This window comes from Tenrec ecaudatus, chromosome 15 (genome assembly GCF_050624435.1).
Source record: "Tenrec ecaudatus isolate mTenEca1 chromosome 15, mTenEca1.hap1, whole genome shotgun sequence".
Classification (NCBI taxonomy): Eukaryota; Metazoa; Chordata; class Mammalia; order Afrosoricida; family Tenrecidae; genus Tenrec; species Tenrec ecaudatus.
Genome location: NC_134544.1, coordinates 94,113,791 through 94,402,148, shown reverse-complemented (window position 1 = coordinate 94,402,148; position 288,358 = coordinate 94,113,791). Strand labels below are relative to the sequence as shown.

General features: G+C 43.9%; 2 non-coding genes and 1 pseudogene across 2 annotated transcripts; 2 read left to right on the top strand and 1 right to left on the bottom strand.

The window, feature by feature from the left end:
- The first annotated feature begins 217,755 nt into the window (after positions 1-217,755).
- LOC142428481 (U1 spliceosomal RNA) lies at positions 217,756-217,919 on the top strand. Its single transcript, XR_012780379.1, has one exon. It is a non-coding gene; the product is annotated as a U1 spliceosomal RNA (small nuclear RNA).
- Positions 217,920-270,724: 52,805 nt separating this feature from the next.
- LOC142428299 (U5 spliceosomal RNA) lies at positions 270,725-270,840 on the top strand. The gene has a single exon (XR_012780223.1). It is a non-coding gene; the product is annotated as a U5 spliceosomal RNA (small nuclear RNA).
- A 4,615-nt stretch (positions 270,841-275,455) lies between these two features.
- Positions 275,456-275,643, bottom strand: LOC142428233 (U1 spliceosomal RNA; annotated as a pseudogene).
- Positions 275,644-288,358: the final 12,715 nt, after the last annotated feature.

Genomic DNA, 288,358 nt, shown 5'->3' with positions numbered 1-288,358 from the left:
ACACTGGAGAATTCTACCAAGCATTCAGGGAAGAACTAATACCAATCCTACACAAACTTTTCCAGAACATAGAAAAAGATGGCAAACTCCCAAACTCCTTCTATGAAGCTAGTATAACTCTGATACCCAAACCGGGCAAGGATCCCACAAGAATCGAGAACTACAGACCGATATCCCTAATGAACATTGATGCAAAAATCCTTAACAAAATACTAGCCAACAGAATACAAAAGTATATAAAACAAATAATTCACCATGACCAAGTGGGATTCATACCAGGGATGCAGGGATGGTTCAACATACAAAAGACCATTAGTATTATTCGTCACATTGACATGAAAAAGTATAAGAATCACATGATAATATCAATAGACGCAGAAAAAGCATTCGACAACATCCAACACCAATTCCTGTTTAAGACACTAGCGAAGATAGGAATGGAAGGAAAGTTCCTCAAGACAATACAAGCTATATATGAAAAACCAACAGCCAAAGTGGTAGTCAATGGAGAAAAGACTAACACAATCCCACTGAAAAAGGGAACCAGACAAGGATGCCCCTTGTCTCCACTCCTATTTAATATCGTGCTGGAGGTTTTAGCTAACAGCATAAGGCAAAGAAGTGACATCAAAGGTATTCGTCTGGGGAAGGAAGAAGTGAAACTATCGTTATTTGCAGATGATATGATTTTATATATGGAAAATCCCAAAAGTTCCACAAGGGGAGTACTGGAAGCAATAGAGGAGTTTGGCAGAGTGGCAGGATACAAGATCAACAAACAGAAGTCCATCGGACTGTTATACACATCAGATAAGACCACAGAAGAAGAGATCAAAAAGGTGGTACCCTTCACAATAGCCAAACACAAACTGAAATATCTAGGGATACACTTGACTGAAAAAACAAAAGATCTATATAGGGAAAACTATAGAACACTACTGCAAGAAACCAAGAGCGACCTCAACAAATGGAAGAATATTCCGTGCTCTTGGATTGGGAGACTTAATATAGTTAAGATGTCAGTTCTGCCAAAGGCACTATATAAGTTTAATGCTATCCCGATACAATTACCATCATCTTTCTTCAAAGAAATGGAAAAACTGATTACCAATTTCATATGGAGAGGGAAGAAGCCCAGAATTAGCAGAGAACTCCTCAAGAAGAAGGACACCGTGGGAGGGCTTGCTTTACCTGACTTTGGCACATACTATACAGCCACAGTTCTCAAAACTGCATGGTATTGGTACAATGACAGATACTCAGACCAATGGAAAAGAACTGAAAACCCAGAAATAAAAGCATCAGCATACACACAGCTGATCTTTGACAAGGGCCCCAAAAAGATCAAATGGGAAGCAGATGCCCTCTTTAACAAGTGGTGCTGGAAAAAATGGATATCAACATGCAGAAAAATGAAGCAAGACCCTTATCTCACTCCATGCACAAGAATAAACTCAAGGTGGATCACAGACCTTGAAGTTAAACCCCAAACTATTAGGGCCATCAATGAGGGAATTGGGACCAACTTGAGAACTTTGGCGCAGGGAATACACAGGCTATCAGAAATAGGGAAGGACACAAACACAGAGGAGGCACAAATCGACAAATGGGATATACTGAAGATAAAACACTTGTGTACATCTAAAGAATTCACCAAGAGAGTAATAAGAGAGTCCACAGACTGGGAAAAAATCTTTAGCAATGACATATCAGACAAAGGCCTTATTACTAAAATCTACAGTACTCTGCTAGCTTCCAAAAAGAAAAAAACCAATAGCCCACTTGAAAGGTGGGCAAAGGACTTAAACAGAAGTTTAACAGGGGCAGAAATCCGAATGGCCAACAAACATATGAGAAAATGTTCCCAATCTTTAGCCATAAGAGAAATGCAAATTAAAACAACAATGAGGTACCACCTGACACCCTCAAAGGTAGCCCAATTCAAAAAATCAGAAAGCAATAAGTGTTGGAGGGGCTGTGGGGAGACAGGAACTCTCATCCACTGCTGGTGGGACTGTAAGTACGTACAGCCACTATGGAAATCAATCTGGCGATACCTAAAACAGATGGAAATAGAGTTACCATATGACCCAGCAATCCCCCTACTGGGCATATACCCAGAAGAGGCAAGAAACAAACCAAGACCAGACATCTGTGCTCCAATATTCATTGCGGCACAGTTCACAATTGCAAGGAGTTGGAAGCAACCCAAATTTCCATCAACTGACGATTGGATTAAAAAACTGTGGTATATACATACAATGGAATACTACGCATCACTAAAGAGCAGTGATGAACGTATGAGGCACATAGCGGCATGGGAAGAACTGGAGGAAATCATGCTAAGCGAAGTAAGTCAGGCACAAAAGGACAAGTACAACATGAGTCCGCTGAGGTAAGAATTTAAAAAAAAATTTTTTTTAAAAAAGCAAAAGTGGCACAGGGAAAAAAGCTACTGTATACAAACATTTTAGGGGTGAAGACGGGGTAGTATGGAAGAGACCAGACCAAAACCAGGGATGTACATGGTAGACAATGGTGGAGGAGGTGGGGAAAGGAAAACAAAAGGATGAATACAAGGAAGAAAAGGGTAGTGGGATCATAGGGCATTAATCCACCCAAGGGGAGGGTATTGTTTATATCTCCACAGGGAAAGTGGGACCAGACTTCAACCCAGTGTCGCAAGGTGTGAACGCTATATCCCGGGGTGGAGGAGGGAACCGGTGGAGAGGTCTGGGAGGCTGGCCCCAGCACCATAAATTAAGTGGATTCCTGCCCCTCCCCCGAAAAGAATTTTTTCCAAAGGACGACATTGACTCTGCAGCTCTGGGAGATGGACATATTTGATCAGAGCACACGGGAGCAGATGAAGGGGCAGGAGGAGAGAGTGGAGCACAGCCTGGCCCACCAGGCCGTGATGATGATGTTCCTGAGTAGAGCAGCCAGTCCACAGAGAGAACAACATGGCTGGCCCCACTATGAGACATGATGCCCCTCAGTGACTAAGGGCGATACAGGGGACAGCACCGGAGACACAGTGTGGGAATTGCACCTGACCTGATCCCACCACACCGAGGCAAATCACTGGGGGAGTGCCACGGGACAGCAAGGGAATGGAGTGGCAAGGTCCCCAGGGAATGCTGAAAGTGGACTTCGGGGCCAGGGCGTGGTGCCCCAACAGACTGGAATGGAAAACGCTCCTAAGCGCCAGCAAACGATCCCTGAACTAACTACAAGCTGTTCTCTTGTGAACTGTTTTATTCTGTTCTTTGTCAGTGGTTTGTTTTTGTTGTTTTGTTGTCTGGTTGTATACTGCTGTTTTGTTTTCCTCTGTCTAGTTTTCGTGCATGTTAGTGACTCCACAGGTCTGTCAATAGGACAGGCTGGATGAACTATCTGGAGGAAAAACAACGGGACCGACAGTTTTGGGGGGACTTGGGGTGGGGGGGTAGGGGAGGTAAGGAAGTGGTGTTAACAAACCCAGGGACAAGGGAAAAACATGGGACCCCAAATGGTAGAGAAGTGGGAGTGGCAGGCCTGGTGGGAAATGATCAAGGGTAAGGTTGCTTAGAGAAGAGGTATACTCTAGCCCAGGTGGCGATGAAGCATGGTAGTAGGGCAGGAGGAAAGTCAAGGGAGATGGAGGAAAGAGCTAGGAGTCAAAGGGCATTCATGGAGGTCTAGACAAAGACATGTACATGCAAATATATATAGGAGGATGGGGAAATAGATCTATGTGTCTATATTTATAGGTCAAGTATTAAGGTGGCGGAAGGACCTTGGGCCTCTACTCAAACACTCCCTCAATGCATGAATACCTTCTTTTATTAAATTGGAACTCTATGATGCTCACTCTCCCGACACAACGGCTGGAGCCAAAGTGTGTGAACAAGTAAATGTGGTGAAGAAAGCTGATGGTGCCCGGCTATCAAAAGAGATAGTGACTGGGGTCTTAAAGGCTTGAAGATAAACAAGCGGCCATCTAGCTCAGAAGCAACAAAGTCCACATGGAAGAACACACCAGCCTGAGTGAGCGAGTGGTCCCAAAGGGATCAGTTACCAGGCATCAAAGAACAAAAAATCATATCATTGACTGCACACCTCCATGATAGGATCGCTGAAGACAAATGGGTGCACAAGCAAATGTGGTGAAGAAAGCTGATGGTGCCCGGCTATCAAAAGAGATAGTGTCTGGGGTCTTAAAGGCTTAAAGGTGAACAAGCGGCCATCTAGCTCAGAAGCAAATAAGCCCACATGGAAGAAGCACACCGGCCAGTGCGATCACGAGGTGCCCAAGGGACCAGGTATAAGGCATCATGCAAAAAAAAAAAAGATATAAGTGTGTGTATGTATGTGTATATATGTGTATATGTATATATGTATGTATATATATGTATATATATCATATTAAATGAAGGGGGAAGTGCAGAGTGGAGACCCAAGGCCCAAGTGTCGACCAATGGAGATCCCCTCATAGAGGGGTTTAGGAGAGGAGATTGGTTAATTAGGGTGTGAGGTAGTATCGATGAAGAACACAGCTTTCCCCCGGATCCTGGATGCTTCCTCCCCCCAACTACCATGATCCGAATTCTACCTTGCAGGGCTGGATAGGACAGAGGCTGTACACTGGTGCATATGAGGGTTGGAGGTACAGGGAATCCAGGGTGGATGATACCTTCAGGAGCAAGGGTGTGAGGGATGATGCTGGGAGAGTGGAGGGTGAGTGGGTTGGAAAGGGGGAACTGATTATAAGGATCCACATGTGACCTCTTCCCTGGGAGAGGGACAGCAGAGAAGGGGTGAAGGGAGACTTCGGATAGGGCAAGATATGACAAAACAACGATGTATAAATTACCAAGGGCATATGAGGGAGGGGGGAGTGGGGAGGGAGGAGGGGAAAAAAAAGAGGACCTGATGCAAGGGGCTTAAGTGGAGAGCAAATGCCTTGAGAATGATTGGGGCAGGGAATGTATGGATGTGCTTTATACAATTGATGTATGTATATGTATGGATTGTGGTAAGAGTTGTATGAGTCCCTAATAAAATGTAAAAGAAGAAAAGAGAAAAAAATGATTAGGGCAAAGACTGTACAGATGTGCTTTATACAATTGATGTATGTATATATATGAACTGTGAAAAGAATTGTATGAGCCCCAATAAATTGTTAAAATTAAAAAAAAATAAAATGCAATTAAAAAAAAAAAAAAAAGGGACTTGGGGGTCTTCCCCAGGTGTAGGGGCTGCTTGCCTTAAGGGGAGAATGGCTATTGCCGAGTCATCCTTTTCGGGGGTTGATAAGACATGCCAGCCCTAGTGTGTGTTGTGGGGTGGGGGGACTCAAAAATGGGTTGTGAGTCTTTCTCTCTCTCTGGCACCCGGGAACCTGATAGGTGGCAGCGGTACCAAAGGGTCAGAAGTCAGCTCTCCCACTCCCAGAGTCCTCATGCAAAATGGGATATAGCTGATGGGGAGGGGGGTGTGAAGGGCAGGGGGAGGGATGGCCTCCATCTTGGTGGTTTTAGGAACTTGGAGCGGTTGTTTTTCCGGGCCTGCCATGTTTCCTGAAATCTTGGAAACAGGAAACCTTTCAGTTGGGGGAGGGAGTAAGTCTTCTATATATGCTAGCTGATAAGTGGCAATGTCAATCGACACGCGAATTTAAGGGGTCGGATCGGGATGTCCTGGTTCCCCCTAAACATAACTATGAACTCTGAGTAATAGGGGAAGGGAAAAGGAGTCTTGCGTGGGTTAATCAGGGACTCCTTCTGCCCAATCACCTTTAAATAAATTGTGGAGTCTCCAAGCTTTGGGGTTGAAACCACATCCTCTTCCTGAGTGCCTAGAGCAGGCAGGGGTCCTCACACTACAGCCTGTGAGCCACATGCAGACAGCCAAGGACATTGATCCTGTCTGCCGGGTGTTTGTGCCCCATTTATATATATTATTTTAACTTCAAATAAGATGTGCACTGTGCATAGGAATGTGTTCATAGGTTTTAAAAATCTATAGTCTGGCCTTCCAACGGTCTGAGGGACAGTGAACTGCCCCCTGTGTAAACAGTTTAAGGACCCCTGCCCTAAGGGATCCTTGACTTAGGGGTTACTAAGCTCCCTGCCCTGAAACACCCCTGAACATTCCACCCATAGTAGGTGGCACCAGGGGAATTTGGTGCCCGGTTAATTTACAAGCCTTTTACTCCAATTGAGCCCAAGAAAATTAAAAATGACTTAGGCAGTTAATCTACTTTTGATCCCTGTTGACTCCACCTGTAGTACCCCATCATTACCATTTAACTCTATAACGCCGAGCATGACGTTTTCATAACATTAAAAGAAATGTATATGTTAATATAGATATATTGATACTATGAAATAAAGAACCCAAACAAAAAAATTTCCCCTAAATTAAAATTGAAGCGTTATAGGGTTAGAGGAAGGATGGGTCTTATGAGCGGGTCCAAGGCCTTAGGATCGTAAATGCAGCAGTGATCCCACTGCACCTAGTAGTGCCAAAGCCCTCCTAGGGGAAATTGTGAATGCTTTTATCCCTGTTCCTGTACTTACAGTGAACAAACACACATGCATGATAATCCTAAGATTTTTTTTAATTTCCTGTGACACTCGCCTAATTTCAAGGGCAGTGCCACCTCACAAACTTAGCCTTGTGTTTGTCAAACTGTTCAACTTTTTGACCCTTTGTTTTTCCAGAAGTTCTCAGGGTACCAAGGCCTCTAAACCAAGTATGCCAACTCCACGACTACCATCTCCTGGATCACCTCAAACTTATGCACCCAGCAATGTAGGAAGGGTATGGACCCGAAGCCCCAGTTCACTCCTTTTGCCAGCAGGAAGTAGCTAGAGATGTCGTCGCCCAGTACCCCAAAGATTTGGGTCCATATCTCTTCACGGGGTAAATGTTAGGTAGCTAGCCTAGGGACTGGGGCATCCATTATGCATGCCCAAAGGGCCAGGCTAAGACCCCAGGTAGGAGTGGTGCCCTGTGCACGCTCAGAGGGTCAGTTTTCCGGACAGGAAGGGGTGGTACACCTGGGTGGGCGCTGTACATGGATTGACCCACCTAGGCCAAGTAAATCCAATTCAGCCACTGGGGTCGACCAGGGTTGCCCACCATGCCTCTCTAACTCTCCTAAAGCTCACTTGGATCACAGACCAGGCTTCCACGTGAATTCTTTCTCACGCAGAGCCAAAGACCAAGGTCTATCTGTCCCCAGAGAGATCTGTCAAACTCAGGAAGGCTCTTTGGAGGCAGCAGGACTGGACGTGAGTGGCTGGTGGATACTGTTCAGATGCATGGCTTTCAGCTTGGAAGGGTTTTTGTCTCAGAAGACTGGAACGGAGGAGGTAGTACGTCTGTAACACATAGTATCCATGTCCACAAATGAGCTGCTCATTCCACAGTCCTGGCAGTGCCTTTTGAAATTCCTCTGCTTTGAAATGTCACACCTTGAAGATTACAGTGGGAGGGGCTGGGCCCAAGGTATGCTGCCTCTTACTCCCAGTTGCTGGTTTCTGGATGCTGATTGTATTTCTTACAGGATCAGTTAGTGGGCTTGTTTTCTGCCTCAGGCTTTGTTCACCGAGGTCCTCTAGCTAGTTGGTGGTGTGTGTGCTTGAGCAGAGCTTTCCTGCCAACCCCTCATGCATAGTAGCGCTCCCATGGTGTGGACTCCATGAAAGCCATGTCCCACACAGCTGGATTACAAGGAGGGTGGGCCCTGCAGCACAGGATGGCCATTCCCCCTGTGGAATGGCCTCAGAACCCCGCCTCCCTCACTGTCCAGCGCTTGGGACTGTGGGCCCTAAGATTGATGCCTGACTCAGGAAAGACACAGGGTGAGGCGACTCCAGTAGCCATTTTTACTGGTCCGATCCAGCCTGAGATCATCCTTGCATGAGCCCTCTGCCCAGATCTTTTTTTGTTGTTGTTAGTTTGTTTTATGATCTTTTTATCAGGGGCTCATACAACACTAACCACATTCCATGCATACATCAGTTGTATAAAGCACATTTGTATATTCATTGCCCTCATTGTTCTCAAAATATCCACTCTCCACCCAATTCCCTGGCCTCAGCTCCTCATTTTTTCCCCTCAATGCTTGCTACCCCTTCCTCATCAATCCTTGGTAATTTACTAATTCTTTTGTCATATCTTTCACTGTCTGATGTCCCCCTTCACCCACTTTTCTATTGAGGTCAATGTAGATCCTTGTCATCGGTTCTCCCTTTCCATCCCACCCTCCCTCCACCCTCCCAGTATCTCCACTCATAGTACTGGTCTTAAATGACTCATCCACCCTGGATTCCCCGTGTTTACAGTTCCTATCGGTACCATTGTACAATCTCTGGTCTAGCCAGATTTGTCAGGTAGAATTTGGATCATGATAGTTGGGGAAGAGGAAGCTTAAGAACTAGAGGAAAGTTGTGTTTCATCGTTCCTATCTCATACCCTGTCTTGGCTCATCTCCTCTCTGAAACCCTTCTGTAAGGGGATGTCCATTGGATTGCAAATGGGTTTGGGTCTCTACCAGGCAGTCCCCGCTCATTCGCCATGATAAGATAGTTTGTTCTCATGATGCCTGATGCCTTAACCTTTTGAATCCTTGTGATCGTACAGGCTGGTATGATTCCTCCATATGGGCTTTGTTGCTTTGAGCTAGATGGCCGCTTGTTTACCTTCAAGCCTTTAAGACCCCAGACGCCATGTTTTTGATAGCTGGGCACTATCAGATTTCTTCACCACATTTGCTTACACAGCCACTTTGTCTTCAGTGATCGTGTAGGGAAGGTGAGCATCATAGAATGCCAATTTAGTACAACAGCATTTTTGCAATGAGGGAGTACTTGAGTGGAGGCCCCATGTCCATCTGCTACCTTAATACTAAATCTATACATATATGGACATAGATCGATTTGCCCATGCTCATTTATAAATATATGTACCTGCCTTTATTTAGACGTCTTTTACTGGCCCTTGCTTCCCAGCTCACTCTTCTGTGATTTTCCTGTTGTGCCCACTGCCATACTCAGTCTTCATTTGGGTTTCAGTAATTCCTCTTGGTTCCATTACCCTTGATCATGCCCTACCAGGCCTCCTACATCCCTCTCACCACCGATTTGCATCACTTGTTGTTCCCTTGTCTCTGGGTTTCTTTACACCACTTCCTTTCCCCCCACCTTCCTCTCTCCCTTGCCCCCCTCGAAGTGTTGGTCCCGTGTTTACTCCTCCAGATTGTTCATCCAGCCTATCTTATTTAGACAGACCCGTAGAGGTAATAACACGCACAAAATCAGACTGAGCTAAGCCAAGCAGGAAAAGAAACAAAACAACAAAAATCCAATGACAATAAAAGAAAACAAAACACAACAAGAAAGAAAGGCTCATAGTTAGTTCAAGGACTGTGTGTTGGCATTTAGGAGTGTTTTCCAGTCCAGTCTGTTGGGGCACCAAGTCCTGGCCCCAAAGTCCACCTTTGGCATTCCCTGGGGACCTTGCTGCTCTGATTCCTTGCTCTTCTGCTGCACCCACTTAGTGTTATGCTCGGTGTGGTGGGATCAGTTTGGCCACAATACCCACACTGTGTCTCCATTGTTGTCCCCTCTAGGGCCATGGGTCTTTGAGCGATGTCGTGTCTCATCAAGGGGCTGGCCATGTGGTCTTCTATGTGGACTGGCTTCTCTGAGTGGGAACATCATCCTCAAGGTCTAGTGGGCCAGGATGTGCTCCAGTCTCCTCTTCTCCCTCTTCTTCTGCTCCGTGTGCTAACCAGAGACTGTTTCAAATAGTGTGTACCTGCCAGCTGCATTCTAGACCTGGGGTAGCGATTCTGAGTCCAGGATAGAGATAGTGTCCAGCAGGTGACATAAGTGGATCCATATTGAAACAGGAAGCCCACTCTGGAGATTTTGTCCTTCTGTTGATGGCCACCGGCCACCTACCCTCTCCTGCTATAACTGCTTCACTGGCTCAGCAGCTGCGCCAGGAGCCAGTGCCATCAAAACCATGTTGCTAACTGGCACAGAGGGCAGATAGATATTTTTTATCTTGATATCTTGGGAAGCCCACCCAAACTCCATGCAAACATTGTGGTGTGAGTAATTTTTGGAAGCAATCATATGCTGACAGTAATTCAAATCTTCCCTTTTGTCAATGTGCCCGTACTGTTTTCTGAACCCGAGGAGGTGGCCACTGTGTCCACCAAGAAATTTACTGGCTGGCCTTCTACTTGGAGAGTTAGCCTGGGGTCCTGGGGACCAAGTGGCACAGAGCCCTGACACCTTCATTCAGATTCTTCAAGCATTAGTGTTGCTTACTTGGGTTTTTCTAGGTGAGGATGAGGCCTGTCCTCTCTAGTGGAGGGTCGTCCACCTCTCCTCGGGTTTTCAAGCCACTGATTTTTCCAATGTCCTTCTTTTCTGCAGTAGGCACATTGATCCTTCCCTAGGCCTTGGCGGTGCCCACAGGTCAGTCTCTCCGTGAGTGGGCCCTGATCTCCTTTTCCCGAGCCTCTGGGGTCTCTCATGGCAATTACTAGTATTTTCGCTAGTTTCTATGTCTCTCGTGTTTGGGTCATCTCTGTTGTTATACAGCCACTGAGACACTTCTACCAATCACTAAGATTTTCCCCTTCAAACCCTTCCCACTTCTTTTCCGTGTCTGAGGCAGACTGGGTAATAAAGGGAATGCTTATTGCCCACCTGTTCTCGGGGGCCTCCAGGCCAATAGGGGTATAACGCCTGAAGCCTTCCATAAGCCACTCTAAAAAGGCAGGTGGACATTCTCTTGTAAGAGCCTGAAAATTCTCACTGACCTTAGATAAATTCATAGGTTTCCTAGCTCTCCTGTGGAGGCCTTGTAAGAGCAACTGGTAATACCTGGTCAAGCCTTCCGTTCCTTGCTAGGAGTTTGTATTCCACATTGTTCGTGCAGTGGCAAAAAGAGTTTCTCTCAAGTGGGGAATTGGTGCTGGCTGATCATCAGGTCCATTGACTGTCTTCTGGGCCTCTCTCTGGAAGGGCTCCTGTTCCTGTGTTGTGAACAGTACCTAGAGAAGTTGCTGGCAATCTGTCCCAGGTGGGCTGATGAGTATGGAAACCTGTTTCTAGCAAAGAAACCCGACCTTGTGGTTTGTCAGAAAAGGGGAGTTTGTTGTTTCCAATTATACAAATCCCTGGAATAAAAGGGGATGAACTACACCCAAAAAGGGACTTGGGGGTCTTCCCCAGGTGTTGGGGTTGCTTTCCTTAGGGGGAGAATCGAACACTGTTGAGTCATCCATTTTGGGCGGTTGATAAGACGTGCAAGCCCTAGTGTGTGTTGTGGGGTGGGGGGACTCAAAAATGGCTTGTGAGTCTTTTTCTCTCTCCGACTCCCGGGAAACTGATAGGTGGTAGTCGTACCAAAGGGTCGGAAGTCAGCTCTCCCTCTCTCAGAGTCCTGCAAAATGGGATAAAGCCGATGGGGAGGGGTATGGAGAGGGCAGGGGGAGGGTTGGCCTCCATCTTGGTGGTTTTAGGAACTTGGAGCAGTTGTTTTTCCGGGTCTGCCATGTTTCCTGAAATCTTGGAAACAAGAAACCTTTCTGTTGCGGGAGGGAGTAAGGCTTTTATACGTGCTGGCTTATTAGTGGCAATGTCAATCCACACATGAATTTAAGGGATCAGATCGTGATGTCCTGGTTCCCAGGAGTCATGCATGGGTGAATCAGGGACTCCATCTGCCCAATCACCTTTAAACAAATTGCGGAGTTTCCAAGCTTTTGGGTTGAAACCACATCCTCTTCATGAGCACCGAGAGCAGGCAGGGGTCCTCAAACCACAGCCTGTGTGCCACATGCAGACAGCCGAGGACATTAGTCCTGTCTGCCTGGTGTTTGTGCTCCATTTATTTATTTTGTTTAACTTCAAAATAAGATGTGCACTGTGCATATGTATTTGTTCATAGGTTTTTAAAAAACTATAGTCTGGCCCTCCAACGGTCTGAGGGACAGTGAACTGACTCCCTATGTAAACAGTTTGAGGACGCCTGCCATAAGGAATCCTGGACTTAGGGGTTACTAATCTCGCAGCCCTAAAACACCAGGGGAATTTGGTGCCAGGGTAATTTACAAGCCTTTTACTCCAATTGAACCCAAGAAAATTAAAAATGACTTAGGCAGTTACTCTACTTTTAATCTGTGTTAACTCCCCCGTAGTACCCCATTATTGCCATTTAACTCTATAACGCCAAGCATGACGTTTTCATAACATTAAAAGAAATGTGTATATTAATATAGATATATTGATAACTATGAAATTAAAGAACCAAAACGAAAAATAATTTTTCCCAAATTAAAATTGAATTGTTATAGGTTTAAAAAGAAGGATGGGTTTTATCAGCGGATCCAAGACCTTAGGATCATAAATGAAGCAGTGATCCCACTGCACCTAGTAGTGCCAAAACCCTGTGCCCTCCTAGGGGAAATTGTGAATGCTTTTACCCCTGTTCCTGTACTTACAGTGAACAAACACACATGCCTGATAATCCTAAGATTTTTTTTAATTTCTTGTGACAATCACCTAATTTCAAGGGCAGTGCCACCTCACAAGCTTAGCCTTGTGTCAGTCAAACTGTTCAACTCTTTGACCCTTTGTTTTTCCAGAAGTTCTCAGGTTCCCAAGGCCTCTGAACCAAGTGTGCCAACTCCACGACTACCATGTCCTGGACCACCTAAATCTTATCCATCTTTGATAACGTTGCCCTGAATGGACAACCACTTCCAGCAGTGTAGGAAGGGTATGGACCCAAAGCCCCACTTCGCCCCTTTTGCTAGCAGGAAGTAGCTAGAGATGTCTTCGCCCAGTACCCCAAAGATTTGGGTCCATATCTCTTCACGGGGTAAATGTTAGGTAGCTAACCTAGGGACTGGGGCATCCATTATGCATGCCCAGAGGGCCAGGCTAAGACCCCAGGTAGGAGTGGTGCCCTGTGCACGCTCAGAGGGTCAGTTTTCCGGACAGGAAGGGGTGGTACACCTGGGTGGGCGCTGTATGTGGATTGACCCACCTAGGCCAAGTAAATTCAATTCAGCCACTGGGGTCGACCAGGGTTGCCCACCATGCCTCTCTAACTCTCCTAAAGCTCACTTGGATCACAGACCAGGCTTCCACGTGAATTCTTTCTCACGCAGAGCCAAAGACCAAGGTCTATCTGTCCCCAGAGAGATCTGTCAAACTCAGGAAGGCTCTTTGGAGGCAGCAGGACTGGACGTGAGTGGCTGGTGGATACTGTTCAGATGCATGGCTTCCTGCTTGGAAGGTTTTTTTCCTCAGCTGACTGGAACAGAGGAGGTAGTACGTCTGGATCACATAATATCCATGTCCACAAATGGGCTGCTCATTCCACAGTCCTGGCAGTGCCTTTTGAAATTCCTCTGCTTTGGAATGTCACGCCTTGAAGATCACAGTGGGAGGGGCTGGGCCCAAGGTATGCTGCCTCTTACTCCCAGTTGCTGGTTTCTGGATGCTGATTGTATCTCTTACAGGATCAGTTAGTGGGCTTGTTGTCTACCTCAGGCTTTGTTCACCGTGGTCCTCCAGCTAGGTGGTGGTGTGTGTGCATGAGCCGAGGCTTCCTGCCAATCCCCCATGAATAGTAGCACTCCCATGGTGTGGACTCCATGAAAGCCATGCCCCACACAGGAGGATTACAGAGCAGCGTGGGCCCTGCAGGACAGCAGGGCCATTCCCCCTGTTGAATGGCCTCAAATCCCCCCCTCTCTCAGTGTCCAGCTCTGCGGCTGTGGCGCGAAACTTCATGCCTGACTCAGGAATAGATACAGGGTGAGGCGACTCCATTACCCGTTTTTACTGGTCTAATCCAGCCTGAGATCATCTTTACATGAGCCCTTTGCCCAGATAGATTTTTTTTTTGGTGTTATGATCTTTTTATCAGGGGCTCATACAACACTAACCACATTCCATGCATACATCAGTTGTGTAAAGCACGTTTGTACATTCATTGCCCTCATTATTCTCAAAATATACACTCTCCACCCAACCCCCTGACCTCAGCTCCTCATTCCCCCGCACCCCATGTGCGCTGCCCCTCACTCATAAATCCTTTGTAACTAACTAATTCTTTTGTCATATCTTTCAATGTCTGATGTCCCCCTTCACACACTTTTCCGTTGAAGTAAAATGAAGATCCTTGTAATCTGTTCACCGTTTCCAACCTACCCTGCCTCCCTCCTCCCAATGTCTCCACTCATAATACTGGTCCTAATGGACTCATCCACCCTGGATTCCCTGTGTTTCCAGTTCCTATCTGTACAAGTGTACATTCTCTGGTCCAATCTGATTTTTAAGGTAAAATTGGGATCATGATAGTGGGGGAGACGACACATTTAGGAACTAGAGGAAAGTTGTGTTTCATATTTACTATCTTGTACCGTGTCTTGGCTCATCTCCTCTCTGAGAACCTTCTGTAAGTTGTTGTGCAGTGGACTGCAAATGTTCCAGCTGGAAATTCCAATTTCCTTGAAGCTTCCCTGAGCTTCCATATGTCCCTTCACTTTAGAGATTTGAGAGTCTACTCCCACCAGCAGGCATCTTGGAGACCCGTGGGGCCATCCCAAGCAGTGGTCCTCCTAGCTTGCTGTCTAGAAAAATAGGTCGACCAAAAGTTGCCCTAAGCGACTGGTCTTTGACCCCTTACCTCGGGCTAGGATATCTGCGTGAGGCATCAGTTTCAGGGCAACACAAGGATGTACTTTCAAGTGGGGTTTTTTTACCTTGAGGCAGCAAGCTCTGAATGGCCTCATTGTTTTGTGCTTTCTAGATGGGACTTAGCAGCTTGATACTCAGGAATTGCCCCCTTGCATGAATCCTGTCCAATTGAGTAGATTTGATATAGAGAGGCTGGACAAACAATAGCTGATACACTTTGCTACTATATTTGGCCACAGTAGCTTTTTGAGATAGGAGAATGGTGGCCAGAGAAAGGTACACTTTCCCTTCCAACCCTGATTCAGCTGGAATAGTTCTGTAGAGTGATGGGAAAGTCGGTGGAGATGTCATAAGTTAGAGCATTTCTCCTTTTGATGAGCAGTAGAGACCTTCATCCCCCTGTGTACCCAGGACCCCTAAGGCAGGCGTCCTCAAACTGGCCCTTGGGGCACATGTGGCCTGACGCCAATTATCCCGCCCTCAGGGTGTTCTTGCTGCCACTGCCTGTCCTGCTTAGCAGCCAACTCATGCATTGTGCATAGGAATTTGTTTATAGTTTAAAAAAAAAAACTATAGTCTGGTTTTCCAGTGGTCTGACGGACAGTGAACTGACCCCTGTGTGAACAGTTTGAAGACCCCTACCGTAAGTGATCCTGGACTTAGAAGTTACTATTCTCCCATCTCTGAAACCTCCCTGAATATTCTACCCATAATAGAGGCACAGGGGAATTTGGTCCCCGGGTAATTTACAAGCCTTTTACTCAAATTGAACGCAAGAAAATTAAAAATGACTTAGGGAATTACTCTTCATTTGATCCCTGTTGACTCCCCCTGTAGTACCCCAATATTACCATTTAACCCATAACGCCGAGCATGATGTTTTCATAACATTTAATGGAATGTATATAGATAGATAGAGAGATAGATAGATAGCTATGAAAGTGAAAAATAAAAACAAAATTTTCCCCCCAAACTAAAAATTGAGGCGTTATAGGGTTAAAAAGGATGGTTCTTATCAGCGGGCCCAAAACCTTAGGATCATAAATGAAGCAGTGATCCCACTGCACCCAGTAGTGCCCAAATCCTGTACTCTTCTAGGGGAAATTGTGAATGTTTTAACCCCCATTCCTGTACTTAGAGTAAACAAACACACATGCCTGATAATCCTATGTTTTTTTTTTACTTATTTCATGTGACACTCGCCTAATTTCAATGGCACTGCCACGTCACAATCTTAGCCTTGTCTCAGTTAAACTGTTCAACCTTTTGTCCATTTGTTTGGTTTTTCAGAAGTTCTCAGTTTACCAAGGCCTCTGAACCAACTGTGCCAGCTCCAGGACCACAATCTCCTGGAACACCTGAACCTTTTACATCCTAGCCCTGAATGGAGAACCCCTTCCAATAGAGTAGGAAGGGCATGGACCCAAAACCCCACTTTGCCCCTTTTGCCAGCAGGAAGTAGCTAGAGATGTCATTGCCCAGTACCACAAAGATTTGGGTCCATATCTCTTCAGGGTGTAAATGTTAGTTAGCTAGCATAGGGACTGGAGTGTCCATTACACACACTCAGAGGGCCAAGCTAGTGGCCCAGGATGGAGAGGCACACTGAGCGTGCTCAAATGACCAGATTTCCGGCCAGGAAGGGTAGGTACACCTGGGTGGGTTCTGCATCTGCATTGACCCATATAGGCCAATTACATTCAATTCGGCAACTGGGATCGACCAGATTTGCCCACCACGCCTCCCTAACTGTCCTAAAATTCATTTGGATCACAAACCAGGCTATGGCGTGAATTCTTTCTCATGCAGAGCCAAAGACCGAGGTCTATCTGTCCCCAGAGAGATCCGACAAACCCAGGAAGGATCTTTGAAGGCAGCAGGACTAGACATGAGTGGCTGGTGGATACTGTTCAGATGCATGGCTTTCTGCTTGGAAGGATTTTTGTCTCAGCTGACTGGAACGGAGGAGGTAGTACGTCTGGATCACATAATATCCATGTCCACAAATGAGCTGCTCATTTCACAGTCCTGGCAGTGCCTTTTGAAAATCCTCTGCTTTGGAGTGTCTCTCCTTGAAGATTACAGTGGGAGGGGCTGGGACCAAAGTATGCTGCCTCTTACTCCCAGGTGCCGGTTTATGGATGCTGATTGTATCTCTTACAGTATCATTTAGTGGGCTTGTTGTCTGCCTCAGGCTTTGTTCAGCAAGTTCCTCCAGCTAGGTGGTAGTGTGTGTGCATGAACAGAGGCTCCCTGACAATCCCCCAGGAATTGTACACCTGCCATGGTGTGGAATCCATGAAAGTCATGCCCCACACAGCAGGATTACAGAGGAGGGTGTGCCTGCAGGACAGGAGGTCCATTCCCCCTGTGGAATGGCCTCAGAGCCCCACCTCCCTCACTGTCTAGTTCCTGGGGCTGTGGACTGTAAGCTTCATGCGTGACTCAGGAATAAACCCAGGGTGAGGCGACTCCAGTAGCTGTTTTAATAGGTCTAATCCAGCCTGAGAACATCCTTGCATGAGTCCTCTGCCTAGATCTTTTTTTAAAAATCGTTTTATTAGGGGTTCATACAGCACTATCCACACTCCATGCATACATCAATTGTGTAGAGCACATTTGTACATTCTTTTCCCTCTTTATTCTCAAAATATCTGCTCTCCACCCAAGCCCCTGGCCCCAGGTCCTCATTTTCCCCTCCCTTCCCACTACTCTTCCCTCAGAAGTCCTTGTTAATTTACTACTTATTATTTTGTCATACCTTGCACTATCCGATGTTCCCCTTCACCCACTTTTCTGTTGAGGTTAAATGTAGATCCTTGTAATCGGTTGCCCCTTTCCAACCTACCTTCCCTCCACCCTCCCAGTGTCTCCATCGATAAAACTGGTCCTAAAGGGCTCATCCACCTTCGATTTCCTGTGTTTCCAGTTCCTATCTGTCCAAGTGTACATTCTCTGGTCTAGCCAGATTTGTAAGGTATAATTGGGATCATGATAGTGGAGGGGAGAGGAAGCATTTATGAACTAGAGGAAAGTTATGTTTCATCGTTGCTGTCTCATATCATGTCTTGGCTCATCTCCTCCCCGAAACCTTTCTTAAGGGGATGTCCAGTGGCTTTGGGTCTCTACCCAGCACTCCCTGCTCATTCGCAATTATACGATATTTTGTGCTGATTATGCCTGATACCTGATCCCTTTCAAACCTCGTTATCACACAGGATAGTTTTCTTATTCCATGTGAGCTTTGTTGCTTCTGAACTAGATGGCCGCTTGTTTGCCTTCAGCTGTTAAGACCTTAGATGCTATATCTTTTGATAGCTGGACACCATCAGCTTTCTTGAACACATTTGCTTATGGAACCACTTTGTCTTTAGTGGTCGTGTAGGGAAGTCTGCATCCTAGAATGCAAATGTAGTAGAACCAATCAATGGAGACTACTGTAGGGAGAAATCAGATGTGATTTGTTTGGTACAATGTGATCATCAAGGGTTACGCAGTACCACTCTTTGTGCGCATATATTTCTGTAAAACTTGCCCTTTACAATTTCTGTCTCATTTCTGCCTCCCTGTGTCTATGCTCCACTGAGAGAACTACACTGTAAAGGGGAGTAGTTAACCTCCCTGGCTGTCCAACCATGTCCATAAGTTTGTACCCAAATTTTTCTTTATTTTTGAATTGAAAAAAATTCATAATCAATGAATATCAGTACTCTAACATGAAGGTTCCCAAAATGAGGTTGGAAGTAATTTATTCGTGGTCCAATGCCATTTCTTCATGCGTTGTGCCACCAGTCCCTGGAGTAGGAACAGGCCCAGAAATTTCCAAATATCATATTTCTTCACAGGATAGTTCTTTCTGCCTTTTGCAAACTTGTGAAGCAGAGTAGTGGACTGTTGCTCTTCAACCGGTTTGTCTCCGTAATAATTTTTTGAATGACCTCATCAATCAGAAAAAATTGTAGTTACACCAAAAGCTTTAGTGACCACCTCTACTTGCATACCAGGTGCTCCAGTAAATGGGAATTTTGGTGAAGCTGGCTCATCTATACCCGAAGACAATAGAGCACCATGTTGCACATTGCAGAGCTCAGGTGCGGAATCAACCTCACTGTCTTCATGAATCTTAGCAGTGTCAGTGTCAGATTATGAATTTCCCGACGAATCACTATCGCACAATTCTGTGCATAATTCTGAGTCACTGTCGCTGTTATTTTTCTGGTCTAAAACCACTTTTGGGTTGAAATGACTCTGCTTTTGGAAACTTGTGAAGGAGAGTAGCGGATTGTTGCTCTTCAACAGGTTTGTCTCAATAATAATTTTTTCAATGACCTCATCAATCAGAAATAATTGTAGTTATGCCAAAAGTTTGTAGTGGTCATCCTCTACTTGCATACCAGGTGCTCCAGTGCATGGGTATCTTGGTGGAGCTGGCTCATCCATACCCGAAGACAATAGAGCACCACGTTTGCACATCGTAGAGGTCAGGTGAGGAATCTTCATCACTGTCATCCTTTCTCTGAGCAGTGTAAATTTTGGATTATGAATTTCCCGACTAACCACTATCGCGCAATTCTGTGCATAATTCTGAGTGATAGTCGCTCTTATTTTTCTGGTCTAAAACCCCTTTTGGTTAAAATGACACTTTTTTATGCCATGGACTAAAATTTCTAGTCAGAAAATTTCTCCAAAAACCTTAAAATGGCAAGCAGGCACAGGGGACAGCTCTACGGATAAATATGAGGTGCATTGCTTGAATACAATATAATCCTCAAAGATTACCCGTACCACTCTATGTGTGTATGTCTCTTTTAAGACTTGCCCGGTTGAATTTCCTGCCTAGTCTTGCACCCCTGTGGCTGTCCTCCAGTGGGAGAACAACACTGGAAAGGGGAGCAGTTAACCTTCCTAGCAGTCTAAAACATCAGTAATTTTGTACCCAAATTCTTCATTATTTGTGAAATGAAAACATTTCATAATCAACGAATATCAGTATTCTGACATGATGGCTGCTGAAAAGAGAGTTGCAAGGAATTTATTCCTGGTCCAATACCATTTCTGCAGGCATTGTGCCCTCACTCCCTGAAGAAATTATGTGGCCCAGAAATGTCCAAAGGTCACTTTGTTCCCTGTATCCCTCTTTCTGTTTCTAGAAATCTTATGAAACAGGGTAGCAGATTTTCGCTATTCAATCGGTTCCTCCCAGTAATCATTTTTGATGACCTCATCGGTCAGAAATAATTGTAGTTACGCCAAAGCGTTCTTGTGTTCCACATCAATGTACATAACAGGTGCTCCCTTAATGGGAATCTTGGTGGAGCTGGCTCCTCCATACGGGAAGACAATAGAGCACCACGTTTGGTCATCAAAGAGCTCAGGTGTAGAACCTTCTTCACTGTCATCCTTTCTTTGAGCAGTGTCAGTGTAGGATTATGAATATCCTGAGGCACCAATATCACGCAATTCTTTGAATAATGCTGAGTCACTCTCGCTGTTATTTCTCTGGTCTAAAATTACATTTGGATTAAATTGACACTTTTTTGATGCCATGAACCAAAATTTCTAGCGAGTAAAAATTTCCCAATGACATTACATGGGCACGCAGGCACTGGAAACTGCTGTAGGGATAAATCTGAGGTGCTTTCTTGGATACAATATAATCCTCAAAGATGACACAGTACCACTCTATGTGTATATGTCTCTTTAAAACTTACCCTTTTGAATTTCCAACCCTGTCTCGCCCCCTGTGGCTATCCTCCACTGGGAGAACAACACTTGAAAGGGGAGAAGTTAGCCACCATGGCTGTATAATAATATCAATAATTTTGTACCCAAATTCTTCATTATTTGTGAAGTGAAAAAATTTCCTAATCAACGAATATCATTATTCTAACATGACGGCTCTGGAAAACCGAGTGGCAAGTAATTTATTCCTGGTCCCATACCATTTCTGCAGGCATTGCGCCCCCACTCCCTGAATTAATGGTCAGGCCCAGAAATGTTCAAAGGTCAAATTGTTAACTAGATCCCTCTTTCTGCTTGTAGAAATCTTATCAAACAGAGTTGCGGATTGTTGCTCTTCAATAGGTTCCTCCCAGTAATCATTTTTTTGACGTCCTCTTCAGTCAGAAATAATTGGATGTACACAAAGCGTTCTTGTTGTCAATGTCTACATACTTATCAGGTGCTCCAATAAATGGGAATTTTGGTGGAGCTGGCTCATCCATACCCAAAGACAACAAAGCACCACGTTTGGCCATCACAGAGCTCAGGTAATGAATCTTCTTCACTGTCATCCTTTCTCTGAGCAGTGTCTGGGTCGGATTATGAATGTCCCGAGGAACCAATATAGCTCAGTTCTGTGCATAATGCTGGGTCACTCTCGCTGTTATTTCTCTGGTCTAAAACACCATTTAGGTTAAAATGATACTTTTTTGACGCCATGGACTAAAATTTCCAGTCAGAAGGTTTTCCCAATGACATTAAAAGAGCAAGTATGCACTGAAGACTGCTTATGCATATATCTGAGCTGCTTTGCTTGGATACAATATAATCCTCAAAGATGACACAGTACCACTCCATGTGTGTATGTCTCTTTAAAACTTGCCCTACTGAATTTCCCTCCCAGTCTGGTCCCCCTGTGGCTATCCTCCACTGGGAGAACACCACTGGAAAGGGGCTCACTTAACTTCCTTGGCTGTCTAATAATATCAGTAATTTTCCCCAAAATTTTTCAATCATGGGGAAGTGAAAAAATTTCATCATCAATGAATATCAGTATTCTAACATGACAGCTCCTGAAAACTGAGTTGCAAGTAATATGTTCCTGGTCTAATACCATTTGCAGGCATTGCGCCCCGACTTCCTGAAGGAATGATCAGGCCCAGAAATTTCCAAAGGTCATTTTGTTCACTGGATCCCTCTTTCTGCTTCTAGAAATCTTATGAAACAGAGTAGAGGTTTGTTGCTCTTCAATAGGTTCCTCCTTGTAATCATTTTTTTCGATAACATCATCGGTCAGTAATAATTGTAGGTATGTCAACGCGTTCTTGTGTTCAACGTGTACATACATACCAGGTGCTCCAGTAAATGGGAATCTTGGTGGAACTGGCTCATCCATACCCGAAGACAATAGAGCACCACGTTTGCTCATCACAGAGTTAAGGTGTAGAATCTTCTTCACTGTCATCCTTTATCTGAGCAGTGTCAGTGTCAGATTAGGAATTTCCCGAGGAACCACTATTGCACAATTCTGTGCATAATACTGAGCCACTCTCACTGCTATTTCTCTTGTTTAAAACCCCGTTTGGATTAAAATGACACTTTTCTGATGCCATGAACTAAAATTTCAGGTCAGAAGGGTTTCTCAATGGCATTACATGGGCACACAGACACTGAAGACTGCTGTACAGACATATCTGATGTGCTTTGCTTGGATACAATGTAATCACCAAGGGTTTCACAGTACCATTCTATGTGTGTGTGTATTTCCTTAAAATTTTCCTTGTTCAATTTCTGTCCCATTTCTGCCTCCCTGTTGCTATGCTCCACTGAGAGAACAACACTGGAAAGGGGAGCAGTTAACCTCACTGGCTGTCTAATTTTGTCCATATTTTATGGCCAAATTCTTCTTTATTTTTGAAGTTAAAAATCCCATAATCAATGAGTATCAGTATTGTAACATGAATCTTTCCAAAAATGGACTTGCAAGTAATTTATTGGTGGTGCAATACCATTTCATTAGGCATTGTGCCACCAGTCCCTGGTGTAGGATCAGGCCCCAAAATTTCCAAATGTCCTATTTTTTCACTGGATAGTTCTTTCTGCTCCTTTTAAACTTGTGAAGCAGAGTAGCGGAGTGTTGCTTTTTAACCAGTTTGACTCTGTAATAATTTTTTCAATGATTGCATTAATCAGAAATACTTGTAGTTATTCCAAAAGTTTGTAGTGGTCATGCTTTATTTGCATACCAGTTCCTTCAGTGAATGGGAATCTTGGTGGAGCTGGCTCATCCATACCCGAAGACTGAAGACAATAGTGCACCACGTTTGCCCATAACCGAGTTCAGGTGTAGAATCTTCCTCACTGTCATCCTTTATCTGAACAGTATCAATGTTGGATTATGAATTTCCTGAGGAACCACTAACGTGCAATTGTGTGCATATTGCTGAGTCACTGACATTGTTTTCTTTTGGGTCTAAAACCCCTTTCGGGTTAAAATGACACTTTTTTGATGCCATGAACCAAAATTTCCAGCGAGAAAATTTTCCCAATGACATTACATGGGCACACAGGCACTGGAGACTGCTGTAGGGATAAATCTGAGGTGCTTTCTTGGATACAATATAATCCTCTAAGATGACACAGTACCACTCTATGTGTGTATGTCTCTTTAAAGCTTGCCCTATTGAATTTCCTTCTCTGTGTAGTCCCCCTGTGGCTATCCTCCTCTTGAGAACAACACTGGAAAGGGTAGCAGTTAACTTCCCTGGCTGTCTAAAATAATAGTAATTTTGTACCCTAATTCTTCATTTTTTTCTGAAGTGAACACATTTCTTCATCAACGAATATCAGTATTCTAGCATGTGGGCTCCCAAAAACCGAGTAGCAAGTAATTTATTCCTGGTCTAAAACCTCTTTTGTTTAAAATAATACTTTTTTTGATGCTTTAAGATCTCTCTGGTGATAGAGTTACACCTCGTTCCTAGGCTCTGAACGAGAAAGGATTCACGCCGAAGCCTGGCTCCTGATCCAAGTGAGTTTAATGGTAGTTAGAAGTTCCAGGTGTATGTGGCACCCATCGGATTCTTCCCCACCATGCAGGCTGGCAGAGACTGCTCGGTGTCACGCAAAGATCTGTTTCCCAAGTTCTCCTCCAAAAGTCCTGTTTCAAGTTTTTTCTCATGTTCTCTCCCCAGTTCCTCCTCTCCCCCACTGGTTCCTGCCTTTTCAAGGATTCCAGGGAGAGACCTGGTGGACGACCCCAGATCGACCCCATTGACTGAATTGCAATCACCTGGCCCAGGTGGGCCAATAAGCCCACCCATGCCCACTGTGGGAAACCTAGACTTTTGAGCATGTGCAGTGCGCCGCCCTTTGTTCTCATGCTTGGCTCTCTTGGGCTTGCGTCAATGGGCATCCAATCCCTGCCTCTCTGCCTAATATTTCCCCCTGAAGAGATATGGACCCAAATCTTTAGAGTACTGGACAACGACATCTCTAGCTACTTCCTGCTGGCAAAGTGGGTGAAGTGGGGTTTTGGGTCCATAATCTTCCTACTCTGTTATAAGGGGTTTTCCATTTAGAGCCCAGGATAGATAAGATCGAGGTGGGCTTAGAAGGTGCTGGCCCTGTAGCTGGCACATTTGGTTAGAGGACTTAGTAAGCTGAAAACTGAAAAACAAAGAAACAAGCAGGTGAACAGCTTAAGTGAGACATGGGTAAGATTGTGAGGTGGCAGTGCCCTTCAAGTTACGTTAGTGTCACAGAGTTTGGTCATTGTAAACACAGGAACGGAGGAAAGGTATTCACTGGCCTAAAGGCTTTGAGGGGTCTGAGGTAGAATCATCTGTGCAGCCCTCCTCTGACTTGGAGTGGCGATAAAATATCATCCCAAGACCATCCTGTGGCTCACAGGAGTATTCATCTGCTCCCATGGTTCCTGTGGGGGAATCTGAGGCTCCTCCACTGTGAGGAACAACTGGAAGCTATAGAGGGACCTTGATGAGGCCCGATGACTATGCAGGTGTGCAGCTTGGACAGCAAGTCTCGGCCTATGAGAGGAGCTGGACATTCAGGTAATAATAGGAAGCTATGAGAAAAATAGAAATTATCGCAAAGACATCTGAGGGGCTCAGTAAAATGTTTACAGGCTTTCCGGACACTTTCAGGATGGAGCCGGTGCGGGGTGCCAGAGGTCCAGAGAAGGAAATAAGGGCAGAGGCGGCTCCAGTATTAAAAGGAAGTTTACTGACCTTCCTGCCACGCTGATGCCCACACTAGGTTTCAGACCAGTAATAGTTACCATTTGCTGCTGGGCCGTCAGACTGGGTGCCTTCAGTCCTCCTCCACTGTTGCCAGCTGCCAGCTGGCCTCTGGGTGCCTCCCCTCCAGATTTTGGACCTTAGGACAGAGGTCAACCCAGTGGCCAATCTGCTCGCAATAGACACATGGCGCCTGAGGAGGCTCGTTCCGGTCAGCGCAGTTCCTAGCCCAATGACCTGGTCGCCGGCAAATGTAGCACTTGGTACCTGGTTCAAAGGTCTGGGTAACCTGGGAGGCATTCAACGAGAGTCTGCTATTGAGTGCAGCCAATATCTGGGCATGCCTAATGTCCTTTCTTTTGTCCTTTTCCCGGGCTCGAGCCTCACTTTCTTGCTCCCTATTGTAAAAAGCTGTATTGGCATAAGCCACCACCTCCTCTAGGGTAGCTCCTTCAGGCTTTTGCACTATTTTTTGGACTTTCTTGCGAATATCCTGTGTGGCCTCTAGTCTAAAACTCTTATGGGTTATAATGACACTTTTTTTGATGCCATGGACTAAAATGTCCAGTCAGAATATTTTCCCAATGACATTAAAAGGCCAAGCAGGCACTGGAGACTGCTCAATGGATAAGTCTTAGGTGCATTGCTTGGATACAATATACTCCTCAAAGATTACACAGTACCAATCTAGGTGTGTATGTCTCCTGAAAACTTGCCCAATTGAATTCCCTGCCCAGTCTCACCCCGCCCCCTACCTGTGGCTATCCCCCACTGTGAGTACAACACTGGAAAATGGAGCAGCTAACCTCTCTGATTGTCTAATAATATCACTAATTTTGTACATGAATCTTCATTTCTTGTGAAGTGAAAAATTTTCATAATGCACGGATATCAGAATTCTAAAATGACGGCTCCTAAACCGAGTTGCAAGTAATTTAATCCTGGTTCAATACCATTTCTACAGGTGTTGCGCCCCCTCTTCCTGAAGTAATGATCAGGCCCAGAAATATCCTATGGTCATTTTATTCACTGGATCCCTCTTTCTGCTTCTAGAAATCTTATGGAACAGAGTATCGGATTGTTGCTCTTCGACAGGTTGGCCCCATAATCATTTTTCGATAACCTCCTCAGTCAGAAATAATTGTAGGTACGCCAAAGCGTTCCTGTGTTCAACGTCTACCTACATAAAAGGTGCTCCGGTCTATGGGAATCTTGGTGGAGCTGGCCCATCCATAACCAAAGACAAGAGAGCACCACATTTTCCTATCGCAGAGCTAAAGTGCGGAATCTTCCTCACTGTCCTCCTTTCTCTGAGCAGTGTCAGTGTTGGATTAGAAATTTCCCCTAGGAACCTCTATCGCACAATTCTGTGCATAATGCTGAGTCACTGTCACTGTTATTTCTCTGGTCTAAAACCCCTTTTGGGTTAAAATGACACATTTTTTGATGCCATGGACTAAAATTTCCAGTCAGGAGAGTTTCCCAATGACATAAAATGGCAAGCAGGCACTGGAACTGCTCTGTGGATAAATCTGAGGTGCTTTGCTTGGATGCAATATAATCCTCAAAGATTACACATTACTACTCTATTTGTGTATGTCTTTTTAAAACTTGCCCTATTGAATTCCCTGCCTAGTCTCACCCGCCCCCAGTGCTATCTTCCACTGGGAGAACAACACTGGATAGGGGAGCAGTTACGCTCTCTGGTTGTCTAATAATATCACTAATTTTGTCCCTGAATTCTTCATTATTTATGAAGTAAAAATTTTCATAATCAACGGATATCAGAATGCTAAAATGGCAGCTCCTGAAAACCGTGTTCCAAGTAATTTATTCCTAGTCCAATACCATTTTTACAGGCATTGCATCCCCACTCCCTTAAGTAATGATCAGGTTCAGAAATTTCGAAGGTCATTTTGTTCACTGGATACCTCTTTCTACTTTTAGAAATCTTATGAAACAGAGTATCGGATTGTTGCTCTTAGACCGGTTTCTTCCCGTAATAATTTTTTTTGAATGACCTCATCGGTGAGAAATAATTGTAGGTACACCCAAGCTTTCTTGTGTTCAACGTCTACATACATAACACGAGCTCCAGTAAATGGGAATCTTGGTTGAGCAGGCCAATCCATACCCAAAGACAATAGAGCACCACGGTTGCCCATCGCAGAGCTCAGGTTCGGAACCTTCCTCACTGTCATCCTTTTTCTGACCAGTGTCAGTGTCGAATTAAGAATTTCCCGAGGAACTATAACACAATTCTGTGCATAATGCTGAGTCACTCTCGCTGTTTTTTCTCTAGTCTAAAACTCCTTGTATGTTAAATCTACACTTTTTGGATGCCATGGACTAAAATTTCCAGTAAGATTTCCCCAGTGTCATTAAAAGGGCAATCAGGCACTGGAGACTGCTCCATGGATAAATCTGAGGTGTTTTGCTTGGATACAATATAATCCTCAAAGATTACACAGTATAACTCTATGCCTGTATGTCTCTTTAAAACATGCCCTATTGACTATCCCGCCCACTCTTGCCCCCCTGTGGCTATCCTCCAATGGGAGAACAACACTGGAAAGTGGAGCATTTAACCTCATTGGCTGTCTAATGATATCAGCAATTTTGTACCCAAATTCTTCATTATATGTGAAGTGAAAAAATTTCATAATCAATGAATATCAGGATTCTAATATGACAGCTCTCGAAAACCGAGTTGGAAGTAATTTATTCCTGGTCCAATACCATTTCTGCAGGCGTTGCGCCCCCACTCCCTGAAGTAATGATCAGGCCCAGAAATGTCAAAGGTCATTTTGTTCACTGGATCCCTCTTTCTACTTTTAGAAATCTTATGAAACAGAGTATCGGATTGTTGCTCTTCGACTGGTTCCTCTCTGTAATCATATTTTTCGATGACTTCATCGGTCAGAAATAATTGTAAGTACGCCAAAGCTTTCTTGTGTTCAACATCTACATACATAACAGGTGCTCCAGTAAATGGGAATCTTGGTTGAGCAGGCCCATCCATACCGGAAGACAATAGAGCATCTCGATTGCCCATTGCAGAGCTCAGGTTCGGAACCTTCCTCACTGTCATCCTTTCTCTGAGCAGTGACAGTGTTGGATTAGGAATTTCCCGAGGAAACACTATAGTGCAATTCTGTGCATAATGCTGTGTCACTGTCGCTGCTTTCTCTCTGGTCTAAAATATCTTTTGGGTTACATCTAAACTTTTTTGTTGCCATGGATTAAAATTTCCAGTCAGAAGATTTTCCCAATGTCATTAAAAGGGCAAGCAGGCACTGGAGACTACTCTATGGATAAATCTGAGGTGCTTTGCTTAGAAACAATATAATCCTCAAAGATTACACAGTACCACTCTTCCGCCCAGTCTCGCCCTTCTGTGGCTATCCTCCACTGGGAGAACAACACTTGAAAGGGGAGCAGTTAACTTCCTTGGCTGTCTAATAATATCAGTACTTTTGTACCCAAATTCTTCATTATTTGTGAAGTAAAATAATTTCATAATCAACAAATATCTCTATTCTAATATAATGACTCTGGAAAACCGAGTGGCAAGTAATTTATTCCTGGTCCAGTACCATTTCTGCAAGCGTTGGGCCACGACTTCCTGAAGTAATGATCAGGCCCAGAAATTTCCAAAGGTCATTTTGTTCACTGGATCCCCCTTTCTGCTTCTAGAAATCTTACAAAACAGAGTATCGGATTGTTGCTCTTCGACCGGTTTCTCCCAATAATCATTTTTTGATGACCTTATCGGTCAGAAATAAGTGTGGGTATGCCAAAGTGTTCTTGTGTTCAACGTCTAACAATATGCTGAACTAGAACTTAAGGCAACTCCACTTAGTTGAAAGCAGTGGTTTTCAACCTGGGCGTCCTGACCAGTTTGGTTTGTCAAAAGACCCTTTCACAGGGGTGGCAGGATTCATAGCAGTAGCAAAATTATAGTTCTGAAATAGCAAGGGAAAACATTTATGATTGGGGTATCACTACTACACATTGGGAAGTGTATGAAAGGGTTGTGGAATTAGGATGGTTGAGAATCACTGTCCTAGAGGAAGACGAAAGTGCAGTAGAAGGAGAGCAATGGAGAGGAAGCCGCTACAAGATTGATTGGCTGGAACTATGAGCACAAGCAAATAACCACTGTCTGGTTGGCTCAGTATGGGACAGTGTTTCATTATGTTGTGCATAGAGTTGTTAGGAGTCACAAACCAGTTGATGGCACCTAAAAAAATAAAGGATTTGTGCTTAGCAAAATGTGTGGAACTACATCTTGAAAGAAACATATCTTACTTTAGAACATCGAATCTGAATCTCTGGGTCACAAACCCTTTTGAGGGAGAACGACATTTTCACAGGGTATGGGCCTTCATAACAGTAGCAAAGTTAGATTTATGAAGTAGCAACAAAAATAATTTTATGACTCGGCGGTCACCACTACATTCAGATTGGCGTTAAAGGGTTGTGGCATTAGGAAGGTTGAGAACCACTGCCCTAGAGAAAGACATAAACTTGGTACAGTAGAAGGGCAGCAAAAGAGAGGCAGCTCCCTGAAGTATAGTTTAGCACAGTGGCTGCAGCAATGAGCCCAAGCAAAGAACCATTATGACGATGGCACAGGACGGGCCAGGGGTTCATAATATTCTGCCTAGAGTTGCTAAGAGCCAAAAACCACTTGATAGCCACTAACAACATTAATAAGAGGACTCATGCATGTAACAATATACTGAACTAGACCTTAAGAGAAATTTCTCTTAATTTATTTTTTTTATTCTTTTCACCTTTAAAAAAATCATTTAATTGGAGCTCAAACAACTCTTATCACAATCCATACATACAACAATTTTTTTTCTTTTTTTAAATTAATTTTATTTTAACAATTTATTGGGGCTCATACAATTCTTTTCACAGTTCATACATACACATACATCAATTGTATAAAGCACATCTGTACAGTCTTTGCCCTAATCATTTTTTTCTCTTTTCTTCTTTTACATTTTATTAGGGACTCATACAACTCTTACCACAATCCATACATATACATACATCAATTGTATAAAGCACATCCATACATTCCCTGCCCCAATCATTCTCAAGGCATTTGCTCTCCACTTAAGCCCCTTGCATCAGGTCCTCTTTTTTTCCCCCACCCTTCCCATTCCCCCCTCCCTCATGTGCCCTTGGTAATTTATACATCGTTATTTTGTCATATCTTGCCCTATCCGGAGTCTCCCTTCCCCCCTTCTCTGCTGTCCCTCTACCAGGGAAGAGGTCACATGTGGATCCTTGTAATCAGTTCCCCCTTTCCAACCCACTCAGCCTCCACTCTCCCAGCATCGTCCCTCCCACCCTTGGTCCTGAAGGTATCATCCACCCTGGATTCCCTGTACCTCCAGTCCTCATGTGTACCAGTGTACAGCCTCTGTCCTATCCAGCCCTGCAAGGTAGAATTCGGATCATGGTAGTTGGGGGGAGGAAGCATCCAGAATCTGGAGGAAAGCTGTGTTCTTCATCGATACTACCTCACACCCTAATTAACCCATCTCCTCTCCTAAACCCCTCTATGAGGGGATCTCCATTGGCCGACACTTGGGCCTTGGGTCTCCACTCTGTACTTCCCCCTTCATTTAATATGATATATATATACATATATACATATACACATATATACACATACATACACACACTTATATCTTTTTTTTTTTTTGCATGATGCCTTATACCTGGTCCCTTGGGCACCTCGTGATCGCACTGGCTGGTGTGCTTCTTCCATGTGGGCTTATTTGCTTCTGAGCGAGATGGCCGCTTGTTCACCTTCAAGCCTTTAAGACCCCAGACACTATCTCTTTTGATAGCCGGGCACCATCAGCTTTCTTCACCACATTTGCTTATGCACCCATATGTCTTCAGCGATCCTATCATGGAGGTGTGCAGTCAATGATATGATTTTTTGTTCTTTGATGCCTGGTAACTGATCCCTTTGGGACCACTCGATCACACAGGCTGGTGTGTTCTTCCATGTGGACTTTGTTGCTTCTGAGCTAGATGGCCGCTTGTTTATCTTCAAGCCTTTAAGACCCCAGTCACCATCTCTTTTGATAGCCGGGCACCATCAGCTTTCTTCACCACATTTACTTGTTCACCCACTTTGGCTCCAGCCGTTGTGTCGGGAGAGTGAGCATCATAGAGTTCCAATTTAATAAAAGAAGGTATCCATGCGTTGAGGGAGTGTTCATACAACAATTTTTAAAGCACACCTATACATTCACTGACTTCATCATTCTTGACATTTGGTTTCCGCTTGGGTTCCTGGAATCAGCTCCTCATTTCCCTATTCTTCCTGCCCCTCCTTCCCCGCTTCTTCCTCCCACAGGAACACTTAATGATATATAAATTATTATTTTATCATATCTTACACTGCCCAGAGTCTCCCTACACCCACAATTCTGTTGCCCACCCCCCAGAGAGGAGATTATATATAGAACCTTGTGATTGGTTCTCCCTGCCATGGTACAGCAGCAGCAGGTTTGGGTCCCCTGCTAGGTGGGTAAGGCATCAACAAGCGGAAGACAGAAACCACACGGCTCAAAGTTTACGGGTGACGGTTCCAATTTTATTCATGCAAAGCTTCAATGTATATATTCTTTTTCTTGGCTTAAAGCTTATGCCCTAAGATCATACATTAGGAAATTCTCAGGCCACAAGACCGTAACAAGTTACATCAATCACATCATGATTCTTGCTTAAATATTAGTACATCTAGAAAATAAAACTTTCTCATACAAGGGTGATAAACCTTCTCACAGTAACTGAGCATACTTCATTTATTTAGGGCGCATTGTTCTAACTATGAAATCAATAAAGCATTAATATATTTCATTATCAAAAATTTCTTGACAAGCTTTGGCTGTTCTTTCTGTTCCTTCTTGGGCTGTTCCTCTTGGGTTTTCATTTCTTGTTCTTACTTTTCCACTAAGTTCCCATAAATTAAACTCCCCAAAGTCTTTCTGTACCACGGTATGAGTTGCCTCAAAATAGGTAGCTTTGTTTCAGTGGACTTCAAGTTGCCTCACAATAGGTAGCTTTGCTTCAGTGGACTTCAAACATCACGAAGGCCCTCTTCTTGCTAACCGTTCCATAAAACTTAAACTACTAAAAAGAACTTTTACACCTTTCTTTGTTAACTATTCTTATGCCATTTTCATTGTAAATCCCTGTATAAGGTAAATCAGGGCCAGAAACTCTTTTTCTCTTTGGGTTATTTCCTGGAGGGGGATGCCGTATTCTTCCCCCTATGCGGTAACCAAGATAAGGAAAGGGAAAAACCATGGGAAGAGGTTGGTAAACTTTTTTAGAATCTTGCACAAAAGCACTCCAAATAATTATGGCAAGGCCAATCAAACAAGTCCAAATACATGTCAAGAGCGGGTTTGGGCAGCCAACTCCCACTGTCCAGCTCCTTTGAAGCAGGGCCAGGCATCGTTCGACTCTGTCTTCGACGTCATGAGGCAGGACTGGTCACCTCATCTCCCTTTCTGTCCCCACTTTCCTCCGGGTATTGCCACTCTCCCTGGTGCTACGGAGGGGTTCATCTGTCCTGGATTCCCTGTGTTTCCAGTTCCCATCTGTACCTCTGTGCATCCTCTGGTATAACCAGGTTTGCAAGGTAGAATTGGGATGATGATAGGATGGTGGGGGCAGAGTTTAAAAGCTACAGGATTGTTGTCAATTACTTCTCTAAGTTTAGAACAGCTGTTCTCAACTTGTGAGTTGGTACATCTTTGGGGGGGTCAAATGAACCTCTCATGGGGGTAGAACTGTTCATAACAGTAGCAAAATTACAGTTACAAAGTAGCAATGAAAATAATTTTATGGGTGTAGGGTCACGACTACATGAGGGACTGTATGAAGGGGTCGTGGCATTAGGAAGGTTGAGAACCATTGTTGTAGAGGAAGACAGATTTTTTAGTACAGTAGGGCAGCAAAAGATAGGCAGCCCCATTAAGATGGATTGGATTAGCACAGTGCCTACAATGAACGCCAACAAATGCCACTATCAGTATGACAGAGGAGGGGCATCATATCATTATACTGGGCATACAGTTGCTATGAGTCAAAACCGACTCGACAGCACCTAAAAAAAACAAAACAAATTATTTTGCTTCTAACAATATGCTGAGGAAGACATTAAGAGAAACTCCTGCTATTTTAGAGCAGCGGTTCTCAACATGTGGGTCGTGACTTCTTTGGGGGCATTGTATGACACGTTCACAGGGGTGGCCTGATTCATAACAGTAGCAAAATTAGAGCTATGAAACAGTAATGAAAACAATTTTATGATTGGGGTATCACCACTACATGGGGAATGGTATTAAAATGATGTGGCATTAGGAAGGTTGAGAACCACCGCCCTAGAGGAAGCCAGAAATGTTGGTACAGTAAAAGGGCAGCAAAATAGAGGCAGCCCCTACAAGATGGATTAGCAAAGTAGCTGCAACAATGAGCACAAGCAAAGAACCACTGTGAGGATGGGACAGACCTGGGCAGCATTACAATACGGTTTACAGAGAGTTGCTCTGATCACAAACCCTCTCAAAGACTCCTAAAAAGAGTAACAACGGGACTTGTGTATCTAAAAATGTGCCTGACGATATCTTAAGAAAATTGCCTATTAATTTAGAGCAGCAATTCTCAACCTGTGGGTCGTAAGTCCTTCGGTGGGACAAACGACCTTTCCATAGCGGGGCCCATTCACAACAGTAGCAAAGTTACAGTTATGAAGTAGCAATGAAAATAATTTTATGACTGGGGGACATCAATACATGAGGAATGGTATGACATGCTCATGGCATCAAGAAGGTTTAGAACCACTGCCTGAGAGGAAGACATAAATCTTTATAGAGTTGAAGGGCACTAAATGAGAGGTAGGCCCCCAAAAGATGGATTAGCACAGTGGTTGCAACAATGAGTCATAGCAAAGGAACCACTGTGAGGTTGGCAGAGGATGGGACAGCTTTTCATGATATTGTGCATAGAGTTGCTATGAGCCAAACCCACTCGACAGCCCCTAACAACAAGAAGAACAGGTCTCGTGCGTCTAACAATATGCTGAACTAGACCTTAAGAGAAACTCTACTTAGTTGAGAATAGCGCTTCTCAGCCTGTGAATCGTGACCACTTTGGTTGGTAGAATGATGCGTTCAAAAGAGTGGCCATATTCATAGCAGTCTCAAAATTACTGTTCTGAAACAGCAAGGGAAAAAATTTATGATTGGGGTACCATAGCTACACATTGGGAAGTATATGGAAGTATTGTGGAATTAGGAAGGTTGAGAATCACTGTCCTAGAAGAGGACGAAGGTACAGTAGAAGGAGAGCAAAATAGAGGAAGCCACTACAAGATTGATTAGCTCAGTGGCTAGAACAATGAGTGCAAGCACAGAACCACTGTCAGGATGGCACAGGATGGGGCAGCATTTCATTATATTTTGCATAGTGTTCCTATGAGTCAAAAACCACTCGACGGCTCCTAACAACAACAAAAACAAGACTTCTGCTTCTCAAATGGGCAGAACTACATCTTGAAAGAAAAAAGTCTTCATTTAGAACAATGGTTCTCAATGTCTGGGTCATGAACCCTTTTGAAGGTTGAATGACACTTTCACAGGGGCGACCCATTCATTACTGTAGCAAAATCAGATTCATGAAGGAGCAACGAAAATAACTTTATGATTGGGTGCTCACCACTACTTGAAGAATGGTATTAAAGAATTGTGGCATTAGGAAGGTTGAGAATCACTGCCCTAGAGAAAGACACAAATCAGGGTACAGGAGAAGGCAGCAAAAGAGAGGGAGCCCCCAAAAAGATGGATTATCACAGTGGCTGCAACAATGAGCACAACAAAGAACCACTGTGAGGATGGTACAGGACGAGGGAGCATTTCGTTATATAGTGCATAGAGTTACTATGAGCCAAAACCCATGACAGTACCTAAAAACAATAACAACAGGATTTGTGTTTCTCCAATAAGCTGAAGAAGACATTAAGAGAAACTCCGCTTGGCTTAGAGTAGCTTTCCCCACCAAGTGGTTCGCGACTCATTTGGAGGGGGCCAAATGACCCTTTCACAGGGGTGGCCCAATTCATAGCAGTAGCAAAATTACTGTTATGAAATAGCAATGAAAATAATTTTATAGTTGGACATTTAAGACTACATAAGGAATTGTGTGAAGGGGCGTGGCATTAGTAAGGTTTAGAACCACTGCCCTAGAGGAAGACACAAGCCTTGGTAGAATAAAAAGTCAGCAAATGAGAGTCAGCTATGAATGAGATGGAATAGCTCAGTGGCTGCAACAGTGAGGATAAGCCGACGTCCACTGTCCGGCTGGCACAGGAAGGGGCAGCGTTTCATTATATTGTGCATAGAGAACCAGGACTTATGCTTTTGAAAAAGGTGCTGAAGTAGACCTTAAGAGAAACTCCTCTTAGTTTAGAGCAGCGGATCTCAATCTGTGGGTCGCGACCCCTTTTCAGAGACAAAAGACCTTTTCACAGTTGTGGGTTGTACATTATAGTAGAAAAATTAGAGTTATGAAGTAACAATCAAAATAATTTTATGACGTGGCAGTCACCAGTACCATGAGGAATGGTATGAAATGGTCGTGTCATTAGCAAGGTTGAGAATCACTGCCCTACAGGAAGACAGAAATCTTGGTAGAGTAGAAGGGCAGCAATGGGAGGTAATAGGTGGATTAGCACAGTGGCTGCAACAATGAGCACTAGCAAAAAAACCACTGTGAGGATGGCAGAGGATGAAACAGCATTTCATTATATTGTGCAAAGAATTGCTTTGACCCAAACCCACTCGACGGCCCCTAAAAACAATAAAAACAGGACTCGTGCATCTAACAATATAATTAACTAGACCTTAAGAGAAATTCCTCTTAGTTTAGAGCAGCGGCTCTCAACTTGTTAGTCGTGACCCCTTGGGTGTGTGTGTGTGTGTGTGTGTGTGTGTGTGTGTGTGTGTGTGTGTGTGTGTGAAATGACCATTTCATAGAGGTAGTCCAATTCATAAGAGTAGAAAAATTATAGTTATGAAGGAGTAATGAAAATAATTTTACGATTGTAGGGTCACCACTACATAAGGAACTGTGTGAAGGGGTCGTGGCATTAGGAAGGTAGAGAACCACAGCCCTAGAGGAAGTCTTGGTACAGTAGAGAGTAGCAAAAGAGAGGCAGCCCAGTAAGACAGATTAGCATAGTGGCTATAACAATAAGCACCAGCAAATACCATTGTGATGATGGCAGAGGAGGGGGCAAACTTTCATTATATTGCGCATACAGTTGCTATAAGTCAAAAATCGACCCGACAGCATCTAACAAAAACAACAGGATTATGCTTCTAACAATATTCTGAGGAAGACATTAAGAGAAATTCCTATTATTTTAGGGCAGCGGTTCCCAAACTGTGGGTTGTGACCTCTTTGGGGGGGTCTAATGACCCTTTCACAAGTGTGACCTGATTCATAATAGTAGCAAAATTACAGTTATGCAATAGCAATTAAAATAATTTTATAATTGCGGGATCACCACTACATGGGGGAGGGTAAAAAAGGAACGTGGCATTAGGATGGTTGAGAACCCCTTCCCCAGAGGAACGCAGAAATGTTGGTACAGTAGAAGGGCAGCAAAAGAGAGGCAGCCCCTACAAGATGGATTAGCAAAGTAGCTGCAACAATGAGCACAAGCAAAGAACCACTGCGAGGATGGCACAGGCCTGGGCAGCATTACATTACATTTTGCAGAGAGTTGCTATGAGCCAACCCCACTCATCAGCCCCTGACAACAATAAAATCAGGGCTCGTGTGCCTAACAATATGCTGAACTAAACTGTAAAAGAATCTACTCTTATTTTAGAGCAGCGGTTCTCAACCTGTGAGTCTTGACCCTTTGGTTGGTCAAATGACACTTTCACAGGGGTGGCCAGATTCATAACAGTAGCAAAATTACAGTTATGAAATAGCAAGGGAAAATTTATGATTGGGGTACCACCACTGCACAATGGGAAATATATGAAAGGATTGTGGAAATATGAAGGCTGAGGACTACTGCCCTAAAGGAACACATAGTACAGTAGAAGGGCAGCAAAACAGAGGCAGCCTAGAAGACTGATTATCACAATGGCTGCAACAATGAGTGCAAGCAAAGTACCACTGTGAGGATGGCACAGGATGGGACAGTGTTTCATTATATTGTGTATAGAGTTCCTATGAGTCAAAAATCACTCAACAGCACTTAAAAACAACCAAAACCGAACTTGTGCTTCTCAAAATGTGTTGAACTACATCTTAAAAGAAACAAATTTTCGTTTAGAACAGCACTTCTCAACCTGTGGGTTGTGACCCCTTTCAGGAGACAAATGATCCTTTCACAGCGGTGGACCATTCATTACAGTAGAAAAATTAGATTTATGAAGTAGCAATGAAAATAATTTTATGATTGGGCTGCGACTACTACATAAGCAACGGTATGAAATGATCATGGTACAGCAAGTTTGAGAACCACTGCCTTGGAGGAAGACAGAGCTCTTCGTAGAATAGAAGAGCAGCAAATTAGAGGCAGTCCTCAAAAAAGATGGATTAGCACAGTGTCTGAAACAATGAGCGCAAGCAGAGAAGAGCTGTGAGTATGGCACAGGATGTGGCAGGGTTTCATTATATTGTGCCTAGAATTGCTAGGAGCCAAAGGCCACTCGATGGCCAGTAAAAACAGTAACAAGAGGACTCATGCATGTAACAATACACTGAACTAGAACTTAAGAGAAACTCCTCTTAGTTTAATTTCTTTTTTTTTCACCTTTTTTTAAAACGTTTTATTAGGGGCTCATACAACTCTTATCACAATCCATACATATACATACATCAATTGTATAAAGCACATCTCTACATTCTTTGCCCTAATCATTTTCTTTTATTTTGTTTCCCTTTTCTTTTTTTACATTTTTTTAGGGACTCATACAACTCTTATCACAATCCATACATATACATACATCAATTGTATAAAGCACATCCATACATTCCCTGCCCCAATCATTCTCAAAGCATTTGCTCTCCACTTAAGCCCTTTGCATCAGGTTCTCTTTATTTCCCCCCTCCCTCCCCGCTCCCCCCTACCTCAGGTGCCCTTGGTAATTTATACATAGTTATTTTGTTATATCTTGCCCTATCCGGAGTCTCCCTTCCACCCCTTCTCTGCCGTCCCTCTCCCAGGGAGGAGGTCACATGTGGATCCTTGTAATCAGTTCCCCCTTTCCAACCCACTCACCCTCCACTCTCCCAGCATTGGCCCTCACACCCTTGGTCCTGAAGGTATCATCCACCCTGGATTCCCTGTGTCTCTAGCCCTCATATGTACCAGCGTACAACCTCTGCCCTATCCAGCCCTGCAAGGTAGAATTCGGATCATGGTAGTTGGGGGGAGGAAGCATTCAGGATCTGGGGAAGAGCTGTGTTCTTCATTGGTACTACCTCGCACCCTGACGGACCCAACTCCTCTCCCAAACCCCTCTATGAGGGGATCTCCAGTGGCCGACACTTGGGCCTTAGGTCTCCACTCTGCACTTCCCCCTTCATTCAATATGGCATATACACATACATATATTGTTTTTTTTTTTTTTTTTGCATGATGCATTGTACCTGGTCCCTTGGGCACCTTGTGATCTCACTGGCTGGTGTGCTTCTTTCATGTGGGCTTTTTTGCTTCTGCGCTAGATGGCTGCTTGTTCACCTTCAAGCCTTTAGGACCCCAGACACTATCTCTTTTGATAGCCGGGCACCATCCGCTTTCTTCGCCACATTTGCTTATGCACCCATTTGTCTTCAGCGATCCTATCATGGAGGTGTGCAGCCAATGATGTGCTGATTTTTTGTTCTTTGATGCCTGATAACTGATCCCTTTGGGACCACTCGATCACACAGGCTGGTGTGTTCTTCCATGTGGGCTTTGTTGCTTCTGAGCTAGATGGCTGCTTGTTTATCTTCAAGCCTTTAAGACCCCAGTCACTGTATCTTTTGATAGCCGGGCACCATCAGCTTTCTTCACCACATTTACTTGTTCACCCACTTTGGCTTCAGCAGTTGTGTCGGGAGAGTGAGCATCATAGAGTACCAATTTAATAAATGAACGTATTCATGCATTGAGGGAGTGCTTGAGTAGAGGCCCAAGATCCTTCAGCCACCTTAATGTTAAACCTATAAATGTAGACACTTAGATCTATTTCCCCATATTCATATATATGTTTGCATATACATGTCTTTGTCTAGACCTCCATAAATGCCCCTTGACTCCCAGCTTCTTACTCCATCTCCCTTGACTTTCCTCCTGCCCCACTACCATGCTCCGTCCCCACCTGGGCTACAGCTATACCTCTTCTCTACGCAACCTTACCCTTGATCGTTCCCCATCAGGCCTGCCACTCCCCCCTCACTACCATTTTGTGTCCCATGCTGTTCCCTGTCCCTGTGTTTGTTAACACCACTTCCTTACCCTCCTCCCCCTCCCCCACCCGGAACTGTCTGTCCCATTGTTTTTCCTCCAGATAGTTCATCCAGCCTGTCCTATTCAGACAGACCTGTGGAGACACTAACATGCACGAAAACAAGGCAGAGGAAAACAAAGCAACAGTATACAACCAGACAACAAAAACAAACCACTGACAAAGAACAAAACACTTCACAAAAGAAAGGCTTGTAGTTCGTTCAAGGATCGTTTGCTGGCCCTTAGGAGCGTTTTCCAGTCCAGTCTGTTGGGGCACCACGCCCTGGCCCCAAAGTCCACTTTCAGCATTCCCTGGGGACCTTGCCACTCCATTCCCTTGCTGTTCCACTGCACTCCCCAAGTGCTTTGCCTCGGTGTGGTGGGATCAGGTCAGGTGCAATTCCCACACTGTGTCTCCGGTGCTGTCCCCTGTATCGCCCTTAGTCACTGAGGGGCATCATGTCTCATAGTAGGGCCAGCCATGTTGTTCTCTCTGTGGACTGGCTGCTCTACTCAGGAACATCATCCTCACGCCCTGGTGGGCCAGACTGTGTTCCACTGTCTCCTCCTGCCCCTTCATCTGCTCCCATGTGCTCTGATCAGATATGTCCATCTCCCGGAGCTGCAGAATCAATGTCATCATTTGAAACAAATTCTTTTCGGGGTAGGGTCATGAATCCACTTAATTTTTGGTGGTGGGGCCAGCCTCCCAGACCTCTCCACTGGTTCCCTACTCCACACCGGGATCACCTTGTGGCAGTGGGTTGAAGTCTGGTCCCACTTTCCCTGTGGAGATATAAACAATACCCTCCACTTGGGTGGATTAGTGCCCCATGCCCCCACTTCCCTTTTCTTCCTTATATTCATCCTTTTATTTTCCTTTCCCCACCTCCTCCACTGTTGTCTACCATGTGCATCCCTGGTTTTGGTCTGGTCTCTGCCATACTACACAGTCTTCACCCCAGGAATGTTTGTATACAGTAGCTTTTTCCCCTGTGTCACTTTTGCATTAAAAAAAATTTTTTAATACTTACCTCAGCGGGCTCATGTTGTACTTGTCCTTTTGTGCCTGACTTACTTCGTTTAGCATGATTTCCTCCAGTTCTTCCCATTCCGCTATGTGCCTCATACGTTCATCACTGCTTTTTAGTGATGCATAGTACTCCATTGTATGTATATACCACAGTTTTTTAATCCAATCGTCAGTTGATGGAAATTTGGGTTGCTTCCAACTCCTTGCAATTGTGAACTGTGCCGAAATGAACATTGGAGCACAGATGTCTGGTCTTGGTTTGTTCCTTGCCTCTTCTGGGTATATGCCCAGTAGGGGGATTGCTGGGTCATATGGTAACTCTATTTCCATCTGTTTTAGGTATCGCCAGATTGATTTCCATAGTGGCTGTACATACTTACAGGTCCACCAGCAGTGGATGAGAGTTCCTGTCTCCCCACAGCCCCTCCAACAATTGTTGTTTCAATTTTTTGAATTGGGCTACCTTTGAGGGTGTCAGGTGGTACCTCATTGTTGTTTTAATTTGCATTTCTCTTATGGCTAAAGATCGGGAACATTTCTCATATGTTTGTTGGCCATTCGGATTTCTGTCCCTGTAAAATTTCTGTTCAAGTCCTTTGCCCACCTTTCAAGTGGGCTATTGGTTTTTTTTCTTTTGGGAAGCTATCAGAGTATTATAGATTTTAGTAATAAGACCTTTGTCTGATATGTCATTGCTAAAGATGTTTTCCCAATCTGTGGAATCTCTTATTACTCTCTTGGTGAATTCTTTAGATGTACACAAGTGTTTTATCTTCAGTATATCCCATTTGTCAATTTGTGCCTCGTATTCCCTGCGCCAAAGTTCTCAAGTTGGTCCCAATTCCCTCATTGATGGCCCTAATAGTCTGGGGTTTAACTTTAAGGTCTGTGATCCACCTTGAGTTTATTCTTATGCATGGAGTGAGATAGGGGTCTTGCTTCATTTTTCTGCATGTGGATATCCATTTTTTCCAGCACCACTTGTTAAAGAGGGCATTGGCTTCCCATTTGATATATTTGGGGCCCTTATCAAAAATCAGCTGTGTGTATGCTGATGCTTTTATTTCTGGGTTTTCAGTTCTCTTCCACTGGTCTGAGTATCTGTCATTGTACCAATACCATGCAGTTTTGAGAACTGTGGCTGCATAGTGTGTGCCAAAGTCAGGTAAAGCAAGCCCTCCCACGGTGTCCTTCTTCTTGAGGAGTTCTCTGCTAATTCTGGGTTTCTTCCCTCTCCATATGAAGTTGGTAATCAGTTTTTCCATTTCTTTGAAGAAAGATGATGGTAATTGTATCGGGATGTCATTAAACTTATATAGTGCTTTTGGCAGAACTGACATCTTAACTATATTAAGTCTCCTAATCCAAGAGCATGGAATATTCTTCCATTTGTTGAGGTCGCTCTTGGTTTCTTGTAATAGTGTTCTACAGTTTTTCCTATATAGATCTTTTGTTTTTTCAGTCAGGTGTATCCCTAGATATTTCAATTTGTGTTTGGCTATTGTGAAGGGTACCACCTTTTTGATCTCTTCTTCTGTGGTCTTATCTGATGTGTAAAACAGTCCGATGGACTTCTGTTTGTTGATCTTGTATCCTGCCACTCTGCCAAACTCCTCTATTGCTTCCAGTACTCCCCTTGTGGAACTTTTGGGATTTTCCATATATAGAATCATATCATCTGCAAATAACGATAGTTTCACCTCCTCCTTCCCCAGTCAAATACTTTGATGTCACTTCTTTGCCTTATGCTGTTAGCTAAAACCTCCAGCACGATATTAAACAGGAGTGGGGACAAGGGGCATCCATGTCTGGTCCCCTTTTTCAGTGGGATTGTGTTAGTCTTTTCTCCATTGACTACCACTTTGGCTGTTGGTTTTTCATATATACCTTGTATTGTCTTGAGGAACTTTCCTTCCATTCCTATCTTCGCTAGTGTCTTAAACAGGAATTGGTGTTGAATGTTGTCGAATGCTTTTTCTGCGTCTATTGATATAATCATGTGATTCTTATACTTGTTCATGTCAATGTGACGAATAATACTAATGGTCTTTTGTATGTTGAACCATCCCTGCATCCCTGGTATGAATCCCACTTGGTCATGGTGAATTATTTGTTTTATATACTTTTGTATTCTGTTGGCTAGTATTTTGTTAAGGATTTTTTGCATCGATGTTCATTAGGGATATTGGTCTGTAGTTCTCGATTCTTGTGGTATCCTTGCCTGGTTTGGGTATCAGAGTTATACTAGCCTCATAGAAGGAGTTTGGGAGTTTGCCATCTTTTTCTATGTTCTGGAAAAGTTTGTGTAGGATTGGTATTAGTTCTTCCCTGAATGCTTTGTAGAATTCTCCAGTGTAGCCATCTGGTCCAGGGGATTTTTTTTGTTGGTAATCCCTTGATAACCTTTTCTATTTCTTCCATTTCTATGGGTCTGTTGAGATTCTTGATGTCCACCGAGGATAGTCTAGGGAGGGATTGTTTTACCAGGAATTTGTCCATGTCTTCCAAATTGTTGAATTCATTGGAGTACAATCCTTCATAGTACTGTGTAACTATCCTTTTGATTTCATTAGGGTCTGTTGTAATGACCCCTCTTTCATCCCTTATTCTTGCTATTGAGATTTGTTCCCTCCTTTCTTTGGTTAGGTTTGGCAATGGTCTATCGATCCTGTTTATCCTTTCAAAGAACCAACTTTTAGCGATATTAATTTTTTCCATATTTTTTTAATTTTCCTTCTCCTGAATCTCAGCCCTGATTTTTATAATTTCTTTTCTTTTGCTATTAGTAGGGTTGTCCTGCTGACTCTGCTCTAGTTTTTGTAAATTTTGTGTCAGCGTATCCATCATGATTCTCTCTTCCTTTCTTAGGTGTGCTTGTATTGCTATGTACCTTCCTCTGATGACTGCCTTTGCTGTGTCCCATAAGTTTTGGTACATCCTGTGCTCATTTTCGTTGGTTTCTAGAAATTTCCTGATTTCGTCTCTGATCTGCACCAGTATGCACTCCTTTTGCAGTAGAGAGTTATTCATCCTCCTATTATTTGCTCTTATTTTCTTCGTCTTCTTTTTGTTGATTTCCAGTCTTATGGCACAGTGGTTAGAGAGAGAGGTGTGTATTATTTCAATGTGCTTAAATTTATGTAGATTTGCCTTATGCCCCAGCATGTGGTCTATCTTTGAATATGTGCCATGGGGACTTGAAAAGAATGTGAAATTTTTTGTATTTGGATGAAAAGCTCTGTAAATATCTATTAGGTCAAATTGTCTAATTGTGGAGATTAGCTCTCTAGTCTCCTTGTTGAGTTTCTTTCCCTCTGATCTATCTTTCTCAGTGAGTGGTGTGTTGAAGTCGCCCACTATAATTGTCGAGTCTGTGATTTCTTCTTAATCTTTTTGAGTGTTTGGTTGACGTATTGAGCTGGTCTCTCATTCCGGGAATATATGTTTACAATGCTTAGAGGTTCATTGTCTACGATTCCCTTGAGCATTATAGTGTCCCTCCTTATCTCTTTTTATGGTTTGCACTTTGAGGTCAATTTTATCCGAGATAAGGATTGCAACACCTGCTTTTTTTGTATTGCTGTTTGCTTGGTAGGTCCTTCTCCAGCCTTTGGTTCTCAGCCTATTTTTGTCTGTAGCCTTGAGATGTGTCTCCTGCAGGCAGCAAATTGATGGGTTGTGTTTTCTAAGCCATTCTGCTAGTCTCAGTCTTTTAATGCCTGAGTTCAGGCCATTGATATTCAGGGTTTTTATCTCAATGTGCGGATTCTGTGATGCCATTTTATACCTTTTGTGTTGGGAGTTTTCCTACTTTCCTTTATCATTAGTATGTGTTTTGTGTGTGTTTCATTCTTGACTTCTTTCCATCCTTAAGCCATTGCTATCTTGGGGCCTGTTTTGTGAAGTTTTTCTATGTGTTGGTCTCTTATTTGTGCTTGGTGAGTGTTGTTCTTCTGCCCATACTGAGTCGGCGAGGATCTTTTGTAAGGCTGGGTTTGTTGTAACGTATTTTTTGAGTTTTTCCTTGTCTGGGAAGACTTTTACTTCTCCATCGATCTTGATCGATAATTTGGCTGGGTAGAGTATTCTTGGATTTGCGTTGTTTTCCTTCAACTTTTGGAATATATTACTCCACTCTCTCCTTTTTTTCATAGTTTCTGCTGATAGGTCTGAACATATCCTTATGTGGTGACCTTTATATGTGATTGCTTTTTTTGCCCTAGCTGCTCTCATGATTTTCTCCTTTTCCTCAAAGTTGGATAGTTTAACTATTATGTGCCTTGGTGATTTCTTCTTGGGGTCCCGTCGTGCTGGTGTTCTTTCAGCCTCCTGGATGGTTGCTTGGTTTTCATTCATTAGGCTGGGGAAGTTTTCCTCCAAGAATTCTCTCGCTACTGTTGCAGATGACTTCTTTCTTGTGTCTTCCTCCGGTAGGCCAATAATTCTAATGTTGTTCCTCTTCATAGCATCAGACATAGCTCTTAGGTTTTCTTCGGCTTCTCTGATGCTCTTATTAGATTTTTCTTCACGTTTATTAAAGTCTGCTTGGTTGTCCTCCAAGACACTGATGCGGTTCTCTGATTTCTCCAGTCGATTCTCAAGGAACATGATTTTGCTATTGTTTTTCGTTATTTCCTCCCTAAGCTCCTGTATTTCCCTTTGGTGTATGGCTTTTATCTCCTCTATCGTTTCATCCTTTTTCTGTATTGTTTCCCTCATATCCTGCATGGCTCCAAGCAGCATTCTAAGAGTTTTTTGTATGGCATCTCAATGTCTGCTTCTTCTATGTATGTTGCTATGTTCAGCACATCTTCTGCCTTTGTCTTTTGTTTCTCCTGTTTTTTCATTGAGGTCATTTTGGCTGATGGCTGTTTGCGTTGAGTTGTTTTTGAGGGACCAGGTGTCATTTTCTAGTCTCTCTCTGGAAGACTTATAGGAATACTTCTTCGAACTGCCTACAGCTGATTTTGCTAAGTTATTAGCCAACCAGTTTATCTTCCTGTGGCTTCCCTATCAGGGGAGTGCCCCAGATGGCGGGTCAGCTGCCTGCCCCAGTGTTGCAGAGGCTGGGCTGAAGTTCCTGCTATTGGTTTGAATATTGATAAGTGTTGGCTGAGCTGCCTTATGTCCCCAGGTTCACAGGCAGGAACTCCCTGGCGAGGAGTCTGAGGAGTATCCCCTGGAGAGCAAGCAGGCCTTTCCCTAGCCTTGGGCTATCTATGCAGGGTGGAGCTCACCTATCTGGGTGTGGCCCAGGTGCAAATGCCCTAGGGCAATGGGAGTGTCCCATAAGTCTGCAATGGAGTGTGAGAGAGCAGTTCAGGAACAAGAGGGGGAGAAAAATTAAAAAGTGAGACTGGACTGTGCAGGGGTACAGGGAAGTGAGGGAAGGAAAAGCAACTATGCAGCTGAGTCCCACTCCCTGCCTGTGGACCTGCAAGGGCCCACCCCTGCCCCAAGCCCCAGCAGCAATCCATAGCTGAGCCCCAAGAAGAGTCGTAAGAAAGCTGCTGAGCAGCCCCCAGAGAAGTGGGGGGATAGAGAGCAGAGATCTTAACAGATGCCGCAATATAGTTGAAGCTTGATCCCTGCCTATGGAGCTGTGGGGGTTTGGGTTCAGTCCCTGCTCAGCCCACGCGGTGCGACAAGCTGTGGCTGTGCTCCGAAAAAGCCCCTGCAAAGCCCTCCAAGGCTGCATGGGAATATAGAGCAGAGATGCAAACAGAAGCAACAATGCAGCTAAACACCAATCCCTGCCAGTGGAGCCTCAAGGGCCCTGTCCCTGCCCTGAGGCAGGCAGGGGGAAACTGTGGCTGCGCCAAGGCCAAGCCCTGCTACAGGCTCCAAATGGTCCAGGCTTGGGCAGACACAGCGGCTAGGCTAGGGTCGAGCCCCAGCCGGCTTCCACTGAGATAAGCCAAAAGCCCCCAGCCCCTCAAAACCCCGTGGATCTGTGCCTACTTATCTTTATGATGCTCCTCCTGCGATCCAGTGGCTTTCAATTTCCCTCTGAGCAACTCTTCTGGGCTGGATTCTGCGGAGTCCCTCTGGTATGTGTCACTCCATTGCCATCTTCCAGGAATCTCCCTTTTTTTCACCTTAAAAAAAAAGTCATTTTATTGGAGCTCATTCAACTCTTATCACAATCCATACACACATCAATTGTTTAAAGCACACTTATATATTCATTGCCCTCATCATTCTAATCAATCGCTTTCTGCTTGGGATCCTGAAATCAGCTCCTATTTTCCTTTTTCTCCTGTCTCCCCTTTCCCCCTCCCCCTCCCACATGAACACTTAATAATTTATAAATTATTATTTTATCTTATCTTACACTACCCAGAGTCTCCCTTCACCCACTTTTCTGTTACCCAGCCCCCAGAGAGGATATTATATGTGGATCCTTGTGATCGGTTTGCCCTTTTAATCCCTGCTTCCCTCCCGATATCACCACTCTCCCCGCTGGTCCTGAGGGGTTAATTTTGACTAGATTACCTGTGTTTCCAGTTCCCATGTGTACCGCTGTGCATTCTCTGGTCTAACCAAGTTTGCAAGGTAGAATTGGGATGATTATAGGTGGGGGGGAGGCAGCATTTAAGTGCTAGAGGAAGTTTGTCAGTTTCTTCTCTTAGTTTAGAGCAGCGGTTCTCAACCTGTGATTTGTTACATCTTTGGTGGGGGGGCTCGAATGAGCCTTTCATAAGGGTGGACCAGTTTATAACAGTAGCAAAATTACACTTATGAAGTAGCAGCAAAAATAATTTTATGGGTATGGGGCCACCACTACATGAGGAACTGTATGAAGGGGTCGTGGCATTCGGAAGGTCGAGAACCATTGTCCTAGAGGAAGACAGAAATCTTGGTACTGTAGAAGGGCAGCAAAAGAGAGGCATCCCCAATAAGATGGATTTTTAAGACAGTACCTGCAGCAATGAGTGCCAGCAAACATGACTGTGAGGATGTCAGAGGAGGGGAAGCCTTTTATTATATTGGGCATACGGTTGCTATGAGTCAAAACTGACTCAACAGTACCTAACAAAAACAGCAGGATTGTGCTTCTAACCATAGGCTGAGGAAGACATTAAGATAAACTTCTATTATTTTAGAGCAGCGGTTCTCAAGCTTTGTTTCGCGAACACTTTTGGGGTCAAATGACCCTTTCACAAGGGTGGCCCAATTTATAACAGCAGCAAAATTATAGTTATGAAACAGCAATAAAAATAATTTTATGATTGGGATGTCACCACTACATGGGGAATGGTATTAAAGGGACATGGGATTAGGAAGTTTGAGAAGCGCTGCCTTAGAGGAAAGCAGAAATGTGGTACAATAGAAGGGCAGCAAAGGAAAGGCAGCCCCTGCAAGACTGGTTAGCACAGTGCCTGCAACAATGAGCACAAGCAAAGAACCACTGTGAGGATGGCAGAGGATGGGACAGCGTTTCATTATTTGTGCACAGAGTTTCAATGAGTCAAAAACCACTCAACAGCAGCAAACAACAACCAAAACTGGACTTGTGCATCCCCAAATGTGCTCAACTACATCTTTTTTTTTTTTTAACAATTTATTGGGGCTGATACAATTCTTTTCACAGTTCATACATATACATACATCAATTGTATAAAGCACATCTGTACAGTCTTTGCCCTAATCATTTTTTTCTCTTTTCTTCTTTTACATTTTATTAGGGACTCCAACAACTCTTACCACAATCCATACATATACATACATCAATTGCATAAAGCACATCCATACATTCCCTGCCCCAATCATTCTCAAGGCATTTGCTCTCCACTTAAGCCCCTTGCATCAGGTCCTCTCTTTTTTCCCCCCCTCCCTCCCCTTTCCCCCCTCCCTCATAAGCCCTTGGTAATTTATACCTCGTTATTTTGTCATATCTTGCCCTATTCGGGGTCTCCCTTCCCCCCTTCTCTGCTGTCCCTCTCCCAGGGAAGAGGTCACATGTGGCTCCTTGTAATCAGTTCCCCCTTTCCAACCCACTCAACGTCCACTCTCCCAGCATCGCCCCTCACACCCTTGGTCCTGAAGGTATCATCCACCCTGGATTCCCTGTACCTCCAACCCTCATATGTACCTCATATGTACCTCTGTCCTATCCAGCCCTGCAAGGTAGAATTCGGATCATGGTAGTTGGGGGGAGGGAGCATCCAGGATCTGGGGGAAAGCTGTGTTCTTCATCGATACTACCTCACACCCTAATTAACCCATCTCCTCTCCTAAGCCCCTCTATGAGGGGATCTCCATTGGCCGACACTTGGGCCTTGGGTCTCCACTCTGTACTTCCCCCTTCATTTAATATAATATATATATACACATACATATATACATATACACATATATACACATACATACACACACTTATATCTTTTTTTCTTTGCATGATGCCTTATATCTGGTCCCTTGGGAACCTCGTGATCGCACTGGCCGGTGTGCTTCTTCCATGTGGGCTTATTTGTTTCTGAGCGAGATGGCCGCTTGTTCACTTTCAAGCCTTTAAGACCCCAGAAACTATCTCTTTTGATAGCCGGGCACCATCAGCTTTCTTCACCACATTTGCTTGTGCACCCATTTGTCTTCAGCGATCCTATCATGGAGGTGTGCAGTCAATGATATGATTTTTTGTTCTTTGATGCCTGGTAACTGATCCCTTTGGGACCACTCGATCACACAGGCTGGTGTGTTCTTCCATGTGGACTTTGTTGCTTCTGAGCTAGATGGCCGCTTGTTTATCTTCAAGCCTTTAAGACCCCAGTCACAATCTCTTTTGATAGCCGGGCACCATCAGCTTTCTTCACCACATTTACTTGTTCACCCACTTTGGCTCCAGCCATTGTGTCGGGAGAGTGAGCATCATAGAGTTCCAATTTAATAAAAGAAGGTATTCATGCATAGAGGGAGTGTTTGAGTAGAGGCCCAAGGTCCTTCCGCCACCTTAATACTTGACCTATAAATATCGACACAAAGATCTATTTCCCCAACCTCCTATATATATTTGCATGTACATGTCTTTGTCTAGACCTCCATGAATGTCCTTTGACTCCTAGCTCTTTCCTCCATCTCCCTTGACCTTACTCCTGCCCTACTACCATGCTTCATCGCCACCTGGGCTAGAGTATACCTCTTCTCTAAGCAACCTTACCCTTGATCATTTCCCATCAGGCCTGCCACTCCCCCTTCTCTACCCTTTGGGGTCCCATGTTTTTCCCTTTCCCTGGGTTTGTTAACACCACTTCCTTACCCCCCCTACCCCCCACCCCAAGTCCCCCCGGAACTGTCGGTCCCGTTGTTTTTCATCCAGATAGTTCATCCAGCCTGTCCTATTCAGACAGACCTGTGGAGTCACTAACATGCACGAAAACTAGACAGAGGAACACAAAGCAACAGTATACAACCAGACAACAAAACAACCAAAACAAACCAATGAAAAAGAACAGAACAAAACAGTTCACAAGAGAAAAGCTTGTAGTTAGTTCAGGGATCTTTGCTGGCCCTTAGGAGCGTTTTCCAGTCCAGTCTGTTGGGGCACCACGCCCTGGCCCCAAAGTCCACTTTCAGCATTCCCTGGGGACCTTGCCACTCCATTCCCTTGCTGTCCCGTGGCACTCCCCCAGTGATTTGCCTCGGTGTGGTGGGATCAGGTCAGGTGCAATTCCCACACTGTGTCTCCGGTGCTGTCCCCTGTATCGCCCTTAGTCACTGAGGGGCATCATGTCTCATAGTAGGGCCAGCCATGTTGTTCTCTCTGTGGACTGGCTGCTCTACTCAGGAACATCATCATCACGGCCTGGTGGGCCAGGCTGTGCTCCACTCTCTCCTCCTGCCCCTTCATCTGCTCCCGTGTGCTCTGATCAAATATGTCCATCTCCCATAGCTGCAGGGTCAATGTCGTCCTTTGGAACAAGTTTTTTTCGGGGGAGGGGCAGGAATCCACTTAATTTATGGTGCTGGGGCCAGCCTCCCAGACCTCTCCACCGGTTCCGTCCTCCACGCCGGGATATTGCATTCACACCTTGCGACACTGGGTTGAAGTCTGGTCCCACTTTCCCTGTGGAGATATAAACAATACCCTCCCCTTGGGTGGATTAATGCCCCATTTCTGTCATGTTGTTTGTACTTACCTCAGGGGACTCATGTTGTACCTGTCCCTTTGGGTCTGGCTTACCTCTCTTAACATAATTCCTTCCAGCTCTTCCCATGAAATAACGTGTTTCATGTGCTCATCGGTGCTTTTTAGTGCTGCATAATACTCCATTGTGTGTATGTGCCAAAGTTTGCTAATCCACTCGTCTATCGATGGAAACTTAGGCTGTTTCCAAGTCTTTGCTATTGTGAATTGTGCTGCAATAAACATTGGAGCGCATATGACTGGTCGTGTTTTATTTGCTGCTTCAACCGGGTATATGCCCAGTAGAGGGATGGCTGGGTCGTAAGGTAGATCAATTTCCATTTTCTTTAGGTATCGCCAGATTGCTTTCCACAGTGTCTGTACAAAGCTGCACGACCACCAGCAGTGGAGGAGGGCTCCTATTTCACCACAGCCCCTCCAACACTTGTTGCTCTCTGATTTACTGATCTGAGCTAGCCTGAGGGGTGTTAGGTGGTATCTCATGGTTGTTTTGATTTGCATTTCTCTTATGGCAAGGGACTTCGAGCACTTTCTCATATATTTATTGGCCATATTGATCTCCTCTCTAGTGAAAGTTCTTCTCATTTCTTTTGCCCACTTCCTTAGGGGGTTAACTGTTTTCCTCTTTTTGCAGGTCATGATGGTGTTGTAGATTTTAGTAATGAGCCCTTTGTCTGACGTGTCATTACTAAAAATCTTCTCCCAGTCTGTGGGTTGCCTTGTCACCCTCTTGGCAAAGTCTTTCGAGGTGCACAGGTGTTTTATTCTTATTAGATCTCATTTGTCGATTTCCAGATCACCTGTGTGTGTCCCCTTCCCTGTTGCAGTAAGCCTATGTGCTCCCTGGGCCAGTGCTCTGAGATTAGTCCCGATTCCCTCCTTAATGGTCCTGATGGTTTGGGGTTTGACTTCTAGATCTGTGATCCACCTTGAGTGTATTCTTGTGCATGGGGTGAGGTAGACGTCTTGTTTCAACTTTCTACATGTGGATATCCATTGTTTCCAGCACCACTTATTAAAGAGGGCATCTGCTTCCCACTTGACGTTTTTGGGACCCTTGTCGAAGATCAGTTGTCTATATGCTGATGATTTTACTCCTGGGCTTTCTATTCTTTTCCACTGGTCTGAGTGTCTATCATTGTGCCAGTACCATGCTGTTTTGACCACTGTAGCTGTGTAGTAGGCATTAAAATCAGGTAGGGCGAGTCCTCCAATTGTGTCCTTCTTCTTGAGGAGTTCTCTGCTAATTCTGGGTTTCTTCCCTCTCCATATGAAGTTGGTGGTCAGTTTTTCCAATTCTTTGATGAAGGTTGATGGTAATTGGATTGGTATAGCATTGAACTTGTAGAGTGCTTTAGGAAGAACTGTCATCTTTACTATGTTCAGCCTACCTAACCATGAGCAGGGGAGCTTCATCCATTTGTGAAGGTCACTTTTGGTTTCCTGTAATAGGGTTTTATAATTATGCTTATATAGGTCTTTAGTATTTTTTGTTAAGTATATTCCTAGGTATTTCAGTTTGTTCTTGGCTACTGTGAAGGGTACTTCCCTCTTAATCGCCTCTTCCATGTCCCTGTCCGATGTGTATAGAAACCCTACCGACTTCTGTTTATTGATCTTGTATCCTGCTACTCTTCCGTATTCCTCTATTGCTGTAAGTATTCCAACTGTGGAGTTTTGGGGGTCTTCAATGTATAGGATCATGTCATCTGCAAATAACGATAGTTTCATCTCCTCCTCTCCCAACTGGATCCCTTTGATGTCCTTCCGCTGTCTTATGTTGTTAGCCAGAACCTCCAAAACGATATTGAGTAGAAGAGGGGACAGGGGGCATCCTTGTCTTGTACCCTTTTTCAGTGGTATTGTTCTTGTCTTTTCTCCATTGACTATGATGTTGGCTGTTGGTCTTTCATAGGTAGCTTGTATGAGCTTGAGGAACTTACCTTCCAATCCTCTCTTCATGAGTGTTTTGATTAGGAATGGATGCTGGATGTTGTCAAATGCTTTTTCTGCATCTATGGATATTATCATATGGTTTTTATCCTTTTTCTTCTCGATGTGGTGTATGATATTGATGGATTTTCGGATGTTAAACCATCCCTGCATCGCTGGGATGAATCCTACTTGGTCGTGGTGAATGATATGTTTGATGTTCCTTTGTATTCTATTGGCCAATATTTTGTTAAGGATTTTTGCATCTATGTTCATTAGAGATATTGGTCTATAATTCTCTACACTTGTGGGGTCTTTTCCCTGTTTGGGTATCAAAGTAATGCTGGCTTCGTAAAATGAGTTTGGGAGCTTGCCGTTCTTTTCTATGTTATGGAATACTTTGTGGAGGATCGGTGTCAGCTCTTCCCTGAATGTTTGGTAAAATTCTGCTGTGTAGCCATCTGGCCCTGGGGCCTTTTTCCTTGGTAGGTTTTTGATGACACTCTCTATTTCTTCCTTCGCTATGGGTTTGTTGAGGTTCTTGATCTCTGTCTCAGATAATCTAGGGATAGATTGTTTTTCTAAATATTTATCCATGTCTTCCAGGTTTCTGAATTCATTAGAATACAAACCTTCATAGTACTTTGTGATTATCCTTTTTATCTCATTGGGGTCTGTTGTTATTGCCCCCGATTCATCCCTCATCCTGGCTATTGATGATTGTTCCTTTCTATCTTTGGTAAGCTTTGCCAGGGGAGTGTCAATTTTATTAATTCGTTCATAAAACCAGCTTCTAGTTGCGTTAATCCTTTGCATTGTTCTTTTGTCTTCCCACTGGTTTAACTCCGCCCTGATTTTTATTATTTCTTTTCTCTTGCTATTGGAGGGGTAGTTCTGTTGACTCTGTTCTAGTTGTTGGAGGTTTTGTGTTAACATATCTGTCATACGCCTTTCTTCTTTTTTCATGTATGCATTCAGTGATATCAAGCTACCTCTGATAACTGCCTTTGCAGTGTCCCATCTTAATAGAAACAAATCTTCATTTAGAACAGCGGTTTTCAATTTCTGGGTCACAATCCCTTTTGGTAGGCAAACGACACTTAAACAAGGGCAGCCCGTTCATAACACTAGCAAGATTAGATTTATGAAGTAGCAACAAAAATAATTTTATTACTGGGCAGTCACCACTACATGAGAATCAGTATTAAAGTGTTGTGGCATTGGTAAGGTTGAGAGCCACTGCCTTAGAGGAAGACACAAATCTTGGTACAGGTGAAGGATAGCAAAAGAGAGGCAGCCCCCAGAAAGACGTATTAGCACATTGGCTGCATCAATGAGCGCAAGCAAAGAAACACTGTGACGATGGCACTGAACGGGGCAGCATTTCATTTTAGTGAGCACAGAGTTGCTATGAGCCAAAACCCACTCGATGGCACCTAACAACGATAACAACAAGATTTGTGCTTCTAACAATATGCTGAAGAAGACCTTAGGAGAAACTCCTCTTAGTTTAGAGCAGCGGATCTCAACTAGTAGGTCGAGAACCCTTTCATGTAGCTGAATGACCCTTTCACAGGTGTGGCCCGATTTATAACAGTAGCAAAATTACTGTTATGAAATAGCAATGAAAATAAATTTATAGTTGGATATTCACCACTACATTAGGAAGTGTATGAAAGGGGCGTGGCATTAGGAAGATTGAGAACCACTGCCTTAGAGAAGACACAAATCTTGGTAGAGTAGAAGGGCAGCAAATGAGAGCCAGCTCCCAAAAAAACCGAATAACAAAGTGGATGAAAGAATTGAGGGAAAGCCAAAGATCCACTGTAAGGATGGCACAGAAAGGGGCACATTTCATTATATTGAGCATAGAGTTGCTATGAGTCAAATCCACTCGACAGCACACAACAAAAAAAACTTCAGGACTTGTGCTTTTGACAATGTGCTGAAGTAGACCTTAAGATAAACTCCTCTTAGTTTAGAGCAGCGGTTCATAACGTGTGGGTCACAAGCCATTTTGGAAGACAAATGACCCTTTCACAGTGGTTGGCTGATTATTACAGTGCCAAAATTGGAGTTATGAAGTAGCAATGAAAATAATTTTGATTTGGCAGTCACCCCTACATGAGGAACGGTATGAAAGGATCGTGGGATTAGCAAGGTTGTGAACCACTGCCCTTGAGGAATACAGACATCTTGGAAGAGAAGAGGGATACCAACAGAGAGGCAGCCCCTACAAGTTTGATTAGCACAATGGCTGCAACAATGAATGCCAGCAAATACCATTGTGAGTATGGCACAGGACAGTGCAGCGTTTCATTATATTGTGCATAGAGTTGCTATGAGAAAACCCAACTCAACAGCAATTAACAATAAAACAGGATTTTTCTCTAACAATATCCTGAAGAAGACCTTAAGAGAAACTCCTTAGTTTAGAGCAGCGTTACTCAACCTGTGAATTGTGAACCCTTGTGGGCTTTGAACAACCCTTTCCCAGGTGATGCCCTATTCATAACAGTAGCAAAATAACAGTTATGAAATATCAATGAGTACAGTTATATAATTGGGTGAACACCACTCCATGAGGAACTAGATGGAAGGGTCTTTGCATGAGGAAGGTTGAGGACTACTGCCCTAAAGGAAGACAAAAAACTTTGTAAATAGGAGGGCATCAAAAGTGAACAGCCCCCAAAAGGTGGATAAGCACAGTGACTGCAACAATGAGCGCAAGGAAAAGAACCACTGTGAGGATCACAAAGGATGGGACATTGGTTCATTATATTGTGCACAGAGTTGCTATCAGCCAAACCCACTCTAGGGAACCTAACAAAAAAGGACAAGACTTGTGCTTCTTACAATATGCTGAAGAAGACCGAAGAGTAATTCCTCTTTTTTTTAGAGCAGCAGTTCTCAAACTGTGGGTCGTGACAACAGAGGGGGATCGAACAACCCTTTCATAGGGGTGCCCTGATTCATAAGAGTAGCAAAATTACAGTTATAATTACCAATGAAAAGAAATTTATTGTTGGGGGTTCACTGCTACATGAGGAATGGTATGAAAGGGTCATGGAATTAGGAAGGGTGAAAACTACTGCCCTAGAAGAAGATACAAATCTTGATACAGTTGAAGCGCAGCAAAATAGAGTCAGCCCCCCGCCCCCTCCACCCAAAGTGGAACAGCACAGTGGTGGCAACAATCAGCACAACCCAAAGAAATACTGTGAGGATGGCGCAGGACGGGGCAGTATTTCATTATATTTTACATAGAGTTGCTATGAGCCAAAACCCACGCGATGGCCCCTAACAACAATAACAAGAGTATTTGTTCTTATAACAATATGCTGAAGAAGAACTAAAGAGAAAGGCCTCTTTAATTTAGAGCAGTGATTCTCAATGTTTGGGTCATGACCCCTTTGTGGGGGACAAACGACCTTTTCACAGGGGTGGTCCAGTTCAAAACATTAACCTTAAGAAGTAGCATTGAAAATAATTTTATGATTGTGGGGGGAGTCACCAATACATGAGGAACATTAGGAAAAGGTCCTAGCATTAGGAAGGTTGAGAACCACTGGCCTAGGCAAATACAGAAATCTTGGAAGAGTAGACGGGCAGCAAATGAGAGTCAGTCCCTAAAAAGGTGTATTAGCACAGTGGCTGCAACAATAAGCGCAAGCAAAAGAACCACTATGATGATGGCAGAGGATAGGACAGCATTTCATGATATTGTGCATAGAGTTGCTATGAGCCAGACCCACTCGACAGCCCCTAACAATAATAAGAACCGGACTCATGCATCAAATATATGCTGAACTAGACTGTAAGAGAAACTACTCTTAATTGAGAACAGCGGTTCTCAACCTGTGAGTCATGACCACTTTTGTTGGCTGAATGACCCTTTCACAGGGGTGGCCAGATTAATAGGAGTAGCAAAATTACAGTCATGAAATAGCAGCGAAAATAATTTTATATATGTACATTCACGAGTACATTAGGAATTTTATGAAAGGGGTGTGGCATTTGGAAAGTTGAGAAGTACTGCCCTCGTGGAAGATACAAGTCCTGGTAGAGTAGAAGGGCAGAAAATGGGAGCAGCTTCCAATAGGATGGAATAGCACAGTGGCTGAAACAGTGAGGGAAAGCAAAAGATCCACATTCAGGATGGCCCAGGAAGGGGCAGCCTTTCATTGTATTGAGCATAGAGTTGCTTTGAGTAACACCCACTCAAGATCACCTAAACAAACAAACAAACAAAAAAAACCACCAAAAAAACAGGACTTATACTTCTGGCCATGTACTGAAGTAGACCTTAAGAGAAACTCCTCTTAGTTTAGAGCAGTGGTTCTGAACTTGTGAGTCGTGACCTCTTGGTGGTATTGAACGACCCTTTCATAGGGGTGACCTGATTCATAACAGTACACAAATTACAGTCATGAAGTAGCAACGAAAACTATTTTATGGTGTGGGGTCACCACTACATGAGAAACTGTATGAAGGGGTCATGGCATTAGGAAGGTTGAGAACCACTAACCTAGAGGAAGACAGAAATTTTGATACAGTAGAAGGACATCCAAAGAGAGGCTGCCCCAATAAGATGGATTAGCACTGTGGCTCCACAATGAGCGCAAGCAAACACCAGTGTGAGGATGGAAGAAGAGGGGTCATCCTTTGATTTTATTGGGCATAAAGTTGCTATGTGTCAAAACCGACTCCACAGCACCTAAGAAAACAATAGTATTGTGCTTCTAACAATATACTCAGGAAGACAATAAGAGAAATTCTTATTACTTTAGAGCTGCGGTTCTCAACTTGTGGGTCTTGACCTCTTTGGGTGGGTTGGGGTTGGGGTGGGTCAAAGGAACCTTTCACGAGGGTGCCGATTCATAACAGTAACAAAATTACAGTTATGAAATACTAATGAAAATAAATTTATAATTGGGCGATGACCACTACATGGTGAATGGCATTAAAGGGACGTGGAATTAGGAAGGTTGAGAACGACTTCCCTAGAGGAAGGCAGATATGTTGCTACAGTACAAGGGCATCAAAAGAGAGGCAGCACCTCCAACATGGATTAGGATAGTAGGTGCAACAATGAGCACCAGCAAAGAACTACTGTGAGGATGACACAAGATGGGCCACCGTTTCATTGGATTGTGCATAGAGATCCTATGAGTCAAAAACCACTGGATGGCACTGAACAATAAAAATAATACTTGTGCTTCTCAAAATGTGCTGAACTACATCTTAAAAGAAACAAATCTTCCTTTAGAACAATTCTCAACCTCTGTGTCACGAACCATTTTGTGGGTCAAATGACACTTTCACAGGTGGCCCATTCATAACAGTAGCAAAATTAGTTTTGTGAATTAGTAACGAAAATAATTTTATGATTGGGTGGTCACCACAATATGAGAAATGGTATCAAAGGGTTGTGGCATTAGGAAGATTGAGAACCACTGCGATAGAGGAAGACAGAAATATTGGTACAGTAGATGGGAAGCAAAAGAGAGGCTGTCCCTATAAGATTGTGGCTCATGTGCCACAATGAGCACAAGCAAATACGAATGTTAGGATGGAAGAGGAGGGAGCAGCCTTTGACTACATTGGGCATACAGTTGCTATGAGTCAAAACCGACTTAACAGCACCTAAGAAAATCAACAGTATTGTGCTTCTAACAATATACTGAGGAAGACATTAAGAGAAACTCCTAATATTTTAGAGCTGCGGTTCTCAACCTGTGGGTCGCGACCTCTTTGAGGAGTCAAACGAAACTTTCACAGGGGGACAAATTCTTAACAGTAGAAAAATTACAGTTATGAAACAGCAATGAAGATAATTTTATGAATGGGGGATGACTACTACTTTGGGAACAGTATTAAAGGGACGTAGCATTAGGAAAGTTGAGAACCACTGCCCTAGATAAAGACAAAATCTTGGTACAAGAGAAGGGGTCAAAAGAGAGGGAGCCCCCAGAAAGATGGATTAGCACAGTGGCTGCAACAATGAGCGTAATCCAATAATCACTGTGAGGATGGCATTTGACGGGGCAGGATTTCATTATATTGTGCATAGTGTTGCTGTGAGCCAAAACCCACTAGACGGCCCCTAACAACAATAACAAGAGGACTCGTGCATGTCATGATATACTGAACTAGAGCTTAAGAGAAACTCCTCTTAGTTTAGAACAACGGTTCTCAACCTGTGAGTTGTGACCAGTTTGGGGGCATAGAACCACCCTTTCATATGGTTGGCCAAATTCATAACAATAGCAAAATTACGGATATGAAATAGCAACAAAAATTTTTTAATGATTGGGGGTTCAGCACTACTGGTGGAATGGTATTAAAGTGTCTTGACATTAAGAAGGATGAGAAACACTGCCCTAGAGGAAGGTAGAAATGTTGGTACAGTACAAGGGCAGCAAAACAGAGGCAGCCCATCCAAGAAGGGTTAGCAAAGTATCTGCAACAATGAGTACAATCAAAGAATGATTGCAAGGATGGCACAGGCCTGGGAAGCATTTAATTATTGTGCACAGAGTTGCTATGAAATGAAACCCATTCGAAGGCACCTAGGTATAACAACAGAAATTGTGTGTCTAACAATGTGCCTAGCAATAACGGAAGAAAAAATCCTCTTAGTGTAGAGCAGCAGTTCTCAACCTGTGGGTCGCAAGCCCATTGGGGGGACAACCAACCTTTTCATAGGGGTTGCCCAGTTCAAAACAGAAGAAAAATTAAAGTTATGAGGTAGCAATGAAAATAATTTTATGATATCGCAGTCAGCACTATATGAGGCATGGTATGAAAAGGTTGTTGCATTAGGAAGTTTGGGACCCACTGCCCTAGAGGAATTCAGAAATCTTGGTAGAGTAGAAGGGCAGCAAATGAGAGGTAGTCCTCAAAATGATTGATTAGCACAGTGGCTGCAACAAGGAGCCCTAGCAAAAGAACCACTGTTAGGATGGCAGAGGACAGGACAGCGTTTCATGATATTGTGCATAGAGATGCTATGGGACAAACCCACTCGACAGCCCCTATCAACAATAAGAACAGGACTGGGGTGTCTAACAATGTGCTGAACTAGACCATAAGAGAAACTACTCTTAGTTTAGAGCAGCGTTTCTCAATCTTTGAGTCGTGAACACTTTGGTTGGTCGAATGAACCTTTCACTAGGGTGGCCAGATTGAGAACAGTAGCAAAATTACAGTTATGCAACAGCAAGGGAAAAATGTTATGATTGGGGGACCACCACTACACATTAGGAATTGTATGAAAGGGTCATAGAAATAGGAAGGTAGAGAACTACTGTCCTAGAGGAAGAAACAAGTAAAGTAGAAGGGCAGCAAAAGAGAGGCAGTCCCTGCAAGATTGATTAGCACAGTGGATGCAACAATGAGCGCAAGCAAAGAATAACTGTGAGGATGGCACAAGATGGGGCAGCACTTCATCATATTGGGTATACAGTTGCTATGAATCAAAAACCACTCGATTGCACTTAACAACAAAAACAGGACTTGTGCTTCTGAAAATGTGCTGAACTGCATCTTACAAGAAGCAAATCTTCCTTTAGAACAGTGGTTTTCAAACTCCGGGTCACGAACCCATTTTGGGGTCTAACGACACTTTAACAGGTATGGCCTGTTCATAACAGTAGAAAATTAGATTTATGAAGTAGCAATGAAAATAAGGTTGTGATTGGGCAGTCACCACTACATGAGGAACGGTATTAAAGGTTTGTGGCATTGGGAAGTTTGAGAACCACTGCCCTAGAGGAAGACACATATATTAGTAAAGGAGACGGGCAGCAAAAGAGAGGCAGCCCTCAGAAAGATGGATTAGCACAGTAGATGCAACAAGGAGGGCAACAAAGAACCACTGTGAGGATGGCACAAGGTGGGGGCAGTCTTTCATTATATTGTACGCAGAGTTGCTATGAGTCAACACCCACTCGACGGCACCTAGCAACAATAACAACAGGTTTTCTGCTTTTAATAATATGCTGAAGAAGAGCTTATAAGAAACTCCTCTTAGTTTAGAGCAGCGCTTCTCAACCAGTGGATCGCCACCCACCCTTTTTTTTCGGGGGGGGGGTGACGCCTTCACAAGGATGGTCCGATTCATACTAGTAGCAAAAATAATTATGAAATAGTAACAAAAATAATTTTATACTTGGATATTAACGACTACATTAGGATTTGCATGAAAGAGGCATGGCGTTAGGAAGGTTGAGAACCACTGCCCTAGAGGAAGACACAAGTTTTGGTGGAGTAGAAGGGCACCAAATGAGAGGCAGCTCCCCAAAAGAAGGAATTGCACAGTGGCTGAAACAGTGAGGGCAAGCCAAAGATCCACTCTCAAGATGGCACATGAACGGGCAGCCTTTCATTATATTGTGCATAGTGTTGCTATGAGTCAAACCCACGTGACACAATCCAACATAAAAACAACAGGACTTGTGCTTCTAACAATGTGCTGAAGTAGACCTTAAGAGAAACTCCTCTTAGTTTATAGCAGCTTTTCTCAGCCTGTCACGACCACTTTCGGGAGACAAACGACCCTTTCACAGCGGTGGCCCATTCATTACAGTAGAAAAATTAGAGTTATGAAGTAGCAATGAAAATTATTTTATGATTTGGCAGTCAGCACTGTATGAGGAATGCTAGGAAATGGTCATGGCATTATCAAGGTTGAGAACCACTGCCTTAGAAGAAGATAGAAATCTTGGTAGAGTAGAAGGGCAGCTAACAACAGGCAGTCACCAAAAAAGGTGGTTTAGCACAGTGGCTGCAACAATGAGCACTAGCCAAAGAACAACTCTGAGGATGGCAGAGGATGGGACAGTGTTTCATGATATTGTGAATAGAATTACTATGAGCCAAACCCACTCGACAGCCCCTAACAATAATAGCAAGAGGACTCATGCATCTAACAATATACTGAACAAAACCTTAGGAGAAACTCATCTTAGTTCAGAGCAGTAGTTCTCAACCTGTGAGTCGTGACCTCTTTTGGGATTTGAATGACCCTTTCATAAGGGTGGCCTGATTCATAACAGTAGCAAACTTACAGTTATGAAGTAGAGCGAAAATAATTTTATGGTTGTGTGGTTACCACTACATGAGGTACTGTATGAAGGGGTTGTGGCATTAGGAAGGTTGACAACCACTACCCTAGAGGAAGGCAGAAATCTTGGTACAGTAGAAGGGCAGCAAAAGAGAGGCAGCCCTATACGATGGATTAGCACAGTGGCTGGAAAAATTTGCATTACCCAAAGAACAACTGTGAGGTTGCAGAGGATAGGACATCGTTTCAGTATATTATGGTGCATAGAATTGCTATGAGCCAAACCCACTTGATGGCCCCTAACAACAGTAAAACAATACTCATGCATCTGAGAATATTCTGAACTAGACCTTAAAAGAAATTTCTCTTAGTTTAAGGCAGCGGTTCACAACCTGTGAGTCATGACCACTTTGGGTGGTTAAACAACCTTTTCTCATGGCTGGCCCAATTCAAAACAGTAGCAAAATTACATTTATAATTATGAACCAAAATAATTTTAGGGTTGTGGATTCGCCACTACATGACAAACTGTATGAAATGGTCCTGGCATTAGGAAGGTTAAAAACCACTTCCCCAGAAGAACAAACAAATATTGATACGTTGAAGGGCAGCAAAATAGAGTCAGCCCCCCAAAAGATGTGAGGATGGCAGAGGAGGGGGCAGATTTAATTTATCTTAGACATAGAATTGCTATGAGTCAAAATTGTCTCAATACCACCTAAGAAAAACAACAACAGGATTGTGCTTCTATACCCAATTCTACCTTGCGGACCTGGTTATACCAGAGGATGTACAGCAGTGCAGTAGGGATCTGGAAACACAGGGAATCTTGGACAGATGAACCCCTCAACACCCTCAGTAGGAGTGGCGACACCAGGAGGGAAGGGGGTGTAGAAAGGGAGAACCGATCTTGGAGATCTATGTGTAACCTCCACTCTGGGAGATGGGCAATCTGGAGGTGGGTGAGGGGAGACACCGGGCAGTGTAAGATAAGATGTAATAATTATTTGTAAACTATTAAGGGACCAGGGGGAAGTGGGGGAGCGGGGAGGGAGAGGGAGGGGAAAAAAGGGAAACGAGCTGATTCCAGGAACCCAAGTGGAAAGTGAATTTTGAGAATGACGAGTGCAACGAATGTGTAAAGGTGCTTTGCTCAATTGATGTACGTATGGATTGTGATAAGAGGTGTGTGAGCCCCAATAAAAAGATTTAATAAAAAAGGGGAAAAAAAGAAAAGAAAATGAATAACAAATAAAGTTAACTCAATGTTACCAATGGCCAAGAAAAAAAAAAAAAGATCTGCTGATCTGCTACATGAGTGTCCATCTGAGCTGCCACCATTGGTCTCTCCCTATAAGAAACAAAGAATCATAAAAATATCAAAAACCTATTCAACTGCTAGTCTAAAGACTATTGGACAACATAAACCCCAGTCTCCATGATCCTGAGACAACCACTACTGACCACTCTGAAAAGGATCATACTAGGCGATTCTGCATAGAATTGGACCAAAATGTGGAGCCAAACTCAAATCCTCAGACTAGCCTTATAGGTCTGATAGAGAGCACAACTCCTGAAACTATGATCTTTTGACACCCATCAACCCTGGCACTGAACTTTCCTCTATGGCTCAACTTCCATCAAAATAATAGCCCAGATGGTAAGGTAAAAAATAACAACAAGGCAGTACACATCCCATAAAAAATTGACTCTAGGGGATCAAAGGAGCAGCATTTCCCAAGTAACAAACTTCAGAAGCCAGGAAGGGATAACAAAGAAGGACAAATGGAAATTCAAGCACAGGGAAGAAGTGGAAAGCGAGCTGTGACACTGTGGCTATTGTGATTAATGTCAAGAAACAAAAATATATACAAACTCGTATGAAAAACCAACCTGCCTTATAAACTTTCACCCAAATCACACACGCAAAAAAAAGTTAAAATAAAAAAAGAAGAAGAAGATCCTGACCCTCTTAGATCCCCGAAGGAAATTGGGCTAAACTGAACGACCGAATAGGTGATTTTCAGGGAAATTAAAGAGTGCTGTAAAATGCAATTATTCATTTATGTGGAGGATACACATCAAAGTAAACTTCTAGAATAAAAATAATAATAAGAGAAATCCTATTAGTTTAGAGCAGCGGTTCTCAAACCGTGGGTCGCAACCTCTTTGGGCGGTGAACTACCTTTCACAGAGGTGACCTGATTCATAACAGCAGCAAAATTACAGTTATGAAACAGCAATGAAAATACTTTTATGATTGGGGGATCACCACTACATGGGGAATTGTATTAAAGGGTCGTGGCATTAAGAAATTTGAGAAGCACTGCACTAGCGAAAGGCAGAAATGTTGGTACAGTAGCAGGTCAGCAAAAGAGAGGAAGCCTCCAGAAAGATGGATTAGCACAGTGGAAGCAACAATGAGCGCAAGCAAAGAGCCACTGTGAGGATGGCACATGAAGGTGCAGTGTTTCAGTATATCGTACAGAGTTTCTATGAGCCAAAACCCACTCGATGACACCTAAAAACAATAACAACAGGATTTGTTTTTCTAATAATATGCTGAAGAAGACCTTAAGAGAAACTCCTCTTAGTTTAGAGCAGCGGTTCTCAGCCAGTGGTCGTGACCCTTTCTGGGATAGGGGGCAAGGGGGGAGCAAATAACCCTTTCACAGGGGTGGCCCGATTTATACCAGTAACAAAATTACAGTTTTGAAATAGCAACAAAAATAATTTTATAGTTGGACATTCACAACTACATTCGGAATTGTATGAAAGAGGCATGGTGATAGGAAAGTTGAGAACCACTGCACTAGAGGAAAATACAAACTTGGTAGAGTAGAAGTGCAGCAAATGAGAGGCAGCTGCCAAGACTGATAGCACAATTGTGGCAAAAGTGAGGGCAAACTAAAGATCCACTGTCAAGATGATACAGTATGGGTCACGGTTTCACTATATTGTGCATAGACTTGCTACTAGCCAAAACCCACTCGACGGCGCCTAACAACAATAACAGCAGGACTCGTGCATCTAAGAATGTGCTGAACAGGACCTTAAGAGAAGCTCCTCTTAGTTTAGAGCAGAGGTTCTCAACCTGTGTGTTGCAACCTCTTTTGGTAGACAAACAACCCTTTCACAGTGGTGGCCTGTTCATTAAAGTAGAAAAAATTAGAGTTATGATGTAGCAATGAAAATAATTTTTTGATTTGGCAGTCAACACTACATGAGGAATGGTATGAAAGGGTCGTGGAATTACCAAGGCTGAGAACCACTGTCCTAGAGGAAGACAGAAGTCTTGGTAGAGTAGAAGGGCAGCAAACAAGAGGTGGTCCCCCAAAAAGGTAGATTAGCACAGTAGCTGCAACAATGAGAACTAGCAAAAGAACCACTGTGAGGATGGCAGAGGACAGGACAGCATTTCATGATATTGTGCATAGAACTTCTATGAGCAAAAACGCACTCGAAAGCTCCTAACAATAACCAGAGGACTCATGCATTTACCAATATACTGAACTAGAACTTAAGAGAAAAGTTCTTATTTTAGAGCAGGGGTTCCCAACCTGTGAGTCATGACCTCTTTGAGGGGGTTGAACGACCCTTTCATGGGGGTGGCCTGATTCATAACAGTAGCAAAATTAGAGTTATTAAGTAGCACTTAATAACTACATGAGGAACTGTTTGAAGGGGTCGTGGCATTAGGAAGGTTGACAAACACCACCCTAGAGGAAGGCAGAAACCTTTGTAAAGTAGAAGGGCAGAAAAAGAGAAGCGGCCCCTATAAGATGGATTAGCAAAGTGGCTGAAACAATGAGCACTAACCGAAGAACTACTGTGAGGTTGGCAGGGGATGGGACATCATTTCAGTATATCATTGTGCATGGCATTGCTTTGAGTCAAACCCACTTGATGGCCCCTAAAAACAATAACAACAGGACTCATGCATCTAAGAATATGCTGAACTAGACCTTAGGTGAAACTCCTCTTTGTTTAGGGCAGTGGTTCTCAACCTGTGAGTCGTGACCACTTTGGGGGTTTGAACGGCCCTTTCACAGGAATGGCCCAATTCATAACAGTAGCAAAATCACACTTATGAACTAGCAATGGAAATCATTTTGTGATTGTTGGACCATCACTACATTTGCAACTGTATGAAATGGACGTGGCAATTGGAAGGTTGAGAACCATGCACCTAGATGAAGACACAGGTACAGTATAAGGATAACATAAGAGAGGCAGCCCCAACAAGAATGATTAGCACAGTGGTTGCAAAATAAGGGCAAGCAAAGAACCCCTATGAGGATGACACAGGATGGGGCAGCGTTTCATTATATTGTGCTTAGGTTTGCTATGAATAAAAAAAAAGCACTTGACGGCCCCTAAAAACAACAACAGGACTTGTGCTTTAAAAAATGTGCTGAACTACATCTTAATAGAAACATCTCTTTGTTTAGAGCACAACTCTGGGTCATGAATCCATTTGGGGGTTGAATGGCACTTTCACAGAGGCAACACATTCATAAGAGTAGCAACATTAGACTTATGTAGTAGCAACGACAATAATTTTATGACTGGGCACTCACCACGGTGGAGGGCAGGGACAGCGAATGCCCCTTTCACAGGGTTGGCCAAATTCATAAGAGTAGCAAAATTACAGTTACGAAATAGCAATGAAAACAAATTTATAGTTGGTCATTCACGAGTACATTAGGAATTGTATGAAAGTGTCGTGGTATTAGGAAGGTTGAGAACCACTGCCCTAGAGGAACAGAAATCTTGGTCGAGTAGGAAGGCAGCAAACGCGAGGCAGTCCCCAAATGTTGGATTAGTACAGTGGCTGTAACAATAAGCACAAGGAAAAGAACCACTGTGGGGATGGCAGAAGACAGGACAGCATTTCTTGATAATGTGCATAGAGTACTTTTGAGCCAAACCCTCTCTACAGCCCCTAACAACCATAAGAACAGGACTTGTGCATCTAACAATATGCTGAACTACACCTTACACTTTAGAGCAGCGGTTCTCAACGCGTGAGTCGTGACCATTTTGGTTGGTGGAACAACCCTTTCACAGGGGTGTCCGGATTCATAAGAGTAGCAAAATTACTGTTATGCAATATCAAGGAAAAATTTTATGATTGGGGGACCATAACTACATATTGGGAAATGTGTGAAAGGGTCATGGAAATAGGAAGGTTGAGAAACACTCTCCTAGAGTAAGACACAAGTACAGTAGAAGGGCAACATGAGAGAGGCAGCCGGACAAGAATGATTAGTACAGTGGTTGAAACAATGAGGACAAGCAAGAAAACACTGTGAGGATGGCACAGGATGGGGCAGCGTTTCATTAAATTGTGCATAGGTTTACTATGAGTAAAAAACCACTCGAAGGCAACTAACACCAACAACAGGACTTGTGCTTTACAAAATATGCTGAATGACATCTTAATAGAAACACCTCTTCCTTTAGAGCAGCGGTTCTCAAACTCTGGGTCACGAACCCATTTGGGGGTTGAAAGACACTTTCACAGGGATGGCCTGTTCATAACTGTAGCAAAATTAAATTAATGAAGTAGTAACAAAAATAATTTTATGACTGGATGCTCACCACAACCTGAGGAACGGTATTAGAAAGTTGTTGCATTAGGAAGGTTTAGAACCATTTCCCTAGAGAAAGACACAAACAATGGTACAGGAGAAGGGCAACAAAACAGAGACAGCCTCCAGAAAGATGGATTAGCACAGTGGCTGCAACAATGAGCACAAGCAAAATAGCACTGTGGGGATTGTACCGTGGGGGGGTAGGGGGAGGCAGTGTTTCCTTATAGTGAGCACAGAGTTGCTATGAGCCAAAACCCACTCGAGGGCACCTAACAACAATAACAAGGGATTTGTCATTCTAACAATATATGGAAGAAGACCTTAAGAGAAACTCCTCTTAGATTAGAGCAGCGGTTCTCAACCAATGCGTTGCAACCCTTTCGGTTGGGGAAGCAAAACGGGGGTGGGGTGCGGGTGAATGCCCCTTTCACAGGGTTGGCCCGATTCATAACAGTAGCAAAATTACAGTTATGAAATAGCAATGAAAACAAGTTTATAGTTGAACATTCACGATTACATTAGGAATTGCATGAATGTGGTGTGATATTAGGAAGGTTGAGAACCACTGCCCTAGAGGAACAGAAATCTTGGTTTAGCATAGAAGAGCAGCAAACGAGAGGCGGTCCCCAAAAGGATGGATAAACACAGCCGCTGCAACAATGACCCCAAGTAAAAGAACAACTGTGAGGATGGCAGAGGACAGGACAGCGTCTCATGATAACATGCATAGAGATGCTGTGAGCCAAACCTAATCAACAGCCGCTGACAACAATAAGAACAGGACTGGTACATCTAACAATATCCTGATCTAGATCTTAAAAGACACACCCCTTACTTTAGAGCAGCGGTTCTCAACCTGTGAATTGTGACCACTTTGCTTGGTCAAACGACCCTTTCACAGGAGTCTCTGGTTTCATAAGAGTAACAAAATAACTGTTATGAAGTAGCAAGGAAAAAATTTTAAGATTGAGGGACCACCACTACACATTAGGAAATATATGAAAGGGTCTTGGAAATAGGAAGGTTGAGGACCACTGTCCTGAAGGAAGACACAGTACAGTAGAAGGGCAGCAAAAGAGAGGCAGCCCTCACAAGATTGATTAGCACAGTGGCTGCAACAATGAGCATCAGAAATAACCACTGTGAGGATGGCACAGGAGTGGTCAGCATTTCATTATCTTGTGCATAAAGTTGCTTTGAGTGAACAACCGCTCAACAGCACCTAACAACAACAAAAACAGGACTTGTGCTTCTGAAAGTGTGCTGAACTACACCTTAAGAAGAACAAATCTTCGTTTAGAACAGTGGTTCTCAAACTCTGGGTCATGAACCCATTTGTGGGTCAAACAGCACTATCACAGGGGCGGCTCATTCCTAAGAGTAGCAAAATTAGATTTCTGAAGTAGCAATGAAAATAAATTTATGATTTGGCGGTCACCACTACATAAGGAACGGTATTAAAGGCTTGTGGCATGAGGAAGTTTGAGAACCACTGCCCTAGAGGAAGACGCAAGTATTTGTACAGGAGAAGGCCAGCAAAAAGAGGCAGCCCCCAGAAAGATGGATTAGCACCATGGCTACAACAATGAGTGCAAGCCAATAACCACTGTGAGGACGGCACGGGACATGGCAGCATTTCATTATAATCTGCATATAGTTGCTATGAACTAAAACCCACTTGACGGCACATAACAAAAATAACAACGGGATTTGTTTCTCTAAAAATGTGCTAGAGAAGATATTTAGAGAAACTCCTCTTAGTTTAGGGCAGCAGTTCTCAGCATTTGGGTTGCCGGCCTTTTCGGGTGTGGGGGGGGGGGCAAATGACCCTTTTAAAGGGTAGGTCTGATTCACACCAGTAGCAAAATTACAGTTATGAAATAGCAACAAAAATAATTTTATATTTGGACATTCACTACTACATTCCAAATTGTATAAAAGAGGCATGGCATTAGGAAGGTTGAGAACTACTGCACCAGAGGAAGACACAATTCTTGGTAGAGTAGAAGGGCAGCAAATGAGTGGCAGCTCCCAACAAGATGGAACAGCACTGTGCCTGCAACAGTGAGGGGAAACCAAAGATCCACTTTCATGATGGCACCAATGAGGCAGAGTTTCATTATATTGTGCATAGAGTTGCTATGAACCAAAACCCACTTGACGGCCCCTAACAACAGTAACAACATGACTCATGCATCTCACAATATGCTGAACGAGACCTTAAGAGAAACTCCTCTTAGTTTAGAGCAGCGGTTCTCAATCCGTGTGTTGCGACCACTTTTGGGAGACAAACAACCATTGACAGCAGTAGCCTGTTTATTAGAGTAGAAAAATTAGAGTTATGATGTAGCAATGAAAATAATGTTATGATTTGGCTGTCAGCACTACATAAGGAACGGTATGAAAGGGTCGTGGCATTAGCAAGGGTGAGAACCACTGCCCTAGAGGAATACAGAAATCTTGGTAGAGTAAAGGGTAACAAACGAGAGGCAGTCCCCAAAAAGGTGGATTACCACAGTGGCTGCAACAACAAGTGTGAGAAAAAAACCATTGTGAGGATGGCAGAGGACATGACAGGGTTTCATGACATTGTGCATAGAATTGCTATGACGCAAACCCACTCAGCGGTCCCTAACAATAATAAAAAGAGGACTCGTGCATCTAACAATATATTGAACTAGATCTTAAGAGAAACTCCTCTTACTTTAGACCAGCGTGTCCTAACCTGAGAGTCGTGACCTCTTTGGGGGTTCAAACAACCCTTTCATTGGGGTTGTCTGATTCATAACGGTAGCAAAATTACCATTATGAAGTAGCAACAAAAATAATTTTATGAGGAACTGTATGAAGGGGTCGTGGCATTAGGAAGGTTGAGAACCACTGCCCTAGTGGAAGGCAGAAATGTTGGTACGGTAGAAGGTCAGCAAAAAAGAGGCAGCCCCCAGAAAGATGGACTAGCCCAGTGGCAGCAACAATGAGCGCAAGCAAGAACCACTGAGTGGTTGTTATAGGACGGAGCAGCATTACATTATATTGTACACAGTATTAATATGAACAGAAACTCATTCAAAGGCACCTAAAAATAGCATCAACAATGTGCTGAACTATATCTTTAATAAAAACTCCTCTTAGTTTAGAGCAGCAGGTATAAAACTGTGGGTCACAACCACTTGGGGGGATGAATGACCATTTCACAATGGTGGCCCAGTTCAAAACAGTAACAATATTACAATTGTTAAATAGCAATGAAGGTAATTTTATGATTGGGGCATCACCACTACATGAGGAATGGTATGAAAGGGTCGTGGCATTAGCAAGGTTGAGAACCACTGCCCTAGAGGAAGACAGAAATCTTGGTAGAGTAGAAGGGCAGCAAACGAGAGGCAGTCCCCGAAAAGGTGGATTATCATAGTGCCTGCAACAATGAGCGCTAGCAAAAGAACCACTGCCAGGATGGCACATGAAGGGGCAGCATTTCATTCTATTGTGCGTACAGTTGCTGAGTAAAACCTACCCGACAGCACCTAACAAAAAACAACAGGACTTGTGCTTCTGTCAATGTGCTGAAGTAGATTTTAAGAGAGACTCCTATTAATTTAGAGCCGTGGTTCTCAACCTGTGGACCACAAGTCCTTTGGGGGGGACAAAAGACCCTTTCACAGTGGTGGCTCACTGTAACAATAGCAAAATTAGAGGTATTATGTAGAAATGAAAATAATTTTATGATTTGGTAGTCACCACTACATGAGGAATGGTCATGGCCTAAAGACTGTTGCGGACCACTGCCCTAGAGGCAGACACAAATCTTGGTAAAGTAGAAGGGCAGCAAATGAGAGGCAGCTCCCCAAAAGATGGTTATCACAGTGGCTCCAACAATAAGAAGTAGAAAGAACCACTGTGATAATGGCACAGGACCAGGCAGAGTTTCATTTTTTTGTGCATAGAGTTGCTTTGATCCAAAACCCACTGGATGGCACCTAAAAACAATAATTACAGGACTTGTGCTTCTAAAAATATGGTGAAGTAGATCTTAAGAGAAAATCCTCAGTTTAGATACAGGTTCTCAACCTGTGGGTCTCGACCCCTTTAGAAGGTTGAATGACCCCTTCACAGGAGTGGCCTGATTAATATAGAATAATTACAGTTATGTATTAGCATCAAAAATAACTTTGTGGTTGGGGATTCACCACTACATTAGGAACTGTATGAAAGGGTCATGGCATTAGGAAGGGTGTGAACCACTGCACAATAAGAAGACACAAATCTTGGTACAGTAGAAGGGCAGCAAAGGAGGACACCTCTTAAAAGATGGATTAACACAGTGGCTGCAACTGTGAGCTCAAGCAAAAGAACCACTGTGATTATGGAAGAGGACGGGTCAGTGTTTCATTATATTATGCATACAATTCCTGTGAGCCAAACCCACGCGACTGCCCCTAACAAAAATGAGAATAGGACTCGTGAGTCTAACAATATAGTGATCTATACCTTAAGTGAAACTCCTCTTAGTTTAGAGCATCGGTTCTCAACCTGTCAGTTGTAACCACTTTGGGGATCGAATAACCATTTCATAAGGGTGGCCTGATTCATAACAGTAGCAAAAATAGAGTCATGAAGTAGCAAGGATAATAATTTTATGGCTGGGGGTAACCAGTACATGAGGAGTTGTATGGAAGGGTCAGGGCATTAGAAAAGTTGAGAACCCCTGTATTAGAGGGAGTCACAAATCTTCGTACACTAGGAGGACAGCAAAAAGAGGCAGACCCAACAAGATGGATTAGCACAGTGGCTGCAACAATGAGCACTATCAAATGAAACACTTTGAGGATGGCAGAGGTGGGGGCAGCCTTAAATTACATTGGACACAGAGTTGCAATGAGTCAAAATCGACACAACACCACCTAAAAAAACAACAACAGAATTGTGCTTCTGACAATATTCTGAAGAAGACAATAAGATAAAACCCTATTAGTTTAGAGCAGCGGTTATCAACCCATGGGTCACGACCTCTTTGGGGGGGGGGGGTCGAACTACCTTTCACAGAGGTGACCTGATTCATAACAGCAGCAAAATTATAGTTATGAAACAGCATTGAACATTATTTTATGATTGGGCAATCACCAGTACAAGAGGAATGGTATTAAAGGGCTGTGGCATTAGGAAGTTTGAGAACCACTTCGCTGGAGGAAGGCAGAAATGTTGGTACAGGAGAGGGGCAGCCCCCAGAAAGATGAATTAGCACAGTGGCTGCAACAATGAGCGTAAGACAAGAACCACTATGCTGTTGGCACAGGATGGGGCAGTGCTTCATTATATTGTGCATAGAGTTGCTGTGAGCCAGAACCCACTTGATGGCATGTATCAACACTAACAACAGGATTTGTGTTTCTCACCATATGCTGGAGAAGACCTTAAGTGAAAACACTCTTAGTGTAGAGCAGCGGTTCTCAAACAGTGGGTCACAAACCCCTTTTGGTGGGAGGTGGGCGGGGATGTAGGTGGGTGTGGGTAAATGACTCTTTCACAGGGTTGAACAGATTCATAACAGTAGCAAAATTACAGTTATGAAATAGCAATGAAAAAATTATATTTCGACATCATGACTACATTAGGAATTGTATGAAAGTGGCATGGTAATAGGAAAATTGAGAACCACTGACCTAGACGAACAGAAATCTTGGTAGAGTAGAAGGGCAGCAAACAAGAGGCAGTCCCCAAAAAGATGTATTAGCACCGTGGCTGCAACAATGAGCGCAAGCAAAAGAACCACTGTGAGAATGGCAGAGGAGAGGATAGCATGCATAGGATGCACATGATAATGTGCATAGAGTTGTTATGAGCCAAACCCAATCAACAACCCCTAACAAAAATAAGAACAGGACTCGTGCATCTAACAATATGCTGAACTAGACCTTAAGAGTCACTCCTCTTACTTTAGAGGAGTGGTTCTCAACGCGTGAGTCGTGACCATTTTGGTTGGTGGAACAACCCTTTCACAGGGGTGTCCAGATCCATAAGAGTAGCAAAATTACTATTATGAAATAGCAAGGGAAAAAATTTTGATTGAGGGACCACCACTACACAGTAGGAAATGTATGAAAGGTCATGGAAATATGAAGGTTGAGAAACACGGTCCTAGAAGAAGACACAAGTACAGTAGATGGGCAGCAAAAGAGAGACAGCCCCTAAAAGAATGATTAGCACAGTGGCTACAACAATGGGCAAAAGAAAGAACCACTGTGAGGATGGCACAGATTGGGTCAGCATTTCATTATATTGTGCATAAAGTTGCTTTGCGTCGAAAACCACTCGATGCCACCTAACAACAAAAAAAAAAACAGGACTTGTGCTTCCTAAAACGTGCTGAAGCACATCTTACAAGAAACAAATCTTCTCTGCAGAAGGGTAGCAGGGAGGAGATGAGTCACTCAGGGTTCAGTGTAGCACCAACGAAACTCAAAACCTTCCTCTAGTTCTTGAACGCTTCCTCCCCTCCCAATTATCATGACCTCAATTCTACCTTGCGGACCTGATTATACCAGAGGATGTACAGCGGTGCAGTAGGGATCTGGAAACACAGGGAATCTAGGACAGACCAACGGTGGGAGTGGCGACATCAGGAGGGAGGGACGTGCATAAAGGGAGAACCGATCTTGGAGATCTATGTGTAACCTTCTTTCTGGGAGATGGGCAATTGGGAGGTGGGTGATGGGAGACGCCGGACAATGTAAGATAGGATAAAATAATTATTTATAAACTATTAAGGGAGTAGGGGGAAGGGGGGAGCGGGATAAAAAGGAAACTGAGCTGATTCCAGGAACACAAGTGGAAGGCAAACTTTAAGCATGACGAGGGCAACAAATGTATAAGGGTGCTTTGCTCAATTGGCGTTTGTATGGATTGTGATGAAAGTTGTATGAGCCCCAATAAAAAGATTTATTAAAAAATAAAATTAAAAAAAGAAACAAATCTTCATTTAGAACAGCGGTTCTCAAACTCTGGGTTATGAACCTTGTTGTGGGTCGAAAGGCACTTTCAAAGGGGTGGCGCATTCATAAAAGTAGCAAAATTAGATTTATGAAGTAGCAATGACAATAATTTTATGATTGGGTGGTCACCACTATATGAGGAATGGTATTAAAGGGTTGTGGCATTAGGAAGGTTGAGAACCACCGTCCTAAAGGAAGGCCAAAATGTTGGTAGAGTAGAAGGGGAGCAAAAGGGAGGCAGCCCCCAGAAATATGTATTATCACAGTGGGTGCAACCATTAGCGCAAGCCAAGAACCACTGAGAGGATGGTAGAGGACGGCACAGCGTTTCATTATATTGTGAATAGAGTTGCTATGAGCCAACACCCACATGATGGCACCTAAAAACAATAACAACAGGATTTGTGCTTCTAACAATATGCGGAAGAAGACCTTAAGAGAAAATACTCTTAGTTTAGAGTAGCGGTTCTCAACCAGTGGATCGTGACCGCTTTCGTGGTAGGGGTGAATGAACCTTTCAAGGTGTGACCCGATTCATACCAGTAGCAAAATTACAGCTATGAAATAACAACAAAAATAATTTCATTGTTCTATATTCACGACGACATTATGAATTGCATTATAGAGGCATGATATTAGGAAGTTTGAGAACCACTCCACTAGAGGAAGACAGAAATCTTGGTAGAGTAGAAGGACAGCAAATGAGACACAGCTCCCAACAAGATGGAATAGCACAGTGGCTGCAACAGTAAGGAGAAACCAAAGATCCACTGTCAGGATGGCAGAGGAAGGGACATATTTCATTATATTTTGCATAGAGTTGCTATGAGTCAAACTCACGCAATAGCACCTAAGAAAAAAACAACAGGACTTGTGCTTCTGACAATGTTCTTAAGTAGACCTTAAAGCAACTCCTCTTAGTTTAGAACAGCGCTTCTCAACCTGTGGATCATGACCCCTTTCAGGAGACAAACGACCTTTTGACAGCGGTGGACCATTCATTACAGTAGAAAAATTAGAGTAATGAAGTAGTAATGAAATAATTTTATGATTTGGCAGTCAGCATTCCTGAGAAAAGGTATGAAAGGGTCGTGGCATTACCAAGGTTGAGAACCACTGTCCTAGAGGAAGACAGAAACCTGGGTAGAGTAGAAGGGCAGCAAACGAGAGGCAGCCCCTCAAAATTGGATTAGCACAGCGCCTGCAAAACTGAACACTAGCAAAGGTACCACTATGAGGATGGCAGTGGACGGGGCATCGTTTCATTATATTGTGTATAGAATTGTTGTGAGCCAAACACACTCGATGACCCCTAGCAACAATAACAACCGGTCTCGTGAATCTAACAATATGTTGAACTAGACCTTAAGAGAACCTCCTTAGTTTAGAGCAGCGGTTCTCAACACGTGAGTTGTGACCACTTTGGGTGGTCGAATGACCTTTTCACAGGAATAGCCCATTTCATAACAGTAGCAACATCACAGTTATGAAATAGCAATGGAAATAATTTTATAATCAGGGGACCGTGATTATATTGGGAACTCTATGAAAAGGACATGGAAATAAGAAGGTTGAGAACCACTCACCTAGAGGAAGACACACGTACAGTTGAAGGGCAGCATAAGGGAGGCAGCCCTGACAAGAATGATTAGCACAGTGGTTGCAACAATGAGAGCAAGCAAAAAACCACAGTAGGGTGGTAAGAATGAGGCAGCGTTCCAATATATTGTGCATAGGTTTGGTATGCGTAAAAACCACTCCACGGTATCTAACAACAACAGGTTGTACTTTACAAAATGTGCTGAACTACATCTTACTAGAAACACCTCTTTGTTTAGAGCAGCGGTTCTCAAACTCTGAGTCACAAACTTTTGGAGGTCGAACAACAATTTCACAGGGATGGCCCATTCATAACTGTAGCAAAATTAGGTTTATGAAGTAGCAATGAAAATAATTTTATGACTGGGCATTCACGACTACACGAGGAAAGGTATTAAAAGATCATAGCATTAGAAAATTTGAGAACCACTTCCCTAGAGAAAGACACAAATCTTGGTACAGGAGAAGGGCAACAAACGAGAGGCAGCCCCCAGAAAGATGGTTTAGCACAGTGGCTGCAACAATGAGCGCAAGCAAAGAACCACTGTGAAGATGGCATAAGGGGGACAGCGTTTCCTTATATTGAGCATAGAGTTTCTATGAGCCTAAACCCACTCGAGGGCACCTAACAAAAACAACAAGGGATTTGTGATTTTAACAATATACTGACAGAGACCTTAAGAGAAACACCTCTTAGTTTAGAGCAGTGGTTCTTAAACAATGGGACGAAACCCTTTGGGTGGGAGGCGGTGCGTGGGGTGAATGACCCTTTCACAGTCTTGGCCCAATGCATAACAGTAGAAAAATTACAGTTATGAAATAGCAAAGAAAAAATTTATAGTTCGACATTCACGACTACATTAGGAATTGTATGAGACTGGTGTGATATTAGGAAGGTTGAGAACCACTGCCCTAGTGGAACAGAAATCTTGGTAGAGTAGAAGGGCAGCGAATGAGAAGCAATCCCCAATAAGATGGATTAGCACAGTAGAGGTAACAATGAGCGCAAGCAAAGAAGCACAGCGAGGAATGCACAAGCCTGGACAGCACTTCAGTATATTGTGCACAGGGTTGTGATCAACAGAAACCACTCCAAGGCACCTAAAAATAATTTTAAAAATGACTTATGCATCTAAAAATGTGCCTAATTATATTTAAGACAACCGCCACTTAGTTTAGAACAGCAATTCTGAACCTATGGGCAGTAACCCCTTGGGGGGCGGGTGTCAAACGACCTTTTCAAAGGGGTGACCTAGTTCAAAACTGTAGCAAAATTACAGTTGTGAAGTAGCAAAGAAAATAATTTTATGACTTGAGGGTCAGCAATACATGAGAAATAGTCAGAAAAGGTCGTGGCATTCAGAAGGTTGAAAACCACTGCTCTAGAGGAAGAAAGAAATCTCAGTAGGGCAGAAGGTCACCAAATGAGAGGCAGTCCCCTGAAGATGGATTATTAACACAGTGACTGCAATAATGAGTGAAAGCAAAAGAAAACTGAGGATGGCAGAGGACAGGACAGTGTTTCATGATCTTGTGCATAGAGTTTCTATGAGCCAACCCCACTTGACAGACCCTAACAAAAATAAGAACAGGACACATGCGTCTCACAATATGCTGAACTAGACCATAGGAGAAACTACTCTTAGTTTAGAGTAGCGGTTCTCAACCTGTGAGTCTAGATAATTTTGTTTGGTCGAATGACCCTTTCACAAGGGTGGCCGGATTCATAACAGTAGCAAACATACAGTTAGGAAATAGTAATGGAAAAAAGTTATATTTTGGGGACCACCACTACACATTGGGGAATGTAGGGAAGGGTTGTGGAAATAGGAAGGTTGGGTACCACTATCCTAGTGGAAACCACAAGTAAAGTACAAGGGCAGCAAAAGAGATGAAGCCCCAACAAGATTGATTTGCACAGTGACTGCAACAATGAGCATGAGCAAACAACCACTGCGAGGATGGGACAAGCCTGAGCAGTGTTTCATTATATTTCCCACAGGGTTACTATGGACTGAAACCCACTCCAGGGCACCTAAAAATAATAACAACAGGACTTGTGCATCTAAAAATGTGCCTAACTATATCTTAAGGAAAACTCCACATAGTTTAGAGCAGAAGTTCTAAACCTGTGGGTCACGGACCCTTTTGGGGGGATAAACGATCTTTCACAGTAGTGGCCCAATTCAAAACTGTAGCAAAATTGCACTTAGGAAGTAACAGTGAAAATTATTTTATTACTTAGGGGTCAAAAATACATGAGGAACTCTCTGAAAAGGTCATGGCATTCAGAAGATTGAGAACCACTGCTCTAGAGGAAGAAAGAAATCTCAGTAGAGGAGAAGGTCACCAAATGAGAGGCAGTCCCTGAAGATAGAATAGCACAGTGAGTGCAACAATGAGCGAAAGCAAAAGAAAAGTGTGAGAATGGAGAGGACTTGACAGCGTTCCATGATATGGTGAATAAAGTTGCTATGAGCCAACCCATTCGACAGCCCCTAACAACAATAAGAACAGGACTCGTGCATCTCACAATATGCTTAACTAGACCATAGGAGAAACCAATCTTAGTTTAGAGCAGCAGTTCTCAACCTGTGAATCTAGACCACTTTGTTTTTTTCAAATGACCCTTTCACAGGGGTGGCCGGATTCATAACAGTAGCAAATTCACAGTTATGAAATAGCATAGAAAAAATTTTATGTTTTGGGGACCACCACTATACATTGGGAAGTGTATGGAAGGGTCATGGAAATAGCAAAGTTGAGAACCAGTATCCTAGAGGACGACATAAGTATAGTAAAAGGGCAGCAAAAGAGAGCAAGCCCCTACAACATTGATTAGCACAGTGGCTGCAACAATGAGCGCAATCAAGGAACCACTGAAAGGATGACACAAGCCAGGGCAACGGTTCATTATATTGTTCACAGAGTTGGTATGGCCCCAAACCCACTCCAGGGCACCTAAAAATAATAACAACAGGACGTCTGCATCTAACAATGTGCCTAACTATATCTTAAGAAAAATTCCACTTAGTTTAGAGTAGTAGTTCTGAAACAGTGGGTCGCGACCACTTTGTGGGGACAAAGGACATTTTCACAAGGGTGGCCGAGGTCAAAACTGTAGCAAAATTAGAGTTATGAAGTTGCAATGAAAATAATTTTAGGACTTGGGGTCAGCAATACATGAAGAACAATCTGAAAAGGTCGTGGAATTCAGGAAGTTGAGAACCACTGCTCTAGAGGAAGAAAGAAATCTTGGTGCACCATAAGGTCAGCAAGTGACAGGTAGTCCCCCAAAACATGGATTAGCACAGTGAGTGCAACAGTGAGCAAAAGCAAAAGAAAATTGTGAGGATGGCAGAGGACGGGACAGCGTTTCATGATATTGTACATAGAGTTGCTCTCAGCCAAACCCACTCAACAGCCCCTAACAACAATAAGAACAGGACTGGTGTGTATAACAATATGCTGAACTAGACCATAGGTAAACTACTCTTAGTTTAGAGCAGCGGTTCTCAACCTGGGTGTCGTGACCACTTCATTGGCCAAACGACCCATTCACAGTGGTGTCCAGATTCATAAAAATTACAAATTTACAGTTATGAAGTAGCAATAGAAAAAAATTTAAAGATTTGGGGACGACCAGTACACATTAGGAAGTATATGGAATGGTGTTGGAAATCGGAAGGTTGAGAACCACTGTCCTAGTGGAAGAAACTAGTGCAGTAGAAAGGCAGCAAAAGAGGAATTCCCAAAAAGATTGATTTGCACAGTGGCTGCAACAATGAGCGCAAGCAAACAACCACTGAGAGGATGGCACAAGCCTGGGCAGCATTTCTTTATATTGTGTAAAGAGTTGCTATGGACAGAAACCCACTCCAAGGCACCTGAAAATAATAACAAAAGGACTTGTGCATCTAACAATGTGCCTAACTATATCTTAAGAAAATCTCTACTTAGTTTAGAGCAGCAGTTCTGAACCTGTGGGTCACGACCCCTTGGGGGTAAAACGACCTTTTCACAGGGGTGACCCAGTTCAAAACTATAGCACAATTACTGTTATAAAGTTGCAATGAAAATAATTTTACGACTGGGGGGTCAGCAATACAGGAGGAATAGTCTGAAAAGATCATAGCATTCAGGAGGTTGAGAACTACTGCTCTAGAGAAAGAAAGAAGTCATGGTAGAGTAGAAGGTCAGCAAACATAAGGCTGTCTACAAAAGGATGGATTAGCACAGTGAATGAATTAATGAGCGAAAGCAGAAGAAAACTGTGAGGATGGCATAGGATGGAACAGCATTTCATGATATTGTGCATAGAGTTGCTATGTCCAAATCTAGTCGACAGCCTCTAACAACAATAGTACTCATATGTCTAACAATATGCTGAACTAGATCATTGGAGAAACTACACATAGTTTAGAGCAGCTGTTCTCAACATGAGAGTCATGACCAATTTGGTTGATCAAATGGTCCTTTGACAAGGGTGGCCTGATCCATAACAATAGCAAAATTACAGCTATGAAATAGCAATAGAAAATATTTTATGATTTGGGGACCGCCACTACACATTGGAAAGTAAATAGAAGGGTGCTGGAAATAGGAATGTTGAGAACCACTGTCCTAGTTGAAAACACAATACAGTAGAAGGGCAGCAAAAGAGAGGAAGCCTCTGCAAGAGTGATTAACACAGTGGTAGCAACAATGAGTGCAAGCAAAGAACCACTGCGAGGATGGAACAAGCCTGGGCAGTTTTCAATATAATGTGCACGGAGTTGCTATAAACCGACATCCACTTCTGGGGACCTAAAAATGATAACAACAGGACTTGTGCATCTAACAATGTTCCTAAATATATCTTATGAAATACTCCACTTAGTTTAGAGCAGCAGTTCTAAACCTGTGGGTCGCGACTGCTATGGGGGCAAATGACCTTTTTGCAGTGCTAGCCCAGTTCAAAACTGTAGCAAAATTACCCTTATGAAGTAGCAATGAAAAGAATTTTAAACTAGGACTTCACCAATACATGAAAGCAGTCGGAAAAAGTCGTGGCTTTCAGAAGTTTGGGAACCACTTCTCTAGAGGAAGAAAGAAAGCTTGGTAGATTAGAAGGTCAGCAAACGAGAGGCAATCCCCAAGAAGATGGATTAGCACAGTGACTGCAACAATGAGCGAAAGCAAATGAAAACTGTGAACATGACAGAGGACGGGACAGCATTTCATGATATCGCGCATAGAGTTGATATGAGCCAAACCCACTCGACAGCCCCTAACAACAATAAGAACAGGACCCTTGTGTCTCACAATATGCTGAACTAGACCATAGGAGAAACAACACTTAGTTTAGAATAGCGTTTCTCAACCTGTGAGCTGTAACCACTTTGGTTGTTCAAATGACCCTTTCACAGGGGTGGCCAGATTCATAACAGTAGAACACTTACAGTTATGAAATAGCAATAGAAAAAAATTGATGATTTGGGGACCACCACTATACATTTTGAAGTATATGGAAGTGTCATGGAACTAGGAAGGTTGAAAACCATTGTCCTAGAGGAAGACACACGTGCAGTAGAAGGGCAGCAAAAGAGAGGAAGACACTACAAGATTGATTAGCACAGTGGCTGCAACAATGAGCGCAAATAAAGAACCACTGTGAGGATGGCACAGGCCTGGGCAGACTTTCATTATATTGTGCACAGGGTTCCTATGAACTGAAACTCACTCCAGGGTACCTAAAATAATAACAACAGGACTTGTACATCTAACAATGTGCCTAAGTATATCTTAAGAAGAACACTTAGTTTAGAGCAGCAGTTCTGAACGTGTGGGGTGTGACCATTTGGAGGGACAAACGATCTTTTCACAGGCATGGCTAAGTCCAAAACTGTAGCAAAATTACATTTTATATAGCAGTGAAAATAATTTTCTGCCTTGGGTTCACCAATACATGCGGAACACTCTGAAAAGACCATTGCATTCAGAAGGTTGAGAACTGCTGCTCTAGGAGAAGAAAGAAATGTGGTAGAGTAGAAGGTTAACAAACAGGAGGCAGTCCCGAAAAAGGTGGATTAGCACAGTGACTGCAACAATGAATGAAAGCAAATGAAAACCGTGAGCATGGCAGAGGACGGGACAGCATTTCATGATACTGTGCATAGAGTTCCTATGAGCCAAACCCACTCGACAGCCCCTAACAACAATAAGAACAGGACTCCTGCATTTAATAATATGCTGAACTAGACCATAGGGAAACTACCCTTAGTTTAGAGCAGCAGTTCTCAACCTGTGAGTCCTCACCAACTTGGTTTGGTCGAATGACCCCTTCACAGGGGTGGACGGATTTATAACAGTAGCAAAGTTACAGGTATGAAATAGCAATAGAAAAACACTTATGATTTGGGAACCACCACTACCCATTGGGAAGTATATACAAGGGTCGTAGAAATAGAAAAGTTAAGAACCACTGTCCTAGAGGAAGACACAAGTACAGTAGAAGGGCATTAAAACAGAGGAAGCCCATACAAGATTGATTAGCACAGTGGCTTCAACTATGGCACAAGCAAGGAACCACTGTGAGGATGGCACAAGCCAGAGCAGCGTTTCATTATATTGTGCACAGTGGTCCTATTCACTCAAACCCACTCCAGGTCACCTAAAAAACAATAGCAACAGGACTTGTGCGTCTAACTATGTGCCTTACTATATCTTAAGAAAAACTCCACTTAGTTTAGAGCAGCAGTTCTTAACCTGTGAGTCATGACCACTTTGGTTAGTCGAACGACCCTTACAGAGGGGAGTATGAATTCATAACAGTGGCAAAAATGCAGTTATGAAATAGCAATAGAAAAATTGATTATTTGGTGATGACCACTACACATTCAGAAGTGTATGGAAGGGTTGTGAAAACGGAAGGTTGAGAACTACTGTTCTAGAGGAAGACACAAGCACAGTAGATGGGCAGCAAAAGAGAGGAAGCCCCAACAGATTGATTAGCACAATGGCTGCAACAATGAGCACAAGCAAAGAACCACTGTGAGGATGGCACAAGCCAGGGCAGCATTTCATTATATTGTGCACAGGATTGCTATGAACTGAAACCCAGTCCAGGTCACCTAAAATAATATCAACAAGACTTGTGCATCTAGGAACGTGCCTCAGTATATCTTAAGAAAAACTCCACTTACTTTAGAGCAACAGTTCTGAACCTGTGCCTCGTGGTACTTTTTGGGGAAAAAAAACATTGTCACAGGGTTGGTCCAGTACAGAACTGTAGCAAATTCCAGTTATGAAATAGCAATGAAAATAATTTTATGACTGGGGGTTCACCAATACATGAGGAAGAGTCTGAAAAGGTCGTGACATTCAGAAGGTTGAGAAGCACTGCATTAGAGGAAGAATGATATCTCAGTAGAGTAGAAGATCAGCAAATGAGAGGCAGGACCCAAGACTATGGATTAGCACAGTGACTGCAACAATGAGAGAAAGCAAACGAAAACGGTGAGGATGGCAGAGGATGGGACAAAGTTTCATCATATTGTGTATAGAGTTGCTTAGAGCCAACCCTACTCGACAGCCCCTGACAACAATAAGAACGGCTCTTGCATTTCGCAATATGCTGAACTAGACCATAGGAGAAACTACTCTTATTTTAGAGCAGTGGTTGCCACCTGTGAGCCTAGATCACTTTGTTTGCTCGAACAACCCATTTACAGGGGTGGCCGGATTCATAGCAGTAACAAAATTACAGTTATGAAATAGAAATTGAGAAATTTTTATGTTTTGGGGACCACCACTGCTCATTGGGAAGTGTATGGAAGGGTTGTGGAAATAGGAAGGTTAAGAATCACTATCCTAGAGGAAGACAGGTAAAGTAAAAGGGCAGCAAAAGAGAGCAAGTCCCCACAAGATTGATTACCACAGTGGGGGTAACAATGAACATAAGCAAAGAACCATTGCTAGGATGTCAGAAGCCGGGGAAACATTTCATTACATTGTGCACAGGGTTGTTATGAACCAAAACCCAATCCAGGTCACCTAAAAATAATAACAGGACTTGTGCATCTAACAACGTGCCTAAATATATCATAAGAAAAACTACACTTAGTTTAGTGCGGTAGTTCTGAACTTGTGGCTTGCGACAATTTTGGAGGTAAAAATGACCTTTTCACAGGGGTGGCCCAGTACATACCTGTAGCAAAATTACAGATATGAAGTAGCAATGAAAAAAAATTTATGACTGGGTGCTCACCAATACATGAGGAACAGTCTGAAAAGTTCATGTCATTCGGAAGGTTGAGAACCACTTCTCTAGAGAAAGAAAGAGACCTTGGTAGAGTAGAAGGTCCTAAAACAAGAGGCAGTCCCCAAGAAGATGGATTAGCACAGTGACTTCAACAATGAGCGGAAGCAAAAGAAAACTGTGAGGATGGCAGAGGAGAGGACAGTGTTTCATGATATTGCACATAGAGTTTCTATAAGCCAACCCTACTCGACAGCCCCTAACAGCAAAAGGAACAGGACTCTTGTGTGTCACAATATGCTGAACTAGACCATAGGAGAAACAACTCTTAGTTTAAAACAGCGGTTCTCAAGCTGTGTGTCATGACCACTTCGGGTGGTCGATTGACCCTTTCACAGGGGTGACCGGATTCATAACAGTAGCAAACTTACAGTTATGAAATAGCAATAGAAAAATATTTATGATTTGGGGACCGCCACTACATATTGGGAAGTTTATGGAAGCATCATGGAAATAGGAAGGTTGAAAATCACTGTCCTATAGGAAGTCACAAGTACAGTAGAAGGGCAGCAAAAGAGAGGAAGCCCAAACAAGATTGATTTGCACAGTGGCTGTACCAATGAGCACAAGCCAAAAACGACTGTGAGTATGGCACAAACCCAGGCAGTGTTTCATTATATCGTGCACAGAGTTATATGAACCAAAACCCATGCCAGGACACCTAAAAATTATAACAGGACTTGTGTATCTAAAAATGTGCTTAACTATAACTTAAGAAATACTGCACTTAATTTAGAGCAGCCGTTATAAAACTCTGTGTCGCGGCCCATTTGGGGGGGGGCAAATGATCTTTTCACAGGGGTGGCCAAATTCAAAACTATAGCAAAATTAGTTACGAAGTAGCAATGAAAATAATTTTATGACTGGGGGTTCACCAATACACGAGGAACAGTCTGAAAAGGTCGTGGCATTCAGAAGGTTGAGAAGCAATGCACTAGAGGAAGAATGAAATCTCAGTAGAGTAGAAAGTCAGCAAATGAGAGGCAGTTCCCAAAAAGATGGATCAGCACAGTGATTGCAAAAATGAGTGAAAGCAAAAGAAAATAGTGAGGACAGGACAGCATTTCATGATATTGTGCATAGAGTTGCTTTGAGCCAACCCCACTTGACAGCCCCTAACAACAATAAGAACAGGTCTTGTGCGTTTCACAAAATGCTGGACTAGATCATAGGAGAAACTACACCTTTTTTGATCAACAGTTCTCAACCTGTGTGTCTAGACCACTTTGTTTGTTCGAACAACCCTTTCAAAGAGATGGCCTGATTCATAACAGTGGCAAATTTACAATTTTGAAATATCAATAGAAAAAATTATGTTTGGGGGACCAGCACTGCACATTTTGAAGGGTATGGAAGGGTTGTGGAAAGAGGAAGGTTGAGTACCACTGTTCTAGAGTAAGACACGAGTACAGTAAAAGGGCAGCAAAAAAGAGCAAGCCCCTGCAACATTGAGCATACGCAAAGAACCATTTCAAGGATGTCAGAAGCCGGGGCAACGTTTCATTATATTGTTCACAGGGTTGCTATGGACAGAAACCCAATCCAGGACACATAAAATAATAACAACAGTATTTGTGCATCTAACAATGTGTCTAATTCTATCTTAAGCAAAACTTCACTTAGTTTACAGCAGCAGTTCTGAACCTGTGGGTCGTGACCATTTTGGGGTGGACAAATGGCCTTTTCACAAGGGTGGCCAAGTTCAAAACTGTAACACAATTACTATTATGAAGTTGCAATGAAAATAAATTTATGACCGGGGTCGGCAGCACATGAGGAACAGTCTGAAAACGTCATGGCATTCAGGAGGTTGAGAACCACTGCTCTAATGGAAGAAATAAATCTTGGTAGAATAGAAGGTCAGCAAACGACAGGGAGTCCACGAAAAGATGGGTCAGCACAGTGAGTGCAACAATGAGCAAAAGCAAAAGAAAAGTGTGAGGATGGGACAGCGTTTCATGATATTGTGCATACAGTTGCATTCAGCCAAACCTACTCGACAGCCACTAACAACAATCAGAACATGACTCGTGCATCTAACAATGTGCTGAACTACACCACATGATAAACTACTCTTCGTTTAGAGCAGCAGTTCTCAACCTGAGTCATGACCACTTTGTTGGTTGAATGACCCATTCTCAGCGGTGTCCAGATTCATACCAATTACAAAATCACAGTTATGAAGTAGCAATAGAAAATATTTTATGATTTGGGGACCACCATTACACATTGGGAAGTTTATGGAATGGTGGTGGAAAGAGGAAGGTTGAGAACCACTGTCCTAGAAGAAGAAACAAGTACAGTAGAAGGGCAGCAAGAGAGGAAGCCCCTACAAGATTGATTAGCAGAGTTACAGCAACAATGAGCAGAAGCAAAGAACTACTGTGACGATGGCACAAGCCAAAGCAACGTTTCATTATATTGTGCACAGGGTTGCGATGAACCGAAACCCACTCCTTGGCACCTAAAATTAACAACAGGACTTGTGCGTCTACCACTGTGGCTACCTATATCGTAAGAAAACTCCACTTAACTTAGAGCAGCAGTTCTAAACCTGTGGTTTGCAACCCCTTTGGGGGACAAACGACCTTGTCACAGGAGTGGCCCAGTTCAAAACTGTAGCAAAATTAAAGTAATGAAGTAGCAATGAAAATAATTTTATTACTGGGGGATCACCAATACCTGAAGTACAGTCTAAAAAGGTCGTGGCATTCGAAAGGTTGAGAACCACTGCTCTAAAGGAAGAAAGAAATCTTTGTAGAGTAGAAGGGCAGCAAACAAGAGGCAGTCCCCTAAAAGGTAGATTAGAACATTGACTGGAAAAATGAGCGACGGCAAATGAAAACTGCGAGGATGGCATAGGATGGGACAGTGTTTCATATTATTGTGCATAGAGTTGCTGTGAGCCAAACCCACTCGACAGCCCCTAACAACAATAAGAACAGGAGTTGTGCATCTAACAATATGCTGAACTAGACCATGAGATAAAGTACTCTTAGTTTAGAGCAGTGGTGCACAACCTCTGAGTCCTGACCACCAAGGTTGGTCGAAAGACGCTTTCATAACGGTGGCCGGATTCATAACAATAGAAAACTACAGTTATGAAATAGCAATAGAAAAAATTATGATTTGGGGACCACCACTACACATTGGGAAGTGTACGGAAGGATCGTGGAAATAGGAAGGTTTAGAACCACTGTTCTAGAGGAAGACACAAGTACAGTAGAAAGGCAGCAAAAGAGAGTAAGCCCAGAAAATTGATTAGCACAGTGGCTGCAACAATGAGCGCAAGCTAAGTTCCACTGCGAGGCTGTCCAAAGCCTGGACAGCATTTCATCATATTGTTCACAGGGTTGCTATGAACCAAAAACCACTCCAGGGCACCTGAAAATAATAACAACAGGCCTTGTGCATCTAACAATGTGCCTAACTAAAGCTTAAGAAAATTCCACTTAGTTTAGAGCAGTTGTTCTGAACCTGTGGGTCACGACCCCTTTGGCGACACAACCTTTTCACAGGGGTGGCCAAGTAAAAAACTGTAGCAAAATTAAAGTTATGAAGAAGCAATGAAAATAATTTTATCACTGGGGAGTCACAAATACATGAGGAACAGTCTGAAAAGGTCGTGGCATTCGGAAGGATGAGAACCACTGCTCTAGAGGAAGAAAGAAACCTTGGTAGAGTAGAAGGTCAGCAAATGAGAGTCAGTCCCCAAAAAATGGATTAGCACAGTGACTGCAACAATGAGTGAAAGCAAATGAAAACTGTGAGAATGGCAGAGGACAGGACAGTGTTTCATGATATTGTGCATAGAGTTGCTATGAGCCAAACCACTCGACAGCCCCTAACAACAATAAGAGCAGGACTCGTGCATCTAGCAATATGCTCAACTAGACCATAGGAGAAACTGCTCATAGTTTAGAGAAATAGTTATCAAGTTGTGGGTCGTGATCACTTCGGTTGGTCGATCGACCCTTTCACAGTGGTGGACGGATTCATAACAGTAGCAAAATTATAATTATGAAATAGCAGTAGAAAAAAATTATGATTTGTGGACCACCACTACACATTGGGAACTATATGGAAGGGTCATAGAAATAGGTTGAGAACCACTGTCCTAGGCGAAGACACAAGTACAGTAGACGGGCAGCCAGAGAGAGGAAGCCCCAACAAGATTGATTTGCACAATGGCTGTACCAATGATCGTAAGCAAAGAACCACTGTGAGGATGGCACAGGCCTGACCAGTGTTTCATTATATTGTGCACAGGTTTGCTGTGAAACAAAACCCACTCCAAGGCACCTAAAAATAATAACTGGATGTGTGCTTCTCAAAATGTGCTGAACTACATCTTAATAGAAACACTTCTTCTTTTAGAGCAGCAATTTTCAAACTCTGTCACAACCATTTTGGAGGTTGAACAACACTCACAGGTGTGGCCCATTCATGACAAGAGCAAAATAAGATTTATAAAGTAGCAATGAAATTACTTTTATGATTGGGGTCACCACTACATGAGGAATGGTATTAAAGGGCTCTGACATTAGGAAGGTTGATAGCCTCTGCCCCAGAGAAAGACACAAAACGTGGTGCAGGAGAAGGGCAGCAAAAGAGAGGCAGTCCCCAGCAAGATGGATTAGCTCTGTGGATGCAACAGTGAACACAAGCAAGGACCACTGTGAGAATGGCGCAAGACTAGCCAGGGTTTCATTATATTGTGCATGAGCTAAAACCCACTCAATTCCCCGAACAACAATAAGGGGACTCATGCATCTAACAATATACTGAACTAGACCTTGAGAGAAACTCCTCTTAGTTTAGATCAGCGGTTCTCACCTTGTTAGTTGTAAATTCTTTGGTGGGGTCAAGTGACCCTCACATAGGCATGACTCAATTCATAACAGTAGCAAAATTACAGTTATGAAGGAGCAATGAAAATAATTTTACATTTGTGGGTCACCACTACATGAGAAACTGTATGAAGGGTTCATGGTACAGTAAAAGGGCAGCAAACGAGAGCCAGCCCGAATAAGATGGATATGCACAGTGGCTGCAATAATGAGCACCAGCAAATAAAGCACTGTGAGTATTGCAGAGGAGGGGCAGCGTTTCATTGCATTGTGCATAGAGTGGCTATGAGCAAAACCCTCTCAACAGTACCCAACAACAATAACAACAGTACTTGTGTTTCTAACAATATGCTGAAGTAGACTTTAAGAGAAACTCCTCTTAGTTAGAGCAGTGGTCCTCAACCTGTGGGTCATGACCTCTTAGGGGGCCAAACAACCTTTTCATAGCTGTGGCCCAATTTATTACTGTAGCAAAGTTACGTTGTGAAGTAGCAACAAAATAATTTTTGGTTGGGGGTCAAGACTACATGAGCAACTGTATGAAAGGGTAACGGCATTAGTAATGTTGAAAACCACAGTTCTTCAGGAAGACACAAATCTTGATGCAGTTGAAGGGCCGCAAAATATAGTCAGCCCGAATTATTGGAATAGCAGTCGCTGTAATAGTGAGCACAGCTAAGGGAACACTGTGAAGATGGCACAAGATGGTCAGCATTACATTATATTGAGCACAGAGTTGCTATGAGTCAAAACCACTCGACAGCACCTAACAACAAAACAACAGGACTTGTGTTTCTTACAATATGCGGAAGTAGACCTTAAGAGAAACTCCTATTAGTTTAGCACAGCGGTTCTCAACTTGTGGGTGATGAGCCCTTTGGGGGATTAACGACCCTTTCATAGTGGTGGCCCAGTCATTACAGTAGAAAAATTAGAGTTATGAAGTAGCAATGGAAATAATTTTATGATTTAGCAGTCACCACTATATGAGGTACAGTATGAAAGGGTCGTGGCAAAAGGAAGGTTGAGGACCATTGCCCTAGAGGAAGATGCAAATCTTGGTAGAGTAGAAAGGCAACAAATAAGAGCCAGCACCCCAAAATATGGTTACAATAGTGGCTCCAACAATGAGGACTAGCAAAGAACCACTGTCAGGATGGCACAGGTCTGGGCAGCATTTCATTATATTGTGCATAGAGATGCAATGAGCCAAAACCCACTCGATGGATCTTAATAACAATTACATCAGGACTTGTGTGTTTAACAATATGCTGATGTCGATCTTAAGAGAAACACTTCTCAGTTTACACCAGGGCTCTCAACCTTGCGCCGTGAACACTTTCGGGTGGGGGAGTGTGTAGAAACACCCTGTCACAGTGATGCCCTGATTCATAACAATAGCAAAATTACAGTTATGAAATAGTAAAGAATATAATTTTATGATTGGGGTCCACTACTACACCAGGAACTGTATGAAATGGACACAGAATTAGGATGTTTGAGAAACATTGTCCCAGAGGAAGACACAAATGTTGGTACAGCAGAAGGGCATCAAAAGTTAGGCAGCCCCTACAAGATGGAATAGATGCAGCAGTGAGCGCAAGCAAAGGACCACTGTGAGAATGGCAAAGAATGGGGCAGCGTTTCATTGTATGGCACGCAGAGTTGCTATGAGCCTAAACCCACTCGACAGCATCTAAAAACCATAACAAAATGACTTATGCGCCTAACAAAGTGCTGAACTATATCTTAAGAAAAACTCCTCTTAGTTTACAGCAGCAGTTCTCCACCTGTGGGCGGTGACCACTTTGGGGGGACTAATGATCCATTCACAAGTGCGGGCCAATTGATAACAGTAGAAAATTACAGTTAATGAGGTAGAAATGAACACAATTTTATTGTTGGGTGAGCACCACTCCATGAGGAACTGTATGAAAGGGCCGTGGAATTAGGAAGGTAGAGAACCCCTGCCCTGGAGGAAGACAGAAAGCTTGGTACAGTAGAAGGGCAGCAAAAAGGAGGCAGTCCCAATAAGATGGAATAGCACAGTGGCTGCAGCCATGAGTGCAAGCAAATGAACCACTGTGAGGATGGCAGAGGAGAGGGCAGCCTTTCATTATATTGGTTATAGGGCTGCGATGAGTAACCTCCCCCGCCCCCGACAGCACCTAACAACAACAACAAAAGAATTTGTTCTTCTAATAATATGCTGCAGAAGACCTTAAGTGAAACTCCTATTAGTTTAGAGCAGCAATTCTCAACCTGTTGGTCGCAACCTCTTTGGGGTGTCGAATGATGCTTTAACAGGGGTGGCTCATTCCTAACAGTAGGAAAATTACCGTTTTGAAGTAGCAATGAAAATAATTTAATATTTGGGTGATCATTACTACATGAGGGTCAGTATGAAATGGTTGTTGCTTTAGGAAGATGGAGAACCCCTGCCCTAGAGGAAGACACAAATCTTGGTACTGTAGAAGGGCAACAAAAAAGTGGCAGCCCCTAGAAGATGGAATAGATCAGTGGCTGCAGCAATGAGTGCAAGCAAAGAACCACTGTGAGGGTGGCACAGGATGGGGCAGTATTTCATTATATTTTTCACAGATTTGCTATGAACTGAAACACACTGGACAGCACCTAACAGAAATAACTACAGTACATGTGCTTCTAACTATAAGCTCAAGTAGATTTTAAGAGAATCTCATCTTAGTTTAGAACAGTGGTTCTCAACCTGTGGGCCGTGACACTTTTGAGGGTGCCGAATTACCTTTTCACAGTAGTGGCCAGAGTCATAACTGTGGCAGAATTACCGTTAAGAAGTAGTAATGAAAATGTTTTTATGATTGAGAATTCATCATTATATGAGGAACTGTATGAAAGCGTTTTGACATTAGGAAGGTTGAGAACCACTGCCCTAGAGGAAGACACAAAGCGTAGTACTGCAAACGGGCAGCAAATGAGAGGCAGACCCTACAAGACGGAATAGCACAGTGGCTGCAACAATGAGTGTCATCAAAGAACAATTGTGATGATGGCACATGATGTGGCAGCATTTCATTCTATTGTGCATAGAGTTGCTAAAACTCCTCAACCTGTGGATCATGAACCCTTTTGGGGAGTGAGTGGGTGAACCTTTCACAAGTGTTGCTTGATTCATAAGAGTAGCAACATTATAGCTATGAAATAGCAGCAAAGAAAGTTTTATGACTGGGGGCCCACCACTACATTGGGAACTGTATGAAAGGGTCATGGAATTAGGAAGGTTGAGAACCACTGCCCTAAAGGAAGACAGAAATATTGGTAGAGTAGAAGGGCAGCAAATGAGAGGAAGACCTGAAAATGATGGATTAGCACAGTGGCTGCAACAATGAGCGCAAGCAAAGAACCACTGCGAGGATGGCACAGGTGGGGGCAGAATTTCATTATATTGTGCATTGAGCTGCTGTGAGCCAAAACCCTCTGGACAACACCTAATAACAATAACTACAGGACTTGTGCTTCTCACAAGATGATGAAGTAGATCCCAAAAGAAACTCCTCAATTTAGAGAAGTGGTTCTCAACCAGTGGCTCGCGACACCGTGGGGGTTTGAATAACCCTTTCACAGTGGAGGCCCAATTCATAACTGTAGCAAAATTAAAGTTATGAAGTAGCAATGAAAATTTTATGATTGGGGGGTTCATCACTACATGAGGAGATGTGTGAAAGGGTCATGGCATTAGTAAATTTGAGAACCACTGTCCTAGAGGAAGACACAAGTCTTGGTACAGTAGAGGGGAAACAAAAGAGAGGCAACCCCCGGAAGTGGGATTAGCACATTGGCTGTAACACTGAGCACAAGCAAAATAACCACTGTGAGGATGGCACAAGATGGATCCTCGTTTCATTATATCTTGCATAGAGTTGCTATGAGCCAGCACACACTCAAAGGCACCAAACAATAAAAAAACAGGACTTGTGCTTCTAAGAATATTCTGAAGTAGACCTTAAGAGAAACTCCTGTTAGTTTAGACCAGTGATTCTCAAACTGTGGAGACTAATGAACCTTTCACATGGGTGGCCTGATTCATAACAGAGACAAAATTATAGTTGTGATGTAGCAATGAAAATATTTTATGCTTGGTAGTATGTCACCACTACATAGGAATGACATGAAATGGTTGTGGCATTAGGACATTTGACAACCACTGCCCTAGAGGAAGACACAAATCTTGGTACAGTAGAAGGGCCACAAAAAAGAGGCAGCTACCCACAGTTGGATTCGCACAGTGGCTGCCACAATGAGCACAAGCAAAGAACCCCTGTGAGGAGGGCACAGGACAAGGCGGTGTTTCATTATATTGTGCACAGAGTTGCTATGAGAAGTACCTACTCGACGGCACCACCACCACCACCAACAAATGGACTTGAGCTTCTAACAGTGTGGTGACATAGATCTTAAGAGAAACTCCTCTAAATTTAGAGCAGCGGTTCTCAACATGTGGGTTTTGACCCCCTCGGGGGTGAGCTGACCCATATACAGGGGTGGCATGATTCATAACAGTAGCAAAACTAGAGTTATGAAGTAGTAACGAATATAATTTTATGGTTAGATAGTCACAACTACATGAGGAAGTGTATGAAAGGGTCGTGGCATTAAGTAGGTTGAAAACCACTGTCCTAGAGGAAGACACAAATGTTGGTACAGTAAAAGGGCAGCAAAAAAGAGATAATTCGCAACAGGACAGAATAGTACAGTGGCTGGAGCAATCAGAGCAAGCAAAGGAACCACTGTGAGGATGGTACAGGATGGGGCAACATTGCATTGTATTCTGTATAGAGTTGTTAAGAGTTGAAACCCACTCGATGGCAACTAACAACAACCAAAACAAGAATTGAGCATCTAACAATATACTGAAATATATCTTAAAAGAAACACCTCTTAGTTTAGAGCAGCAGTTCTCAACCTGTGGATCGGGACCGCTTTTGGGGGTCGAACTACCCATTCACAGGGGTCGCCTTATTCTTAATAGTTGCAAAATTACAGCTATGAAGTAGTAATGAAAATAATTTTATGGATGGATGTTCACCACAACATCAGGAACTTCATTAGTGTGCCAAGGTATTAGCAAGGTTGAGAACCACTGGTTTAGAGCATAGTACATTCTGATGAAATACTACATATTTTTAACACATATGAAGAAGGTGAAAAATAAAGGAAATTGGGAGAGGACAGTAGTAGAAAATTCCTATGAGTCAGAATTGCTCTACATCATAGAGTAGCTAAGATAATTAGAAGAAATGATGAAGTAAAAAAGCTGAAGAGAAAATTCCATAGGACACGTGGCAACAGCTTTATGCTATTGTTAGCCCCTTGGGGCCTCCCTATCTTTTGTTGGTTTCCTTAACCCCATCCCCACCACCGTGAATAGACTTCATTAAACTCTCTTTAATTAAACCTCTGCATGGTTTGTTGTCTGTGGGACCCCTAAGATATATCATTTAATTTTCTTGATTGCAATTCATCTCTCTAGCATACAGAAATCATTCAAGAGTTTGTCTTTTGTTTGGTTTTCATCCACAATTGCTTTTCCTTTCAGATTTGTTTTCCCTTGAAACATGATCAATAGTTCTTTCCTCTCCAATGAAACCCAAGCCCTACACTGCCTGTCTATGAAGTTCATGTGTGTCCTACATGGGGATCCCAACCATTCCCTAGACCAGTGGTTCTCAACCTTCCCAATGCCGTGATTTTTCATATAGTTCCTCAGTTTGTGGTCACCCTTGATCATAAAATTATTTCATTGCTAATTCATCACTGTAATTTTGCTACTGTGATGAATCAGGCAACCCCTGTGAAAGTGTCATTCGACCCTCAAAGAAGTCACAACCCACCGGTTGAGATCCATTACCCTAGACCAACGTATGGCCCAAGGGTTGTATATGACCCCACAAATCATCAATACCTGCCAGCATCACATATATCACCAAAGAAAAGCATTTGTAGCCATCACATTAGGGGTGAGTTTGATAAATATTTTACCTGTATGCTCCCCATGAATGATGTTATAAATCACCACATGCTCCTTGGCAGAAAAACAGGTTTCTAGCTCCCGCTCTAGACCCAACGTATTCTTCCTACTGCCCTCTTTTCAGAAAAAAAAATATTACTCAGGGCCCCCGGCAATGAAAGAATTTTGTACTATAGCCCACCATCCAGGATAAAATGTAGTTATCTGCTTTGTAGATCCCTGGATTTGTCAGTGCCCAGCAGGTGGGTGGTGTGGCCCGCTTTGGGAAACGAGACTCTAGGTAAATCAGGTGTGCTTCACTCTCTCTGCAAGAATTTCAGTTGAGGATCAAGATCTGTCTTGAATGAAGTGCATCCAGAATGCTCCTTAGAGGCAACACTGGCTAGACTTTGTCTCACATACTTAGACATCAGGAGTTATTAGAAGCAACATCATGGAGAAGGCCATCATGCTTGGTAAAGGGGCACCAAAAAGAGGAAGGTCCTCACCAAGATGGATGGACACAGTTTCTGCAACAATGGGCAAGACATAATGTGATAGTTTATTCTACCAGCCTGGCCGATAAACACAAGTAGGTTTAATTGAAGGGCGGAGAAATAAATGGCTCCGTGAGCCTCACCTTGCTAGCTCTGTGCCTCAAGTTAAAGGGTACACTACCTGTGGGACACCTAGTCTCTGGACTGTGTCACTGTAAGGTAAGGTCCCTTTAAGAACGCTCGATTGGAATGCTCATCTCTGGAGCTGGGTACTGACAGTTGGTGACAGTTGGTGACCTGCCTTGCTGTTTGCTGCTTGGGTATAAATAGCCCAACTCTCCTTACAGAAAAGAAACTGGCAGCTCTCAAGACTTAAAGGACTGCTAGTGTCTCACTGCTTTATAATTTAGAATTTAACTGTTAATTTCTTGTATTATCTATCTATCTATCTATCTACAATATAATGGTTCATTTTCTTGTTATATATCCATCTTTATAAATATATATATATATATATATAATTTATAAATATATAATATATATATAGTTACTAGTAGTCTGGTTTTGTCTCTCTAGAGAACCCTGTCTAACACACATAACAATTGTGAGGATGGCACAGGAGCAGGCAGTGTTTCTTTCAGTTGTACATAGAGTCGCTATGAGTTGAAACCAACTTGACAGCATCCAACAAAAGTAGATTTGGAGAAAGCATGGCCTGGTCTGTTTACAGTGACCCCACAGAAGTTCCTCATCAGTCTTTGTGCTTGAATGGGCCAGGTGCTCTCACAAACCACCTCTTCAATGGAAAACTTAGATTTTTTTCTTTCTTCCCAGGAACCATCCTGAAATTTAAAATGACTATTTGACACAGAGTTGGTTGTGATTCATGGTGATTCATAGGATATTCAATGGACATAACCTTTCAGAAACAGATGGCTAGGTTTTTCTTCCAAGGTATTTCTGGGTGCGCTTGAACCTCCTAAGTTTCTGTTAATGGACAAGGGATTTAACCATTTGTGCTATCCAGGGATGACTTACATCTCTATGTATCCTTAAAATTGGCATCTCTCCTCTCTTTGTAAAGTCATGACAATTGTTCTGTTTCAGTAGATTTACCTTCTTTAAATATAAGAATGGCATATAATTCGACCACCTCACAGAAAAAGCCAGAAACTTGTTGCTCTCATTTAATAGTGGTGTGGGCGATTACATATTGGGCTGCTAATCCCAAAGTCAACAATTCAAAACCACCAGCTACTCTTAGGGAAAAAAGTGAGGTTTTCCAATCCTATAAAGTTACAGTCTCAAATACCCACAGGAGCAGTTGGACCCTGTCCTATAGGGTAGAACTCAGGTCATGTTGAGTCAGAGTGGATATGATCGCAGTGAGTTTGGTTTGGTTTTTGGACTCCCCTCCTACCACAATATCTCACAATTACTAAGTGCATGTTATGTACTAGTGTTCTAAGAATTGCATGTATATTCACTCATTCCATCCCAATAGTGGTGGTGTGGGTGAAGCATTAGAACTGCTAACCAGAATGTTGGTAGTTCAAACCTACCAGCTGTTCTTCGGGATCAAGATGGGGCTGTCTGCTCTCATAAAGATTTTCAGGGTTGGACATCTGCAGGGACAGTTATTCGTTTATCCTGCTGAGCTGCTATGCATCTGGGTAAACTCAAGACCAGTGGAGTTTTGGTGGCTTTTGTGGGGCAATAGAGAAGCCCTTGACTATTTACCACAAGCTCAGAGAAACCCTCAGCAGCTTCCCATGAGAATGATGCATCAATTTGCTCCAGTACCAGGCACAGCCTATGGGAACGCCTATAGAATGGATCCACTCTGTTCTACAGGCTCACTATGATTTGGAATTGACTGACCCATTGGTAGTTCATCAGCTCCCGTCTATAGGTGAGAACATGAATGCACAGAGAAGTGAAGCCGTCTGGCCCAGGAGTGACAAGGTTATCAAAGGGGGAGCTGGAATTCAAATCCCAGCAGACCACTCTCAGAGACTACGGGCTTAGTTCCCCCCTCTGCGGAGACTACGGGCTTAGTTCCCCCCTCTGCTGATGTCTTGATTACGAGTGGTTGAATTTTGCCTCCTTTCCCCTACACATAATCTCCACCATCCCCTATCAAGCAAAATTAGCTTAAGCATTGAACAGGCACACTCCAGCCCTGCCTGATTCCACACGCACAGGTGAGAAAAGTGTGGCAAGACCATTGGGTTGCTTTAGCTGCCACCTCTACTCCCACTGCCCCAACACAACCACAACGAAGTCAGAGAAAGCACTCTTGGCCTTGCCACTGCTCCTCAGCCCTGACATGGTGGAGCCTGCCAAAGCCACTCTCTTGGAAACCCACTCGACTGCTCCCTGGGAACTTTCCCTGGAACATTTTGGGACAAAGGAGACGGAACACACCTGCAATGTAATTAACACTGTAACAAACTTGTTTCCCCCTTGGATAATGACACCATTAGCTGCTTCAATTGTGTATGAAATATAAATTACACGACTCAGAGGTATCATGCCTGAGCAGCCATGATGCTAGGTGAAGAGGCTCTCTATAAATGGCCCCTCCACAACTAGCAGGTCCAAGAAACCCAAGCCCCATTGCCGACAGCTAAGACCAAGGCCCTGTGGTCTTTGAGTGTGCCTGCTTCACAGATCCCACAAGGGAGAATATTTCTGGTGGCCCAGGATGCCAGGCTGGAATGTTCCAGCCATCTGCTTTCATCACCCTGGATCTCCCATTTTCTTTCAATGGAGCTGAATGCTGGACAGCACTCTTTCCTCCCTATCTCTCAGAAAAGTAGAAAAAAGAGGTGGTGGCTGTGGTTGTGGTAATATCCTTCTTGCTAAGGAGCTTAGGTGATGCTGTGGGTTAAGCATCCCACTACTAATCACAAGGCAAGCAGTTCAAACCTACTAGCTGCTCTGAGAGGGAGAAAGATGAGGCCATCTGACAATGGACAAATTTATAGTGTCAGAAACCCATAGGGTCAGTTCTACTCTTTCATCTAGGGTTGCTATGCATCTGAATTGGCTGGATTCACCAGAAGTAGGTTTTGCTTCTTGAGAGTGTATTTGTACATGTGTGTGTGCACGCCTGTGTGTGCGTGTGTCTGTATTGATGCTTGCGTGGTTTGGAAGCTCAGAGCAGGCAGCTTGAGGCTGCATTGGAAGCAGGTGGACAAGTCCAGTTGAAAAGAGAGAATGGTGAGATCCATCAAGAGGCAGATCCAAACTCGTTCCCCAGATTCCTTCCATATCCATCCTGCCTCCCATTCATTACTCTGTCTGGCTCAAATTACTCCGTATTCTCTCGCTGGCCAGCCCCCCACAGCTTCCTACCCCCTTTCACCACTAGATCTCTGGACACTACTCTAAATCAGCTTGAGATACTCACTGATTGATTAGCTACTGAAGGGTTGGATCACCCACCCTTCTTTTTGGCCAATGAAAGAACTTTCTAAAACCTCATGTCACAAGCAAGTACACTTGCTTTTAGAGAAGAGGCATAGGTGAATTTGTATGTTTCCACCTTGAGAGGGGCAAGCACCACCATGTACAATTAGTAGGTGACCACAAGTATGTCATTTTTGTGATCACTACTCATCTCCCTTGGGGGACCCATTTGCCCCTCTCCTAGCACCCCGATCCCCAGTGCCATGGCTACACTGGGATGGGACATCCATGTGCTCAACCAGGAACTTCCAGGTGGAATCAGAGCCATTGCACCCTCTGCAGAGTCTCTGTGAGGACAGGGAGTTTGGAAACATAGCCTAAAGCTGCAGGAGGAGAAATTTAGGAAATTATCATGCATTTACCCTAATGACAACTGTACAAATCCCACAACCACCCTTCAAATGCCCTGCCACTGAGCAGAGCCAAAATGAGGAAGAGCCAAAACCCACATATGGGTACAGGAAGAACTCTGGAAGGTGTCCCTGTGGAGGCCGGGGAAGGGGGAGCGTGGAGTTGAGGAGGCTCAGGGGCTCAGGCTCAGGCTGGGAAAGAGCCAGAGTTCCTGTCTACAAAACCCTTTAGACCAGACACAACCCTAGGAAGTTTGACTCTCTGTCTCTCTGCCTAACCACCCACCTCTTACCCAGTCCAGGGTAAGATTCTTTGAACAGAGTTCACAGGGTCAGAGGTGAGAGCTGTCAGCTCCTGTTACTACCCTGACTTGGGAAACCTCCCCCACTCTGGAAATCCAAATATGTTCTTGGACATTGATCAAGACCCAGGTCAAGCCTAACCCCGCCCCGCCCTTTTCTCACAGAGGCACTTGGTCAGAATAGCAAATAGCCCTCAATTGTGCCATGCACTCCGCTTCTTCATTCCCTGTTCCCTTCGAACCATATGCTGCAAGAAATTACAAAACTACCAGATGGAGGGCAGGGCGGTGCTTCTTTTTCAGACTTCCCTCTCATTCTTTCTCTGGTTGCAGCAAACCAATTGCTGTCCAGTCAATTCCAACTCGTGGAGACTGTATGTAAATGTGTTGGACAGGGTTCTCTAGAGAGACAAACCAGATTGCTAGTAATTATATATAAATATATTTATAAAGATAGATATATAATACAAGAAATGAACCATTAAATTATATACAGATAGATAATACAAGAAATTAACAGTTAAATTACAAAAGCAGTGAGACACTAGCAGTCCCTTAAGGCTTGAGAGCCGCCAGTTGCCAGTCCCTTCCTGTAGAGAAAGCTGGGCTATATATACCAAGGCAGCAAACAGCAAGGCAGGTCACCAACTGTCACCAACTGTCGGTCCCCAGCTCCAGAGACGAACTTTCCAATTGTGTGGGATTAAAGGGACCTCAACTTACAGTGACACAGTCCACAGGCTAGGCATCCCACAGGTAGTGTGCCCCTTTAAATTGAGGCACGGAACAAGCAAGGCGAGGCTCACCGAGCCATTTATCCCTCCGCCCTTCAATTAATCCTACTTGTGTTTATCGGCCAGGCTGGCATAATAAACTATCACAGTAAGTTTTCCAAGGTTGTACATCATTATTGGAACATACAGCCTCATCATTTTCCCTTGAAACAGCTGGTGGGTTTGAACTGTCAACCTTTTAGCTAGCAGTTCAACATTTACATGACAGTGCCTTCAGAGTGGTGTGTCATAGTCTGCAGACACCGTGGGAAGGAATCATTGTTCTGGCTTATTTTCATAAGGTGGGGTTCTAGGTAGGCAGGTATGAGGTAGGTGTAAGTGGAAATCGGCTTGATGGCAACAAACAACAACACTGATGTCATTGTTTTAGGGCTGGGGGACTGAGGCCTATGAGGCATGGAGCTAAGTAACAGCTACTTCAGGTTTGTTAGGTACTTCGTTGCTGAGCTCTGTTCTAGATACTGGGAATACAGCTAGAAAGAAGGTGCCATCTCTGTTCCTGGGATTGAGAAATGAGAGGGGTTGGAAAACTTCCAGTCCTGTTAGTACTGGGTGGAAACATTGTTTCTGCTGTTAGATGCCATTGAGTCAGTTCCAACTCCTAGCTACCCTATGGACAATAGAATGAAACAACACCCAGTCCTGCACCATCCTCTCAATTGTTGTTATGTTTGAGCCCCTTGTTGCAGCCACTGTGTCGATCCATTTACTGAAGGTCTACCTCATTTTCACTGCCTCTCTCTTCACCAAGCAGGATGTCCTTCCTCCTCCAGGGACTGGTCTCTCGTTAACAGTCTGTCCAAGGTAAGTGAGGGGAAGTCTCACCATCCTTGCTTCTAAGGAATATTCTGGCTGTACTTCTAACCCAAATTTGTTTGTTCTTTTGGCAGTTCATAGTAATTTCAATATTCTTCACCAGCATTGCAATATAAATGCATTGGTTCTTCTTTGATCTTCCTTTTCAATGTCTAACTTTCACGTGCATAGAAGGCCATTGAAAATATGACCAAGATGGCTTTAGTCAGGTGCACCTTAATCTTCAATATAACATCCTTGCTCTGAAATACTTTGAAGAACACTTTTTAAAGAGGTCTCTGGTGCCAGCACGTGGCCCCATTAAGGGTGAGGAGGCGGGGCGCACAGGTGGAAGTCCATGGCCCCTTTAAGGCTTGGCCTACTTGGTAGCAGCTGGAGCCACTATTAAGGACAAGGCAGGAGGCCAGCCAGCATTTCCTATGGAGGCCAAGGCCTCAGAAGCTGAGCAGTCTAAGCGCTGAGTGAGCCAGCCTCTGAGCCGCATCATCTCCATGGGCCAGAATGACCTGATGGGCAAGGGTTAGGACTTCACAGACCAGGTGTGACCTGTGTGGCCTCCCTGACCCCTCCCAGACTCCTGCCCACCCGGGCCTTGCCACCATGATCCATGATGTGAGTCTGCATCCAACCTGGCACCTGCCCAGCCACCAGTACTACCGCCCTGCCCGGCCCACCCACCTGGGAGCACACTCTAGGCCCTCTGCCCCCACCCTCCCAACCCAGGGTCCAGTCCAGGCCAGGCACACGCCTAGGATCCCTGTTCCAGTCCCCTGCCCACCTGTGCCTGGGCCTGCCACAAAGACCTTGCCCCAGACCCTCTGCCTACCCAGGAAACACCCCCTGCCCAGCTTGCCCCTGGCTCATGTGGGCCCTGCCCCTGGCCCCCTGCCTGCCCAAGACCTTGTGTTAGCCTGGCTGGCTATGGGGGATGGAGAGGAGGAGGGACCCTGCCCAGGCCCCTGTACCCCATCCCACTTGGGATACCCTAGGTTGGTCCAGCTCCCAAGGCGGCTCCCCTCCCCCAAGCCAACATACCCAGAACCCTATTGGGCCCACTGGGTACCTGAGACCTCCCCATCAAGTGCTCGGGATATGTACCCACAGCCTGGAATGGGCTCCTAGATTGCTAGAGCCCTATTCCCCTCTTCTTAAGCCCCAACTACGTAAGATCCCTAGAAAGTGTCTGTTTGTGGGGGCCCTTGTGCGGTCACACTCTGGCTGTAAGGGGCTAGGCTGTGGCTCTTGGAACTTGTCTTCTCATTCTGAACCTTTAGGCCATTGTTCCTTCCACAGGGCAGTTCTACAGGAGTGGCAGGGAACTCTATTCTGGAGTGGAGTTCGCCAGAATTGAGTGGGGGGTGCCCTGGCAGGGATGCCAACTTGGGAGAAGAACCCGTCTCCCCTTTCTCTTTCCCAGCTACAAAAAAATTTAAAAAGGAAGAGGTCTCATAGAGCAGATTTACCCAATGCAATACGTCCCTTGAGTTCTTGACTGGGGCTCACATGATCATTTATTGTGGATCGGAGCAAGAAGATAGCCCGGAGCACTTCAGTCTTTTCTCCATTTATCATGATCATGTTGTAGATGACAGGGTCATAATTACGTACAATATGTCCCTGGGACCCAGCTCCTGGGGAGACCCAAACAACTTGATGAAAAGAAGACAGAGAGAAGACAAGCACTCTGAGCCCTTGTTTGGAAGGAAGTCCTTTGTGAATAGAGAGCTGCAAGGATATTGGAGTTCCTGAAGGGGGGCAAACAGTTCCACATTCGACTATTTAACAAATCATTGGCAGTTGGAACCCACCCAGGGACACCCTGGAGGAAAGGCCTGGCAAACTGCTTAAAGCCTGTAGTCTTGAAAGTCCTATGGAATGCACACATGGCGTCACCATGAGTCAGAATCAACTCTCTCGTGCCTGTTTTGGTATGGGGAGAGGAGCGATGGGGTATAATGTTGAATCCAAGAAGAGGAAGGATTTGGTAACCATTAATGTGACTTCTGACCGAATTAATAACAATAATACGCACTTTTGTGGGAGAAAGATGAGGATTTCTACTGCTCTAAATATTTAGTGTCAGAAACCCACAGACAGTTCTACCCTGTCCGATACTGTCACTGATTTGGTGTCAACTGGATGGCACTAAGATAGCAACTATCTGCTGAAAGGTTGCCATGTGGCAGGGCTTGTGCCAAGTCTGTTATGGTTATGCCTATGATCTTTGCGGAAGACAAAGACCCTGCTTATGATTACTGTTTCTGTTGTCAGATCACTTCATTGTCCAGTCTTGGCTCTATATCCATGTAGCTCCATGACTTTTGACAAATCATTGAAACCCTTTTGTGCTGCTGTGTGTAGAAGGGAAGTGAAAAATAGTTCTTAGCTTGAGTGTTCGAGGTTGAGATTGAATGCTAGAAATACCTTCTTGTTAGTCGCTAGCAAATCAAATTTGACTCCTTGTGACCTTACATCTGATAGGACATATTACTGCCAGATCCTATGCAATCTTCCTGACCATTGGCAGGTTTGAGGTCATTGTTGCGGTTATTGTGCCAGTCCGTGTCATGAAGAATTTCCACAGATCCACTACTTTACCAAACATGATGTCCTCTTCTCGCAATTGGTCTTTCCTAATGACATGTCCAAAATCAGCATGACAAAATGTTGCCATCCTCTCTTCTAGGAACATTCTTTGAAGAATGTCCTGGCTCGATTTCCTCCAAGACTGATTCCCATTCTTTTGGCCACCCACAGTATGCTCAATACACAGTCTTTGCCATCACGGTCATTCAAATGCCTCAATCCTTCTTAGAATCCTGGTCCTCACTGTTGTCCTGGTTAGAAATTCCATTTCAGATCTGCTGAAGTGGAATCTGAGTTTCTGTTAAGCCCCAAGGGCATTGCATTTGTGTGCCTGCTAGAAGCACAGATGGGGAACAACATCTGGCCAATAGTAAGTGCTATATAATTATTGCTTGTGATCAGTGTTATTATTTATCATCCCATCTAATCTTTCCAGCACACTCACATGTCAGGAAACCAAGATTCTGAGCCTGACAGTGCCTTCGCTGAGGCTACCCCTCAGGAGAGGGCAGGGGCTTTATGCAAATCGAATATAAGATCAGAACAGTTGGCCTGAGTGGAGGGACTTTCAATGCTAAAATAGAGGAACAAGTTGTTGGGTATGTGGGAGGAAAGGCATCTAAAGAAAATCAGCAGAGTGCTCTGAGGCTCTGGAGTTCTGACTACAAAGACACATAACCTTGCTCCCAAACCTCCTCTTTTCTGGCAGTGACATAAACCAAGCATTTGCTCTTTTGCCCTGTACAATCCAGTGGCCTGAAGAACATTCTAAATGATGTACAGCCATCACCCCCATCTTGTTTCAGAACATTTGGATCAATCTGAATGGAGACACAGCCAGTGCTCCTTAACCAGTCACTCCCCATTGCCTTCGTCACCCAGTCCTTTTCAACCATGACTCTGCTTGCTGTCTCAATGGATTTGCCTATGGATTCTGCATATTTCATATCAAGCTCTCATTTTGGTCTGACTTGTTTCACTCAGGTTTTCAAGGGTCCTCCATGGTGTTCCAAAACATCATTCCTTTTTAGAGGATGAATAATATTCCATTGTATGACTTAGATATTGTTTGGTTTATCCATTCTTCGGGCCCCAGGCATTTTTGTAACCACCACCTTTCAGCTATTGTGTGTAGTGCTGCAGTGAACTTGTATACTACTATCTCTTTGAGTCTCTGTTTGTTATTCTTTGAGGTATATACTTAGATGTTGAATTGTGAGGTGGTCAAGGATTTCCTCTTCCTTGGATCCCTGATCAACGCTCATGCAAGCAGCAATCGAGAGTTTAAAAATGCATTGCATTGTGTTCGGTATATATTCACAAGACCTCTTTAGAGTATTGAAAAGCAGGGATGTTATTTTGAGAACTAAGGTTCAGACACAAGCCATAGTATGTTCAAACACTTCCTATGCATGTAAAATTTGGATATTGAATAAGGAAGGCCAAAGAGGAATCGATGCATTTGAATTTTGGTGCTAGGGGAAAAAAAGTACCATGGACTACCAGAAGTACCAAGAAACTTGTCTTGGATGAAGCACAGGCCAAATGCTCCTTAGAAGTAAGGATGGCCCGATTTTGTCACCCTTTGGCCATGTACTTTCAACATGTTGTCAGAAGAGACCAGGCCCAGAAAAAGGACATCATGCTTGGTAAAGTGGAGGGGCAATGGAAAAGAGGAAGGCTCTCATGAGATGGAAGGACATGGGGGCTGCAGTAATGGCCTCAAACATAAGAATAATTGTGATGATGGTACCGGGGGGCATTTTGTTCTGTTTTACATAGGGTTGTTATGAGTGGGAACCAACTGGACCGAACCTAAGAATAATAGTAAATCTCTGGCTGGTTAAGAAGGAACAAGCATTTTTCATTTTCTCTATGAGCCAGGCACTGAGAAGACCCTGAAGGTCCAGACAGAAACAGCGCTTGGCCCCTACCCATGATGGGTTCCCTGTCTAGGGGTGAGGCAGCAGACTCCCACTTTTGGTTGAGACCTATTGCAGCCTCCTTGGGGTGTCAGTGCATGCTGGAGAGACTCCAGTTAGAGACTTTTCATTTCTCTATACCCTCCTTTAAGGAACTGGAAGAACATTAGAAAAAAAAACAATCCCCAGAGATTTCTGTTGCACAATTAGACAAAAGGAAAACAGTGGGGCCTAAAGAGAATGAATGGAGAATACAGAGCTGTGTCTGTGTCCTTGGCCATGCAGCTATCAATCAGCACAGTTGAGTTCCGGAATCAGGAAGGGAAGATCCTCATTATCTGGATCTACCAGGTGTAGAAGGAGTAGCTTCAAAGCTAAAGAAGGGTAAGCCCTCTTTCACTTCTAGGAGGAACTCACCTGGGGAGAACTCACTCAGTTGGGACTGCACTGAAGCCTTAGAACTGGGAGGGTCCATAGGAGCATGTTCAATGCCAGAATGGTGGCTTCCCATTCAAGAGCTTCTAGCATATTCCAGCTCATGAATGGTCTTTGCGGAGTCGCTTGGTTCTTTTTCTGTGACTTCTGTGACATCACTCGAGCACATCATCCCCTCTAGCCAGGAGCAGTGGCAGGAAAAACCTGTTAGGGAGAATTGGGAGAGTGAACTAGGAGATATTCCCTACCCAGATTGCAGCACAGATCTGGGCTGTCTCCTTCAGCAAAGGCCCCGTGGGGTGGGGGCTTGACTTTTCTGATTCTCTCCAGTTAGAAGTCAGCAAGGAGCTAAAGAAGTGTGAATGGAAGAAAGCAGGATGATGAGCTGACAGCTTTGTCATGAGGAAATAATAACCATAACGGCTCCAAGTGGGGATGAGCAGATGGCGGGTAAGGGGACACACATTCTGCTACCAAGGGGAGAGTGAGGAGCAGGAGACCAGCAAAGACTAGTCTCAAAGCCATCTCCAATAATATTTCCCCAACAGACTGTTTTCCTCTCTCCATTCTAAACACGTCAGCCTTCACCTGCACCAAGCACCGAACCCCTCAATGCGACCTTTATCTGCCCATTCCTCCCACCAATTGGTCCCGGCTGCTATGGAAACTATGGGGGTGAGTAATATGATCCCGCTATTAATATAAACCTCCCTGATTTCAGCACAGATCAATCAACCCCTCCCCCAACCCCATATCTAAGGGGAAGTTCCTAGGGGAAAGTAAGGAAAAAATAAATTCAACACAGGACAAGAACAACAGTGAAAAATGAACAAAGAGAGGGAGTGATGTAATTCCAGAGTGTTAATCAATTCCTTTTGTCCGTTCAGCAACCATCCTCTCCCCCAGCTTAACTCCCTGAAGGAGGAAGGAACTCTCAGTAGGTGTCTGCCAAGGTGAGGTTTCAGGCCACTTGGGGGCTTCTGAGGGATCCCTTCCAAATTTGCCTTCCCTCCCTTCAAAAGAAAGTCACTGCAACTCACCAGCCAGAGTGGGCAAGGCTATCACTGAGTTGCACGTTTAAGGTTTATGTCTTGGGGCAGATTGTAGCTCACAAAATGCCTTCAAGGGATTGTTTCTTCCCTACAAGCTCTTCCAGAATTTTGTCATTCCGCATCCAAAGTTGGAGTCTATGTTTCCTCCCTTGAACCCATGCAGGCCTTATGGCTCTCTAGGAATAAAGTATGGCAGGTGAGGTGCGATGCGACTTCTGAGGTAATATAGCTCCCACCTGGCTCTTTCTCTGCACAAGACCCTCAGAGTCCAAACCCCTTGCTGTGAGGAAGTGTGGTGAAGAGGCCACATGCAGATGCTGACAATAGTCCCTCTTAAAGTCCCAGCAAACACTAGTGGCCATTGTCAGGTACACCAGTCGGGAAGCTGTGTGAGGTGGCTTCATCATCAGCCATTGCCGGATGGAAACTCCACAGAAGAGTCTGCTAGCTTCGTACTGCCAATCCCCAGAACCATAGGAAATAATGACTGATAAGGAAGATAATAATTGACTGCAATTTTGTTTCACACCAGAAGAAATGCACTGGGGTTATAGCTCTGGAGCCACAGTCCTGACGCAGATGTATTAAATAATTTATTGATTATCTAGTGATTCTTCCTGGTCCTCACCCTTCCCAGCTTCCCTGTGCCCACCCAGTCCAAGCAGCTGCTTCATGACTTATTCTGTAAAACTATGTGCGGTTAAGTCAGAAAGCATTGCTCTAAAACCACAGACACTTTATTAAACAAAAACATCCAAATGTGAAGCGACTGTTTCTAGACATAGCCTCCTTCTTGGTCTACATCCTGGGAGGCAAACTTTTGAGACAGAAGAGCCAACTTTGTCCCTCACAACAATTGAAAGATTCTTTGAGAGAGATAAAAATATATTTTTTTACAAATTCAATCACCATTATCTGAATAATAACTGTCCTTGGAAAGGTTTCCATTTTACTTCAGAGCCACATGCGTGGACCGAGAGCCCCGCAGTGTATCCCTGATCCCTGCTCTATAGACTTATGTAATTATTCTCTGAGGTCTTCTCTGCTTATATACACTTCCAGTCACACAACATACCATGACCAACAGGGTCGTTTTGGCATCATTGAAGGACATGGATCACTTGCTTTGGCATGTTCTTTGATCGTACTGTGTCCCTTGAGAAATCTATCCAGATGATCCCTTTCAGATCCCCAAACCAAAACAGTCACCATCACCTTCTGAGCTGCTGTCTCTGTTTTGAATTTCACTGGCAGAGCAGATCCCTTCAGAAGCCACAGTTTTGATTAGAAGCTTTTTTTTTGGCGGGGGGGGGGGTCACACACCTAACAAGATTAAAACAAAACAAAGAAACAACAACAAAAACCCTCACTGCCATTGATGCCAGTTCATAGCAAACCGATAGGACAGGGTTAGAACTGCCTGTCCTTTGAGATTCTGAGACTAACTTTACAGCAATAGACAGCCCTGTCTTTCTCCTGCGGATTAGTTGGTGGTTTTGAACGGTTGACCTTGCAGATCAAAACTGAATACGTAGCCACTACTCCACTGGGGATCCCTCTAATACAAGTGCACTAGGGAGCGAACTTACCCGTAGCCATCACCTGATGGCAGAGACATGTTTCCATGTGTATTATTGCAATAAACCTGTGCATGACCAGGATCCCATGGAGCAATATTCCCTTACTCTTGCACATACACAGCCCTGGCTGCCCTCCATAACTCCCTATCCTCATTGTTCTGGGCTCCCTGTGTCATCCCAATATGCCCTCCACAGTGCTGCCATGTGGGCTAACCAGAGAAACCTTTGCACTTCCGCACCCACAGAATCTTTCCATTGCTCAAGTTGGGGGTCTCAGAAGCGGATTTACTCTTCACCACCCTCTGTGGCTGAGCTACCCACCTCAACTTCTTCGTGTCCAAGGGCCGTCTTCTCTTCACCAACCACATATCCACGATGTGCCACTTGCAGCACCTGGTCTAGTGGTTCTGGAACCAGACCTTGACTTGACTCTTGGTCCTGCTCAGGAAGCAGGCAAGCCAGGCACTCCTGGCTCACCAGGTGCTTGAGCTGCTCACAGGTCCCCTCCAGCCCAATGAGTTACTACTTGCCATCCGTCTCCAGGATCACCTCCCACTCCCACCCTTATATTTTATGCGCTAGGTTGGGGTGGATGGTTTTACAACAAACATAATAATAACAAACTAGAGTGATGTTGGACATTAGGAATGAGAATTTGGGCTGTAATGCACCATTTGTGGCAACAAACTCATTTGAGCTTTTCTGCCTGTGAAAACACAGAGATTCAATTGGTTTTTTTGTGTGACCTAGTTGATGGTTTATTTCATGCTGGGTACACACAGCAATCATCGGTCACCAATTTATTATAACATGCTGTGATGGAGAGAGACAGTTGACAATTTTAGCCCATGTGTTGAGGCTGTGCACCCAAAAAAATGGATGTCACATATCCAGTGGGCACTCATCTCAGCCATTTGTGGGTGGATGTCAGTCTTATCTATGTCATCTGATAAATTTTGGTTGTCTGTTCTTTGCTGTTCATAACGTTTTCAGTGGATAAGTCCTCAAAAGTGGACAGCCTATTTCTTCTATGTAGCCTGCTCTTAGTCTGGATGTTCTGTTGAAAATGTTCACCTTGGGTGACCCTGCTGCTATTTGAAATACCAATAATACAGCTTCCAGCATCCCACCAATACACAAGCCACTTCAGTATGACAAACTGACAGGTTATGAGTACCGGCTTCTGTCATATTGCTTTGTGCTCACAAACTTCTTGAAGGTTTTAGACATCAGTGGGCCTCAAACTTGAGCAGGCATCAGAATCACCTAGAGGATTTCTTAAGACAGATTTCTAGACTTTACCTTCAGACTTCTAAATTCAGTCGTTCTGGAGTGAGGCCCTAAAATGCTCTGTTTGTGCTTAACAACTTCCCAGATGATGCTGCAGGTCCACAGATAACACTTTCACTTGCCACCTCTATTCTTCTTCCCCTTCCTTTTCAACCTCTTACAATATGGTTTCCCCCTTCATAATTGTTTCTATGGGGGGGGGGGCAATGCTTTGGGAATATAGTCTAGCCTAATGACACCTGCTCATCCTTTGGCCTCCATTGACCTCTGTGTATCATTAAATGCCAAGGGACCATGCTTTCCTGTTTGCTGCTCCTTTTGCCTTGCTGCATGTCTTTTCTAGTGCTGTATGCTCCTTAGTACTCACTCACCTTGTTCCTGGCACCACGAGTGTCCAGAGGCTTTGGTAACAAATTGCCACCAGTTCACAAGAGACACTTAGTTCTCTCATAGTTCTGGAGGCTAGAAGTCTGAAGTAAAGGTGTTGGCAGGGCCATGCTTACTACCAAGGCTCTAGGGAATTTTTGGTTTCTTTTTGTAGCCTCAGGGAAATCTTAGCTGATGACAGCACAACTCCAATCTTTGCCTCTCTCTTCACTTGACAGTTTTCCATTTGAATCGGTCTGTGGATCTTCTCTTCCCATGAGGGCATCAGTCATACAGGATTTGGGTTCAGTCTAATGACCTCCTTGTATAACTAATTACACATGCAAAAATCCCACTTCCATTTGAGGTCATGTTCACAATGCTTAGCTGAGCTGCAATCCTCGAGGTCATTAGTTTGACACCACCAGATGCACTTTGGGAGAAACACGGGGCTTTTTTAATCTCGCAAAGAATTACCGTCTTGGAAACCCACCGGGGCAGTTCTACCCTATCTTATAGGGTCTTTATGAGGTGGCATCAACTTGATGACAATGAGTTTTAAGTGGACTGGTTCTTCAACATATTTTTTATGAGGGGAAGAATACAGTTCAATCCATAACACTTCCTCATCTGAAGAGCTGACACTCTTTGGTGTTCTCTTTTTTCTGGTTCCTACTGATGAAGAAGCTCTGCATGAGGTCACGAAAAAAAAATTCAAGTCTCAAGTTGCAATCTTGAAAGATTCTGTAAACAAAATAATGAATGATAAAAGAAACATCAAGAGAAGATGGAAAGACTACACAGAGTCACTGTACAAAAAAAGCACTAGTCAACATTTCACCATTTTAGGAAGTAGCATATGAACAAGAACCAATGGTGCTGACACAAGAATTTCAGACTTCACTGAAAGCATTAGCCAAGCACAAGGCTCCAGGAATTGATGGAATATCCATAGAAATGTTTCAGCAAGCTGAAAAAGCACTGGAAGCACTCACTCATCAATCCTAGGGAATTTGGAAGAGAGTTACTCAGCCAACTGGCTGGAAGAGATCAATATTTGTCCCCATTCCAAAGCAAGGTGATCCAACAAAATGCTCCAACTATAGAACAATATCTTTGATATTGCACACAAGGAAAATTTTGCTAAAAATCATCCAACAATTGTTGCAGCAGTATATTGACAGGGAACTGCCAGGAGTTCAGGCTGGATTCACAAGAGGATGTGGAACAAGGGATATTATTGGTGATGTCAGATGGATCTTGGCTCAAAGCAGAGAATACCAGGAAGATGTTTACTTGTGATTCATTTACTATGCAAAGGCATTCAATTGTGTGACCCATAATAAACTTTGGACAACTTTAAGGAGAATGGACTTCCAGAACACAATAAAATGTTACAAATTTGTACATGGATCAAGAGGTAGATCTGTTAACAGAGTAAGGACACATTGAATGGCTTAGAGTCAGGAAAGGTGTTAGGGTTGAATCCTCTCACCATACTTTTTCAATCTGTATGCTGAGCAAATCATCAGAGAAGCTAGATTACATGAAGAAGAATGTGGTATCAGGATTCAAGGGAAGGCTTATTAACAACCTGAGATATACAGATATTCAAAAACTTTGCTTGGTGAAAGGGAGGAGGACTTGAAGCACTTGCTGATGAAGAGCGAGGATTACAGCCTTCAGTATCGGTTACAAATCAATGTAAAGAAGACCCTAATCCTCACCACTGGACCGATAGGTAACTCCATGATACATGGAGAAAATATTTTAGTCATCAAGGTCTGTGTCTTACTTGGATGCACAATCAATGTTCACGGAAGCAGCAGTTGAGAGACCAAAAGAAGTATTGCTTTAGGTAAAGCTGCTGCTCAAGACTGCTTTAGATTGAAGAGCAGACCGTGACTTGGGTCAGGCACACCTTAGTCCTCAAAGTCCCAGTCTTCTCCATTGCATCCTATAAATGGGAACGTTGGACATGGAATAAGAAAGACCTTAGAAGAATAGAAGCATTTGAGTGTGGTGCTGGGGAGGAATATAGAACGTTAAATGGACTGCTAAAAAGACAAAACGATCTATCTTGGAAGAAGTAAGGTCAAGGTGCCTTACTTTGAGGCACTTACTTAGAGGGAAAGGATGGCAAGACTTCACTTTGGACATATAGTCAGGAGAGGCCAGTCCCTGGAAGAGGACATGTTTGGTAAAGTGGAAGGGCAGTGAAAAAGAGGAAGGCTCCCCTGAGATGGATTGACACTGTAGCTACAACCATGGACTCAGGCATAGGAACAATTGTGAAGGCAGCACAGGACAGTGCAGTGTTTTGTTCTGTTGTGCATTGGGTCGCTTTGGGTCAGAGCTGACATGACCTCAAAATAACAACTGATGAAGATCAAGGATGGCAACCTTCAGTGTGGATTATAACTCAATATAAAGCAAACCAAAATACTCACAACGGGACCAATAGGTAACATGATAAATGGGGAAAATATTTAATTTTTCAAGGTTTTCATTTTTCTTGGCTCCACAAATAATACTCATGGAAGCTGCAATCAAGATATGAAATGAAGCATTAGGTTGGATATATTTGCTGCACAAAGTCTCTTTAAAGTTTTGAAAATAAAGATGTTACTTTGAGAGCAAAGGTTCTCCTGGCCCAAGTCATGGCATTTTCAATCATCTCATATGCATGTGAAAGTTGGACATTAGATAAGGAAGATGGAAGAATAAGTGATATATTTGAATTATGGAAAAAATTTTGAAAGTACCATAGGCTGCCAGAAGAACAAACAGATCTATCTTGGGTAAAGTATACTCAGAATGCTCTTTAGAGGCAAGCATGGCAAGAGTTCGCTCATGAACTTTGGACATATTGTCAGGAGAGGCAAGTCCCTGGAGGACATCACGTTTGGTAAAATAGAGGGGCAGTGAAAAAGAGGAAGGCTCTCAACATGGATTGAGACAGCGGCTGCAATAATGGGCTTAGACATAAGAACAATTGTGAGCATTGTGCAGGACTGGGTTGGGTTTTGTTCTGTTGTACATAGGGTCACAATGTGTCAGAAGTGACTCAACTGCACCTAACAAGAACAACAACTGGCATCTGTCAATGCCTTCCAAATGTATGGCTCTAGCCATAGCCTCTCTCCTGATGTCCAGGCCCACATTTCCCCCAGTCTACTGGGTGTTTCTAGCTGAGTGTCCTCCAGGTATCCATCATGGTCAGCATCATTCTCCCATCTTTCTTGGCTAATGTACTTTGTGTCCCTTAGTCCTTTATGGCTACACAAGTTAGCTACCTCGTCCTCAAATTCAAATGATTATCAGATCCTAACCATAAATGCTTCTCCAATTCCCTTCCTCCTTTCTAGTTCATCCTCACCTGGAACCTTTTGTTTGGACCCGCAGTAGCTCTTGCCTGGACCATGACCATGGCTGTCTGAGTGATTTTCTCATCCTTAGATGCATCTCCACTTTTGTGTGCCATTACCAGTTAGATTTCTGACATGGAGATAAGGCTGTATCATTCTTTGGTTTTAAAATGTCAATGACTCTTCATAACTCTGCAGATGCTCTTCTCAGACCCTCTGATGACACCAGGCTGCTTGAACAACTCCTGTGCCATAGAGTACCCAGGGGAGCCCAGAAACAGTGACTGAGGGGTGAGTAGCTACAAGTCTCTAATTCTCTTACTTCCATGGAGACCATGCTTGAGGCGTCTTTTATCCTGTCTCCAGAGTGACCCTGAAGGATTGAGCTAAATTGTCTCTCATAGAACTTGGTAGCACACTTTGACATATTTTGTTTGCCTTATACCTTTTTCTCCCTCCCATTCTAGCTTTTCCTGGTAACACCTAATAAATCATTTCCATAAGAATCATGCTCATAGTTGGCTTCCAGGGACCTTGGTCTAAGGCAAGATTTTATAGGGTAAAATTAAAACTTATTAACTTGGAATTCAAAGCCTTTCAAAATCGGTTCTGAGCAATGTTTTTGGATCTATTATTCCTGTGTCCCATCTGACATGACAGTCACATGTAGAACCTGAATCCCCACATTTCGTGTGCTTCCACACTCCCATGGCTCTGATGAGGCATTGTGCCTGTGGGGAGTGCCAATCCAGTCCCTGCTTGGAGAACCAGCACAAATGCCACGTCTTCTGTGAAGCCTTCGGAAGTCTGTCTTCTGGCTCCACTGTCCATGTTCCCTTTGCCTTCATGTTTTATGCATTTCCGTGATTCAATATTTATTTGGATGAATGGCTCATTAGCCTGCTTCCCACATTCCATTGTGAACTCCCTAAAGGATGACCACGTTTCCATAATTATTGTATTCTCACTGCCTGGGCGAGTATTTGATCCATAATAAGCACTCAATAAATGTTGAGTAAATGAATTTTATGTAAGGAAGTAGAATTTAACACTTACCATTTGTCGGGCTTTGTTTTAAGTCCTACACATTAAAAAAAAAATTTAGGGAGGAGAGCAACAGAGGATCATCAGGGGATAGGCCTTCCGCAGGTACCATGTAGGCTCTGCCCCAGGATCCCCTTACTCTGGGATCTCACCCCTTCCCACCTGAACACGGAGACCTCTTAGTGCTGCACTCTGGCCTCTGAACGTGGCCCTAGGAAGTGAGAGAGGTATCCCTGGGAGCAGTGGGGTGAAGGCTCTGGGCCTGGAAGAATGAAAGCTGCCTGGGTGTGGGAGTGGAGGTGGTCCTAGGGAGGGGTGCAATAACTGTGGTCACCCAACAAGAGGAGCATGACTCATCGGCTTTCCAGATAGCAGACAGGCTTGGAAATAGAATAATGAGGCTGAGTGGGGGGGGGGCTTATGTACCACTAGAATCCTAGGCTTGGGTTGGGAGGCTAGATGCTTGGACCGGTCCTGGCAGGAGCACAGCAGCACCAGTGGGCCCACCTTGAGCCACTCCCTCTATTTCCCAGGACTGCGCAGGCCCAGAGCGAGGCTGCCCCAAAGTGTGGGGCCTGCGGAGCTGCGTGGTGGCGCACTTCGGTCCCAGGGACCACAAAGCACCAGCCACTGCCTCTTGTGAGGGCTTAATGTTCACGCAGCAGGGCTCCGACTGCTGCATCTGGGTCTGGCAACCCATGTGCCTCTGCCGCAAGCGATGCAGAAAGGAGTCCAGCTTCACCTGCCTCTCAGAAGGCCTCACTTAGTGAAACCTCTGCCACCTAGAAGCAGAGGCGTGTTTGTGCGGCCTGTGCATCGTGCCCTTCAAGGTAGTTCTGGGCTGGCCCCCCAGCAGCCCCAGGCCTCCAGATCCTACAGTGCACCCGACCCAGGGACCACGCAGGAGCCGCCTGAGACCACAGCATGCACCACACAAGGGAAGTCACCTGATGTGCCAGAGCCAAGCTGCAGTGCTTTTCAGCAACCCATCACAGCAGGCTGTGGCTGTTCTTGGCATGGCCAGCCTGCACTTTGAAGTCAGCGGGCGCCCCCTGCCCCCCATCACCTGGGAGCAGCAGAGTGAGCAGCCTGAGAACCTGATCCTGCGCCCGGACCAGATGTAAGGCAACATGGTGGTCACCAGCATCCGGCAGCTTGTACTGTGCAATGCGCGGCCCTTGGACTCTGGGCTCTACACTTGCACTGCCCACAATGCAGCGGGCCTGCTGTGCGCAGACTTCCTGCGCTCAATGGTGCAGCAGGGCTTGCCAGACCAGGGCTCCCTGTGCAAGCTCTGGATCCCTTGCCTGCCCCATGCGCTCCGCGCCTGCTACACAGCCCTGCATGGGTCCTGCCACCCTGCGCCTGCTGTGGCATTTTGACCTGCAGCACAGCAACAGTGTCACTTTTGGGCCCGGTGGCTGCGATGAGGGTAAGTCCTGCACAATTATTAACTCCTCCAATTCACCAAATGCTCGTATGAAGCAAGTACTATTGTTATTTGACAGAAGAGGAGGTCAGGGCATGGAGAGGTCAAATGAGTAGCCCAAGGTTACAGAGTGAGTCAATAGAAGAGTTAGATTTAGAAGAGTAATCTGATGTCTGAGATCTTCACTCACCACTCTGCTATTCTGGACAAAGACGGTTCTAATAGCAACTGTTGCAAAGGAGGTTCACAGCCTCTTAGGTACTTCTAGGTAGGGGATAAAACTGAGACAAAGAGGGGAAATGGCCGAGTTTCACATTGGGTTATAAACAGCCAAGGTGGCAATTGAACCTTTTTTTTCTGACTCCTAATCTAATACCCTCCTACAAAACAGCAGAGATGGGCCTTGAGAGCATCTCATGATAAATCCTCTTGTTTGAGACTCAATGCCACTAGTTTGGGTACCAGCCTGTAAAAACAGGGCAGATAGTTGTTGTCAGGGAAACCTGGTTCCTCGGTAGAAGTTGCTCCATGGCTGGTTATGGGTTAATAGTGGTCATGTACATTTTCATGCTCTGTGAGTGTAACTTCCATGACTGATGGTCATAGGTAGAATTGCTTGGACTTTAGATTTGTGAACCTGATGCCCATAAACTACATTTTCATATAGAATACATGTCTGAGAAGCAGGCCTGTTTTAATCTCATGAGTTATCACCCTTCCTTTCTCTAAAACTTGAGCCAGCCTCCGATGAGTGAAGAGGTTGCTGTGGCAAGGGAAAAACCCACCCATTGCTTGGCAGCCTCCAGTTTTGGCTCCCTCATCAGAGACCTGCATTTATTTACTCTGAAGGGGGAGGATGTTCTAAAGGGTATTTAAGAGTCCTTGCTGCCTCAGAGTGGCAAGAAGAGACGTGATGTTCACATGCAGTTTGGGTCTCTCAGTCATGATTCCCAATAACTGCTGACAGCTGAGTAGTTCAGTATTGGCTCTAGGTACAAAGGATGGTGGTGGTGGTGGCTGTGTGTGTGTATATTCCATTAAATTCAAGTCAGTTTTGCAGATCAAGTCTTTGTAATACTGGATTACTTTGGGGTTGGCCAAGTGGGAGGAAAGAATGTATGCTCCCTGGAATGTTCCAGAAGACTTGAACTAGCCTGTTGGCTAACCCAGTACATAAATAACAAGCAAGCCGGTTGCCAGGAAGTGGTGCTATTTTATAATGGGTGGTAATAGAACATTAGAGGTTGGCCCAGGTATATTTGAGATATTGAATTTACAGTGGACTATCAAAAATATGAACAATCCATCTTCAAAGAAATACAACCAGAACCCTATTAGGAAACGAAGATGACAAGACTGTGGCTTGCATACTGTGGACAGGTCATCACTAAGGGCCAATGGTAGAAAAAGACATCATGCTTTGCACATTGGGTAAACAAACCAGGGGAGCTCATCCATGAAACCAATGGACACAGTAGATCTCACAAAGGACTCAAGCACACCAGTGCTCTGAAGATGGTACAGGCATGGTCAATGTTTTGTTCTTTTGTACATAAGGTCACCATGAGATGGAGCCTACTTCAGGACCATTAACAACAACCACCTAAGTCCAAAACCAACATCACTGCCAGGGAGTCCATTCTGACTCATAGCCACCCTTTAGGGCAGAGCATAACTACTCCCTGGGATTTCTACGACTGTGAATTTTTTCAGGAGTAGCCAGGCACATTGTTCTCCAGTGGATGAACTGATGAGTGTGAACCGCTGACCTTACAGTTGCCAGCCCAATGCTTACCCCACTGTCTCACCAGGACTCTGTGTAATAGCAGCAGCAGCCACAGGCACAAACCCTGGCCACTGCTGATTTGAAGGGGACAGATAATGGGTCTGGAACTAGGTGTGATCTAAATAGAGCTAGGACAGACACATGTAGTCTGGGGCTCACAGTGCTTCGTGGATTTGGTTAGACGCTATGGGATGCGATACCACAAGGCAGAGGAGGCTCAGGCCAGGGTAGAAAGAAGTTGCTTCATCCTACTAAGATTGAGAGGTTGATTTTGGGCAAATCAAGCTGAGGCTCTAGACATCCGCCTTAATCTCTGTTCAGATGTAGCATTGTAACTCATCAGCTGTGGGAGAGAGTTTCCAGTACACTGACAGCTTTCCACCTCCATTGCCTGAGGCTCTCTGCTTCTCTGCCATGGGCAGGCTCAGTCAAGCACAGGGGCAACCTAGTGCAACCCAGAAATGCAGAGGCGTGAATGCCCCAAGGGCAATGCTCAGCCCCAGTTCCTCTCTCCTCCTGTGGCCTGATGCTAAGAAAAGTTCCTTGGTTGCTGGGAAGCCCCCTAGGGGATTGAGTCCTAGTGACTCCCTCTTATTGGTTTCTCTCCCTTCCTGGTCTCACCGTGCTGCTCTTGTACTGTGTTTTCCAGGCCCACTTCTCAATCAAACCACCTGTGCCCAAGTGCTTCCTCATTTTGGCATCAGGAGATGCCTATACTGCTAGAGAATGAGGACTGGTTATTTTCAATGATACTAAAAGAGCCCTCTGTGGTCCTGCCTGCCAGGTTCTTTACATGAAAATATAGAATTCCCAGTTAAATTAGAATTTCAGGTAAACAATAGAAAGACTTTTATTATATGTCATATTTGGTATAACTATGTGTGAATGTGTGTACTAAGAAAATTTCATTAATTATTTTGGATTCAGTTTTAACTGGGCAGTCTGAGTTTTACCTGACAGCCTTACACATGAACCATGGTTGCAAATAAGTCTGAATTAATTGGGAAACTGAGAATAGTGACAGAAGCAAAACCACACTTACTGCCTTAGAGTCAACTCTGATTCCTAGTGACCCTGCAGGACAGAGTAGGAAACCCCAACGGGGTTTCCAAGGCTGTGGATCTTTATGGGAGCAGACAGCTTCAACTTTGTCCTAGGGAGTGGGCTGGTGGGTTTCTAGCACCAAACTTGCAGTTAGCATCCAGATGCTTAAAATTCTGCACCACTATGGTTTCTGCTTGAGTTTTAAAGCCATTCACTGCTATTAAATCTGTTCTGATATATAGTGATCAAGTGGACAGAGTAGAACTGATCCCTGGGGTTCCTGAGGCTGTAAATCTTTACAGGAGTGGAAAGCCTCATCTTGGTCCTGGTGGTTTCAAACTGCTGACCATGCAGTTAGCAGGCACAAAACACTACGCCCCCAGCGCTCCACAGTGTGAGGGCTCAACTAAAAAATTACTGCTATCAATTCAGTTCTGATGTTAGTGTCCCTATGGGACAAAGTAGAGCTGCCCCTATGGGTTTCTGAGATTTCAGATCTTTATGGAAATAGGAAGCCTCCTCTTTCTCCCAAGAAGCAGCTGGTGGTTTCAAACTGTTCACCTTACAGTTAGCAGCCCAACGTGTTATCCACTTACACATGGCTGCCGTGTGAGGACTCAAAACAAAAGTCACTGTCATCGTGTCCATGTCGACTCGTAGTTACCTCTAGGATAGAGGAGAACTGCTCCTGTGGGGTGCTGAGACTGTAACTCCATGGGAGTAGACAGCCACAACCTTCTCCCAGGTGAGGACTGGTGGAGGAGAAATATTCCCTAAGGAGGTTAACGGAAGGGTGACTAGAATCTGTCTCCTGAGGAGCAAGCCCTACTGGCCACATAGGCAATGCTCATAAAATTCTTTCCTAGGTGATAGCAACAGCAGGAACATAGTTGGTGGGACCATCTATGTAGACTAGAGCCTGCATAGGGTCACAGAACTAACAGCTGAAAAGAGAAAGCTTGAGTCACATTCCTTTCCATTGGCTTCCATCCACATGGGAACAGTGAATCATGCTGCAGGAGTGAGCAAAGACCCATGGGTGAGGTGAGGGTTAGCTACCTGGCACCTGGTCACATCTCCAGGTAGACAACAGCGGCCCTGTTGGTTCAAGCCTAGCAGTTGCCTCAATGTTGACCGAGACATCTGAGAAGGGTGAATCAAGGCTGCATGTAGACTTGCTGCCTAACCCAGCTGGAAGTGCATCTCCAAAACACTCACAGCCATCGAGTTGGGGTGACTCATAGTGACACCATGGGACAGGGAAGAACTGCCACTGTGCATGTTTTGGGGGCTAGAACTCTTTTCTGGGCATAGCAGACCTCTTCTTTCTCCCAAGAGGGGCTAATGGTTATGAATTTTTGACCATTTGGTTAGCAGCCCCATGTGAAACCCATTCCACCTCCAGGCTCCTGAAGAGTGTTACAAGTAGGGAAAAACAAAGTGGCAATCTAGCTGACACCCACTCATGGCGACTCTATGTCTGTCATAGAATTATGCTCCATAGGTTTCCCAGGGCTGAGAGTTTGGAAGTAGAACACCAGGCCTTTCTTCTAAGGCACCTCTGGGTGCATTCAAATAACCAGCCTTTGGTTAGCAGCCAAGCCCCGTAACCTTTAATAATCTATAAGCGTGATTAGTTTATTGAATAACTAACCACAAAGTGGATGAAGTGAGAGAACTATCAACCCCATTTTACAGACAAGGAAACAGAGGTACACTAAGACACCGCTTGAGGTGGAAGAGCCATCATGCAGACCCAGGAAGTGTGATATCTAGGCAGTGAGCCCTCCTACTCAGGCATAATCAACGACTCCTCAGAACTGTTTCTGAAATCAGGATACAGTGTATGTAAAGACCCCACACAGGATCAGTGTCTAGACCAGAGTCTGAAGGGAACTATATATTAAAGATATTTGCTTGTGTTTTCATCACTTTTATCCCTATCTTTCTTCTCCTACACCCTGAATTCTGTCCCAGGAGGGATGGCAACTACAGTGACCTGACTGTTCTATCTGACTTCTCCAGTAGGATACATGTACCATCTGAATAGACCCTTCAATCCGGATGTCCCTCTCACTCCCATAGACACAACTGCAGCCAGCCCGACTCCAAACCTGCAGACTAAGAGTTTTTCACAAGTCTAGAAGGAGCTGTCAATCCCTGTCCTATCCCGTGGGAACTTCAACGTGGATCCTGGAGGAGAGAGTGGGAATTGGGGGGTGAGGGGGTATAAGAGGCATGGAGAATGAAGACAAGACAGTATCCTGATCAAGTCTTGTTTTAATGAACAAAGAGTTACAGCTTATATCAGCCAGCAAGAGGGGAAGCATCCGCTGCACATGCAAATTAGGCTACTTTGGCAACAGGCCAATCAGGGAGTTTAGGGGAGCGCACCCTGCCCGTGAGTCAGTAAGGGCTGACAGTCTTCAATTAGGTATGCCACGGAGTGGCATGTTTATGCAAATCAGGCGTGGGCGAGGACAATCTTTTACCCAATCAAGGGGAGGCTGGGGTAGAAGAATACCCAGAGCTCAGGCTAATGAATTCCAAGTAATGGCCGGGCCTCATGGCTCCGGACAAATCCCCTGAAAAACTAGCCTTTAGAAGAGGAGACATAGAATCAAAAGCTCCAGGTGAGGGTAAATCAGACAACGGAGACAAAGAGAAAACACTAGAGCTTCTCAAAGTGGTTCACCCTGGTTTCCTCATGGCCAGCATTAAGTCACATTGGCCCAAATCAGTGTCTCCACCCAAATCTGAAGTTCCCAGTACCCTGTGTCCTGCAGTCCCTGTCTTTTACCCAGCAACCCTGCTGATTCTACTTTATAGCCACCTTTTCCTTTGTTCAGTTTTTAAAATTTTCTTTCTTATTAAATGATGTGGTCTATGGAAATTTAAAAAAATTTAGGCCATTATAAATCTTATTTCCCTTAAAAAACAAAAGTAAGGCCAGCATTCAAGAAAATGTCTGGATAGTCTGAGTAGAAAATTATAGTGCCCAGCTCAAAGATGGCAGCCAAGCACTTGCTGCATTGAATGTGTGTCGCTCTCCACAGTGTTTGAAGTAAATTGGTGTCATGAAACAGGTTTCTGAAAGGTTCCCAAATCTCTAATTCCAGGATTTAAACCATATCTGCCCCCATTCCATTTAGTCTTCCAGATCATCAAAGCTTTAAAATAAAAAGTCTATTTCACATTCTTTTCATCAACCCACAACTGAACTGGCTCATATCAGTTCAAAGACCCAGAAAACACAATCCCTGATTTGTGCTGTATTCAAGTTATGATGAGCTGCTTTATGACCATCTGCTTTTCTTTCTTTTTTTTTAATAAATCATTTTATTGCGGCTCGTACAACTCTTATCACAGTCAATACATACATCAATTGAGTAAATCACCCCTATACATTCGCTACCCTCATTATTCTCAAAATTCGCCTTCCACCTGGGTTCCTGAAATCAGCGCATCTTCCTTTTTTCCCTCCCCCTTGAACCCTTAATAGTTTATAAATTATTATTTTACACTGCCCAGCATCTCCCCTCACCCACCTTCTCATTGCCCATCCCCCAGTAAGGAGGTTACACGCAGATCCCTGAGATCGGTTCTCCCCTTCTACACCCCCTTCCCTCCCGGTGTTGCCACTCTTACCACTGGTCCTAAGGGGATCAATCGTCCTAGATTCCCTGTGTTTCCAGATCCCTACTGCACCGCTGTACATCCTCTGGTCTAACCACGTCCGCAAGGCAGAATTGGGATTCTATAGCACATATCCCTGATGTTCTAGCTGTAAGTTTATATGCAATTTTTTCAACCCCCACAGGCTAATAAAGGTCAGATGTGTAAATAGGATAATAAAAAGCAAGAATAATGAGGTATTTGACTTCTGTCAGGACTGGTTCATGACAGAATCATCAGAATGGGACCGGTCATAACTCAGGAACTGAGTACCTGTCATCCAAACTGGTTGCTGTGGGGTTGATTCCAAGTCACGGATCTACCCTGTGTGCAGAACCAAACTGAACCATGTTAGGTAGGGGCTTCAAGGCTGTGTGAGCGTTCAGAAGCAGGCCACCAGGTCTGTTTTCTGAGGCACCACCATATGGGTTCAGAAGTACATTTTATTTAGGAATTGAGCTCTTAACTGTTTGTGCCACCCAGGGATGCCATGGGAGGAAATTGCTTTTGTGTATTTAGTATCCTTCCCAAACTGACAAGGGTGCTAACTTGTGTCCTGGCTTTTCTTATAGTAGTTGTGCATTCTAGGTACAATAGAGAAATAAATCCACAGAAACTCATATGTATAAAAGAGAGTTATAGATAGAGGGTAAGTGCACATCAAGAAAACATCCCAACCCAGTGCTGCCCAAGCCCACAAGTCCAACATTAGCCCGTATGTCCCACACCAATATACAAAGTCCTCCTCCATCTTACCAAACACACGCAGTGATGCTGGCTGCAGAAGAAAAGCTGAATCAGTGAGCACGTAAGCATATCAGCGCTGGGAGGGGTCTCCAGGAGGATTCTCCTGCACCCAGGGCTGCATCAGGTAGGCCCATGTGGCTTCTCTTCAGGAATGTCTCTCAGTAAGTGAGCCTTGCCAGTTGAGGTAAAGAACTGCTAAGGCACACTGGTCTGACCATCGGAGAACAAGAGACCAGAGAACAAGAAAGGCGAGACTTACTGAGGCATTTATCTCCCTGCCCTTCAATTAACCCCACATGTGTTTTTTGGCCAGAATAGTTAATAAATCTTAACTATCACAGCAGGTAAAGTAGGGCCCACCTCACATTGCCTCTGTATTTAAAACTAGTCAGAGTGAAGCCTTGACACTGGAACATTTTTCCATACGCGTCGTCTAGTCTTTGCATTTGCCTTAACTGCCCAGAATGTCACTAACTGGGAAGGGATGGGCAAAGACCAGGGTGGGCCTCTCAGGAGCATATGCTTGGGCACCCTACCCTTGGTCCCACAGTGTTTTCAGGTTGACTATCAACTGGAACTAACTGCAGTCCTTTTTCAATTACATTCTAAAAATAGGAAGTGGCCACTCTTCTAGTGTAATGTACACAAAGGAATTTAACCCTCCCCACTTGTGCCCCAGCCAAACCAAGAACCCTGCCCACCAATCTTCCACCACCGGATAACATGGCAGCCAAAATCTCAGACTCCTGCCATTGAGTTGATTCCAGCTCATAATGACTCTATAGGACAAAGTAGAACTGCCCATGTGGGTTTCTGGGGTTGCTCTTTACTGGAATAGAAAGGCACCTTTTCTCCCCTGGAGCAGCTGGTGGCTTACAACCAGTGTGTAACCACTCAGCCACGAGGGCTCCATCTCCTTGTGCAGGAGAAATCAGTGATGTATGGTCTACACCAGTGCTGCTCTAAGGGTGGTACATGGACTGATGAATAACTGTGAAATGTTTATTATCTGTCCATTTTCAGCTAGGTACACAAAGGAAGGCCAAAGGCCATGTCACTGGTATTTCCAATGTGTGAGTGTGTGAGATGGGTGTGTGCCCGCACAATTGCTTGCCCGAAAAGGATAGTTGCATTATGCACCAGCAGAGCCTAACACAAAGACACACTGGCTGTGGTGGTTTACCAAAACACAGCCAAAACCTATGTCCAGATAGACGTGCTGATACTAGAAAATGAGAAGCAACAGTGGGATGAAACAACAAGTCAAGCTACTCAGCAGGACACCCACGCTGACAAAAGTTCCTATGGACCCTCCCCAAGTGAGAAATGATTGGAGTTGCTCACCAGATATCGGTTGCCCACCGGCCCTGCCCTTTCTTGCAAGATAACCTGATCTTCATTGCAAGGCGCTGAAGCCCCCGTGGTGGTTGGAGTCCACTAAAGTAAAGCTACCTATTTTGAGGCAACTCATGCCTTGGTACAGAAAGACCACTGGGAGTTTGATTTATGGGAACTTAGTGGAAAACAGAACAATAAATGAAAGCCCTAGAGGAACACCTTAAGAAGGAACAGAATGAAGAGCCAAAATCTGTCAAGTAATTTTGGTGTTTGATAATGAAATGAATTAATGCTTTATTGATTTCATAGTTCGAACAATATGCCCTAGTGTGATAAAGTGTGTTCAGTTATTGTTAGAATGTTTATGTTTATCAAACTTGTGTTTGAGACAGTTTTTGTCTCAAGATGTACCAATTTTTAACCAGGAATCCTGCTGTGCATCTGATGGAGAGTAAAGAAATGTGATTATGTAACTTGTCATGGTCTTGAGAATTTCCTCCTGTATGAACTCAAGTCGTAAGATTTTAGCTAGGAAAAGAATATACAAGTTGAAGTTTTGCATGAATAAAATTGGAACTGTCACCTACAACCTTTGAGTTGTGTGGTTTCTCTCTCTCACTCGCCAACGCCGTGACCCACCTTGAGGGAACCGTGGACCTTGCTGCAGCTGGACTGCGGCATCAGTCCCATTCTGAGTGCCCTCCAACCCGAGGGGTCCATCTTCCCTCACTGTTTCCCACAATGTTTGCTCCAATGCACGAGGCTCTCAGTATTACACCATAATTTGGTCTAAGCTGACGCAGATCAGGACACTGCAATGCTTCCCTGAATGTTTCAGGTCAGCAGCAGAAGGTGACATACCTTAACCACAAAATCTAAAAAACATTTTTCTAATCTTTAGTAGATTACTTTTGCTCCTCTCGCTCTTAACATATTTTGAAGCATATTTACATACGTACATTTACCAGAAGTGTGTCCCATTATTTGTTACTCCCAACGTTTCACCACTTGCCCTTAATTTTCACTGTAAACTTTCACGGCCTGTCTGTCACGGGACCTGAGGTTTCAAAGCCGCTTGTTGGGCACCAAATATGGGGGTGATTAGACCAGCTATCCCCCATCAAGCAGCATTTGAAATTAGGCGTGCGGATGACAGAAAACAAGAAATAGCAATATACAAAGCATGGGATTGGGAGGACAACAGTCTGATGGACGGAAGTACGTTCAAAGCTTGGTTTTTACACTCTTCTTACAAGGGAATGGTTACAAAACAAACATCAGAGAACTTGCTTTAAAAAACATGCCTAACCTCTAATCTATGCAAATGTTACTTAGCGAGTCACGCTTTCTAAACATTTTTATAATAAGAGCACTATATTCAAGGATAAGCGCAAGGACATGCAAGGTTCAAAAGGATCTTAAGAGGTCGTAAATAACTGAGTTATCTCACACTGCTTTTAGCTGCCAGGTCAGAAAGGAATTAGGTATCTCACAATGCTTTTAGTTACAAGGTAAACAGAGGCACAGGGGACTAGTCGCACACCAAGAAACACCTGGGCCAGCTTATGGCCTACTACAACCACATCCCCTCCATGCCCTCACTCTCACAAACACGTTGACCAATTATGAACTAAACAGTAGCTAGGAACACCTCAGCCTGAGGACTGCAAACATTGGGAATTCCCCCAAAACATTCTCACTTGGAGGTACTGGGTGTGTTAAGGATTGATCCTCCTTCCCTGCTGGTGGTTTGATGCCCAATAAGCTGAGTGTATTCTGCTGTGCTCTCGCGACCCACTGACTCCTCTGTGTTGCCCATTCACCCGCTGGCTTTCACTAAAAGCTCATTGGATTTATTGTGTTGTGGCTCATTGGACTGTCTTTGAAATCAACTGGGTAAACTCTTCCCAAGGATCTGTCCATCTGTCCATCTGCCTCTCTGCCTGTGTTTCGGCCTGTCTGTTGAAGATTCTCAGTCACTAGCTAGGCCATTCAAATGGGAATCAATTAATTGGTGGAGTTGAGAACAAAGGGACAGAATTTCCAGGAACCTGATCATGATTGGCTGTGATGGTTTCCCCTCCAACAATCACAGTTTTCAGTGGGACCAGAGTAGCAGGCAGGGGTCAGATCACCGTGATTGGAACACATAGAGAGTTGGGGCACATATGCCAAAGAGCTTACAATGTGGCACCAAAAATCTGACTGACCCAAACAGTCAGCAGATAACCCAGGCACACCGTCTTTGTGTGTGCGTGCGTGTGTGTGTGTGTGTGTGTGTGTGTGTGTGTGAGTGATAGCTCTTGCTTGAGGAGTGATATCAATTTCCATTGAGGACAGGCACACCACCCAGCCATGCCACTGTGGATTATACCACATGAGTTCTCCGTGTCCTGCCTAACACCGACCCCCCACAAGCCATCTCTTGCGTCCCGCACAAACACTCAAATTCTTACACACATTTTTGGGTTTGTTTGTTTGTTGGGGATGGGGAAAAAGATCAGGTGTTTTGCTTGTTTGTACTTTTTAAAAACCGTTTAAATTTGCATTTTAGCCACATGTCATACCATCAATACCGCCATGCTATTGTCATCCTTAAATTCGAGAACATTTTTTCTTCCCTTTAACTGTGATTGATGATGAAGGTGATGGTGATTATGATGATTATTTTCCAATCGTGGCAATACTTGACTAGACACAGCAGAACATTCTGCAATCAAAACGTTCTCTTCTGTGTTTCTTTGACAAACTTTTGAGACGGAAGAGCCGATCTGCTAACTCCCTATTCCCTAAATACAGTTTTAAAAGAACTCAAGAGGCAGATGTGTGTCTATTTTTACAGACAGAAGAAATCACCATTCTCAGGGAATCTCCTTTCAGATGGATTTCCTGGAATCCAAGAGAGATAATTCCTTCAGGACCAGTGAGGATACCAGAAGGGTAGAGGAAGGGTGAGGTGGAAAACGGGAACCAATTTAAAAATATCTACATATAATCTCCTTTCTGGGGAGATGGAGAAGAAAAAGAGTGTGAAAGGAGACATTGGACAGTGTAAGTTATAACAAAATACTAATAAGTTTTAAATATCAAGGGTTCATGAGGTAGGGGGGGCTGGGAGGAAGGGGGAAAGTGAGGATCTGATTGATAGGGCTCAAGCAGAAAGCAAATGTTTTGAGAATGATAATGGCAACACATATACATATGTGCTTGATACAATGGATGGATGAGTTCATGGATGGATGGATGGATGGATGGAAGAATAGATGCGTGGATGGAATTTGATAAGAGTTGTGTGAGCCTCCAATAAAAGGATTTAAAAAAGAGATGGCTTTCCTTTGGACGTGTACATGCTCTTATCCGTAGGCATCTTCCAAGTCTCCTGTCATTTTTCTGTTCACTTCCCTGGGCTCAAGGGACTTTTGTGTGAGGCGTGACTTCCTGGGACCTTGCCTGCCCTGCCACCTTGCTGAAGTTTATCAGCATTTGTTTTTCATTCCCTTTTCTTTATTGAAACCCACATCCATTTTGTTTGTGATTGTGTTATGTTGTTAAGCTCCCTGGCGGTAACTCGAGGACGCATCAGGGTAAATGTTAACTGTCAGAAGAAGTAATCCGGATCCACACTCAGGATTACTTAACTGCTCCCTGGTCCAGCAGTTTTCTCTTCGTGCACTGTTGCTGTACGGAAGCAGAATTGGGTGGGACATCCAAAACACACACACACACACACACACACACACACAGACATTGATGAGGGTAACATTTGAGGATTACATTATTTCAAATCAAATCACCACTGGCCTGAACTAGATCAGTCTCCAGGGCTCTTCCTTGCCTTTTACTGTCATTTGGCAAAGTTTCCGCTGGAAACTTTTGGCCCATGGCATCAAAAAAGCCTCACTTTAGCACAAATGATGTTTTAAACCAGATAAATGTGCACCACAACCCCTGCTGCGTGCACAACCACCACCCCCTACACACACCCCAACCTGTTTTGAAATAAACATTGGCTTGAAACACTTCATTCTGAGGACTACACACAGTGGGAATTTCCCCAGTATGTTCCCACGTTGAGAAACTGCTTGTGTCAAGGATTTATGATCATTTCCTGCTAGCCGTTTGATGCCTAATAAGCTGAGCGTGTTCTGCTGTGCTCTTATGACCCACTGACTCTTCCAGTTCACCCATTCACCCAATGGCTTTCACTAAAATCTCACTTGATTGATTGCGGTGTGGCTCTTTGGACTGTCTGTGAAACCAACCACGTACAACTCTTCCGAAGGAGGTGTCTGTCTGCCTGCATGTTGGAGAATTCTCACTCACTAGCTAGGCCAGTCAAATGGAAATCAATGGATCGGCAGAGAGACAGCAAAGTCAGAGAATTGCCACCAAACTGATCATGACTGGAGGAGGCAGGTTTCCACTCAAGAGATGACAGTTGCGGATGAGATCAGAGAAGCGGGCACCGGTCTGACCAATGTGAGTGGAACACCAAGAGAGATGGGATCCATGCACAGAAGAGCTTCCAAGGTAGCTCCAGAAAACTCTGTCTGTCCCAAGCAGTCTAGAGATAATGCATGACTCCTCTGTGTGTGTGTATGTATGTGTGTGTGTGTGTGTGTGTGTGTGTGTGTGTGTGTGTGTGAGAGAGAGAGAGAGACTGCCATCTATCTAGACAAAGCATTAGACATTTGCCAATCTACCCCCTTATCCAGTCGTCAGAGCCAAATCCACTGAAAACTGCATGTTGGTTTTCCACCGTCCACACATTGCTCAGAATGGAAGTTCAAATGGAATCCATTCATTCACACGGAGACTCAAGCATAGATCTGGGGTTTTCACAGTCACCAGAGTGTGTGAAGCACAACCTTCAAGACCGTGTGTGTGATCCAACTGTCAGTGTTCATCCGTTAAGTAGTCTGGGAGGCTGGGGCTCACCTGGAGGGGAATTTCACTTTCCTGGTTTGGAGGTGTATCCCAGTCACAGTCTACGAAGTCAATGTCGCTCCCCACCGTGTCCCAACAAACAACACCACACCACCACCACGCACCATAAAAAAGCCAGGCTTAAGGCACTTCACAGCACAAGGTTGCTACGCTACTACATGAACTCCCAGGGCAACTGCTTGATGGCTACATGCCTGAGTGTGGTCAGCTATCAAAAGCATTCAGACCAATTTCCTGCCCCACCCTAAGTAGGCTCCACACCCTTTCAATCAGGCACATAGATTAAGCCCTGTACAAGAATTCAAAGACAACTAAGGTCAAGCCAGCTCAGAGACCAAGCTTAGGTTGTCATCTGGACTCTAGGGGTGGGCTTTCCTGTCACACGTGTGCAGCAAGAGATACATGATGTTCTCTGAACTTGAGGCTCTTGAGAGTGAAGGGATGGCCTTTAGCCTGTTAATCAGCTTGCAGCTCGATGACCTCAATTGGTGGGGCCGGGGACATGAAGAAGCTCAGTGGACACCTGACCAAGTCTATGTAGGGTTTTACTCTCTTGGGGGGGAGGAAATTACAAATGATCTCCAAGGGGTCCTAAAGGGCTTCTTTGGTCCCTTTGGGTCTTTGCAAATGTATTCCACGGTTTATGAATGGTTTTGGGGGGGTTTCAGATTTTGTATGTACTCTATGTATAAATGATCTATGATGTATAAATTATAAACGTATTATACATTAATCGTTTACATAGAATCACTTATATAATATATAAATATACATAGATATCTACTCCTTCAGGTGCCTTTTTTAGGGTATCATTGTGTTGCTGTTGTTTCTTACTGATTTCAGTGTGTTTATTATTTTCCTGGTTGTGGGGCATTAAAGGTGGTTTTAAATATGTTTCGTGTTTTCTTTAATTTTTTTTAAGCGTATAAGGTAAGATTGGTGCTTTTCAGAGGGTTTTAGTGAGTCTTCCGGGCCTTCGGGGCGTTTTACAAGTCTCTTAGGTACTCCTGATAGAGCTCCTCGCTGATGGGGAATTGCAGTGGTGGCTCCCGTTGCAGGCCTGCTTCCTGCTGATTCACCAATGGCTGGGCATTCTGCTGAATTTCCAGGTCGTCGAGGAGTTGGTCCAAGAAGCTGGTGCCTTGTGGAGAGGCTTGGGCAAGCAGTGGAGAGTTTTCCTGCAGCAGTGTGGCCTGCTGGTTGTGCAGGTGTGTCTCCCCAGTCAGCTGCCGCTGGGCACTCACGCTCAGGGCCAGGCCAGGCCCCCATCCCACTGGGGCTGGTGTGTGTGCAGGAGCCGGGCTCTGCCAGAACAGGTTTGGATGCTCCCACAACGAAGTGTCTTTCCACTGTGCGGCGTCCGAAAGAATGTCGTGTTGTTTGGGACCTTGGTTTCCGCAGCTGGAAAGGTCCAAGTAGTGTGTCCTTGTCTCCGGAGGCCTTGCCGCCTGGGTGAACTCCTGTGGCATTTGCCCCTGATGGGGCACCGGGCCCACAGAGGCTTGGCCTCCCATGACGCAAGCTAACGGATTGCTGTCTCCATCACCTCGGCCGCCGCCCCCGAAGCCCAGGGAGGGCGGTCTCTGGGCATCTAGGGGTGTGCTTTGCTCCAGTGGCTGCAGAAGCGGACATGGGAAGACCGGGCTGGAGCTGCATCGCTGGAGCCCGCGGTGATCCAGCCGCACCCTGGTGTGCGGTGGGTGTCGGGCCCTTCTGTTCTGGAACCACGTGTCAATCCGCGCTTCCGGAAGGCCTGTGTGGCGTGCCAGCTCTTGCCTGTCTTTCACGCCAGGGAATGGCTGCTTCTGGAATGCTTGCACCAGGTGGGCTCTTTGATCTTTGCTGATGACAGTCCTCTTGCGTCTGTCTGCCTTCGGCGCTTTGGCTGCAGAAGTGGTGCGAGGCTGCACGGAGCTCAGTCGGCTCCTCCTGAGCTGTCGACTTCTGCGATTTTTGAACCACAGGAAGATTCTGTCCTCGGCCACGTCGAAGGCTCTGGCAAGTTCTTCTCTGGCCGTGAAGCCTGGATACGGGTCTCGAGCAAATGAGGCTTCTAAGATGTCAGATTGAGAAGCGGTCCAGACAGTCCTCTTTCTTCGGTCTTGGGTACGCTGAGAACGGGCAGGAGGGCCTTTCGACGCCATGCTGCGGATGGAGGAGCAGTTCTGGGGGAGAAGAGAGGGCTGTGGGCTCCGACAGGCCAGCGGAACTTGAGCTCTTCGGAGGAGAGTGCCAGCCGCCGCTCTTACATAGCTTTCCCTTCGAGCACCTGATTCGATATACAAGATGTGATTGGCGACAGGAATGAGCACAGCCAATAGGGATGAGGCACGTGTTTGCAACTGTCTGGCGAGCGCCATAGAGCATTCACCTCCTCCTCCTTCTGCATAGTTCTGGTTTCTGGTTTCATTTCTCAAAGATATCCCTTTTATTAAAAAATGTATCCCTTTTATTTTTAAATTAAAACTGTTTATGTTTCGAAGTAATATTTAAAAACCCGGGGGACTGCGCCTTTCCGAAGCGCACAACGTGACCGTGTGAGTGTGCGTGCCTGTGTGTGGCGCTGGGTGTGTGCTTGCGCGCACATACGTGCCCAAAAAGGATAGTTGCATCATGCACCGGCAGGGCCTGACCCAGGGACACACTGGCTGAGGTGGTTTACCAAAACACAGCCAAAACCTATGTTCGGATGGACGTGCTGATACTACAAACTGAGAAGCAACAGCGGAATGAGACGACAAGTCCAGCTAGTCAGCAGGACACCCAGGCTGACGAAAGTTCCCAAGGACCCTCCCCAAGTGAGAAATGATTGGAATTGCTCACGAGATGTCAGTTGCCCACGGGCCCTACACTTGCTTGCAAGACGCCCTGATCTTCATTGCAAGGAGCTGAAGCCCCCGTGGTGGTTGGAGTCCACTGAAGGAATGCTACCTATTGTGAGGCAACTTGACGTCCACTGATGCAAAGCTACCTATTTTGAGGCAACTCGTGTCTTGGTTCAGAAAGACCATTGGGAGTTTGATTTATGGGAACTTAGTGGAAAAGAAAACAATAAATGAAAGCCCAGAGGAACAATTTAAGAAGGAACAGAAAGGACAGCCAAAGTCTGTCAAGTCATTTTGGTGTTTGGTAATGAAATGCATGAATGCTTTATTGATTTCATAGTTCGAACAATATGCCCTAGTGTGATAAAGTGTGCTCACTTATGGTTAGAAGGTTTGTGTTTTTCACACTTGTGTTTGGGACGGTTTTCCTTTCAAGATGTGCTAATTTTTAACCAGGAATTCTGATGTGCATCTGATGGAGAGTAAAGAAATGTGATTATGTAACTTGTCATGGTCTTGAGAATTTCCTGATGTATGACCTCAAGCCGTAAGATTTAAGCAAAGGAAAAGCATCTATAATTTGAAGCTTTGCATGAATAAAATTGGAAGTTTCACCCGCAACCTTTGAGTCGTGTGGTTTCTGTCTCTCACTCGCCGACGCCGTGACCCACCTTGAGGCATCCGTGGACATTGCTGCAGCTGGACTGCGGCATCAGTCCCATTCTGAGTGTCCTCCAACCCGAGGGGTCCATCTTCCCTCACTGTTTCCCACAATGTTTGCTCCAATGCACGAGGCTCTCAGTATTACACCATAATGTGGTCTAAGCTGAAGCAGATCAGGGCCCTGCACGTGCTTCCCTGAACGTTTCAAGTCAGCAGCAGAAGGTGACATACATTAACCACAAAATCTAAAAACTCTTCTAATCTTTAGTAGGTTCCTTTTGCTCCTCTCGCTCTTAACATATTTTGAAGCATATTTACATACATACATTTACTAGAAGTGTGTCCCATTATTTGTTACTCCCAACGTTTCACCACTTGCCCTTAATTTTCACTGTAAACTTTCACGGCCTGTCTGTCACGGGGTCCTCAGTTTTCAAAGCTCCCATGTTGGGCGCCAAAAGTGCGGGTGATTAGTCCAGCTTATCCCCCATCAAGCTGCGTCTGAAATGAGGCGTGCGGGTGAAAGAAAAAAAGATAGAGCCATATACAAAGCATGGGATTGGGAGGACAACAGTCTGATGGACTAAAATATGTTCAGAGCTTGGTTTTTACACTCTTCTTACAAGGGAATGGTTACAAAACAAACATCAGAGAACTTGCTTTAAAAAACATGCCTAACCTCTAATCTATGCAAATGTTACTTAGCGAGTCACGCTTTCTAAACATTTGTATAATAAGAGCACTATATTCAAGGATAAGCGCAAGGACATGCAAGGTTCAAAAGGATCTTAAGAGGTCGTAAATAACTGAGTTATCTCACACTGCTTTTAGCTGCCAGGTCAGAAAGGAATTAGGTATCTCACAATGCTTTTAGTTACAAGGTAAACAGAGGCACAGGGGACTAGTCGCACACCAAGAAACACCTGGGCCAGCTTATGGCCTACTACAACCACATCCCCTCCATGCCCTCACTCTCACAAACACGTTGACCAATTATGAACTAAACAGTAGCTAGGAACACCTCAGCCTGAGGACTGCAAACATTGGGAATTCCCCCAAAACATTCTCACTTGGAGGTACTGGGTGTGTTAAGGATTGATCCTCCTTCCCTGCTGGTGGTTTGATGCCCAATAAGCTGAGTGTATTCTGCTGTGCTCTCGCGACCCACTGACTCCTCTGTGTTGCCCATTCACCCGCTGGCTTTCACTAAAAGCTCATTGGATTTATTGTGTTGTGGCTCATTGGACTGTCTTTGAAATCAACTGGGTAAACTCTTCCCAAGGATCTGTCCATCTGTCCATCTGCCTCTCTGCCTGTGTTTCGGCCTGTCTGTTGAAGATTCTCAGTCACTAGCTAGGCCACTCAAATGGGAATCAATTAATTGGTGGAGTTGAGAACAAAGGGACAGAATTTCCAGGAACCTGATCATGATTGGCTGTGATGGTTTCCCCTCCAACAATCACAGTTTTCAGTGGGACCAGAGTAGCAGGCAGGGGTCAGATCACCGTGATTGGAACACATAGAGAGTTGGGGCACATATGCCAAAGAGCTTACAATGTGGCACCAAAAATCTGACTGACCCAAACAGTCAGCAGATAACCCAGGCACACCGTCTTTGTGTGTGCGTGCGTGTGTGTGTGTGTGTGTGTGTGTGTGTGTGAGTGATAGCTCTTGCTTGGGGAGTGATATCAATTTCCATTGAGGACAGGCACACCACCCAGCCATGCCACTGTGGATTATACCACATGAGTTCTCCGTGTCCTGCCTAACACCGACCCCCCACAAGCCATCTCTTGCGTCCCGCACAAACACTCAAATTCTTACACACATTTTTGGGTTTGTTTGTTTGTTGGGGATGGGGAAAAAGATCAGGTGTTTTGCTTGTTTGTACTTTTTAAAAACCGTTTAAATTTGCATTTTAGCCACATGTCATACCATCAATACCGCCATGCTATTGTCATCCTTAAATTCGAGAACATTTTTTCTTCCCTTTAACTGTGATTGATGATGAAGGTGATGGTGATTATGATGATTATTTTCCAATCGTGGCAATACTTGACTAGACACAGCAGAACATTCTGCAATCAAAACGTTCTCTTCTGTGTTTCTTTGACAAACTTTTGAGACGGAAGAGCCGATCTGCTAACTCCCTATTCCCTAAATACAGTTTTAAAAGAACTCAAGAGGCAGATGTGTGTCTATTTTTACAGACAGAAGAAATCACCATTCTCAGGGAATCTCCTTTCAGATGGATTTTCTGGAATCCAAGAGAGATAATTCCTTCAGGACCAGTGAGGATACCAGAAGGGTAGAGGAAGGGTGAGGTGGAAAACGGGAACCAATTTAAAAATATCTACATATAATCTCCTTTCTGGGGAGATGGAGAAGAAAAAGAGTGTGAAAGGAGACATTGGACAGTGTAAGTTATAACAAAATACTAATAAGTTTTAAATATCAAGGGTTCATGAGGTAGGGGGGGCTGGGAGGAAGGGGGAAAGTGAGGATCTGATTGATAGGGCTCAAGCAGAAAGCAAATGTTTTGAGAATGATAATGGCAACACATATACATATGTGCTTGATACAATGGATGGATGAGTTCATGGATGGATGGATGGATGGATGGAAGAATAGATGCGTGGATGGAATTTGATAAGAGTTGTGTGAGCCTCCAATAAAAGGATTTAAAAAAGAGATGGCTTTCCTTTGGACGTGTACATGCTCTTATCCGTAGGCATCTTCCAAGTCTCCTGTCATTTTTCTGTTCACTTCCCTGGGCTCAAGGGACTTTTGTGTGAGGCGTGACTTCCTGGGACCTTGCCTGCCCTGCCACCTTGCTGAAGTTTATCAGCATTTGTTTTTCATTCCCTTTTCTTTATTGAAACCCACATCCATTTTGTTTGTGATTGTGTTATGTTGTTAAGCTCCCTGGCGGTAACTCGAGGACGCATCAGGGTAAATGTTAACTGTCAGAAGAAGTAATCCGGATCCACACTCAGGATTACTTAACTGCTCCCTGGTCCAGCAGTTTTCTCTTCGTGCACTGTTGCTGTACGGAAGCAGAATTGGGTGGGACATCCAAAACACACACACACACACACACACACACACACACACACACACACACACACAGACAGACATTGATGAGGGTAACATTTGAGGATTACATTATTTCAAATCAAATCACCACTGGCCTGAACTAGATCAGTCTCCAGGGCTCTTCCTTGCCTTTTACTGTCATTTGGCAAAGTTTCCGCTGGAAACTTTTGGCCCATGGCATCAAAAAAGCCTCACTTTAGCACAAATGATGTTTTAAACCAGATAAATGTGCACCACAACCCCTGCTGCGTGCACAACCATCACCCCCTACACACACCCCAACCTGTTTTGAAATAAACATTGGCTTGAAACACTTCATTCTGAGGACTACACACAGTGGGAATTTCCCCAGTATGTTCCCACGTTGAGAAACTGCTTGTGTCAAGGATTTATGATCATTTCCTGCTAGCCGTTTGATGCCTAATAAGCTGAGCGTGTTCTGCTGTGCTCTTATGACCCACTGACTCTTCCAGTTCACCCATTCACCCAATGGCTTTCACTAAAATCTCACTTGATTGATTGCGGTGTGGCTCTTTGGACTGTCTGTGAAACCAACCACGTACAACTCTTCCGAAGGAGGTGTCTGTCTGCCTGCATGTTGGAGAATTCTCACTCACTAGCTAGGCCAGTCAAATGGAAATCAATGGATCGGCAGAGAGACAGCAAAGTCAGAGAATTGCCACCAAACTGATCCTGACTGGAGGAGGCAGGTTTCCACTCAAGAGATGACAGTTGCGGATGAGATCAGAGAAGCGGGCACTGGTCTGACCAATGTGAGTGGAACACCAAGAGAGATGGGATCCATGCACAGAAGAGCTTCCAAGGTAGCTCCAGAAAACTCTGTCTGTCCCAAGCAGTCTAGAGATAATGCATGACTCCTCTGTGTGTGTGTATGTATGTGTGTGTGTGTGTGTGTGTGTGTGAGAGAGAGAGAGAGAGAGAGAGAGAGAGAGAGACTGCCATCTATCTAGACAAAGCATTAGACCTTTGCCAATCTACCCCCTTATCCAGTCGTCAGAGCCAAATCCACTGAAAACTGCATGTTGGTTTTCCACCGTCCACACATTGCTCAGAATGGAAGTTCAAATGGAATCCATTCATTCACACGGAGACTCAAGCATAGATCTGGGGTTTTCACAGTCACCAGAGTGTGTGAAGCACAACCTTCAAGACCGTGTGTGTGATCCAACTGTCAGTGTTCATCCGTTAAGTAGTCTGGGAGGCTGGGGCTCACCTGGAGGGGAATTTCACTTTCCTGGTTTGGAGGTGTATCCCAGTCACAGTCTACGAAGTCAATGTCGCTCCCCACCGTGTCCCAACAAACAACACCACACCACCACCACGCACCATAAAAAAGCCAGGCTTAAGGCACTTCACAGCACAAGGTTGCTACGCTACTACATGAACTCCCAGGGCAACTGCTTGATGGCTACATGCCTGAGTGTGGTCAGCTATCAAAAGCATTCAGACCAATTTCCTGCCCCACCCTAAGTAGGCTCCACACCCTTTCAATCAGGCACATAGATTAAGCCCTGTACAAGAATTCAAAGACAACTAAGGTCAAGCCAGCTCAGAGACCAAGCTTAGGTTGTCATCTGGACTCTAGGGGTGGACTTTCCTGTCACACGTGTGCAGCAAGAGATATATGATGTTCTCTGAACTTGAGGCTCTTGAGAGTGAAGGGATGGCCTTTAACCTGTTAATCAGCTTGCAGCTCGATGACCTCAATTGGTGGGGCCGGGGACATGAAGAAGCTCAGTGGACACCTGTCCAAGTCTATGTAGGGTTTTACTCTCTTGGGGGGAGGAAATTACAAATGATCTCCAAGGGGTCCTAAAGGGCTTCTTTGGTCCCTTTGGGTCTTTGCAAATGTATTCCACGGTTTATGAATGGTTTTGGGGGGGTTTCAGATTTTGTATGTACTCTATGTATAAATGATCTATGATGTATAAATTATAAATGTATTATACATTAATCGTTTACATAGAATCACTTATATAATATATAAATATACATAGATATCTACTCCTTCAGGTGCCTTTTTTAGGGTTTCATTGTGTTGCTGTTGTTTCTTACTGATTTCAGTGTGTTTATTATTTTCCTGGTTCTGGGGCATTAAAGGTGGTTTTAAATACGTTTCGTGTTTTCTTTAATTTTTTTTAAGCGTATAAGGTATGATTGGTGCTTTTCAGAGGGTTTTAGTGAGTCTTCCGGGCCTTCGGGGCGTTTTACAAGTCTCTTAGGTACTCCTGATAGAGCTCCTCGCTGATGGGGAATTGCAGTGGTGGCTCCCATTGCAGGCCTGCTTCCTGCTGATTCACCAATGGCTGGGCATTCTGCTGAATTTCCAGGTCGTCGAGGAGTTGGTCCAAGAAGCTGGTGCCTTGTGGAGAGGCTTGGGCAAGCAGTGGAGAGTTTTCCTGCAGCAGTGTGGCCTGCTGGTTGTGCAGGTGTGTCTCCCCAGTCAGCTGTCGCTGGGCACTCACGCTCAGGGCCAGGCCAGGCCCCCATCCCACTGGGGCTGGTGTGTGTGCAGGAGCCGGGCTCTGCCAGAACAGGTTTGGATGCTCCCACAACGAAGTGTCTTTCCACTGCGCGGCGTCCGAAAGAATGTCGTGTTGTTTGGGACCTTGGTTTCCGCAGCTGGAAAGGTCCAAGTAGTGTGTCCTTGTCTCCGGAGGCCTTGCCGCCTGGGTGAACTCCTGTGGCATTTGCCCCTGATGGGGCACCGGGCCCACAGAGGCTTGGCCTCCCATGACGCAAGCTAACGGATTGCTGTCTCCATCACCTCGGCCGCCGCCCCCGAAGCCCAGGGAGGGCGGTCTCTGGGCATCTAGGGGTGTGCTTTGCTCCAGTGGCTGCAGAAGCGGACATGGGAAGACCGGGCTGGAGCTGCATCGCTGGAGCCCGCGGTGATCCAGCCGTACCCTGGTGTGCGGTGGGTGTCGGGCCCTTCTGTTCTGGAACCACGTGTCAATCCGCGCTTCCGGAAGGCCTATGTGGCGTGCCAGCTCTTGCCTGTCTTTCACGCCAGGGAATGGCTGCTTCTGGAATGCTTGCACCAGGTGGGCTCTTTGATCTTTGCTGATGACAGTCCTCTTGCGTCTGTCTGCCTTCGGCGCTTTGGCTGCAGAAGTGGTGCGAGGCTGCACGGAGCTCAGTCGGCTCCTCCTGAGCTGTCGACTTCTGCGATTTTTGAACCACAGGAAGATTCTGTCCTCGGCCACGTCGAAGGCTCTGGCAAGTTCTTCTCTGGCCGTGAAGCCTGGATACGGGTCTCGAGCAAATGAGGCTTCTAAGATGTCAGATTGAGAAGCGGTCCAGACAGTCCTCTTTCTTCGGTCTTGGGTACGCTGAGAACGGGCAGGAGGGCCTTTCGACGCCATGCTGCGGATGGAGGAGCAGTTCTGGGGGAAAAGAGAGGGCTGTGGGCTCTGACAGGCCAGCGGAACTTGAGCTCTTCGGAGGAGAGTGCCAGCCGCCGCTCTTACATAGCTTTCCCTTCGAGCACCTGATTCGATATACAAGATGTGATTGGCGACAGGAATGAGCACAGCCAATAGGGATGAGGCACGTGTTTGCAACTGTCTGGCGAGCGCCATAGAGCATTCACCTCCTCCTCCTTCTGCATAGTTCTGGTTTCTGGTTTCATTTCTCAAAGATATCCCTTTTATTAAAAAATGTATCCCTTTTATTTTTAAATTAAAACTGTTTATGTTTCGAAGTAATATTTAAAAACCCGGGGGACTGCGCCTTTCCGAAGCGCACAACGTGACCGTGTGAGTGTGCGTGCCTGTGTGTGGCGCTGGGTGTGTGCTTGCGCGCACATACGTGCCCGAAAAGGATAGTTGCATCATGCACCGGCAGGGCCTGACCCAGGGACACACTGGCTGAGGTGGTTTACCAAAACACAGCCAAAACCTATGTTCGGATGGACGTGCTGATACTACAAACTGAGAAGCAACAGCGGAATGAGACGACAAGTCCAGCTAGTCAGCAGGACACCCAGGCTGACGAAAGTTCCCAAGGACCCTCCCCAAGTGAGAAATGATTGGAATTGCTCACGAGATGTCAGTTGCCCACGGGCCCTACACTTGCTTGTAAGACGCCCTGATCTTCATTGCAAGGAGCTGAAGCCCCCGTGGTGGTTGGAGTCCACTGAAGGAATGCTACCTATTGTGAGGCAACTTGACGTCCACTGATGCAAAGCTACCTATTTTGAGGCAACTCGTGTCTTGGCTCAGAAAGACCATTGGGAGTTTGATTTATGGGAACTTAGTGGAAAAGAAAACAATAAATGAAAGCCCAGAGGAACAATTTAAGAAGGAACAGAAAGGACAGCCAAAGTCTGTCAAGTCATTTTGGTGTTTGGTAATGAAATGCATGAATGCTTTATTGATTTCATAGTTCGAACAATATGCCCTAGTGTGATAAAGTGTGCTCACTTATGGTTAGAAGGTTTGTGTTTTTCACACTTGTGTTTGGGACGGTTTTCCTTTCAAGATGTGCTAATTTTTAACCAGGAATTCTGATGTGCATCTGATGGAGAGTAAAGAAATGTGATTATGTAACTTGTCATGGTCTTGAGAATTTCCTGATGTATGACCTCAAGCCGTAAGATTTAAGCAAAGGAAAAGCATCTATAATTTGAAGCTTTGCATGAATAAAATTGGAAGTGTCACCCGCAACCTTTGAGTCGTGTGGTTTCTGTCTCTCACTCGCCGACGCCGTGACCCACCTTGAGGCATCCGTGGACATTGCTGCAGCTGGACTGCGGCATCAGTCCCATTCTGAGTGTCCTCCAACCCGAGGGGTCCATCTTCCCTCACTGTTTCCCACAATGTTTGCTCCAATGCACGAGGCTCTCAGTATTACACCATAATGTGGTCTAAGCTGAAGCAGATCAGGGCCCTGCACGTGCTTCCCTGAACGTTTCAAGTCAGCAGCAGAAGGTGACATACATTAACCACAAAATCTAAAAACTCTTCTAATCTTTAGTAGGTTCCTTTTGCTCCTCTCGCTCTTAACATATTTTGAAGCATATTTACATACATACATTTACTAGAAGTGTGTCCCATTATTTGTTACTCCCAACGTTTCACCACTTGCCCTTAATTTTCACTGTAAACTTTCACGGCCTGTCTGTCACGGGGTCCTCAGTTTTCAAAGCTCCCATGTTGGGCGCCAAAAGTGCGGGTGATTAGTCCAGCTTATCCCCCATCAAGCTGCGTCTGAAATGAGGCGTGCGGGTGAAAGAAAAAAAGATAGAGCCATATACAAAGCATGGGATTGGGAGGACAACAGTCTGATGGACTAAAATATGTTCAGAGCTTGGTTTTTACACTCTTCTTACAAGGGAATGGTTACAAAACAAACATCAGAGAACTTGCTTTAAAAAACATGCCTAACCTCTAATCTATGCAAATGTTACTTAGCGAGTCACGCTTTCTAAACATTTGTATAATAAGAGCACTATATTCAAGGATAAGCGCAAGGACATGCAAGGTTCAAAAGGATCTTAAGAGGTCGTAAATAACTGAGTTATCTCACACTGCTTTTAGCTGCCAGGTCAGAAAGGAATTAGGTATCTCACAATGCTTTTAGTTACAAGGTAAACAGAGGCACAGGGGACTAGTCGCACACCAAGAAACACCTGGGCCAGCTTATGGCCTACTACAACCACATCCCCTCCATGCCCTCACTCTCACAAACACGTTGACCAATTATGAACTAAACAGTAGCTAGGAACACCTCAGCCTGAGGACTGCAAACATTGGGAATTCCCCCAAAACATTCTCACTTGGAGGTACTGGGTGTGTTAAGGATTGATCCTCCTTCCCTGCTGGTGGTTTGATGCCCAATAAGCTGAGTGTATTCTGCTGTGCTCTCGCGACCCACTGACTCCTCTGTGTTGCCCATTCACCCGCTGGCTTTCACTAAAAGCTCATTGGATTTATTGTGTTGTGGCTCATTGGACTGTCTTTGAAATCAACTGGGTAAACTCTTCCCAAGGATCTGTCCATCTGTCCATCTGCCTCTCTGCCTGTGTTTCGGCCTGTCTGTTGAAGATTCTCAGTCACTAGCTAGGCCACTCAAATGGGAATCAATTAATTGGTGGAGTTGAGAACAAAGGGACAGAATTTCCAGGAACCTGATCATGATTGGCTGTGATGGTTTCCCCTCCAACAATCACAGTTTTCAGTGGGACCAGAGTAGCAGGCAGGGGTCAGATCACCGTGATTGGAACACATAGAGAGTTGGGGCACATATGCCAAAGAGCTTACAATGTGGCACCAAAAATCTGACTGACCCAAACAGTCAGCAGATAACCCAGGCACACCGTCTTTGTGTGTGCGTGCGTGTGTGTGTGTGTGTGTGTGTGTGTGTGTGAGTGATAGCTCTTGCTTGGGGAGTGATATCAATTTCCATTGAGGACAGGCACACCACCCAGCCATGCCACTGTGGATTATACCACATGAGTTCTCCGTGTCCTGCCTAACACCGACCCCCCACAAGCCATCTCTTGCGTCCCGCACAAACACTCAAATTCTTACACACATTTTTGGGTTTGTTTGTTTGTTGGGGATGGGGAAAAAGATCAGGTGTTTTGCTTGTTTGTACTTTTTAAAAACCGTTTAAATTTGCATTTTAGCCACATGTCATACCATCAATACCGCCATGCTATTGTCATCCTTAAATTCGAGAACATTTTTTCTTCCCTTTAACTGTGATTGATGATGAAGGTGATGGTGATTATGATGATTATTTTCCAATCGTGGCAATACTTGACTAGACACAGCAGAACATTCTGCAATCAAAACGTTCTCTTCTGTGTTTCTTTGACAAACTTTTGAGACGGAAGAGCCGATCTGCTAACTCCCTATTCCCTAAATACAGTTTTAAAAGAACTCAAGAGGCAGATGTGTGTCTATTTTTACAGACAGAAGAAATCACCATTCTCAGGGAATCTCCTTTCAGATGGATTTTCTGGAATCCAAGAGAGATAATTCCTTCAGGACCAGTGAGGATACCAGAAGGGTAGAGGAAGGGTGAGGTGGAAAACGGGAACCAATTTAAAAATATCTACATATAATCTCCTTTCTGGGGAGATGGAGAAGAAAAAGAGTGTGAAAGGAGACATTGGACAGTGTAAGTTATAACAAAATACTAATAAGTTTTAAATATCAAGGGTTCATGAGGTAGGGGGGGCTGGGAGGAAGGGGGAAAGTGAGGATCTGATTGATAGGGCTCAAGCAGAAAGCAAATGTTTTGAGAATGATAATGGCAACACATATACATATGTGCTTGATACAATGGATGGATGAGTTCATGGATGGATGGATGGATGGATGGAAGAATAGATGCGTGGATGGAATTTGATAAGAGTTGTGTGAGCCTCCAATAAAAGGATTTAAAAAAGAGATGGCTTTCCTTTGGACGTGTACATGCTCTTATCCGTAGGCATCTTCCAAGTCTCCTGTCATTTTTCTGTTCACTTCCCTGGGCTCAAGGGACTTTTGTGTGAGGCGTGACTTCCTGGGACCTTGCCTGCCCTGCCACCTTGCTGAAGTTTATCAGCATTTGTTTTTCATTCCCTTTTCTTTATTGAAACCCACATCCATTTTGTTTGTGATTGTGTTATGTTGTTAAGCTCCCTGGCGGTAACTCGAGGACGCATCAGGGTAAATGTTAACTGTCAGAAGAAGTAATCCGGATCCACACTCAGGATTACTTAACTGCTCCCTGGTCCAGCAGTTTTCTCTTCGTGCACTGTTGCTGTACGGAAGCAGAATTGGGTGGGACATCCAAAACACACACACACACACACACACACACACACACACACACACACACACAGACAGACATTGATGAGGGTAACATTTGAGGATTACATTATTTCAAATCAAATCACCACTGGCCTGAACTAGATCAGTCTCCAGGGCTCTTCCTTGCCTTTTACTGTCATTTGGCAAAGTTTCCGCTGGAAACTTTTGGCCCATGGCATCAAAAAAGCCTCACTTTAGCACAAATGATGTTTTAAACCAGATAAATGTGCACCACAACCCCTGCTGCGTGCACAACCATCACCCCCTACACACACCCCAACCTGTTTTGAAATAAACATTGGCTTGAAACACTTCATTCTGAGGACTACACACAGTGGGAATTTCCCCAGTATGTTCCCACGTTGAGAAACTGCTTGTGTCAAGGATTTATGATCATTTCCTGCTAGCCGTTTGATGCCTAATAAGCTGAGCGTGTTCTGCTGTGCTCTTATGACCCACTGACTCTTCCAGTTCACCCATTCACCCAATGGCTTTCACTAAAATCTCACTTGATTGATTGCGGTGTGGCTCTTTGGACTGTCTGTGAAACCAACCACGTACAACTCTTCCGAAGGAGGTGTCTGTCTGCCTGCATGTTGGAGAATTCTCACTCACTAGCTAGGCCAGTCAAATGGAAATCAATGGATCGGCAGAGAGACAGCAAAGTCAGAGAATTGCCACCAAACTGATCCTGACTGGAGGAGGCAGGTTTCCACTCAAGAGATGACAGTTGCGGATGAGATCAGAGAAGCGGGCACTGGTCTGACCAATGTGAGTGGAACACCAAGAGAGATGGGATCCATGCACAGAAGAGCTTCCAAGGTAGCTCCAGAAAACTCTGTCTGTCCCAAGCAGTCTAGAGATAATGCATGACTCCTCTGTGTGTGTGTATGTATGTGTGTGTGTGTGTGTGTGTGTGTGTGTGTGAGAGAGAGAGAGAGAGAGAGAGAGAGAGACTGCCATCTATCTAGACAAAGCATTAGACCTTTGCCAATCTACCCCCTTATCCAGTCGTCAGAGCCAAATCCACTGAAAACTGCATGTTGGTTTTCCACCGTCCACACATTGCTCAGAATGGAAGTTCAAATGGAATCCATTCATTCACACGGAGACTCAAGCATAGATCTGGGGTTTTCACAGTCACCAGAGTGTGTGAAGCACAACCTTCAAGACCGTGTGTGTGATCCAACTGTCAGTGTTCATCCGTTAAGTAGTCTGGGAGGCTGGGGCTCACCTGGAGGGGAATTTCACTTTCCTGGTTTGGAGGTGTATCCCAGTCACAGTCTACGAAGTCAATGTCGCTCCCCACCGTGTCCCAACAAACAACACCACACCACCACCACGCACCATAAAAAAGCCAGGCTTAAGGCACTTCACAGCACAAGGTTGCTACGCTACTACATGAACTCCCAGGGCAACTGCTTGATGGCTACATGCCTGAGTGTGGTCAGCTATCAAAAGCATTCAGACCAATTTCCTGCCCCACCCTAAGTAGGCTCCACACCCTTTCAATCAGGCACATAGATTAAGCCCTGTACAAGAATTCAAAGACAACTAAGGTCAAGCCAGCTCAGAGACCAAGCTTAGGTTGTCATCTGGACTCTAGGGGTGGACTTTCCTGTCACACGTGTGCAGCAAGAGATATATGATGTTCTCTGAACTTGAGGCTCTTGAGAGTGAAGGGATGGCCTTTAACCTGTTAATCAGCTTGCAGCTCGATGACCTCAATTGGTGGGGCCGGGGACATGAAGAAGCTCAGTGGACACCTGTCCAAGTCTATGTAGGGTTTTACTCTCTTGGGGGGAGGAAATTACAAATGATCTCCAAGGGGTCCTAAAGGGCTTCTTTGGTCCCTTTGGGTCTTTGCAAATGTATTCCACGGTTTATGAATGGTTTTGGGGGGGTTTCAGATTTTGTATGTACTCTATGTATAAATGATCTATGATGTATAAATTATAAATGTATTATACATTAATCGTTTACATAGAATCACTTATATAATATATAAATATACATAGATATCTACTCCTTCAGGTGCCTTTTTTAGGGTTTCATTGTGTTGCTGTTGTTTCTTACTGATTTCAGTGTGTTTATTATTTTCCTGGTTCTGGGGCATTAAAGGTGGTTTTAAATACGTTTCGTGTTTTCTTTAATTTTTTTTAAGCGTATAAGGTATGATTGGTGCTTTTCAGAGGGTTTTAGTGAGTCTTCCGGGCCTTCGGGGCGTTTTACAAGTCTCTTAGGTACTCCTGATAGAGCTCCTCGCTGATGGGGAATTGCAGTGGTGGCTCCCATTGCAGGCCTGCTTCCTGCTGATTCACCAATGGCTGGGCATTCTGCTGAATTTCCAGGTCGTCGAGGAGTTGGTCCAAGAAGCTGGTGCCTTGTGGAGAGGCTTGGGCAAGCAGTGGAGAGTTTTCCTGCAGCAGTGTGGCCTGCTGGTTGTGCAGGTGTGTCTCCCCAGTCAGCTGTCGCTGGGCACTCACGCTCAGGGCCAGGCCAGGCCCCCATCCCACTGGGGCTGGTGTGTGTGCAGGAGCCGGGCTCTGCCAGAACAGGTTTGGATGCTCCCACAACGAAGTGTCTTTCCACTGCGCGGCGTCCGAAAGAATGTCGTGTTGTTTGGGACCTTGGTTTCCGCAGCTGGAAAGGTCCAAGTAGTGTGTCCTTGTCTCCGGAGGCCTTGCCGCCTGGGTGAACTCCTGTGGCATTTGCCCCTGATGGGGCACCGGGCCCACAGAGGCTTGGCCTCCCATGACGCAAGCTAACGGATTGCTGTCTCCATCACCTCGGCCGCCGCCCCCGAAGCCCAGGGAGGGCGGTCTCTGGGCATCTAGGGGTGTGCTTTGCTCCAGTGGCTGCAGAAGCGGACATGGGAAGACCGGGCTGGAGCTGCATCGCTGGAGCCCGCGGTGATCCAGCCGTACCCTGGTGTGCGGTGGGTGTCGGGCCCTTCTGTTCTGGAACCACGTGTCAATCCGCGCTTCCGGAAGGCCTATGTGGCGTGCCAGCTCTTGCCTGTCTTTCACGCCAGGGAATGGCTGCTTCTGGAATGCTTGCACCAGGTGGGCTCTTTGATCTTTGCTGATGACAGTCCTCTTGCGTCTGTCTGCCTTCGGCGCTTTGGCTGCAGAAGTGGTGCGAGGCTGCACGGAGCTCAGTCGGCTCCTCCTGAGCTGTCGACTTCTGCGATTTTTGAACCACAGGAAGATTCTGTCCTCGGCCACGTCGAAGGCTCTGGCAAGTTCTTCTCTGGCCGTGAAGCCTGGATACGGGTCTCGAGCAAATGAGGCTTCTAAGATGTCAGATTGAGAAGCGGTCCAGACAGTCCTCTTTCTTCGGTCTTGGGTACGCTGAGAACGGGCAGGAGGGCCTTTCGACGCCATGCTGCGGATGGAGGAGCAGTTCTGGGGGAAAAGAGAGGGCTGTGGGCTCCGACAGGCCAGCGGAACTTGAGCTCTTCGGAGGAGAGTGCCAGCCGCCGCTCTTACATAGCTTTCCCTTCGAGCACCTGATTCGATATACAAGATGTGATTGGCGACAGGAATGAGCACAGCCAATAGGGATGAGGCACGTGTTTGCAACTGTCTGGCGAGCGCCATAGAGCATTCACCTCCTCCTCCTTCTGCATAGTTCTGGTTTCTGGTTTCATTTCTCAAAGATATCCCTTTTATTAAAAAATGTATCCCTTTTATTTTTAAATTAAAACTGTTTATGTTTCGAAGTAATATTTAAAAACCCGGGGGACTGCGCCTTTCCGAAGCGCACAACGTGACCGTGTGAGTGTGCGTGCCTGTGTGTGGCGCTGGGTGTGTGCTTGCGCGCACATACGTGCCCGAAAAGGATAGTTGCATCATGCACCGGCAGGGCCTGACCCAGGGACACACTGGCTGAGGTGGTTTACCAAAACACAGCCAAAACCTATGTTCGGATGGACGTGCTGATACTACAAACTGAGAAGCAACAGCGGAATGAGACGACAAGTCCAGCTAGTCAGCAGGACACCCAGGCTGACGAAAGTTCCCAAGGACCCTCCCCAAGTGAGAAATGATTGGAATTGCTCACGAGATGTCAGTTGCCCACGGGCCCTACACTTGCTTGTAAGACGCCCTGATCTTCATTGCAAGGAGCTGAAGCCCCCGTGGTGGTTGGAGTCCACTGAAGGAATGCTACCTATTGTGAGGCAACTTGACGTCCACTGATGCAAAGCTACCTATTTTGAGGCAACTCGTGTCTTGGTTCAGAAAGACCATTGGGAGTTTGATTTATGGGAACTTAGTGGAAAAGAAAACAATAAATGAAAGCCCAGAGGAACAATTTAAGAAGGAACAGAAAGGACAGCCAAAGTCTGTCAAGTCATTTTGGTGTTTGGTAATGAAATGCATGAATGCTTTATTGATTTCATAGTTCGAACAATATGCCCTAGTGTGATAAAGTGTGCTCACTTATGGTTAGAAGGTTTGTGTTTTTCACACTTGTGTTTGGGACGGTTTTCCTTTCAAGATGTGCTAATTTTTAACCAGGAATTCTGATGTGCATCTGATGGAGAGTAAAGAAATGTGATTATGTAACTTGTCATGGTCTTGAGAATTTCCTGATGTATGACCTCAAGCCGTAAGATTTAAGCAAAGGAAAAGCATCTATAATTTGAAGCTTTGCATGAATAAAATTGGAAGTGTCACCCGCAACCTTTGAGTCGTGTGGTTTCTGTCTCTCACTCGCCGACGCCGTGACCCACCTTGAGGCATCCGTGGACATTGCTGCAGCTGGACTGCGGCATCAGTCCCATTCTGAGTGTCCTCCAACCCGAGGGGTCCATCTTCCCTCACTGTTTCCCACAATGTTTGCTCCAATGCACGAGGCTCTCAGTATTACACCATAATGTGGTCTAAGCTGAAGCAGATCAGGGCCCTGCACGTGCTTCCCTGAACGTTTCAAGTCAGCAGCAGAAGGTGACATACATTAACCACAAAATCTAAAAACTCTTCTAATCTTTAGTAGGTTCCTTTTGCTCCTCTCGCTCTTAACATATTTTGAAGCATATTTACATACATACATTTACTAGAAGTGTGTCCCATTATTTGTTACTCCCAACGTTTCACCACTTGCCCTTAATTTTCACTGTAAACTTTCACGGCCTGTCTGTCACGGGGTCCTCAGTTTTCAAAGCTCCCATGTTGGGCGCCAAAAGTGCGGGTGATTAGTCCAGCTTATCCCCCATCAAGCTGCGTCTGAAATGAGGCGTGCGGGTGAAAGAAAAAAAGATAGAGCCATATACAAAGCATGGGATTGGGAGGACAACAGTCTGATGGACTAAAATATGTTCAGAGCTTGGTTTTTACACTCTTCTTACAAGGGAATGGTTACAAAACAAACATCAGAGAACTTGCTTTAAAAAACATGCCTAACCTCTAATCTATGCAAATGTTACTTAGCGAGTCACGCTTTCTAAACATTTGTATAATAAGAGCACTATATTCAAGGATAAGCGCAAGGACATGCAAGGTTCAAAAGGATCTTAAGAGGTCGTAAATAACTGAGTTATCTCACACTGCTTTTAGCTGCCAGGTCAGAAAGGAATTAGGTATCTCACAATGCTTTTAGTTACAAGGTAAACAGAGGCACAGGGGACTAGTCGCACACCAAGAAACACCTGGGCCAGCTTATGGCCTACTACAACCACATCCCCTCCATGCCCTCACTCTCACAAACACGTTGACCAATTATGAACTAAACAGTAGCTAGGAACACCTCAGCCTGAGGACTGCAAACATTGGGAATTCCCCCAAAACATTCTCACTTGGAGGTACTGGGTGTGTTAAGGATTGATCCTCCTTCCCTGCTGGTGGTTTGATGCCCAATAAGCTGAGTGTATTCTGCTGTGCTCTCGCGACCCACTGACTCCTCTGTGTTGCCCATTCACCCGCTGGCTTTCACTAAAAGCTCATTGGATTTATTGTGTTGTGGCTCATTGGACTGTCTTTGAAATCAACTGGGTAAACTCTTCCCAAGGATCTGTCCATCTGTCCATCTGCCTCTCTGCCTGTGTTTCGGCCTGTCTGTTGAAGATTCTCAGTCACTAGCTAGGCCACTCAAATGGGAATCAATTAATTGGTGGAGTTGAGAACAAAGGGACAGAATTTCCAGGAACCTGATCATGATTGGCTGTGATGGTTTCCCCTCCAACAATCACAGTTTTCAGTGGGACCAGAGTAGCAGGCAGGGGTCAGATCACCGTGATTGGAACACATAGAGAGTTGGGGCACATATGCCAAAGAGCTTACAATGTGGCACCAAAAATCTGACTGACCCAAACAGTCAGCAGATAACCCAGGCACACCGTCTTTGTGTGTGCGTGCGTGTGTGTGTGTGTGTGTGTGTGTGTGTGAGTGATAGCTCTTGCTTGAGGAGTGATATCAATTTCCATTGAGGACAGGCACACCACCCAGCCATGCCACTGTGGATTATACCACATGAGTTCTCCGTGTCCTGCCTAACACCGACCCCCCACAAGCCATCTCTTGCGTCCCGCACAAACACTCAAATTCTTACACACATTTTTGGGTTTGTTTGTTTGTTGGGGATGGGGAAAAAGATCAGGTGTTTTGCTTGTTTGTACTTTTTAAAAACCGTTTAAATTTGCATTTTAGCCACATGTCATACCATCAATACCGCCATGCTATTGTCATCCTTAAATTCGAGAACATTTTTTCTTCCCTTTAACTGTGATTGATGATGAAGGTGATGGTGATTATGATGATTATTTTCCAATCGTGGCAATACTTGACTAGACACAGCAGAACATTCTGCAATCAAAACGTTCTCTTCTGTGTTTCTTTGACAAACTTTTGAGACGGAAGAGCCGATCTGCTAACTCCCTATTCCCTAAATACAGTTTTAAAAGAACTCAAGAGTCAGATGTGTGTCTATTTTTACAGACAGAAGAAATCACCATTCTCAGGGAATCTCCTTTCAGATGGATTTCCTGGAATCCAAGAGAGATAATTCCTTCAGGACCAGTGAGGATACCAGAAGGGTAGAGGAAGGGTGAGGTGGAAAACGGGAACCAATTTAAAAATATCTACATATAATCTCCTTTCTGGGGAGATGGAGAAGAAAAAGAGTGTGAAAGGAGACATTGGACAGTGTAAGTTATAACAAAATACTAATAAGTTTTAAATATCAAGGGTTCATGAGGTAGGGGGGGCTGGGAGGAAGGGGGAAAGTGAGGATCTGATTGATAGGGCTCAAGCAGAAAGCAAATGTTTTGAGAATGATAATGGCAACACATATACATATGTGCTTGATACAATGGATGGATGAGTTCATGGATGGATGGATGGATGGATGGAAGAATAGATGCGTGGATGGAATTTGATAAGAGTTGTGTGAGCCTCCAATAAAAGGATTTAAAAAAGAGATGGCTTTCCTTTGGACGTGTACATGCTCTTATCCGTAGGCATCTTCCAAGTCTCCTGTCATTTTTCTGTTCACTTCCCTGGGCTCAAGGGACTTTTGTGTGAGGCGTGACTTCCTGGGACCTTGCCTGCCCTGCCACCTTGCTGAAGTTTATCAGCATTTGTTTTTCATTCCCTTTTCTTTATTGAAACCCACATCCATTTTGTTTGTGATTGTGTTATGTTGTTAAGCTCCCTGGCGGTAACTCGAGGACGCATCAGGGTAAATGTTAACTGTCAGAAGAAGTAATCCGGATCCACACTCAGGATTACTTAACTGCTCCCTGGTCCAGCAGTTTTCTCTTCGTGCACTGTTGCTGTACGGAAGCAGAATTGGGTGGGACATCCAAAACACACACACACACACACACACACACACACACACACACACACACACACAGACATTGATGAGGGTAACATTTGAGGATTACATTATTTCAAATCAAATCACCACTGGCCTGAACTAGATCAGTCTCCAGGGCTCTTCCTTGCCTTTTACTGTCATTTGGCAAAGTTTCCGCTGGAAACTTTTGGCCCATGGCATCAAAAAAGCCTCACTTTAGCACAAATGATGTTTTAAACCAGATAAATGTGCACCACAACCCCTGCTGCGTGCACAACCACCACCCCCTACACACACCCCAACCTGTTTTGAAATAAACATTGGCTTGAAACACTTCATTCTGAGGACTACACACAGTGGGAATTTCCCCAGTATGTTCCCACGTTGAGAAACTGCTTGTGTCAAGGATTTATGATCATTTCCTGCTAGCCGTTTGATGCCTAATAAGCTGAGCGTGTTCTGCTGTGCTCTTATGACCCACTGACTCTTCCAGTTCACCCATTCACCCAATGGCTTTCACTAAAATCTCACTTGATTGATTGCGGTGTGGCTCTTTGGACTGTCTGTGAAACCAACCACGTACAACTCTTCCGAAGGAGGTGTCTGTCTGCCTGCATGTTGGAGAATTCTCACTCACTAGCTAGGCCAGTCAAATGGAAATCAATGGATCGGCAGAGAGACAGCAAAGTCAGAGAATTGCCACCAAACTGATCCTGACTGGAGGAGGCAGGTTTCCACTCAAGAGATGACAGTTGCGGATGAGATCAGAGAAGCGGGCACCGGTCTGACCAATGTGAGTGGAACACCAAGAGAGATGGGATCCATGCACAGAAGAGCTTCCAAGGTAGCTCCAGAAAACTCTGTCTGTCCCAAGCAGTCTAGAGATAATGCATGACTCCTCTGTGTGTGTGTATGTATGTGTGTGTGTGTGTGTGTGTGTGTGTGTGTGTGTGAGAGAGAGAGAGAGACTGCCATCTATCTAGACAAAGCATTAGACCTTTGCCAATCTACCCCCTTATCGAGTCGTCAGAGCCAAATCCACTGAAAACTGCATGTTGGTTTTCCACCGTCCACACATTGCTCAGAATGGAAGTTCAAATGGAATCCATTCATTCACACGGAGACTCAAGCATAGATCTGGGGTTTTCACAGTCACCAGAGTGTGTGAAGCACAACCTTCAAGACCGTGTGTGTGATCCAACTGTCAGTGTTCATCCGTTAAGTAGTCTGGGAGGCTGGGGCTCACCTGGAGGGGAATTTCACTTTCCTGGTTTGGAGGTGTATCCCAGTCACAGTCTACGAAGTCAATGTCGCTCCCCACCGTGTCCCAACAAACAACACCACACCACCACCACGCACCATAAAAAAGCCAGGCTTAAGGCACTTCACAGCACAAGGTTGCTACGCTACTACATGAACTCCCAGGGCAACTGCTTGATGGCTACATGCCTGAGTGTGGTCAGCTATCAAAAGCATTCAGACCAATTTCCTGCCCCACCCTAAGTAGGCTCCACACCCTTTCAATCAGCCACATAGATTAAGCCCTGTACAAGAATTCAAAGACAACTAAGGTCAAGCCAACTCAGAGACCAAGCTTAGGTTGTCATCTGGACTCTAGGGGTGGGCTTTCCTGTCACACGTGTGCAGCAAGAGATACATGATGTTCTCTGAACTTGAGGCTCTTAAGAGTGAAGGGATGGCCTTTAGCCTGTTAATCAGCTTGCAGCTCGATGACCTCAATTGGTGGGGCCGGGGACATGAAGAAGCTCAGTGGACACCTGACCAAGTCTATGTAGGGTTTTACTCTCTTGGGGGGAGGAAATTACAAATGATCTCCAAGGGGTCCTAAAGGGCTTCTTTGGTCCCTTTGGGTCTTTGCAAATGTATTCCACGGTTTATGAGTGGTTTTTGGGGGGTTTCAGATTTTGTATGTACTCTATGTATAAATGATCTATGATGTATAAATTATAAACGTATTATACATTAATCGTTTACATAGAATCACTTATATAATATATAAATATACATAGATATCTACTCCTTCAGGTGCCTTTTTTAGGGTATCATTGTGTTGCTGTTGTTTCTTACTGATTTCAGTGTGTTTATTATTTTCCTGGTTGTGGGGCATTAAAGGTGGTTTTAAATACGTTTCGTGTTTTCTTTAATTTTTTTTAAGCGTATAAGGTATGATTGGTGCTTTTCAGAGGGTTTTAGTGAGTCTTCCGGGCCTTCGGGGCGTTTTACAAGTCTCTTAGGTACTCCTGATAGAGCTCCTCGCTGATGGGGAATTGCAGTGGTGGCTCCCATTGCAGGCCTGCTTCCTGCTGATTCACCAATGGCTGGGCATTCTGCTGAATTTCCAGGTCGTCGAGGAGTTGGTCCAAGAAGCTGGTGCCTTGTGGAGAGGCTTGGGCAAGCAGTGGAGAGTTTTCCTGCAGCAGTGTGGCCTGCTGGTTGTGCAGGTGTGTCTCCCCAGTCAGCTGCCGCTGGGCACTCACGCTCAGGGCCAGGCCAGGCCCCCATCCCACTGGGGCTGGTGTGTGTGCAGGAGCCGGGCTCTGCCAGAACAGGTTTGGATGCTCCCACAACGAAGTGTCTTTCCACTGCGCGGCGTCCGAAAGAATGTCGTGTTGTTTGGGACCTTGGTTTCCGCAGCTGGAAAGGTCCAAGTAGTGTGTCCTTGTCTCCGGAGGCCTTGCCGCCTGGGTGAACTCCTGTGGCATTTGCCCCTGATGGGGCACCGGGCCCACAGAGGCTTGGCCTCCCATGACGCAAGCTAACGGATTGCTGTCTCCATCACCTCGGCCGCCGCCCCCGAAGCCCAGGGAGGGCGGTCTCTGGGCATCTAGGGGTGTGCTTTGCTCCAGTGGCTGCAGAAGCGGACATGGGAAGACCGGGCTGGAGCTGCATCGCTGGAGCCCGCGGTGATCCAGCTGCACCCTGGTGTGCGGTGGGTGTCGGGCCCTTCTGTTCTGGAACCACGTGTCAATCCGCGCTTCCGGAAGGCCTGTGTGGCGTGCCAGCTCTTGCCTGTCTTTCACGCCAGGGAATGGCTGCTTCTGGAATGCTTGCACCAGGTGGGCTCTTTGATCTTTGCTGATGACAGTCCTCTTGCGTCTGTCTGCCTTCGGCGCTTTGGCTGCAGAAGTGGTGCGAGGCTGCACGGAGCTCAGTCGGCTCCTCCTGAGCTGTCGACTTCTGCGATTTTTGAACCACAGGAAGATTCTGTCCTCGGCCACGTCGAAGGCTCTGGCAAGTTCTTCTCTGGCCGTGAAGCCTGGATACGGGTCTCGAGCAAATGAGGCTTCTAAGATGTCAGATTGAGAAGCGGTCCAGACAGTCCTCTTTCTTCGGTCTTGGGTACGCTGAGAACGGGCAGGAGGGCCTTTCGACGCCATGCTGCGGATGGAGGAGCAGTTCTGGGGGAGAAGAGAGGGCTGTGGGCTCCGACAGGCCAGCGGAACTTGAGCTCTTCGGAGGAGAGTGCCAGCCGCCGCTCTTACATAGCTTTCCCTTCGAGCACCTGATTCGATATACAAGATGTGATTGGCGACAGGAATGAGCACAGCCAATAGGGATGAGGCACGTGTTTGCAACTGTCTGGCGAGCGCCATAGAGCATTCACCTCCTCCTCCTTCTGCATAGTTCTGGTTTCTGGTTTCATTTCTCAAAGATATCCCTTTTATTAAAAAATGTATCCCTTTTATTTTTAAATTAAAACTGTTTATGTTTCGAAGTAATATTTAAAAACCCGGGGGACTGCGCCTTTCCGAAGCGCACAACGTGACCGTGTGAGTGTGCGTGCCTGTGTGTGGCGCTGGGTGTGTGCTTGCGCGCACATACGTGCCCGAAAAGGATAGTTGCATCATGCACCGGCAGGGCCTGACCCAGGGACACACTGGCTGAGGTGGTTTACCAAAACACAGCCAAAACCTATGTTCGGATGGACGTGCTGATACTACAAACTGAGAAGCAACAGCGGAATGAGACGACAAGTCCAGCTAGTCAGCACGACACCCAGGCTGACAAAAGTTCCCAAGGACCCTCCCCAAGTGAGAAATGATTGGAATTGCTCACGAGATGTCAGTTGCCCACGGGCCCTACACTTGCTTGTAAGACGCCCTGATCTTCATTGCAAGGAGCTGAAGCCCCCGTGGTGGTTGGAGTCCACTGAAGGAATGCTACCTATTGTGAGGCAACTTGACGTCCACTGATGCAAAGCTACCTATTTTGAGGCAACTCGTGTCTTGGTTCAGAAAGACCATTGGGAGTTTGATTTATGGGAACTTAGTGGAAAAGAAAACAATAAATGAAAGCCCAGAGGAACAATTTAAGAAGGAACAGAAAGGACAGCCAAAGTCTGTCAAGTGATTTTGGTGTTTGGTAATGAAATGCATGAATGCTTTATTGATTTCATAGTTCGAACAATATGCCCTAGTGTGATAAAGTGTGCTCACTTATGGTTAGAAGGTTTGTGTTTTTCACACTTGTGTTTGGGACGGTTTTCCTTTCAAGATGTGCTAATTTTTAACCAGGAATTCTGATGTGCATCTGATGGAGAGTAAAGAAATGTGATTATGTAACTTGTCATGGTCTTGAGAATTTCCTGATGTATGACCTCAAGCCATAAGATTTAAGCAAAGGAAAAGCATCTATAATTTGAAGCTTTGCATGAATAAAATTGGAAGTGTCACCCGCAACCTTTGAGTCGTGTGGTTTCTGTCTCTCACTCGCCGACGCTGTGACCCACCTTGAGGCATCCGTGGACATTGCTGCAGCTGGACTGCGGCATCAGTCCCATTCTGAGTGTCCTCCAACCCGAGGGGTCCATCTTCCCTCACTGTTTCCCACAATGTTTGCTCCAATGCACGAGGCTCTCAGTATTACACCATAATGTGGTCTAAGCTGAAGCAGATCAGGGCCCTGCACGTGCTTCCCTGAACGTTTCAAGTCAGCAGCAGAAGGTGACATACATTAACCACAAAATCTAAAAACTCTTCTAATCTTTAGTAGGTTCCTTTTGCTCCTCTCGCTCTTAACATATTTTGAAGCATATTTACATACATACATTTACTAGAAGTGTGTCCCATTATTTGTTACTCCCAACGTTTCACCACTTGCCCTTAATTTTCACTGTAAACTTTCACGGCCTGTCTGTCACGGGGTCCTCAGTTTTCAAAGCTCCCATGTTGGGCGCCAAAAGTGCGGGTGATTAGTCCAGCTTATCCCCCATCAAGCTGCGTCTGAAATGAGGCGTGCGGGTGAAAGAAAAAAAGATAGAGCCATATACAAAGCATGGGATTGGGAGGACAACAGTCTGATGGACTAAAATATGTTCAGAGCTTGGTTTTTACACTCTTCTTACAAGGGAATGGTTACAAAACAAACATCAGAGAACTTGCTTTAAAAAACATGCCTAACCTCTAATCTATGCAAATGTTACTTAGCGAGTCACGCTTTCTAAACATTTGTATAATAAGAGCACTATATTCAAGGATAAGCGCAAGGACATGCAAGGTTCAAAAGGATCTTAAGAGGTCGTAAATAACTGAGTTATCTCACACTGCTTTTAGCTGCCAGGTCAGAAAGGAATTAGGTATCTCACAATGCTTTTAGTTACAAGGTAAACAGAGGCACAGGGGACTAGTCGCACACCAAGAAACACCTGGGCCAGCTTATGGCCTACTACAACCACATCCCCTCCATGCCCTCACTCTCACAAACACGTTGACCAATTATGAACTAAACAGTAGCTAGGAACACCTCAGCCTGAGGACTGCAAACATTGGGAATTCCCCCAAAACATTCTCACTTGGAGGTACTGGGTGTGTTAAGGATTGATCCTCCTTCCCTGCTGGTGGTTTGATGCCCAATAAGCTGAGTGTATTCTGCTGTGCTCTCGCGACCCACTGACTCCTCTGTGTTGCCCATTCACCCGCTGGCTTTCACTAAAAGCTCATTGGATTTATTGTGTTGTGGCTCATTGGACTGTCTTTGAAATCAACTGGGTAAACTCTTCCCAAGGATCTGTCCATCTGTCCATCTGCCTCTCTGCCTGTGTTTCGGCCTGTCTGTTGAAGATTCTCAGTCACTAGCTAGGCCACTCAAATGGGAATCAATTAATTGGTGGAGTTGAGAACAAAGGGACAGAATTTCCAGGAACCTGATCATGATTGGCTGTGATGGTTTCCCCTCCAACAATCACAGTTTTCAGTGGCACCAGAGTAGCAGGCAGGCGTCAGATCACCGTGATTGGAACACATAGAGAGTTGGGGCACATATGCCAAAGAGCTTACAATGTGGCACCAAAAATCTGACTGACCCAAACAGTCAGCAGATAACCCAGGCACACCGTCTTTGTGTGTGCGTGCGTGTGTGTGTGTGTGTGTGTGTGTGTGTGTGTGTGTGAGTGATAGCTCTTGCTTGAGGAGTGATATCAATTTCCATTGAGGACAGGCACACCACCCAGCCATGCCACTGTGGATTATACCACATGAGTTCTCCGTGTCCTGCCTAACACCGACCCCCCACAAGCCATCTCTTGCGTCCCGCACAAACACTCAAATTCTTACACACATTTTTGGGTTTGTTTGTTTGTTGGGGATGGGGAAAAAGATCAGGTGTTTTGCTTGTTTGTACTTTTTAAAAACCGTTTAAATTTGCATTTTAGCCACATGTCATACCATCAATACCGCCATGCTATTGTCATCCTTAAATTCGAGAACATTTTTTCTTCCCTTTAACTGTGATTGATGATGAAGGTGATGGTGATTATGATGATTATTTTCCAATCGTGGCAATACTTGACTAGACACAGCAGAACATTCTGCAATCAAAACGTTCTCTTCTGTGTTTCTTTGACAAACTTTTGAGACGGAAGAGCCGATCTGCTAACTCCCTATTCCCTAAATACAGTTTTAAAAGAACTCAAGAGGCAGATGTGTGTCTATTTTTACAGACAGAAGAAATCACCATTCTCAGGGAATCTCCTTTCAGATGGATTTCCTGGAATCCAAGAGAGATAATTCCTTCAGGACCAGTGAGGATACCAGAAGGGTAGAGGAAGGGTGAGGTGGAAAACGGGAACCAATTTAAAAATATCTACATATAATCTCCTTTCTGGGGAGATGGAGAAGAAAAAGAGTGTGAAAGGAGACATTGGACAGTGTAAGTTATAACAAAATACTAATAAGTTTTAAATATCAAGGGTTCATGAGGTAGGGGGGGCTGGGAGGAAGGGGGAAAGTGAGGATCTGATTGATAGGGCTCAAGCAGAAAGCAAATGTTTTGAGAATGATAATGGCAACACATATACATATGTGCTTGATACAATGGATGGATGAGTTGATGGATGGATGGATGGATGGATGGATGGATGGAAGAATAGATGCGTGGATGGAATTTGATAAGAGTTGTGTGAGCCTCCAATAAAAGGATTTAAAAAAGAGATGGCTTTCCTTTGGACGTGTACATGCTCTTATCCGTAGGCATCTTCCAAGTCTCCTGTCATTTTTCTGTTCACTTCCCTGGGCTCAAGGGACTTTTGTGTGAGGCGTGACTTCCTGGGACCTTGCCTGCCCTGCCACCTTGCTGAAGTTTATCAGCATTTGTTTTTCATTCCCTTTTCTTTATTGAAACCCACATCCATTTTGTTTGTGATTGTGTTATGTTGTTAAGCTCCCTGGCGGTAACTCGAGGACGCATCAGGGTAAATGTTAACTGTCAGAAGAAGTAATCCGGATCCACACTCAGGATTACTTAACTGCTCCCTGGTCCAGCAGTTTTCTCTTCGTGCACTGTTGCTGTACGGAAGCAGAATTGGGTGGGACATCCAAAACACACACACACACACACACACACACACACAGACATTGATGAGGGTAACATTTGAGGATTACATTATTTCAAATCAAATCACCACTGGCCTGAACTAGATCAGTCTCCAGGGCTCTTCCTTGCCTTTTACTGTCATTTGGCAAAGTTTCCGCTGGAAACTTTTGGCCCATGGCATCAAAAAAGCCTCACTTTAGCACAAATGATGTTTTAAACCAGATAAATGTGCACCACAACCCCTGCTGCGTGCACAACCACCACCCCCTACACACACCCCAACCTGTTTTGAAATAAACATTGGCTTGAAACACTTCATTCTGAGGACTACACACAGTGGGAATTTCCCCAGTATGTTCCCACGTTGAGAAACTGCTTGTGTCAAGGATTTATGATCATTTCCTGCTAGCCGTTTGATGCCTAATAAGCTGAGCGTGTTCTGCTGTGCTCTTATGACCCACTGACTCTTCCAGTTCACCCATTCACCCAATGGCTTTCACTAAAATCTCACTTGATTGATTGCGGTGTGGCTCTTTGGACTGTCTGTGAAACCAACCACGTACAACTCTTCCGAAGGAGGTGTCTGTCTGCCTGCATGTTGGAGAATTCTCACTCACTAGCTAGGCCAGTCAAATGGAAATCAATGGATCGGCAGAGAGACAGCAAAGTCAGAGAATTGCCACCAAACTGATCCTGACTGGAGGAGGCAGGTTTCCACTCAAGAGATGACAGTTGCGGATGAGATCAGAGAAGCGGGCACCGGTCTGACCAATGTGAGTGGAACACCAAGAGAGATGGGATCCATGCACAGAAGAGCTTCCAAGGTAGCTCCAGAAAACTCTGTCTGTCCCAAGCAGTCTAGAGATAATGCATGACTCCTCTGTGTGTGTGTATGTATGTGTGTGTGTGTGTGTGTGTGTGTGTGTGTGTGTGTGAGAGAGAGAGAGAGACTGCCATCTATCTAGACAAAGCATTAGACCTTTGCCAATCTACCCCCTTATCGAGTCGTCAGAGCCAAATCCACTGAAAACTGCATGTTGGTTTTCCACCGTCCACACATTGCTCAGAATGGAAGTTCAAATGGAATCCATTCATTCACACGGAGACTCAAGCATAGATCTGGGGTTTTCACAGTCACCAGAGTGTGTGAAGCACAACCTTCAAGACCGTGTGTGTGATCCAACTGTCAGTGTTCATCCGTTAAGTAGTCTGGGAGGCTGGGGCTCACCTGGAGGGGAATTTCACTTTCCTGGTTTGGAGGTGTATCCCAGTCACAGTCTACGAAGTCAATGTCGCTCCCCACCGTGTCCCAACAAACAACACCACACCACCACCACGCACCATAAAAAAGCCAGGCTTAAGGCACTTCACAGCACAAGGTTGCTACGCTACTACATGAACTCCCAGGGCAACTGCTTGATGGCTACATGCCTGAGTGTGGTCAGCTATCAAAAGCATTCAGACCAATTTCCTGCCCCACCCTAAGTAGGCTCCACACCCTTTCAATCAGGCACATAGATTAAGCCCTGTACAAGAATTCAAAGACAGCTAAGGTCAAGCCAGCTCAGAGACCAAGCTTAGGTTGTCATCTGGACTCTAGGGGTGGGCATTCCTGTCACACGTGTGCAGCAAGAGATACATGATGTTCTCTGAACTTGAGGCTCTTGAGAGTGAAGGGATGGCCTTTAGCCTGTTAATCAGCTTGCAGCTCGATGACCTCAATTGGTGGGGCCGGGGACATGAAGAAGCTCAGTGGACACCTGACCAAGTCTATGTAGGGTTTTACTCTCTTGGGGGGAGGAAATTACAAATGATCTCCAAGGGGTCCTAAAGGGCTTCTTTGGTCCCTTTGGGTCTTTGCAAATGTATTCCACGGTTTATGAATGGTTTTTGGGGGGTTTCAGATTTTGTATGTACTCTATGTATAAATGATCTATGATGTATAAATTATAAACGTATTATACATTAATCGTTTACATAGAATCACTTATATAATATATAAATATACATAGATATCTACTCCTTCAGGTGCCTTTTTTAGGGTATCATTGTGTTGCTGTTGTTTCTTACTGATTTCAGTGTGTTTATTATTTTCCTGGTTGTGGGGCATTAAAGGTGGTTTTAAATACGTTTCGTGTTTTCTTTAATTTTTTTTAAGCGTATAAGGTATGATTGGTGCTTTTCAGAGGGTTTTAGTGAGTCTTCCGGGCCTTCGGGGCGTTTTACAAGTCTCTTAGGTACTCCTGATAGAGCTCCTCGCTGATGGGGAATTGCAGTGGTGGCTCCCATTGCAGGCCTGCTTCCTGCTGATTCACCAATGGCTGGGCATTCTGCTGAATTTCCAGGTCGTCGAGGAGTTGGTCCAAGAAGCTGGTGCCTTGTGGAGAGGCTTGGGCAAGCAGTGGAGAGTTTTCCTGCAGCAGTGTGGCCTGCTGGTTGTGCAGGTGTGTCTCCCCAGTCAGCTGCCGCTGGGCACTCACGCTCAGGGCCAGGCCAGGCCCCCATCCCACTGGGGCTGGTGTGTGTGCAGGAGCCGGGCTCTGCCAGAACAGGTTTGGATGCTCCCACAACGAAGTGTCTTTCCACTGCGCGGCGTCCGAAAGAATGTCGTGTTGTTTGGGACCTTGGTTTCCGCAGCTGGAAAGGTCCAAGTAGTGTGTCCTTGTCTCCGGAGGCCTTGCCGCCTGGGTGAACTCCTGTGGCATTTGCCCCTGATGGGGCACCGGGCCCACAGAGGCTTGGCCTCCCATGACGCAAGCTAACGGATTGCTGTCTCCATCACCTCGGCCGCCGCCCCCGAAGCCCAGGGAGGGCGGTCTCTGGGCATCTAGGGGTGTGCTTTGCTCCAGTGGCTGCAGAAGCGGACATGGGAAGACCGGGCTGGAGCTGCATCGCTGGAGCCCGCGGTGATCCAGCTGCACCCTGGTGTGCGGTGGGTGTCGGGCCCTTCTGTTCTGGAACCACGTGTCAATCCGCGCTTCCGGAAGGCCTGTGTGGCGTGCCAGCTCTTGCCTGTCTTTCACGCCAGGGAATGGCTGCTTCTGGAATGCTTGCACCAGGTGGGCTCTTTGATCTTTGCTGATGACAGTCCTCTTGCGTCTGTCTGCCTTCGGCGCTTTGGCTGCAGAAGTGGTGCGAGGCTGCACGGAGCTCAGTCGGCTCCTCCTGAGCTGTCGACTTCTGCGATTTTTGAACCACAGGAAGATTCTGTCCTCGGCCACGTCGAAGGCTCTGGCAAGTTCTTCTCTGGCCGTGAAGCCTGGATACGGGTCTCGAGCAAATGAGGCTTCTAAGATGTCAGATTGAGAAGCGGTCCAGACAGTCCTCTTTCTTCGGTCTTGGGTACGCTGAGAACGGGCAGGAGGGCCTTTCGACGCCATGCTGCGGATGGAGGAGCAGTTCTGGGGGAGAAGAGAGGGCTGTGGGCTCCGACAGGCCAGCGGAACTTGAGCTCTTCGGAGGAGAGTGCCAGCCGCCGCTCTTACATAGCTTTCCCTTCGAGCACCTGATTCGATATACAAGATGTGATTGGCGACAGGAATGAGCACAGCCAATAGGGATGAGGCACGTGTTTGCAACTGTCTGGCGAGCGCCATAGAGCATTCACCTCCTCCTCCTTCTGCATAGTTCTGGTTTCTGGTTTCATTTCTCAAAGATATCCCTTTTATTAAAAAATGTATCCCTTTTATTTTTAAATTAAAACTGTTTATGTTTCGAAGTAATATTTAAAAACCCGGGGGACTGCGCCTTTCCGAAGCGCACAACGTGACCGTGTGAGTGTGCGTGCCTGTGTGTGGCGCTGGGTGTGTGCTTGCGCGCACATACGTGCCCGAAAAGGATAGTTGCATCATGCACCGGCAGGGCCTGACCCAGGGACACACTGGCTGAGGTGGTTTACCAAAACACAGCCAAAACCTATGTTCGGATGGACGTGCTGATACTACAAACTGAGAAGCAACAGCGGAATGAGACGACAAGTCCAGCTAGTCAGCACGACACCCAGGCTGACAAAAGTTCCCAAGGACCCTCCCCAAGTGAGAAATGATTGGAATTGCTCACGAGATGTCAGTTGCCCACGGGCCCTACACTTGCTTGTAAGACGCCCTGATCTTCATTGCAAGGAGCTGAAGCCCCCGTGGTGGTTGGAGTCCACTGAAGGAATGCTACCTATTGTGAGGCAACTTGACGTCCACTGATGCAAAGCTACCTATTTTGAGGCAACTCGTGTCTTGGTTCAGAAAGACCATTGGGAGTTTGATTTATGGGAACTTAGTGGAAAAGAAAACAATAAATGAAAGCCCAGAGGAACAATTTAAGAAGGAACAGAAAGGACAGCCAAAGTCTGTCAAGTGATTTTGGTGTTTGGTAATGAAATGCATGAATGCTTTATTGATTTCATAGTTCGAACAATATGCCCTAGTGTGATAAAGTGTGCTCACTTATGGTTAGAAGGTTTGTGTTTTTCACACTTGTGTTTGGGACGGTTTTCCTTTCAAGATGTGCTAATTTTTAACCAGGAATTCTGATGTGCATCTGATGGAGAGTAAAGAAATGTGATTATGTAACTTGTCATGGTCTTGAGAATTTCCTGATGTATGACCTCAAGCCATAAGATTTAAGCAAAGGAAAAGCATCTATAATTTGAAGCTTTGCATGAATAAAATTGGAAGTGTCACCCGCAACCTTTGAGTCGTGTGGTTTCTGTCTCTCACTCGCCGACGCTGTGACCCACCTTGAGGCATCCGTGGACATTGCTGCAGCTGGACTGCGGCATCAGTCCCATTCTGAGTGTCCTCCAACCCGAGGGGTCCATCTTCCCTCACTGTTTCCCACAATGTTTGCTCCAATGCACGAGGCTCTCAGTATTACACCATAATGTGGTCTAAGCTGAAGCAGATCAGGGCCCTGCACGTGCTTCCCTGAACGTTTCAAGTCAGCAGCAGAAGGTGACATACATTAACCACAAAATCTAAAAACTCTTCTAATCTTTAGTAGGTTCCTTTTGCTCCTCTCGCTCTTAACATATTTTGAAGCATATTTACATACATACATTTACTAGAAGTGTGTCCCATTATTTGTTACTCCCAACGTTTCACCACTTGCCCTTAATTTTCACTGTAAACTTTCACGGCCTGTCTGTCACGGGGTCCTCAGTTTTCAAAGCTCCCATGTTGGGCGCCAAAAGTGCGGGTGATTAGTCCAGCTTATCCCCCATCAAGCTGCGTCTGAAATGAGGCGTGCGGGTGAAAGAAAAAAAGATAGAGCCATATACAAAGCATGGGATTGGGAGGACAACAGTCTGATGGACTAAAATATGTTCAGAGCTTGGTTTTTACACTCTTCTTACAAGGGAATGGTTACAAAACAAACATCAGAGAACTTGCTTTAAAAAACATGCCTAACCTCTAATCTATGCAAATGTTACTTAGCGAGTCACGCTTTCTAAACATTTGTATAATAAGAGCACTATATTCAAGGATAAGCGCAAGGACATGCAAGGTTCAAAAGGATCTTAAGAGGTCGTAAATAACTGAGTTATCTCACACTGCTTTTAGCTGCCAGGTCAGAAAGGAATTAGGTATCTCACAATGCTTTTAGTTACAAGGTAAACAGAGGCACAGGGGACTAGTCGCACACCAAGAAACACCTGGGCCAGCTTATGGCCTACTACAACCACATCCCCTCCATGCCCTCACTCTCACAAACACGTTGACCAATTATGAACTAAACAGTAGCTAGGAACACCTCAGCCTGAGGACTGCAAACATTGGGAATTCCCCCAAAACATTCTCACTTGGAGGTACTGGGTGTGTTAAGGATTGATCCTCCTTCCCTGCTGGTGGTTTGATGCCCAATAAGCTGAGTGTATTCTGCTGTGCTCTCGCGACCCACTGACTCCTCTGTGTTGCCCATTCACCCGCTGGCTTTCACTAAAAGCTCATTGGATTTATTGTGTTGTGGCTCATTGGACTGTCTTTGAAATCAACTGGGTAAACTCTTCCCAAGGATCTGTCCATCTGTCCATCTGCCTCTCTGCCTGTGTTTCGGCCTGTCTGTTGAAGATTCTCAGTCACTAGCTAGGCCACTCAAATGGGAATCAATTAATTGGTGGAGTTGAGAACAAAGGGACAGAATTTCCAGGAACCTGATCATGATTGGCTGTGATGGTTTCCCCTCCAACAATCACAGTTTTCAGTGGCACCAGAGTAGCAGGCAGGCGTCAGATCACCGTGATTGGAACACATAGAGAGTTGGGGCACATATGCCAAAGAGCTTACAATGTGGCACCAAAAATCTGACTGACCCAAACAGTCAGCAGATAACCCAGGCACACCGTCTTTGTGTGTGCGTGCGTGTGTGTGTGTGTGTGTGTGTGTGTGTGTGTGTGTGAGTGATAGCTCTTGCTTGAGGAGTGATATCAATTTCCATTGAGGACAGGCACACCACCCAGCCATGCCACTGTGGATTATACCACATGAGTTCTCCGTGTCCTGCCTAACACCGACCCCCCACAAGCCATCTCTTGCGTCCCGCACAAACACTCAAATTCTTACACACATTTTTGGGTTTGTTTGTTTGTTGGGGATGGGGAAAAAGATCAGGTGTTTTGCTTGTTTGTACTTTTTAAAAACCGTTTAAATTTGCATTTTAGCCACATGTCATACCATCAATACCGCCATGCTATTGTCATCCTTAAATTCGAGAACATTTTTTCTTCCCTTTAACTGTGATTGATGATGAAGGTGATGGTGATTATGATGATTATTTTCCAATCGTGGCAATACTTGACTAGACACAGCAGAACATTCTGCAATCAAAACGTTCTCTTCTGTGTTTCTTTGACAAACTTTTGAGACGGAAGAGCCGATCTGCTAACTCCCTATTCCCTAAATACAGTTTTAAAAGAACTCAAGAGGCAGATGTGTGTCTATTTTTACAGACAGAAGAAATCACCATTCTCAGGGAATCTCCTTTCAGATGGATTTCCTGGAATCCAAGAGAGATAATTCCTTCAGGACCAGTGAGGATACCAGAAGGGTAGAGGAAGGGTGAGGTGGAAAACGGGAACCAATTTAAAAATATCTACATATAATCTCCTTTCTGGGGAGATGGAGAAGAAAAAGAGTGTGAAAGGAGACATTGGACAGTGTAAGTTATAACAAAATACTAATAAGTTTTAAATATCAAGGGTTCATGAGGTAGGGGGGGCTGGGAGGAAGGGGGAAAGTGAGGATCTGATTGATAGGGCTCAAGCAGAAAGCAAATGTTTTGAGAATGATAATGGCAACACATATACATATGTGCTTGATACAATGGATGGATGAGTTGATGGATGGATGGATGGATGGATGGATGGATGGAAGAATAGATGCGTGGATGGAATTTGATAAGAGTTGTGTGAGCCTCCAATAAAAGGATTTAAAAAAGAGATGGCTTTCCTTTGGACGTGTACATGCTCTTATCCGTAGGCATCTTCCAAGTCTCCTGTCATTTTTCTGTTCACTTCCCTGGGCTCAAGGGACTTTTGTGTGAGGCGTGACTTCCTGGGACCTTGCCTGCCCTGCCACCTTGCTGAAGTTTATCAGCATTTGTTTTTCATTCCCTTTTCTTTATTGAAACCCACATCCATTTTGTTTGTGATTGTGTTATGTTGTTAAGCTCCCTGGCGGTAACTCGAGGACGCATCAGGGTAAATGTTAACTGTCAGAAGAAGTAATCCGGATCCACACTCAGGATTACTTAACTGCTCCCTGGTCCAGCAGTTTTCTCTTCGTGCACTGTTGCTGTACGGAAGCAGAATTGGGTGGGACATCCAAAACACACACACACACACACACACACACACACAGACATTGATGAGGGTAACATTTGAGGATTACATTATTTCAAATCAAATCACCACTGGCCTGAACTAGATCAGTCTCCAGGGCTCTTCCTTGCCTTTTACTGTCATTTGGCAAAGTTTCCGCTGGAAACTTTTGGCCCATGGCATCAAAAAAGCCTCACTTTAGCACAAATGATGTTTTAAACCAGATAAATGTGCACCACAACCCCTGCTGCGTGCACAACCACCACCCCCTACACACACCCCAACCTGTTTTGAAATAAACATTGGCTTGAAACACTTCATTCTGAGGACTACACACAGTGGGAATTTCCCCAGTATGTTCCCACGTTGAGAAACTGCTTGTGTCAAGGATTTATGATCATTTCCTGCTAGCCGTTTGATGCCTAATAAGCTGAGCGTGTTCTGCTGTGCTCTTATGACCCACTGACTCTTCCAGTTCACCCATTCACCCAATGGCTTTCACTAAAATCTCACTTGATTGATTGCGGTGTGGCTCTTTGGACTGTCTGTGAAACCAACCACGTACAACTCTTCCGAAGGAGGTGTCTGTCTGCCTGCATGTTGGAGAATTCTCACTCACTAGCTAGGCCAGTCAAATGGAAATCAATGGATCGGCAGAGAGACAGCAAAGTCAGAGAATTGCCACCAAACTGATCCTGACTGGAGGAGGCAGGTTTCCACTCAAGAGATGACAGTTGCGGATGAGATCAGAGAAGCGGGCACCGGTCTGACCAATGTGAGTGGAACACCAAGAGAGATGGGATCCATGCACAGAAGAGCTTCCAAGGTAGCTCCAGAAAACTCTGTCTGTCCCAAGCAGTCTAGAGATAATGCATGACTCCTCTGTGTGTGTGTATGTATGTGTGTGTGTGTGTGTGTGTGTGTGTGTGTGTGTGTGAGAGAGAGAGAGAGACTGCCATCTATCTAGACAAAGCATTAGACCTTTGCCAATCTACCCCCTTATCGAGTCGTCAGAGCCAAATCCACTGAAAACTGCATGTTGGTTTTCCACCGTCCACACATTGCTCAGAATGGAAGTTCAAATGGAATCCATTCATTCACACGGAGACTCAAGCATAGATCTGGGGTTTTCACAGTCACCAGAGTGTGTGAAGCACAACCTTCAAGACCGTGTGTGTGATCCAACTGTCAGTGTTCATCCGTTAAGTAGTCTGGGAGGCTGGGGCTCACCTGGAGGGGAATTTCACTTTCCTGGTTTGGAGGTGTATCCCAGTCACAGTCTACGAAGTCAATGTCGCTCCCCACCGTGTCCCAACAAACAACACCACACCACCACCACGCACCATAAAAAAGCCAGGCTTAAGGCACTTCACAGCACAAGGTTGCTACGCTACTACATGAACTCCCAGGGCAACTGCTTGATGGCTACATGCCTGAGTGTGGTCAGCTATCAAAAGCATTCAGACCAATTTCCTGCCCCACCCTAAGTAGGCTCCACACCCTTTCAATCAGGCACATAGATTAAGCCCTGTACAAGAATTCAAAGACAGCTAAGGTCAAGCCAGCTCAGAGACCAAGCTTAGGTTGTCATCTGGACTCTAGGGGTGGGCATTCCTGTCACACGTGTGCAGCAAGAGATACATGATGTTCTCTGAACTTGAGGCTCTTGAGAGTGAAGGGATGGCCTTTAGCCTGTTAATCAGCTTGCAGCTCGATGACCTCAATTGGTGGGGCCGGGGACATGAAGAAGCTCAGTGGACACCTGACCAAGTCTATGTAGGGTTTTACTCTCTTGGGGGGAGGAAATTACAAATGATCTCCAAGGGGTCCTAAAGGGCTTCTTTGGTCCCTTTGGGTCTTTGCAAATGTATTCCACGGTTTATGAATGGTTTTTGGGGGGTTTCAGATTTTGTATGTACTCTATGTATAAATGATCTATGATGTATAAATTATAAACGTATTATACATTAATCGTTTACATAGAATCACTTATATAATATATAAATATACATAGATATCTACTCCTTCAGGTGCCTTTTTTAGGGTATCATTGTGTTGCTGTTGTTTCTTACTGATTTCAGTGTGTTTATTATTTTCCTGGTTGTGGGGCATTAAAGGTGGTTTTAAATACGTTTCGTGTTTTCTTTAATTTTTTTTAAGCGTATAAGGTATGATTGGTGCTTTTCAGAGGGTTTTAGTGAGTCTTCCGGGCCTTCGGGGCGTTTTACAAGTCTCTTAGGTACTCCTGATAGAGCTCCTCGCTGATGGGGAATTGCAGTGGTGGCTCCCATTGCAGGCCTGCTTCCTGCTGATTCACCAATGGCTGGGCATTCTGCTGAATTTCCAGGTCGTCGAGGAGTTGGTCCAAGAAGCTGGTGCCTTGTGGAGAGGCTTGGGCAAGCAGTGGAGAGTTTTCCTGCAGCAGTGTGGCCTGCTGGTTGTGCAGGTGTGTCTCCCCAGTCAGCTGCCGCTGGGCACTCACGCTCAGGGCCAGGCCAGGCCCCCATCCCACTGGGGCTGGTGTGTGTGCAGGAGCCGGGCTCTGCCAGAACAGGTTTGGATGCTCCCACAACGAAGTGTCTTTCCACTGCGCGGCGTCCGAAAGAATGTCGTGTTGTTTGGGACCTTGGTTTCCGCAGCTGGAAAGGTCCAAGTAGTGTGTCCTTGTCTCCGGAGGCCTTGCCGCCTGGGTGAACTCCTGTGGCATTTGCCCCTGATGGGGCACCGGGCCCACAGAGGCTTGGCCTCCCATGACGCAAGCTAACGGATTGCTGTCTCCATCACCTCGGCCGCCGCCCCCGAAGCCCAGGGAGGGCGGTCTCTGGGCATCTAGGGGTGTGCTTTGCTCCAGTGGCTGCAGAAGCGGACATGGGAAGACCGGGCTGGAGCTGCATCGCTGGAGCCCGCGGTGATCCAGCTGCACCCTGGTGTGCGGTGGGTGTCGGGCCCTTCTGTTCTGGAACCACGTGTCAATCCGCGCTTCCGGAAGGCCTGTGTGGCGTGCCAGCTCTTGCCTGTCTTTCACGCCAGGGAATGGCTGCTTCTGGAATGCTTGCACCAGGTGGGCTCTTTGATCTTTGCTGATGACAGTCCTCTTGCGTCTGTCTGCCTTCGGCGCTTTGGCTGCAGAAGTGGTGCGAGGCTGCACGGAGCTCAGTCGGCTCCTCCTGAGCTGTCGACTTCTGCGATTTTTGAACCACAGGAAGATTCTGTCCTCGGCCACGTCGAAGGCTCTGGCAAGTTCTTCTCTGGCCGTGAAGCCTGGATACGGGTCTCGAGCAAATGAGGCTTCTAAGATGTCAGATTGAGAAGCGGTCCAGACAGTCCTCTTTCTTCGGTCTTGGGTACGCTGAGAACGGGCAGGAGGGCCTTTCGACGCCATGCTGCGGATGGAGGAGCAGTTCTGGGGGAGAAGAGAGGGCTGTGGGCTCCGACAGGCCAGCGGAACTTGAGCTCTTCGGAGGAGAGTGCCAGCCGCCGCTCTTACATAGCTTTCCCTTCGAGCACCTGATTCGATATACAAGATGTGATTGGCGACAGGAATGAGCACAGCCAATAGGGATGAGGCACGTGTTTGCAACTGTCTGGCGAGCGCCATAGAGCATTCACCTCCTCCTCCTTCTGCATAGTTCTGGTTTCTGGTTTCATTTCTCAAAGATATCCCTTTTATTAAAAAATGTATCCCTTTTATTTTTAAATTAAAACTGTTTATGTTTCGAAGTAATATTTAAAAACCCGGGGGACTGCGCCTTTCCGAAGCGCACAACGTGACCGTGTGAGTGTGCGTGCCTGTGTGTGGCGCTGGGTGTGTGCTTGCGCGCACATACGTGCCCGAAAAGGATAGTTGCATCATGCACCGGCAGGGCCTGACCCAGGGACACACTGGCTGAGGTGGTTTACCAAAACACAGCCAAAACCTATGTTCGGATGGACGTGCTGATACTACAAACTGAGAAGCAACAGCGGAATGAGACGACAAGTCCAGCTAGTCAGCACGACACCCAGGCTGACAAAAGTTCCCAAGGACCCTCCCCAAGTGAGAAATGATTGGAATTGCTCACGAGATGTCAGTTGCCCACGGGCCCTACACTTGCTTGTAAGACGCCCTGATCTTCATTGCAAGGAGCTGAAGCCCCCGTGGTGGTTGGAGTCCACTGAAGGAATGCTACCTATTGTGAGGCAACTTGACGTCCACTGATGCAAAGCTACCTATTTTGAGGCAACTCGTGTCTTGGTTCAGAAAGACCATTGGGAGTTTGATTTATGGGAACTTAGTGGAAAAGAAAACAATAAATGAAAGCCCAGAGGAACAATTTAAGAAGGAACAGAAAGGACAGCCAAAGTCTGTCAAGTCATTTTGGTGTTTGATAATGAAATGCGTGAATGCTTTATTGATTTCATAGTTCGAACAATATGCCCTAGTGTGATAAAGTGTGCTCACTTATGGTTAGAAGGTTTGTGTTTTTCACACTTTTGTTTGGGACAGTTTTCCTTTCAAGATGTGCTAATTTTTAACCAGGAATCCTGATGTGCATCTGATGGAGAGTAAAGAAATGTGATTATGTAACTTGTCATGGTCTTGAGAATTTCCTGATGTATGACCTCAAGCCGTAAGATTTAAGCAAAGGAAAAGCATCTATAATTTGAAGCTTTGCATGAATAAAATTGGAAGTGTCACCCGCAACCTTTGAGAGTGTGGTTTCTGTCTCTCACTCGCCGACGCTGTGACCCACCTTGAGGCATCCGTGGACATTGCTGCAGCTGGACTGCGGCATCAGTCCCATTCTGAGTGCCCTCCAACCCGAGGGGTCCATCTTCCCTCACTGTTTCCCACAATGTTTGCTCCAATGCACGAGGCTCTCAGTATTACACCATAATGTGGTCTAAGCTGAAGCAGATCAGGGCCCTGCACGTGCTTCCCTGAACGTTTCAAGTCAGCAGCAGGAGGTGACATACATTAACCACAAAATCAAAAAACTCTTCTGATCTTTAGTAGGTTCCTTTTGCTCCTCTCGCTCTTAACATATTTTGAAGCATATTTACATACATACATTTACTAGAAGTGTGTCCCATTATTTGTTACTCCCAACGTTTCACCACTTGCCCTTAATTATCACTGTAAACTTTCACGGCCTGTCTGTCACGGGGTCCTCAGTTTTCAAAGCTCCCATGTTGGGGGCCAAAAGTGCGGGTGATTAGTCCAGCTTATCCCCCATCAAGCTGCGTCTGAAATGAGGCGTGCGGGTGAAAGAAAAAAGATAGAGCCATATACAAAGCATGGGATTGGGAGGACAACAGTCTGATAGACTAAAATATGTTCAGAGCTTGGTTTTTACACTTCTTACAAGGGAATGGTTACAAAACAAACATCAGAGAACTTGCTTTAAAAAACATGCCTAACCTCTAATCTATGCAAATGTACTTAGCGAGTCATGCTTTCTAAACATTTGTATAATAAGAGCACTATATTCAAGGATAAGCGCAAGGACATGCAAGGTACAAAAGGATCTTAAGAGGTCGTAAATAACTGAGTTATCTCACACTGCTTTTAGCTGCCAGGTCAGAAAGGAATTAGGTATCTCACAATGCTTTTAGTTACAAGGTAAACAGAGGCACAGGGGACTAGTCGCACACCATGAAACACCTGGGCCAGCTTATGGCCTACTACAACCACATCCCCTCCATGCCCTCACTCTCACAAACACGTTGACCAATTATGAACTAAACAGTAGCTAGGAACACCTCAGCCTGAGGACTGCAAACATTGGGAATTCCCCCAAAACATTCTCACTTGGAGGTACTGGGTGTGTTAAGGATTGATCCTCCTTCCCTGCTGGTGGTTTGATGCCCAATAAGCTGAGTGTATTCTGCTGTGCTCTCGCGACCCACTGACTCCTCTGTGTTGCCCATTCACCCACTGGCTTTCACTAAAAGCTCATTGGATTTATTGTGTGGTGGCTCGTTGGACTGTCTTTGAAATCAACTGGGTAAACTCTTCCCAAGGATCTGTCCATCTGTCTATCTGCCTATCTGCTTGTCTGTCGGCCTGTGTGTTGAAGATTCTCAGTCACTAGCTTTGCCACTCAAATGGGAATCAATTAATCGGTCGAGTTGAGAACAGAGGGACAGAATTGCCACAAAACCAATCGTGACTGACTGCGATGGGTTTCCCCTCCATAAACCACAGTTATGAATGGGACCAGAATAGGAGGCAGGGGTCAGACCACCGTGACTGGAACACATAGAGAGATGGGGCGTGTATGCCAAAGAGCTTACAATGTGGATCTAGGAATCTGACTGACCCATGCACACCGTGTGTGTGTGTGTGTGTGTCTGTTTGTGTGTGTCTGTTTGTGTGTGTGATAGCCCTTGCTAGAAGAGTGATATTGATTTCCATTGAGGACAGGCACACCACCCAGCCATGCCACTGTGGATTATACCACGTGAGTTCTCCCTGTCCTGCCTAACACCGACCCCCCACCCATCTCTTGCCTCCCCAACAAAAACTCAGATTCTTACACACATTTTGGGGTTGGTTTGTTTGTTGGGGATGGGGAAAAAGATCAGGTGCTTTGCTTGTTTGTATATTTTTAAACCATTTAAAGTTGCACTTCAGCCGCATGTCGTACCATCAATACCGCAATCCTATTGTCATCCTTTTAAATTGTAGAACATTGTTTTCTTCCCTTTAACTGTGATTGATGATGAAGGTGGTGATGATGATGATGATGATGATTTTCCAATCGTGGTAATACTAGACTAGACACAACAGAACATTCTGCAATCAAAACGTTCTCTTCTGTGTCTCTTTCACAAACTTTTGAGATGGCAGAGCCGATCTCATAACTCCCTACTCCCTAAATACAGTTTCAAAAGTACTGGAGAGCCAGATGTGTTTCTATTTTTACACACAGAAGAAATCACCATTCTCAAGTGAATCTCCTTTCAGATGGATTTCCTGGAATGCAAGAGAGATAATTCCTTCAGGACCAGTGAGGATACCAGAAGGGGAGAGGAAAGGTGAGGTGGAAAACAGGAACCAATTTACAAGTATCTACATATAATCTCCTTTCTGGGGGGATGGAGGAAAAAGCGAGGGTGAAAGCAGACATTGGACAGTGTAAGTTATAACAAAATACTAATAATTCTTAAATATTAAAGGTTCATGAGGTAGGGGGAGCGGGGAGGGAGTGGGATAATGAGGAGCTGATAGCAAGGGCTCAAGCAGAAAGCAAATATTTTGAGAATGATGATGGCAACACTGGTACAGATGTGCTTGACACATCTGATGGATTGAAGGATTTTGATAAGAGTTGTACAAACTTCCAATAATATATATATATATTTTTAAAGAAGGCTTTCCTTTAGACTTGGATGTTCTCTTATCTTCTGGAGGTCTTCCAGGTGTCCTGTCCTTTTCTGCTCACTTCCCAGGGCTGAAGGACCTTTTAATGTGAGGACTGACTTCCTTGGATTTTGCTAGCCCTGCCACCTTGCTGTATCTGATGAGAGTTTTTTTTTTTCCTTTTCCTTTCCATTTTGAAACCCATTGCCATCATTTCCATGATTGAGTTATATGGTTATGTTCCCTGGCGGTTATCCCGAAACTCGCTTGCGGTAAATGTTAACTGTTAGAAGCAATAATCTTGGGACACTTTTAGGGTTGCACTGCAGAGAAGTCTGTTCTTTGCTCCTAGGTCCAGCATTGTTCTCAGCCTTCATTGTCACCAAATGCGAGCCAAACTGGGTGGGAAATTCAAAATCGCATGTCTAAAAAGCACATGCACACACACAAACAGTGATAGAGTGTAACCTGGGAGGATTATATTGTATCAAAGCAAATCACCTCAGATTTATCCCTAGATTAGTCCCCAGTGCCTTGCCTGTCCTTTACTGTCATTTGGAAAACAATTTTCCTTGGAAACTTTTTGCACATGGCTTCAAAAAAAGTCTCACTTTAGCACAGAGGGAGTTTTAGCCCAGATAAATGTGTGCCAATTCCCCCGCAGTGCTCAAACATTCACACACCCAAGGCCCAGTTTTGAAATAATCGGTGGCTAGAAACACCTCAGCCTGAAGCCTTCTAGACATTGGGAGTTCCCCCCTAAAGATCCCACTTCGAGGAATTGCATGGGTCCATGATTGGTCATCCTTCCATACTGGTGGTTTGCAATCTAATAAGCTGAGTGTGTTCTGCTGTGCTCTCAGAACCCACTGACTCTTACAGTTCACCCATTCACCCACTGGATTTCACTAAAAGCTCTTTTGATTGATTGTGGTGTGGCTCTTTCAGCGGGTACAGCTCTTCCCAAGGATCTGTTGTCCGTGTGTCAGTCTGCCTGTGCCTGCCTGTTTGTCTGCCTGTTTGTTGAAGAATTCTCAGTCAATAGTTAGGCCACTCACATGGGAATCAATCGATCAGTGGAGAGAGAGCAATGGGGCAGAACTGCCATCAACTGATAGCGACTGGCAGCAGCAGGTTTCCACTGGAGTGACCGCAGGTGCTGGTAGGAGCAGACAAGCGCTAATGGGTGTGACCACTGTGATCAGAACAAAAAGTGAGGCGGGGTGCATATGGAGAAGTGGTTACAAGGTGGCTTCAGGAACCACTGACCCACCCAAGGAGTCATGAGAACACGCATGACCACCCTGTGTGTGTTTGTGTGCGTGTGATAGATTTTCCTTGAGGAGTGATGATCGATTTCCATTTAAGGCAGGCACACCACCCAGGGAAGCCACTGCGGACTTTGTCACCTGGATTCTCCCTACCCTACCTAATACCCAGCCATCACCTATCCACCCCACAAAGCAATCCAATTCTTACACAAACTTTTTGAATTTTTTGTTTGTTGAGGGTGGCGGAGAAAATCAAGTTTTTGTCTTTTTAACTTTTGTTTTGTTTTGCTTTTTTGACCATTTAAACTTTCACTTTAGCTGCTTGTCATATCCTTCATACCGCCATTTATTTTCATCCTTTTTGATTCTAGAATAGTTTCTTCTTCCCTGGAGCTGAGGTTGATGATGATGATGATGAATTTCTAATCGTGGCAATGCTAGACATGACACACACAAAACTGTGCAATCGCAACGCTCTGTCTCTTTGGCAATGTCTTCAGACAGAAGAGCCGATCTCATAACTCCCCACTCCCTAAAAACAGTTTTTAAAGTACTTGAGAGTCAGTCGTAGTCTATTTTTATGGACAGAGGAAATCACCATTCTCAGATGAATCTCCTTGCAGATGGTTTCCGGGAATCCAGGAGAGATGATCCCTTCAGGACCAGTGCTGATGCCCAGAGGGTAGAGTGACGGAGGAATGGAAAGGGGGAGCCTATCTACAAGGATCTACATATAACCTCCTCCCTGGGGGGATGGACTACAGAAATCTTGGTGAAGGGTGACATCGGACAATGTAAAATATGACCAAATATTAATAATTTTAAATTTTCAAGGGTTCATTAGGAGAGCTGTGGAGGGAGTGAGGGGAAAGTGAGGACCTGATACTAAGGGATCAAGCAGAAAGCAAATGTTTTGAGAATGGTGATGGCAACACATGTACAAATGTGCTTGGCATAGATGGATAGATGAATGGATTTTGATAAGAGTTGTGTGAGCCTCCAATAAAATGATTTTTTAAAATTTTAGACGGCTTTCCTTTCGACTTGGATGTGCTCTTATCTACCGGAGGTCTTCCAGGTGTCTTGTCCTTTTCTGCTCACTCCCCAGGGCCAACGGACTTTTGTGTGAGGACTGACTTCCTCAGACCTGCCTGCGCAGTCACCTTGCAGAATCTAATCAGCAATTTTTCCTTTTTCTTTTCTTTTCATTTCTTTTCTGAAACACATTGCCATCATGTTCCTGATTGAGTTATTTGATTAAGCTCGCTGGCGGTAATCCCGATGTAGCTCGGGGTAAATGTTAACTGACAAAATCTGTAATCCCGAGGCAAACTTGGAGTTGCACTGCCTAGAAGCATCTTAACTGCTCTCTAGTCCAGTGGTGTTCTCTGCCTGCAGTGTCACCACACAGGGGCGGAACTGGGCAGGAAATTAAAAACTGCAAATCTAAATGACACGCACACACACAAACAGGCGCGCGCACACGCCCACAAACACTTATACAGTGTAACTTGTGGGGATTACATTGTATCAAAGCATAAAACCTCAGACTTCTCCCTAGATAAATCTCCAGTGCCCTGCATGCCCTTTTACTGACATTTTGAAAAATTTTCAAAGAATTTTTTTGTCTATGGCATCAAAAACACTCACTTTAGCAGAGGAGGAGTTTTAGACCAAATATATACGTGCCACATCCCATGAGGGTGCATACGCAGAAGGGCTTACAAGGTGGCTCCAGGAACCTCTGACTGATCCAAGCAGTCAGGAGAGGAGGCATGACCACCGTGTGTGTGTGTGTGTGTGTGTGTGTGTGTGTGTACGAGGAGTGATGATTGATTTCCAATCATGGCAGGCACAGCACACACGAAAGCCACTGAGGACTATGCCACTGGGTTCTCCCTATTCTACCTAACATCCACCCTCCCAAATTGCAATGCAATGCAATTTTTATACAAACTTTTGGTTTGTTTGTTTGTTGTGGGTGGGGGGAAAGATCAGATGGGTTCTTTTTTTTTTGTTTTGTGTTGCTTTTTTGAAACGTTTAAACTTGCACTTCAGCCTGATGTCATACCATTCATACAGCCATTTATTTTCACGCGTTTTGATTCTAGAATATTTTCTTCTTTCCTGTACCTTTGACCGATGATGATGGTGGTGGTGGTGGTGGTGATGATGATGATGATTTTCTAATCGTGCCAATACTTGACTTGACACACAAATCATGAAATCACAACTTTCTTTTCTGTGTCTCTTTGCCAACCTTTTGATATGGAAGAGCCGAACTCATAAACTCCTATTCCCTATAATCAGTTTTAAAAGTACTCCAGAGCCACATGTGTGTCAATTTTTAAACATAGATGAAATCACCATTCTTGGATGAATCTCCTTTCAGATGGCTTTCCGGGAATCCAGGAGAGATGGTCCCTTCAGGACCAGTGGCGATACCGGGAGAGTGGAAGGAGGGTGGGATGGAAATGGGAACTTATTTACAAGGTTCTACATATAACTCCATCCCTGGGGAGATAGACTACAGAAAAGAGGGAAAAGTGAGACATCAGATAGAGTAAGACATGTAAAAGTACTAATAATTTTAAATTATCAAGGGTTCATGAGGAAGGGGCAGTGGGGAAGGAGGGGGGGAATGAGGACCTGATACCAAGGGCTCAAGCAGAACGCAAAAGTTTTGAGAATGAGGATGGCAACACATATACATATGTGCTTGATACAATGGGTTGGTGAATGGATGGATGGATGGATGGATGGATGGATGGATGGATGGAAGAATAGATGCGTGTATGGAATTTGTTAAGGGTTGTGTGAGCGTCCAATAAAAGGATTAAAAAACAGATGGCTTTTTTTTGGACTTGGCCATGCTCTTATCCGTAGGCACCTTCCAAAAGTCCTGTCTTTATTGTGCTCACTTCCCTGGGCTCAAGGGTCTTTTGTGTGAGGAGTGACTTCCTGGGACCTTGCTTGCCCTGCCACCTTGCTGAAATTTATCAGCAGTTGTTTTGCATTCCCTTTTCTTTATTGAAATACATAGCCATTGTGTTTGTGATTGTGTTACATTGTTAAACTCCCTGGGGGTAATCCCGAGGGTGCCTCAGGGTAAATCTTAACTGTCAGAAGCAGTAATCCGGACCAACACTTGGGATTACTTAACTGCTCCCTGGTCCAGCGGTTTTCTCTCCGTGCAGTGTTGCTGCACGGAAGCAGAATTGGGTGGGATGTCCAAACTCACACACACACACACATGGACGCACACACACACATATACACACACAAACACACACACACACACACACTTACATTGATGAGGGTAACCTGTGAGGATTACATTATTTCAAAACAAATCACCAATGACTTGCCCTAGATCAGTCTCCAGGGCTCTTCCTTACCTTTTACTGTTATTTGGCAAAGTTTTTGCCTAGAAACTTTTTGCCCATGGCATCCAAAAATCCTCACTTTAGCACAAACGGAGTTTTAAACCAGATAAATGTGCAGCACATCCCCTGCCGCGTGCACAACCACCCCCCCTACACACACCCCGACCTGTTTTGAAATAAACATTGGCTTGGAACACTTCATCCTGAGGACTGCACGCAGTGGGAATTCCCCCAGAATGTTCCCACTTGGAGGAACTGCTCATGTCAAGGATTGATGATCCTTTCCTGCTAGCCGTTTGACGCCTAATAAGCTGAGTGTGTTCTACTGTGCTCTTGTGACCCACTGACTCTTCCAGTTCACCCATTCACCCAATGGCTTTCACTAAAATCTCACTTGATTGATTGCGGTGTGGCTCTTTGGACTGTCTGTGAAACCAACCACGTACAACTCTTCCGAAGGAGGTGTCTGTCTGCATGCATGTTGAAGAATTCTCAGTCACTAGCTAGGCCAGTCAAATGGAAATCAATGGATCGGCGGAGAGACAGCAAAGTCAGAGAATTGCCACCAAACTGATCGTGACTGGCGGAGGCAGGTTTCCACTCAAGAGATCACAGTTGCGGGTGGGATCAGAGAAGCGGGCACGGGTCTGACCACTGTAAATGGAACACATAGAGAGATGGGATTCATGCGCAGAAGAGCTTCCAAGGTGTCTCCAGGAAATTCGGACTGACCCAAGCAGTCAGGAGATAATGCATGACCCTCTGTTTGTGTGTGTGGATGTGGGTGTGGGTGTGTGGGAGAGAAGAGAGAGAACCAGAGAGAGAGTGACTGCCATCTAGCTGGGCAAAGGCTTAGACCTTTTCCAATCAAGCCCCTTATCCAGTCGTCAGAGCCACAGAGGCAAATCCACTGAAAAGTGCATGTTGGTCTTCCACCGTCCACGCAGTGCTCCGAATGGAAGCTCAAATGGAATCCATTCATTCACACGGAGACTCAAGCCTAGATCTGGGGTTTTCACAGTCCCCAGAGTGTGTGAAACACAACCTACAAGACCATGTGTGTGAACCAACTGTCAATGTTCATCTGTTAAGTAGTCTGAGAGGGTGGGGCTTCCCTGGAGGGTACCTTCACTTTCCTGGTTTGGAGGTGCATCCCAGTCACGTCTACGAAGTCAATGTCGCTCCCCACCGTGTCCCCACCTCCACCACCACCACACGACCACACCACCACCTCCACACACCATAACAATGCCAGTATTAAGGCACTTCACAGCACAAGGTTGCTACGCTACTACATGAACTCCCAGGGCAACTGCTTGATGACTACATGCCTGAGTGTGGTCAGCTATCAAAAGCATTCAGACCTGCTTCCTGCCCCACCCTAAGTAGGCTCCACACCCTTTCCATCAGGCACATAGATTAAGCCCTGTACAAGAATTCAAAGACAGCTAAGGTCAAGCCAGCTCAGAGACCAAGCTTAGGTTGTCATCTGGACTCTAGGGGTGGGCTTTCCTGTCACACGTGTGCAGCAAGAGATACATGATGTTCTCTGAACTTGAGGCTCTTGAGAGTGAAGGGATGGCCTTTAGCCTGTTAATCAGCTTGCAGCTCGATGACCTCAATTGGTGGGGCCGGGGACATGAAGAAGCTCAGTGGACACCTGACCAAGTCTATGTAGGGTTTTACTCTCTTGGGGGGAGGAAATTACAAATGATCTCCAAGGGGTCCTAAAGGGCTTCTTTGGTCCCTTTGGGTCTTTGCAAATGTATTCCACGGTTTATGAATGGTTTTTGGGGGGTTTCAGATTTTGTATGTACTCTATGTATAAATGATCTATGATGTATAAATTATAAACGTATTATACATTAATCGTTTACATAGAATCACTTATATAATATATAAATATACATAGATATCTACTCCTTCAGGTGCCTTTTTTAGGGTATCATTGTGTTGCTGTTGTTTCTTACTGATTTCAGTGTGTTTATTATTTTCCTGGTTCTGGGGCATTAAAGGTGGTTTTAAATACGTTTCGTGTTTTCTTTAATTTTTTTTAAGCGTATAAGGTATGATTGGTGCTTTTCAGAGGGTTTTAGTGAGTCTTCCGGGCCTTCGGGGCGTTTTACAAGTCTCTTAGGTACTCCTGATAGAGCTCCTCGCTGATGGGGAATTGCAGTGGTGGCTCCCATTGCAGGCCTGCTTCCTGCTGATTCACCAATGGCTGGGCATTCTGCTGAATTTCCAGGTCGTCGAGGAGTTGGTCCAAGAAGCTGGTGCCTTGTGGAGAGGCTTGGGCAAGCAGTGGAGAGTTTTCCTGCAGCAGTGTGGCCTGCTGGTTGTGCAGGTGTGTCTCCCCAGTCAGCTGCCGCTGGGCACTCACGCTCAGGGCCAGGCCAGGCCCCCATCCCACTGGGGCTGGTGTGTGTGCAGGAGCCGGGCTCTGCCAGAACAGGTTTGGATGCTCCCACAACGAAGTGTCTTTCCACTGCGCGGCGTCCGAAAGAATGTCGTGTTGTTTGGGACCTTGGTTTCCGCAGCTGGAAAGGTCCAAGTAGTGTGTCCTTGTCTCCGGAGGCCTTGCCGCCTGGGTGAACTCCTGTGGCATTTGCCCCTGATGGGGCACCGGGCCCACAGAGGCTTGGCCTCCCATGACGCAAGCTAACGGATTGCTGTCTCCATCACCTCGGCCGCCGCCCCCGAAGCCCAGGGAGGGCGGTCTCTGGGCATCTAGGGGTGTGCTTTGCTCCAGTGGCTGCAGAAGCGGACATGGGAAGACCGGGCTGGAGCTGCATCGCTGGAGCCCGCGGTGATCCAGCCGCACCCTGGTGTGCGGTGGGTGTCGGGCCCTTCTGTTCTGGAACCACGTGTCAATCCGCGCTTCCGGAAGGCCTGTGTGGCGTGCCAGCTCTTGCCTGTCTTTCACGCCAGGGAATGGCTGCTTCTGGAATGCTTGCACCAGGTGGGCTCTTTGATCTTTGCTGATGACAGTCCTCTTGCGTCTGTCTGCCTTCGGCGCTTTGGCTGCAGAAGTGGTGCGAGGCGGCACGGAGCTCAGTCGGCTCCTCCTGAGCTGTCGACTTCTGCGATTTTTGAACCACAGGAAGATTCTGTCCTCGGCCACGTCGAAGGCTCTGGCAAGTTCTTCTCTGGCCGTGAAGCCTGGATACGGGTCTCGAGCAAATGAGGCTTCTAAGATGTCAGATTGAGAAGCGGTCCAGACAGTCCTCTTTCTTCGGTCTTGGGTACGCTGAGAACGGGCAGGAGGGCCTTTCGACGCCATGCTGCGGATGGAGGAGCAGTTCTGGGGGAGAAGAGAGGGCTGTGGGCTCCGACAGGCCAGCGGAACTTGAGCTCTTCGGAGGAGAGTGCCAGCCGCCGCTCTTACATAGCTTTCCCTTCGAGCACCTGATTCGATATACAAGATGTGATTGGCGACAGGAATGAGCACAGCCAATAGGGATGAGGCACGTGTTTGCAACTGTCTGGCGAGCGCCATAGAGCATTCACCTCCTCCTCCTTCTGCATAGTTCTGGTTTCTGGTTTCATTTCTCAAAGATATCCCTTTTATTAAAAAATGTATCCCTTTTATTTTTAAATTAAAACTTTTTATGTTTCGAAGTAATATTTAAAAACCCGGGGGACTGCGCCTTTCCGAAGCGCACAACGTGACCGTGTGAGTGTGCGTGCCTGTGTGTGGCGCTGGGTGTGTGCTTGCGCGCACATACGTGCCCGAAAAGGATAGTTGCATCATGCACCGGCAGGGCCTGACCCAGGGACACACTGGCTGAGGTGGTTTACCAAAACACAGCCAAAACCTATGTTCGGATGGACGTGCTGATACTACAAACTGAGAAGCAACAGCGGAATGAGACGACAAGTCCAGCTAGTCAGCAGGACACCCAGGCTGACGAAAGTTCCCAAGGACCCTCCCCAAGTGAGAAATGATTGGAATTGCTCACGAGATGTCAGTTGCCCACGGGCCCTACACTTGCTTGCAAGATGCCCTGATCTTCATTGCAAGGAGCTGAAGCCCCCGTGGTGGTTGGAGTCCACTGAAGGAATGCTACCTATTGTGAGGCAACTTGACGTCCACTGATGCAAAGCTACCTATTTTGAGGCAACTCGTGTCTTGGTTCAGAAAGACCATTGGGAGTTTGATTTATGGGAACTTAGTGGAAAAGAAAACAATAAATGAAAGCCCAGAGGAACAATTTAAGAAGGAACAGAAAGGACAGCCAAAGTCTGTCAAGTCATTTTGGTGTTTGGTAATGAAATGCATGAATGCTTTATTGATTTCATAGTTCGAACAATATGCCCTAGTGTGATAAAGTGTGCTCACTTATGGTTAGAAGGTTTGTGTTTTTCACACTTGTGTTTGGGACGGTTTTCCTTTCAAGATGTGCTAATTTTTAACCAGGAATTCTGATGTGCATCTGATGGAGAGTAAAGAAATGTGATTATGTAACTTGTCATGGTCTTGAGAATTTCCTGATGTATGACCTCAAGCCGTAAGATTTAAGCAAAGGAAAAGCATCTATAATTTGAAGCTTTGCATGAATAAAATTGGAAGTGTCACCCGCAACCTTTGAGTCGTGTGGTTTCTGTCTCTCACTCGCCGACGCCGTGACCCACCTTGAGGCATCCGTGGACATTGCTGCAGCTGGACTGCGGCATCAGTCCCATTCTGAGTGTCCTCCAACCCGAGGGGTCCATCTTCCCTCACTGTTTCCCACAATGTTTGCTCCAATGCACGAGGCTCTCAGTATTACACCATAATGTGGTCTAAGCTGAAGCAGACCAGGGCCCTGCACGTGCTTCCCTGAACGTTTCAAGTCAGCAGCAGAAGGTGACATACATTAACCACAAAATCTAAAAACTCTTCTAATCTTTAGTAGGTTCCTTTTGCTCCTCTCGCTCTTAACATATTTTGAAGCATATTTACATACATACATTTACTAGAAGTGTGTCCCATTATTTGTTACTCCCAACGTTTCACCACTTGCCCTTAATTTTCACTGTAAACTTTCACAGCCTGTCTGTCACGGGGTCCTCAGTTTCCAAAGCTCCCATGTTGGGCGCCAAAAGTGCGGGTGATTAGTCCAGCTTATCCCCCATCAAGCTGCGTCTGAAATGAGGCGTGCGGGTGAAAGAAAAAAAGATAGAGCCATATACAAAGCATGGGATTGGGAGGACAACAGTCTGATGGACTAAAATATGTTCAGAGCTTGGTTTTTACACTCTTCTTACAAGGGAATGGTTACAAAACAAACATCAGAGAACTTGCTTTAAAAAACATGCCTAACCTCTAATCTATGCAAATGTTACTTAGCGAGTCACGCTTTCTAAACATTTGTATAATAAGAGCACTATATTCAAGGATAAGCGCAAGGACATGCAAGGTTCAAAAGGATCTTAAGAGGTCGTAAATAACTGAGTTATCTCACACTGCTTTTAGCTGCCAGGTCAGAAAGGAATTAGGTATCTCACAATGCTTTTAGTTACAAGGTAAACAGAGGCACAGGGGACTAGTCGCACACCAAGAAACACCTGGGCCAGCTTATGGCCTACTACAACCACATCCCCTCCATGCCCTCACTCTCACAAACACGTTGACCAATTATGAACTAAACAGTAGCTAGGAACACCTCAGCCTGAGGACTGCAAACATTGGGAATTCCCCCAAAACATTCTCACTTGGAGGTACTGGGTGTGTTAAGGATTGATCCTCCTTCCCTGCTGGTGGTTTGATGCCCAATAAGCTGAGTGTATTCTGCTGTGCTCTCGCGACCCACTGACTCCTCTGTGTTGCCCATTCACCCGCTGGCTTTCACTAAAAGCTCATTGGATTTATTGTGTTGTGGCTCATTGGACTGTCTTTGAAATCAACTGGGTAAACTCTTCCCAAGGATCTGTTCATCTGTCTATCTGCCTATCTGCTTGTCTGTCGGCCTGTCTGTTGAAGATTCTCAGTCACTAGCTTGGCCACTCAAATGGGAATCAATTAATCGGTCGAGTTGAGAACAGAGGGACAGAATTGCCACAAAACCAAGCGTGACTGACTGCGATGGGTTTCTCCTCCAGAAACCACAGTTATGAATGGGACCAGAATAAGAGGCAGGAACACAGAGAGATGTGGCACGAATGCCAAAGACCTTACAATGTGGCTCTAGGAATCTGACTGACCCATGCATACCATGTGTGTGTGTGTGTGTGTGTGTCTGTGTGTATGTGTGATAGCCCTTGCTTACGGAGTGATATCGATTTCCATTGAGGACTGGCACACCACCCAGCCATGCCACTGTGGATAACACCACCTGAGTTCTCCCTGTCCTGCCTAACACCAACCCCCCACCCATCTCTTGCCTCCCCAACAAAAACTCATATTCTTACACACACTTTTGGGTTGGTTGGTTTGTTAGGGATGGGGAAAAAGATCAGGTGTTTTGCTTGTTTGTATATTTTTAAAACCGTTTAAAGTTGCACTTTAACCGCATGTCGTACCATCAATATCGCAATCCTATTGTTATCCTTTTAAATTGTAGAATTTTTTTTCTTCCCTTTCACTGTGATCGAGGATGAAGGTGGTGGTGATGATGATGATGATTTTCCAATCGTGGTAATACTAGACTAGACACAACAGAACATTCTGCGATCAAAACGTTCTCTTCTGTGTCTCTTTCACAAACTTTTGAGATGGCAGAGCCGATCTTATAACTCCCTACTCCCTAAATACAGTTTCAATAGTACTCGAGAGCCAGATGTGTGTCTATTTTTACACACAGAAGAAATCACCATTCTCAGGTGAATCTCCTTTCAGATGGATTTCCTGGAATGCAAGAGAGATAATTCCTTCAGGACCAGTGAGGATACCAGAAGGGTAGCCGAAGGGTGAGGTGGAAAATGGGTACCAATTTACAGGTATCTACATATGAACTCCCCTCTAGGGGGTTGGAGGAAAAAGAGAGCGTGAAAGCAGACATTGGACAGTGTAAGTTATAACAAAATACTAATAATTTTTAAATATTAAGGGTTCATGAGGTAGGGGGGAGCAGGGTGGGAGTGGGAAAATGAGAAGCTGATAGCAAGGGCTCAAGTAGAAAGCCAATATTTTGAGAATGATAATGGCAACACTGGTACAGATGTGCTTGACACATTTGATGGATGGAAGGATTTTGATAAGAGTTGTACGAGCTTCCAATAATATATACATATATTTTAAAGATGGCTTTCCTTTAGACTTGGATGTTTCCTTATCTTCTGGAGGTCTTCCAAGTGTCCTATCCTTTTCTGCTCACTTCCCAGGGCTGAAGGACCTTTTGTGTGAGGACTGACTTCCTTGGATTTTGCTTGCGCTGCCACCTTGCTGAATCTGATGAGAGTTTTTTTCCTTTTCCTTTCCTTTTGGAAACCCTTTGCCATCATTTCCATGATTGAGTAATTTGGTTATGTTCCCTGGCGGTTATCCCGAAGCTCGCTTGCGGTAAATGTTAACTGTTAGAAGCAATAATCCTGGGACACTTTTAGGGTTGCACTGCAGAGAAGTCTGTTCTTTGCTCCTAGGTCCAGCATAGTTCTCAGCCTGCAGTTTCACCAAATGGGGCCTGAACTGGGTTCGAAATTCAAAATTGCATGTCTAAAAGGGACATGCACACACACAAAGAGTGACCGAGTTTAACCTGTGAGGATTATATTGTATCAAAGCAAATTACCTCAGTTTTTTCCCTACATCAGTCTCCAGTGCCCTGCCTGCCCTTTTACTGTCATTTGGTAAAAAAAAAAAAAAAAATTTTGCCTGGAAATTTCTTGCCAATGGCTTCAATAAAGTCTCTCTTTAGCACAGAGGGAGTTTTAGAGCAGATAAATGCGCGCCAATTCCCCCGCAGTGCTCAAACATTCACACATCCAAGGCCCAGTTTGGAAATAATCAGTGGCTAGGAACACCTCAGCCTGAGGCCAGCAAACATTGGGAATTCCCCCCAAAAGATCCCACTTCGAGGAATTGCGTGGGTCCATGATTGGTCATCATTCCCTGCTGGTGGTTTGCAATCTAATAAGCTGAGTGTGTTCTGCTGTGCTCTCAGAGCCCATTGACTCTTACACTTCACCCATTCACCCACTGGATTTCACTAAAAGTTCTTTTGATTGATTGTGGTGTGGCTCTTTCGATGGATACAGCTCTTCCCAAGGTTCTGTTGTCCATGTGTCAGTCTACCTTTGCCTGACTGTTTGTCTGCCTGTCTGTTGAAGAATTCTCAGTCAATAGGCCACTCACATGGGAATCAATCAATCAGTGGAGAGAGAGCAATGGGGCAGAATTGCCATCAACTGATAGCGACTGGCAGCAGCAGGTTTCCACTGGAGTGATCAGGTGCCGGTAGGAGCAGAGAAGCGTTAATGGGTGTGACCACTGTGATCAGAGCAAAAAGTGAGGCAGGGTGCATATGCAGAAGAGCTTACAAGGTGGCTAGAGGAACCACTGACCCACCCAATGAGTCATGAGTACACGCATGACCACCCTGTGTGTGTGTGTGTATATGTGTGTGTGTGTGTGTGTGTGTGTGTGTGTGTGTGTGTGTGATAGAATTTCCTTGAGGAGTAATGATTGATTTCCATTTAAGGCAGGCACACCAGCCAGGGAAGCCACTGAGGATTGTGTTACCTGGATTCTCCCTACCCTACCTAACAGCCAGCCATCACCTATCCACCCCACAAAGCAATCCAATTCTTACACAAACTTTTTGGGTTTTTGTTTGTTGATGGTGGCAGAGAATCTCAGACCAGGGTTTGAGGGCCTTCTGCTTTTTTAAACGTTTAATGTAAAGCATCAGTTAAGCAGCTTAAAATTTGGCTGGATTTTCGTCAGGCTTTTGAGTGATTTTCAGATTATCAAAATTGACTCCTATATGGGAAATGGCCTGAAGCCAAGTCAGGGCACACTCAAGCATTTTATTTCAGCAGGCATGTCTGTCCCCACCTGCTTGATTGTTAATTTGATCATTTGAACCAGGTTTTTGTCTGGAAACAACCTAGATCAAGGTCGGTTAAGTGAACCTGATTTGGGTGCTGCTGATCAGCGAGAAAAATGCATTCCCTCTTATCTGCAGTTAGGGGGGAGGAAAGGATGACAAAAATATCATGCCACGACAAATCATAAGCTTGGGTTAAATACTGAAACTCCTTAATATAGGTGGTGGTATTATAAAGATAAAGGAGCCAGAACCCTTTTCAACCCAAGATAAATCAGTGAGAGAAAAGGGAACATGAACTGGACCACACTCTCAGTCCTGGCCACTTCCCAGAGTGGACAAATGACAAGGGGGTTATTCGAGCGCATGTGCTTGCTAACCAGGCCAGGTGAGTGCAGACTCAGCTTCCTCCAGCAAGACAGATAGATCAGAAGAAGAAGACGTGGGGGGCTCTGGGTGGCCAGAATAGGGAGAAGGTACGTATGAGGGGAGACAAGGTGTTCAGGCAGGTCCGAAAAGGCAGACAGCAGAGGTGGGTCCAGAAGCAGGAGAGGAGGAATTTTATTTAGTCAAGAGGACTTGGGAAGGTGATCAGGAAATACAGAGAAAAGAACAGGAGCTCAGGGGAAAGGCGGCCTGGACGTACTGAATCTCGACTATTTTTTTGCTGCTGACCTCCGCCCTAAATGCCTGGTATTTTTCTGTAACCAAGTTTGGCCTCAATGCCAATTGAAGAATAAGTTATACTAGCCAGAAAAAATAGTACTTTCAATTTTAAGGTTCCCCTCAACGTCAACAATTTTTGTCAACAAACTCACAAATAATCAAAAGTTTCATATGCTCAGGTCTTTTTCTTTCTTCCCTCCTGCCCCTCTCTACTACCTGTTACCCTGCTCAAGATCTCTTAGCCAAACACTCTCTTAATCAGGCCCAGGCAGTACTCCCCTTTCCTCTTTCTCCAACCCCCCTGACTTCTTATCTGCGCCCCCAGTAAGGCTTCCTCCATATTCTGGGTACCCCTCCCCATCATTCCTCCATTACCCCCTCAACTCCAAAATACTGAGACACTGTGCCCCCGACACCCACCCCCACCACAAGCCAGAACCCTCAGACTGCCTAGAGTCTCTCTCTCTCTCTCTCTCTCTCTCTCTCTCTCTCTCTCTCTCTCTCTCTCTCTCTCTCTCTCTCTCTCTCTCTCTCTCTCTCTCTCTCTCTCTCTCTCTCTCTCTCTCTCTCTCTCTCTCTCTCTCTCTCTCTCTCTCCCCTTCCTGGCTCCTTCCCTGCTCAGCCTCCACTTAGCCAACACTTCAAGCCACTGACAGACCTCCCAGATAGGGAAGCAGAACACAAATCAATGGTCGCCACCCTGAAACTGGCAGGAGGGAGGGGTCAGAAAGCTCCAGGAAGTAACAACTTTAATCGCTGCATTTTTGATGTCAATGTCCTCTGAAATCTTGACAATTTCTGCCAGTAAACTCACAAATAGTCTGAGAAGCTATTTCTGATTCTGCTCTCCCTTGTCCTGTCAGTTATGTCTGTCTTCCTCCCTGTCCTGCTCCTCAGTTCCACTTTACAGTCACTAGAGGCAGAATTGACTCAACAGCAGTGAGTTTGGGTTCTGTACATTAATATATTTTAGTGACACATGTCCTCAAGGTCATTACTTTTTTGTTGTTTTATTTTATTTTCACAGTGACATAGAAATTTAATCAGTCATTTATCAGTTATCCTAGTACAGCAGCTCTCAACCTGTGGATTATGACCCTTTCAGGGGTCAAATGACCCTTTCAGAAGGTCACCTGAGACAATGGGAAACACATATTTTCGGTGGTCTTAGGAACCGAGACACTGCTCCTCTGTCCCCAGGCAGGTCCACCCATATGCAGATGCTTGCACATATGAGTACCCCAAGGTGAAGACTGTTACCATGATTCAAGACAAAATTTCATTTATTTGTAATCAGAAATAAATATTTCACAATATATAATTATATATTGCTTTGTGATTAATCACTATGCTTTAATTATGGTCAATTTGTAGCAAGGAAAATACATACTGCATATTAGATAATTACATTACAATTAACAGTATTATCATTATAATTATGATGTAGCAATGGAAATACTTTTATGGTTGGGGGTCACCACAACTTGAGGAAGTATATGAAAGTTCCTTATATATATATATATATAGCTGCTTCTTTTTCAATTTGTTTGATTTTACTGTGTAGAACTATGTCTCAATGTTAGACCCTCATTTTAAAATATTGTGTTTTAATTGTTCCTAGTACAAGCAACATCCAGATGTATAGTTCTCAAACATAGTAAGATATCACTTATTTAAAAGAGGTGACCATTTTCTCTGCCCCACTGCATGGTAGTACTTACATTTTCTAACCTTTTATCGAGTGTTTTTGAGAGAAGGCTTGTTTTCTTCGCCGTTTTATTATTCTTGGGTGCACTCCAGTGCATTCTGTTAGTGATGCCATGGGGCCTTAACCTTTTCCTTATGGTTTTTAGACTATAATCTATATGTGAACAGATTGTCATGTTATGGGACTCAACTGCTTTCATCTTACAGAGTTGCCAATCATTTAACCACCAGAGCAGTAGGGCTTCTTCACTAACTAATTGAGATTTGCCAAGCTGACATGTTTTGCATTATAGACATGCTGATTCTTTTTTAAAAATCATAATTATTATTATTTAAATCAGTTTATTGGGGGCCCATACAACTCTTATTGTAATCCATATATACATCCATTGCGTCAAGCACATTTTGTATATTTGGTGCCCCATCATTCTGACATGGTGATTCTTAATGAGAATTATTTTTCTGTTTTTGTGCACAGAAATTTTTTGTTTTAGTTCATTCATTCATCAGTATATGAGGAGCTTCAATGCTATAGAAAACTATGGGACTCTAAATCCATGAATGTCCCCACAAAATGGGTGGAAAAAAATTCCGTATTTTGGGGTCCTAATCTGAATAATTTTGCACTTTTGATCATGCTGTGTTTTCTTTAATCATGTTTAACAGACCTGTTTTATTCATCAAGACAACTCTGTTGCCATTGTGTGCCCATCTCTTCAGTTTGGCTTTAGTGTGTTTTGGATTATTACATGTTCATTGTCTTCCAGTCAGCACACACACATCTTCACTGTTTGAAAGGTGTTAACACCTGTTAAGGAACCTCCATAAAGCTGAAGATTATTTCTTGTGACATTGCTGTAGGACAGTAACATTTCCCCTATTACAAATGGTATATTCACAGCTAGGAGAGATAGGAACAGAATTATAAGACAAGTTCAGCACTTCTCTAAGGCAGCTACTTTTCTAGGGTCTGTTTTCAACCTAAGTGAGGTCACTCCCTTCAGACTTGCAGTAAACACCGTCTTTTCTGGTCATTGATTTCTATACTTTCTCTTAAATGAAAACTGATTCTGACCAAAGTGAACATTTTTGAAGGCAAATAGTTTACACATAAATTATTTTAACATCTAAGTAGGCCTGATACTTGAATTCTTAGATCTCAGGGCTTTGGAACATAATAATACAAATAGAGATGTTTTCTTGGGGCAAACTATGAAACTGAGAATTCTGAGACTACAACAGGAAAGCCACCCAGACAACACATCTCTACCTGCCTCAGAGCCTGGTTCTTTTGCTAACTTGATCATAAGCACCCCCTGTGCTTGAAGGCAAACAAGCAGCCATCTAGCTCAGAAGCAACAAAGCCCACAGAGAAGAAGCACACAGCCTAAACGAATACAAGGTGTTGAATGGACCAGGTAGCAGACACCAAGGAACAAAAACAATCATGGTATGATCACATTCCTCACATAAACGCTGAAGACTAATGTGTGCATAAGCAAGTGTGGTGAAGAAGGCCGATGGTGCCCGGCTACTGAGAGCTATAGCGTCTGGGGACTTAAAGGCTTGAAAGCAAACAAGCGGCCATCTAGCCCAGATGCAACAAAGCCCACACGGAAGCAGCACATCAACATGGGTGATCGTGAAGGGCAGAGGAGACCAGGTCTCAAACAACAAAGGCGGCGGTGGTGGGGAGAGGGAATTCACATCACCATGAATGAGGCGGAGTGCGTGACAGGGACCCAATGCCCATCTGTAGACAGCTGGACATCCCTCGCAGAGGGGTAGTGGGGAGGAGATGAGTCACAGAGGGTTCAGTGTAGCAAAAATGAAACTCAAAATCTTCCTCTAGTTGTTGAATGCTTCCTCCCCTCCCAATTATCATGATCCCAATTCTACCTTGCGGACCTGGTTAGACCAGAATATGTACAGCGGTGCAGTAGGGATCTGGAAACACAGGGAATCTAGGATGGATGAACCCCTCAGGACCAGCGGTGGGAGTGGGGACACCGGGAAGGAAGGGGGTGTAGAAAGGGAGAACCGATTTTGGAGATCTATATGTAACCTCCTTTCTGGTAGATGGGCAATGGGAAGGTGGGTGAGGGGAGATGCCTGGCAGTGTAAGATAAGATAAAATAATCATTTATAACCTATTAAGAGTGCAGGGGGAAGGGGGAGTGGTGAGGGAGGGGGAAGAAAAAAAAGGAAACCAAGCTGATTCCAGGAACCCAACTGGAAGGCAAATTTTGAGAATGATGAGGGCAATGAATATATAAGGGTGCTTTGCTCAATTGATGTATATATGGATTGTGTTAAGAGTTGTATGAGCCCCAATAAAAAGATTTATTAATTAAAAAAAAGCACCCACTGTAGCCCATTCCTGAATGTGAGGTTTATTCACACTGACTTCCCTCACTGTGTCTCCCATAGTAATAGCTGGTCATGTCCCACATTCCAGCTATGGATTTACAGATATAGCTCATCCTTGTTACCTTCTCTGTAGATGACTAATCAGGTCTCCCATGAGGTCTGCATATTCTTAGCACAGCATCAGGTTATATTGGGCAATCCACTGCAAGCCCCAGGATGGCTGTACCAATAAGGATAAATTATATTGATGTATTGATCATGCTAAAGTACTTTTGGGTGATTACCACTTAATCTGTGTCTAGCCTCCCCTTTATTTCCCAGTTTGAGCTCAGACCAAGGATATCCTGGAGGCAGATTATTCAAGGTGGTGAAATTCGTTCAGATGTGGATCTCAGATCAGACTATGCTGTGGGGAACGATAGTGGATCATTCTTTGTTGGATGGTTCATGCTTCCTGGAAGGTAAGAGACCCTGGAACCTCACCCAGTAGGTATGTATGACAGGCTCAGGGAGGAACACTGCATTTTGCATCTGGAAGCCCCTGAGGTGGAGCCCAAAGGTATTCATCCCTGTGGTATCATCCTGATGATGAAGCATTCACTTATGACTTCTGTTAATTTGTCCACCCCAAGGCCTCACTTTGATTCCAGGGTTTATTGAGATGTCCATGTGCCACGGGTGTCCAGTCAGCATTTCACAGGTTAGGTCCGAGGAGTGTTGGCCCACAGTTGTTATCATGAGTGACTCTTTGAGGACTTTCTTCTTCATGAGTGGCGAACACCAGTGTGCTCTGACATCGAGTTCCTGGCACTGGACACACAAGGTGTACATAGGATTGACATGTTTCCAGTTTTGAGGGAAGATACAGCCCCACCAAATATGTCTTGTGAGGTTAATTTGTTGGCTCACGCAGATCTAAAGGATGCCTGGAGCCAAATATTTTAGGGTTGTCAGCGCACACTTGTAGAGGGAGTATACAAAATCATTCTCTGAGTCCTTTCCCTAGGTCTGAGTAAAAGACCAATGTTAGATTTGAAAAATGGATACAATGGTACAAAGATACAAAATGGTATGTACCTTTAATTTTCTGCCTCTTGCATCTTTTGTGATGTGTCTTCTGGGTTGAGGGCAGGGAAGGGGTTGTTGAAAGCCATTAAGATTCAGCCTTGAAATGGCTGAGAATCTCATGACCTATGTGTCAGTGTTTGCTGATTTCTTCTGCAGCTTTACGTTTTGAACAGACTATTAAGAACAAGATAGTATGCAAGGTCGGGGAAAACAGGTTGTTTAATTTTCTCAAGGATATCTGGCTTGGAGGAAGACAGAGTTGCTCTGTGTATCAAATGTGCTGGCTTGAATATGAGATAATTAACTCCTGGTTGTTTCTGCATGGATAAAAGGATTATGTAGAATAAACTTGGGGCTTCAGTATTGACTGTTGCCTTCCCACCTTCCCAATACTTTCTGTCTCTCTTTCTTCCCCCTTAATCCTAACTCCCTCTTTCAGGACTGTTCAACTCGTCGGCTGGCTCCGATGACAAAATAACCAGTAATTAATATGACTTATTTAACATGGGTTTTGCTACATCTTTGAGGAAGAAGCCAGATGAAATTGGGGTTTACAAATTAGTAAATCAGTACAATTGAGCCCTCAGGCACCTTGCTTATTGAATAACACATCACTGCATATGTCAAATAGCAGAAAAGATTCCTTGAGACCAGGACACAGGAGAGGGAGACCCACAAGAGACCTGTGATATGGACATGATGTTGTTTATCATATATAAACATTTATAAACCACTTTATTTTGCCACTGCCATGTATCAGATGCAAATGATTTAATAGTTTACTGGAAATGTGCCTGTGATTCCTGGTTTTGTCTGTCTACCTACCTTAGTTCCTTCATTTAGGTAAAGTCTGAGAGAAAAGACAGCACCACATACTTAATTAGCAATGGGAGTTTCTTGATGGGTTAGATTTGGGTTCACTTCAGGGTTGTAGGGTGTTAGAGTCAGAGTCTGTACCTTAGATTGGAATGTAGGTCTTGGGATTAATGTTCCCTGTTCAAGAACAAGGGTTAATGAATAGAAACAGAACCTAAGTGTCAGGACTTAAGAGTCAGATGTTAGTGGACAGATTAAAGGGCTTGATGTTTAGAATGTGTCCTTCCTAACAGCTTATGTTTACAGTTGCTTAGGTCTTATGTATTATGGTATAAAGATGTACAGTTATGATTTAAACAGTACCATTTTGGAAGTTGGTTTCTGAATTTGAGACTTCTAAGTTGTGCTCATGATTTTAAAAATTGGGATAAATGAATTAGGCTAATTTTTAACAAATTGGTTATGGGTATCAGGCAATGCTCAGGGTGTTAATAGCCATTCTGGATGGTGAGGGGCTTTTCAGGTAGTTAGGGGTTCAGTGTTTGAGGAAATGATCAGTGTGTTGTAAGGATGCCCAGTATGTTAAGTTGTAAGGGTTAATAGTTTGGGAGATGTTGTTTACCAATTAATGGTTTGTGAACTAAGTATCAAAAGTTATTTTTGCATGTTGAAATGTAGCCTACACCATTTTTATATTTGTTAGCTATTTATGTCATATCTTGAATCTAGTATAGATATGATTATTAATTTATGATTAGAAGAATTTTAATTTCTCTTTGGAAGCCTCTGTTCTTTCTTAACCAATCTTATTCTGATTGCTGCAGTTTTAATATACAGTCCGTTTTTAGTATCAGTTGTGAAAGTGGATATTCTCATACTTTTTCTGAGGTGGGGTGATGTTGTTTCTCATTCCTCTAATGACATTTCTCATTCCTCTAATGATATTTTGACTTTCACCCCCCCTTAGGAATGTTCATTAGCATACTAACATGTTGAACTATATCTGTTCTATTTTAGATTTTAGAGGGTTTTTTCCCTTAACATTAGAGACTTTGAATTTAGTATGTTTTCTGTGTCTATTTAGAGAATTATTTATTTTTTACATTAATTGCTATATTACAGTATTTCTTTTTCTTATATTAAAATTCAACTCGAGGACAGATTTCAATTAATCGTGGTATATAATTAATTTAATGTGTTGTCTGACTCAGTTCCCAATATTATAAACAACTTTTTCATGTAGATCCATTATCAATACTAGGGTACACTTTATTTGCAGTATCATTATCTGACCTTGATATCAGGTTATTACTGGTCTCATAGAAAATGTTACTAAGTATACTCTCACAAACATTGTTATGTCTGCTCCCAATAACTTGAACTTGAAAACAAAACATAAGGTGTTTATTCAGACTGTGTGAATACACTGTTGTCATGCTGTCAGAATCTTCAACTTTAATCTGTCTTCCAGTTAGCCTTGAAGTTTTTCATGGAATGTAATTTTGATTCAGTTGATTATAGACCTTCTGAGCATCCTGAAATCCACTCAACTCTCACAGATCTAGCTGTGCCTAGATCCTCTGGTCTTGCAGCTGACCCCTCAGTGTAGAGGACTTTGTATTTTATGCTCCCCTTGACAGAAAAATGGTCACTCACACCTTAGTGCCTGTGTGCTCACCTCACACTAGAGCCCAAGTTTGGGAAGTAATCGGCCAGAAGACATGCTGGGTGGATCTTAGAGAATTTCCTTCAGCTCACCTCAAGGAGAATTGTCTAAATCAATTTGGGGCAGGAATTCCTGTTATGTTGTCATTGCTTTGTTACACACACACACACACACACACACACACACACACACACAGAGGAAACTCATTCCTTCTTTTAAGTAAGAGAACTTATGTTCCACTAAATGTCACATGAAAGGTCCGGCATCTGTTACCACGGAAATAACTTTTGTAAACATAACTAACACACTGGTATTTTGTGCATGTCTGGGGTACTGATTAGTGGTTTCTGAGGTTGTTGTTGTTTTTGTTAGATGTCATTGAGTTGATTCCACATCATGGGGATCCAGTACACAACAGAAGGTAACAATGCTTTCTCCTCTGCTAGACTCAAAATTTAGGATGAACCCATTGTTGCCATCATTGTGTCAGTCCATTTAGTTGGGGATTCCTATTTGTCCCTGCCCTTCTACTTTGCCACATACACTAGGAACTGCTCCCTTCTGACAACATTTTCCGAAGTACATAATATGAATCTCACTATCTTTACCTCTAACTAGCACTCTGAGCTTAATTCTTCAAAGCCAGATTGGTTTGTGCTTTTGGAGACCAATATTATTTCAGTATCCTTCACCGGAATTACAATTCAAACAAATTGATTCTTCTTCAGTCTTCCTTATTCAGTGTTCAACTTCCACATACATATGAGACAATTGAAATTGCCATAGTTTGGGTGAGGTGAACCTAGTCATCACAGTAAGATCCCTGATCTCCAACACTCTAAACAAGCCTAATAAGGCATATCTATCCAATACAATGTGTCTATTGATCTCTTGGCTGTTACTATCACCATTCTGGGTTTTTTTTTTTTTTTGCATATTTTTTCAAAAGCTAACAGTATTTCTGGAAGGAGTTAAAATTTAGTCAAGCTTGAATTAAGAATGTTGCTCTAGGCGGGGCCTGGAAACCAACTTTACTCCGGAACCAACCAATGTAAGAGCCCTGAGTTTAAGCCTGTTTTTAAGACAGTGAGCCTTATATTCAAGGTATGCTTGATGACTGGTATACATGAGAGAGTCTAAAACAAATTGTGCTTCTCTCTGTAGCCTGACTTTCTGATTAGTTTTAGAGGAGCACTAGTCTACACCCCTTATCCTATAACTGCAACCTCACACAGCCCTGCCTTCAGAGACACCATGGGGGTTGCAAAAGGGCAGTGACAATGATATCCAACTAGCCACTCAGGCTAATGCAGCCCTACTTTATCACAGCACAGCCTCTTCCCAGCACATGAATTTTGTGTTCCTGCCAAACTAGCTTCCTGGTGGAACATGTTTCACAAGCTCAAGCCTAGGCACTAGTTTTTGCCCTTTCCCTAGAAGACCAAGACTATGGATGGCACATCCCAAAACCCAAGCTAATAAGCCCTCTCCTATGGTGTGTGTTGTCTGACATCTGTCAGCATTACCTAGAGTTTGGAATCCAGAATCTAGGCCAAGATGACACAAGGCTTGATCAGTCATCTCTTTCCTGGATCCATCTTGTATTTTTAAGCTTCTGCCCTCACTTTGGCTCTTGTCATGACCCATTTACCTACCCCTTGATATTCCTTGACTATAGGCTGCAGTCTTTCACAATGGCGTTAAAATTGAACGTCCATAAACATAAGAGCTTTAAAGAGTAGGAAATAAGTATTCCCCTGGCTTGTTTCCTTGTATAGAATATCTCTGTCTTGGCCAAGGTACCTCTAGGATGTCCTATTGGTGTCTCTCTGTCTCTTGTTGTCCACCTGTACAACTTTCTCTAGGTACCACACTATTGTGAATACATGGACTACCCAACGATAGGCATTTCTTCATGTACAATACATATTGTAATGAATACGCAGGATGCAAAAGGATTAAGGCAGGTTAAATTTGATGAAAAGCTCAGCCTGGGTTGGAGTGGCATATTTGAGCATGATTCAGCTTGATCACTTTCCCCAGATATGTTAAGGATTATGGTCTGAGGTGCTTTAAGGGCTTGTAATGAACGTTCTTCATAAAATATTCCTTTCTTCATTTAGATTGCTGGTGAAAAGATGATATTTACCTTCAATGGAGCTTGAAAATTTTGATGCCTTAAATCTACTTTATTCTAAAATAAATATTGTATAGATAGGATGTGGATCCAAAGTTGAAAATGATATGATAAATTAGTAAACTTGCTCTGTAAAGATAGAGTGGGCTCTTGTTTAATGCAAATACCCTCATATTGGAGCATGGTTTTGATCCCAAGGGGTGGGGTTGGTCACTACTTAGCACAAGAAGTGCAGGCCAAGAACCTGACATGCCTTTCTCAACATTGACTCCTCTTCTGGTTCAGAAAAAAGAAATATGGTCTAGTCTAGGGAGTTAGAAAACTCTTACTACTGTCTTGCACAGTGAGGCATCACAAGGAAGGATTTCATCTTCCGACTGGTATATGACCCAAATCCATTCACCTGACTCCAAACAGGCTCAGCCCCTCTGGAGTTCCTGGGGACAGCCCCGGCTGAGGAGCTAGAGGGGAAACAGGAGGGATCTGTGTTTCCTGAAGTCTGACTCTAGGAGAGCTCCAGTGTACAAGGGCCCAGGCTGTCCTGATGGCCAGGTTCCGAGGTCTTTGCTCATGTCCCTGAATGATAGAATTCACTGGGTAAGTAACTGATATAATTGTATTTGAAGTTAAGTTCTGAGCACTCCAACTTACAAAAGGCTCATGGAGTAGTGGTTACAGAATGGGCTGTTAACTGCAAGGTCAGTGGAGCAGAAGTATGTCACACCTGTGGTGAAAGACAGGGTGTCTACTCTTGTAAAGAGTTAGTCTTTGAGAACCACAAAGGGCAGTTCCATCCTCTCCTAAAGGATCACTATAATCAGAAGCCATTCGATGGCATTGAGTGCGGCTTTAGGTTTTGGTTGCTGATAACAGTGACAAACTCAGTATCTATTTGCTGTGTCACAACTTTGATTAAGCTGCCATTAAATACTCTCTGATCATTAACCAACACGTACATCATCTTCCCCCTGGAGGAGAATGCCTTTGAAGTAGATTGCCTGCACTCCTTTCTAGCCAGCCCCTTTCCACTTGACTGCCTAGGTGTTATCCTTGATGGAGGTCAACTTTCTGAGGACAGGACAGGGGCCATTGCCATGAGTCTTGCCTCAACTGACTTTGTGTGAACACTCTGAACCTATCTTGTAAGTGCCTCTATCTAATAATGTGCATGTTCTAATCATGGTCCAATTCCTGCTGCTGCAGACCCATTTGTACCTGTCATGTATTAATCTGCCACCAATCCTGATCTGTGACATTCCTTTTGTTCTATGCCATTTACTCAGGGTCCCAACTGAATTCTCAGTTGTTCTTTTGACCTCGTGCTAATGGCCTCCCTAAAATATATGATGTGTATGTGTGTGTGCCTGTTTCTTTTGCTATCTCTTAAGTTTAATAGATGTTCCCCTTAAATAATAATGGCATAAGGGTCACTTTTCTACCTTAATACACAATTTAGGATCATAAATGAATCAAGCTACTGTTCTTTCAGACAGAATCTTGACAGAAATAAATGCAGGTAAAGTAAAGCCCTGCAGCCTCCTGGTTTCTATCTTGAATGGGCAAATGTTACAAAGGTTTTTTACTCTGCAGATAAATGCTCATTCCACCCCCTAGCCTCAGACAAAATACACTCAACTCTGTATAGGTTGCCAAATCTAGTTCCCCAGATAAGTTCTCATATTTACACCACTTCTCCTACTAACCTTCTGCACAAAGGCACTGAGTTTTCTTGTTCTGTGGCCTGGCAATTCCACTGCTCTGTCTCAGTGTCGTGATACCACTGCCACCATGTCTGCTTCTGCTTCTTCCCAACGCTTTCTCTCTTGTGTCACAGTTCTCTGTCTTCTGAGTTGAAGAGTATCAATACAAGAATCTATTTGCAAAGTCCCCTATTTTTAGCTATTCTTTCTAGATGGTAGTGAGATCCTAATTTGTTTCTGAAATGGCTCAATTAAGCCTAACGTGATGTCCAATGTGACTAATTGCCAGGTTGGGTTTTTAGACATCGTATTTGCATAGCTACAAGGGTACCAATCTATTGTTGGGCAAGCTGCCCACTCCTCTTAAACCAGAAAATCCAACCTCAATACTATCAAGTTAACACTGACTTATAGAGAACTTATAGGACAGGGTAGAACTGCCTCTGTAGGTTTCAAAGACTGTATCTCTTTAGCAGGGTAGAGAGCCGTGTCACTCTAGGGAGGAGAAAGTGCCATCTTTCTTTTTAGGAGAAATATGTGGGTTCCAACTGTTGACCTTGGGGTTAGCAGCCCAACAGTAACCACTGTGCCACCAGAACTCATTTCTTTCATACACTTTGGCGGATGCCAAACCCACGTAAATATTTGGAAGGATTTAAGGGGCCATAGCTGGAAAAACTGTATACTTGCATAGGCCAAATAACAAATTACATTAAGTACTACAAATAATGCTACTTTAAAAACATTGTTTACCTTGGGATTGAAAAATGCACTCATTATGGGCGAATGTATACTTCATTTAAAAAACAAACATATATATATATATATATATATATATATATATATATATACACACACACACACACACACACATAGGCTTCAATCTAATATGATACATAAGTGCTTATTTTGGAGCCCTGGCTTTGACATGTAGTAAGAGTTGTACTTCTAACCTCATGATCAGAGGCAAAAATTCCATTAGCTGCCTGTTGTGGCTCTAGAGGTGCAGAAACTCTGCACAGCAGTTTTATTGTGTCCTAAAGGGTGCTGACATGTCTAACGCTACTTGATGGTGTGTTTTAAAGGGTTTCTAAAGTGATGTTGTAATTTATAGTTCCCCTAGAAAATAATTTTAAATCTATAACAGCTTTTTATATAGCTCATTTGAAATGTTTCCAGATGCTTTAATTAACAATCATCTTTAAAGTTCATTGACTTGTCATTCTCCTTGTGTCACACAGTAAGGAATTGATAATTCTGTATTCTGTGAGGTAGGGATCAAGCTCTTTTGTTTCTTCCTTTTGACATGTATATTTGATTGTCCAATCTCCATTTGTTATAAAGACATCCTATATTCACATGTCTGAAAATTGTGAATTTTAGATTTTATTGCTCAGGGTATAAGCATATTTTCTGTCACTCAGTAAAGAGACCATTACCAGTATTGGGGACTTTGTGTGTTAAGAAGTGCGAAGAATAGTAACAGCATCTGGACCTACGTGTTATGCATTACATTGTATTCTCCCATCAGTCTCCAGATTGTGCAACCCCAGCATCTTAGAGGAAAGAGGAAGTAGTACTTTGTTTGACTATTATTATTTCTGGGGTGGCATCATGAGAGATTCAAATTTGTGAACATCAATAGAGCTGATCCAGATAAGACAAAAATAAGAGCATCTCATTTGCCGGCAGTTCTAAGGACCAAAGAAAATGACCAATGCTCAGGTGATACTGATGTATTTTATCCTTTTCTGTATGTCCTACTGGAATTGTAGGAGCCTGTGTATTATTGATTCAGTTCATTGGAAAAGTGGAAATTTGAAATAGAAGTTAGAGATGAACTTTTATTCTGATTTCAACATTGGGCTGGAGAAGATTCGGAATATATTGATCAAAGGGATAACACTAAACTATTGACATTGAGCATAATATGTCGCTAAGGATTTTTGGATGATGGTATCTTTCAACTCATAATTCATTATTCTATGGCCAACCCATGAGAATCATTCAAATTAAATGCTATGCCTTGTTTTCAGTGAGAAATAAGATCACGTCTTTTGGAGAGTTCAGTATTCCATGGGATTTTTGTCTGGGTTTCTTTAATGTTTCTTTCTGAAGGTGATGTGTTATGTAATTTCCCAAATATCAACATTCTCTTTAATGCATCTAAAATGGGCCTTGTAGCAATAGTGGTTTAAAAATGGTTGACAGTTTCTAACATCCTCTAACTATAGATGTAGGAGAGGGAATCAACCATCAGCATCAGCTCTGATTCCTATATGAGAGAGCTTAAACATACCTGTCCCCTTCAATGGCTTTCCAGTTCTGACAGCAGTTATCTCTACCTTAGTTTTCTCCTTCTAAGTTTCAGAATTCTTTCCAGTGGCCATATACCAATTATAGTATGGAGTCATAGGTTCAAGTTTTTTAAACAACAGAATGTAACGGTATCAGAATCAATGCGCTACACATTGGGATTCCTACTAAGGAAACATGGAGGCAAAATTTGCTCTTGTTCAGGGCAGGCCTGTTTTCTCTTTCTGCTATCAGACATTTTCCCTTCTAAAGATAGGCTCATTTCTTACTTCCATCTGTATAGGCTCCTCTCAGCTCCTTGAGGATATCTTCCTCTTGATCTTGCCCACTATCTTGGCTGAAATGCGCCTGCCCCACTATCTTGGCTGAAATGCCCTTTATGGACCTGTCACCATTGGCTCTGTTGCTGTGTCTTTTCTGCCATGGTCATTATCTCCATTGGTACAGCTCTTGACACATGAATAGTACAGTTCATTTTGCAGGAACATCAGACCAGTCCCTATGAGGTAGAGGTTTAAGCTGTTCTGTGATTTGCTATGCAGTATCTCACAAAAGTAATTAGCTATCAAGTAAATAACTCTTCAGGTTTTGGAAACTGGTGAGTGCCAAATCCATAGTTCATGTATCAGTCTGGAGGGTTCTCCTCATTAATGTGTTTGTAAATGGTGATGAACCAGATCCTCAGATAGACAATAGTTCACTGTCTCACAAGTTGAAGTTGTTGAATCTGGTCAGATAAGTTAGGGGATGGTGAGGAACCCAAATGGGAAAGTCACACATTGTTGGCTTATAGTGGTGGAAACTCTCAAATCAGGTCACACATGTGGCCCCTCAATTGCAGGGATGTGAAGGAAATGGTTAATGTATTTCTGGAAGTTGGCAAATCCCCAAACCATGGGTTCATTCTGAACTATGTGCATAAAATTGCAGATGGCTTTGACAGCACCAAACAAAGTGGCACATAAGAACATGGCAATGACAGTAACAACACCAACAAGCTAACAAACAAGCCACTGACATACAAAATTTAAAAGGAGAAAAAGACAATAAATTAATAGATAGATAGATAAATAAACAAATAAATAAATAAATAAAATCCAGGGGGGGAAAAAGCGTGGTAATAGTTTAAGATCTGTTTGTTGACCTCCAAGGGTGTTTTCCAGATGAGTCTGATGGGGTGCAATGTCCTGGCCCCAAAGTCCATCATTTATACTCCCTCGGGAACTCCTTGCTCTGCTTCCCCCACTGCTACATTGCACGCCCCCAGTGTTTTGCCTCAGTGTGGTGGGGTCAGCTCAGTCATATATCCCACACTATGTCTCCAGTGTTGTCCTGTGTAGGGCCATGTGTCAGTGCAGGATGTCGCATCTCACAATGGGGCCAGCTATATGATCCTCTCTGTACATTGGGCCCTCCGAGCCGGGCTATCTTCCTCTGAGCTTGGTGGGCCCAGGTCTGCTCCACTCCATTCTTCCTCCTTCCTTTGCTTCAGCTTCCTTATGGGTGTGGTCAGTTCCTTTCCCACACTAGATGATCTATTTTCATTTTCTGTGGCACTCCCTTCCATGATGGGGGTCAGGCTGATTCTGGTTAGGGCCGGCATAGGGGTGTTTTTGTGGATTCCTCTGTGCGTTACATTGCCCTCCTGGTTTGGCGTGTCATGGTGGGGTCTGTATGCACTTTCTAGTTCTGTGGGGACACAACCAATACTCTCCCCCTGGGTGAGTTAGTGCCCTGTTTCCCCTGTGCCATGAACTCAGTTTCTCCCCACTCCAATTCTCCCTTCCCTTATTTATGTTGGATTCTAATGTACCTCCCTAGGTGTGGCATGCTCTCAATCCAACTATCAATGCTTCCACCTGTTTATTGCGAGATAAGCGTTTATTCTTCTATTCCTGGCATTCTAATTGTACTTACCTCAGGGAACTCATGTTATACCTGGCCTTTTGAATTTGGCTTAACTCGCTTAATATGATTCCTTGCAGCTCTTCCCATGAAACGACATGTTTCACGTGATCATCCGTGCTTTTCAGTGCTGCACAGTACTCCATTGTGTGTATGTGCCAGAGTTTACTAATCCATTCATCTATCGATGGAAACTCAGGCTGTTTCCAAGAGTTTGAGATTGTGAATTGTGCCATAATAAACACGGAAGCACAGATGACTGGTCGTGTTTTATTTGTTGCTTCCACTGGGTTTATGTCCAGTAGAGGGATGACTGGGTCATAAGGTAGATCAATTTCCATTTTCTTTAAGTATCTCCAGATCGCTTTCCACAGTGCCTGTACAAATCTACACAACCACCAGCAGTGGAGGAGGGTTCCTACTTCACCACAGCCCCTCCAACACTTGTTGCTCTCTGATTTGGGCTAGCCTCAGGGGTGTTAGGTGGTATCTCATGGTTGTTTTGATATGCATTTCTCTTATGGCTAATGACCTGGAACAATTTCTCATATTCTTATTGGCCATATGGGTCTTCTCCCTAGTGAAAGTTCATTTCAGTTCTTTGGCCCATTTCCTTAGGGGGTTAACTGTTTTCCTCTTTTTGCAGGTCATGATGGTGTTGTAGATTTTAGAAATGAGCCCTTTGTCTGATGTGTCATTACTAAAAATCCTCGCCTAGTCTGTGGGTTGTCTTGTCACCCTCTTGGTGAAGTCTTTCGAAGTGCACAGGTACTTTATTCTTATTAAATCCCATTTGTTGATTTCCAGTTCACCTGTGTGTGTACCCTTCTCTATTGCAGTGAGCCTATGAGTTCCCTGGGTCAGTGCTCTGAGTTTACTCCCAATTCCTTCCTTGATGGTCCTTATGGTTTGGAGTTTAACTTCTAGGTCTGTGATCCACCTTGAGTTTATTCTTGTGCATGAGGTGAGGTAAACGTCTTGCTTCATCTTTCTACATGTAGAAATCCATTGTTCCCAGCAACAGTTGTTAAAAAGGGCATTGCTACCCACTTGATGGTTTGGAGATCCTTATCGAAGATCAGTTGTCTATATGCTGATGGTTTTAGTTTTGGGGTATCTATTCTTTTCCACTGGTCTGAGTGTCTCTCATTGTGCCATTACCATGCTATTTGACCACTGTAGCTGTGTAATAGGCATTAAAATTGGGTAAGGCAAGTCCTCCAACTGTGTCCTTCTTGAGGAGTTCTCGGCTAATTCTGGGTTTCTTCCCTCTCCATATGAAAATGGTGGTCAATTTGTCCATTTCTTTGAAGAAGATTGATGATATTTGCAATTGTATAGCATTGAACTTGTAAAGTGATTTAGGTAGGACTGTCATCTTTATTATGTTATGCCTTCCAATCCAAGAGCAGGAGATGTTATTCCATTTGTGGAGGTCGATTTTGGTTTCCTGTAGTAGGGTCCTATAGTTTTCCTTATTTAGTTCTTTAGCATTTTTTGTTATATTGCTGCGTATTTCAGTTTGCTCTTAACTACTGTAAAGGGTACTCCGTTCTTAATCCCCTCTTCCAAGGTTCTGTCTGATGTGTATAGAAAACCTGCCGACTTCTGTTTATTGATCTTCCATATTCCTCTATCGCTGTAAGTACTCCAGCTGTCGAGCTTTTGGGGTTTTCAATGTACAGGATCATGTTGCCTGCAAATAGCAATAGTTTCACCTCCTCCTCCCACATTTGGATACCTTAAATGTCCTTCCGCTGTCTTATGGTTTTAGCCAGAACCTCCAGAACAATATTGAATAGAAGTGGGGACAGGAGGTATCCTTGTCTTGTGCCCTTTTTCAGTGGGATTGTTTTTGTCTTTTCTCCATTGACTATGATGTTGGCTGTTGGCCTTTCATAGATAGCTTGTAACAGCTAGAACAATATACTTTCCAAACCTATCTCAATGAGTGTCTTAATTAGGAATGGGTGTTTGATGTCAAATATTTGTCTATGTCTATGGCTATTACCATATGGTTTTTATCCTTGTTCTTCTCAATGTGGTGTATAATATTGATGGATGTTCAACCATCCCTGCATCCCTCGGATGAATCCTCCCTGGTCATAGTGGATGATATGTTTTTTATACTTTTGTGTTCTATTGGCCAAAATTTTGTTAAGGATTTTTGCATCTATGTTCATTAGAGATAGATATTGGTCAGTAATTCTCTATACCTGTGGCATCTTTGGCCTGTTTGGGTATCAAAGTAATGCTTGCTTCGTAAAATGAGTTTGGGAGTTTGCCATCCTCTTCTATGATATGGAATACTTTGTGGAGGACCGGTGTCAACTCTTCCCTGAATGATTGGTAGAATTCTGCCGTGAAGCCATCTGGCCCTGGAGCTTTTTTTGTTGGTAGGTTCTTGATGACCCTATTCCTTCCTTCACTATGGTTTGTTGAGGTTCTTGATCTCGGAAATAATCTAGGGACAGACTGTTTTTCCAAATATTTATCCATGTCTTCCATGTTTCTGAATACATTAGAGTACAAACCTTCATAGTACTTTGTGATTATCCTTTTAATCTCATTGGGATCTGTTGTTATTGCCCTTTCATCCCTCATCCTGGCTATTGATGTTTCCTCCTTTCTATCCTTGGTAAGCTTTGCCAGAGGACTGTCAATTTTGTTAATTATTTCATAGAACCAGCTCTTAGCTGCATTTATCTTTTGCATTGTTCTCTTGTCTTCCCACTGGTTTAACTCCTCCCAATTTTCATTATTTCTTTTCTCTTGCTATTGGAGGGGTTGTTCTGCTGACTCTGTTCTAGTTGTTGGAGGTTTTGTGTTACCGTATCTGTCATGTGCATATCCTTTTTTCATATATGCATTTCATGATATCAAGCTACCTCTGCTAACTGCCTTCGGAGTGTCCTATATGTTTTGATATGTTGTGTTCTTGTTCTCGTAGTTTCTAGAAACTTCCTAATATCCTCTCTAATCTGGACCTGTACCCATTCATGTCACAGGAGATCATTTTTCATTCTCCAATTGGTTGCCCTTGCTTTTCTGGACGTCCTCTTGTTAATCTCCAGTTTTATGGCAAGGTGATATGAGAAGGATGTCTGATAATATCTGTGTTTGAATTTACTCAGGCTGGACTTGTGTCCCAGCATGTGGTCTATTCTTGTAAAAGATCCATGTGAACGCTTTTGCATTTGCATGAAAAGCTTTATAAATGTCTATCAGGCCCTGTTGCCTAATTACATTGTTTAGCTCTATCGCCTCTTTACTGAGCTTTTTCCCAGTGATCTGTCTTTATCTGATAGTGGAGTGTTATGGTCACCTACTTTGATTGTTGAGTATGTGATTTCTTTTTTCATCTTTTTAATAGTTTGACAAAATTTGCCACACCATTATTAGGAGCATAAATATTCAATATGCTAAGTGCTTCTTGGTTTACTTAACCTTTGAGCATTAGGTAATGCCCCTCTTTGTTTCTTTTTATGGTTTGGATCTTGAAGTCCATTTTGTCAGAGATTAAAATAGCCACCCCTGCCTTTTTTTTTTAGTTACCATTGGATTGGTAAACTCTCTGCAAGCCCTCTATTCTTAGCATATTCATGGCTGTGCCTTAAGATGTGTCTCTTGCAGGCAGCAGACTGATGGATTATGTTTTGTGAATGAGTCCTCAAGTCTTTTTCTTTTAATGGACCGGTGGAGTCCATTGGAATGCAGAGTTATTATCACTATCTGTGGATTCATAGTTGTCATATCCTGTTTTGTGTTTTGGATAACTTCATATCAGTGTACTGTGTTTGAGTGGAGAGTTTCTATCTTGTCTTCTTTTCCATCTGCGACCCTGTTGTCCAGGTAATTGTTGCTGGTATCTTGGCTTCTAGATGGAGATGGGCTATATGGTGGTCTCCTGTTAGTTCTTGGTGGAGATTGATCCTCTGGTCATTGTGAATCAGCCAGTATCTTCTGCAGGGTCGGGTGTCTTGAAGCATATCCTTTGAGTCTTTCCTTGTCCTCGAAGACCCTTATCTCAGCATCTACCTTAATGGATAACTTGGTAGCGTACAGGATTCTGGGAGAGGTTTTTTTTCTTTCAGCTTTTGGGAGATGTTGCTCTATTCTCTCCTCCTCTTCATGATATCTGCTGATAGGTCTAAGCATATTCTTACCTGCGCTCCTTTGTATGTGACTGTCTTCCTTTCTCTTGCTACTCTTAAAATTTTCTTTTCCCTCTAAATTGGATACTTTTACTATTCTATGTCTTGGTGTGTTCTTCTTGGGGTCTAATCTAGCTGGCGTCCTTTCTGCTTCTAAGCAGTGCCTGCTTTTCCTTGTTAGGGTGGGAAAGTTTTCTTCCAGAAATTCCTTTACTATCTTGGCTGTTGACTTGTGTGTTGTATTGTTCTCTAGTAGACCAATTATTTGAATATTATTCCTCTTCATCTGTAATTGATTTCAGGTTATCTTCTGCTTGTTTAATTTTCCTGTCTTTCTCACTTGCTTAGGTCTGTTTGGGTGTCCTCAAGATCACTGATATGGTTCTCTGCCTCCTCAAGCCCAATCTTAATTCAGTGACTTTGTGTGTGGCTTCTCCTACCTCCTTTGTTAGCTCCTGTAGTTCCCTTTGGTGGGTTGATTTCATCCCCTCTATTATGGACTTCAACTTCTCTATTATTGTATCCTTATTCTGGGTTGCTTCCCTCAGTTCCTGTATTATTGCCAGCAGACGGCTGAAGATTTCCTTCTGGGGAAGATCTGTATCTGTTTATTCTATGAGAGACGTTAGCTCTGCTACTATGTTTTCTCTTTTCTGTTGGGAGTGATGTAGTCTGTTGATTTTTCCTCGACCCTATCTTAGGCCCCCATATTTCTGGGAGGTCAGGGGGCCCTTATCTGTGTTATTGTTAAGAATTCTTTCAGGCGATGCCTATGACCTGTTCTAAAGATGGGTCAGACTGCTGTGTAGGCAGAATTCCCAGAAGGCTTAGTGACCAGCAATGGTGAGATGTTTCAGCGACTGGAGTGGAGGCTGAAGCCTCAGTGAGTGCCCCCGGGCTGCTTTGACCTTTTCTGTCAGGATACCCTTAATAACCCCCCCCCCACTTTTTAGTAATAAAAATGGAAAAGTTAAAATTTAAAAAATGATTTTTAAAAAAATTGGGAGAAAAAATAGAGAAAGACAGAAGGAGAAGCTATAAAAGAGGAGATAAGAAGTGATAAGTGAAAGTGGAAGGAGCAAAAAAAGATAGAAAACCTATAGAAAAGGGACAGAAGAGAAGTAATAGTAATAATGAAAAGGAGGAAGAAAAAGAGAGAAAACACAGAAAGTGAAAGAAAAAAGAAGAAAACAAGCATGAGATAAAAGATATATATATAAATTCCCCCATTTTTTTCCCTCTAAGTTAGAAATGCCTTATAGAAGGCGGAGGTGGGCCAGTCCTCACTACCACAGGACATGTTGCTGATCTGGGCTCTGGAGCAGGGCTATGTGAGTGAAAAATGCTCCTCCGATCAACCACCACTCCCAGGTCCCTGCAGTCCTGTAGAGTTAAGCCTGTGGGCAGAGGCTACCAAGGCGGGAGAAGCCCCAGAGGGGTAAGCTTCCTGCACTGGCAGGAAAGGACTGGGGCCACAAGGGGTGCTGAGGGAGGCAAAGGCCGCAGCGCTCGCCTCCTGTAGCAGCTGGAAAGGGCTGGGGTAGGCTTAGAAGCTGGTACTGGGGTTCCCGCAGTGCACTACACTGGTGAAAGCCAGCTGGAGCATACAAACAGTACCGGTGGGGACCGCAGAGCCACGACCTCGGCTCCTTGCAGGCAGGGAGCAGCGCAGGCTCCTTAGCGTCGTGTTCTGAGCTGGATCAGACCGAGGTGAGTCTGCCCTCCACCCTGGGAGGAACGCACCAGAACAGGCTCAGTACTCAGCCACAGGCTGCTGGAAACCGCGCAGCACACCGGGGAAGGCAAAGCTGCTCCAGCGGGGCCACAAAGCCCTTTTGCTCGCGTTCCTAACTGGCAGGAGTGCCCACTGTTACGCCCAGGGATGTCAATGCTGGAAGGAACGCCCCGAGGCAGGAGGCTTTAGCGCTCCCCGGGCTGCGGGCACTGGGCTCTGTGGTGCTGCAAGTCAGCCTGCAGTAGCTCCTGCGTAAATGCAGCATCAGGGACAGAAGCGGTTTGGGCTCCGGGTGAAGGCCCTTGCTGGTGGGAAGTGAAGCGGGAGCTAGGCTGACGGAAGGTGTGTGTGTGTGTGGGGGGGGGTTGGGGGTCAGGCATACGAGGTGGCAGTGGAGAGGTCCCATGCACCAATATGGGTGATGGTCCCCCGTGGGGGTTGCCCAGGCAGCCACTAGTAGCCTGTAGACCAATTACCCAGGCCTTGGTTGAATGGAGTGAGGGATGCGGCCCAAGTGCAGATCCGTGCCATCTGGGGAGAGGGGAACCACAGGAAAGGGAAGATTCTCTCCAAGTGGGGTCCCTCGAGTGGGCAGTTGCTGTAGGGGGTCCCACCACCACTGTGCCTATTTCGGCAGAGCAGTCAAGCAACTTGGAGCACGGGGTCCCGGTCTGGGGATGGAGTGGGACTATAGCTAGACGGAGCTGCGGTGGCGGGAGCTTAATGACATGATATGTCCCACAAATCGGATCCTGGATTACCGAGGCCCTGGCTCAGGACTAATGTGTGGGGTGGGGTGCTGTCCCGGGGGATATTTCACTCATCAGACTCCTTCCACTCGGCTACCTGGACACCAAACTCGCCTTGTTTGAAAGTACTCTCAGAGTATGCTGGTCTCCTGATCCGCCATCTTCCCAGAAGTCCTTGGTTAAATTTTCAATACATATATAGTTTTAATTATTCTATTGTGAGTCTTACAGATATCATAACATTCCATAGTTCTATCACATGAAACACTATTAAACAATTGCTACCACAATGTTTCCAAACATTTTCTTTATTTTAGAACTCCTTGATATCAGCTCCCTTTTATTCCCTCTCTTCAATCTCTTTATTGTGGAAAACAGAACCTTCATAAAAGTGTAAGCAGCCTCTTCTCTATACTTCTTACCAGCAGGGCTTAGAAGACAAGGGCTAATGCTAGAGGAAATTGTCCAGAGTCCAGAGGATATAGATAAAGGTGATAACACACAATCCTCCAGGTACAAAGAGTTTTCTCTACACTGCTTTCCGTTAGATGAAAGTATAAAGCTGTCTCCTAAAGGCATCCAACTTTTGCTACTCATCTAAAAGATGCATAGCTTTAAGAGCAATAAGGTTCTCTTTGTTGCTATCAAGGAGTCAACTATTCCTTTGTCTCTTACATGCCTTCTGGATGGGTCCTAAGAGACAGTTGTGTAACTGAGGGGCAGAAATAAAAAGGGAGAGAAAAGTATTTCTGCGGTCACCTCATCCATGATGTCAGGTCTGAGCTGGATAGAGAGAATATATACACTCACCGATTTATATTAACTCCGGGCATGCAAACCCATCCCCACCCACAACACACACACACACACACACACACACACACACACACACACACACACAGACACCTACCTACATAATGAGGTGGGAAGTTTCTTTACGCTGGAGGTCCCTTAGTTCATTGGTTGAGTAATTTAACACCAGTGCTGAGGGCAGTTAGAGGGGAGTAACTTGTCCCCTGACTGGGAATATAATATGAGTGTGTCTGCTTCTATACATAAAGCTGGTGGCTGTTAGAGATTAGCCATGTGCTCCTATGAGGTATCATTAAGGTATCACTACAATGGGAGGATATTGTGGGGATGATGGGGATGAATTTTCATTAGGACCATATGACTGGGACTCTTCTCTAACATACAAATATGAAAGCCTCCCTCCACCCAGAATACTGGCCTTGCAGGCTTCTTTAATGCAGACAATAGAGAATTCATCTACAAATGCTCTCTTCCTGGTCCTCAATTTCACAGCTTGATACTTATCATGAAGTGTTTTAAAATGTTCAGGGTGTCCCAGATTCACACTTTGCCCATTCTGTTATGTATTTGGCTGCTAGAGACTTGCATGTCTCACTCCTATATAAACACTGCTAAATGACGTCGATCACTCATCAGCATTACAGATCAGACTGCTATACTCTATTTTTTGCTCTCTGCTTTATCTTCCTAAATGTCACATGCTACTTCTATGAACCCATTTAACTGTGAGGCTGGATCCCACAGTTTATGTCTGCTTTAAGAGTTGGTACAAAAATTTTAATAACACTTGTAGTCATTGTTCTTACTTGCAGGCATGTGAAAATTAACCCACCCATGGCAACATTGTAATTCAGGAAGGATCTTGCAATGAACTTGTTTTTGATGATGAGCATGACACCAATCTTAATGAATTTGTCAGTCTCAGTCTTATAAACCACTTAAATCTAAAAATAACTAGTGCTTAAAGTACAATAATACATAGAACATCAGTTTTTAAACATATCATTTTGACAACTTGCCATTTTTCTTGATAGTGCTTCATATATTCTGTCTTCCAATTATTAGTACATGTTTGTAGGCAGCTATATTTTCTCCTGTCATGACACACAGTGAAGGTCCCCAAAGGATTACTCCATCCACATCATTACTGTTGACTGTACTTTGAGAACTTAGTACTTATAAAGTGTTATTTAAGTGCCATTAAACCTGAGGGGCTCATGTTCTAGAAGTTAATCACCAGTTCTTCCTCCTAGTCTGTATTTCTGGAATTTCTACTTAGACCTGTGCACCATGTGTGATCCTGATGATATTTTAAATACTGGTGACATTGTTTTCTATGTCACAGCAATCTGCACACCCCCACAGGAAAACACTGGAAGAGGAGTTTTGTAAGCTAGACTGTAGGCTTTCCATAAGTCTCATATATACCTGTAAAATTGTGTTCTCCGAAGTTGAACATTCTGAATTTTTCACATTTCCAGTTTGTCTAGTACTTAGTTGTCTTTCAGTAAAGATTGATGGAATGAATACATCTGATCTCAAGCAACTGAAATTAGCAGGCCTTACCACCCTTGTGTGTCTGTGTTTTGCTTGTATTTATATTCTTTTTATATTTTCACGGTCCTATTAAGCAACTACCAAAGTTGTGTTCATTCATTATTTTCACACCCAAACTGATTTCTATAGTAACCGTGTTTACCATTTGGATTGTTTACACAATTCTAAAATAAAGAAGTCAGTTGTTTTCAATGGAGACGAGAAAACTTTTCTCGATATTCAACAGGAACCATTTTATACTGAAATGAAATTTCCTGATTGTGAAAAATCCAGTAGTATGAAGTCACAATGCATTCAGCATCAGGAATCTGACAAAACTGAGAAACCACGCATAGGTGATAAATGTGGGAGAACCTTCTTCAAGGAGTCTTTCCTCTGTGAGCACCACTTCAGTCATATTCTAGATAAGACTTATGAATGCATTCAGGGTGGGCAAGGGTTCGACAAAGCATTCAAACTCACTGTACATTATCAAATAGCACATAAAGGACAAAACCCATACACAGGGTTGGAATATGGCAAAGCTTACCACAGTAATACATATTGCGAGGAACATCAGAAAACTCATGTGGTAGGTACCCCCTGTGTATGCAGTGAATGTGGGGAAGGATTTAACAGGAACAGTGATCTCACTGCTCATCAGCAAACTCCTACTGGAGAGAAACCCTATGTATGTCATGATTGTGGCAAAGGTTTCATTCAGATAGCACATCTCAAAATTCATCTACGAAGTCATACTGGAGAAACTCCTTATGTATGCAGTGAGTGTGGTAAAGCTTTCAGTCAGAAGCAATGCCTAACATCACATCAGACATTTCACACAGGAAAGAAACCGCATATATGTGGTGAGTGTGGAAACACCTTTATCAGGAAGACCAACCTTACTGTTCATCAGCGAACTCATACGGGAGAGAAACCCTATGTATGTGGTGAATGTGGAAAAGCTTATACCTGGAAGAATATTTTCACTGTTCATCAGTGAACTCATACTGGAAAGACACCCCATGTGTGTGGTGAATGTGGAAAAACCTTTATCTGGAAGAAGAACCTCAGTGATCATCAATGAATGCCTACTGGAAAAAACCTAATATATGCGATGAATATGGTAAAGCTTTCAGTCAGAAATAATATCTTACAACACATCAGACATTTCTTTTTTTTTTAAACAATTTATTAGGGGCTCATACAACTCTTATCACAGTCCATACATATACATACACCAATTGTATAAAGCACATCTGTACATTCTTTGCCCCAATCATTCTCAAAGCATTTGCTCTTCACTTAAGCCTTTTGGATAAGGTCCTCTTTTTTTCCCTCCCTCCCCGCTCCCTCCACCCTCATGTGCCCTTGGTAATTCATACATCGTTATTTTGTCATATCTTGCCCTATCCGGAATCTCCCTTCCCCCACTTCTCTGCCGTCCCTCTCCCAGGGAGGAGGTCACATGTGGATCCTTGTAATCAGTTCCCCCTTTCCAACCCACTCACCCTCCACTCTCCCAGCTTCGCCCCTCACACCCTTGGTCCTGAAGGTATCATCCACCCTGGATTCCCTGTGCCTCCAGCCCTCATATGTACCAGTGTACAAAGTCTGCCCTATCCAGCCCTGCAAGGTAGAATTCGGATCATGGTAGTTGGGGGGAGGAAGCATCCAGGATCTGGGGGAAAGCTGTGTTTTTCATCGGTACTACCTCGCACCCTAATTAACCCATCTCCTCTCCTAAACCCTTCTGTGAGGGGATCTCCATTGGCCAACACTTGGGCCTTGGGTCTCCACTCTGCACTTCCCCCTTCAGTCAATATGGTATACACACACGCACACACACACACACACATATACATACATACACACACATATATATACACACATATATTTTTTTAATTTTTTGCATGATGCCTTATACCTGGTCCCTTTGGCACCTCGTGATCACACTGGCCAGTGTGCTTCTTCCATGTGGACTTTGTTGCTTCTGAACTAGATGGCCGCTTGTTTATCTTCAAGCCTTTAAGACCCCAGTCACTATCTCTTTTGATAGCAGGGCACCATCAGCTTTCTTCACCACATTTACTTGTTCACCCACTTTGGCACCAGCCATTGTGTCGGGAGAGTGAGCATCATAGAGTTCTAATTTAATAAAAGAAAGTATTCATGCATTGAGGGAGTGTTTGAGTAGAAGCTCAAGGTCCTTCCGCCACCTTAATACTTAACCTATAAATATAGACCCATAGATCTATTTCCCCATCCTCCTGTATATATTTGCAAGTACATGTCTTTGTCTAGACCTCCATGAATGCCCTTTGACTCCTAGCTCTTTCCTCCATCTCCCTTGACTTGCCTCCTGCCCTACTACCATGCTTCGTCGCCACCTGGGCGAGATTATACCTCTTCTCTAAGCAACCTTACCCTTGATCATTTCCCACCATGCCTGCCATTCCCCCCTCTCTACCATTTTGGGTCCCATGTTGTTCCCTTGTCCCTGTGTTTGTTAACCCCACTTCCTTACCCCCCTACCCCGCCACCCCAAGTCCCCCCGGAACTGTCGGTCCCGTTTTTTTTCCTCCAGATAGTTCTTCAACCCTGTCTTATTCAGACAGACCTGTGGAGACACTAACATGCATGAAAACAAGACAGAGGAAAACAAAGCAACAGTATACAACCAGACAACAAAACAACAAAAACAAACCACAGACAAAGAACAAAACAAAACACTTCACAAAAGAAAGGCTTGTAGTTAGTTCAGAGATCATTTGCTGGCCCTTAGGAGCGTTCTCCAGTCCAGTCTGTTGGGGCAGCACGCCCTGGTCCCAAAGTCCACTTTCAGCATTCCCTGGGGACCTTGCCACTCCATTCCCTTGCTGTTCCGCTGCAGTCCCCCAGTGCTTTGCCTCGGTGTGATGGGATCAGGTCTGGTGTAATTCTCACACGGTGTCTCCGGTGCTGTCCCCTGTATCGCCCTTAGTCACTGAGTGGCATCATTTCTCATAGTGGGGCCAGCCATGTTGTTCTCTCTGTGGACTGGCTGCTCTACTCAGGAACATCCTCCTCATGGCCTGGTGGGCCAGGCTGTGTTCCACTCTCTCCTCCTGCCCCTTCATCTGCTCCCATGTGCTCTGATCAGATATGTCCATCTCCCAGAGCTGCAGAGTCAATGTAGTCCTTTGGAACAAATTCTTTTCGGGGGAGGGCAGGAATCCACTTCATTTATGGTGCTGGGGCCAGCTTCCCAGATGTCTCCACTGGTTTCCTAATCCACGCCTGGATATTGCATTCACACCTTGCGGCACTTGGTTGAAGTCTGGTCCCACTTTCCCTGTGGAGATATAAACAATACCCTCCCCTTGGGTGGATTAGTGCCCCTTGCCCCCACTACCTTTTTCTTCCTTATATTCATCCTTTTGTTTTCCTTTCCCCCCCTCCTCCACCATGGTCTACCATGTGCATGCCTGGTTTTGGTCTGGTCTCTACCATACTACACAGTCTTTGCCTCAAAAATGTTTGTATACAGTAGCTTTTTCCCCTATGCCACTTTTGCTTTTTAAAAAAATTTTTTATTCTTACCTCAGCGGGCTTATGTTGTACTTAAAAAAAAACTACAGGTATCAGCCTCCTACCACCTCCCCCTCCCTGATTGCTTAATCAAAAGAGTTAACAGAAAATTCACCTTTGAATAGCCCCATATTTCTTATTCATAAAATCAAAACATGACTGAGTGATTATAAAAGGAGAAAAAGTAAAACTTAAGCACATATGGGTGTTTTTAGGTATGTATTATTTAGTTTGTTTCAAACTAGAAACAATCTTTAGGCACAAGGATTTATAATTCACCGTAGTCCAAGTTACATGGGACATAGAAAAAACATTCAGATGTATTGAAAATGACATGCTGTGTGGGTTTTTGGTTAAGACCAACAACAGCAAATTAGAATAATAAATTCTATCTTGACAAAGAGTTTAGATAATTTTCAGATACATGAATACTTACCTGGCAGGGGAGATACCATGAGCACGAAGGTGGTTTTCCCAGGACGAGGCTTATCCATTACACTCCGGATTTGCTGACCCTTGCGATTTCCCCAAATGTGGGAAACTCGACTGCATAATTTGTGGTAGTGGGGGACTGCGATCATGCTCTCCCCTGTTATTAAAAAAAAGAAAAAAAAAAGTTCAGATACATGATTTCTGTATTAGCATTATCTGCATGGACTGCGTTTAGAAGAAACACATCATTAGAAAGATCTAGTATCTTTATTTTTAAAGTTATATGTTTTATTCCTGAACTACGAAGTAACATTGGTCAAAGATACAAAATGTTCTTCATTCTCAGAGTCCTACTGCTATTGTCATTGGAAACAGCTCTTTAAACGATTCTTACTAGATTTTAGATTGACCAATAAGCCCCAAAACTATTGTGCCCTCCACTTGCATTGCTGGTGGAACTTTCAGCAAACTATCCTACTCAGGCTTCTTTCAAGGTGTTTGATGTGGTTTTCTGCCACTGTATCCCTGGGGAATAAATATCAGCCTATGAAATCAGTAAGGTTAATATAGAAAGGAAAGAAACACAGGATAAATAAAACACTATTTAAAAGTCAAACAAAACTTTAATAACGTGTTATATAGTCATGACACTTAAAGCAACCTGGTACAATGGTATATATGAATAGCAGTGGATTAGAATTGATAACCTAGATATACAACCAGGTACGTATAGACAACCTAATCTTTGATAAAGGACTAAAACACATTAAGTGGAGAGGAGATATCCTTTTCAACAAATGATGTTGGAAAAATTGGATTTCCACCTGCAAAAGAATGGAATAAAGTCCATACCTCATGCCACATACAAAAATGAACGCATGATAAATCCAATACCTACATATAAACCCTAGATCATACAGCCAGACAATAAAAATGTAGGGACAAATTTGAGGGCAGTTATACAAGATATAAACACACTATGGCCATAATAAAAATATTCACATTATAGAAGACAAAATAAAGAACTGGGAGCTACTAAAAATACATTAATGCACATCAAAAGCCTTCATCTATAAATCCCTGAGGACCAATAATGAGAGTAGCCATACCAGGAGGGGAAGGGGATGGTGGAGTAGAAAGGGGGAATCGAACACAATGATCTACATATAATCCTCTCCCTGGGGGTCGGACAACAGAAAAGTGGGTGAAGGGAGACATCTGGCAGTTTAAGATATGACAAAACAAGAATAACCTATAAATTATCAAGGGTTCGTGAGGGAGGGACAGTGAAAGAGAGGAAAATGAGATGATAACAAGGGCTCAAGTAGAAAGAAATGTTTTGAGAATGATGATGGCAACAAATGTACAAATGTGCTTCACACAATGATGTATAGATTGGGATAAGAGTTGTACGAGCCCACAATAATATGACTAAAAAAACCAAAACAACTTCACAAAGAACACTAGGATACAGTTAATTCACACTTCCTAACTTGTGTATGTCTGCATGAATGCCTGATTGCAAGTCTCACTCTCTATTATTTCATTCTAGTCCATTAGGCTAAATAACCGCTTCTTGACTTTTTATAATAAAGCTTACATTTTAAATATATTTAAGAATGAAATCTAAGAGAATCATAGAATAATTAATGCTTTTGGTATTGTTCTTTGACAGGTGTGGCTTTGACGGGTGACCAGCTATTCCTCACCTCTCTTGACTTTCATTATAACTAAGAATTTCCCCTGTGTGACTGATTTTTAGTGGAATTTTCTCAAAGAACAGGTCCAGTCAATCCCGAAGGATCTAGGTTGCTGACTCCTACCTTTGAGTGACTCATGGTCTCAAGTCTAGCATTTCCACATAAAAGAGCTTGTTCCCCTTTAATACAGAAAAGAGAGACTTCTACTCACATTGGTAGAGTCATGGTGAACTACAACCCAGAAAAGCAGGGAATAGACTTCCAGCAAGATGGCGATGGTGTAACACATACCAGAGGGACTCCACAGGGAAATTCAACACTGTTGGAATGCAGGAGGAATATCATAAAGATAAGTAGGCACAGACCGATGGGGTTTTGAGGGGCTGGGGGCTTTTGGCTTACCTCAGTGGAGGTCGCTGGGGCTTCACCTTGGTCCCGCCACTGTCTCTGCTGGAGCCGGGACCATGTGGAGCCTGTAGGGAGGCTTGGTCTCAACACAGCCACAGTTTTTCACCACCAGCCTCAGGGCAGGGACTAAACCCATGGGGCTCCTCTCTGTCCCCCCCTAGATCTTGGAGGGCTGCACAGGGAGGGGGCCTCTTCTCAACACAGCCACAGCTTGCCGCATGCTGCCGCAGAGCAGGGACTAAACCCTGCAGCTCCACACTGGCAGGGATCTAACCAAGCTACATTGTTGCTTTGTTTCCATCTCTTCACTATATCCCCTCCCCCTGCTCCCATGCATCCAGAGCTTGCTTGTTAACTTTTTTCCCTCCTCTTTGCCTCTTTCTTGGTCACTCACAAGCTATTGCTAACCTCCAGACCACTTCCCTTAGCCTAGGGCATTTACACCTGTGCCACACCCAGCTAGGTGAGCTCCACCCTGTGTAGCTAGGGAGGCTGGGAAAAGGCCTGCTGACCCCCACAAGGGGATACTCTGCTCAACTTATTTTTTTCTGCTCAACTTCTTCCTGGGGAATTCCTGCCTGTGTGCCTGGGGTCACAAATTAAAAGAGGGACCAGATTTTAACCCGATGCTGCAAGATGTGAATCCAACATGCCCGCCTGGAGTGAGAAATCAGTGAAGAGGTCTGGGGGGCCGGCCCCAACCCCAACTAGTAATGGGACATTTGCCCCTCCCCTCAGAAGAATTTATATCAAAGGATGACACTGAATCTACAGTTCTGGAAGAGGGACATATCTGATCGGAGCACATGGGAGCAGATGGAGGGGGAAGAGGAGAGAGTGGAGCACATCATGGCCCACCAGGCCAGGAGGTCGATGTTCCCAAATAGAACAGCCAGTCGACAGAGAGGACCACATGGCCAGCCCCACTATGAGGCATGACATCCCTCACTGACCCATAGCCCTACAGGTGACAACACCAGAGATACAGCGAAGTAATTGCAACCTATTGGATCCCGCCACACCGAGGAAAAACATTAAGGGGTGTAACAGAACAGCAAGGGAATGGAGCAGCAAGGTCCCCAGGGAATGCTGAAGGTGGACTTTGGGCCCAGGGCATGGTGCCCCAAAAGACTGGACTGTAAAACACTCCTAAAGGCTAACAAACAATCCTGGAACTAACTACAAGCTTTTCTTTCTTGCATTTTGTTTTTGTCATTGGTTTGTTGTTTTGTTGTATACTGTTGCTTGGTTGTGCTCTGTCTTGTTTTTGTGAAAGTTACTATCTAAGCAGGTCTGTCTAAATAAGATAGGCTGGATGAACAATTGCAGGAGAAAACAAAGGGACCGATAGTTACGAGGGGACATGGGAGAAGGGGAGGTGGGGGGGGGAAGGTAGTGGTATTAATAAACCCAGGTACAAGGGAACAACAAGCTATCCAAATCAGTGGTGAGGAGGGTGAAGGGGATCTGGTAGGCTGGGACCAAGGGTAATGTAACTAAGAGGAATGGCTGAAATTCTGGGTGGGACAGCATGATAGTGGGACAGGAGGGAAGTCAAAGGAAACAGAGGAAGTGCTGGGAGGCAGAGGGCATTTATAGAGGTCTAGGTAAAGGCATGTACATATGCGAAAATATTTATACATGAGGATGGGGAAATAGATCTATGTGCCATATTTATAGGTTTAGTATTAAGGTAGCAGAAGGACATTGGGCCTCCACTCAAGTACACCCTCAATGCAAGAATACTTTCTTCTATTAAATTGGCATTCTATGATGCTCACGTTCCTGGCACAACCACTGAAGACAAAGTGGATAAACAACTAAATATGGGGAAGAAAGCTGATGGTGCCCAGCTTTCAAAAGAGATAGTGTCTGGTGTCTTAAGGACTTGAAGGTAAACAAGCGACCTTCTGGGTCAGAAGCAATAAAGCGCACATTGTAGAAGCACACCAGCCTGTGTGATCAGGAGGTGCTTAAGGCATCAGTTATCAGGCTTCAAAGGAAAAAAATCATATTGTATTCTCACCTCCCTGACATAGCTGCTGAAGACAAATGGGTGCATAAGCAAATGTGGTAAAGAAAGATGATGGTCCCTGGCTATCAAAAGATATAGCATCTGGGGTCTTAAAGGCTTGGAGGTAAACAAGAGGCCACCTAGCTCAGAAGCAACAAAGCCGACATGAAGGAAGCACACCAGCCTGTGAGACCACAAGGTGTCAAGGGATCAGGTATCATCAGAACAAAAATATCTCACCATAGTGAATGAGCGGGGGAGTGTGGAATGGAGACCCAAAGCACATTTGTAGGCCACTGGACATTCCCTTACAGAAGGGTTTTGGGGAGGAGATGAACCAGTCAGGGTGTGATGTAGCAACGATGAAATATACAACTTTCCTCTAGTTCCTAAATGCTTCCTCCCCTCAACCCACGCCCACTGTCATGATCCGAATCCTACCTTGCAAGTCTGGCTAGACCAGATGATGTACACTGGTACAGATGGGAACTGGAAACACAAGGAAGCCAGGTGGATGATGCTCTCAGGACCAGTGGCATGAGTGGAGATACTTGTAGGGCAAAAGGAGGGTGGGTTGGAAAGGGGAAACCTATTTCAAGGATCTATATGTGACCTCCTCCCTGGGGGACAGACAACATAAAAGTGGGTGAAGGGAGACATCAAACAGGCCAAGATATGACAAAATAATTATTTATAAATTATCAAGGGCTCATGAGGGAGAGGGGACTGGAGAGGGAGGGGGAGAAAAAGAGGACCTGATGCAAACGGCTAAAGTGGAGAGCAAATGCTTTGAAAATGATGAGGGCAAAGAATGTACAAATATGCTTTACACAATTGATGTTATATATGGATTTTGATAGGAGTTGTATGAGCCCCTAATAAAATGATTTTTAAAACAATGAGCTGAGACTAAGGGCTCAAGTAGAAAGCAAACGTTTTGAGAATGATGATGACAACGAGTGTACAAATGTGCTTGATACATGGATGTAGATAAAGAGTGTGATAAGAGTTGTATGAGCCCCCAATTAAATGATTGGGGGAGGAAGCAGGGAAGAGTTACATAAGGACAGACATTGACCTCTGGTACAGTGATCGTCCTGCACGGCGTTGACAGAATATCTGCTTTGATCTTCTTTGACAATATGTTGCTGACCTTGCTTGCTAGATTCTGTGAGAACACCTGTCTGATCTTCCTTGAAAGATGTCGCTGATCAACCTTGCAAGCTCCTGAGAGAAGAGCTGCTCTGATCTGCCTTGCAAGATTTTGCTGATCTACCTTGTAAGATGCTGGGAGACCTGCCCAGATCTTCCTTGAAGGATGTCCTTGATGTGCCTGGCAAGATGGCGATAGACCTACTAGGGTCTTCCTTGTAAGATGTAGCTAATCTTCCTTGCAAGATGCTGGGAAAATCTGCACTGATCTATCTTGCAAGCTGTCACTGATATTCTTTAAAAGGTGTTGACAGAAGACCTACTCTGATCTTCCCTGATGTGCCTTGCAAGATGCTAACAGAAGCCCTGCCACGATCTTCAATGCAAGTTATGAGAGAAGACCTGCTCTGATCTGCCTTGCAAAATTTTGCTGATCTTCCTCTCAAGATGCTTCTGATGTGCCTTGCAAGATGGTGACAGAAAACCTGCCCAGATCTTTCTTGCAAGTTGTCACTGATCTGCCATGCAAGATGCTGACAGAAGACCTGCTCTGATCTGCCTTTAAAGGTATCCCTGGTCTTCCTTAAAAGATGCTTAGAGACCTTATCTGATCTTTCTTTCAACATGCTGCGAACTGCCTTGCAAGATGCTGATTGAAGACCTGCTCTGGCCTTCCTTGCAAGATGTCCCTGGACTTCCTTTAAAGGTGCTGAAAGAAGAGCTGCTCTAATCTTCTGGCGAGATGCTTCTGGTGACCCTTGAAATATGGTGATTGGCCCCTAATAAAATGTTTAAAAAAAAAAAAGAAAGATGGTGATTGAAGACCTGCTCTGGTCTTCCTTTGCCAAGATGTTGCTGATCTTCCTTGCAAGATGCTGTTAGAAGATCTGGTCTTATCTTCCTTCCAAGACGTCGCTGATATGCTTTGCAAGATAGAAAACCTGTTGTGATCTTCCTTGAAAGATGCTGATGATCTTCCTTGGAAGATGCTGATTAAAGAACTGCTCTGGTGTTCCTTGCCAAAATACTGCTGTTTTTCCTTAGAAGATGCATACAGAAGACCTGCTCTGATCTGACTTGAAAGATACCGCTGATCTTCTTTAAAAGGAGCTGAGAGAAGACCTGCTCTGATTTTCTTGCAAGATGCTTCTGATGAAAGAAGACCTGCTCTCTGATCTGCCTTCCAGGTATCCTTGGTCTTGCTTAAAAGGTGCTAAGACCTGTTCTGGTCTTCTTGCAAGATACTTCTAATCTGACTTGCAAGATGGTGATTAGAAAATCTGTTCTGGTCTGACTTGAAATACGTTGATCTGCTTTGCAATATAGAAGACCTGCTCTGATCGTCCTTGCAAGATGTTGCTGATATTCTTTGGAAGATGCTGATGGAAGACCTGCTGTGGTCTTCTTTGCTAAGATGTCTCTGATCTTCCTTGCAAGATGTTGTGAGAAGACCTGATCTAATCTTCCTTCCAAAATGTTGCTGATATTCCTTGCAAGATGTCGCTGATCTGCTTTGCAAGAGAGAACACCTGCTCTGATATCCCTTGTAAGTGAAATGCTGATCATCTTTGCAAGATGCTGAGGACAGTCTGTTAGAAATGTTCCGCTGTGCACATGCACATCTACTTACAAGGTGTTTGATCCCAGGTCTAGCCTCAGCAGGCCAATGGGTGGGTCAAATATTCTCCCTCTTCCTCTCTGGCAACTTTTGGGAAGATATGGGTTGGGTTCACTTCTCTTTTCTCCATTCTTATGTTTTGAAAGGTTTGTAGGAAAAATAGGACTTTTATCTGTATTTCATAATTATTGGGAGCCATCCCAGCCATGCTGTCTAGCAAAGGTACAGCCTGGTGGAAGAAGCTTCTGCAGAGGAGAGGTTCTCAGAGAGGGTTTCCAACATCCCTCAAATATTTGCTGCTGTTAAATCCACTCTTGAGAATTTTGTGCATTGTCATGTTTACCGCACCTGGAACCAATGCGAGGGCAGTCTTGAGAAGTATGAATGAAATTAGATCTAAAACTTGCTTCAATATGATGGTGCTTTCCACACCTGAGGCATTGAGAGGCTTACACAACAAGACATCTTTGGGAATTCTGAGAAAGATATGTGGGAATTGAGTGACGAAGAAACCCAAAAGTTGAGGTTAGAGGAGAAATAAAACCCATCCAAAAAACCCTGGATTCCATCCAGATTAGGTAGTGGGGGACTCTTTTGCCCTCCGTGATATAGAGAACCAACTGATGACCCTATATCTTGGACAGGGGCTTAGATAGAAGGAGAAAGAATGGTTAACATTAATAGGAAACACATAAAAGGGGAAATATTAAGTATTTGGCAAAGAATCAGATGGTTTGGCTCTTTGGTGCCTCAGGAGTATAAAAAACAAAAGAAACATAGGTAGACAATGAAACAGTTACCATGGGAAAGTTTATAAAGCAAAATATGTAACACTGAGAAGCATTTAACTATGTTTTTAGATATTAGGCTTTGAAGTAGCACATGAGGTAGATTCATTGTTAGCCAACCAGGAAACGAATATTGTGCAAAAATGATAGGGCAGTGAGTAGGATATGAGTCTAACCAAATTTTCTGAACACCTCAATCAAAAATAGTATGTGACTTATAAGACAAGCAGTACAGAAAGAACCAGGAAGATGACAGAAAGTGATAGAAAAAAGTACAGACCTCATAATGGTCTTTTATCAGGTTTCAGTAGAAACAATAAGGGTGATACTGGAGTTAATCATAAAGCATTGTTTTTATGTAGTGTTCTGCAAAACTTTTTATGCTATAAGTACCGCTGTTTGGAAGAACACAGCAGAGAATACTTCCACCATAACATCTCTCATGTCTGTCTTGTCTGTGTTCGCCGACTCCACACCTCCTTGAAGTATCTAGTTTAATCCTCCTGGAGCTGGACTCCGTCACATAATTGTACATCAAGACTTTGGCATATGCAGCACGACTTGCCTGTAGAGTCATAGTCGTTGAGGGTCCTGAATTTGTGTGTATGTGTGTGTGTGTGTGTGTGTACATCATACACACCTATTTGTGTAGGGTGGGTTTTACCAAACACCTCAGGGGTCAGTCGATCAGTAGTCTAGGTCAGGCAAACACTGGTATCTTCTCATGTGCCTATTTATGTATGTTTGTCAAACTCACCCTGCTTGTAGGAGCTCTGCATGCTGTTGAACAGCTCTGGCTCCTCGCTGGCTAACAATTTCACCTCTTCCTACTGTGGAATAGTTCTCGATACCGGTTTTCATTTCTCAAATGGATAATTGTATTATGAATTTTAAAATTGGATATTTATATTGAAGAATATAATTTAAAGATACTGGAAGATGATTTTGTCGGTCACACATAAATGGTGACATATGTGTGTCTATGTGTAAGTGTAACTATGAAATTTAAAAAGACAGATGAGTCAGAACCAGGCAGGGCCTAACCCACAGGCAGACACACAAACTCAGGTGGTGCGACAAAACATAGTAAAACCTGAGGGTGGGCACAACATGCTGATAATACAGACTTAGAAGCTACAGCTGCATGTGATGACATGCCAAGCGACTTAACATGGTACTCTCTCTAAAAAATGTTCTCAGCACCACATCCTAACCCACAACTGATAGGATCTTCCTTGTGAGATGGGATCAATCGGATCTGCCTTTCCTTGAAAATGCCACTGATGTTCTCTGCAAGATGTTGATAGAAGACCTGCTCTGATCTTCCTTGACAATATGTTGTTGACCTTGCTTGCAAGATTCTGTGAGACCATCTGCCCTGATCTTCCTCGAAAGATGTCGCTGATCATCTTTGCAAGCTGCTGAGAGAAGACCTGCTCTGATCTGCCTTGCAAGATTTTGCTGATCTATCTCGAAAGATGCTGAAAGAAGAACTGCCCTGAATTTTCTTGAAAGATGTCCTTGATCTGCCTGGCAAGCTTGTGATAGAAGACCTGCTAGGGTCTTCCTTGTAAGATATCGCTAATCTTCCTTGCAAGATGCTGGGAAAACCTGCTCTGATCTGTCTCGCAAGCTGTCGCTGATATTCTTTAAAAGGTGTTGACAAAAGATCTACTCTGATCTTCCCTGATGTGCCTTGCAAGATTCTCACAGAAGACCTGCCATGACCTTCCTTGCAAGATGTTGCAGATCTTCCTTGCAAGATATCCCTGGTTTCCTTTTAAAATGCTAAGAAAAGACTTGCTCTGATCTTCCTTTCAAGATCCTTCTGATTTGCCTTGCAAGATGCTGACAGAAGACAGGCTCTGATCTTCCTTGCAAGATGCTGCTGATCTTCCTTGGAAGATGCAGACTGGAGACCTGGTCTGGTCTTCCTTGCCAAGATGTCGCTGATCTTCCTTGAAAGATGCTGTGAGAAGACCTGGTCTTTTTTTACCTTCCAAGATGTTGCTGATCTTCCTTTGAAGATGCTGTTAGAAGTCCTGCTCTAATCATCCTTGCAAGAATGTCGCTGACGTGACTGGCAAAATAGAACACCTGCTCTGATCTCCCTAGTAAGTGAACTGCTGATCATTCTTGCAAGATGCTGAGGGCAACCTGGTGGAGATGTTCCAATGTGCGCATGCACCTCCACTCACAGCAGGTATGAGCCCAGGTCTCGCCTCAACAGGCCCACAGGTAGGTTGAATGTGTGTGTTTCTGTAGGGTGGGTTTTACCAAACAACTTAAGGTCAGTCGACCAGTGGTCTAGATCAGGCAAACACTGGTGTTTTCTCATGTGACTATTTATGTATATTTGTCAAACTCACCCTGCTTGTAGCTCTGTATGCTGTCAATCAGCAGTGCCTCCTCTCTGGCTAACAACTTTACCTCCTCATACTGTGGAATAGTTCTGGGTGATGGTTTAATTTCTCAAATGTGTCACTTTTAAAAATATGAACTTTAAAATCAGATTTATATATTGAACAATGTAATTTTAAAATACTGGCAGATGATCTTGCTGGGCTTACATAAATGGTAACTGTGTGAGTGTGTGTGTTTGTGTGTGAGTGTATGGTGTGAACAAGGAAAAGACAGATGAGTCACGACCAGGCAGTGCCTAACCCACAGGCAGACACACAAACTCAGGTAGTGCGACAAAACATAGTAAAATCTGATGGTAGGCAAAACATGCTGATAATACAGACCTAGAAACAGCGGCTGCATGAGATGACATGCAAAGCAACTTAACACAGTACTCTCTGAAAAATGTTGCCAGCACCACTCCCTAAGCCACGAGTGATAGGATCTTCCTTGTGAGATGGGATCAATCGGATCTGCCCTTCCTTGAAAATGCCACTGATCTTCCCTGCAAGATGCTGAGAGAAGACCTGCCCTGATCTTCCTTGCAAGATGCTTCCTTTTCTGCCTTGCAAGATGCTTATAGAAGACCTGCTCTGATTTTCCATGCAAGATTTTGTTGAACTTCCTTGCTAGATGCTAATACAAGACCTGTTTTGATCTTCGGTGCAAGAGATCCCTGGTCTTCCTTAAAAGGTGCTGAGAGAAAACCTGGTCTGATCTTCTTTGCAAGATGCTTCTGATCTGTCTTGCAAGATGGTGACAGAAGACCTGCTCTGATCTTCCTTGCAAGATATCCCAGATCTTCCTTAAAGGGTGCTGGAAGAAGACCTGCTCTTATCTGCCTTGGAAAATGTCGGTGATATTCTTTGGAAGATGAAGGCAGAAGACCTGCTCTGATCTTCCTTGCAAGATATCCCTGGTTTCCTTAAAAGGGGCTGAGAAGATCTTCTTGCAAGATGTTTCCAATGTGCCTTGCAAGATGGTGATTGAAGACCTACTCTTCTCTAGCTTGCCAAGAAGTCGCTGAACTTCCTTGCAAGATGCTGTGAGAAGACCTGGTCTTCTCTTCCTTCCAAGATGTTGCTGATTTTCCTTGGAAGATGCTGATAGAAGACCTGCTCTGATTATCCTCGCAAGATGTTGCAGATCTGCTTGGCAAGATAGAACACGTGCTCTGATCTACCTTTTAAGTGACTGCTGATCATCCTTGCCAGATGCTGAGGACAACCTGTTGGAGTTGTTCCGATATGCACATGCACCTCTGCTCCCAGTGGGTGTGAGCCCAGAACTGGCCTCAGCAGGCCCACAGGTAGGTCAAATAATTTTCCCTCCTCCTCTCTGGCAAAGTTTTGGATAGATATGGGTTGGGTTCACTTCTATTTTTTCTATTCTTATGACTGTTTCAAAAGATTTGCAGGAAAAATAGGACTTTTATCTGTATTTCATAAATGTACATCAAGATCCTGGCATATGTAGCCCACCGCACCTGTACAGAGGCATCGTTATTGAGGACCCCTGAGTGTGTGTGTGTGTGTATGTATGTGTATGTGTGTTTGCACATCATACACGCCTGTTTGTGAAGGGTGGGTTTTACTAAACACCTCGGGCGTCAGTCGAACCGTGGTCTAGATCAAGCAAACCCTGTGGTACCTTCTTATGTGCCTATTTATGTATGTTTGTTGAACTCTCCCTGCTCACAGGAGCTCTACATGGTGTCAACCAGCTCTGGCTCCTCTCTGGCTAACAACTTACCTCCTCCTACTGTGGTATAGTTATGTGTGCTGATTTCATTTCTTAAATGTGTAGTTTTTATTATGAATTTAAAAATCAGGAAATTATATTGAAGAATGTATTTTAACGATACTGGCAGATGATCTTTTTGGGCTTGCATAAATGATGATATGTGTGTGTCTGTGAGTGTGAGTGTAAGTTATGAAATTGAAAAAGACAGATGAGTCACAACCAGGGAGTTCCTAATCCACAGGCAGACACACAAACTCAATTGGTGTGGCAAAACATAGCAAAATTTAATGGTAGGCACAACATGCTGATAATACAGACTTAGAAACAGCAGCTGCGTGTGATGTCGTGCAAAGCGAATTAACACGGTCTCTCTGAAAAACTTTCCCAGCACCACTCCATCACCCACAAGTGATAGGATATTTCTTGTGAGATAGAATCAATCGGACCTACCCTTCCTTCAAAACACCACTGATCTTCCCTGCAAGGTGCTGATAGAAGATCTGCACTGATTGTCCATGCAAGATGTCGCTGATGTTCCTTGCAAGATTCTGTGAGAACACCTGCTCTGATCTTCCTCAAAAGATGTTGCTGATCATCCTTACAAGCTGCTTAGAGAAGACCTGCTGAGGGATGAAATAGGGGAAATCACAACAGACCCCAATGAGATTAAAAGAATAATCACAAAGTATTATGAAAGACTGTATCTTAATGAATTAAAAAATGTGAATGACATGGACAAATAGGTGGAAAAACGATCCTTCCCTAGATTATCCCAAATAGAGTTCAAGAACCTCAAGAAACTTTCCCATAACAAAAGAAATAGATCTGGTTATCAAGAATCTACCAACAAAAGAGGCCCCCGACCAGAGAGCTTCACAAGGGAATTCTATCAAGCATTCAGTGAAGGGCTCTCACCGATCATCAACAAATTATTCCAGAGGATAGAAAAGGATGGCAAACTTGAAAACTTCCAAACTCATTCTACGAAGGCAGTCTAACTTTGATACCCAAATAGGGTAATAATCCAACAGGACTAGGGAAACTAACACTGAGGGAAATATGACTAGGACTATAATCCCTAACTTATAACAGAGGGAATTTGGAAAGCTAGTATTCCACGATAGGAAAGATACCACTTTGGTACATTAGAGATAAAGTCCGAGTACATTATCCTACTTTCAATATCATTCCCACAGATGCTCCCCTAACAGCTATGCTGCCTTAAAGTGAGCACATGGTTGATCCTATCTCCCTATACAAATGGACATTCTTTTGTTACTCCTCCCATCAAGTAACCCATAACCCTCATACCTTCCTCCAATGCAGGAATTGTTTCCTCACCTGTGAGCTCAGGTACCTTAATGTGGTTACCACCCACATTGTGAATTATGTAACTACTGAATGTGCATGTTTTAAGGATACCTATAAATATCCCAAAACTATAAAGACTCACTCTCTCTTCTCCTACCGCCACATAAACCACCAAGAGGGGATGAGGTGAGCATGCTACTACCCCTTTATTTTACTCTCTCTCTTATCGTCTATAACTTTACTATAACCTTTACATATTATCACTGTACAATTGTGCCAATGGACCCTTTGGTTGTTAGAGGCTGGTTTCTTCTGACCAATGATGCCTAACATGGAGATGTAGGAAAATAATTCTTTTGAGTTATACCCTGTGTAACAATTGTACAACCTCTTCAGACAGAGAGGTTAAATCCGAGAAATTTCAGTATTTTTAGAATGACTGCGATATGGGTCAGGTGACGAGCAAAGATACAGAGTGCCATATCACTCTTAGCCACCTCTTAAATAAACAAAATGTAGTGCCAACAAATTAAAAAATAAAGGCATTTCTTCAAGTGGTAAAGAAATTTAAATCTTGTTTTCCAGAGTCAGGAGCCTTTGATATGGAGAGCAGGGACATGGTAGCTATTAACCTAAGAAACGTTCACAGGGAAGTACAGAGCATACCCATGTATGGCTTTTCCTTTTCGCATCATTAACACACAGCCTGACTCACAACACCCACAGAGAGTTCAAGAACATCATCACAGTTCAAGAACAACATCATCAAGATTTCAAGAAAGTGTTTTCTAGTTGTGGCCCAGCTCCTCTTCTGTAGTTAGCATGATTAAAGTCTTTGTCAGTCTGAACACAGGATCCCTGTTGACTGGAGAGCTTTGACAAAAAGCATGCATCTCTACTGCATAATTCTTATGGTATCAGATATTGTGGAATGAAGCAGTGCATGCACAAGATCTCAAAAATACTGAGGATGGAATAGATATTGGAATTCATCAGTTGCTAGGGGATAAGAATTATATCACAGTTGAGTCACAACTAATTTTCTGGACAGGCATTCTCACAGGTACACTAGGTTTGCCCAAGGGACAGGGAGAAAACAGCACTATTAGGAGGCAGATGGCCCAATTACACTGCAGTGAATCAAAAAAATGATGAGCCTTATCTAGACTTTATCTCCAGATTGCAGGATGCGGTTTGCAAAAATGTGGCTGACTCAGGGGCTGCTGATAATCTCATTCTTATATTAGAATTTTAAAATTTGAACCCATCATGTCAATCTGTGATCCATCCATTCAAGGAACAGAGCTCACTCTGATTATTTCAGAATATGCAGGAACGTAGGAACAGATGAATACAGAAGTGATTATGGCAGCTCCCTTGGGAAATTACAACAGGCATAAGGGGAAGTGCTTTATAGGTGGGGAAGAGGTAAATTTTAAAAGATAATGCCTGCAATTTTCATGAAGAAACAGGGCAACTCACAGCAGACAGGTACCGGGAAAAGAGGTGGGTTCCAGAGAACCTGGACTATGCCCCATTGCAAAAGGGGAGATCATTGAATAAATCAATGTCACTCAAGAGCCAACAGTGAAGGAATCCAGTTGGTAAGCACTTCCCAATCTGGAACCCTCTAAGGGGGCATGCTCCAAGCCCCACCCAAGAGAGCCTGAGGGAATCTGTTGCTAATAAGCCAAGCAAGAAATGCACCAGAGTCCAGCCAGCTTTATCAGACAATCACACTGCTGGGTGAAGATTTTCGATAGATTTAAACAGCCAAGAGGAATTCCAGCTTGTTCAAGACATCCCGCCAGAAATTATTAAAACCACAATGTTGGGACTGCTAACTAAAGAAACCATAGGACTTTTATTTGGAAATAAAATAAGTATAATATATTACTACTTAGTAATATCTCGAGACAGTAAACAATTGCTCTGTCTTCTCTCACCTCCACATGGGCAACCAAGAGAGGCTAAGGTGAGCATGCTATCAGGAAATGTATCTGACTCCTGTATTTTACTCACACTCCTATTTCTCCTATCTTCTACGACGTTACTATATGTTTATATATTATCACCGTGCAACTGCACCTATGGACCCTTCAGTTGTTAGAGAGAGGCTGGTTTCCTCTGACGTGATATCTGTAATGAACACAGATGCAAAAATCCTTAACAAGATATTTATAGGCCAAGAGAATACACAAATATATAAAACATCATTCACCATTATCAGGTAGGAAACATCCCAGGGATGCAGGAATGATTCATCATTCAAAGATCCATCTATATTATACCCCATGTTGATAAGAAAAAATATAAGAGCCACATAATAATATTGATAGATGCAGAAAAAGCATTTGACAACATTCAACACCCCTTCCTAATTAAGACACTCATGAAGATATAGGAACAGAAGGAAGATTCCTCAAGATAATGCAAACTACCTATGGAAATACAACAGCCACATTATAGCCTATGAAGGAGAGAGGAAAATGATCCCAATGAAAAAGGAGACCAGACAAGGATGCCCTTTCTCCCTAATTGTATTCAATATCGTACAGGAGGCTTTAGCAAACAACGTGAGACAGTGGAAGGACATTAAAGGTGTCCAAGTGAGACAGGAAGAGGTGAAACTATCTCTTTTTGCAGACAACCTGATTGTGTACATTTTAAATCCCAAAATAACTGACAGCAATAGCAGAATATGGAAGAGTGACAGGATATGAGGTCAACAAACAGAAGTCTATTGGTTTGCTATATACATTCGACAGGACCATGGAAGAGAAGATCAAGAAGGCAGTACCCTTCACAATAGTCAAGAGCACATTGAAATATCTAGGAATATGTTTAACCAAAAAAAATCTGAAGACATACAAGGAAAACTACACGACCCTACTACAAGAAACCAAGAATGACCTCGACAAATGGAAGAATATCCCATGTTTGTGGACTGGAAAATTCAACACACGGAAGATGTCAATCTTACCCAAAGCACTTTATAAGTTTAATGCTATCCTGATTAAAATACCAATAATCTTAATCAAAGAACTGGCCACAAATTTTATATGGAGAGGGCAGAAACCCAACATTAGCCGAGAAGTCCTCAAGAAGAAAGACAGAGGGTTTGGTGAGCAAACAATGCCACAGACAGGGGAACAACTATAGAATTAAAATCAACAACAACATAGAGATTCTATGGATGTTGGAGCAACAGCAATCGGAGAGGAAGTACTAAGAGGTGGAAGAAGGGGGAATGTGATGGTGGGGCAGGAGGAAGACAAAAGGAAACAGAGGAAGGCTCTGGAAAGCAAAGCTATCGATAGAGGTATAGGCAGAGGTGTATACTTAAGTAAATACATTAATCCATAAAAATAGAGGGATTGGCCTATGCACACATTTATAAGGCAATACACTGTGGACAGACCTTGGGGCTCAGCTCACACACACCCTAACACAAAAATACTTTGTTTTAACAAACTGGCATTTGGTGATGGTCACCCCACAAACACACACACACACACACACGCAAAATTGTTGAAGGCTGAATGGCTGCACAAGCAAATGTGGTGTAGAAAGATGGTTCCCAGCTATTAAAAGATACAGCGTCTGGGGTCTCTTAAAGACTTGAAGTTAAGCAAGCAATCATGCAACAGTGAAGAAGCAAACCCACATGGGAGAAGTACACCAGCCAGGGTTATCATGAGGTGTCATCAGGACTGTAACAGGTATCAGAAGATTCATAACAAAGAAACAAAAACACATTGTTGAGAATGAAGGAGGTTGGAGCAGAGACCCTTAGGCTATCTGTAAACAATGGAACATCCCAGTCCCAGAGGGGTCACAGGGAAGGCATGAGTCAACCAGGGTGCAGTAGAGCACCAATGGATCACACAATATTGTTCTGGTTCCTTAAGGCTTCCTCAAGGCTTCCTCACTCCCCACTGTCATGACCCTACTGCTGTTTCTCACTCTGCACTGGACTGGGGCAGGTACACAGGTATTGATAAGAGATAAAGTTCATGACACATGGGATGAGAATAGCAATACCAAAAGGGTAGGGGGAAGGTGGGGAGAGGAGGGAAGGATGGAAGGACCAATCGTGATGACTGGCACATAAGCACACATACCCCTCCAGGAAGAATAACAGCAGAAACCATTGGGGAAGGAAGACAACGATGGGTGTGAGATATGAAAATAATAACAATTTATAATCTATCAAGGGGCCACAAGGGTGGCGAGAGGGATGTAAAACAAGAGGAGCTGATACCAAGGGCTCAATAAGAAGTAAATGTTTAAAAAAGAATGAAGTCAACATATGTACAAATATGCCTAATCTAATTGATGTATGGATTGTAATAAAAGTTGTAAGAGCCCCCAATAGAATTCTTTCAATTAAAAAAAAAAAGTTAAGATGAAAGAGTTGTAGAGGATAGCGTGTCAGGGCTGATATAGCATGGTGGGAGAGCAGGTCACATAAATGATGAGAGGATTTAATATGCATGTTCTGGCCAAAAGTAATTTTTGAGCTTTCTTGGGCTAGGAGAGCAGCTTCTGCCATGCCCCATAAGCTTGGAGGCCACCCCTGTACTTCTGGATCTAACTGTATAGGTAAATAGGCTGCTAGAGCAAAAGTAGATCCTATTTCCTGGCATTGGACTCCCACAGCCACCAGTTTCATGAACATATAGAATGAAGGGGTTAAACCAGGAGGGAAAAGTGCAGGAGCTGATAGCTAGGCACATTTAAGTGCTTTGTATGGTTTATCAATGAATGTTGTTGGTTCTAAAGATTCAGGGCTTGTCCCTTAGCTGCTTCATAGAGAGGTTTGGCTAACCCACTAAAACTGGGAATCCACAGCCTTAGCTGTGAATCAAGCCTAGAAAGGAGAGCATTTCAGTAGAGGGAGTTGGGAGATGAGGAAGAAGCTGTTTTCTATCAACTGTATTATCTATGGAATTCTTTCTGAGTCGGACTTCCAGATACATTGCAGTGGTGAGAGAAAGCTGTACCTTGGTGGGAGACACTCCGTACTCCTTATCTGCCAGGAAGTTTAAAAGACCATTGGTATGATTTGGGGAATCTGAAATGGAAGGATATCAACAACGTGTTGTTTGTTATGACTTTTTAAAATCATATTATTGGGGGCTCGTACAACTCTTACCACAATCCATCCATCCATCCAGCGTGTCAAGCTTATTTCTACATTTGTTGCCATCATTTTCAAAACATTTTTTCTACATGAGCCCTTGGTATCAGTTTCTCCCTTTTCCCCTCCCTCATGAACCTTTGATAATATATAAATTATTATTATTTCATAGCTTACACTAACTGATGTCTTCCTTCACCCACTTTTCTGTTGTCCATCACCTTGGGAGTAAATTATAGGTAGATCATTGTGATCAGTTCCCGTATCTCCCGTCACCTTCCCCTTCCCTTCCCCCTCCTGGTATGACTATTCTCAATAGTGTTTCCAGCTCTTATCTGTACCTGTATACAGATGCTCTGGCTAGATTTGTAAGGTAGAATTGGGGTCATTGATATGGGGGTGCATTAAAGAATTAGAGGAAAGTTGTATGTTATGAATCTTCTGATGCCTGTCACCTACATAGTGGAGGATGAAGCTGAGGAAAAGGTCTAGGGACAGGAAGTCAATCGTCAGGGTTTGACTAAAAAAGTGGCTCCTATTTAAATAACCCTGGAGCAAAACGCCCCAACAGAGTTGTTGAGAATGAATGAATGAGCTGCCCAGGTAAAGGTGAAGAGGTCTTTGGACCATTCATCAGAGGGATAGTCATGGAGGCAACCGTGTATGTTTAGTATTGTGCGGAATGGTAGAGAACAGAGTGTTAAGGGTTGGGCACCAAGGAATGAATAAACAGGGCAGCAGCATTAATGGCCCTAATGTCTTGGATAAATCTGTAACTTCCATTGGGTTTAATAACTGGCAGGATAGGCATGTGGTAAAGAGAGTGCGTTGGCCTTAACAGGCCTGCTGTAAGTAGTTTTGAGATTATAGTTTTGAGGCCTTGTAAGTGTCGGAGGATACTAGATAATGGGGCACATTAGGAAATTTTGAAGGGTCTTTTAATTTGATGTAAACAGGCTGATGATGCCTAGCAACTGAAGGATGAGTGACATTCAATACTTGTGAGTAAACTAGATCAGGTGGTAAAGGGAAAGACCCAGCTGGGGGTGTGGTGACACTAGAGTCATTTAGGGAGGAAGTGAAGACAGGCAAGTGTCTGGCACTGCTTATAAGAGAAGCAATAGGTCTGGGACTGGTGGGGCCTCTGGTAAAAGCAAACTTACCACTGCTCTGAATTTTAGCAAGAATATCTTTTCCCAGTAAAGAAATAGGACAATTTTGGAGGACTAGAAATTGATGTGTAAATTGAACATTATACAGACTACATAAAAGTGGTTGTGTGATAAGTGGTTGTGGAGTTGTACCAAAGACTCCCACAATAGTGGTGCATGCTAATTATGTTTACCTGCCTGTTCGGGTAAGAGTAAGTGACCCCTACGTCTAAAAGGAAAGAAAGGCTCTCTTGAGTTGGGTGATCTTCAAAGGGGTCTTACACCCTGGGTATCGATTCTTCATGGCCAAGCCAAGCAGCTCTAACACGGAGGCATCTTGAGCAAGTTGCTCTGGAGGTCTAATGGGATAAACTATCCCTCCCACTCTGAGAGTGGGGCAGTCATTTCCCCAGGGACCTTTCTGTTCATAGTATGGCTTTCTTGGAGGTCACAGATTAGGGCATACATTTATTTGCCCACTGCCCCGATTGGGAGCATTTGAAGCAGGGTCATCATGGCACACTCATGTGTGGCCCAATAACTAGTTTAGACACACCCACTCTGGCCTGGAGGGCACTGGCTAACATTTGACATTTAACCTTATCTCTTTCTAACTTATATAACTTTTCCTGATCCTCCCTATTGTTGAAAACTTTGAAGGCTGCACTGAGATCTTGCTGTGAAGTCTGGGGTCCATAGTCTAACCTTTTAAATGGTCTTTTAATATCTGGAGCTGATAGTGAGATGAAATTTGAGTGAAATACAATCATCCCTTCCAGTGTAGTAGGGTCTACTTTGGTACATTTAAACCTCCTGAAAGATGTGAGAGAAATGTGGCAGAATTTTCTTTTGGTTCCTGAAAGATTTCCTTAACTTTGTCATAACTGACTGCCTTAGTTGAGGTTTTTGGCAAGACCTCAATGAGATACAAATAAAATAATCTTGAAGAATACAGTCCTCATGATCGTCTGATAATTCCAATTAGGGTTCTTCTGGGGACTGCCTTGAAGTCCACGGGCTTATCCCAGTTCTGGGCATGCCCTTCATCACTTCTCTTTATGCAGCTGTCCAGACTATCTCCCTTTCTTCAGAAGTCAAGGTAATTGTTAACATCCTATGGACGACATGACAGGTAACATATGTCTGAGTGAGTTATTTAAATTCTTTAATATAAGTGTCTGGCTCTGATGTATAACATCCAAGACATTTCCCTAAGACTGATATATAATTTAACAAGAAAGGGATATGAACTTTTACTAGCCTTTCTGCTCCTGCGACTTCAAAGAGGGGGATGAGGGTGGCAGGATTTAGGAATGGATCCTTTGGGTTTCATGGAGCTGTCTTTGTGGTGGAGAGAGCTGAACACAAAAGGCTGGGAGGAGAAGATGGTGCTGGCAGAAGGGGACAGGTATAAGATGTCTTAGAACATGGCAACCGTGGGAGGAAACTGGTGACAGAGGAGAGGTGGGAGGAATAGACAATCATGGTATGGGCAAGGGAGAAGATTGGGTAGAAATTATATGGTGTAATAGGGTGGGGTAGTAATAGGGTAGTGTAGTAGACAATCATGGTATGGGCAAGGGAGAAGTTTGTGTAGAAATTATATGATGTAATAGGGGAGAGGTAGGCTTGGAGTTGGTGGGACCAGGTTGAGACAAGGCAGGAGTGGGAGTGGTGGTGAAGAGCAAGGCTGAAGAAGAATGGGACACTCTAGCAGGAGATATAGGTTTACACTCTGGCAACTGGGAGAATGCAGCAGTATCCACGGGTGGTTGGAGGGACATGAAGGGGTTTGCAAGGGGTGGGGGAGAAAGAAGGCACAGAAGCAGTTTTCTCAGAGACAATAGGCACTGAAATTGGCGGCAAAGCGAGATCAGAAGGATCAATGACTGATTCTTAGTCTGAGAGAGGAACACTTTCCTGAACCAGTAGGATTTTCATAGTGGAACAATTCGGACATAAATGAGGTTGAGCATGGAGAGAGAAAACTTGGATATATGGAAAATGAGAATATATTTTGTAGATTAAAAAGAAAGTATTGAGAACTTGAATAATTTTAAATCAAATATAATACCTGGTGGCCATCCTGAGTTATTGTCCAATTTGTGCTGCGGCCACACATTACTACATAGGAAAATATTATTTCCCCTTTCAATAACTGATTTAAGAGCCAGATAATTGAGGCTTGCCAGTAAACAAACTAGAGGTGTGTTATGCCCATTGCTTACTGTGGTAGTTATATAATCATTTGTCAATTTGTCAAGTAAAAGTGAAGAGGTGGAGTCCAGTTGGTCAACCATGATTCCTGAATTCCCTCTTTGGAGGCAGGAGACAGACTCTCTCTTTCTCTCTCTTTCAACTCACTCCCTTGGAGACACTCTACTGACCAGAAACATGGCACTACGCTGATAGACCCCATTCCCTGAGAACTGGAAAAGCCACATGTAAACCACTGCCAATGCTGAGATGCGTACCCCACCACTGGATCCAATGACTCTCTATGCACTGGCTTGTGATCATCCTGCATTCAGCGTCACTGCATGTGTATTGGACATATGGGCTAATATCAGACTTAGGGGATTGGACTGGATTTGGTGGGATGCTTTCTTAATGTACAATTACCCTTTATATAAATCTCTCTCTTATACACGTATGAATTTCTATGGATTTGTTTCTCGAGCCTACCTGGACTAACATACTTGGAATTCTTACAACCCATTTTAAAAGGCTGAGAGAAAATTTGAGCTCTCTTAAATGAGGTAGCAAAACAGGAGAGCATCCTTCCACTGAATAATTACCACTTAAGCCCCTGGGGTGAAAAGGCCATCTGACTTAGCAAGATTACTTGTATGTGGACATTTTCAGAATGGCCATGGGAAAATGAACAGATGACCATGGAGTAGGGAGCTTTGGATTTAACATTCACCCTCACCGATGCATTGTCCGAGGGTCTTTAGCCAATGAAGTGGAGATCTCTTTGCTAGGCTCGCTCGAAGAGGTCCAGAAAGGCGCTGGGGACTTTAGTGGCTAGGGAAAGGAAAGTGCCACTCCAGTCTAACATAGACAGACTCTTTGTACCGGCCATCATGTATTAGGTCTTAGGGAGACAAGAGACAAAGACCTTTAATTTTAGATTTATTGAGGGAGTTTAGGTTTGTAGGGAACAGGATATCAAAGGAAAATAGGTGAAAGGGGTTAAGGATAGTAAGATTAAGAAAGGTTAGAGCTGGCCCTTCATCTAAAGCAGAGAATTAGCCACACGAGTATATACTAGTGTATAAGCCGAGTTTCTCAGCACATTTTTGATGCTGACAAACACCCCCCCCCCCCCCGGCTTATACTGAAGTGAGGGTCCCACTTATCTATTCTCTGGTGCAACCTGATTTCTCCTGCTCATCTGAGAGTGCCTACAGCCTCTGTGGGTGGTCCATGACTGCGAATATCACAGTTCTTTTCTCCTGCATGCCAGAAGCCTGTGTTTTCTGTGCCATACTGGGCATGAACCTGCCCACTTCTGTGTGCTGGTACCAGAGGCGCACTGCATCCTTGTCATATGAATGCTGGATACGGCCGCTCTTCTTCTCCCACTCTTCTCCAGGGCTTGACCAACGATGTAGCCCTTACAGTCTTACCCGTGCTTTGTCACACCCCTTTGCTCCATTCAAGCATTGCTGACTACAAGTACTAGAAGCTCTCTGGTCTTGGATATACACTATGATTATTTACAGTACTTATTTTATTTTTCACTTTCTTATTAACCCCTATCTGGACCCAGTGTTGACTATGCCCGCATAGAGCAGCCTGTGTTAGGGCTCATAATATACACGCTGCATTGTGTACGCACTGTGTTACTGCATGTGGTGCATTAGCACTTCCCATGCCTAGGGGGCGACGCTGTGTATGCAGTAGCACAGCACATGCAGTAACACAGGGCATACGCAGTGTGTGTTTATTATGAGCCCTAACACAGGCTGCTGTATGAAAACAGTCATGTCATCTTATTCTGGAAGATCATCCGTCTGCCTTAGGCCTCAAGCTTTACAAGCTGTCTTATGTACATGCAGTACTGTAGCGCATGCAGTAACTCAGCGTGTACAGTTATTACTCATAACATATGGTTTTTGTTCACCCTCTTTTCCACTTAGAGCTAGTTTACTATTTTTCTTTGAAATATTCATAAACATCTAACCTGCTGATGCCTCAATTGATTTCATTGGTATCTATTTTTATTTTTTAATTTATCATAACTGTTGCATTTCCTAGCCTAGGGTTATACTGGAGTCAAGAAGTTTGCCCAGTTTCTGTGGAAAAATTAGGTGCCTAAGTTTATTTTCAGGTCGGCTGATACTGAAGTATATAGGGTAAATTTAAAAGTGTAAAGTCCATTAGACCTGCTATTTCATAAAGGAAGAGAACATCAGGTTTAATAAAGACCCACGAACTAAAGCAGAATTTTTTCGAGGAAGGGGTTACACAGCTCTAATGTCTGCTGCAGAACCAGCAGAAAGAGTGTAAGTGGGAGGGAGAGCCAGACTTAGGGGTAGAGAGGGGTGGGGGTGGTGAGAGGCAAGATAAGTCAGAGCAGCAGGAGGGTAGAAGGTGCCCAGTCCAAGTGAGCAAAGTATCAATTCAGGTATTTAACTCTGTGGGATGTCTCTAATGCTTAGACAGGAGGGTTCCCCCACATCTTTCTGGTTGATGTGGATAACTCCAATGGGCTGGATGCTGGCTTCTGTGGGCTGACATCTCTTTATTGGGCAGGAAGATGGGCAGAGTTAGCTTTGTAAAGAAGAAACATCTATGATATCCTTAGTAAATGCTTCCAACAGACCCTAGAAGGGGGTCTCGCCCTTCCACAGAGACCTGTAAGCTTTCCCAAAGAAAGACTGGACATCCATTTGGCTGAGTTCAAGGTTGAACCTCATCTTTTTAAAGCTGGGCCTGTCTCTTCTTTGACTTTCCAGCTGTCAGGCCACACACCAGATGACGCAAAGAGCCAGGGAGGTTCTAGACCTGGACCTGGAGTTCTCACCCTGCCTGGCTCCCGGCACACAGCTGACAAGACTTAGCAAATCTCCGGAGGAAGCCCTAACATTTGTGCACCAGCTGCAGCCACTCGCTTCCTGAGAAGCGTTCTCTTCTTCGTAGTGAGAGAAACAACAGACTCGGGGGCTCACCTTTGAGCTGACGAGGTACAAGGAGTCTCCGGGAGAAGGCACCGCTGTGCGGAAAGGAAACAATGGAGGGGGCTTAGCAGAAACTCACAAAAAAACTAACCTGGAAACCCCGAAGACAAGAACACCCAGCCTGGGTTTACCCCTTCTCCAACAGGGATTCCTACCATGAGCCCAAATCAATCCAAAGCTGGGGGATGGGATCAACCTCCTGGAGCACCCACAAACCTTTCACCACGAGAAGGGCGACGCATGGGAGAAGAGGAGGAGGAGAGAAAGGGGGCTTGCACCCAAGCAGGGGTGCTGGGTGCTCCAAAGTGGCCGCTGGCCACAAACAAGTCCCTGGAGAAGAGCGTCCCTCACCTGGGAGCACTGGCTACATGGTGCTCAGGTTGCGGGCGCTTCTCTGCACCCACTTACAATGCACAGTAAGTAGGACTCACTCAATGAGCCACAGTTCCGGCTAGGACACCACCACTTCCGCCCCCTCTCAGAGCGACCCGGGGTGGGAGGAGCCGGCGGGGTTAGGGTGTCTGTCTTCTTTTCATCTTTGAGGTGGCATCTTTGAGGTGGCATCTTTGAGGTGGCATCTTTGAGGTGGCATCTTTGAGGTGGCATCTTTGAGGTGGCGGTGCTGTTTGGGCAGGGGGCGGAGCTTGGGGCGGGACCTGGGGCAGCGCGGGAAGGAGGAAGGGAGAGGGAGGTCAGGCAACAATGGGCCCTCAGCCCTGGCTAAGGCTGCAGCTGCAAAGGCTCAGGTAATGATGGCTGAGGCACCTGCGGGCAGAAATGGTACATTCCCCAGCACCGAGAGCGTTCGTGGGGGACATAAAATGACGTACAATGTACTTGTGTGGGTTTGTGATCAGACTCCCCGGATGTGGCATCCTCCTAACTACCGGGAACCATCCAGCCATCCAACCCTGCCACAGTGTTAATGGGGCTGAAGCAAGAACCGAAACTAATGACCTTTGAGGCGAAGGACCACTCTGCGGCTCAAAGTAGGGACACATAAGACTGCCTTTAGGAAAAGAGAAGTATCTGGCATCATATGGTCAAGGTAAATTATGTCTGCGTAACAAAATTTAAAAATGAAACTTAAGCAGGATAGGAACCCTAAAAAGTGATGGGAGGGGGTGGGTGTTGGTTGTTAAGCTTGACTATTCTTAGAGTTGGAGTTTGTATTTTGATCTTGTTTTATTTTGCTTGAATGCTATTGAGGCAGTTAAACATGATAGTTCAGTTCAATGATGCTTATTATGATTTCTACACTCTGCTAATTTATCACTCACCAGATGTTCTATCAATCTAATGGTTTCAAGTGCATGGGCACAATGTTCATAGAGACTCTTCCAAATTGAGAGGTGTGAAATTTAAATTTACTTCCTCCTAGTAACTCTTGGCGGGTGGGTCTCTCAGAACAAGTGCTGATGGGACAGCTCAAAGTAAAGTGTTTCCCTATGAATTTGCAATCATAAGGATTATGCTTCTTTTATGTCTGATACATTAGAAAATTCCTTTATGAAAGTTCTAGTCAGATTCCAAAGTTGCTTTTGAAAATGGAGATATGATAATTGCAACACTTTATTACATTTTCCAATATGGTCAGATAGTTCCACAGACGATACAGAAAACTCTGTGTCATTTATCAACAAATATTTACTGATTTATGTTCCCAGTTCTGGTGGAGCCACCTTATCCTTAGATCTTGGGAAACAGAGGCTAGATTTTGCAACTAAAAGGGGACTTCTCTTAAAATACCTACCCTGTTACACTGGGTAGGCTAGAGAAACAAATGCAGGGACACTCAATGTGTAAGGAGGAGCTTTATATCAAAGAGTAATTGGATATCAAGAAAACATACCAGCCCAGCCCAGATGAAGACCATAAGACTAAGATTTTTTCCCCCGATGGATAAATCATGAGTTGTATAAATAAATAAATAAATAAAAACAAGCAAACAAAAAACCAACCCACTACAGTCAAGTCAATGTGAACTCAGTGATGCTGTAGGACAGGGTACAGTCCCCCTGTGAGTTTCCAAGACTAAATCTTTGCTGAAGTAAAAAGCTCCATCTTTTCCTGTGGCGTGAATGGTGCTAGTCGTACAGTTAGCAGCCCAACTCGTAAGCACTACACAAACAGGGCCTCTTATCTATCAATGTAGCTCTACCCCTGATAGCATGCAAGTAGAGTCCAAAAGGTCCCCTCAGTTATGCAAGCTACTTTCCATTGAATTGTTAACCTAATGTTAGTGATTTATCAGAACCAGATGTGCCCAACTACCACTACCAAGGGCTCGAAAAGGAATCCCATTAGAAGATCATAGATAGAGTAGGAGGAAAATGTGGGCCAAAAGTCAAATCACCAAAGAGACCCTCAACACAAGGGTCTTTAGTCACCTTTCAAGTCCAATCTTTGTGTAAACAAGCCTGTGACAATCACTGGTTTTGTAGTTGAAATTGTATGGCTATGATATACAAAGAGCATAGTAAAGTCCTAGAAGATAGGAGAGAGAAAATAAAATAAAGGACTCAAACACATGTTATGGTAGCAAGCTTACCTCTGGGACAGCCATGATCTCAGCAGCCAGGTCTACGCAGAGAAAGGGAGGAAGAGAGAGTCAATCTTTACTGTCTTGGGATATTTGTAGGTAGCCATAATACATGCATATTCAGTACTTACATACATCACAAGGTGGGTGGTAACCACAGTAAAGTCTCTGAGCTCACAGGTGAGGAAACCTAATACCTGCACTGGGGAAAGGCCTGAGGTGGGATGGGTTCTGCAGTGGGAGGAGACAACAAGAATGTTTACTTCTATATAGAGATAGAAGCTCACTTTAACTCAGCATAGCTGTTAGGGGAGAATCTGTGAGAATGATATTTAAAGCAGGATAATGTACTTGGACTTTATCTCTAACATACCGAAGTGGTGACTTTCCTACTGTGGAATACTAGCTTCCAAATTCCCTCTGTGATGATTTAGGGAATATAGTCCTGGTCATATTTCTGTAAGTCTTATTTTCCCACAGTCTGGAACTGAACTCACCCTGTTGATAGACTAACCATCCGTGTAATTAAGATCAAAAGGACAGTACACATCCAAGGAGAGATTTAGGAAATGTGGAGGAACAGAAACAGGAAAGCTTTGACGAGATAGGGATGAGTGATCATATGTTGTTGCTGTTGATAGATTCCCTCAATTAGGTCCCAGCTCCCAGAGAACCCATGTACAACAGAATGACACACTGCCAAGTCCTGCTCCATCTCACAGTAGTTTTTCTGTTTGTGCTCATTGTTGCAGTCAATGATTCAATCTCTCACAAGGGTCTTCCTCTTTTTCACTGCCCTTCTACTTTCCCAAGCATGATATGCTTTTCCAGGGACTGGTTTCTCCTGATAACCCATCCAAAGCACATGAGAAAACATCTCACCATGCTCACTTTTCAGGAGCATTCTCGATGTACTTCTTCTGAGACAGATTTGTTAATTCTTCTTGAAGTCCATAGTTCTTTCAATCTTCTTCACCAAACAATAATTCAAATGATGCAGGAGGTATCAAAAGAGGATGGAAGGAATACACAAAGCAAGAGGTAGCTTATGATCAAGAACCAGTGGTACTGAAGGAAGAAATCCAAAGGGTACTGAAGATATTAGCAAAAAATAAGGCCCCAGGAGTGTAGTATGAGGTAGGGGGGCAGCCCCCCACCACTAGTCGTGGGTTCACTAAGCACAATTGTACGGTTGAGATAAATACATAAAGTCATCGAGAGCATGAGATAGAAGAGGCATAGGGGATATTGCAATCAAGGGGTCAGACACATTTCATGGTAACATTGCTCACCTCAGCCCCACTTGGTGGCCCACGTGGAAAGAGGGGGAAGGGAAAGAGGAAAGGGGGAAAGGGAAACAAGGGAGAAGAGGGAGTCAAGGAGAGAGGTGGGGAGAGACCAGAGAGCTAACCCAGGCCTATATAACTTTTGGAGGCATGCAAGCCCCTGATTACAGGTAAAGACATACGTCACAGGAAGGGGTTGCACTATAGGTTATACAGTAATGGGAGGGGTTGGTCTAGGGGCATACATGCAACAGGAAAAGGAGGGATAGGGACTATACATGTGATAAGATGGGCAGATCCTAGAGTCAGGATGGCAGCTTAATTTTGACCTGTTCTCTGGATCTCCATAGGAACCTTTATCCATAGGGTATAAACCCCACCTAGAGGAACCAAGCTAATGGTTGTAAGTTTCAGGGAGAAGTAACCCATTGTCTCCAACAGCAGGGAGCAGGCCCATCCTGTGGTGTGGGGAGACAGCAGTCTGCCTCCAGGGAGCATGTCTAAGAAGCTGACCTCCCTCCACAAGTCCCCCTTTGTTTTATATAAAAAATTCAAAAGCCACATGGGCTATATGGTTACTTTCTATACATTAAGTTGTCCAGACAAAACTTAATGGTCCAATTAATATAGCCAAAAATTCAGGCTTACAGCTAACATTTTGAATCCAGGCACTGGGGGTAATGCCCCCTAATGCCCTTCTGCTGTTGGAGGAAGGTATGATAGAGGCTGGATATCATGGCGGGAAGAAAACGAGCAAATAGGAATGTCTGCTTCCATAGGGAGAATGAATCAACCATGTGCTCACTTTAAGACAGCACAGCTTTAAGGGAGAAACTATGGAAATGATAGACAACCGCAGGAACATGTACCTGGACCATATCTCCAACTACCCGAGTGGCGGTTTTCCAGCCATGGAATACTAGTCTTCCAGATTCCCTCCACACCAGTCAGGGAGTAAGTCCTGTTAGGTAGCTTAGCCTAGGGAATTGGGAAGTCCATTTACACATGCCCAGGTGGGCCTGCAAAGGACAAAAGCTAGATTTTCCTGCCGTGGGCCCTGATGGGCGTTACACCTGGAGCAGCCCACCTGGGCCAGGTGACTGCAATTCTGCCAATGGGATCAACCTGGGGTCGTTCACCACACCTCCCCTGGGAGCCCTTGAAAAGGCAGGGACTGGAAGGGAGAGGGGCTTTTTGGTCTGGTCTTCCTGGGAGGAGAGAGATCCTTGCGTGACCTGGGGCAGTCTCTGCCAGGCCACATGGTCAAAGGAATCCTAATAGGTGCCGCGTAAAACCTGATGCTTCTTTGAACTTTCATTAAATTCTCTTGGATCACGAGCCCGGCTTCAGCATGAAATATTTCTCGCGCGGAGCCAAGGACTGAGGTTGGGATCTAGTCCTGGAGAGAGAAACCTAACAGTCCCAGTTTTATTTCCCTATAGTGCTAGTATCCCACATTTCCCCTGTCTGCATTATGTTTGAGATTTAATAGTGTCACGGAAGCAACATGGTCTCTCTTCATATCTCTTAGCTTCCTATAGAAGCAGCACGAAACTGCAAGCATAAAAAAATATGATGAGTAAATAATACAGTCAGACTGGAACTTAAGCTATGTGAGATACATTGAGCCCAAGATGGAGAATCCAACCCTCCCATGCCACTCACCAACTGCTTAATCACATCAGAGTCAGGAGATGCCTTGAGTCTGTCTTTGAATGTATAGAAAATATCCTCTTTAAGCTGATCAACATCTAATGAAATGTTTCCCTTAAACCCTTGCTAATGTTTCTTAATCAAATCCTTGTCACGCAATGTTACATTATATAGGTAGGGAGTTACACAGAAATCAGTTACATTCCAATCACATTATAACATTAATTCACAAGTCCAAAATCTTGATCTTTCAGCAAAATAACAGTCTGGAGTAATAGTCCAGTCACTATTGTATATAATGTTCCTCTTTGATGAGAGTCTCAGAGTTTCTCTTAGACAGCATCAGCAATGGAAGAAATGTCTCAGCAGTCAGCAATCGCCATTCTCAGGAATCTGCCAAGTCTTCTTGACATTTTGGATAACTTCAGTAACAGGAGAGGGAGGTCAGGTCACCCACCAGCTTCACTGCTTTCTTCTGGGCCTTGCTGGTTGAAGAGAAATTCACCTATCCCCTTGGCCTGTGAAAATATAAACAAATAGCCCCTCTCTTCAGGGTGTCAGTGACCTGGAAAAAGAATTATGATTAAGCTTTGGGGTTCCTTCGTGTCCTTCATGTCCATCTTTCTCCCAACGTGGTTGCGTCCTTCTGAGGGGAGCCCATCAGCTTTATTCTGCAGAAACATAAATGCACAGCCCTTTCTCTGGGTGAGAGATGAACCCGGATCCCAAACGCGGTTTCCATCATCTTGGGATTTCTTAGGATCAGTTTTCTCTGCAGAAGTGAAAATATGTTTCTCTGCCCTACCTTTGTTTCAAACTTTAAGTAAGGAGAACTTTTTTTGTTAAATTGACCAAATGAAATTTGTTGCACATAAGATTCCTCTTCTCCTCCTTCTGTTTTAACAATGCAGCCTTTAAAGTATTGCTGGCAATCTCAGTTACCTTGCTTGGTCTTGATCCAGTAAAACAACTAGTTAGATAGCCTTCATTGTTATGAAAATACTGGCTCCCAGCCCTCAGAGAATTAAGAGAACTGACTAATTACCATACTTTCAAAGACTGAAAAACTTCTCAATAAATTTATTCAGCTGTTCCTGAAGTAACTTACTAATCAGACATTTTTTCCTCCAAGTTCACCGGTAAGGTTACAGGCTCAATTAAGCCCTTTGCTCTTCAGGCTTCTCACACTGTATGATTTTACCATCTTGCTATCGTCTCTCTTACTTAACTTCACTCATTCCCTTAACGCTGACTTTAGTGGAAGTTAATGGGACAGTTTTAGGCCCACCTGACTGCACTAAAGAAATGACCCCCCATCCTAAGTTTAAAAGCCTTTCGCTTCAATTTCTAATTCCATGTGGTGGCGCTATTGTTTCACCACAAGAGCATTCCAGAAGACCCCTTGATTTAAACCATGGTCAGATTTCTCAAGCACTCTTTCCTGCCAACCATAACTTTTAACTCTAAAAATGCAAGGAAGAAAAAATTGGCTTAAGCGATCTTCCCTTTTTTTAAGTTTTTGGCTCTCCATTATATTTTGATCATAGATTTTTATAATTTATTATTTTAAAATATTTTTAAATTGTTTTATTAGGGGCTCATAGAACTCCTATCACAATTCATATATACATCAATTGTGTAAAGCACATCTTTGCATTCATTGCCTTCATCATTCTTAATACATTTGCTCTCCACTTAATCCCCTCCCTCATGAGCCCTTGATGACTTATAAATTATTATTTTGTCATATCTTGCACTGCCTGATGTCTCCCTTCACCCACTTTCCCATTGTCTGTCCCCCAGGGAGGAGGTCACATGTAGATCCTTGTAATCAGTTTCCTCTTTTCAAACCACTCTCCCTCTACCCTCCCAGTATCACCACTCACACCACTGGTCTTAACGATATTATCCACCCTGGATTCCCTGTGCTTCCAGTTCCTGTCTGTACCAGTGTACACCCTCTGAACTAGCCAAACTTGCAAGGTAGAATTCAGATCATGACAGTGGGGGGTGGGGAGAAAGCATTTAAGAACTAGAGGAAAATTGTATTTTTCATCGATGCTACATCGCACCTTGATTGGCTCCTATCCTCCCCTAGAGGGGATCTCCAGTGGCTGACATATGGGCTTTGGGTCTTCACTCTGCAAAACATGGTATATCAGAATAAATCACTGCCTTAATTTCTTCTTCATAATCGTGACCAATAACTCCAGCAACACCTTGAGAATTTAGGTTGGACTTTCCTAATAAACATCTTATTTTGTTGTACATGAGCCAGATAAGAATAACTGAGATGTGAGATTGAAAGAAATAAAAGTTTTGATAACAAAAGAAACCTGCGCAGGGACCAGCCAGCCCTAGACAAAATGTGGCCATCGGCTGGTCCCTTTCGCTTACAGACTTGGTTTTTTATAAGGCTTCATTAGATTGCTATACTGTGCAAGCAGGCTGGTATACAAGCAGAAATTGGGGTTGAACAGTGCGACTAAGCAGGCTGGTACAGAAGCAAAACTGGCCGTTAAGCAGCGCGACTGAGCAAGCAGACTTTGAGGTTGCACAATTTTCTGGCACAGGATAGTCGTTTGCTGGTTTTTAGGAACAAGGGGCTAGTTGGCCTTTTCCTTCTTTCTTTCTTTCTTTTTTTTGAAAATGTTATAAGGCCTGAGATTGCACTTTAGGACTGGTGCAGAATGATTGCTTAATATAAAATGGTTCTATTTAGGCTAACAATCACAATTAGTTCTTTGGTAGTGGACACCAATTACTGCTCTTAATAATTTCTAATTTAATCACAGCTTTTGGCTTTTTCTCCCAACTCTTATCAACTCCAGTAACAATTTGAATTTCTTGAGTATTTAGGTTAAAACTTCCTGATAAAAACTGTATTACTTCTTCTTTTTTTGGGGGTGTGTGTGTGAATAATTTTTAATAGGGTTGTTGGAGGTTTTCACAAACATGGCAAAATCACGCAATGCTGCCGGCATTGGATGCAATCCGGGGCCAGAAGTCCGCACACTCCTTTGCAACGGGTCCTGTGATGGCCGAACCTTTCATCTCGCCTTTATTGTTCACAATGACCCACGCATTATCTTCGAAAGAAAGGAACACACCATCTTTTCTCCGGTAGGATTTCCGTTGCCGTATTACCACTGCAGGATGGACCTTCTTTCTGAGCTCGGGTTTGCCTTTCTTGACTGTGGCCATCACTATGTCACCCACTCCGGCAGCGGGCAGTCTGCTTAGCCGGCCCTTGATCCCCTGCACAGAGATGATATATAGATTTTTGGCTCCTGTACAAGAACGAAAACAAGACATGATTCACTCTGGCTTTCATCCCAAGGTGTATTACTTTTTCAATAAGAGGTTCCTGCTTCTAGAATCAGCAAAGGGCTGTGAGGGCTTCTGAGAGCCATCTGTTAGTTAGTCAAAACAACAGCAGGGAGAACAGAGCCTGGGCTTTTGCAAGATTGGTTAGGTCTGGTCTCCTGCTGTGAAGCTGGGTGATACCTGCAGTTTCTCTCTTCTTTGCTCTGGCAGGCAGACGCCTTGCCTCCCATGCTTTGCTTGGCAGGGTCTGTATCAAGCTCCTTCCACTATTTCCCCACTGGGAAGTCTTGGCTAATGAGTTCTCTTCCTACAGCGGGGCAGAGTTTAGGTTCTATTAAACCCACTCGATGTCCCTGGCCCATGCTCTGACATAGGCCGCAGCCTGCTCTGCCTACACTCTCTGTGAAGATGACCTGTCTTCCCACAACTAAAACACTTTTTTCTAGGTCTGATATAATTTGCCAGTGCAGCTGCCATGAGGTCGGCCTTGTATTCCTCTGTCTCTACATTCCTGCATATCCTGAGATAATCTAGCAGAGTGCCCTGTTCCCTGTGGAAGGTATTTTTACAACGCTTATTGGAGAAATCATAAGATAGCTTATGCACTAAGTCTCTTACTGCCTGGACATTCTTTACACATTTGGAAATAGAACTTTTGGAACACAAAGTCAGCATAGGATTCATCAATCCGCTGTCTTATAGCCATGCAACTTGGCTTTCTCTCTCCTGATGGAATTATCTTTTCCCAGGCACTCAAGCAAACCTCACGTATCTATCCTATTATCTGTTGAGTAAACTGTAGTTGAGACTCAACTGTAATATAATTCTCATCCTCTAGTGTTGGATTGGGGGAGGGAATGCGAGCTCACCTTGGGCGCATGGAAGAATTCTGACCAGTTGAGATGCAAAAGCTGCAAAAGGAGTTTATTTGCTAGCTCAAGCTAGGGCTTCCCTCCCTCCACTGCCCAACACAGTGGGGACCCAGCAGCCAAAGGGAATCAGCCCTGAGTTCTTTGTTCACTGGGCTTTTATGGGGCCAGGGCCAGGGGGCAGTCCAGTGTTGCTGTTCTTTAAATTGATTAGAGAAAACTTCTGGTGCCAGCATTGTCCAGTGGTGGTTGGCAAGCAGTTTCGCACATGTTTTCTTGACTGGTCAATCGGTGGGGGGTGGGGGGGGTGGTCACTGCTCCTTGCTGTAGAAAAATTAAATCTAACCCTCTACAATTTTGTAGGACTATCTCAGAAAGAGAGCTTACAGATTTTTCTAGATGCGTTATTGCATCTTCTAGTCTGGCTAAATCCTCATCAATTAAACTCTAGAACTGGGTCAGTCCATTATTTTGGTTGCTTAGAGCAGCTATTTCTATGCCCGCTCCAGCAGCGCTAACTCTGAGTAACAGACCAACAGTTAAAACAGTGACAGAAAAAGAGGACCTGATGCAAGGGGCTTAATTGGAGAGCACATGCTTTGAGAATGATTGGGGCAGGGAATGTGTGGATGTGCTTTATACAATTGATGTATGTACATGTATGGATTGTGATAAGAGTTGTATGAACCCCTAATAAAATGTTTTTTAAAAAAAACCAGTGACAGGTTCTCTTTTAACCTTCTGGTAGTGCTGGTTTGACCATTGTAAGCATCCATCTTCCCACGAATGGTAAATAACCCGCGGGAAAAGAATTATATTTACACAGAATTCTGTAGCATTGGTGGAGTGTAACAACTTGGTATACAGGCAAGGGGGAGGGTAGGAATTTGAACATATCCACAAACTACTTTTAGTAGGAATTATCCACTTACTGCTTTGGTTGACCTGAGAATTTATGCTTATACAGAGGGCTCATATTTTTTTGGATTTTTTCCCACACACGCTCCAATTCCTTGAACATTTTCTATTGTGAAACTTTTTTTCTTACGGCTATTCCAGTCACAACTTGCATCAGCCTCCTGGACCAAAATTCTGTTTATAGCTAAGGCATCATATTATGGGGGTTCTATACTATAATAAAGCCAACAACTTTTGGTAGCATTTGGGTTAGTACTGTTTAAAGCATTATACGTTGATACTATTAAATCAAACAAAGGAGAACTGAGATAAACCCTGTTCTGCGTGTCTTCTGGACCAGCCGTTGATGTTACAGTATGTAGGACTTTTGGTACTGGGGTGGCTATTACTTCGGAAGGCCCACATTATTCCTCGGATCCAGGTTTCCCAGTGATGTGGATGGTGATTTTTATGGTATTATTGGCATCAGCACTATTACTTGACACAAATTTCATTGACACAGAGTCTTCTTTAGAACTCCATTTCCAGTCACCATCATTGGTGGTTACACAAGCCCATTCAGAACAATAGGGCCATCATGCTTTACTGGAAGACCCCTGCTGCAGGCTGCGTCCCCACAACTTTGCTCTGTCAGTGCCCTGAGGCCATGTCATAGGGCACACATGAAACCCCTGTTTCCTCATGACCAGTTTATTATTTAAAGGTGTGCTATACCTGACATGCCATGCCACTCGGGGGGCAGGACCAATCCTTCTCTCTTGCCAGAGCTGTTCAAGGCTGAAAAATATTTCAAGATACCGCATCGCAGTTATTGGATGTGTCTTACTTACTGTTGCCAGAATGTCACCGGTGACTACATTTTTTAGAGTCCAGGTGTGAATCTAAGGTTCATGTTGGTTATAGTCTCATTTTCCTTGATAATCGCAGAGAGGAACACCCAGAGGGCCACAGGCCACAGGATCATGATAGTCTACTGAGGCGCACCCAAAGGGGGTTGGTGGGGTGCTGAGTTACCGTCCACACCTTTTCCAGAGGCTCTGCTAGGCGGGTATGGCTGTGGTGAATCCAGGCAGCTATCCCATCCTCCACCTTTAAGTCTGTAGGGGAGGTTAAAACAACCTGATAAGGCCCCTTCCATTTGGTTTCTAGATTTTTGCTATGGAACCTTCGAACCCAGACCTAATCTCCAGGCAAATGCTCATGTTGACTTGCAGCTGCATTTGCCTGCTCAATAGCATTTTGGTTAACAGCCTGAATGGTAGGTCAAACATTGGCCTGTCTGCTCTGCAAGGCTTGCATAGCCCCTAATATCTCAGCAGGCCTGCATAGAGCAGATTGAATGCTCTAGGGATAATGGGGAGTGGTTTACCATACACAATTTCAAAAGGTGTCAATTCAAACATGGGGGAATTCCGCACACGGAATATAGCAAACGGGAGGAGAGTCACCTAGTTTTTGCCAGTCTTGGAGGCTGATTTGGTCAAAGTCTACTTTAAAGTTCTGTTCATTCTCTCTACTTGCCCAGAGCTTTTTGGGTTGTATGTACAATACAGTTTTCAATTTGTCCCCAGAGCCCAGGATAAATTCTGAACGACCTCGGTTACAAAAACAGGCCCATTGTCGGATTCAATTGTTTGAGGCATTCCATATCTTGGAGCTATTTCTTTTAACACCTTTTTTGCTACTATCAGGGCTGTCTCTCTTTTAGTTGGGAAAGCTTCTACCCAACCTGAAAAAGTCTCAATGAGGACTAACAAGTACTTGTAACCATATTTGCCTGGCTTGATCTCAGTGAGATCCACCCCCCAATGTAGCCCAGGTTGCTTACTTCTTTCTCTAGCCCCTTGATGCATATTTATAATTTTACCTGGTTTCATTTCTTGGCAGACATGGTATTGGCTCACCAGCTGTTCTGCAGTCAGTCCTTGGTTTTTGAACTGTAGTTTGGCAGTTTGCAACAATTGTAGCGTCTTTTCCCCCAAATGAGTAGTACGGTGTAAATTGTACAGCATCTCTTGCGTCCCACCTCAGCCGGGAGGATAGGATTGTTCTGGGCTTTTAGCCACGGCGAGCCCTCTTCTATTAGGGCTTACAGCTCTTGTTTGACCCAAAGTTCTTCAGCTGTGTATCCAGGCACATGTGGAAAGGACCCCTTTCCTGGAAAAGAAAATTGAACAGGCATACTTGCCCACCTGGTTCTACAGGTCCATCTCCTTCCTTTTCTTGGACCGCAGCCTTTTGCACCTCCTTGTCTGTGGCACAATGGCCCTTAGCTTCCATGGAGTCTCCTTGTTGATGGCTGGGTGTGTGCACCACTGCCACAGCTTTTGGCAGTGTTACAGCTTCCAGTGGCTGCATCACCTCAGTCTTATTCTTTATTTCTTTTCTTTTAGCAGTTATGAATCTTTCTTTTTACTGTGAGTACTGATATTCATCCTGGTTGGTGGTGTGGAGTAGTTAAAAGTGTCTTTTTTAGTCTGCCAAGCAGACTTGTTCGTTTTAAAGTATATTTGGGCATTTAACTTGGTTAAAATATCTCTTCCTAGCAGGGGTGTCGGGCACTTTGGGATGAGCATGAACGAGTGACTTACTTGACCCACGCTGAGGTCCATTTTGCGCGTAGAAGTCCATCAGTACCAGTTGGTCTCTGTGACACCTTGCACCCAGCTGGTACAAGACGACAGTTTTTCATTGTTGTGGGTGGGGACCGAGTGTTTTGCCTCTGTGTCAACCAAGAAATCAACCAGTTTCCTCTCCACCAATCATGGTACCCTAAGCTCGGGGAGTGATTCTGAACCCCGAGTTCCTCATTCTAGGTCCTGCCTTTTTCCCCCTTCCTTAAAAATAGGGGACATGCTGGCTTATGAAGATTGGGGCACCTGTCAAACTGGTGTCCATCCTCCTGGCAATGCCAGCACCATATCATTCCTTTCAAAAGCTCTTTTTTGAGACAATCTCTGGCCCAGTGCCCTCTTTCCTCGCAGTAGCTGCACTGATCTTTTCCTAGTCTAGGCCTCCCATTTCTATTAACACATTCCCTTGTTCTCCCTCTTCACTTGCAGTAGCTGCCACTAATACTTGGGCAATTTCCCTTGTAATCTTCCTGGTTTCTCCTGCCTGGAACCTTCGATCTTCCATCCGCTGTCTTTCTTTCCTCTCTTCTGAGGTTTCTCTATTGTTATAGACCTTCACTGCCACCTCCGACAAATCCTTAAAATTTTTTCCCCAGCCTTTCTACTTTCTTTTGACATCTGGTGCAGCTTGATTAATAAAAGCCATTATTACTGCAGCCCTACTTTCCTCTGATGTCAGGTTTATGGGGTATACAGCCTAAAAGCTTCCATGATGTGTTCTAAGAATGCAGCTGGACTTTCCTGGGGACCTTGCCTTACATTACCCACCTTGGTCAAATTGGGCGGCTTTTTTGCTGCCACTCAGAAATCAGGCATGAGAACCTGGCGATAAATTTGGAGCCTCTCCCTACCTTCTGGTTCATTGAAGTCCCATGCAGGTCTTTTCGGGGGAAGTGGGGAGGTGGGGGAGGGAGAAACTAACAGCAATGGTGACTGTATAACACCACTCAAAGGGAACAAACATCAGAATTTCAGGTGATAGGATGCATGGGATGGTGGAAGTTACAGCAAAATATACATATATATTGAGGGTTCTGGGGGTTGCAGGGTTGGGCTGGGAGTGGATAGGGGGAGCTGATATGAAGGTATCACAGTTGATGATGGCAGCAATTGTACAATTATGTTTGATCCAATAGAACTATGGATTTAAATACATAAGCTACCACATAACTACACTTGAAGGAATATTTTAAGAGATTTCTTGTTAACTTCTGTAGCAAGGTTCCACCAGAAACAAAGGGAATATTTTCAACACTCCCCTTTTTTCCTTTCACCCCTTATACAATTTGCTTATAAGGTATTAATATCTATTCCATTCTCTTAAATAACTCTTAGGTAAGGTGGCAGTAACTTGTAACCCTTTGAATTCTCTATAACATGGACCAAACTTAAATACAGTGTCAAAGGATTTCCAGAGTCAGTTCTGATTATTAGTGGCAATTCTGTACTTCTTGATATTATTACATGTCTCAAATCTTCACCCCATATTTTCTGACATGCATTAAAAATGGCATAGCTATGGCCGACTGCAAATACAGGCACTAATAAAAACTGCGTTACTATGATTTTTAATGCATCTTTTTCATGGTCTTTCCCCCACGCTGTTATAACGCCATGTACTGCTGTTGGAACAGAATAGCCTGGAACAGGACCTTTTGTTCCATAGTATTTTTTATTTAAAGAAATTCCCACTACTCGATGTGCTCCTGTAAAGCAGTGGTTCACAACCTTCCTAATGCCACGACCTTTAATACAGTTCTTCATGATGTCGCTGACCCCAACCATAAAATTATTTTGTTGCTACATCATCACTGTAAGTTTGCTACTGTTATGAATCATAATGTAAATCATAACGTGTTTTCTGATGGTCTTAAGTGACCCCTGTGAAAGGGTCGTTCGATTCCCCAAAGAGGTCATGATCCACAGGTTGAGAACCACGGCAAAGTTAACCAAATGAGCAGAGGCTCCAATGCCAGCAGTCGCTTGGGAAGATAATCCTTTGTAGCCAAAGTCATATAATTTCTATTCAAGACCATTTAAGTTGCAGATGTTTCTAACACACATTTAGCCAATAGTGTTTTCTATTCCCTTGACTTTGTGGCTACTGGGATTGGATCCCAAGACTACACAAGTATAGTCTCAATCCAGTATTGTAGATGTGTCTACTGATTTTGAGTGACCTTAGCACAATGTTGTATGGCAGCAATTGAATGATCTTCTAGCCCCTGCTTGAAAATCTGACCCCAGTTGAGATGAAATGTCCTCTGTCAGAGAGGTTTTTAACACGTACACATAAAGCAGGTGATTTATGTCCCATGAGCACTTGGCAGGCTCTCTATCTTGTTGCTTGGGAGACCAGCTCAGACTATTGCACACCCTGAGGGTAAAAGCCTTCCTTCATCTTGGTGTCCATCAAACATTAGTGGACACATACTATATTTGTCCTTTTGTGATCAACTAACTGCACGCAGCATAATGATTTCCAAGTCCCTTCACATCATGTGGTGTTTCATAATGCCATCCCTGTTTTTCAGAAATGCATGGTATTCTATTGTGTGTATGTATCAGAGTTTCTTTATACAGTCTCCTAATAATAGGTATTTGGACAGTTTTCAGCTCACCCAACATGGCAGAGTCTCTTACAATAAAATTTCTTAGGATAACCTTTACTACTCTCAAAGCATTGACATGATTTGTGTTGTGATGTAAAGTCAATCATCATTGACATTTTTCTCACCAATGCAATTTTCAGTTTTCTTAGCAGGATTAATCCTTAGCCCCATGACAACCATATGCCCACCCAGAAATGACACAAGATATAACCTGTACAACAATAAGTAAACAAACAAAAATAAAAGCAGTCCCACCATTCTCCATAAACTTCTGATCTGACCTCTACTTGGAATCTATCTTTGAGATCTTCAAGACCTTCCTTAAAATGCTCAATTCATCTAAAAACCACTATTTTATATCGAGCAGCCAAAGTTTCATGTCCCCTTGAGTTTCTTAAATACGCGATAATAGCCTTCGGTTCAAAATACTTTTCTTCCACACAGTACAAAACACAGACCGTGCTTTTCATTCTTTCTTTCTTTTTTAAAGACTCTCTAAGGAAACTAAGACAACTGTATTGCTTAGAGAACTTGTTTGCAGCAATCCACTGATTGACCCAACATATGCATATACATTTTATTTGGAATAAACCCTTGCATACAGAATCTGCTTTGCTACCAAGCTCACTGGCTCCAACTGGATGCTAGGCTCTTCTACACAATGGGAAAATAAATAAATCAGTAAGGGACCTTCATCCCTCTCCTGCCTCCCTAAATTTTGATTTTGGGGAACATGCATTGGGCACTGTCTCAAACAATTTAAGTAAATACATGTTTGTTGGTTTTCTTTTTGTTCTCTTGATTACCCATCTGAAAAAATTGGCAGCCTGTACCTTGGTTGACTATCTTCTGTGAGCCCAGCACAGCTGTCTCACTGGGTTATCTCACTGAGTGCCCCTCATACAGTAATACATGGTGTGTCCTCAGAACTCAGACCTTTCAGCTCCATGCAGGCTGTGCTTATGGATGTTTCCCTGGTCATGGTGACTCTGCTCTGGAACTTTGGTGGGTATCTTGTTCCACCATTACTAGTGTAGATCTCTCCCATCCACTCAAACCTGTGTCCAGGGGTCTGCCTCACCCAGTCAATAAGGTAACTGGTGAGTGAGTGTCCAGAATTTTTGCAGGAGATCTTCACTGAAGCACCCCGCTTCTTCACTTCAGCACCAGATTGGACCAGCTGGACCTCAGAGTCACTGCCTGTTGAGTGAAGACAGGTGGACAAAATCAATCTAGGGTAGCTACAATCACTTCCTCCTCCCTGAGACCGGTGACTTCTTTCCCGGTAGCTGCCACCACCAGGAAGAGGATTCTCAAGATCCAGTCCATGGTGTGAGAGCTGTCTCCTCAGCGTTTCTGTCGGGGAGGGTATGCTAGTTAAACGATCCTTCAGGAAACACAACATACTCATATTTGATCTAGTAGATCTCTGATTGTTTGCATATTCATGTGGTGGAGTATTTAAAAGTAAGGCTTGTGATTAATAAATTACTTGTCATGAAGAATTCTATCTATCATGCAATCCCTAATATCCAATCAACAAAGCTGTATTTTTCAACTTTTGAAACTTTGTGACAACTTTCTAAAAACTTTGTATTTCAATCACTCATGGAAATTATAGTGCCTCCTGATTTTTCATGTGATTAATTATGACTAATTATGACTCCTGATTTTTCATGTGATTAATTATTAATTAATTATGAGACTGCAGCAGTTCATTAAATTTTTTCATTTTTTCATCTTAAACTTCAGTAAACTTTAAATTAGTCTTCCTTGGCAGCCTATGGATATTAACTTTTCACTGACTTTGAACGTTGTATTTCAGGATGAAATGATTTGGATAATGAATACAAGATCATTTTTTCTTCAATTTTTCATTCCAGAAACAGTAAACCATAGAATTATGGATCCCCAAAACATCAATCCATTTAAACATCCACTTAAAGTTTTGCATACCCAAGATATCAATATTCAGCATTCTAGTGATTTATGGAAATTCCAAGTGTATTGGAGGCATATTTCATAATTCCACAGTCTTATTTTATAGACATTAATTTCTTTAGCATCTTGTGTTATTTAGTTTTTACCTTGACTTGGAGGAATGTTAACAGAGCAAATCTGCTTTCCTCTCAAAAATCCATACCCATGTTGTTTTATGTCATTGATTGTAATCCCCATAATACAATAGCACTTCTCCCACTTACCCCCTGGCTTCCAATTTGTATTACTTTGTTTTTACTACTTCTCTGGCAGAGTATTTTGTACTTGGATAAATGCTGCCATTTTTTTTTTAAATGGTCAATCATCCTGAGTGTGTGTTCCCTAGTGGTTTGTTTATTTCTCACCATGCTATCTACGGTTCAGTGAAACATTGAGCAACTGGAATGAGATATGTCCCAAGCCTGAAGGCTTACTGAGGTCTAATCGCTCACGGGTTCCACTAGTCTCTCTCCAACCAGTAAGCCTTGTCTTTTTAAAATGGTGTTCTACATATTTCACCACTTTATCCAGGCCTCCTAAGGTAAGGGTAGGGAAATATTTTTGTTGTATCTTTTGAAGGGCCATTTTTATACTTATGACCTTATATGTGGGAGATACAAAATTATTATCTTAAAAGTTAGGATGCTATAATTGGCCTGCAAACATTTTATTAGCCTGCAAACATTTAGTTAACCCATCCCTAATGTGAAGTGTGAACCTTTACCCCTTTTATTTATTTATTTGTTTGTTTGTTTATTTATTTCTCATGACCCCTTTTAGGTAGGTCGATAATGGTAGCCAGATAGCATCTTCTTCTTCTGGCCTCAGGGTTTTGTAGGCTGATTTATGGGTGGTGCATTATTTCATTGGATTCAGTGTATCCACGCTATTCCACTGGATTTAGTCTGTGGTCATCTCGACTCTAATTTGTTTGGGGGAAGAGACAGGTGAATGGCTGCACCTTAAAAGACTCCTCACAAGTTCTGAAGACTTCTATCACTGCTCAATAATGCAGAATTTACCACATTGTCTCTGTGGAATTCTTTGTGCCAACTCACCTTGATGTCCCAGAGTGGGTCATTCCTTCTGGTATTTCTCTAAGTCTACGGAATGCCCATAATGTTGTCATTTGTACTATAGCTTCTCACTTTAGTGCTATAGCATCAGCAATGAAAGTCCTGAAACCCTTTCTCCATCCATGTCACTAAGGGTAACCTTACCTTGATGAAGCAGCACTTTCCATGTTATATTTTGAAAATATTCTGAACTGGTGGCTCAACTTCCAGCAGCATACTGGATAATGTTCTATTGCTACCCGTAAAGTTTCCATTAGCTAATTTTTGAAGAGAAATCATCAAGAGTTCTTCCTAGACTGTCTTACTAAAGGAAAGCCATTAAATTTCTCCAACAGTGAACAATATTATAGCTTCCAGAACCAAAGCAGTATTCAAGTCACCAGAAAATGAAGAAACAAAGGAGTGTTTTCATAACAGTACTAGAACTGACTGATGGGTGGGAGATACAGATAAAAAGAATGTACTTATGTTAATTTTGTCCTAATACATTTAATTTTTTAAAGGGTATTAAATAAATGTTTACTAGTAAATTTATAGTTCAAATTAAATGCAATGCTGCAAGGTAAAAACTACCAGAAGTTTACGTAAGAAGAAATAAGATACAAAAGTTTGTGTATGTAGTGTTGATTAAACAAACATTACCCATAAGTGAAATGGCACTGAATTATACTTATTAATGAAAACCATCTAATCTGGAGGAGAACAACAGGAATGATGATTCCAGAGGAGGGACATAGGGAGACAGGGGATAAAAAATGGGTGTTATCAAAGCCAGGGACAAAGGAACAAGAAGTTATCTGAAATCTATGGCAATGAGGATGTAGGGCTTGATCAAGAGCAATGTAACCAAGAGGAATTACTGAAACCCAAATGAAGGCTGAGCATGATAGTGGGACAAGAGGAAAGTAAAAGGAAATAGAAGAAAGGGCTAGGAGGCAAAGATCATTTCTAGAGGTCTAAATACCGGCATGTACATATGTAAATATATTTATGATGATGGGGAAATAGATCTATGTATGTATATTTATAGGTTTAGTATTAAGGTAGCAGATGGACATTGGGGCTCTACTCAAGTACTCCCTCAATGCAAGAACACTGTGTTCTATTAAATTGGCATTTCATGATGCTCACCTTCCCAACATGATTTCTGAAGACAAACTGGGTGTATAAGCAAATGTTGAGAAGAGAGCAGATATTGCCTGGCTATCAAGAGATATAGCATCTGGGATCTTAAAGGCCTGAAGATAAGCAAGTGACCATCTAGATGAGAAGCAACAAAGTCCACAGGGAAGAAGCACACCAGTCTGTGTGATCACAAGGTGTCAAAGGGATCAGGTATCAGGCATCAAAGAACAAATATCATATCATTGTGACTGTCGGGGAGTGCAAAGTGAAGACCCAAAGTCCATCTGAAGGCAACTGGACAGCCCCTTACAGAAGGGTCGCTGGGAGCAGACAAGCCAGTCAGGGTGGAGTATAGCACCGATGAAACATACAACTTTCCTCTCCTACCCCCCATTATCATGACCCCAAATCTACCTTACAAATCTGGCTTGACCATAGCGTGTACACGGGTACAGGTAAGAGCTGGAAACACAGAGAATCCAGGACAGATAAATCCCACAGGATCGATATTGAGAGTAGCTATACCAAGAGGGGAAGGTGAAGGTGCGGGGAAATGGGGTACCGATCACAATGGTCTACCTATAACCCCTCCTAGGGGGCCGACAAGAGAAAAGTGAGTAAAGGGATACATCAGTCAGAGTAAGACATGACAAAGTAATAATAATTTTTAAATTATTAAGGGTTCATGATGGAGTGGGGTGGGGGAATGAGAGGAGGAAAATGAGAAGCTGCTACCCAGGGCTCAGGTAGAAAGAAAATATTTTGAAAATGATGGCAACAAATATAAAAATGTGCTTGAGACAATAGATGGATGTATGGATTGTGATAAGAGTTGTACAAGCCCCCCAATAAAATGATTTTTAAGAAAAGAAAAACACCTAATCTAACATACCAGTCCAAAATTAATGCTAAAAAAACAAATAGTGCCTTCACAACACATTTGGAATATAAATACTCTATATCCTTGGAGCTCAAGGAATTTTAAACCATGCATTGCACTCATGAGTGTCTATGTGCCTGTGTTTCCATTCATTGTCAACAGTTTTTACGTGACAGGTAGGATGAGAATGATCATGATAATCTGCTTGTCAAAAAAAATGGGTCATTTAGGAAAATAATGAAGGGTCAGAGTCATGTATATATTTCTACTGCAAGCAGAGTTTACTAGTTTACTAGTTCCTCCTTTCAAGTTAGCAGTGATGATTAGAAAATGTAGGGAAGAAATGAAAAGTGAAATCTGTCGCTGGAGATGCTGAGAGCCAGTTAGAGAACATGCAGACTCCAACAGGAAATCCTCCTGATTGCTCCTCTGTGCCTTTCTAGGGCGGGGACCTGTGATGTTTTGGGTCTTTAGTGCCTCCTGCTGCTCTTTGCCTCCCTTTCAGGGGAGGTTTGTGTCTGGGCTCACATTGAGTCCCCACAATGTGTACCTTGCACATAACACAGGACTGTGTCATGTATAGTCAGGGAACTCAGCTAAAGGGAGAACTGGTTCTTGTAATTGTCTTTGGTGATTAGAGAGTGGACTTCAGAAGGATGAGTGATACTATGTATCACCACCATAGCATATGTGGCCCCACCACTGCAGACCTTTCCCCAGGGGCCAGCTCCAGCAGTAGCTACTGGTGATGGAGTAACCAGAGACCATACAGGTGAGGGAGAACAATAGACTGTGCTTGACCAGACCTGGAAAAGACTCCTGAAGCAGCACCTGGGACAGTACACCTAGAAATAAAGAGAGAAGTTCCTGTCAGTCACATGCACTCACCACAGGCCCCATAAACCAGCTTTGCTATCTGAGACCCTCACCTTGGGGAACTGTCACCAGGCACAGAAGAACACAGAGCAACAGCGTCTTTGCCCACAACTCTGCTTTTCCAGAGGAGCTACAGCACTGCCTGAAGATGTGCTGGCTTTCCCAGACCAAGGGTAGAATGTTACCTCCACATTTAGGGCTTGTCATGGACACTGAAGTGGCCTTTCCCCAGGTGAAATGGGTGCTTCTGAAGCCTGAACATTCCTGCTCAGTCTCTCGAGTTATGCATGGCCACTGAATAACTGCTCAGAGATCTCACCTTGAATTAATTAACCAAGCTTACAGATTCATCCATTTTGGAAAATTATCCATACTTTTGACAGTGCAAGCAGTGGCACTATCTTTGAACGTGCTATTTTAAAGTTTATTTCCCATTCAGATTTCCACTTCGTTTTTATCCCTCATATCAATGTCTGCAAAAAGTTCCAGACCGAGGGTTGACCTCATCCATTTTCCTCCTTACTTCTAACCACTGTATAATCTCTAATGTATTCTAATTTTTTAAAGGTTGAAATACAATTAAAGAGTGGAACTCACATGGCTTCTCTTGAGCAGATTCTGCTGAGGGGAATAAGTAATGATTTGGTAAAAAACAAAAACCCAGAGGTTTAGTCAATATCCCGAGATTCAAGCACAGGACAGTTTCCCAGTTGTCAGTTGGAGATCACGGAATTGAGTATTTTCTCTCATGTAGGCTGGAATGTAATCACTTGATCCCAGTCACTGCAGCAGACTGCCTGCCATCTCATGGCATCTGGGGTTGGTGGGTGTCTGAACAATTTAAGATTCTGACTACGTGCATCTCTGCTCATTAGTCCAGGTCACTTTCTTTCTTTTCTTTTTTTCAGTCCAGGTCACTTTCATCTCTGTGTGTATAAGAAGTAGATTTATATACAAGAGCAATTGAACATTGAGAAAATGGCCCAGCCCAGCCCAGATCAAGTCCATAAGTCTGATATTAGCCTATATGTCCAACAGCAATCTATAAAGTCCTCTTCATACTCACGAAACACATGCAATGATGCCGAATTTAGAAGATCACAGGCCAGTGGGTAGCAAGTCTTTGCATCCAGTGTCATTGGAAACAGCTCTGGCAGGGGTCTCGGAATGGCTTCCCCAGCACCCAGGGCTGCACGGGATGGGTCAATTTGTCCTCTCAGCTGCGGTGTCTCCCAAGCTGTGAAGTAGTGAGAAAGAGTCTTTCCTGCCTCCAAGGATGAAATACTGGATTTCCCAGAATTCTCATGAGAAGGCCATGCCCACACAGAAGCCGCATTGGCTATGATCTGATTGACAGGCTAGACTCCACCCCTACATTCTTAATCATCAAATTGACAAATGATTATATAACTCCCACAGTAACCCTTTGTAAATGACGTTTTTATCACATGTACTACAAAGTACCCGTATATGCTGGCAGTTTCCTTCCACATTGAAGAAGCGTTGCTTGGGCTCTATAATCCATATGTTGTTTTTGTTTTTTCCCACTGCTCCAAATCATGGTCAGTAATTTAATCAATATACCCACAGAACTTTCCAATTTTTGGAACTTGGAAATTGTAGAAAAATAGGGGCCCAATGAAAGGGCTATCAAAATTATCCAGTTTTCTACTGTTGTAGAGAAATCAGGCATAGTTCTTTGCAGCTTAAAATGACAACTACTTGGTTATTTCATGACTTTGGGATGAAAACATTGGCATCAAAGAGAAGGTCTAATGCTGGCCAATGCAGTGCCTCCTTGCCAATCTTTATTGCTGGGTAAGACATCAGCTTCTGAGACTGTACTCATATATACTCCCACATATACTCTCTCATGCTGCCTAAGGCTGCAAGATGGGAGTTATGCCAGGGTTAAAGCAAAGATCTCGCTTCAGCACATGGGGCCTATATTTTATCCTGAGTGTGCAACTATATGGGGAATATTTCATTTAAATGATTTTGTTTTTATATTTAAATAGAAGACCCTCTTGAGCATCAGTGATTAAATAGTTTACTAAAGTGGCTGGGCTCTATACTCCGTGAATGTCATCCAGGAATAGAAGATGATGAGCTGTTGAGGAGTGCCACATTCTGAATGATTTTCAAAGAAAGACACTACATAATTAGCTAAAATCCGAATTACAAAATTGATGAAATGGGGAGATCTGATCTGATGTCTTCAAAGTTAGCAAGCAAGCATGTGGAATGTCGTGGTCCATCAACTATCATTAAGAATTGCAAGTTAAATGGTCAATACATTAGTAACGCAAGTTTACTATTGTGCTTCTGCTTCAAAAGACAGACTGATACCATGAAAGACTGGTGAGGATGTAGAGTGCCAGAAACTACCAAATGTTACCGTCACATTAGAACAATCTGGCAGCTTTTTCACAACAGCGAATATAATTTTATAATATAATCAAGCTGCCATTCTCCTCAAATCATTTAAAAATAAAGCTACATAAACTATGCACAGTAATTATAAAGTGCTTTTATCCATAAGTTGAAATATACCAAACTCAACTCAGTGACATTGCATAGATGCCAAGTGAAAGTGACCCTATAGGACAGAGAAGAACTGTCCTTGAGTGTTTCAGATACTGTAACTCTCTAAAGGAGTAGAAATCCTCATCTGTCTTCATGGAATAGCTGGTGGTTTTGTACTGCTGAACTTGCAGCTAGCAGCCCAATGCATAACCACTACTCAACCAGGGAATCTATGAAAAGAGGGAAGAAGGAAAATCAACCGCTAAACTAGCATCCCAAAATGCTGATATCTGTAAGACTGAGTTCAGGCCTGCTTCAACTCCTCAACCATTCCTCCCAATGCACTCTTTGCCAAGACTCTTGAGAATTGGTGCTCAATAGGTGATGTATGTAAGTTAACAGCAGTTAAATTCTTCTACTTGTTATTGCCAGGTTGGAAATATGACATTTTTATTTCAAATATAAGATAAAACTTTACAACAGAGTTAATATAATTGTATACATTACAAAATAATTAGGGCATTTCAAGATGGAAAGCAAAACTCTATTAAAAATGTTCCTATTGAAATGAATAGAACAACTCTGAGGGTGGTACAGGGCAGCATACTAACATAAGTAACTTTCAGGTGATCAACGACTGTAAATCTAAAAGCAAAATAAAGTGCACACAGCAATGTTTTCTGTTTTATAAAGGTCATTACCATGGGTATGTGTCCCCAAGTTATGAAATCATTATACATCATTGAAAAATTGCAGAGTGTCATTGTAAAAGACATAACTGGAAATGCCTAATATGAAATGAAAATGTTCTCAATACATCAAAAATCTGGACAACTATGAACAATAAAATATATAACTTAGAATTGTATAAAAATATAAAGGATACAGGAGGGGTGAGTGGGGAGGAAAGGGGTTGGGATAAAAAGGAAAATCAGCTTCCAGGAACCGAAGCAGAAGGCAAATTTTGAGAATGAAGGCAACGAATGTATAAGTGTGTTTTACACAATTGATGTATGTATGGATTGCGATGAGTTATATGAGCCCCAATAAAATAATTTTTTTAAATGTAAAGGATACAATTAATATCCCTGAATTGATACCACTATAATAAATGATTTAATGAACAAAGTTAATGAGGAAAATGAAACAAACATCTCCTACATAAGCATTTTAAGTGTTCTATGTATTTACCCACTTAAAATAGTAAAAAATGAAGTTCTTCAGGATTTTACTGCAATTGGGTCCTAAATTAAACTAAATCAAATTAGACTAGACTAAACTAAATCAACTCAAACCGAACTTAATGACATATTGCGTTTGGTGAATCTGCTGCAAAATATATCTTTAAAATTTTAATAATAAAAATATTACCTTGAGGAATATGGTGTACCTGACCCAAGCCATGGTATTTTAAATGATATCATAAACGTGACCCCTCATTCTCAACAATATGGTTTTTTATTTGTTTGGGGTTTTCTATTGCCTGTCAACTGATCCTGTGGACACCTCATGATAGCACAGATGGTGTTCTTCCATGTGGGTTAGTTGCTTCTCTGCTAGAGTGCTGCTTGTTTAACTTCAAGTCATTAGGACCCCAGATGCTATATCTTCTGATAGCCTGGCACTATCCGATTTCTTCACCACCCTTGCTTATGTGCCCATTTTGTGTTCAGCAATTGTGCTGGGAGTGTGAGCATCACAGAATGCCAGGTTGGTCAGAGCAGAGACACAAAATCCATCTGTAGACAATAGGACATCTATTCAGAAGGGTCACAAGGAAAGGGATGAGTCAACCACAGCTCAAAATAGCACCAATGAAACACACAATACCCCTCTGGTTCCTTGATGCTTCCTCTTTCCCCACTATCATCACTCCAGTCCTTCCTTTCACTGCGGGCTAGACCAGAGCATGTGCACAGGTACATATAAGAGATGAGAGCCCATGAACACGGAATCCAAGAAAAGGAATGGGAGTAGCGATATCAGGAGGGTGGTGGGAGGGTGGGAAGAGGAGGGGAAGAAGAGGGAACTGATTACAATGATTGACACATAAACCACACACACCCCCTCTAGGACAAACAACAGAAACTGTGGGAAGTGAGACATGGTCGGTGTAAGATAAGAAAATAATAATACATAATTTATCAAAGAGTCACGCGGGTGTTGGGGGAGGGAGAGAAAAAAGAGGAAGTGATATTAAGGTGTCCATAAAAAGTAAATGTTTAGTAAATAATGATGGCAATGTATGTACAAATATGCTTGATACAATTGATGTATGGATTGTTATAAGAGCTGTAAGAACAACCCAAGTCGATCTATGTTGACCGTCTCCCCAGAAGGCAATACAGAGGACAACACTGAAGATATAGCCCGGGGAGAGAGGTGGCTCTGTCCAGACCACACAGGACCGAACTAAGGGGGAGAGAGAAAGAACTTCATCATGACACATCAAGCCCCAGGGACGACATCATGCTCGGAGCATAGAGAGCACCGTAGGGCCTGCCCCACCACAAGACAAGACATTTTATCACTGACCCACAACAGTACAGGGGATAGCACTGGAGACATTGTGCAGGAAAGTGTACCTGATATGCCCCATGCACAGTGGGGTGAGAGGCAAAGGGAGTGTACCTGGACAGTAAGGGGAACAAAGTAACCAAGTCATCAAAGAATCCTGAAAATAGACTTCTGGCCTGGGGTACAGGGCTTGTCACCTCTTCAGACTTGATCGGAAAAAATACATTAGGGTCAGCAGACAGACCTGGAACTATCTATTATTTTTTGTTGTTGCTTTGTTTTTGTTTTATTATGTTTTGGTTTTTCTTCCACCCTCTGTCTGTCTATATAAGATAGGCAGGATGAGCAATCCCAAAGAGAAACTACAGGACCGGCAGTTCAGGGGGGACATGGAAGAAGATGGGGCGGGGAGAGAGAGTGGGGAGCCAACAAACTCATAGACAAAGGGAAAAACAAGAGATCTAAAATTGATGGTGAGGAGGGTGTATAATCCCGAGTAGGGTTTTATGAAGAGCAATGTATCCAAGAGGAAATACTGAGAGCCAAATGGAAGGTGAGTATGATAGTGGGATAGAAGGAAGGTGAAAGGAAATAGAGGGAAGAAATAGGAGTCAAAAGCTATTTATAGAGGTATAGCTATGGGTCTATAGATATGTAAATATATTAATTTATAATGAAAGGGATAGAAGCCAATGAACATATATTTATATGAAAAGGTGTAAGATAGCAGATGGAATTTGGGCCTCGCTCACGGCCTCCCTTAACCCAAGAACACTTTGTTCTGATTACCTGGCTCTCTTTGATACTCACCTTCCCGACACAATTGCTGAAGACAAAATGGGTGCATAAGCAAATGTGGTGAAGAGAGCGGATGGTACCCAGCTATCAAAACATATAACGTCTGTAGTCTTAAAGGCTTCAAGTCAAACAAGCAGCCATCTAGCAGGGAAGCAAATGAGCCCACATGGAAGAAACACACCAGCCTGTGTGATCATGAGGTGTTGATGGGATCAGCCATCAGGTCTCAAAAGATCCAAAACAAACAATTATATTGATTTGAGAGAGGGGGGTTGGAGTGGAACCCAAATCCCATCTGTAGATAATTGGATACCACCCACACCCTCAGGAGTAGTATAAGGAAGGGATGATTCAACCCAGGTGCAGTATAGCACCGACAAATCACACATCATTCATCTAGTTCTTGAATACTCGCTCCCTACCCGCAAGGCCGTAACCCAGTTCTACCTTACAAATCTGGATAGACCAGAGAATACATATTGGTACAGCTAAGAGCGCTCGACACATGGACTTCAGGAAAGATAAACCCCTCAGGAACAATAATGAGAGTAGTGATGTAATGAGGCTAGGTGGATGATCAGGTAGGGGGAAGGGTAAAAAACGGGGGACCTATCATATGGCTGGATATATAGCCGCCCCACCTCCAAAGGGGATGATAACAGAAATGTGGGTGAAGGGAGACAACGGACAGTGTAAGATACAAATTAACAATAACAAAATATAATTGAGCATACTCTGGTTTCTCTTCGGATCGTATAAATCTTTTGCCTTTTACTAAAGATTTCCATGGAGAGGAACAATTCTGAGTCATAAACTAATTTTTTGAGGCCATGCACTTGCAAGGCTTACTAAAAAAATTGTATGTATATATATACATATACATATATATATATATACTTGATCAAAGGATATATATATATAATTGATCAAAGGAGATATATATTTGATCAAAGAGGGAGAGAGGGGGAAAAAGAGGGTTTTATAAGAAGAGCTTTAGTAGAAAAATGTTTTGGAAACCATGGCAACATATGCACAAATATGCTTGATACAATTGATGTATGGAATGTTAGAAGAGCTGTAAGAACTCTTCTGACATTCCATACATCAACTGTTCTTACAGTTAGAAGGGCTGTAAGAACAATAAAATAATTTATAAAATATAAATAAATAAGGAAACTTCGCCAGAAGTGCCTTGACAGCTTAGTTATGTAGACTTGGAAGTTAGGAGAATAATTTTTAGAATCAGAATGCATTAGTTTTCAATCTCATACACGCTATTTATAAGTTATGTAAGCACATGCAAGATACTTAACTGCTCTGAAATTCATTTCATTAATGTATACAATGAGGATTAAAAGTTTGTAACATTTTTGGCAGTATTCAACAAAATTATGTATTGCAAATACAATAACAAAAATTATTTTTTAATTTTAAAAAATGATTTTATCAGGAGAGCAAAATGAGAGCCCATAGATTGGGGGAAAACATCTGTCATTGAATAAATTGCTGAATTTTATCAGTGCAATTGCCTTATACCCTACAGGAAGATTGACAATGATTTTCTCTTTTGTTTCTTTGCTTTTTTGTTTCTTTCTGCTCTTTGTGTGTTTTTGTTGTTATTGTTTGTTTGGGGTTTTGGTTTTATCATAACATGACCGCAAAAGTAAATCAGAGTTATTAAACCCATGGGCTAGCTGACAGACATCCTCAAACTATGGCCCGTGGGCCACATGCAGCCCGCCCAGGACATTTATCCAGCCCACCGGGTGTTTTTGCCCCATTTGTTTTACTTCAAAATAAGATATGTGCAGTGTGCATAGGAATTTGTTCATAGTTGTTTTTGTTTGTTTTTTTTTAAACTATAGTCCAGCTCTCCAATGGGTCTGAGGGACCTTGAACTGGCCCTCTGTTTAAAACGTTTGAGGACCCCTGGGCTAGCATATGGATTTTGGGCTCCTACTTAGTTCTTGCCCCAATCCAAGAATAGTTAGTTCTTAAAACATGGCCCTGCTCGATTCTCGCTTTCATGAAGAAATCACTGAATACTTCATGAAGACCACCCCCCAGGCTTTCTTGGGTCACCCCCGGACTCCACTAGCTTCACCTCACATTGGACACCTGCAAACACAGAGGCACCGTGATTAGATGGCACACATACAAACAAATGCACTCACAATTATACACACAGCAGCAGGGTGTACAACAATTACCATGTAAAATGGCCAGAATGAATGCCACGTTTGGTGTAAAATTCATTATGAGTCTTGTGGACTAGCTTCTGGGCAGAAATGGTAACACCAGAGACCCCAGAGACTGGGACTGTCCTCTGAGATCTCCCACATCAGGGGCTCTGACTGGTTTATCAGTGGCAGAGAGCTGCATTTTCATGTCCTCTGATATTTAGAAGCAGATGAGTAGAGAATATGGGCAAGAATCCTCCCTCAGACTCAGAGAAGCACAAGCACTCTCAAGGGAAAACAGAGCTCTGAGACATGTACTTTATTGTTATATATGAGTTTGTAAGTAGTTTTCACTCTATAAGCTTTACATTACACACACCAACCTTTGTGGTGTGAGAGCTCACAATGAATCCTCTCTCGTCCCTCTTTTTTTTTTTTTTAATTTTTATGACCCCAGTTCTACCTAACAAATCTAGCTAAACTGGAGAACACACATTGGTACAGATAAGAGCTCTTGACACAGGGAATTCAGGACAGATAAACCCCTTAGGAACAGTAATGGGAGTAGCAATATGAGGAGAGGGGAATGGTTGGGGAGGAGGGAGGGAGAGAAAGGAGGAACCCATCACAAGGTTGGCTGTATAGCTCTCCCCAACCCCCGAAGGAGATACATAACAGAAATGTTGGTGAAGGGAGACAAGAGACAGTGTAAGATATAAAATAATAAAAGCAATATATAATTGATCAAGAATTCAAGAGGATGGGATGGTGGGAGAGGGAGGGGAAAAAGAAGAGCTAATACCAAGAGTTCAAGAAGAAAATGTTTTGGATATGATGATGGCAACATATGTACAAATATGCTTGATGCAATTGATATATGGAATGTTATAAGAGCTGTAAGAGCCCCCCAGTCAAATTATCTTTTAAACAAATAAATAAAATATCTATCTAATGCTTATGATCAAACTCACCCACTCTGCTATGCAGTCAGTACTCTAAAAAATGTGTTCACAGGTTAAAGGAGTCTTAATGATCACAAACCAAAATCATAGTTCCCCTTTCTGACTCTAAATTACACTGCCACTAAATTACATGAAGTTACACTTCAGGGGCTAACGAACCCAGGATGGGCAGGAACACCACAGGCTGCGGAGAAGGGTGAAAGGCAGGTTGGCAGGTCAGGTTTGTGACTAGACAGGAAAATGAGTCCAAAATGGGCAGGTCAGATGGCAGGCCATTGGCTTAAGTCCAAAGAAGCAAAGGTTGCCAAGTTAGATCCAGCAAAAAGCCTCTCGTCCCCCTTAAGATGTAGATACCCATGATGATGGTGACCGGCGCCATCGTTTGTTTCTTGCATAGGAACATTATTGGTTTTCTTGCCATCCAAGAAATCCCTCCATTTTTGTGATATATACAGCTGTGGGCATGAGGTTGTTCAGAAAGCATGCAGAATTGCATCCTCTTTCTTCTGTCATGATCATGAAAACTGGATATTTATCACTCGAGGTCATCTTCTCAAAGAGTCAGTTTTTGTTTAATTGACTTACTGATGGTGTTCATTCTATTTCATTTACTTGAGATCTTATATTAATTATTTCCTGGCACCCCTACCCCTTCCCCTGTAAACCTGGGCGGTGGCACACTCATCTTTCTCTAATTCCATTAGATGCAAAATGAGGTCATTAACGTCAGTTTGATTTTGACACTATACAGGTTGGTTGTTGCTACAAATAGCCCACAAGGTTCTCTTCGGTTGAATCCCACAGTTCTGTTGTGCTTTCATTTTTTGTTCAGTCCAATACAGCCATCCAGGATATAAAATTCAATCAATACATATCATAACTATTAATAATACAAATACACAAAACTACTTTTGCACCAATCTTTGTCCATTTTACATGGTAATCATTGTAGACCCTTGCTGTGTGTGTTTAATATCGAGTACATTTGTTTGTGTATGTGTCCTCTAATCGTGGTGTTTCTGTGTTTGTAGGTGTCCAGTGTGAGCACCATCTGGGGGCGATCTGAGAAAGTCGTGGTGGTGGTGGGGTGTCTCGGAGACTCTCCTGTGCAGCGTCTGGATTCACCTTCAATAGTTGTGAAATGCATTGTTCCCATCAGGCTCCAGTGAAGGGCCTGCAGTGGGTTGTATACATTAGTTATTCTGGTGGGACTACATTATACACAGACTGAGCAAAGCGTCAATTCACCATCTCCAGAGACAACTCTAAGAACACTCTCTTTCTGCAGATGATTAGAAAGAGCATGAATGTCGAGGAAATGATCATGCATTAATGTAAGTGACACAATGTGGGAAGTCAGTGAGAGCCCAGACACAAACCTCCTCTGCAGGGAAGAGACTGGACTCCAGGGGGCGCTCAGGACCCGAAGAGCGCAGGATCAGGCCAAGGACCAGTTGTAGATGGTTTCAGTTTGGGGATTCTGCTCTGTCTCACTGTGTTCCTAGATAATCTCTCCATTTTTATTTACTGGTTTTGTAGTCTTCCCTGGTGTTTCCAAATTCAAAAGTGGTATTGTAAAAGTAGGAAATATTCTCACCTGCAGTAAAAGCGCCTGTGCCTTATGGAGGGAAAAAGACCCGGACAGGTGCCCCCAGCACCAGAGTTTTGATAAAGCTCAAGGATAGATTTTATAATCAGACTCAGGGCCACTGAGGTTTCTACATGATGCAAATGATGAAGTGTACACACATGTCTGAAAGGTTGGTGGTTTAAACCCACCCAGCGATGTCTTAGGACACAGGATTCATGATCTGCTCTGTGTTGTTAGGTGTCATCGAATTGCTTCCAGCCCATAGCCAATGTACAATTGAACCAAACACTGCCCGGTCCCGTGCCGTCGTCATAATTATTGCCAGGGTTGAGCCCACTGATGGAGCCATTGTGTCAATCAATCTTCTCAAGAACCTTGCTCTTTGCTGATCTGTCCAGACCCACACGATGAGGTCCAGACCCAAACTATGAGGGAGAGAGCAAGCAAGAGTGAGAGTGAGAGTGAGAATCTCATCATGGCCCACCAAACCCTGGGGACGACATCCCTGCTTGGAGCAGCCAATCCACACAGAGGACCGTGTGGCTGGCCCCACCAGGAGACATGGGATTCCTTCGCTGAACCCTAGTGCTACTGGGGACAGCACTGGAGACACTGTGCAGAAAGTGTGCCCAGTTTGCCCCAGACACCGCGGGGTGAAATCAAAGGAAGTGCAACAGGGCAGCAAAGTAACCAAGTCCCCAAGGAATCCTGAAAATAGACTTCTGACTTGGGGGACAGGGCTTGGCACCTCATCAGACCTGATCTGCAGTCCCCCACTACCACAAATGATGCAGTCTATTTTCCCACATTTGGGGAAATCGCAGAGGTCACCACATCCGGAATGCAATGGATGAATAAACCTCGCCCTGGGAAAACCACCTTCGTGATCATGGTATCTCCCCTGCCAGGTAAGTATTCGTTTTGCTTTGTTTATTTTTGCTTTTCTTTTGCCCTATGTCTCTATATAAAATAAGCAGGATGAACAATCCCAAAGAGAAAACAATGTAACCAGCAGTGGGAGCTGTGTTGGGGGACAGGGCAGAGGAAGTGGTGGAGAGGGGGAATGGGGAGCCAACAAACTCACAGATCAGGGAACAGGAGGGTGTATAATGCCTGGCAAGTGCAATGTATCCGAGAGGAATTACCAAGAGTCAAATGGTGGGTGAGCATGATTGTGGGATAGGAGGAAGGTGAAAGGAAGTAGAGGAAAGAAATTGGAGGCAAAAGCTATTTACAGAAGTATCACTATAGGCATGTATATATGTAAATATATTAATGTTTAATGAAAGGGATAGAGACCAATGTACATGTATTTATATGTTAAATATTAAGATATCAGACAGACTTTGGGTCTCTACTCAAGGCCTCCCTTAACACAAGAACACTTTGTTCTGATAACCTGGTACTCTGATACTCACCTTCCCAACACGATTGCTGAAGACAAAATGGGTGTATAAGCAAATGTGGTGGAGATAGTGAATGGTGCCCAGCTATCAAAAGATACAACATTTGGGGTCTTAAAAGCTTAAAGTCAAACAAACAGCCATCTAGCAGGGAAGCAAATAAGCCTACATGGAAGAAGCACACTACCCTGTGTGATCACGAGATGTCAATGAGAACAGGTATCAGGTATCAAAAGATTAAAACAAACAACTATATCGATGCAAACAAGAGGGGTTGGAGTGGAGACCCAAAGCCCATCTGTAGACAATTGGATATCAATTGCATATCTCCCCACAGAAGGGTTATAAGGAAGGAATGGTTCCAGGTGTAGTATATCACAGATGAATCACACAGCATTCCTCTAGTTCCTTAATGCTTCCTCCCCCTGGACTACCATGACCCAGTTCTACCTTACAAATCTGACTAGACCAGAGAACACACGTTGGTACAGATAAGAGCTCTGGGCACATGGAATTAAGGACAGATAAACCCCTCAGGAACAGTAGTGGGAGTAGCTACATCATGAGAGTAGGGGGATGGCCCGGGACGGCGGGAAAAGGGGGAACTCATCACAAGGTTGGATATATAGCACCCCCTCCTAAGGGGACGAATAACAGAAATGTGGGTGAAGAGACACAAAGGACATTGTACGATACAAAATAATAACAAAAATGATTGATAAATGATTCATGAGGAAGGGAGGATGGAGAAGGGAGGGAAAAAAAGAGAAAATTATACCAAGGACTCAAGTAGAAGAGGTCTTGGAAAAGATGATGGCAACATATGTACAAATATGCTTGATACAATTGATGTATCGAATGTTGTAAGAGCTGTAAGAGCCCCCAATAAAATGATGTTTTTTTAAAGGAAAACAAAATAAAGCTTCCTATTTTTGCCACTCCTCAGCTTTATCAAACACAATGCCTTCTCCAGGGACTGGTCTCTCCTGACAATATTTCCAAAGTATGTAGGATGAAGTCTTGCCATCCTTACTTCTAAGGAGTGCTCTGGTCTTACGTCTTCCAATACAGATCTGTTTGTCCTTTTAGCAGTCGACGATAGTTACAGTGTTCCTCTTCAGCACCACAATTCAAATGCATTGATTCTTAGTTTTCCTTAGTCAATATCCAAGTTTCACAAGCATATGATGCAATGGGGAATGGCTTGGGTCAGGAGCACCTTAGTCCTCAAAGGAACAGCACTTCTCTGTAATACTCTAAAAAGGTCTTGTGCCGCAGATTTATCTAAAGCGATACATGTTTTGATTTCTTGACTGTTGTTCCATGAGCACTAATTGTGAATCCAAATAAGACTTTAACCTTTTCTCCATTTATCATGATGTTACCTATTGTTCCAGTTGTGAGCATTGTGGTCTTCCTTACATCGACTTGTAATACATACTGAGGGCTGAAATTCTTGCTCTTCATCAGCAAGTGCTTCAACCCTCCTCACTTTCATCAGGCAAGTTTGTCAGCTTCATACTGAAGGTTGGTAATAAACCTTTCTGTCAGGGGAAGCCAGCCCCTAACACATCATTATGGGTCCGGTAGGCGCAATTGTACAGTGATAATAATTAAACATCATAGTAAAGTTATAGAGAGCATGAGAGATAGAAGTGAAGTATTGAAGTAAATGGGAGTCAGACATGCTTCATGGTAGCATGCTGACCTCTGCCCCACTTGATGGTCCACGTGGAGTGAGTGAGAGAGAGAGAGAGTTTAAATGGTAGCCCTGGCCCCTTTTATATTCTCTGGGGACACGCAAGCCCCCTAATTACAGGTGAGGACATACGTCACTGGAAGGGGCTGTCCTATAGGTAATACAGTAATGAGAGAGGGGTGGTCTAGGGACATACATGCAATAGGAAGGGGAGGGATTGGGGTTATACATGTGACAAGATGAGCAGATCCTAGGTTCAGGATGGCAGCCTAACTTTCACCTATTCCCTAGATCTCCATGGGAACCATTATCAGTAGGGTGTGAACGCTTGGTCTCAGGCCTCAAGGAGGAATAGTTTATGTCCCCTGTAGCAGGGATTGAGGCCTGCCATATAGTCTGGTTGCCTAACTACCCTGGGGAGAATGTCTGTAAGCGTTTGACCTCTCCCCACACCTTTCTCCAATGTTGTTACCACATACTTCTTCATATAAGCCAGCTTCTCTGATGGTTTGCTCATCATATAGGTTGAACAAGTATGGTGAAAGGAAAGAACCCTAAGACACCTCTTTCCTGATTTTAAACCACACAGGTTTTAAATCCCTTGTTCTATTCATTCCCGTGTTCTATTCGGACAGTTGCCTCTTGATCCATGTGAAAATTCCTCATAAGCACAAGGAATTGCTCTGGAATTCCCATTTGTGGTAGCTACATAATCTGGTGTCAATTAGGAGCTTGAGAGGATTAAGAGTGAAGGGGTGGAGTCTAGTCTGTCAATCAGGTCATAGCTAATGAGGCCTCTGTATTCTTTCTCCTAAGAATTCTGGGGATTCCTGAATTTCCTCCTTGGAGGTGGGAGAGATTCTCTCTTACTACACACTCCTTTGGAGACTCTCTACTGAGAAGACACATAGTGCTACACCCTGTGAGCTGGAGAAGCCACATGGGCCTATCCTGATGCAACCAGACCTCTGGAGCCAGAAAAACCATGTAGAGACCCCTGCCAGCACTGAGATGCTTACACTGGATCCAGAAAACTTCCAACCCACTGATCTGTGATCTTCCCACATCTGGCATCATTGCATGTGTTTCATGAGTCAGAAGAGGACTTATAGATTGGTATTGGCCATATGGGCTAATATCACAGATTTATGAACTTGATCTGGACTGAGCTAGGATGTTTCTTCAATATTCAACTTCTCTTTTGTATAAACCTCTTTATTTTGTTTTGTTTAAACCTTTTTTCTTACACACATGAGTCTATGAATTTGTTTCTCTAGTCTACCCAGACTAACACACCATTCTTCTCAAGATAAACACAGTTTACTATGGTACACTCAGTCAAATGCCTTGACATCGTGAATGAAACATGAGTAAATATCTTTCTGGTAGTCTCTGCTTTGAGCCAAGATGCATCTAGGATCAGCAATGGTCTCCCTGTGTCAAATCCTCTTCAGAATCCAGCATGAACTTCAGGCAGTCCTCTGTCAATGTACTGCTGAAACTAGTGTTCTTTGATCTTAAGCAAAATTTTACTTGTATACAATAGCAATCATATTGTTCTATAGTTTGAGCATTCTACTGGACCCCATTCCTTTGGAATAGGCATAAATATGTATCTCTTCCAGGCTGTTGGCCAAGTAGTTGTCTTCCACATTTCCTGGCATAGATGAGTGAGTGCTTTCAGTGCTTCTTCTGAAGCATTTCGATTGGGTGCTCGGCTAACTCCAGGAGCCTTGGTTTTGGCTATGCATGCAGTGCAGTTTCAACTTCTTCCTTCAGCACCATTGATTCTTGCTCACATGCTACCTCCTGAAATGGTGGAATATAGACTAGTTCTTTTTGGTACAGAGATTTGGGTACTCTTTCCACATTCTCTTGACCCTTCCTGTATCATTCATTAATGAATGCCGAAAGCATGACCTGCTTGGGAAGAGTTAATCTCAGGGATTGACACGGTACAATTCCTTAAATATGGTACTCTCTGGGATCCAGTTTATGACCAAGAGTCTGGGTCCTTCAAGGGCAGTAATATCTAATAGCAGGATGGCATTGACCTATGACCCTTTGATCCATAGGTGTGTGTGAGTCAAGTGGAGTTGCTTAAAACACTGTTCAATGATGAAGCAAGAAGTCCAGTTATGACTTCAACCAAGAGCCCCGTTAACACAGGTGTTTCTTGTAAATTTTGGTTGTCAGAGAAAGCTTTCTCTGGTTCAGGAAGGCAATTACACAATTAATTAAATCAGGAGAGTCTCTGAGAAATTAATACATTGTGTCATTTCTGTTTGTCTCAATGTATGTCTTTTCAGACTGAAGTTTAGTGGAGTAACCAAATCCTCAATATTTCACTGGGAGTAGGGACATAGAGGCATTTTATTTATTTATTTCGCATGATCTCAGCCACAATCTCAAGATTCAGTGACACATAACCTGGGCATGGAATGCTCAGTTTATTTTTCAATAGAATTGGCCTCCTTGTAAGCCCCTAAAATTAAACACTGCCATGGAGTTTATTTTGATTCACAGTGTCTCTGTAGAGCCAAGTTGAAATGTCCTTTGGTTTTCCAAGGATGTGCATCTTCATAGGAGTAGATACCCACCATAGCTTCTTCTGCCTCCTGGTGCAGAGGTCATCTCTGCACAGTCGTCTTATCTCTTATGAATATTGTAATCTGACATCGTTCAGAACGGAATTCTACTGCCTCAAATTGCTCAAATAATTTCCCTTAATGCAGCCTTTCCTAATTTGCCTCTATATGTCCAAAATCCACTAAAAGAACCCAGGAAGACAGAAAAAACACATGATTTATACGTAACCCATTTGAAGAAAAAGTTAATAAAATTGTTTCTTCAAGTTGCCATTATTTGTGTGCTGAGGAAAGTTTATGTTCTTCACATCTTCCCTATGAGGAAAGAGTCTTCAAGTCCAAGAGGTTGCTGTAGATATCCAACTGTGTGCAGAGAAAAAGTATGAGCAGGGCTGAACAACTATCCCCACAACTTATTAATGGAAACCTTCTAAATCATTAAATTGCTTTAGAGTGATGTGAATACTTTGTACTCCACAGTAAGTTTTAAATCTCTTCAGCAGTACAGTTATTTTACGGGAAGTGATCTTTTTCCCTGTTGGTGACTCACTCAGTCATTCCGATATTTAGCAGACGTTGAATCATGCCTCCTCTTAAATTCAGCATGATCGATAAGATTTCAATGATCCTCAAACTTTGGACTATATGTTCAATGTACCATGACATTATGGAAAAATGGAAATGATGGATGTTTTATAAGCTGTAAATCCCTGGGAGTTGGGCATCATGGACCTTATTCCTAAAGCTTCCTGTCCCTTGGATTTTTCTACCTCTTTGAGCAATTCATTTAGCATCAAGCTTGGCTTAGATGAAGAGGACCCCGGGCTTGGTGAATGGAAAACACAGGTAGAGGATTGTGTTCTCCTGAGGGTTCAGCCAACATTCAACTCCCAGAGGAGCCGATTCTTACAAAGGTGCCACTGACACTCATCTCCACTTACTCTATCAGGTGGAGCCTCAGAATACATTTATTTATATTTATGCTCTTTATAAGTTGGTGTAATATATATGGGACTGTTGGACTTTATTCACAAGAGCATGGAACATGTTTGTGTCACTATTTTTCTTGGTGGCAGCCCACAAATGCAAGTAGCTCAGGGATTCAGACACAAAGTTCTGGAAATACCTCACCCTACCCAATGGTTCACTGGATTCTCCCTTGTCCTGAGGCCTCCTGTCCCAGCTGCAGATGCACGAGTTGGACCAGATCTGGGGTAACAGGTAGGCTTAATGTGCCAACCTAGTAAATAGGAACACATGGGATTTATAAGGTCGCTTGATTTGACAGTAGGCTCAGCAAGCCTCGCGCCCCCCTCCCCCTTGCTCTCTGGGGATCAGTGTGCAACAGCTTTAGCTAGTTTTCTGCCTCAACTTGTGAGCTACACTACTTGTGGGAATGCAATCCATGGATCTTGTTGCTAGAACTTGAGGTACCTTCTAGACCTGCTTTGCCATGCTGCTGGTGTACACATGGCTTGAGCTTGAGGCTGTCAGATCCCGTCTCTTGCATTGCTTGAGTTCTATATCCCATCCACAGCTTCTTCGCTAATCTCCTGAGCTGCTGGTGACCCCACCTGCTGTTTGCTGCCTGTTGCCTGACTACCTGCATTGCCAGAGGCAAGACTCAGCTGTCTGCTTCCATATTAACTTCCATGGAAGTGAATTGAACTGAGCCCTCTGTACTGCGGTGTGGACTAATTAGCTGTTATAATCCTTCCTGCTGTATCTATCCATAAAAAATCATAAGTGTCCTGGTTTTGGTTAGAGAACCCTTAATAATACATTTAGTGAGATTCCCAGATCTGTTCTTCACTTGTGAATTCTTTAGATGCTCTTCTACTAGTGTTCCTGTGAGCTGTGATGGCTCAGGCTCCATTAAAGAGATGGAAATGTGTCGTTACAATATGGAGGGGAGGGAAGTATAATTGCACCCTCATGTTTTAAGTACAGGCCACGAGAGACCCCTTCAGCAGTCATATTTATTTAAAGCTGAGTTCTGTTGCTGCTGATAACATGGGCCCATATATTTCAATAAATGCATTTTAATTGTGGTGCTGGAGAAGAATATTATTATTACCATGGACTGCTTAAAGGACAAACAGATCTGTATTGGAAGACGTAAATCCAGAGTTCTCCTTCAAAGCAAGAAAGCAAGACTTTGTCTTATATATTTTGAACATATTTTCAGGAGAGACAAGGCCCTGGAGAAGGACCTCATGTTCGATAAAGCTGAGGAGTGGTGAAAAAGAAGAAGGCTCTCTAACAGACTGATTGACACAGTGACTCCATTAATGGGCTCAGGCATGGAAATAATTGTGAGGATGGGGCAGGACCGTGCAGTGTTTGGTTTGATTGTGCATACAATCCCTATGGGCCCGAGGCACTTCGATGGTACCTAACAACAGCAAGGAGCAGATCATGAGCCCTGCATCCTAAAGCATCACTGAGTGGGTTCAAACCACCAACCTTCAGTCATGAGGGCACACTTCACAATTATCCCTTTCTAGGGACTTCAGTTGCCTGAGTCTTAATGTAAACTCTGTTCTTGAGCTTCATCAGAACTTTGATGCTTGGGACACCTGGCATAGGAATAGTTGCTTTTTCTGCATGTGAGAATGTTTCCTACTTTTACAATACAACTTTTGAATTATGAGATAACAGAGGTATAACCATGAAATTAAAATAAGACAGATTTCCTGGGGGAACAGGGCACTAACCCTCACAGGGGGAGGGTGTTGATTGGGTTTCCCCAGGGAAAGAGAGACAAGACTTCAACCTGGAGCTCCAAGACAAAATGTAACACACTGACTTGAAGCAGGGAACTGATAGAGAGGCCTGGCGGGGTGAGGGGGAGGAGCCCCATTACCAACTAAGTGTACAGCACCACCCTCCCCCCAAGAAGAATTCACTTCAGAGGATAGCACTGACGGTACAGCTCAAAAAGAGGGGAAGAGGGACTGGTCTGGTCAGAGCACACAGGAGCCAACGAGGGGGCTTAGGGAGGAAAAAAAGAAGAGTGACACACATTCTGGCTCACCAAGCCCTGAGGACAACGTTCTTGCTCAAAAAAGCACTGCACAGAAATGACCACTCGGCCAGCCCAACCATGGGACACAGTGTTCCTCATTGACCCATAGCACCATTGGGAACAACACTAGAGACACAGAGCAGGAATTGTGCCCACCATCAGACCACCATGCCGAAGCCAGCCCCTGGGGTCATGCAGCAGAGCAGCAGGGGATGCAGAGCAATGAAGTCCCCAGGGATAGAGGCAGTGCCAGGGCATGGCACCCCATCAGACTTGACTGGAAAGCACCCATGAAGGAAAGCCAGCAGACCCTGAACTAGTCCTATGTTTATGTGTGTATGCGTGTGTGTTGTTGTTGTTGTAACTATTGTTTTACTTTTTGTTGTTGCTTCGTGGTACTCAGTCTTGTGATAGTACATATCATGTCTACCTGGAAGGATAGGTGGCATAAACAAGCCACAAGAGAGAACAACGTGATGACAGTTCCGGAGGGACATGGGGGTAGGGGGAGCGGGGGAAAGGAAGAGGGTGTTAACAAGCCCAGGGACAAGGGAATAACAAGGGATCCAAAATCAGTGAGTGTCAAGGAGGGTGTGGGAGGTCTGTCAGGGCTGGATCAAGGGCAATGTAACCAAGAGTAATTCCTAAAACTCAAATGAAGGCAGAACATGACAGTGGGACAAGAGGAAAGTACAAAGAAACAGAGGAAAGAACTAGGAGGCAAAGGATAGTCATAGAGATTTAAATACAGGCATATAAAGATGCAAATATATTTATATATGACAAGGGGGGAATAAATCTATGTAGATTTATTTATAGGTTTATTATTAAGGAAACAGATGTACAGTGGGCCCCTGCTCAAGTACTCCCTCAACAAAAGAACACTTTGTTCTAACAATTCGGCAGTCTGGGATGCTCACCTTCCTGGCACAATCGCTGATGACAATGGGTGCACAAGCAAATGTGGTGAAGAAAGCTGATGGTGCCCGGCTACCAAAAGATATAGCACCTGAAGTCGCTGAAGACAATTGGTGCACATGTAAATGTGGTGAAGAAAGCTGATAGTACCCAGCTCCAAAAAGATATAGCACCTGAAGTCTTAAAGACCTAAAGATAAACAAACAGTCATCTATCTGAGAGACAACAAAACCCACATGGAAGAAGCACACTGGCCTGTCCCGACTCGATCGCTGAGGACAAAGTGGGTGCATATGCAAAAGTTGTGAACCAAGTTGATGGTGCCCGGCTATCAAATGATTTAGTATCCGGGGTATTAAAGGCTTGAAGATAAACAAGGGGCCATCTAACTGAGAAACAACAAAGCCCACATCGTATGTGCACACCAGCCTGTGAGATGACAAGGCATCGAAGGGATCAGGTATCAGGCATCAAAGACAAAAAAAAAAATCATAGCATTGTGAATGAGGGGGAGTGCAGAGTGGGGACCCAGGGCCCATCTGGGGGAAATTGAACATCCCCTTGCAGAAGGGCTGTGGGGAGGTGACGAGCCAGTCACAGTGCAGTGTAGCAACGATGAAACATACAATCTTCCTCCAGTTCTTAAATGCTTCCTCCCCGCCACTATCATGATCCCAGTTCTACCTTATATACCTGGCTGCACCGGAAGATGTACACTGGCACAGGTAAGAACTGGAAATACAGGGAATCCAGGACAGACGAACCCCTCAGGATCAGTGGTAAGAGTGGCGATATCAGGAGGGTGGAGGGAGGGTGAGGGAGAAAGGGGGAACAGATGACAAGTTCTACATATAACCTCCTCCCTGGAGGACAGACAGTGGAGAACTGGGTGAGGGAGATGTCAGATGGTGTAAGATATGATAAAATAATAATTATTTATAAATTATTAAGGGTTCAGGGGAAGGGGGAGCGGGGAGGGAGGGGAAAATGAGGAGCTGATACCAAGGGCTCAAGTAGAAAGCAGGTGTTTTGAGAATGATGATGGCAACATACTTACGATTGTGCTGGACACAAATGATGTATGTACAGATTGTGAAAAGAGTTGTATGAGCCCCTAATAAAATAATTTTTGAAGAGGACCTGATGCAAGGGGCTTAAGTGGAGAGCAAATGCCTTGAGAATAATTGGGGGAGGGAATGTATGGATGTGCTTTATACAATTGACGTATGTATATGTATGGATGGTGATAAGAGTTGTATGAGTCCCTAATAAAATGTAAAAAAAGAAAAGAGGAGAAAAAATGATTAGGGCAAAGACTGTACAGATGTGCTTCATACAATTGATGTATGTATATGTATGAACTGTGATAACAATTGTATGAGCCTCTAATAAATTGTTAAAATTAAAAAAAGAAAAAAATAATAATTTTTGAAATTTGACACCAATAAAAGGTTTTAAGTGGAATAAACTGTAGCCAGTTTATCAGCAGGCAGAGAGCTGCATTTGCATGTCCCCTGATATTTAGAAACAGATGAGTAGAGACCATGGGCCAGAGCATTCCCTCAGACTTAGAGAAACACAACACCCTCAAAGGAAAATAGAGCACTCAAACTGGTTGTTTATAAAGCATTTCTTTGTTACATACTATCAATTATTTTAAAAAGTAGTTTTTATTTTACAAACTTTATATTACATATACAACAACCTTTGTGGTATGAGAGCTTGCAATGCATCCTCTCTCCTTCCCCCTTAAGATGTGAATACACATGATGATAGTGGACGACTCCATTACCTGTTTCTTGTGTGGGAACATTATTGGTTTTCTTTCCTTCCAAGGAATTTCCCCAGTCCAATGGTATTTTAAAACTGTGGGCATGGAGTTCTTCATAAAACATGTCCAGCAAACCTGAAGAGCGGTGTCTCCTCTGGTTTCTGACCTGGCGGATTCCGGTTCTCCTTCTCTTGTCATGATCGGGAAAACTGGCCATTTTTCACTTGACTTCATCTTCTCAAAGAGTCAGCTTTAGTTTAATTGGCTCACTAATTGTGTTCCTTCTATTGTAATTATTTGTGTTTTTATATTTATTCATTCCTGCCTGCCCTGCTAAGCTATGATATGGCATACTCACCTTTTTCTAGTTCCATTAGTTGGAAACTGAGGTAATTAACGTCCGAGTTGTATTTCAACATGATACAGATGTTTGTTGCTACAAATAGCTCACAAAGTGCTCCTCAGTTAAGTCCAACAGTTTGTTCTGTTGTGCTTTCATTTTCTTTCTCTCTCTTTTGTTAATGAATCACTATGCTTTAATGATGTTCAATTTGTAACCATGAAAATACATCCTTCATATCAGATATTGACATGATGATTCATAACAGTAGCAAAATGACAGCGATGAAGTAGCAATGGAAATAGTTTTATGGTTACTGGTCACCACAACATAAGGAACTGTATGAAAAGCAGCATCAGGAAGGTTGAGAACCACTGATTTATAGTCTCAGATAAGAGATTACATTTTGACCTAACTAGTGTGGCACAATGGACTTTGCAATGCCCTCTGACTGATCACCCGGCTATTCACACCCAACTGTGACTGGAGGGCATTCAATGGAGGCTTCCTCTATGTGTGGAGCTGCAAATGTCTACTGTCATCCACAGCCTCCTGCAAATCAATGCCATTCCTTCATTTACATCGCCCTGTCGGCCCATTTTAAAGCTGTTTCAGTTTTTAGTTTTTAAAAAGTGGAGGGGAAATACAGAGGGATGAAGCCCCTGGTGAATCATCCTTGACCATGGACCAGAGAGGTGAATAGCCTGGCTAACATGCATAATGCATTGGAAAGCATATTTAGCACCCTATCATTTGTTCTCCCTTAGGATCCATTTAAGTTCTCGTTTTTAATAGTTTCTGCTTTTTTTCTATTGAGGTTATGTTTTACTTTGTTACTCTTGTTAGTTTATTTTGTTTATTTGTCTCAATGTTATTCTGTATATGAAATCCATTGTAGGTCAACCTATAGAAGCAGTAACTAGATGAATAGTTACTTAGGGGTATCGCAAGGAGGATGGGGGACATGGGTAACTAATAACAATTAGTACAAGACTGAAGAAAATGGTCTAAAACTGATGTGGTTATGATTGTACAACACTTCTTGATGTGATTGAACTAGTGAGTTGTATGATATGCGAATATATGCCAATAAAACTATCGATGGGGGAATATTTACTGTCTTGGCAATCCACAGGGTCTATAGGGTCTCTACGAGTTGGGTGCTTTCATTTTCATTCAGTCCCATTGTGTTGGAGAGGGTTCTCTAGAGAGACAAACCAGATTGCTAGTAATTATATATAAATATATTTATAAAGATAGATATATAATAGAAGAAATGAACCGTTAAATTATATACAGATAGATAATATAAGGAATTAACAGTTAAATTATAAACCAGTGAGGCACTAGCAGTCCTTTAACGCTTGAGAGTCGCCAGTTGCCAGTCCCCTTCTGTAGAGAGAGCTGGGCTATATATCTCCAGGCAGCCAACAGCAAGGCAGGTCCCCAACTGTCATCAACTGTCGGTCCCCAGCTCCAGAGGTGAGCATTCCAATCGTGTAGGCTTAAAGGGACCTCAACTTACAGCGACACAGTCCACAGGCTAGGCATCCCACAGGTAGTGTACCCCTTTAAACTGAGGAACAGAACAAGCAAGGTGAGACTCACCGAGCCATTTAGCCCTCTGCCCTTCAGTTAATCCTACTTGTGTTTATCGGCCAGGCTGGCACAATAAACTATCGCACCAATACACCAATCCAGGATATAAAATCCTTAAATACATGTCATAGCTATCAATGATGCAAACAACATTTATATATAAAAAGGTATACTTGCACACATGTGATTTAGTGTATGAATAAAATCTACAAATTAATGAAAATTGCAATATCTTTGGGGTATTGTTATGAATATTAAGGAACATGTCATTAATGGAGCAAATAT